Source organism: Megascapheus bottae, chromosome 13 (genome assembly GCF_031878675.1).
Source record: "Megascapheus bottae isolate mThoBot1 chromosome 13, mThoBot2.hap1, whole genome shotgun sequence".
NCBI lineage: Eukaryota > Metazoa > Chordata > Mammalia > Rodentia > Geomyidae > Megascapheus > Megascapheus bottae.
Genome location: NC_143521.1, coordinates 38,360,185 through 38,648,542, shown reverse-complemented (window position 1 = coordinate 38,648,542; position 288,358 = coordinate 38,360,185). Strand labels below are relative to the sequence as shown.

The 288,358-nt window shown below is 41.4% G+C and overlaps 6 protein-coding genes, 1 non-coding gene and 1 pseudogene across 13 annotated transcripts; 4 read left to right on the top strand and 4 right to left on the bottom strand.

Moving 5' to 3' along the window:
- The first annotated feature begins 5,141 nt into the window (after positions 1-5,141).
- On the top strand, positions 5,142-63,015 carry Klhl5 (kelch like family member 5). 5 transcript variants are annotated; one of them, XM_090343710.1, is made up of 13 exons: positions 5,142-5,352; positions 25,225-25,701; positions 26,780-26,878; positions 33,806-33,985; positions 37,237-37,373; positions 37,827-38,023; positions 42,465-42,677; positions 48,765-48,951; positions 52,691-52,915; positions 56,970-57,132; positions 58,465-58,677; positions 60,242-60,413; positions 61,791-63,015. In XM_090343710.1, the coding sequence occupies exons 2-13, from the start codon at positions 25,319-25,321 to the stop codon at positions 61,845-61,847; spliced, it is 2,226 nt and encodes a 741-aa protein (XP_090199836.1). In that variant the 5' UTR covers positions 5,142-5,352; positions 25,225-25,318; the 3' UTR covers positions 61,848-63,015. The 5 variants fall into 5 exon arrangements, with proteins under 5 accessions (XP_090199836.1, XP_090199837.1, XP_090199839.1 ...); XM_090343711.1 differs by lacking the exon at positions 26,780-26,878; XM_090343712.1 differs by lacking the exons at positions 25,225-25,701; positions 26,780-26,878 and adding an exon at positions 10,117-10,229 and having other exon boundaries at positions 5,286-5,352.
- A 22,816-nt stretch (positions 63,016-85,831) lies between these two features.
- Wdr19 (WD repeat domain 19) lies at positions 85,832-135,120 on the top strand. Its single transcript, XM_090343165.1, has 36 exons — positions 85,832-85,892; positions 88,650-88,735; positions 89,035-89,100; positions 91,528-91,653; positions 93,380-93,495; positions 96,941-97,056; positions 100,919-100,999; positions 101,827-101,939; positions 102,155-102,328; positions 103,146-103,216; positions 103,681-103,853; positions 103,949-104,063; positions 105,442-105,548; positions 106,061-106,183; positions 107,357-107,506; positions 109,213-109,360; positions 109,479-109,683; positions 111,231-111,390; positions 112,302-112,412; positions 112,852-112,961; positions 114,524-114,581; positions 116,737-116,877; positions 116,958-117,040; positions 117,645-117,728; positions 119,361-119,507; positions 120,264-120,388; positions 121,065-121,177; positions 121,644-121,712; positions 123,936-124,013; positions 126,235-126,331; positions 127,677-127,801; positions 130,014-130,095; positions 132,130-132,280; positions 133,487-133,610; positions 134,209-134,285; positions 134,922-135,120. The coding sequence occupies exons 1-36, from the start codon at positions 85,887-85,889 to the stop codon at positions 135,118-135,120; spliced, it is 4,110 nt and encodes a 1,369-aa protein (XP_090199291.1). The 5' UTR covers positions 85,832-85,886.
- LOC150055857 (U6 spliceosomal RNA) lies at positions 129,006-129,100 on the bottom strand (annotated as a pseudogene).
- A 3,223-nt stretch (positions 135,121-138,343) lies between the features above and the next one.
- On the bottom strand, positions 138,344-205,123 carry Rfc1 (replication factor C subunit 1). Its single transcript, XM_090343708.1, has 25 exons — positions 205,005-205,123; positions 195,287-195,415; positions 193,693-193,768; positions 192,699-192,821; positions 181,732-181,964; positions 179,282-179,359; positions 174,778-174,855; positions 171,271-171,355; positions 168,447-168,730; positions 164,229-164,336; positions 163,075-163,254; positions 161,152-161,256; positions 155,747-156,155; positions 154,677-154,789; positions 152,395-152,509; positions 151,853-151,950; positions 151,375-151,512; positions 151,146-151,241; positions 150,943-151,041; positions 149,933-150,087; positions 149,704-149,821; positions 148,461-148,606; positions 143,734-143,947; positions 140,802-140,993; positions 138,344-138,988 (listed from the first exon to the last, which is right to left on the bottom strand). The coding sequence occupies exons 1-25, from the start codon at positions 205,005-205,007 to the stop codon at positions 138,905-138,907; spliced, it is 3,459 nt and encodes a 1,152-aa protein (XP_090199834.1). The 5' UTR covers positions 205,008-205,123; the 3' UTR covers positions 138,344-138,904.
- A 22,307-nt stretch (positions 205,124-227,430) lies between these two features.
- Positions 227,431-260,156, top strand: Klb (klotho beta). The gene is made up of 5 exons (XM_090343705.1): positions 227,431-228,193; positions 248,219-248,729; positions 251,746-252,014; positions 255,087-256,230; positions 257,617-260,156. The coding sequence occupies exons 1-5, from the start codon at positions 227,456-227,458 to the stop codon at positions 258,003-258,005; spliced, it is 3,051 nt and encodes a 1,016-aa protein (XP_090199831.1). The 5' UTR covers positions 227,431-227,455; the 3' UTR covers positions 258,006-260,156.
- A 2,325-nt stretch (positions 260,157-262,481) lies between these two features.
- Rpl9 (ribosomal protein L9) lies at positions 262,482-268,432 on the bottom strand. Of its 2 annotated transcripts, none has more exons than XM_090343703.1 (8): positions 268,378-268,432; positions 267,919-267,965; positions 267,719-267,834; positions 266,853-266,948; positions 265,933-266,065; positions 264,411-264,491; positions 262,898-263,012; positions 262,482-262,559 (listed from the first exon to the last, which is right to left on the bottom strand). In XM_090343703.1, the coding sequence occupies exons 2-7, from the start codon at positions 267,962-267,964 to the stop codon at positions 262,906-262,908; spliced, it is 579 nt and encodes a 192-aa protein (XP_090199829.1). In that variant the 5' UTR covers position 267,965; positions 268,378-268,432; the 3' UTR covers positions 262,482-262,559; positions 262,898-262,905. The 2 variants fall into 2 exon arrangements, with proteins under 2 accessions (XP_090199829.1, XP_090199830.1); XM_090343704.1 differs by lacking the exon at positions 268,378-268,432 and adding an exon at positions 268,048-268,183.
- On the bottom strand, positions 267,079-267,204 carry LOC150055853 (small nucleolar RNA SNORA28). Its single transcript, XR_016537534.1, has one exon. It is a non-coding gene; the product is annotated as a small nucleolar RNA SNORA28 (small nucleolar RNA).
- A 95-nt stretch (positions 268,433-268,527) lies between the features above and the next one.
- Positions 268,528-287,043, top strand: Lias (lipoic acid synthetase). Of its 2 annotated transcripts, XM_090343701.1 has the most exons (11): positions 268,530-268,670; positions 269,604-269,776; positions 270,787-270,880; positions 273,001-273,081; positions 275,033-275,189; positions 275,280-275,337; positions 277,497-277,625; positions 279,841-279,986; positions 281,550-281,620; positions 283,704-283,815; positions 286,448-287,039. In XM_090343701.1, exons 1-11 carry the CDS (start codon positions 268,629-268,631, stop codon positions 286,498-286,500), a joined length of 1,116 nt encoding a protein of 371 aa, XP_090199827.1. In that variant the 5' UTR covers positions 268,530-268,628; the 3' UTR covers positions 286,501-287,039. The 2 variants fall into 2 exon arrangements, with proteins under 2 accessions (XP_090199828.1, XP_090199827.1); XM_090343702.1 differs by lacking the exons at positions 270,787-270,880; positions 275,033-275,189; positions 275,280-275,337 and having other exon boundaries at positions 268,528-268,670; positions 286,448-287,043.
- Positions 287,044-288,358: the final 1,315 nt, after the last annotated feature.

Genomic DNA, 288,358 nt, shown 5'->3' with positions numbered 1-288,358 from the left:
TCATTAAGAGGGATGGCAAAGTCAGAACTATTGTCACCTACCCTGCTGGTTTTCTGGATGTAATCATCAAGGACAGAGCTGGGGAGAGTTTCCGTCTGATCTATGACACCCAAAGTCTCTTTGCTGTTCACCACAATACACCTGAGGGGGCCAAATTACAAGCTGTGAAAAGTGAGAAAGAGCATCACAGGCTCAAGACCATCTGGTGACTCTTGATGCTCTAACCAGATAGAGCCCAGAAGAAATCCTACATCTTTCCATAGATCTCATTCCTAGAATCTAAATTTGAACATATATATACTGTATAGAATCCTTTTTTATTTTTATTTTTTGCTGGTCCGCGGCTTGGTCTCCAGGCCTAGGCACTGTCCCTGGTGTTGGGAAAATGGAGGAGAATGCAAAAGAAATAGGCTGGACTCTATCATCAACAGGCAAGGATTGTTTGAGGAACAGCAAGGAGGACAGACCTTCCTGTGGGATTGGACGTTGTGCCAAGGACTGGAAGGAAACAGAAAATAGAAAATGGGTTATGGTCTCTTGGGTACCCAGGGTGATATCCTTGGCTAGACACACAGTGGAATGCTCCATCTGGTTTGAAGGGCTATTTCCCCTGGGGACCAAGGGTGGTGCCAGCCGAGACTGGAATAACCTGCCTGCAGACAGGCATGTGGTCAAGCCTGTCCATATCTGGTATCTTGCTTGACATGAGGGAATAAGACACGACTCAGTCCTTTGCCTGGGCCTCTTTGTGCTCAAGGCTAGTGCTCTTAAGCCAAGGTGCCACTTTCAGCTTTTTTCAGTATTTTATTGGCTTTGAATCACGATTCTCAGATCTCAGCCTCCTGAGTAGCAAGGATGACAGTCATGAGCCACTGGCTCCCATTCATAGTTTAATCTTTTCATGTACCCAGTAATCAGAGCCAAGAATGAACAGTCAAAAGGCTGGAGCTGGTGGGTCATGCTCATAATCCTAGCTATTCAGGAGACTGAGGTTTGAGAACTGTGGTTCAAAGCCAGCCTTGGCAGAAAAGTCCCTATGAAACTCTAATCTCTAACCACCAGAAAACCAAAAGTAGCACTATGGCTTAAAGTAGTAGAGTGCCAGCCTTAAGCAAAAACAGCTCAGGGGGGCCAGGAGTTTGGCCTAGTAGTAGAGTGCTTACCTACCATATACAAAGACCCAGGTTCGATTCCTCGGTACCACATACATAGAAAAAAGCCAGAAGTGGTGGCTCAAGTGGTAGAGCTCTAGCTTTGAGAAAGTCCAAAGCCAGTGCTCAGGCCCTGAGCTCAAGCCCAGGAATGGAAAAACAAAACAAAACAAAAAAACAAAAAAACCCCAACAGCTCAGGGAGAGCATTCAGGCCCAGAATTCAAATCTCATGATCTCCTCCCCCCAAGAAAGAATGAACAATCAAATTAGTTATTAAGGACCTGTGCACACTAGAGATGAGTTCTGTTTACTATTCCTCAGTACTATATTTTAATTAGATTAAAACATATAGAGTGGAAAAAGGCAGTGATCTTGCCCATATAAGGATTGTGACTGATGCGTCTCTAAGACAGGATAACAAGAGAAAAACATGACAAAGTTATTTATTCATTCATTTTTTGAGTCATTGAAATTTGAGCCAAGCCCTCAACGCTTTTTGCTTTCGTTTGTCAGGTAGGATCTTACTTTTTGCCCAAATCAAGTTTTAGACGGTGACATTCTTGTCTCTGCCTATCCAGGTAGTAGACTTACTGGTGTAAACCAGTGTACCTAGCTTGTATTTTGAGTTAAGATCTCTTCACCTCTCCTTCACACATTCATCACAGCAGCCTTGCGACCATGATTATTCCATCTCAGCTTCCCTACTATCATGCCCAACTTGTAACATGTATTGACCTATAGTTTTATAAGACATGGAAGCCTTCAGGTTATAGACCAAAGATACAAGAAAACTGTCTAGCATTACAGGTGCTTTGATGAGGTGGGGATATGTGATTGGACAAACAGGGTCTGATCTGCTAGAAGCCAAGCAAAATCCATCTCTTAAGATGCTTCTTAGCATCTTGGTTGAAGCATTTCTTTCTCCCAAATATGAGACCTCTGTGGAATAAGAGCCTTGAGAACAGCATTTGAATACGGTAAATTGGACGATTTGCTCGTGTTCAACTCTTATACAGAAAGATTGCTACAATGATAATCTACATGATGTTGCTAACTCTAGGAAATGAAATTCTGGTCTCTGTGCCCTACCTGAGGGGGAGAGATTCTCCTTTCTGTGACTTGCTCTGCCCAAGAAAATGAGGGATGAAAGACAGGAATGAGGCCTTCATTTTAGGGTGTTGTTTTCTGAGTCCCAACAATTGTCAACCTATTAGGGTCACTGTCAATTAATATTTGAACACTTACTAAGGACAGGCATGGTGCTAATATGATCTGTAAGGTTACCAATAATAAAATTACTCCAATCTGAACCACTGCTATGTGCTTTCCCAGGGACAAATACTAAGACTTTCACAGTTACTATCTGAGTCTGTGGGTGTATTTATGGATCAAGTTGTAGGACCTCAGCATAAATTCTTCGTTGTAATTGTCCCTCCAACTCCTATTGCTACTTGGCATTGCCAGAATGAGAGATAAAAATAGCCTTTTAAAGTCTGATTTTAGATAGAGTATAACTGGGCTATGTTTTAGACTTAATAGTGTGTCTAAGTCATCTGACTCATAAACTAAATCATATAAAAGCCATTGGCCACTACAAAAGGGAATACAATCTCTCTAAGTGAGGCTGAGTCATTCATCCATTCAAAAAACACTTGATTTTCTACCCTGTGCAGGGACAGTACCTTACAGACATTTGGAGATAGAAACATGAATGAAACAAATTTGAGTGTCCTGTGAGAGTGAGTGAAGAGATAAACCAGGTGGTGATAAATGCTAGCAAGTGAAGAGATGGGGAGGGGCCTGCAGGTGTCACTCTGCAGTATGGAAAGGTGACAAGGAAGAGGCAGGCAGTTATATGCCTTGCCAAAAGTCTGCCACATAGAGGGACACAGATTCACCAGCAAATGTTTGATGCCTAGACAGAAATAGTGGTGTGGAGACTGAAAGAAGGCAAGCAGTAGGAATCCAGGCTATTGGCAGAGGGCCAGAACACAAAGGCTGTTTTTTTGCTTTTAGTGGGGTGGTCGAGGAAATAAGCTGAAAATCTGGGTTAGTAAATCAAATGGAATGGATTTCAGAAGAGAACAATTAATTTAAGAGAGAGAGATACACTGTATCTTAAGTTCACCTTTTACAATTGTTATCTGATTTGATGGCAATGCTTTTCTAGTTTTTCCCACTGTGAACCCAATAGAATAATACTGATTGAAAACTCAACAAGAAGTAACCAGCAGGAAAGAAACAATAAGAATGTCGTTTGCTATTAATGGTACCCAAAGGTGAACACTGAAAAAGCAAATGAAGATTGATCAGGAATACCAAATTCCAAAAATGCAGGCTTTGGGTATACACAGCTTTTTGTACTTAAAAGATAATGCTATCTAGGGATACCATTTTTATGTGCATAGATGACATTGTATGGGGGAGTGTCTTCTCCACAGGGCACCGATAAAAATTGTATCCTATGCTTTGTGATTAGAGCCAGTCTTGGAAGAGAAACAATTGTAAACAATATTAAGCAGAAACAATTGCAACAATATTAAATCTTTCCATCCTCTTCCATTTGAAATAGCAGTCTAAGTCAGTACTTCATGGTTTTATACTATGTTGCTTTTTCTAACCACTTCCTCCAAGCAGAAATACACAAAACATCCCTAAATCCCCAGTCACCCTAGTGACTGTCAATTTGGTTATATTATTCAATGATTAGTCTTTTGGATCCTTTGCTTTCCAGTGAGTTGGTTTTGTTCGCACAGTGCTTGAACTCAGGGCCTGGGCGCTGTTCCTGAGCTCTTTTACTCAAGGTTAGCCTTCTACCCCTTCGGGCCACAGCACCACCTCCAGTTTTGGACGTAAGAGTTTCACATGGACTTTTCTGTCTGGGCTGGCTTCGAACAGCGACCCTCATCAGCTCAGTCGCTAGGATTAAAGGCCAGAGCCATGTGTGCCAGGCTGCCAATGGGTTTTTATTATGGAGATATACTGAAGACTTCCTGAGCCACATTCAAACATCACTCAGTCAAATTTACAACACTGGATGGACACGAAATGAACAAATGAATTCGTTTGGGTAACAAATACAGGTGGGTCTTTTGGTACACATATCACTGAGACCAGAAGGGAAGGATGAACCCCCACCCCCGTCCTCTGCTCTGAGCACCTCAGGAGGGGAAACCACCACAGCTGCCTGTTCAAAGTTAATAATGTCACTTATAAGGCGTTTCGGTGTTGTGGGCTAGAGGTGCTTGATAAATTATTGTGATTCTCAGCACTACCATACAGGAATCCATTGTGTGTTTGCTAGAGGATTTAATAAAGAGCCTGCTCGTCCAGATTCTTAGTATCCCACCGAAAGAAAAACTGATAAACGGCCAGGTTCATGATCAGAATTGCGACAGCACATTTCCACCACCTAAAACAACAACGATCAGATTAATACAAGAGGAGAGGTAATTTATTAGATTATTGCAAGATCGGGGCTGGAGCAGACAGGCAAATCTTGGTGGGTTTCCTCTGGGCTGAGACCCACGGGCTGGCTCCCCACCACCTCCCAGCCCGCAGAGGAGCCGCGGGCTTAAACTTCCACCCCAGGAATCCCCCTACCCCGAGCCGGGAGCTGCTGGGAACAACTCGGTCAGATCCGCCCCGCCCCGCCTCCTCTGCACAGAGCCCGGCCCAGCTTGACATGCCCCGTCCTCCGGGAGCCCCCGCGTCGCCGCAGCTGGCGCTCCCACTGGCCCAGGGTCAGGCCATCCCCACGCTCCCCGCCAAGGGAACGGAAGCTGCCAACCCGGCCGCGGCCCCGCGAGGGCGGGACCTCTCGGGGGGCGGGGTTTGTGGTGGGGCGGGGCTTGTCGAGAGGGGCGGGGCGGGCAATGGCTCGCGCCGGGTCTTGACTGACAGGCGGGTTCCGACCCCCCCCCCCGCGCCCCACCCCCTCGCCCTCGAGCCCGCCCCCTCCGGAGCGTCCTGAGGAGTTTGGCTCCCGGCCTGGCGCAGCCTGGTGGACGGGAGTCGTTCGCTCCCGGCCGGCCGCCGCCCGGGGTGAGGCTGCCGGGCAGGGGCTGGGGGCGCGCGAGGGGCCGAGCATCCCTCTCTGGGACGCGCCGGCCCCCGGCCCCCGCCTCCCCACCTCCTCCCGACCGGCCGCCCCGCCCCGCCGTGGCCCCGGGCCACCGCCGAAGCTCGCCGCCGCCGCGGTAAGTGCGACTTCCTCCCCGGCGCCCGGGAGCGCGGGGTCCGCTGCCGCCCCCACGCGACCCCGGGCCTCGCGTCGCCGCGGTCCCCCCCGGAGCGCGCGGGGCTCCGGGACTCGACGGCGAGGGGGACCGGGAGGCGCCCCGGCCCTCGGCGGGTAGGCCGGGCCGAGCCTGGGACTCGAACCCCGTGTCGGTGTCTGCGGAGCCGCGCGGCCCGGGCCGCGCTGAGTTTCCTCGAAGTTCTCCACGCGGCGTCGAGGGCGGGCGGCCGCCGCTCGCTCTCCGGGACCGCCCCGCCGCTCCCCGAGCCGGAGCCCCCTGCCGAGTGCCTGCTCCCGCGTTGTTCCGTGCAGGCAGTCACCCCTCAGTGTGTGTTTGCTTTTGTGTTTTACGTTCTGCTCTACGTAATGGCCTCCCCCCCACACACACACCCCGGCCCCCAAGGTGGAGAATAAGAAATGATCGGGGAGTGGCCGGCTGCCCGAAACTTGGATTTAAACATTGGTGTCACTGCTTATCCCTGATCGGAAGCTGGCGGGAAAAAGTTGGCCGCGACAAGTGTGTTAAAAGTACTAGGACCGCGGGTCTGATCGTCTCCCGGAGTTTTTAAAACTGTTTCGGAGCAACGGATGCATTCAGACCATCCCAGAGATACGAAGGGGGTCTTAGCAAGCTTTTTCTCCCTCCCGCCCCTCCCCACTGCGGTAAATTTCTTACGAATCCTTTCATAGATTCTATACAGGCGGAAGCCCCTCCAGCTTTCTTTGGAAAGTGAAGTTGCTGTTTAGAAGTGCCTGGCCGTTTTACTGGTGCCAAATGAATGTTAATTCTCTTTCAGGAAACGGTTTCATAGTTAATAAGTCGTCCTCTTAGGCAGCAGTTTACTAAGTCTTTTTGGTTAGTAAATCATAGGGAGGTGAAAAAACTTTTTTTTTTCCTGATTTTAAGCATTTACACAGTATTGTGAACATGCTCTATTGGCTTGTCGTGATATATGTAAACAAGTTTACATATAGGCGAATTTTACCAGAAGGGGAATGCAAAAGCAATTCTGCTGAAGGAAGGTATTTTCTAGTATTTAGACCTGAAGGGGGCAATTTCATGTGGTCCCAAATAAACAGGAGAGGTGTGATACAATTGACAGTATCTTTAAAACATCTCTGAAGAAGATGGTAAAATTTCCCTTCAAATGTTCTTTGATATAGGGCAAGTAATAAAACTCGGAATAAGATCTCAGAAACAGTCAGATGGTCCATCTGTAACCTTTAGAATGATCTAGACTAATATTTTCCAAACCATACTCTTAAGAAACCATAGTTTATTTTTTTAAATGAGATTCTGAGCTTTGGAACTGGGTGATATAGCCCCAGGTATTACACATAAGCATTTGGGTATTATACACAAGGCCCTAAATTTGATCATCAGAACCAACCTCCTTCCCTCAGAAAGTAAGATTCTGAGCTGAGAAACAAGGTTAGACATATTTCAACCATGTTTTAATAACAGAATTTCTTGAAGGCCAAAATTCAAGTTGATTGTTTTAAAGAGAGTATATTGTGTGATGGTTTCCAAACAATCAGTTGTCTATTTTTCAGGCAATTCTTCATATTTCTTACAACTGAGAACTGGAGAGGAAAAAATTGAACTTAGTAAATATGATAATAATCAAAGTGATGGAAATCTAATAGCATTTAAAATACTATGTACCAAAGGTGAATTTTCTCCTATGTTCTTCAAATTGATTGTTGGACCAGATACAGTCTAGAGCTTCTTTCTATTTTGTGCTTCAAAGCACTTAATTGCGTAAGCAAATAAGAATCCTTACGGAATTACTTTTAATTATCTTGGATCTGCTCATGTGATGGACATGCCATTTTATCACCAACACTATTTGTACTACTAATTTACGATCAAATCCTAGATTCTGTAGTTGTAGAAAGAGCAATAGATTTGTTTTTTTTTGTTTTGTTTTGTTTTTTTTGCCAGTCCTGGGCTTGAGCTCAGGGCCTGAGCACTGTCCTTGGACTTTCTCAAGACTAGAGCTCCACCACTTGAGCCTCAGCACCACTTCTGGCTGTGGTACCGAGGAATTGAACCCGGGTCTTCATGCATGCTAGGCAAGCAGTTTAACCACTAGGCCAAACTCCTGGCAAGAGCAATAGATTTGAAGCAGAAAAAAAAAATTTTTTTTTCTTCTGGAACTGGGACTTGAACTTGGGGTTTGATACTTTCATTCATAAGCTTGTGCTCTGCCGTCTGAGCCATGCCTCTAGTCCCTAGAGCCAGGAAAACTGGGAGGTGCTTATGCCCATGCATAGGGTTGTTTACAGCAAGTTTATGAGCCTGGCCAAATCAGTTCCTTAACATTACAGTTAGCATGCCACTCATGGAATAAATACTCAAAATCTACTAAGTCCTGGTAGTAGAAAAACCATGCTTTCAAATGCAAATGAAATAATCATTCATGGTCTGAATTTATTCCATAGCTGAGTACAGATGGCAAGTGTTTGGAGGGCAGGTGCCTTAACCCAAGGAGTTTGCTTCCTGAGTTTCATATAAGTAATGAAAACTAAGAAGATGAGGGATAGCTTTGGAATTTTACCTGAACCTAGCCAGTTCTTATCTCATTGTGAGAGTTTATTTGGATAATGTGCAACAAACACTTCTATACAAAAGTAATTTCTAAATGATCCACTGCTGTGCAAAACATTATGCTGAAATACTGAGGGCTAGAGCTCTTTGTCCTTGCACTATTTATGAGAGTTTGCTGAGTGCATCAGGATAGGTTATGCTGTGGTAACAGAAGACCCCTCCGGGTCTTTTTGGCTTAAAACAAGGAAGGTCTACTTCTGTCACATTACTTCTCCACCCAGACTGTACTCCTTGTAGTCACTTGGAGCTGTGGCCTTGTCCAAGTCTCAGCACATTCTTCCACAGTTGTTAGGACTGGGGAAAGGATGTGATGACTACTGCTTGAAAGTAAAACATTAACACATCATTTCATTGGTTGGACAAGTCATATGACTATACCTAACTTCTAGGGAAATAGAGAAGGAGACCTGCAATAGCCTGTGGACAGTACTGCTTCCTTCATGAAGCAGATGCTGTAGTCCTAAGACTTAACACAAAGTCTGAATAAGTCAAATCCAAACATATTTTTCAATACTCTATGTAGAAAAAAGCAATTATTCGTGTGTGTTTATTCGGAGTTGTGCCAATGAGAATTACAAAGGACATCTTAATTTGAAATGAAATGCTATTGAAATGCTACAGTTAGATGTACTGTTTTAATTAAATGATTCCATTCTTTTTGAATCATGTGTACTCAATAAAAATTTGTTAAATGTGTGTAAGGCACTGTTTTAGTTCTTGTGGAGAATAGAGCGATGAATGGAGCGTTTTTAATTTCTATAGAAAGTAGCCATAATTTGAGTTTTTGCTTCCTTTCTCTTCAAGGCAAATTTAACAGAATTTTTCATGATGATAAAATGGACTCTCCCACTATATATCACATATACAAAATATATAATTGGTACATACATATAACCCATTGTACTTTATGTGCCTTTTCCCTTTTTTTGGTTCTGAGTATTTCCTGGTAAGCAACACCAAAACATTTCTACTATGTTTTGCTAGAAGAGCAATCTAACTTTTTATCAATCCAAAGGCAAAATGTTCAGCAAGGCCTGAGGTGACTTCAGTAACCGAGTTAGGAGCCAGGGCAATTTTGTCTCTTCTAGCTATATAAAATTCCTTGCCAGTCTGTACACATATACTCAGTTATTCTGTTTCTTTGTTCGTTAGGGTTTTTTGTTTGCTATCGCATAGGTGCTTTACCCTTAGAATTCACACACTAGAAACTTGAGCTCTTAGCAGTTCCATGAAGTTTCATGAGTGTCCCATCTTTTTTTTTTCTTTTTTTGTGCAAGTTCTGGGGCTTGAACTCAGGGCCTCAGTCCTGTCCTTGGGCTTTTTCAGGGCTAGCGTTCTACCACTTGAGCCATAGCACCATTTCCAGCTTTTTGTATGTATATAGTACCAAGGAATGGAACCCGGGTCTTTGTGCATGCTAGGCAAGCACTCTACCACTAGGCCAAATTTCTGGCCTCATCTTTGTTAGCCCTAAGTTAGCCAACATTGAAATTTGAAAATAATGGATTTGGCCTTGAAGTATATCAAGCTAGGGTAATTGTCAGCTTTATAGTAGAGAAAGAGGAGATTCTAATAGCTTGCAATCAAAGAAGCCCGAGATTAAAGAAACCCTAGATGCTATCAAAAGTTTTACACAGTTGCCATCAGCTTGCAAGTTTTAGTGGGTCAGACTGATTACAATGATCAGGATAAGAAGAAGAACTGGAGCTGACTTGTAGCTACTGTACTCCTTTCCCAAACACTGGCAAATGCCATCTCCATTGTAATCAAGCCTTTCATTTACCAAGTCTTCTCCCAAAGTACAGGTGGCTAAATTGTCCAACTCTTCAGTTACCTGCTCTGATCCTGATACAGCACCCCTGGCTTTCCCTCATGGAGAAAGAAGGGAGTACTTACCATGTTATCTTGCAATGCTCTTTCTATGCTCCTGATTGAAGTTTCCAAGACACTCTTCCTCTAGACCTCTTACACATTTACATGCTGCCATCATGTCTCTTCAACAAAATCCATTTTTATTCACAATAAATTTCCATTCTATTATCTGTGTGTGCTTAGCTTCTTTAGCAAATTCCCTTATATTCTTTACCTATGCGATATCTCCTTTCTTCCCAGTTGAAAAAATATCCATAGCTTCACCTCAGCAGATGGCTGAAGGGATGAACTATGGGGAGGTGGTATATGATACCTGGAAGAGGGGATCCCCAGGAAAGTAACAACAGAGGAAGGTGAGTAAATACAAGCGGTGTATGAGCTGGGATCTTTGACAAGGACCTAAGAGGAAAGATCAGACAAAGGAGGGGGGAGCTCGGGTTCAGTCATGGAAAACATTTGCATTCTAAAATGTGCTTGTACTCATTTCTATGGAAAGAAATCTAGATTCGGTTAAATTGTTCAGATGCAGAAAACTACCATACCATAGGCTTTTGTTCAGATGAGTATTAGATGGAAGTCACAGATTACCAACTGGTTATCCACACTGTTCCTTGTCTGTGGGCGTGATCCTCGCAGTAGTCAGTCCTCCCAGAGCAGCTCCCGTACCTTCTGGGTAGTGACTGAAGAAGCAACACAGAGCTGGGCACTAGTGCCTCACATCTGGAACCCTAGCTCATTGTGAGGCTAAGATCTGAGGATGGTTCCATGCTAGCTAGGGTGGGAAAGTCTTTTATCTCCAGTTAATTGCAGAAAAGTGGGAAGTGGTGCCGTGACTCAAGTGGTAATCTAGCCTTAAGCAAAAAGGAGCCCAGGGACAGCTCCCAGGCCCAAAGTTCAAGCCCCGGGACTGGTACAAAACACACACAGGACTCACTATCTCTTTCACAACTCCATAGACTTAGCTGAAAGGCATATGCTTCTGTTAACTCTGTCCACATGTGTACTATCCACAGTGCCTTGCATTCGGTATATTTTGCTTATCTTGATGTAGTGTGTGTTAACTTTAATCATAGGTAAAAGTGTGATGAAATTACCAAAAGGACTATTTTAGGATTAAAACACCCGAACTCCATACTAAAGAGGTTGACTTTTATTATCTGCTAGATCAAAAATAAGGGAATCAAACCTTGTTTTAGAATGGTTTAGTCACAAATTGCATTCCAGGTTCCTTGGGCTATACTGAGGACAGTGGATAGGAGAGGATTTAGACTTGAGGCTGCTAGGTTGGTTTCTAGTATTTTGCCTTTTTTGGAGGATCAAGAAGATATTTTCCTGATAAGCAGAAAGAAAAACAATTCTGTGCTCTGTGGAGTTTAGAATTGCTGGACAGGTTTAGCATGCTTCTTTGGGAGGGGCCTAACTAGTTTGTCCTTGAACATTATTTGTCATCCCCTTCCCCATTGGAGGTTGAGAAGACCAGTCTGAGGGGCCTCTTAATCACATTGGATTTAACATAATATACAATTAACACTAAGAAACTTCCACAGATTTCCATTTCATCACTGGCTTGTCCCCTTTTGCTTTTTTTTGTTTTGTTTTGTTTTGTTTTGCCAGTCCTGGGCTTGAGCTCAGGGCCTGAGCACTGTCCTTGGACTTTCTCAAGGCTAGAACTCTACCACTTGAGCCTCAGCACCACTTCTGGCTTTTTCTATATATGTGGTACCAAGGACTCGAACCCGGGTCTTCGTGCATGCTAGGCAAGCACTTTAACCACTAGGCCAAACTCCCGGCCCCCTTTTGCTTTTTGTTGAAGCTCAATGATAGCAGTTTATTGATGGCTTTTTAAAAACTAATTTTTTTAGGTTAAGGTTTAGAGTGATTTTACTTGCTCAAGTGGTCTAATTAATGCTTGTAGTGATTAACCATTTCTAATTATGAACATCCCATTTTGTCCTCTGTGTTGTTTATATTATCCTTTGCTGCCCTTCTCTTGTTTGGCTTGTATGCTGTTCTGATGTAAATATATTGTGTATAAAACAGGATTGGCCCTGCAGCAGAATCAAGTTGATCTCTTGATTTGTTCATTTTGTGTTGGGACCCCTAGGCAACTTTGGTTAATATATATATATGAGAGTACTAATTGGTTATCTTTTCTACCTTCATCTTGTGGAAGACAGAAACACTTCTGGACTTGGTTCAGGTCAGTAAAAGACAAAATGACAGTTATCCACACTGTTACTTTTTATGGCACATAAGACAGCTAGGTGCCTCAGCACATGCCAAAGATAACAGATCAGGCATTAGCAGTGGTTCTTACCCCTTTGTACTATTGCAGCTTCAGTCTGTGTGTCACAGCAAATACAAATAGGTATATCCATAAAAATCTAAGGAGCGTGTAGCAAGGAAATCTCTCTCCCTCCCCTCCCCCTCCCCCTCTCCCTCTCCCTCTTTCCCATACTCTCCTTCCCCTTGCACTCTCCCTCTCCCTCTCCTTCCCCTCTTCTCCTCCATCCTTACCCATTATCAAGCTAAAGGCTATTTTCTATTTTTTGCAATGCTGGGGAAGATTGAACCCCCAGGCCTTTGCATGTTTTGCTAAGCAGATATGTGCTCTGCCTCTCAACTAGACCCGGAGACTGAGATGGCTATTTTCACAGTTAACTATAATCTTATGCAAATGATCTTAGAAAGAAAGGATATATAATATTAATTTGGTCAACTTCAAAGAAAATTTTTTGGCCACATTGGAGTGCTCAGGGTCTCATATTTAGCTTGCTTGCTCAGCTAGCACTCTACCACTTGAACCATACATTAAGCCTAGATTTTCGCTAGTTATTTTGGAGATACAATTTAATGAACTTTTCTGACATGTTTATTCTTGAACTGATACCTTCCAAGTCTCACATTACTGAGTAGTTAGGAGTACAGGCATGAACTAGCCACCTTGGGTGCCTGGCTACTTTGCTTAGCTTTTTAAAAGAGGTTCCTGTTTGAATACCAGATATCACTACAGATAGGTGGCTAAGTTTACTTTTAACATCACATGTCAGCATTTTATCCTATAGGAAATAGTGACAAAATGGAGGGAACCAAGTAGGGAGAAATCTGAAGTACTTGTATTTAGGAGATAAATGCCACTGTGGTGTGTAATTGCAGCTACGATGAATTTAACAGTATTTCTATGTAAGTAATAATGTATTCTTCAAGTAGTCTTTTAGTACCTTGTTATTATCAATTTGTTGTAGGGTTTTTTTTATGGGGAGGGTTGTTATGGTTTTTTTGATGTGTGTGTGTATGTGTGTGTGTGCATGCATGCACACGCACACTGTTCCTGACACTTGATTAAACTCAGAGCTTTATGCTCTTGCTTGGCTTTCTTACTCATAGCTAATACTCTGCCATTTCAGTCACACCTGCAGTCTAGCATTTTGCTGGTTAATTGGACTTTTCTGCCTGGAATGGCTTTAAACCATGATTCTTCATGTCTTAGACTCCTGTGTAGCTAGAATTATAAATGTGAGCCCTGGCATCCAGCTGGGTTTTGTTTGTTTTTTGTTTTTTAGACAAGATGTTGTTGTATATCTCAGATTAGTCTCAAATTCAGTATGTATCCCAGGCTAGTCTTGAACTTACATTCCTTCTGTCTTACCTTCCTGAATGCTGAGATTAAACATGGGAACTTCCATGCTTGGTTCTTATTTATTATTAGTTTGATCAGACCTTACTGGTAGAATTACCGTTCACTTTACTATTCTTCATTAGACACCTAGCCATGTACTTGGAATCTGTCCTTGTTTGTAGTTAACAACTGTATCTACCTCGTAGGCCAGTTGTAATTAGCAAATGAGAAGATTTACATGTAAGGTTTTGGTGATTTGCCCCAGTTATATACTGATTGATGAATGGCTTAGCTCAGGCTATTGTGCCATATTAATTAGGCAATCATTTAATGATAATATAGAAAAATAAAAGCAAAGAACTCTGAAACCACTACCTTTTAATGGACTCAGATTTAACCCAATGCCCTCTTTTCTGTCTGTGAAATATATGAACTAATCACGATAGCCAGCTAAACACCCATGGCTCAATGTGCTACCCAGAACAGAACTGTAAGTTGTATAATTCACAAACTGGTTTTTAACAGTTGCACATGTTATGGGAATTTAAAACTATAGTAAATGTGAATTTAAAAGATTGTAAAGTTATTCCTATGAAAATTAATGCTTTGGATGTTTCAAAAAAAGTGAGTTATTAAAAACTTCCTATCAAATTGAATTGGACATTGGACAATTGTGAATGATTAAGAGAAGAGCCATCAAAGTCCACAGTAGTTCCATCAAAGACCCTGGATCAGCTGCCTGGTCTTTGAATTGTTAGTAGTTCCCGGGGAAATAAGGAGCTCACACCAGAATACAAATGAACAACATCACTAAGTACACTGTTCAGCTGACACATTTTTTTTTTCTTTTTCGTGGTAGGACTTCCTCCTTCAAGAAAGCAATGAACTTAGCCTGGCACCAGGTTTCTTCATGTTAGTCAGACCACTGCTCTAATGGATTCTGTATTTTTTGAGCATTCTATCAGAAGTGCATATGTGCTAGTTCTTCCAGTGTAAAATGCCTAAGTGTAAATCATGTAGATAACAGATCCTTATTGGCTTGGCTTATACAAGAAAGATTATCCTAGCCCACTAGGAGACTATCAGTATATGGTTTTAATCTAGTACAGAAAGGTTTATGAGTAGATGTGTACGTACCTATTGAAATAAAAAAATCTTTAAGGGTATTAACATAGCCTTTCTATGACTGCTAACTTTTTCATGCAATTGACAACTATGTTATCACAGGGTAACTTTCACTGGACCGAGGTTCATTGTGACTGTCTTGGTTTACCCTCCTGTTTTAGCTTATCCTGTGAATGCCTTGTATTTCTTTGTCATGCTGTAATTGCAGTTTCTAAATTAAATGTCAGTTCCTGAGTTATAAGTGCCTTGAAAGCCACAGTCCCTTCACCTTCATAGAGAAGGTATTAACAAGTAATTTTGATACAATGATTGAGTTGATATGAGCAAGTAGAATGGACTGTCATAGGATTGTATGGTAGGTGGACATAATTTAGTTTAAGGTTAAACTTTACTCCACTATATTTTTAATCTTATTTATAGATAAACATTATAATATTTGTATTCAATATACAAAAAACAAAACAAAAATCCCTTTATGAGGTGGCTTGTCCTGTGAATTCATATCCCCATTTTCAGTATATGCCAGTATATGTATTTTCTATTTGCCAAGCCAAAGCCCTCCATCAGCTTGTTCAACTAACTTAAATCCTTGATTTTTAAATTTTATTTACTGACAGCATCAGAAATAATTATCAACAACTTTTAGCAAAATCATTGAACATTGTACTTGGCGATCTTAAAATGGGATTTCAAGGCTTATTTTCAGTTTTTCTAATTACAAACAAAATTTTATTATAAGCATTTGTGGTAATTTTGAAACGAATTCAAACACAACCAATGCTAACAGCTCAGCATTCTTCTATCTACACTCCTCTGGTTTCTTAAAGAGACCGTTCTTTTCAAGGGATAAGCTAATCCTGCTTTAGACTTTTATTTTGTGGCTAGATAGATAATTAAAATCAAACTGTCCAGAGTCACACTTAATCTTTCTACAACTATATCCTTCTTTCATTCTCGTGTCATTTTGGTCTCTGTCACTCAGGTTTCTGAATTTAAAAATATTTATCCCCTTTCAAGTTCTGTGGCCTCCAGCCAACTTTAAAGAGGTATTCAATAAATGCCTCTTTCATTGTAGAGTTTTCAAACTGGTTCTACCTCCCTGCCCTCATAAAAACATTTTTGCCACTGCTAAATTCAGCTTCTTGAAATTTACCTATAAGTCCTTACCTTCATAATCTTTTCCTCACCAAAGTAGAGGATACATACATTCCTTCATAAACCAGGAAGCCTTGCATTCCAAACCTCCTTTTCATGATCAAGACCTATATCATTAATTCATTTTTTAATATTTAAATTCAGTAAGTATTTGAATGGTCATGTACTCTACAAAAAATGTTTTTTCATATTTATTTTCTATTCTTTATATAGAACAAATGTCTGTTGAACTTGCATACATATAGGATTTTTTTCATTGATAACAATAATGAGATTGGAAAAGTACAGAATATTTCTGTAGTTATCTTTTTTAATCTAGGTAAATAACTAATATTCTCTGCCATCACACCTTTCAAAGTGCTAAGTAGAATTTGGATAATAGAGTGATATTAGTATGTACATTTTAGAATTTTTTTGTCAGTCTTGAGGCTTGAACTCAGGGTGTAGGCATTGTCCTTGGACACTTTTTGCTCAAGGCTAGCGCTCTGCCACTTGAGTCAAAGCACCACTTCAGGCTTTTCTGTGTATGTTGTACCGAGGAATCTAAACCAGGGCTTCTTGCATACTAGACGAGCACTCTACTGCTACAGGTCATACTCCCAACCCCTAGAAATATATATAATATAATATATATATATATATATATATTGAGTCATGGGGCTTGAATTCATACTGGGTACTGTCCCTGAGCTCTTCAGCTCAAGGCTATCACCCTACCCCAGTGCTGTACCTGAGCTCTTTAGCTCAAGGCTATCTCCCTACCCTGGACCCAAGCCCCACCTCCTGTTTTCTAGAGGTTAATTGGAGATAAGAGTCTCAGGTTCTTTTGTGCCCAGGCTGGATTTGAACCTTGATCCTTAGATATTAGCCTCCTGAGTAGCTAAGATTGTAAGCGTGAGCCATCGCTCAGCTTAGAAATAAATTTTTATAGATTAGTCTGATAAAGTTTTTAAGCTTTCCTGAAATGTCTAAACTTTATAAAGTGTTTAGAAATTATGTAATATAACTCATTCTCTTTATAATTAAAAAAATGTTTAGAAAGGAGAGTTTTGCTTAGTTATTAGTATAATGAAGTTAGTTCTAGTCTTTATTATGTATTTTATTATATTCAGCTTTTATAAATTTATTATGATATGTTATTGTATATTTTATTCATGTTATTATATAACATGTTAACATATACTACACTGTAGGAATAGATCTGTTAAAACTGATTATTTATAGGCTGCATGGTTTTCTTCATTTGTTATCAATTGTATTCATCAGGATCTCTTAGCAGAAGATCACAGTAGCCCAAAAGCTATGTACATATATATGGTCATATAGGATGAGACTAAGCAAAATGAACTTTAGGATAGGGAAACAAGAGGTTTATTTATCTTTGTGATTGTTGTTTTTAATGTACTATGTGAAGTTATTTCTTTTCTTTTCTCTATCTTTTTTTTTTTTTCTCTTTTGGTTTATCTCAGTTTGTTACTGTAGCTGACTTTGGTATCCGGCATATTGTATATACGTTTATTTGTTTATTTGAAATAGGGAAGGGAAGGGAAAAAGCAAGGTGATTGGGAGGGATGATTGGGAGAGAAAATGGGAGAAAACATGAGAAGGGCTATCAATGTTCAAGAAGTAATGTACCTACTACCTGATGAATGTAAATGTAGCCCCTCTATATGTAACCCTGACAATAAGATACAATTTAACTGATCATTCATAAATACTATCATCTAAAACTCTTACATGAAGTGAGAATTATAAAATGGTAATAAAGTGGTTACATATAAACTAGTTACCAGATAGCTATGATTTAAATTGTTGAGTGAAGCTATAGATCTAAAAAAAAAATAACAGAACAGTTAAAATGTATTACATGCCTAAGGCATCATTGACTTATTCTGCTTACATGCCTAAAGCTTATTAGACTACAGAGTCATAGCTTAAAAGCCACATGAAGTGTGTTCATCTCTCTATCTAATGGCATTTAATTGTTTCTTTTATAAAATTGAATGTCATCTTTAAATTCGCAGATTAATATTTGAGCAAATTTGAGGCAGAAATTTCAAAATACATTTCTGAAAAATATATTCATAGTTGACATTTATCTGTTTTAAATAACATGAGCTTATGTGTTTCAAGTTTAACTTGAACTAAAGCAAATATATTAAGATAAAAGAGGTGTAGATTACAATTTTATAATCCATTTGAAAAAACATGTCAGTTTGAAAACTGCCATTTAGCCATTAGATTTCAAAGTAATGTCTATGCCTTAAAAATGAAGTTTAAAACTAAGTCCCAGTGATTGTAAATAGAGATTCCCTCCTTGAACACTTGTATGTTAAACTTGTCATTTAAAATATGATGTAAAAATCAACGTTAATAAATGCTTTAAAAATGAGGTTTAAAAAGTAAAAATTTTAAAAGAGCAATGTATTATTTTTTAAGCCAAAATATTGAAAAGATTTTATCACCAGAAGTAAATCAATCTCTCTCTCTCTTTTCCTTCCTTCCTTCCTTTCTTCCTCCCTCCCTTCCTTTTTTTCCTTTGTTTGTTATGGGAATTGTACTTAATGCCTGGATACTGTCCCTGAGCTTGTTGTTTTGGGGTTTTTTGCTCAAAGCTAGCACTTTAGCACTTTGGTCCACAGCACCACTTCCCATTTTTTGGTAGTTAATTGGACTTTCCTACCCTGGCTGGCTTCCAACTGCAATCCTCAAATCTCAGCCTTCTGACTAGCTAGGATTACAGGCATGAGCCACGGGCACCCAGCTTGCTTTCATGTTTTAAGAAATACTAAGTTCATGCTTCATTTTACAATTGACAGTATATAGTATAAGTCATTTTTAACAATGCTCCTGTAATTGTTGGGTTTGTTCATTATTAGAGAAATATTTATTGAGCACTGTTTGCCATTAACCTATATAAATGCACTGGGGTTATAGTACAGAACTAAAGCAAAATTTCACTGGAAATTACCTTATAGTGAAATCAAAGACAGTAAGTGAACACCTAATATGCCATAGAGTGGTAAGTGCTACAAAAAAAATTCAGCTTCATGACCAGAGAATGATAAGATACACACATTACATGGACTAGTAATGTCCATTCCGGTAACATTTGGCTGAATCAGTTTTTATATTGTATAGCAGCAGTTGATGGGACAAGCCAGGTGCCAATGGCTCATACCTTTAATCTTAGCTACTCAGGAGGCTAGTTCAAAGTCAGCTCAAGCAAGTCTGGGAGATTCTTGTCTCCAATTAACCTTACAAAAGTACTGGAAGTTGAGCTCTAGTTCAAATGGTAGTCTGCTAGCTTTAAGTGAAAAAGTGAAGTGACAATGCATAGGCCTGGATTTTTAGCTCCAGTATTTTATACACACACACACACACACACACACACACACACACACACCCCAAGTTGTTGGGACAGAAGGAAAATTAAATAAATGTTGAGTTTCATGCCATAAAAACATTAATACTTAGCTAACTACATATGTTTCATAAGGACAATAACAAATATTAGAGCTCTTACAATCAGAAATATAAGAATAGGCAGTTAAAAATAAGAGCATGAGACCTAAACATCCATTGCGTAGAGGATATCAAAGTAATGAATGATAAACATGAAATATTACTTGATAGCATTACAGAGAAGCAAATGGTGTGGCACCTCTCTGTACCCAACAGAATGGCAGTACCAATGTTGGCAGGATGTTGAGTAACTACATTTCTCATGCACTGCTCATAGGAGTATAAATCGGTAACAGTCACACTTGGACACATGTATACTTCATGTATATGCAGACTAGACAACACATGTAAGAGTATTTATAGCAAAATTTTAAAACTAGAAACAACTGAAACATCAGAAATAGAAAGGGCTTTGATGTTATATATTTATACAATAAAATACTATATAACCATAAAAACTAACCTTCAGCTGCTACACAGTACAGATTTTTTTTTCTTATGATGTTGGGACTAAACCCAGATTCTTGCATGTGTTAAGACAAGAAGTCTACTACTGAGATACACCTCCAGCCTAAGACTACTAATTGCTTTCAAAATAATAGGAAATAAAAGAATACATTGGAATGAAGTTAAAATGCAGAAGAATATAATTTATCATAAGAATTGTAGTTATATTTAGGAAGGGGTATGAGGAAGACTTGCTAAGTCTTTTGATGATCACAGTAATTGTTCCTGAGTCTCGTTGAAGATTATATAATGGGTTTGTATCATAAAAATTCATGTACTTGTCACTTGTACACTCTTCTACTGGGTGCAAACTTTCATATAAAAACATTGCTATCCATCTGGAAAATAGATTAAAACAAAAAAATATTTACTAAACAATAACAAAACAACTTGAATGTCTATAATGTGCAAAAAGCTCCATTTGGTGATGAGTCAAAGGTAAATGACCTAAGAGGAAAAAATAGGCAAAAAAAAAAAAAGTAAGTAGCTCAGAAATAGCCAGATAAACCTCTATGAAGTTATAAACCACATCCAGTACTCATCTGGAGTTAAAAGAATTATAAGATTCATTGTGAAATGTCAGGCTTATGAAAACAGGTAAGAAGCATGCACTCTATGATTCAATTGTAAATTTAAAAAAAAGTCAAAAGCTCAAATTTCTGTACCTTCAACTTAACACTTCCCTTAGAAATAAATTCCATAGAAATGAAAGACTTACAGAGATGTTTACTGTACATGATCTTAATAGCAAACAGACAAAAAAATGGAAATTATCCCACATTTCCATTAGGAAACAAATAGCTTAATGAATTTTTCTAATTGATTTTAATTGTGATAATGGATAGAGAAGTTACAGTTACATTCATCAGATAGTAGGTACATTACTTCTTGAACATTGATACCCCTTCCCATGTTTTTTTCCCACTTTCCCTCCCCTCACCCCTCCCAGTTGATGAATTACTTTTACAATTATGCAATGTTATGAACTGTTAAAATATTGTTAGTCTCTATTTTCATGCAATGAGGTGAGAAATTAAAATAATAATAATGGTAGAAATGTGATCCTTCTTAGCAATAACCAAAACTCATATAAATGTATATATGTGGTTATATATTATTTTAACATGGAGAGAGATGTGAGCATCTGTGTAATTTCTATGTTGAGAATTAGTGAACAATGACAAGTAACTGAAAATAATGGAACAAATCCACTCATGTAAAAGGGTTTTTGGGGCCAGGAGTTTGGCCTAGTGGTAGAGTGTTTGCCTAGCATGCACAAAGATCCAGGTTTGATTCCTCAGTACCACATACATAGAAAAAAGCTGGAAGTGGTGCTGTGGCTTGAGGGGTAGAGCAGTAGCCTTGAGGAAAAAGCCCAAGGACAGTGCTCAGGCCCTTAGTTCAAAGCCCCATGACTGGCAAAAACAAAAAAAGGGAGATTTTGGTCTGGGAATTTGGCCTAGTGCTAGAGCATTTGCCTAGCATGCAAGAAGACCCAGGTTCGATTCCTTGGTACCACATACATAGAAGAATCCAGAAGTGGTGGTGTGGTTCAAGTGATAGAGCTCTAACCTTAAGAAAGCCCAAGGACTCAGGCCCTGAGTTCAAACCCCCAGGACTGGCAAAAAAAAGGAAGGGTGCAGTGGCTTCCACCTGTAATCCTAGCTACTCTGGAGGCTGAGATGTGAGGATGTTAGTTCAAAGCCAACCCAGATACTAAAGTCCATGAGACTGTTTTCTCCAGTTAACCACTAGAAAACCAGAAGTGGGGCTGTGGCTCAAGGGGTAGGGCAGTAGCCTTGAGTTAAAGAACTCAGGGACAATACCCAAGCTCAAGGGTAGGGCAGTAGCCTTGAGCTACTGGGGACAGCCCCCAGGCCCAGAGGTCAAGCCCCATGACCAACCCAAAAAAAAAATAAAACCAAAAAGGTGTGGGGGGGAGGTTAGTGTGTATGTATACATACACACACACACACACACACACACACACACACACACACACATATATATACACTTATATATATATATATAAGTGTATATATATATATGGGCCAGGAGTTTGGCCTAGTGGTTAAAGTGCTTGCCTAGCATGCATGAAGACCCGGGTTCGATTCCTCTGTACCACATACATAGAAAAAAGCTGGAAGTGGTGCTGAGGCTCAAGTGGTAGAGCTCTAGCCTTGAGAAAAGCCAAGGACAGTGCTCAGGCCCTGAGCTCAAGCCCAGGACTGGCAAAAAAAAAAATTTTTAAATTTAAAAATTAAAAGCTGAACTATATAATGTGTGTGAATAAAAGAATATGCTTGTACATATATGTATGAACATATATATACATATATACATATGTATATGTGTGTATATATGTGTGTAAATAAAAGACATGTGAAAGGGTATCAATGTATGTGAATTAATACACTTTCTATCTGGCAAATATCATGTAACCCTTTTATTAATTACAATAAAAAAAAAGAAAAAAATAAATAAACCCGTTTTCCTGGCATTAAGAATTAAATACTACAAGCTGGCCTTTTCCAACCCATAATTCCGGTGTACCTTTAAGATCATGGATCCTCCTACCGATAGCCACATAAAACAGCTACAACAGTAATGAGATAGTAATTTATTCAATGTAGAGCTCAAATTTTTGGCTAAAAGAACTTTTGGACCTTCATGGGAATAAGGGAATAATTTAACCTTCATATCTGTAACATTCATCTCTGTTAATCTTAGAATTTCTTCTAGAGAAATAATGCTTAAAGCCTAGTCAAAATGACTCATGCGTATATAATCCTAGCTACTCAGGAGGCTGAGAAATAATGGAAAGAAATACCTCATCTCTCAATGGCCTTGAGTTCAGACTTCATACAAGCAACCAAACAGCAAAATCATTAAAGTGACTTATAGCTATTAAAGCCAGAATTTACTATAATGAGGACTTTAGGTCTGTGCGTTCACACCACTGATCTACTGAATCCAATATAAAATGTTATTTTTATGAATTACATTTGTTAAAATTTGTTCCTTTGAAATATTCATTTTATTTTCCCTTTGTTAAGAGTATAAGTTTAAAATTTCATGAAAGCAAGATCTGTTAGGGAACACATGGACCCTTGGGTAAATACTTAAAGAAAAGAGACTGACGGCAAGATCATTATGAGCTGCAGTGGGGATGGACTTTCATTGTGTCAGCCGTATCATGCATGGCAAGCTGTCTATTAGTTCTGGTCCTTATCCACTCAGTGCCATTAGTACTCTCTGAAGTCTGCCCTCCCCCAATTTTCAGAAGCCTTTGTCAGGGAGAGGACTAAAGTAATTGAAGAAATGTTCTAGATAGGTCTGAATGTGTGGCTTAGTGGTAGAGTACTTACCTAGCGAGCATGAAGTCTTAGATTCGACTCCTTAGTACCACATAAACAGAAAAAGCCAGAAGTGGTCTTGTGGCTCAAGTGGTAGAGTGCTAGCCTTGAGCAAATAAGCTCAGGGACAGTGCCAGACCTTGAGTTCAAGCCCCAGGCCTGGCAAAAAAAAAAAAAAAGTTCTAGAATTCTACCTTGATGGAGTAAGATGAGTAGGATTTTAAAATCAGAGAAATCAGGAGACACACAGCATTGCTAAAGAGGAAGCAACATAATATCGACTGTCTTGATTGATGAAGCTGTTTATCTTCATGGGAAAGTAGAAGTAAAGCTAGGTTCTTGGAGTTAGAGCAGTATGGATATCCTGAAGCAGTCTGTCAGGGAAAGAAGTAATTTCCTTCTCCACCTTCCTTGTCCAGTGCAGCCTGCGTATGACCCCAAATTAATTTTCTAAAACATTGCCCTGTTCAACAGGCCACTTAATAACACATTTGCTTTGTGTTCAAGACATTTTATCTCATCAGATTCATCTAACTTTATTTCACTCTTTAAAATTAATTAGGTATGTCTGGCTGGCTGATCAAGCTGATACTTGCCCTCTTTCCTTGTCAGTATGCTCCCCTCCTTCTTCATACCTGTCTTATCTTCTATCAGTCTATCATCATTCTCCCTGAACATCTTCCTACTCTTAGAAGCCTGCTATCTAGTAAACCTGGCCCACACCACTCTACACCTTCCTCATATCTTTTTCTTCCTTAACATGCAGTTGTATGTGGCTTTTCTTGCTCCTCATAAGGTGCTGTTTGAGGTTATGATATATGTTCTACAATACTTTTCCACGATTCCAAAGTAGCTCTTAGTTTGTTGTGTTTTTTTATTCAGCCAATAGAAGTACAGCCTTTTGTGTGATATTGATACATGAATAGACAGCGAGGACCCTGAAAACTGAAGTTATGTATTTATAGGTTTCAAAATGTATTTTAGCATTACAATGTTTTGTATTTTAACTAGTAAAATATTTGTGTTATAATAACTAGATTTCATTCTGCTAGACATTAGAAAGCAAGATGTTTACATTTTTTGTGTCCTTACAGTACCTAATTGTGCATGAATTACTGTAAATACTCAGCATTTTAAAATTTGATTTTTATTTGTTTTGTCTATTAACTTGCCTTCACTGTGTCTGTCTTCACACCCTTGCTTTGTTTTGCCAACAACAGGGGGTACCCCCAATTAGGACATTAATATACCCAAGAAATAGCCTCCTTAAATGCCACATTTTCCTTTTCCTAAGTAGTATTTTGGAAATTTTAACTAGTCTATTAAATGGAAGGGACTCTTATCTGAAATACAGAGCAGTATTGGCTTCAGGTCATTTATTCAGAAAAGAGTAAGAACTGTCATATTTTAATCCTTGGCAGTTTTCAAACTTTTGCTTCCAATTCTTTTTATTAGTCTTTGTTCAGATGAAGTCTTACCCACGATCTTACCTCATTAATTGTACGCACTCCTTTTCAGATAAAGGCGGAAGGTAACAATCTGGAGCCCCACCTTTGTACTCCTTCCCCGCTTCCCCTCATTCAAAGAGCAAAGCTTGACAGTCGTCATAACTTACCTAATTAAAAAAAATGATTTTTATAGAACCTGTTGTATGGTATCTTATCTAGCTGTTTGATTTAAAAATAGGAATGTGTCCATTATAAATTGTTTTTTAAGTACAAAGGAAAATGCTCTGGAATCCTTTTTTCGTTTCAGCAATAAAAGAGTTAATACACTAAGCCGGAGAGACTGAGACACTGCACTGGGATAGTGCTTTCAGTCTCAGTCTTTTGCGTCTAAGAAAAGGGGGTGGTATTCTGCATTTGAAAGGACTTTAATGAATGCTGTGAGTGTTTGGTGAGAGCTAATGGTCAGATTGGGAAAGGAGAGCTGGGAAAGTGGTCTAGCTGCTTCAGGATAGGTGGATCAGAGTTTGCTCTGATTGAACGGAATGTTCCACCTTGTTTCATCTTTATTCATTATCTTTTGTTCTTTATAATCTGATAGATACATTGGCATGCGAGTAAATACAGATATATGTGAAGTGATTTATTTTCCTCTCGATCTGTTTGTTGTGTACAGCAGGGCATATACTTCTCTTGTCTTGGTTGGATGCACATATCTGTGTGCAGTGCTTTTTGCCCGTTGCCTAGACGATCACTTGGTTTCACTGAGGATGTCTGGTTCTCGTAAAGAGTTTGATGTGAAACAGATTTTGAAAATCAGATGGAGGTGGTTTGGCCATCAAGCATCATCTCCTAATTCTGCAGTTGACAGCCAGCAGGGAGAATTTTGGAATCGAGGACAGACTGGAGCAAACGGTGGGAGAAAGTTTTTAGATCCATGTAGCCTACAATTGCCTTTGGCTTCAATTGGTTACCGAAGGTCCAGCCAACTGGATTTTCAGAATTCACCTGCTTGGCCAATGGCATCCACCTCTGAAGTCCCTGCATTTGAGTTTACAGCAGAAGATTGTGGCGGTGCACACTGGCTGGATAGACCAGAAGTGGATGATGGCACTAGCGAAGAAGAAAATGAATCTGATTCCAGTTCATGCAGGTTGATTATTTTCTTACTGTTAGAAATGGGGTGTGGGAGTATACTCTGTAGTGTCCTAAAATAGCGTAGTATTTATTGTTTAAAATATATGCTTATATGTACATTTACAAGCATCAGCATAAATCTGTCTTGGTATAAACATGCAGTACTTTTTGCTGGGATTTTAAAAAATACTCCAATATTAATTCTGTAAAATTCTAGAGATAACAAATCACATTCATTTTGAAATAGCTTGTCTTTTCATACGTAGATCTGACTCTGCTTTGAAAACAATATATAGGAGCAATTTTAAGCATCATCACCTAGTGGTTGGCTTTATTTATGTGCTTTCTAAATGTATGGCAAAACTACAGAAGACGTTTCTATAGTATAAAATTTTGTCACATTTTAGCTAATGATCGAAGATGGTCATTTTAAATTGAATGGAAACGAATGTTTTACAAAGCTATCCACGTGGTAGTTGCCCATTTTTGACACCATTTTAGTTGTCAATACTATTTTTCTGTGGTTATTTCTCTTTGTCCTGTTTCTGTTGCTGCTCTCTTAACACAGAAAAATACCAAGTCACACATCTATTTTCAAGATGACAGCTACTAATTTCTGTTACCTTCACTTTTACTGAGATTCCTGCTGTTTAGAGAAAGGAAGGACATTCTTGGAGAGTTTAAAGGAATGTAGAGGAATGTCATCCACTGGTGAAAATGGGGCAAGAAGGGCAATAGATTAGAAGAAAAAAGTAAAGAAAATAATAATTTCATAATGATTTCCTTAATCGCCCTTGGAATGTGGTTTCAGTTTGTTTTTTAAGAGTAAATATTCTTAGTAATTAGTTTGGACAACTATAACATACCATCTAACAAGTTAGAGCCTAAGTCATCTTTTTAACTCATCTTCATTGGAAAATATTTCTAAATAATTTAAAACACAAGTAGCATATCATTTGACTTAAAGTTTCTTGACAGGTTTTGCTTTGTTATTGTTAATATAAGCATCAAAAGGGATTGAAATAAAATTAATTCATATACATAAAGATCTCCTGATTGAGGATATTTACTATCTTTTACTCTCTAACCTTCAGAACGTGGAATTCTGAATTGTGGTGTTGGAATGATAAAAAATATAGACCAGTCATCTGTAATCAATTGTATAATGGAGAGAAGGGAATATCTTTACATAGGTAAATAGTGCATTTAATTTTCTTACATTAGTTCATGACGTGGCATTCTTATAAGGGACTAGAAAACTACTAATTTTGTTGCAGAGACTACTCAAGCAGTGTTTTGTATTTTCTGTGGATACTTGTTGCCATAAAGAGAATAACTTGCACAGTAAAAGGTTCATTTATCATTTTTGTGAGAAACTGAAGGATAATTATTGTTCCATTTGAAAATTGATTTATGAAATTTTTCTAAACAGAATTAGAAAAAAAGGAAATGTTCATTTCTTTACAACATAGGTTATAAAATTTTTAACATGAATCTATTTCCTAAAAAATTATATGTAATGTCGGGAAGAATATACACATAGTGGTCACTATAATTTACTTCCTATAAATGGTAATTGGCTTAGCTGATGATACCTGAAATTGAAAACATCTATTCTTAGTCATAGCATGGTGAAATATCATCTTCACAGGGCATTTTATTATGAGAGAAAAGGAAATTTTTGTATTGAGAGATTGCTGTATGCATTTCTCAAGAATTATAAATCGATATTTTATTGATAGATCAAAAAGAAAATGGTATTTTAAAAACAAGAAGTGAACAGTCATTTTAAAAACTTAAGAAAACTGATCAAAGTAAGGTGGTAGTAGATAGTTTGCATTTCAGAGAGCAAACTTTCATTATTATTTTAGAAATAAAGTGTATTGAAAGAAAATGCCTCTAATTTTAGGCATTAGGGGAATATATATATTCCTGATGATCTTAAACCAAATTCCTGATGTTTTAAAACTTCAGTCTTAGCATATCACTTAAGGGAAAAATACCTACATTATAGACTGTCCTGTGTGTGTTACACTTTCACTTTTCCATTTTTCTAGATTAAACGTATCTAGCACTTACATTTCCTCTGATTCTATAGTTTTGACTTTTTCCCAAAGATATTTATTTGCTCTCAGCTTTTTGATTAAGTGAACATCCTGACTTCTCTAAGTGGTTGTTCTATAATAAACAAATCAAAGGCTATCATTGTTAATGTCAGGAGAAATTTTAATGACATTCATTACATATTTGCATATAGCTTGGTTACAATTTTATTATATAATATTTGCAAATAACATAGGAAATGTTTTGCATACATTATAGATTGGTATCTTAAAAGGTACTAAAACAATTAGGAAATATATACATATAACATGATAAATAGTCATAATATTTACACAGGTCTCAGAATTTTAACTGAATTTTTCAGGTATTAGAAAAAGTAGAAGAAGGCTGAGTGATTTTGCAACTTGAGACTTGCAACACCCTCCATTGATCAGGACATTGAAAGCTGGAGTTGGGAATATATATAAGTAATATCATTTGCCAGATATATTTCTATTTCTTTTTTTCTTTTTTTGCCAGTCCTGTGGCATGAACTTAGGGCCTGGGCACTGTCCATGAGCTTTTTCAAGGTCAGCACTCTACCACTTGAGCCACAGCACCACTTTGGGCTTTTTCTGTGTGTGGTTCCAGGGAATCAAGCCCAGGACTTCGTGCATGCTTTGGCAACTACTCTACCACTAAGCTATACTCCTGGCCCTGCCAGATATATTTCTGGCTATGAGAATTATATGCCTGAACATTAGATTCCCCTGGTCATTTCCACTTTCTGTCTAAACGGTTTTAAAATGTCCTGCTTTTGTGTGTGTGTGTGTGTGTGTGTGTGTGTGTGTGTGTGTGTGTGTGTGTGTTTGTGTCTGTGTGTGTCTGTGTGTGTGTCATGGGGCTTGAACTCTGGGCCTGGGCACTGTCCCTGAGCTCTTCAGCTGAAGGTTACCACTCTGCTCTTGAGCCAAGCCCATAGAGGTTTAATTAGAGATAAGAGTCCTTTTGTGCCTGGGCTGGCTTTGAATCTTGATCCTCACATCTCAGCCTCCTGAGTAGCTAGGATTATAGGCATGAGCCACCATGCCTGGCCCTGCTTTTTTACTTTGATCTTGGGTCTAGAGTCAATTCACTGTCTCTCCACGAGAACCATCTGAGTCATTTATATTAAAATATAAACTCCTCAGATCTCAGCCTTCTGAGTTGCTTGGCTAAAAGCCAGCCCAGGCACAAATGTCTATAAGACTCATCTCCAGTTAACCACCAGAAAACTGGAAGTGACACTGTGGCTCAACATGGCAGAGGGCTAGCCTTGAGCTGAAGAGCTCAGGGACAATACACAGGCCCAGAGTTCAAACCTACGACCAATCAAAAAAAAAAAAAAAAAACCAAAGTAAATCCTAAATGAGAAAGAAAGAAATACCTCATCCCTCTGAGATTTTAAGATTAGGATGTAGCAACCCTAGGTCCATATTGTTTATTTTGTTTTTGTCTGTATATATTAGTTTTATAAAATTAGTTTTTATGTCTTCTGTTCAACTATGATGCTATAGATCTAGATAAAACTCAGTTTTTAATGCTAAATAAAAAATTTTAAATACCCAAGATTTTTGTGGTAGAAGGGGTCACACTGATCAAGATGCATTATACACATAAATTGATGTGTTGAGTTAAAACCTCTTTATACTCATTGAAAGATATTTTTTAAATTAGTTTTTTGTTTGTTTATTTTGTGTGTCTCTGGGCATGGTCTCTTGAGCTCTTCAGCTCAGGGCTTACCACTCCTACCCCTTACGTCAAGCATACTTCCCATTTTCTAGAAGTTAATTAGAGATAAGAGTCTCTTGGACTTTCTGCCTGGGCTGGCTTTGAACTGGGATCTTCAGATCTCAGCTTCCTGAGTAGTTAGCATTACAGGCATGAGCAGGCTCTAGTTTTGTTTTTAATCCATGAAATGGAACAAAGTCAGGTGTGATATAGAGTCAGGTTTGGTGGCATTCTTCTAACACCAGCACTCAATAGGCAGAAGCTTGGAGAATTATGATTTCCCCCCCGGCTAGCCTGAGTATGTAGCAAGACTGTCAAACAAAAGGGACAAAGGGGTAAGCAGGGGTGCAGGGTGGAGTGTGGGGGGGGGCGGGGGGGACACCTAGTGCAGATTCTCATGACCAAGCTAAAACATAGGAAAAACAATAGGGAGGATGCACGTCATCCATCAGAAATCAGAAAGTTTAGTCCGGGATAGGGATGTGATCACTAAGAAACCTGTGATACTTGTTCTTACACCTAGCTAAGGTACTGCTTTGGACTTTTGTCTAAAATCTTTAAAAATGTCCATTCTCCTGTCAGTCCTTGAACTGTTGCCACAGTGTAAAAGTAAACAAGAATTTCCATTTCCTCATAGATAATTTGACCAGCTCTAAATATCATCTAATCCAGGCTTTGGCTATTGGGATCTCAAATGTTCTCATCTGCAAAATAAGGCAGTTGAATTAAATGACTGAATTAATGAAGGACTAAATTTTTCTACTTGTGAAAATTATGTATGGCATTGTATTAAATTACATTAAACTATAAACCATAATTTAATCATCTAGAGTTATATGATGAGCAGTAAATTCTTTGTCTAAACAAATTCTTTTTTTCTTTTTCTTTTTTTTTTGCCCCGTCCTAGGGTTTGAAGTCACGGCCTGGGCACTGTCCTTGGGCTTTTTCAAGGCTAGCACTCTACTACTTGAGCCACAGCACCACTTCTGACTTTTTCTGTGTATGTGGTAATGAGGAAGCAAACCCAAGACTTTGCACATGCTAGGCAAGCACTCTACTACTAACTAGGCCACACTCCTGGCCCACAAGTTCTTTTTTTAATTGCCTTTCCAAAATCCTAGATGTCTTTATAAATAAAAACAAGAATTGTCATAAAGCTATATGCACCTGTTCAAATGTGTTGAATAATTCTGTTGCTTGCTCTTGTATGATCTTTCATAGGTGATAGTTTCATTTTTCTATAGGATTCAAATGAAAAACTTGCACTTTTTTTGGCCAACACTGGAAATTGAAGTGAGGACCATGTGCTTGCTAGACAAGTACTCCACCACTTGCCACTTCCAGCTCTTATACTCTTTTTTTTTTTGTTTTTTTGGTCAATTGTGGGGCTTTAACCCAGGGCCTGGACACTGTCCCTGAGCTCTTTAGCTCAGGTTAGCACTCTACCACTTGAGCCACAGTGCCACTTATGGTTTTCTGGTGGTTAATTGGAGATAAGAGTCTCATTGACTTTCATGCCTGGGATGGCTTTGAACTGTGATCCTCAGACCTCAGCCTCCTGAATAGCTAGGATTGCAGGTATGAGACTCTGACCCCCTGGCCTTACACTTCTTTTGACTTGCATTTGGAACAGGGAAAGTGATCACTTGATTGCTATACCCACACTATGAAATGTCTCCTTGTTCATTTAACATGCCATAGCAGTTGAAGATTTGACAGCAAATAAAGAAGTTTAAAGTGTTATTTTAGAAGTATAGGGTTTTTCTTAATGTTTATGTATATCAATAGTGTTTTACTTATAGGCTCATTTTGAAAACAATAGATAATTTAATTTATGTTGGTAATTAGTATTGTTAAATTATATTCAGGGAAATTCAGTTTATGAGTATATGGAGTAAAGTATTCATTGTGTAAGTCAGTGGTTTGAACAATGGGTCAACATAGACTGACTTTGTACTATACTCACCTCTTAAAATTAGGTGTGTACTGGCAGTCCTCAGCCTGAGAGAGATGTTAAGATTACCTATAGGGTTTCTAAATAATAGGGATCAGGGTTCACCTAGTAAATGAACCTCAGGAAGTGGGGCCCAGGCCAGAGGGCCCCCTTATGGTATACTGATTTATTTCAGGGTCTGAACCAAAAACACTGAAATGAGATTATGTAGCCAGTAATTAGGCTTAAATCAGCATCCAGGTTTGTCTGTAATAATGAAAGATGGAAATATTATAAAATTTTTTTTCAGAATTCAAGATCATAAGTACTTATGTTTGAATGGTGACAGTTCACTGAAAAACTAACCAACTAACTCATTGTTTTGTCCTTGTCCTTACTGACAATTTAAAGTGAGATGTAAGAAATATGCTATAAATATATAGGAATGCTAAGAAGGAAATGATTTATTTACTTTGTTTTTAAAGGAATTTGTAGCTTACAAAAAGTAGATTTTTTTCTCCTACTGAGATTATTGATGATGTTGGGGGTTTTTTGTTTGTTTGTTTGTTTGTTTGTTTGTTTGTTTGTTGTAGGTCATGGGGCTTGAACTTGGCCTTGGCCTATCCCTGAGCTCTTTAGCTCAAGGCTACCTTTTTGCTTATAAATCATTGAAGATACAGGGCACTGAGAGAACATTAGTCAAAGTATTGCTAACTTCAGAAATATATAAATCTCAGTCCAATATAAGTGTTCTTGTGAGCATAATCTTGCTTCAATCTTGCTTGTTTCTTGTCCTTGCTACCTTCATCTAAGACCCCAGTCTTCTCCAGTCAGCATGTAGGTGGAGAAGTATAGGACAGTCATGCTGCTCTTAACCACAGCAGCTAAGTAAACTTTGTGTTAACAATTCATTTCCATCATAAGACCATATCTACCTGCAAGAGAGCCTGGGAAATGCTGTCATGGCTATAATCCTAAGAGTGAAAGAATGGTTTCAATGATCACAGTGTAGTCTCTACAATAGCCTTTTCTGCCATGAATAAATACTGCAACTCTTGACAACGTATTTAATTCTCTTGGCTTTAAAAAGGGAAAAGTTTCGGGGCCAGAAGTTTGGCCTAGTGGTAGAGTGCTTGCCTAGCATGCACGAAGACCCGGGTTCAATTCCTCCATAACACATACATAGAAAAAAGCTGGAAGTGGTGCTATGGTAGAGCTCTAGCCTTTAGAAAATCCAAGGACAGTACTCAGGCTCTGAGTTCAAGCCCTAGGACTGGCAAAAAAAAAAAAAAAAGTTTCAATGTCTTTTTTGTTTCTAATAGATTATTAGACAGTTGTCTTAAGAAAAATCTCAAGATATAAAGAAACTTGTTACAGCAAAGCACTCACTAGAATCTCAATATCTTTAAATTGTGATAAGAAGTGGCAACTAAACTGGTAGCTTTTGTTGATTGCATAACCAATAGGTATGAGTTACTTGTCTTCGAATATCTAGGAAAGTCAGATTTGGTGGCAAACATGCTTCTCAAATTATAATATGCAAACTTTAAACCATGGTGTAAACCTGGGTTCTGCATTAATCTAGCATTTAATATACATTATGGGCTACCTGACCTTTTGAGGACTAGCAAGGGAATCAGAAGACTTGTAACACTTGCTTTTATGACACTGTACTTAGTAAATGAACTATATTTCATAAATAGACCATTTTTAAGTAAAGGAAGACTAGAATTTATACATCCAAAACATTTTAATTGCTTTGTTGCCTTTAGACATACGAACAGAATGATTACTTAATGATTACTTAAATACAGTGTTAGGGATAGGGCTATCAATTGTAATATAACATGGCTCTATAGAGAATATATGTAACTGTTAGCTAGCAGGTAAATGACTCATTCAACTCAGTGTTTATAGACATCCAAATGATTTGAGCTTCCATTGATTTTAAAAGGCAAAAGTAGTCGGTGTAGGCCTGGTGTGTCCCGTGTCTGTAATCCCAGCATTTGGAAGGCTGAGGGAGGTGGATCATAAGTTTGAGGTAAGCCTGGCTAAATATCAAATCCTGCCTTAAAACAAGTGCAGCAGTGGAACTCAGTAGGCACTATGTGAAAAATGACTTATAGAACCTGTGAGTGAGGACAGGAATTAAAAATGGGGAGAGAATGAAGGAAGGAAGGAAGAACATTGTCCCCAAAGAATGTACTCATTACCTGACATATCTAACTATAAAAAAAACCATGTTGAGTGACCATACATTAATATCTATTGGCATTGTCTTTTCCAATACAATTGAAGGCTTTAACAGGGCTTACTAGGAAACATATTTTCAGTGTGATAGTACTATTTCAAAATGTGTTTTCTTTCTTTTCAGGACTTCCAATAGTAGTCAGACATCGTCTTGCCATACCATGGAACCATGTTCATCAGATGAATTTTTTCAAGCCCTTAATCATGCTGAGCAAACATTTAAAAAAATGGAAAACTATTTGAGACATAAACAGTTATGTGATGTAATTTTAGTTGCTGGTGATCGAAGAATTCCAGCTCACAGGTAACTTCTCATTTCTAACTATGTGAAATATTTCCTAGATAATTCAGTTATAGATGGTGAGGTAATTTATGCTGATTAGCTGTTATGATTTTGGTCCCAAGTATGTCTCATGGAATTTCCAAGAACATAGGAAGTTACCACACATTAAATGAGCATAAGAGGTTGTTTTTGTCTTTGGAGAAGTACAAAAAGAGAACACATTAACCCCAGATCAGTCAATATTGTTTGCTATAAATTATGGCTATTATTGTAAGCACCTTTCACATCGTATTCTACTTATTAAATAAATACTGTTAGTTTTGTTTTGTTTTCTGAGACTCTTATTATATGGTTCAAGCTTGAGTCAAACTTTCAGTCCTCCTGCCTTAGCCTCCTGAGTACACAAATACACACAATCATACCTGTCTAAGCTATTGAACTCTTTAAATAAACTTAATGATAATTAGAGTTGGTGGGTAGTTAAAAGCAAAACAGAGTTGCAGACTGGGAGTTTGGCCTAGTGGTAGAGTGCTTGCCTAGCATGCACAAAGACCCAAGTTCGACTCTTTGGTACAACATACATAGAAAAAAAGCTGGAAGTAGTGCTGTGACTCAAGTGGTTGGGCTCTAGCCTTCAGAAAGCTCAAGGACAGTGCTCAGGCCCTATGTTCAAGCCCCAAGACTGGCAAAAAAGAAAAGTAAAGGAAACAGTTGCAAAAGTCTGAACAGTTTTTAGGTTATTTATCTAAGTGCTGCTGATTTAAACTTGTACTTACCACTGAGCTACATTCCTGTCCTAACATTTTAAAACATTCATCTTTATCCCAGTTTCTGTTTTCCAAACTCTAAAAAGTATGAAAAATGGTATTAGGAAAAACATCTTGGATGCATTTAAATGAAAAGACATTTTTTTCTTTTTTTTAAATTTATTTTATTTTATTTTTTTCATATATTTTTTATTGTAATTAATAGAAGGGTTTCATGATATTTGCCAGATAGAAGGTGCATTAATTCCCATACATTGATACCCTTTCACATGTCTTGGTCCCCATTTCCCTCCCCCCCATCCCCACCCCTCATCTTGATTTCCCCCCTTCCCTATCCAATTTAAAATAACCAAATACAAATATATCCAATATACCAGATAACAAAGTGAGATACTATAACAATTTTTTTAAAGAACAGTTCATTTTCTTCTCACAGTTCTGTCTGTATTCCGTTGCTCATCATTAATTACCACTGTGAACCTAGAGGGTTTTTCTTTAATGCCTTTTAACACTAATTAACACTGTTCCAAAAGTTTTTGTAAAACCCTACAAAGTAGAAGCAAAAGCATTGGAAAGAATGAGTTTAGTGTTACAGTTATCAGCATTAATGAGATATTACTATAATCTATGACAGGAAGTCTGTGTGATGAACATGTGTTTATTAAAGAAGATATGGCAAATGTTAACAAAAATTTCATAGAAGAATCTCAAAACCAGTCAGGCGCAGTGGCTCACATCTGTAATCCTAGCAACTCAGAGGGCTGAGATCTAAGGATCAAGGTTCAAAGCCAGGCCAGACACAAAAGGACCTGAGACTCTTATTTCAGTTAACCTCTAGAAAATGGAAAGTGGGGCTTGACTAAGGGTAGGGCAGTAGCCTTGAGCTGAAAATCTCAGGGATAGTGCCCAGACAGATTTCAAGTCCCATTACTCTCCCCCCCGCCCCAGCCCCCAAAAAAAGGGAAGAGAGGGAGGAAGAGCATATGTCAGACAGGGGAGGGATGAATGGGCAGCTCTTCAAAGAAGGATCCAGGACAGCCAGCAAATATTTGAAAAACTCTTCAACCACACTAGCAATCAGGAGAAGGACTGTTAAAACAACCATGAGATAGCAGTTAACATCTTGTAAATAGCCAGAAATTTAAAAATCTGACAGTATTGTGAGGAATCCTTGCAAGACACATAAGTGGAAAGAGGGGTGCGTGTGTGTGTGTGTGTGTGTGTGTGTGTGTGTGTGTGTGTGTGTGTTTATATAAAATATGTAGTACATGTGATATATATTTTTATATGTAAAACAAATATGGCTCAGAAATTTGACAGACGTACTATAGTATAACATACTATAAGTTTTTGTTGTTGTTGTTGTTGTTGTTGTTGTTGTTGTTGTTTGGGTCATGGGATTTGAACTCTGGGCCTAGGCATTATCCCTGAGCTCTTCAGCTCAAGGCTACTACCCTACCCATTGAGCCACAGCACCACTGGTAGTTAATTGGAGATAAGAGTCTCATAGACTTTTTAGTGCCCTTGCTGACTTTGAACCATGATCCTCAGATCTCAGTCTCCTAAGTAGCTAGGATTACAGGCAAGAGCCACTATGCTCGGCATTGCAAGTTTTAAATGTAATAGTTTTATAGTATTATAAATAATATAATTGTGTATTAGAACACATATACTACAATAATTAAAATGTTACAAAAGTAAAACAAATAGCTTAGTAAAATCATTTTCAGATTTTCTCTTAAATATTTACTACTTCTACTAACACTTGGCTCATGTTATCTTCAAAAATGGTGAACAGAACTGGGCACCAGTGCCTCATGCTTGTAATCCTAGTTAAGCAAGAGGCTGAGATCTGAGGATCGTGATTGTTTTGAAGCCAGACCAAGATAGCACCCAGGCCAAACAAACAAACAAACAAAAGCAGAAAACAACCTTTACATTTAAAAAAAAATATATATATATATGTGTATACATATACATATATATATATATATATATCTGGTTGAGGCCAGGTGCCATTCGCTCACTCCTGTAATCCTAGTTACTTCATGAGGCTGAGATCTGAGGATCACAATTCAAAGTCAGCATGAAAACTCTTATATCCAATTAACCACACCAGAAAATTGGAAGTGGCACTATGGCTCAAATGGTAGAGCGCTAGCCTTAAGCTGACAGGCAGAATTCCAGCCCCATGACCAACAAGATAGACAGATAGATAGACAGACAGACAGACAGACAGACTTAATGCTCATAGCTTTTTTTCTTGATGTGATAATGTGGTATTTGCATAGTGAGCAGATAAATCATTATCTCAGCAGAAAATTTTCAGTAATGGTAATTTATTATTCAGAGGAAGGAAGTAGAGCATAAAGCCAATTTGTCAAAGTTAAGATGAGTTTCCCAGTAACTTGTACTAAGTAGCAAATGAAAAGAGAAGATAAAGCATGTAAATGAGCACTAGTAGTAATATGCTCATTGATTTTTTTTTTCCCAATGTGTTCTCAGATTGGTGCTCTCCTCTGTCTCAGATTATTTCGCTGCAATGTTTACTAACGATGTCAGAGAGGCAAGACAAGAAGAAATTAAAATGGAAGGTGTAGAACCAAACTCATTATGGGCCTTGATTCAGTATGCATATACAGGTAATAAGCCTGAAAATGTAAGTTAAAGCCATTTAGAGGTAAACTAGTTGTCTAGTTCTGCTATTGTCATCATCATATCATGATACCTTGGATAGGTCAAAATCACAATATTAGAATCTTTAAAATGGTTATAGCATGTTAAAATAGTAATATACAATTAGATGAGTAATATAATTAGTCAAAATTTTCTGTTTAGAATTTGAGACTTACGTAGTTACCAACCAGTGCATTATTTTAAAATGTTGAATTGGGGTGAGGGGTTGTTTTTGTTTTAGTAGAGGTCACAAAAGAGCTTGTATATATATTTTATTTCTTTCTGGAATGTCTTAAACATTCTAAATCTGCAATATATGCCATAAGTTCTTATTTATAAATATTACTGTTCCCCTCAGTTATTTTATCGAGAAGATTTATGAAGTTCCCTAATTAATAATACTTTTTCTTATCATTAAGGCCGCCTAGAATTGAAAGAAGATAATATTGAGTGCCTGTTGTCCACAGCCTGTCTCCTTCAGCTTTCACAGGTTGTAGAAGCATGCTGTAAGTTTTTAATGAAACAGCTTCATCCATCTAACTGTCTTGGAATCCGTTCTTTTGCTGATGCCCAAGGTTGTACAGATTTGCATAAAGTGGCTCACAATTATACGATGGTATGTATTGTTTGAAAGTAGGAAAGCATTACTTCTTTACCTTATCCCTTGTCTTCATGTTCTATTTTCACATGGCTTTGCTGTGCATCTTGCGGTTCAGGTTCACGGTCTGGTATGTCATATTTTCAGAGAATTATGAAGGGGGAAAGCACTAAGCAATATTGGTACTGACAGATAAGTTAAGACCTAAGTTTCTACAGTCATTAAGAAGCAGGGCAGTGGCCTAGGACTATTTCAGATCTGCAGCTTTCTTTTTTCTTTTCCTTTTTCTATATTGTTTGTTTGTTTGTTTTGCCAGTCCTGGGCTTGAGCTCAGGGCCTGAGCATTGTCCTTAGACTTTCTCAAAGATAGAGCTCTATCACTTGAGCCTCAGCGCCACTTCCAGCTTTTTTCTATGTATGTGGTACCGAGGAATCGAACCCCGGTCATCTTGCGTGCTAGGCAAGCACTCTACCACTAGGCCAAACTCTTGGCCCAAATCTTTAAATCAGGAGTACACCAAGTATTTTATTTTGCAGCCCATAGATGATTCTCATAATTATCAACATATACATTGATGGAAATAGGGAATAGTGGTTGATGTATTGATACAGTGCTAATACCAACAATAAGAGAATTAAGTGGGAGACTTTTCTTAAGGATAAATTTAATTATATTTATGAAGTACTTGTAGCCATGTAGAGCAATTTTCTTATTATGTGCTTAAAAATATATCATAGAGAGGTTCTGATTGGTAGCTTAAAGGGTAATGGAATATGGATTGATGTCAGATAATAAGAAAAGAGCATGTGTTCAAGGCATATTATTAGGGCCAGTCTTAATAGTAGAGGCTACAAGGGAAGGAAGATGTGTAGATTTTATTATGGACTGCCCATCGCGCCATACTATCTTAGGCAATGGTTTAAGAGTGTTGCTTTAAGAGTTTCAACTAGGGAAGCACAAATCCTAAGAGAAAAAAGAATGTGAACATTGGTGTACCTGCATGTACTTGCTTACATTGCGGATCACATCTACATCATAGTTCTCCCGCCTCTGTGCTATTACTGAGTTGGTTTATCTGTGAAGAGATTGACAGTATTTTGGGAATTTTCATTAGAGTTAAGAATTGGAAAAGCTTGAATAACTTTTTCAGTAGATGAATAGATGTTTGCAAACTGTTGGAAAGATAAGCTTGAAGTGAGGATTAACGAGTGAATTGAGTTTGACATTCAAAGCAGTGATTGGCACATCAGGAACTCAGACAGTAAGTGAAATCACATCAATTGGTGACACTGTTTATATTTACACTATTCAACTCAATAGGATTCCCATAAAACCACAACTTTTATGGTTTAATCACATTCTCAAGGATAATAACTGGGCCTCAAGTAAAAAAGTAAGAGACTGTATAATAGGACAGTAATATAGAGAATCAGTATAATGTTCTGCAAATATTTCTTGCTTTTTTTTCCTTTACTTTTTTTTTTTTTTTTTGTCTGTTATGGGACTTGAACTGTGAGCCTGAGCACTGCCCCTGAGCTCTTCAGCTCAAGGCTACTGCCCTACCCCTTGAGCCACAGCCCCGTTCTCTAGTGGTTAATTGGAGATAAGTGTCTCATATTATTTAGTTCTTCTTTTTAGATATTATAACCTTACACTTGTAGATTCAAATACTTTTAGAGAGATGGGTTTTTTTCTTCCTAATAACTTATTGAAATGCCCTCTCATTATAACTTAATATTTCTTTCCTACACAGGAGCATTTCTCATTTGAAAACATTTGCATGCATTTAGGTCATTCCTGTTGTTTACAGTAGAGGCATGATTGCTGCTTTAAGCCTAGACATAAATTAAATTTAAATTAGCTGGATGTTTTTTAAACTATTTTTATAGCCAATTTTAGTTGTGGTAGAGGTTTTTTTTTTTCCTTCAAGGTCATTACTTAACATTACTTAGTTTGAATGGTGATAAAGTAAAATTCTAATAACAAGTAATTTAGAGGCAGATTGTCTGATTTGAATTGTTGCTATGGGAACTGAATAAAAATGTATAGCAAAATTCAGTGTGCAGTTTAAATTCCTCAGTAATTTTATTTTCTTACAAACTATTCCAAAAGGGAAAGGGTGCCATTCTAGCAAGCTTTTAGTGGCATATATATTTCTTGTACTCTAAAACATTTTAAAATGTGAAGTAAAAGCTGGGCACTGTGGCTCATACTTGTAATCCTAGCTACTAGATCCTCAGATCTCAGCCTCCTGAATAGCTAGGAGTATAGGCATGAGCCAGTGTGCCTGGCCAGTTTTAACATTTTTATAGCTTTTTTTTTTTTTTTTTTTTTTCCCAGTCCTGGGCTTGAGCTCAGGGCCTGAGCACTGTCCTTGGACTTTCTCAAGGCTAGAGCTCTACCACTTGAGCCTCAGCACCACTTCCAGCTTTTTTATATGTGTGTGGTACCAAGGAATCGAACCCGGGTCTTTGTGCATGCTAGGCAAGCACTTTAACCACTAGGCCAAACTCCCGGCCCTCATTTTTATAGCTTTTATTGTGAGTATTATCAAATAATTTTATGTCAGTTATACAGTTGAGCAGAATAGTTTGCTTGAAGCCATTCCAGCACTGAAATTTTATTAAAGTATATTTCTGAAAATGATCATCAATCACTTAAAATAGATTCATTTGAATATGTTTTAACAAACCATGATGAATTAGAGCGATTGGATTTAGTTAATTATTTATGAATGATTTTCCTCTGGAAAATTTCTGTTGAAGAAAGAAATGTCACCGTAAGATCTATTATGTCAGTATCTCACTCAGATTACCACAGGCTAAATAGAATATATGATTTTCATTTCAATATAAAAGGTAGTTATTGACAGACCTTATATCTAGCTCTGATTTAAACAGCTACTTTACTGGAACCCTATAGTGAGCTAGGGATAGTACTTTAAGAAGGATAAGAAACATGAAGGGACCACACATGTCCAGCATTTGCAGTTTTGCTAGCAGTGTTAACTGTCCATGTTTTGAGACTTCTAAAGCTTCAAGGCAGGGAGGTTCTCTGAATTACACAGCATAACAACCTGTAGAAGTCATCTCACACCTAAGAGCATTTCTGGTATTCCATTTCAAATTATAGAGGACATGTTTCTCATGTGCAGCCTGGATTGGGTCATCTTCATCTAAGGTCCTGGTCCTCAGACCTTTCTCATTATAAACTTTTGCTTTAGTTCTTTCTCCTGTGAACAAAATAACTGCACAAATCAGTAAAAGAGCTTCAGGTTTTCAAAATAGACCTAGTGTCACTGGTAGTCTTATATAATACTTTTGATACAGGCGTAGTGGTACATACCTGTAATTTAGGAGGCAGGAAGATAGTCTGTTCAGGTATAGCCTGGACTAATAATAAGATTTTGTCTCAAAAAATAACAAAAACAACAACAAAGGCCAATTTGGTTTTAGGGTACATATTTTTCTCAGGTAGGGTATGAAAAGGCTGTGGTCTAAAATTGTCTGAAGAAGTCTGGCTAGCCTGGGGGTGATTTCTGGGTAACACAAATAACTTGAAGCTTATCTAGTAATCCAGGAATTTGGCTTCACCATTACCTAAGTTCTTTTTGGGGTATATGTGTTTGCTTTGCTTGAAACAGGGTCTAGCTACCTACTCCAGGTTGGCCTCAAACTTGATATGTAGTCAAGGCTAGCCTAGAACTCATGTTCCTCCCGACTTCATCTCCTGAGTGCTGTTATTATAGATATGCCTCACCAGGCAAAGTGCCATAGCCTCAATTCTTCAGCAACCACAGCAACCACAGAGCCAAACTAACTTCTGATATTAAGGTGTCCTACATCTCAGTATCTCATTCATTTTTTCTATCTCCAAAAGCCTTGTCAGAATTATTACCTAATATGGGCAAATCAGTCCCTAAATGCCACAGATTCATTTATAAAATGTACTGGTACCACACTTTAGTTTTCCTTATTTATGTTCAGCAATATAATTGTAATTTCAGTGTTTCTGTTGTTTCCTTCCCAGTAAGTGGCAATACACTGTAAGGTCTGAAGTATAAATTTTGTTTGAGCATCTAATTTAGCCAACTTTTAACATCTTTTTTTTTTTTTTTGGTTGGTTGTGGGGCTTGAACTCTGGGCATGGGCATTGAATTCCTGAGCTTTTCAACTCAAAGCTACCCTACCCTACAGTCCCACTTTCCATTTTTTAGTGGTTAGTTGGAGATCAAAGTCTCACAATCTTTAGTGTGTGAGCTGGCTTTGAATTGCCATCCTCAGATCTCAGCCTCCTGAGTAATTAGGATTACAGGTGTGAGCTCCACTGTGGCTCAAGTGGCAGAGCACTAGCCACGAGGGGAAAAAAAGTAACCAAGGACTGGCAAAAAATAAAATAAAATAAACTGTGATGACCAAAGGGATCAACATTATTTATCTGCCATTGTTTTTTCTCTAGGAACATTTTATGGAAGTAATCAGAAACCAGGAGTTCGTGCTACTCCCTGCCAGTGAGATTGCAAAGCTCCTGGCCAGTGATGACATGAACATTCCTAATGAGGAGACCATACTGAATGCACTCCTGACTTGGGTCCGGCATGATCTGGAGCAACGACGGAAAGATCTCAGCAAGCTTTTGGCTTATATTAGACTACCTCTGCTTGCACCTCAGGTAATTAGTTAGGAGGTACTTGTTTATGGGGATTTTTCCCATTGCCTAGTCTGTTAAAGATAATAAAATTACAAAATTCTACTTACATTTTCAATCTAGAGGTTTGACTATACTACCTAAATTGCATCAATTAATTAGCAGTCTTCATTTTGAGTTCATAATTTTAATTGACTCAGCTATAAACCTGCCCTACCAACTAGAGGGAAATGGGTACTAAAAGAAACCCTGAACTCCAAGAACTAGAAAATATGGATTCATTCATTTGTTATGTGTTTATTCAGTATCAGTTAACTGCTGGATTCTAGTTATATATATATACATATATATTTTTTATATATATGTATATACATATATACACATACACATATATATGATATAATTATTCCAGCTATACTCATACAGCTCCGTTTCCTCATCTGTCAAGTAGAGGGAACATCTTTCTGATTTGTCTCACGGGTTCTGTGAAATAAGAATGTTGTAAGAATGAAGAGACACCTAACTGGTACATTCAGTACACTCAGATCTAACATATATACATACATAATTTTACGTAATAATACATTATCCCCTGCTAATATAAGCAAAAAATTACTTTGCCTTAACAAAGAAAACAGTTAATGCTGGTGCTTTACAAGAACTACTGCTCTCTTTGGAAGTAGAATATTTAGAAGTATAATTTACAGGATAAAACTTTCTGAATTCATAGCAATTCAGGAAAAATGACATAATAAAATACTTCTCTTGTGATTAGATTTAAAAAGAAAGGAGTTCATTTAATACTCTAATCTAGCAAATTTTTGAAATAGTATAAAACTTTAAAATCCTATTAGGCATTTTGAGGAATCTATGTAATTAAGTAACCATGAAAATTTACTACAGTTTTGCAGCTTCAAATATTTCTATTTGCTATAGTTGCATGATTCTCATAGACCTTTAACATGCCTGCTATCCCAGATTCTGCAGATAATCATGTCCGTAAGTTCTTCTTAGAGTTGAAAGCAACTTTAGAGATGATTTATTCCAAATCCTGTGGTACAAATGAAATAACAAACCAAAAAAGAAAAACCATATGTTTAAATTCACAGTGATTGCATAATACCCATCCTTCTGTACCGTAGTATTTTATATGGGTTTTTTTTTTTTTTTTGGCTTTGATTCTTGGCTAACATCATAGAGTTAATGAGAAGCAGAAGTGAAATTTAAACTCTTAAGTAGAGTCTGTTCCTTTTTAGTTATTCATATAGAGCATACTATGATTAAAATTACTAGGTGTGGTGAGATGAAAGAACTGACTAAAAACTAATGTGAAGCTGGGTACCAGTGGTTTATACTTACAATCTTGCTATTCAGGTGGCAGGTACCTGTGGATTATGGTTTGAAGCCAGCCTGCACAAGAAAGTTTGTGAAATTTGTGTCTCTAATTAACCACTAAAAAGCCAAAGTGGATGTCTAGTTCTAGTGGTAGAGCACCAACTGTAAGGGAAAAAAAAGCTAAGGGACAGACCCCCAAATCATCCTACATCCCCAAATCATGACAACATTAATGGAGCTGCTCTCGTGAGGCAAGGAACATGGATGAAGAACTAGGCTGGATGTAGAGAAGGACGTGGGAGAATCATGTTTCCAGAATTTTTTGGCATCTTAATCCTCCATGAGTCTATGAAAAACAAAATTGAAAACTCCTTATTTAGATTGTTGAACCAAAGACAAGAGAATGGCACTGGCAACGAAAACATGAATGTTAGAGATGGTTTGCTAGCAGTTACTAATGCTCATTGGTTATTCCCAAGCCTAGCTCAATTAACTAGAAATTGATTCTAAATTTCAGAAAGAGGAAGTGTTAATATCAGATTTTGCTGAGAAGACCCGTAAGAGTAGGAGGGAAAAGCTGTAGTTTCTCAACAGTTTCTCGAAGGGTAGGATCAGCAACATGTGGGAATGCATTGAAATTCAAATTATGAGGCCTCTCCCACAACTACTGAATATGAAACTGTGAAGTGGGTGCTATCCAGCTGTGATGTGTAGGTCTTCCAGTGGTTTGATATGACCTCACCTTTGAGACCCACCATCCGTATGCAACGTCACTGGAAGGAGAGACTGCATCGATTTGGCCACATTTCTGAATAATTTGTACAATCATGTTTCTTTGTTATGGTGATAATACAGGACTATGGTATTTTGACACTTGGAGATACTGGTGATGATTTTGCTTTGGTTTTTGGATTTTGGCTTACCTTTCACTTTTATCAAGTAAAGGGTAAGATTGCAGAATTAGTTACCAAGTAAAGTTTTGAAGTAATTAGTTACTTAAAAAAGCTAAAAAAAAAGTTACAGGTCGGGAGTTTGGCCTAGTGGTAGAGTGCTTGTCTAGCATGCATGAAGACCCAGGTTTGATTCCTCGGGACCACATACATAGGAAAAAGCCAGAAGTGGTGCTGAGGCTCAAGTGGTAGAGCTCTAGCCTTGAGAAAGTCCAAAGACAGTGCTCAGGCCCTGAGCTCAAGCCCAGGATTGGCCAAAAAAAAGTTACTAAAAGCAAATGTTAGATTTTGTTGTAGGTGCTGTTTCAAAGGGTAGGGAAAGCTGGGCACTGGTGGCTCACGCCTATATTCCTAGCTACTCAGGAGCCTGAGATCTGAGGAACACAGTCCAAAGCCAGCCCAGTCAGGAAAATGTATGAGACTCTTATCTCCAACCAGAAGTGGTTTTGACTCAGAGTGCTAGAGCCTTGAGCAAAAGAGCTCAGGGACAGTGCTCAAGCCCTGAGTTAAGCCCTGAGACCAAGCCTCCCCCATGCCCAAAAAAAGAAAATATAAGAGTTGTTAAAATTGTGTAATATGCTGGGAAAATGGCCTAGTGGTAGAGTGCTTGCCTAGCATGCACCAAGCCCTAGGTTCAATTCCTTGGTACCACATACACATAAAAAGCCAGAAGTGGTACTGTGGCTCAAGTGGTAGAGTGCTAGCCTTGAGAAAGCCCAAGGACAATGCCCAGGCCCTGAGTTCAAGTCCCAGGACTGACAAAAAAATCGTGTAGTGTCTATCAAGTAATAACTATTTTTTAAAATTGAGTTAGGTTTAATAATCTAGAGAATCTAATCTAGAGAAAAGGTTTTTCCTCAGTGATAACCAACTGAATAAAATTTTTACCCTGCTTTGTTAATATAAAACCTATTTAGCATAGCTAGAAGGGGTTCAACTTACATATGATAATTTTATTATATTATCTCTGGTGTTAACAAGTAATATGGCCAAGCATAGTATCTTATTCCTGTAATCCTAATTACTTGAGAAACCAGAACACTATATTTCAAGGCTAGCCTATGTCAATCAGTGAAAGCTGTATGTGGTTGTGTATGCCTACCATCCCAGCTATGCAGGAAGCATAAATGGGATTGTAGCCCAGGCTAGTCCCCTATAAACATTAAAAAAATAACTAAAGCAAATGGGCTCAAGCCTGGCAAGCACACAAATCCCAGTGCACTTCAAAAGAAATAATATGAGTAAATTATAATCCTCTACCAAGTGGTCATTATAATATGACTTTAAAAAGAAAAACTAAATATTTGAAAAGAGAAATTTTTGGTGGTCCTTTTATTTTACTTTTGCCTTGAATATTATTAAAAAGTCAGTACAAGTTCAAGAAGAATGAAGTATAAACATTAGGAGCTACAGAGAAGACAAACTTGTAGACTTGATCAAATTTTAAACAAGGTACAGAAAATACTAGGGCATACATACATTATTTAAAATATCTTAACACTTAAATTGTCAGTGTTCACAATGGTGTCCTGAATTATAAGTTTGAATTACAAAACTTTTTATTTTTCCTCAACTTAATTTAACATGTTCATCAGAGCCTGAGCACTGTCCTTGGACTTTCTCAAGGATAGAGCTCTACTGCTTGAGCCACAGCACCACTCCTGGCTAAACATAACTCAGTGTAATTAGTCATTAAGGAAATGCAAACTAAGACTACCTTTTTTTTTACATATTCCACAGACTAAAATACAGTGATGTAGAATTGCTAACAAGGATGTGCAGAAACAGGTCTCGTCTAGTGCTGGAGAAGCACAAAACAGAGAAACTGTTTGGGGGGAAATAGTTAAAAATTTTTTAATTCAACCAATTCAACATGTGACCCACTAAGTGTACATAGGTATGTACCCAGTGCTTCCTTAGCACAAGTTTCCTTAGCAGCTTTACTTAGAAAACCCTATCCTGGAACAAGCTGTGTCTACCAGGTAGTGAGTGAAGCTACATTCACTGTGATGCCATGGGGTGTTACCACTATAAAAAGATGTGACACCCCAGTTCATGCTTAACACAGACAAACCCAAAACCATGCTGTGTAAAGAAAAAGCAGAAAACTGGATGACTTTATATGAAAAGTTCAAAAGAGACCAATCTGTAGAGACATAACTGTTGGACAGGAGATGAGTGCTGTAGAAGGGATGAGGTGTATGTGGACATCTGCCCTGAGGGATTAGCAGTAATGCACCAGAACTGTTTCATGGGAATCACTGCACGTTTTGGTAAATTTACAAAAAGAAATCATTGGATTGTTTACTTAAAGTAGATTAATTCTGATATTTAAAAGATGCCTTAACATTTTTTTTCTCTCATATGGAAGATCTAAAATACCCTGGAACATGATAAATTATACAGGATTCTAGGCTTCCACATACAGTGAAACCAAAGGAGAATATTCTTAGGAGAAGAATACATAGGCTCAATGCCTATGTGCCTTTGATCATATAAAATAATATTTATCTGAACTCCAGAGCCAGGTGTGGTGGTTCACGCCTGTAATTCTAGCTACTCAGGAGGCTGAGATCTGAGGATCAAGGCACTAGCTCAGGCACTAAAGACATGAAACTCTTATCTCCAATTAATCACTAGAAAATTGGAAGTGGGGTTGTGTCTCCTCCAGGGGTAGACAGTAGCCTTGAGCTGAAGAACTCAGGGTCAGCGCCCAGGCCCAGAGTTCAAGCCCATGACCCACCAAAAAAAAAGACTCCAGGTAATAGGATGGAAATGTTTTTATTCTTGCCTGTTTATTTATGTGTCTTTGGGATGGTAAGGGGGTTACAGAAAGGAGGATAAAGGGTGAACAACAAATGCATTAGTGGTACTCACTAGACACTATATTGAAACTAAACTATGCAACTTGTGGGTGGAGATAAGAGGGAAGAACTGGGAGAGAGAGAAGGAAGGCATGACATGGTCCAAAAAGAAATAGACTCTTTACCTGACTTATATAACTGTAACCCCCCCATACATCATCTTTATAATAGCAATGAAAAAAGATGCCTTAATAAAATTGTAAAGAAATATGTTGCCAAAAACAGCTATAATGTATCAAAGGATAGGGTCTTTTTCCAAGAAAACAGGAATAATTGTCAGGAAATCTGTCAAGATAATTATTACCTCAAGAATTTATTTTTTTTTCTTTTTTTTCCCAGTCCTGGGGGTTTAAACTCAGGGCCTGAGCACTGTCCTTGAGCATTCTCAGGGCTAGAGCTCTACCACTTGAGCTGCAGCACCACATCTATCTTTTCTATGTATGTGGTACTGAGGAATCAAATTCAGGTGTTTGTGCATGCTAGGCAAGCACTCTATCATCACTAGGCCAAACTCCTAGCCCCTACCTCAATAATTTAAGAGAAAAAGGTGCAGTGATCATACTGACAGATGTACAAAAAAAAGAGTAAAAGAAAAGCAAAAAATATAAAATATGTAAAATCTATATTAAATATAAGTATAAAATGTATACATGTTAAAATGTATACATGTAAAGTAATATGTATTAACTAATAATGTTTTAACATATTGACTTGATAGGCATTCACACACAGTCTAAGAGTGTGAAGGAGGATACCCTAAGGGGAGGAACCTAAAGGTATAACTTCTCTGAATACTTAAAATACTATCTATTGAAATGAACCCCAAGAAATGGAAGCATGTTTTTTTTTTCAACTAAGAAAAAATAGTGCCTTGAATAAGTGAGATAGTTTCTATTTGAAAACATCATTTATTCTATAACGTATTTTCTTAGTGACTCAATATGTATGCTATTCTTTTGTAGTTTCTAGCAGACATGGAAAATAATGTACTTTTTCGAGATGACATAGAATGTCAGAAACTCATTATGGAAGCAATGAAATATCATTTACTACCAGAGAGAAGACCTATGTTACAGAGTCCTCGGACAAAGCCTAGAAAGTCAACAGTTGGTACTTTATTTGCAGTTGGAGGAATGGACTCAACTAAAGGTATTTTTTTATTTGGAGGAACAGGGGGCAGGGAATTTCACTAAATTAAATATATGACCCAGAGTTCTTTAGATACATGGCTGGATACATAACCAGGGCAGGTAAAGAACAAGGTGAGCCTGAACTAACCAGAGTGCCAAAATGTATGAAGATACTCAAGGAATGGGGGATTTGGTCACAGACTCATAGAGTCGTTTTTGGCCCCCCACTGTCCAAGCCTGAAGTGACTAGGGCACCAAAGTAAGCAATGATTGTCAATGACAGTAAGTTCCTAAATTAGTGTCTTGACACAAATGAAGACTGAAGCTGGGTGTGGTGGCTCATAATCCTAGCTACTCAGGAGGCTGAGATCTGAGGATCAAAGTTCAAAGCCAGCCCATGCACAAAAATGACCTCTTATCTCCAATTAACCTCTAGAAAACAGGAAATAGGGCTTGGCTCAAGGGTGGGGGTAGTAGCCATGAGCTGAAGAGCTCAGGGACAGCACCCAGGCCAAGTTCAAGCTCCATGACCCACAAAAAAAAAAAAAAAAAAATTGAAGATGGACAATCTCTTCCTTACAGTTAGTTGACTGCCAGCTAATGTAGAAGGAAAGATATGGTTAGAAAAATGAATCTTGGGTGACCATCAGAATACAGCCTGAGGGTCCTTACTCAGAAATTTGTGATGTTCCACAGTCAGAAACTCTTGGAGCAGCCTTGACACTCAAAAACTTTCAGATTTTGGAGCATTTCAGAATTTGGATATTTGAAATAGGGATGCCCAGCCAGGAATGGCTGTGCAGATGCTCCAAAATCTGCGGACCTTCATCTGAGACATTTTTGGTCCCAACTAGTTTGGATAAGGAACATTCATTTTATACTTCAGTCAGCAATCAGTAGAAGCTGAGGACTTCTGGGTCAAGGTTCAGGAACAGGGTAGGGTATTTACTCACAGTGTATCACCAGGTACCTGCTAATTTGTTACCAAGGAGTAAAATAGGATCTTTACAGCAGAGAAAACTGACATACAACCAAAGATCAGGCTCATGTCACTAGTGGTGAGATATGCAGCAGCATGTGTCCTAAGAAAATGTATTGTCAATAACTTAGCAGCTCATCTGTGCCCTCTTGCCAAAAGTGTACATCTCTGATCATAGGAGTGAAAGGTCTTGTTGAGAATACTCTTCCTACTAAATAGCTTGTCTGTCTGCAGTATTTAAAAAAAAGAAAAATGTCAGTGTCAGACTAGGCACGCCAGTGGCTCCTATCTGTGATCATAGCTGATTGAGAGATAGATATGAGAGGATCACAGTTACAGCCTATCAGGGCAAAAGTTGGTGAGATCCCCAAATCTCATCCAATCCCTGCACACTGTGGTGTGCACCTGTCATCCCAGCTATGCAAAAGATATAGATGGGGAGGATTGGTTTCAGGCCAGCCCAAGGAAAAAAGTTCAGAAGACTCCTCTCAAAAGAAAAGCCCTAATAAAGTCTGGAGCATGACTCAAGTGGTAAAGCATCCACCAAGCAAGCAAGTGGAGCATGAAGCCCCTAAATCCAAGCCCTGGTATGTGTCAACTATTGTAATGTATCACTGCAGATTTTCTTTTACTGTCAGTTGAGACAAATGGCAAAATCCAAATAAGATCTATAGTAAATAATAGTATTGTAAAATGTTAACTTCTAGATTTGATGGTTCTATTGTTTGCAGGGGTGGGGGGGTTGTTTTTATGAGAGAGTGTATGGCCCCTACCTTTTCCTCCACTTCTCTCTTTTTGGGGGGAGGCCTGGGCCCTGGCCCTGAGCTCTTCAGCTCAAGGCTACCACCTTACCCTTGAACCAAGCCCCACTTCCTTTTCTAGAGGTTAATTGGAGGTAAGAGTCTCAGGTCCTTTTGTGCCTGGGCTGACTTTGAACCTTGCTCCTCAGATCTCAGCCTCCTGAGTAGCTAGGATTACAGGCGTGAGCCACCAAGCCTGGCTTAGTTTACTCTTAACTCAGGGAGAAAGGCATGCATACATAGGAAGCAAATGTAAAACGTAGGCATTTCAGAAGTCTTGGCTCAAGGCACCTGTGAATTCTTTGTTTCATCCTTGGAATATTTAATATTTCTAGTGAAAGTAATGACATTGGGCACCATAGAAGATGCTACTGGCTGCAACAGGATCTCACAGAGTGCATTGGCCCACTGCTGATAATCTTCATCCCACAACAATACCCTTCTGGCCTCCAGCTACCTTTCCACTTCAGCTTTCTTCTTTTCCATCTTAGCTCCTTCCCTCACTTCTGTTCCAGCCACCATTGGCCTTATGTCTGTCTATCTTTTCTATCTAATTTTTTGTAGCATTGGAGTTTGAACCCAGGGCTCACATATACTAAGGACGTGCTCTACCACTTGAACTAGGCCTCTAGCCCTTTTGCTTTAATTACTTTTCAGATAGAGCTTAGCATTTTTTGCTCGAGTCAGCCTGGACCATAATTCTCTCAAGTAGCTTATATAAGTTTATGCCACCACACCCAGCTGATTTGTTGGTCTCACTATTTTTTTTTTTTTTTTTGGTCTAGGCCTTGAACTTCAATCCTTGGGTCTTCCCTAGCCCATCACTAGCTAGAATTACAAGCATACCCACCCCCCTTCATTAGCCTCTTCATTTAATGTCAGTGATACTGTGTTGATATTATCTATCATTTGGATGTTCCAACCCAACTAACGAAGTTCCTGACAGAAATTATTCAAATTATTCATTCACCAAGGCAGGTCAACGTCTTCTCAAATGTCAGCTTAGCAAAGAGGCTTTCCATGAACATTGAATAGCAACTTTTTTTGCCCGTCCTAGACCTTGAACTCAGGGCCTGAGACTGTCCTTGGGCTTTCTCAAGGCTAGAGCTCTGCCACTTGAGCAACAGCACCATTTCTGGCTTTTTCTATATATATGTGGTACCGAGGAATAGAACCCCAGTCTCTGTGCATACTAGGCAAGCACACTAACACTAGGCCAAACTCACAGCCCCGGATAGCAACTTTTACTTGCCATTTTCTGTCCATCATCTTACTAGTTTCTGTCTCCTAACCTGTATTGTTTCTTCACAGACCTCATTAGGTTTATTTATGGTCTGCCCTCCTCCTCCCAACTCAGTGTCCAGAAAAGCCACCCAAATAAAACCATCACTGATGACCTCCATGTCACTTACTCTGACCATGCTTTCTACTTTTCCTTGTACTGGATCCTCCAGTAGTATTCAATGCTACAGGCATACCTGCCTGCTGTAGGCATTCAACCTCTAAACTTTGCTTCTTTCCTCCCATTCTTTGTGTGTGGGGTGGGGAAGGCGGTCATGGGGCATGAACTCTGGGCCTGCTATGCTTCACTTTAAGGCTACCGCCCTAACCCTTTGAGCCTCAGCGCCACTCTCTCTTTTCTAGTGGTTAATTGGAGATAAGAGTCTACAGTTTTCAGTGCTTGGGCTGGCTTTGAACTGCAATCCTCAGATCTCAGCCTCCTAAGTTCCTCCCACTCTTGAATATCACCCTTCTGTCTCTTTTGACTGATAACCCTTCCCTGCTTGATCTAGAATGTGCCAGGAGAATGGTAAGAGAGAAGTTACGTAGGTACAGAGGGACCAGATTGTACAGAGGCTTCCTGGGAACCGTAAAAGTAGTTCTGTTAATGGTAACAAATTATACTCATATATATAATTTCACAAAGTAGTCAATAGTAGTGGAACATTTGTCTATATAACCTCTATGTTACTATTAAGGAGCAACAAGTATTGAAAAGTATGATCTCCGTACAAATATGTGGACTCCAGTCGCGAATATGAATGGGAGGAGGCTACAGTTCGGTGTCGCAGTGTTAGATGACAAGCTGTACGTGGTTGGAGGCAGAGACGGACTGAAAACTTTGAATACTGTAGAGTGCTACAACCCCAAAACAAAAACTTGGAGTGTGATGCCTCCTATGTCTACACATAGACACGGCCTTGGTAAGTGGAACTGTGCCGATTCACTCAGGATGGCTTAGATGAGGCTTCCATAGCATTTGCCTTCTGTCCAGGGAGAAGGCTAATGTGGCAGCCGTGTTGATAGTAGCCCGTCACCAAGCATTCCCTCTCGGGCTTCCTATTATCAGAGACAGAGAAGCAAAGCTCACAAATTCATCCACCAAACGGGCAGCCCCCAGCACAGTGAAAACATGGCTACCCGGGGTATTGTGGGAGTGTGATGGTCCAGCAGGCCCACCTTTCATGTATGTGTTCTAATTCGGCCATTATTGTAATCTAGCTGAGGTAGAGTGCTTATTAAAACTCTCCAGTATTACTGTTTTTCATATAAATGTATATTCTCTGGGTCTTAAGCAGAAGTGAATTGAAAACCCAGAAAAATATTGAGATAGCACCAAGAATGTAATCAAGATTTTCCTTCTTTTTTTCAGTAAGTTGCTAAACAGACTTGGTTAGCATGGGCTTTATATGCCTTACTGTTTGTTCTGAAATTATACATGTGAAGGAGATGCATACAAAAGAATTTAAGGCCTTTTCTTGGCAAAATAAAAATAATTTCTTAATGAGAATTAAAGGTATAGAAATAAAATTAGCTGGGTCTTCAAATGTGGTATATCACCCAGCTTTCACTATAGAAAATAGAAGCTGGGCAGTTCTTTTGGTCTTACATGCCTTAGAGCTCTGCTGCTTTGCATTATCTCTGCTGAATTTTCATGGTCTGTGATGGACAGGCAGGTTTCCTGGGTGACCTGTAATGTCCAGTGGCTAGCCGAGTAGAGGCTTGGGCAACAGAGCCAACTCAGCCACATGTGCCCAGTTGGAAAGCAGGCTCACCCAGTCTTTTATATAACTATCTTCCAGTAGGATTCCTACTTATGTGAGAAACTGTAGAATCACACTGCAAAAAGTCATAAATTCAGAGGAAGAATTTGTTATCACATTGTCAACTCATTGCAGTTTATGAAAGGTTTAAAACAATTCCATTAAAGAGCTTGATAGATCATTATAAAAGATGGTTGCATGCACTGGTGGCTCAACCTGTAGTCTTAGCTACTCAGAAGACAGATCTTAGGATCTAGAGTCTAAGACAGCTCAGGCAAGAAAGTTTGTAAGATATTTCTCAACAATTAACCACCAAAAAGCCCAAAATAGAGCTATAGCTAAAGTGGTAGAGTGTCAGTCATGAGCAAAATAGTTTAAGGGCAGCACCCAGACCTTGAGTTCAAGATCCAGGTGTCTCTCTCTCTCTCTCTGTCTCTCTCTCTCTCTCTCTCTCTCTCTCTCTCTCTCTCTCTCTCTCTCTCTCTCTCTCTCTCTCTCTCTCTCTCTCTCTCTCACACACACACACACACACACACACACACCATAGCTTAGAGGCAACAAAGGCATAGTTGAGCTCTTTGCCACAGAGCATCAGAGAAGAGACTATCCAAAAGTTGAGTCACCAAAAATGAAAATTATTTAGGACTATAAATTGGTATGGTGATAGGTACAGTGAAAGATTAAGTGAGCAGGGATTCTTCTGAATGTACTTAAAATTCATTGAAAGATTCTCTCCCACACCACCTCCTTTACTTTTGTATATGAGTCCCTGGAACCCAGAGCCTCATATATACTAGGTAAGTACTCTATCACGATCTACATTCCCCAACTCCCCAGCCCTCAATGAAAAGTGACTTTTAAGTTTCAGATTTGATAAGGAAGCAAAACGAGAGGGTTAGGACTAAGATAACAAGCAAAGGGACTTAAAATTTATAGGAATTATAACAAAGAAAACTATAAAATATTACTTTGGAGTCTATAAAATCAGCTATTATATAGTAAACACAAAGTAGTTGGGTGTGTATTTGTGTTTACTGTGCTTGGGACTGAACCCAGCACCTTGTGCATGCTGGGCAAGGATAATTCCACTGAGCTACACCTCCATCCTGGAGAATATATTTTAAGGATGAGTATAAGTTGTCACTTAGCATAAAATCCAAAGTCATTGTAATATAGCTGCATACTTCTTCCTTAATTATAATTTAGTATAAATTCTTACAGTAATAGAATTTGATTGCTGATAGTCTAATTGTATTTTGTGCTACTCAGCCCATGAATGGAATATACTTTAAGTATCACTCATTTCTCCATATGTGGGATTTTTATAAACACTTCATTTGAAAAAGGGCTTCTACTACTAAAATGTATTTTCAGAGTCATTGTTTAAGGGGTAGACTAGCTGGAACTTTTTTCTTCTTTCTATGCACACATTTTAAATATGTCCTTACTACATATACATGCATATGAAATATGTGTGCGTTGTCTATACAACTGGTAATATAGACCTATACATGTACATTGCTATTTTATAGATAGTAAACATACCTTATTTGTAGATTTATTATATGTAATTTTGGCCAACTGTGATCAAAACCAAATTTTTAAAAATCAAAATTTCAAAGATAATAAATTTTTAATTCCCTTACATGTATTATGCAGCTCATTTGGTGGGAGGGACCTGGCTGCATTATCACCAGGGTGTTTAAATCATGATTTGATCCACTGAGAGTTACCCTGCCCTTGATTTTATGAAAATACAGTATGCCTCCCAAATGAAAGGTAGAAGTAGATGTTCTTAATTGTTAAAATAATTAAGCTAAACTTTGAGATTTATTGACAGGATGATATTTTTTTTAACAGACAGGGGGGTAGGGCTATGGAAAAAAACCCAACCAGGCATCCGCAGTACAGCACTGAATCTGCACCCTCAGTTCTGTCCAGTTCTCACCAATGGGGGGCTCTTGGTAGCACATACCTACAGATACCAGAGATTGCTATCTTACATATAGATTATAAACCCTGAACAGTCAGTACTCAATATGTGACTACTGAGTGAAATAATGCATTGCTTTGGGTCATAGATGAGTGATGAATATTTTTATTTGGCCATGATAGACGAAGTATAACATGATTGAATTACAAAGGATTTTTTGTTCTTCAGGTGGTATTTGTCTGTCTCACTTGGCCATGGTCATGTCACACTCTTCTCAAAACCTTCTGCTGGATCTCAGGCTCATTCAAAATTAAATTCTCGGCCTTCCTACATGCTCCCGTGCTCAACCAAACTGACCACCTTGCTGTACTTGAGACACACTATGCATGCCTCATGTCCTTTGCACATTCTCTTCCCTCTGCCTCATCTTCTCTTCCCCCAGACAGCTCCATGTCTGCTCTTCATTGCATCCATGTTTCTATTCAGTGGCATTCTGTCATTTGCATTTCTTCTGACTTTATCATTTTACTTTGCAGAAATTTTTTTTTTTTTTTTGCCAGTCCTGGGCTTGAGCTCAGGGCCTGAGCACTGTCCTTGGACTTTTCTCAAGGCTAGAGCTCTACCACTTGAGCCTCAGCACCACTTCCGGCTTTTTTCTATGTATGTGGTACCGAGGAATCGAACCTGGGTCTTCATGCATGCTAGGCAAAGACTTTAACCACTAGGCCAAACTCCCGGTCCATGCAGAAATTTTTAATTAGCACTTTCTAATATCTATTTCATGTCTATTTCCTGACTAAAACGTAGGATTGCGTTGATGCATAAGGATGTAGTCCTGATCTGTTATGTTCTATTGAGTACATAGCACTTAGTAGAAACTTTAATAGATGATCTGGCTTAGCACTCTGATGACGAATCATACAAATAGACTGTGTTTTTTCAGCATTGCTGCAACAGTCAGTATCTGTGAATTTGAATTGATAAAACGGAATCAAAATACTTCTTGAATATATCTATCTTAAACTCAAGTTATAGAAAAACGTTTTCAGTCATGGTAATGTATGCATCTGGTATAGTTTGAAAATCTGTTGTATCTCAAAATACTGCCTAGAAAGCTTTTAAGGGCCCAATAGCATGCTGTTTGAGCCCCATCTTCCTACCTTCTAAGGACAGTGGTACAGAGGCCCAATAGCGCTGGCATACATGTTTGATTGGTTGAGCTTGCATGATCAGCTGGCATGTGATATTTGGAAGTGTTTACTCTTTTCTGCCTCTCTGCAGGCGTGGCCGTGCTGGAAGGCCCCATGTACGCAGTGGGCGGCCATGATGGCTGGAGCTACCTGAACACAGTCGAGCGATGGGACCCCCAGGCTCGCCAATGGAATTTTGTTGCCACTATGTCCACACCCAGGAGCACAGTGGGGGTGGCTGTTCTGAGCGGAAAGTAAGGAAATCATTCAAGCTCCATTGAAGTCACAGTAAACCAAATTTATTGCTACGTGAATACTTAGTTTTGGAAAGACTTTTAAAACAATCTCTTTTTTAAGAGTTCTAAATGTGAATATTATCTCAGTTTTAAGTTGCTGGTTTTTTTGTTGTTGATATTTTGTTTTGTTTTGTTTTTCTTTTTGGTGGTTAGTGAGGCTTGGACCCTGGGCCTGGGCGCTGTCCCTAAGCTCTTCAGCTCAAGGCTGCTGTCCTACCCCTGCAGCCACAGTGCCACTTCTGGTATTTTGTGGTTAATTGAAGATAAAGAGTCTCATGGACTGTGCTGGCTATGAACTGTGAATCCTCAGAGCTCCTGAGTAGCTAGGATTACAGGCATGAGCCACCGTGCCCAGCTTGGATTTTACTTTAATGTATGGATGGTATATATTTCTACTTACTTAATTAGTAAAAGAAATTTATGTCAGGATCTAGTATTAAATTTTGCCATAAATATCTGGTGGTTATATTATGATGGTGTGGTCTTAGCCCAGGACTGGTAGCTTATATTTATAATCGTAACTACTCAGAAGTCTGAAATCTGAAGATCACGATTCAAAGGCAGTGTGGCAGAAAAAGTCTGCTAGATTGTGTCTACAATTAATTGGAAAATTATTGGACTAGAGCTTTGACTCAGCTTTGCTGGTAGAATGCCAGCAGTGAGCAAGAAAGCCAAGTAAGCACAAGGCCATGAGGATCAAGTACCAGCCTTAGAAACAAAACAAGTGAAAATATATATGTATGATGGGCCTGGAGTTTGATGTAGTGGTAGAGTGCTTGCCAAGCATACACGAAGACCGGGGTTCGATTCCTCAGTACCACATACACAGAAAAAAGCTGGAAGTGGTACTGTGGCTCATGTGGTAGAGCGGTAGCCTTGGGGGGAAAAGCCCAAGGACAGTGCTCAGGCCCTGAGTTCATGCCCCAGGACTGGCAAAAAAAAAAATGTGTGCGTGTGTATGTGTGTGTGTGGGGTCTTTTAAATGTAGTGTTGTTTCCATCAGTGTCTCCCTAAAAGTTCCTTCTATCATTTCTATGGTTTATCTTGCTTCTTTTTTTTTCTTGTATTTGTAAACTGGTAACCCCAGAATGCCTCTATTCTGATCTCAATAAAGCAGAAATGCATGAAACCTCTCCTAGCTCCTGATTGTCCAGAGATTAAATAGGAATTATTTTCAACTTTCTTCTGCTGTGAAGCCCTCCGTGGCTGTTAAATACAACTCATTGTATATACTGTGCCCGACTAATAACAGCTATTTCTTATTTCTCGTTTCATTTATTCTTTTTACAGACTTTATGCAGTTGGTGGTCGTGATGGAAGTTCCTGTCTTAAATCAGTAGAATGTTTTGATCCTCACACCAATAAATGGACACCATGTGCACAAATGTCAAAAAGGAGAGGTGGGGTGGGAGTAACGACCTGGAATGGGTTGCTGTATGCTATTGGAGGACACGATGCCCCTGCCTCCAACCTCACTTCCAGACTCTCAGACTGTGTGGAGAGGTAATGTCCTGTGAAGAAACAAAAGTCTCTAATCCATCCAGACACAGCAACTCTGTGGAGCAGCTATCACAAGTAGGCGGGTCTCTCTCGGTCCTGTGAAACCTCTTATGCCTATTCTTTACCAGATAATGCACTTAATCAAAAAAGAAATGGAACTTGATCAATTCAGAGAATGAATTAGGGAGTGGAGTTTAAAAAAAAAAAAGCAAAAGACTTATAAATGTGTATGGACCAATCTAATATTAAATTGCATTTTAAAATAAAGGCTAGTAATCTTTTTAACCAAGTCATTCAAATTGGCCTCATGAAACTCAACTTAGTGACAGGTAGAGAACCTAATAGCAGTGAAAAGTTGGATGGTAGGTCAGATTCCCATTTGATAAACTCTTCCCAGTTCAAGAAATTGAGTACTAATAGAAGAGGTAAGGTCTGACCAAGATGCATAGTTGAATAAATCAACATTCAATTGTAGAGTCTTTGAAGATTTAAAAAAAAAAAAGGTCATTTACCATGGAGTATCTGCTCTTAGATGTCTTTGGGAATTCTAATTAAGATGCTTCATAATAGGACAATGAGATATAAAATGGACAACTATAATGATTGTAGGTGCAAGGTATTTTGAAAGAATTAAACATTGATATGCCACATATTAAACCAGCACTGTTAAAGTCTCAAAGCAGCAAGGTGCAGTGGCCCACACCTGTAATCCTACCTATTCACGAGGCTGAGATCTGAGGATCACAGTTCAAAGCCAGCCCAGGCACTAAAGTTCATGAAACTCTTATCTCCAGTTAGCCACTAGAAAACCAGAAGTGGCTCAAGGGGTAGGGCAATAGCCTTGAGCTGAAGAGTTCAGGGACAACTCCCAGGCCCAGAGTTCATGCCCCACAACTGACCCCTCCCAAAAAAGTCTCAAAGATGTTTTAAGTCTTTTAAGAGTTATACATCTGGGGGCCGGGAGTTTGACTTTGTGGTAGAGTGTTTGCCTAGCATGCATGAAGACCTGGGTTTGATTCCTCAGTATCACATACCCAGAAAAAGCTGGAAGTGGTGCTGTGACTCAAGTGGTAGAGCACTGGCCTTGAGGAAAACCCAGGACAGTGGGCCCTGAGTTCAGACCCCAGGGCTGGCAAAAAAAAAAAAAAAGTTATGCATCTGATCCAGGTGCTAGTAGCTGACGCCTATAATCCTAGGTACTCAGGAGGCTGAGTTCTGAGGTCCCTGTTTGAAGCGAGCTTGGCAGGAAAGTTTGTGAGACTCTTATCCCCAGTTAACCACCAGAAAACCAAAGACGGGCCTGTGGCACAAAGTAGTAGAGGGCTACCTTGGCCTCAGGGCCTGAGTCCTGAGCTCAAACCCCATAACTGACCAAAAAAAAAAAACAAACCAACCAACAAACAAAAAAAGAGCCTTACATTTGCTGAATAAGTGCAGGTATTCAGGAAACAATGATTGGTTTTTCTCTCAAAGATGCTCAAATGTATTTGATCAACAATAGCATATACAAGACAGAAGAGGCTTGAAATACAAATGTTTTGGCTCTAATTCTAAAACTTTCTTTCAGATATGATCCCAAAACTGACATGTGGACTGCCGTGGCATCTATGAGCATCAGCAGAGATGCAGTGGGCGTGTGTTTGCTTGGCGATAAGTTGTATGCCGTTGGGGGCTATGACGGACAGACGTACCTTAACACAGTGGAAGCTTATGACCCCCAAACAAATGAGTGGACACAGGTATGATGCTTCTGTTTTATTACCATCCTCACCTGGGAAAATAGTTCTTTTGGTAAAGAAATGCTTCTTAACTATATCCAATATCAACATATATCACATATATCTCCTCTTGATTAAATTTGGTAGGTGGAAGAGATAAGATTGAGGGCATGATTTCCACAGGATTTCTTTTTTTTTTTTCTCTCTGTGCTAGTTCTGGGGCTAGAACTCAGGGCCTGAGCACTTTCCTTTCTCAAGGCTAGAGCTCTACCACTTGAGCCACAAAACTACTTCTGGCTTTTTTTTCTGTGTATGTACTACTGAGGAATTGAACCCTCGTCTTTGTGCATGCTAGGCAAGCACTCTTCCACTAGGCCAAACTTTCAGCCCCTAGTATTTCTTTAGATACTATGTGGTTACTTAGTGCCAGCCTCCCTCCTTAGGAGAAGTACATGTGAATAATAGTCTCAGAACCCAAAGAGAGGTATTGTTGAGGTGTATTTGGCTTAAACACTTATTACATATAATACTTTATGCCAGATCACTCTGAATGAAAATCAGTGGTTACTGATATAGAGTTTATAGCCAAGCACATAGGAGGCAGTCAGTGAATGTAGCTTACAATGTGGCGCCTTCTCTCAGATGGCACAGCAAGCAGTAGAGGACACCCAGTAAATTCTCCAGATTTCTCACAAAGCACCTTGTACATGGTTAGCACTTTTATCATATTCATAACATTTTGGCCAAAATATGACATTTATATGTAGTGTTAGTCCTTTCTATTTTAATTTTAAAACTCCCAATTAAAGAGGAGCAAGGGCTAGGAGTTTGGCCTAGTGATAGAGTACTTCCCTAGCATGCACAAAGACCCAGGTTCGATTCCTCTGTACCACATACATAGAAAAAGCCAGGCCAGGCACAGTGGCTCGTGCCTGTAATTCTAGCTACTCAGGAGGCTGAGATCTGAGGATCAAGGTTCAAAGCCAGCCTAGTGCACAAAAGGACCTGAGACTCTTACCTCTAATTAGCCTCTAGAAAATGGGAAGTGGGGCTTGACTCAGGGGTAGGGCTGAAGAGCTGAAGAGCTCAGGGACAGCGCCCAGGCTGGAAGTGGTGCTGTGACTCAAGTGGTAGAGCTCTGGCCTTGAGAAAACCCAAAGACAGTACCCAGGCCCTGAGTTCAAGCCACAGGACTGGCAAAAAAAAAATAGAAAAAGAAAAAAGAGGAACAAATACTATGCAAACTTACGATCTTCCCTGACCATCAGGACGGGGTCCACAGAGAAAAGCCAGGCCTGTGCAGGGCTGGGGTTGCAGGAGTTGAAAATAAAGCCTGCTTCTGTGTTTGAGCAGTCATTCCCTTCAAATCCAACAGCTCTGTCTTTCGTGTCTCTTCAGGTTGCACCACTCTGCCTAGGAAGAGCCGGAGCTTGTGTTGTGACTGTAAAATTATAACTCAGTGCTTTCTAACTGAAGATACCTTCTTTCACTAATTTTGTACAATTGTTCTACTATCAGTGGATACATTTTTAGAAAGTGTGCAACGCCACATTCCTAGGCACAGAGTGCCTCATCTCAAAGTGAAGATTTTAAAACAAGGGAAGAAGGAGTCTGTGGACCAGGAGTGTGGCACTTCTCCATCACTCAGAGCTGCAGCCAGTGGATTCGGAACATATGTGCCTGCTAGAAAATACAGGACGAACGCACTGCTCCAAAGCAATCCATTGCTGGCAAGGAGTTTTGTTTCTTCCAGAGTCAAATAAATTCTACTCACATGGTCCACATTTATTTTATTACAGTGCAAATGTAACAGATAAAACTTCAGAATATTGGTTTTTAAGTTTATCCTATGAGTTCCAGTAATTTTTGTTTAATCACAACCATAATTTTAATCACAGTACTGTTTAGTTTTTCACAGATAGTTATTATTCTTTGGCTGTGATTTTTACTTCTGAAGTTGTCCCATTCCAGTGAATGAGCAAAAACACGAAAGCATCGAAATAATAATGACCAACTAGGATTGATGTGATCTCTGCATGGTTCTTAAATATTCATTCCATTACATCCAGATTCCCAAGAGCTACATGTATGATAGTCTTCAATTGAAATTAAAATGTTTTACATTAAATTTAAGATATGCAAATTATTGTAGAGAGAAAAATATTATATAACCTGTAATGTTATTTCACATAACTAGTATTTAATTATATGGATTATAACATGATTTGATTTTGTCTCTTGATACAATTCTTATATCCTCAAGTCCCTGCCTTGTTGCTATGTTTACTACAATTAATAATCCATTGTGCTTCCTTGTAATCAAACCATTTTAACAGAATGGGCTAATTGAATGTTTGAAAACCAGAAGTTTAAGGTATTTGTTACCCAGAGTTTTGTACACTTGTAAACTCTCTAATTACATATGTGAATGTTAGTACTCTCAGTGAGTTATATGCAAAAATGCACTGGGCAGTGAAATTTTGTGAAATTTCCTATTCATTAACTTAATATAAAATAAATATAAACTAAATTCCCATCTTTTAAACTAGTGTTACGGTAATATTATATCAATGTAACCTTTATTTTAGTTGCTTTTTTAAAAATTAAATCAAAATATCCTCTCAATCAGTTTGTTTTAGATGTGCACGAAATGTTTGTGTCTTGGAAAAGAAAGTGAGTGCTTCTAATCCTAAGTCCATTCTTTGCTCATCATACTGGTGTGGTCACTGAGAAAATAGTGGTGGGAACAATATGGCTTATGTTAATATTTCATACATTTTATTATATAAGAGATAGGAACTTGGCCAGGAGTGTGGCCTAGTGGTAGAATGCTTGCCTAGCATGCACAAGGCCATGGGTTTGATTCCTTGGTACCACATACATAGAAAAACACGGAAATTAGTGCTATGGCTTAAGAGATAGAGTACTGATCTTGAGAAACTCAAGGACAGTTCCCAGGCCCTGAGTTTAAGACCCAGGATGGGAGCGGGGGCAGGCTTTCTCAACAAAGATCAGGCTATGGAGATGCTTTTGTGTTTAGGAGATGCAAGGTAAAAAGACCAAAAAAAAAAAGCCTACAAAGCAGAAACTTCTGTAATAGCATCTTCAATCCAGTGTCAGCTTTCTGAGGATACTGAATGCTCATGGTTAGTGGCTCATTGCCCACAGTGGAGAGAAGATTCATGTACACTAAACCAAGACCTCGTTTCTCTCCCCATAGACTTCCTTCCTGGGTTGATTTTCTACTGTGGTGGTAAAGTGCCACTAGTGTAGTGCTGTATGCAATGCAGTACCACTCGCTCTACTGGATACTATTTTTTAAAAGTACTTTATTTCCAAATGATGAGGCATTAGCCCAAATTTCATTTCTCTTCTAGTCCAGGGTCTTATGAATCTAGGCAACAATGTAGCTTTTACTGTTAACCTGTCTTTGAGATACCTAGATGCCATTTTTTACTCCATAATCATCTGGTAAAAGATAGTATTTGCTAATGAATAGTCAGTGCTATGAATAGACACTTAAGTTTTTTAATGCATTAATACACTTAATATTCACAACAACAGTTCTGTTATTGGTCATTTTATTTCAGCTGAGGAAGCTGAGTACAGACAAATTAACCCTAATATTATATATAGGAAGTTAGTGTCTTAGTGAAGTATAAAAGGATTATACATCATAATGACAGTCATTATACACCTTGAGTGTATACCATGACATTTCTCACAAGAATAATGAGATGGTTCAACATACAAAAATTAATCAGGTCATGCTCCACATTAATAGAATTAAGTGAGGAATCTGATCATTTTCATTCCTTTTTAAAAGTATTTGACAAAATTCAGTACCCTTTCATGGTAAAACAAGACAAACAGTAAAACCATTCAACAAACTAGGGAGATGAGGACATTTCCTAAACTTTACAAAAGATTTTTATGAAAACCCACAGCCGACAACATAGGCAATAGTGAAAGAGGGAAAGTTTTACCCCTAAGATCAAGAAAATGCCTTTTTTATGATATTCAACACTGAAATCAAAAGTCGTAACCCAAGAAATTAAGGCAAGAAAAAAATAATTGAACTATAACTATATTGGTATAGAATATAATATTAAAAATTTCAAAAACATTTCAGCTAACTTAAAAATTTACCATTGTCCGAGGATAAAAGATCACACAAGTCCAGTCAAGAAATTAAGGCATCCCATAAGAACATAAAAAAGAACAGAAACATGGGTGCAAATTTAATCAAAAATGTATTAAATGTGCACACTGAGAAATATAAAATATTGCTGAAAAAAACTAAAGACCCAAATAAATGGAAGGTGTTCATGTGCCGGAAGGCACCACTGTTCTGATGGCGCTACTCCCAAAATTATTCTATAAATCCAATGCAATTCCTGTCAATCTCAGTGAGCTGTCTGTGGAATTGGTAGTGTGTCTAAAACTCATGAAATTTCAAGGGACCAAAGAAGACAAAAATAAAACAAAAGGAACAACTGAGGAACACATTCTAGAATAAACTTCAATAAAGCTACATTAATCAAGAGAGTGGTTGTTTTAGAGAGTGATATAAAAAAGCATAGGAAAGCTGGACACGGGGGCTCACGCTTGTAATCCTAGCTACTTAGGAGGCTGAAATTTGAGGATCACAGTTCAAAGCCAGCCCAGGCAATAAAGTCTGCAAGACTCCTACCTCCAGTTTATCACTAGAAAACAGGAAGTGGGGCTGTGGCCCAAAGAGTAGAATGGTAGCCTTGAGCTGAAGAGCTCAGGGATAGTGCCCAGGCCCAGAGTTCAAGCCCCATGACCGACTGAAAAAAAAAAAGCATAGAAACTGGAGATACAGGTCAAGTGGTAGAACACCTGCCTAACAGAAAATGAAGCCCTGAACTCAACTTGTTTAAGTAACAAAAAAGCTAGTAGCATAAAGTAGTCCAAAAATCAATGTGCTATGGTCAACCGATTTTCAACAAGCATTCCAAAACAACATAATGGAGAGTTTCTTCAATAAGTAATGATCAAGCTGGGCACGGTGGCTCACGCCTGTAATCCTAGCAACTCAGGAGGCTGAGATCTGAGGACTGTGGTTCAAAGCCAGCCCAGGCAATAAAGTCCGTGATACTCTCATCTCCAATTAACCACTAGAAAACTGGAAATGATGCTGTGGCTCAAGGGGTAGGGCGGTAGCCTTGAGCTGAAGAACACAGGAACAGCGCCCTGGCCCAGAGTTCAAGCCCCATTACCAACAAAGAAAAAGAAAAAGAAAATAAAAAATTCTCTTGTGTGTCAAAAGATACTACCAAGAAAATCTCATGTGTGTCAAAACATACTACTAAGAAAATGAAAAGGCAACTCACAGCATAGAAGAAAGTATTTGCACATTACAGATCTGGTATGGACTAGTACCCAGAATAAAAAAGAACATAACATCATCAACATAAAAAACCAGCCTAAAGATGGGTCAAGGGGTTAAATACACATTTCTCCAGTGAAGATAAACAGCCACGAAGCCCATGAAAGATGCTGCGTGTCATCTCATCATCATGTAAACCAGCATCACAAGGAGGTGCCACCTTGCACGCACTAGGATGATTAGAATTTCAAGTGTTGGAGAGGATGTGGAGAATTGGAACTTGCACTCGCTCCTAGCAGGGAAGGAAAATGGTGCAGCTGCTATGGAGAACAGGTGGCAGTAATTCAGTAAGATTAATACAGAATTACTATAAACCTGGCAGCTCACCCCTGGCTGTACACCAAGACCAACACATGTTCAAACAAAAACCTGCACACAGATATTCATGACAGCACTAGGCCCAGTGACCAAGAGGAGCAATCCAAAATGTCCACCCATGGATGAATGCATCAATGTCTACAAATAATAGAACTTATTCAGGATAGGAAAAAAATGAAATCCTGATAAGCCTTGTACACATGTTAAGTGAAAGAAGTCAGATAAAATGCCATGTAGCCCATGATTTTTTTCTAATATATGGAATATCAGAAAGTAGGCAAGTCCATTCAGAAAGCAAATTATTGGGTAATCAATCAGAGAGAAATGGGAAGTGGGAAATGACTGCTTAATGAGAAAGGAGTTTCCTTTGTGGGTGATGAGAATGTTCTGAAACTAGTTTTTGGTGATGGTTACACAGCATCATGAAGATACTAAATATCACCAGTAGCTAAGCTTTATGTATATTCTACACAATTTTAAAAACTATTGGATGTGTTTTTAAATGTCAAAAGAATCTATAAACATCAGTAGGATCGATACTCTGGATTTATGTTCAACCCAGAGAGGATTTCTTTTTCTGTGTCATTTTCAAATAAGTGTTTCTTTATTTTTTTACATTTGACAGAATGGGGTTTAGTCTAAGCAAGTGAGAAACTAGAACAAACATAAAAAGTTTAAAAGCTCTTCCCTACTGTCCACAGGACACATTCCATAAATGTTTAAGTCAGAAAAGGCATATTTTCATAAATTCTGTATGTTAATTAAAAATACTGATACCATAATTCTTAAAAACAAATTTTCAATACAAATGAGCATTTTATTACACTGACTTTTTAAGGCCCATGTGTTATGGCCTCAATAGGACATGTTTCTCTACAGACGTATCAAGTGAAATCTTGGTCCCAAGCTCCTTACACCATTTTGAAAGGTGGTGAAAACACCACCAGGCCCCGGCTGGAGGAGTGGAGGAGAGGGGGCCTTTACGTATTACACATCACCTCTGGTCCCATCCTCTTTTACCCCTGTCCACCTTGCGGTTAGCACCCTCCTCCTCCAGTGTTCCTGCTTCTGTGATGCTCCATCCCGGTACATTCAGCAGAACCCCAAAACCCTTCCTTTTGAAAGTTCTGTTCAGGTATTTCATCACACCTACACAAGAGCAACTGAGATAGATTTGGGGACCCAAGAAGACCAGTCATGGTTATGACTAAACAAACAGCTATTGCTGTTCCTAAGTGTTTGGAACTGGATAATGGGAAGAGTTTTGATGAGAGAAAGCCTAGGATGCTGTAAGCAGAACTTGGTAGATGATTCTGGTGCTGTCTCAGAAAACTAAAATGTTCATAAATGGTTGCAGAACCAACAAGGAGAATTGGAAGCTTACACTATGGGCATTAGTAATTAATCAGGTGTTCAGAGCAAGGAAAGAGGTAACACAGCCAGGAAGCAAGGAGTTATAGCTGCATGCTCTGAGTGTTGGAACAAAGAGCACAAGAATGTGACCCAAAGTTTTGAGCCTTGTGCCAAGGAACAAGAAAATATGACCAGAAATTCTGGGTCTTGTGGCAAAGAGCAAAAGGCAGTGACTAAGAACCTTGAGCCTTGGGGAAAAGGGCAGATGTGATAGAAGGCTCTAGATCTAATAAGAAGCATAAAAAATGTGAAGCCACAGAAGGTTATGAAGAGGAGTCTTCCTTCAACTTCTCTGGGGATGAGAAATGTTACCATTCTCAGACCTCTTGGAACCAACTCTGATCTCCTTCTCTGCGCTTCTCCCATCCTCAGTCGGTTGCAACACATAACACATGCAGAAGTAAAGATTGTGCGCACAAGCTTTCAGGTAAAAATGAGATATCTGTTGGCAATTGGACTAGAAACCATTCTTATATTCTAACAAGTAATTTACATTTACAGATTGTTAATCTACATCAGTAGATTCGATTTATAGATTCATTACCTTACATAATCTACAAAAAATTACCTATATTTTTGTAGATAAATAATAAAAATGTAGATAAGTTATCTGAAAATCTGAGGCTGAATTTTACAGTAAGGAACTAATGAAACTGGTAGAGGAAATGCTGAGGCAATCCAGCCTGCAGGTTGCAGCATAGTTTTGCTAATTGCTATTAGATTTACAGGAAAAAATCAAGAGTACAGGTCAGAGCAGAAGAGAGAAAACGTTTACAATTTGGTGAGAAAAGCCCTCTGAAGTTAGGAGTGAAGGAGGTGTGGCTGATGAATAGATTCATGAAAAGGAAGCCACGTACTCTCCTTGGAGCCAGCAGGGAAGATGCCTGCACAGCACACGGGAATTGGCCGTTGTAGGTTTATGGTTGTGAAAGAATAAATTTATTCACAAAGCTTTTTCTTTGAGAGCATCTCCAGGGTACCCTGCTTATATGGGACAGCAGATGATGCTATTTGCCTAAGAGTCTTCTATTTTTTCGGGGGGTGGGGAGAGTCGTGGGACTTGAACTCTGTGCCTGGGTGCTATCCCTGAGCGCTTCGGCTCAAGGCTAGTGCTCTACCACATTGAGCCACAATACCACTTTCCTAGGATTCATTTCACAGTGCTCAATTGTTCAGGCATTTAGAGGCCACAGTGGCCGTGGTCCCTTAATCTGGAAGTAAGAGCGTGGCATCACGCACATGATGGTGATTCCACCTGCATATAAGACGCAAGAGTTGCAGGATGTGGAAGCTCCTGCCTAGATTTCAAAGGAAGGCCTAGATGCCATACAGATGTGGTAGGGTCAGGCCCCTGGTAGAGTGAAGCATAAGCTATAATGGAGACGGTGGATTGTAGAGAGCCATTGCAATCGCCATTACAAGATGGCGCTGACATCCGCCTCCGTGGTTGTTTTTCTGAGTTGTTTGTCTAAAAGTTTCCAGGAAGAGATTTGACTGTTCACGCCCCTAATGCGTGATTGGAAGTATGTCCGGAGTGTGCTGGAGAGATGCTTGTAGTTGATTGGATGTTAGTGTTAAGGAAATAATTGTGATTGGTTGATAGGCCTATTTAAGGTCTATGTTTGAGGAAGTTGGGGTCGACCCAGCATGGCTGTACTAGCTTGCTGAATAAACTGCTGCTCGAGAAGAAGTTATCTTTGTCGTGTCCTTCCTTGCCGGCCGAGGGAGTCGCGGCAGCTGGTGGCCCGTACGGGGACGCCCGTACGCCAAGACCTTCATTTCCAGCAGACTTCAGAACTCGAGGTGGTGCACCGGTAAGTTTCCCAGGTAAGGGAAACCAATTAAAGTCCCAGGTAAGAGGGACCAATTAAAGTCCTGGGTGAGCAGGACCAATTAAAGTCCCAGGTAAGAGGGACCAATTAAAGTCCCAGGTAAGAGGGACCAATTACTTCTGCTCTTTTCTGTAGATAAAGAAAGAGCGGGGAGAAGCTCCAGTTTCAAGATGGGAGCCTCAGAGTCATCTCAATTAGTTACAGCCTTGGACTGCGTGCTAAGAATTTAAAAGTGAAACAAAGTACTTTGAGACTGGTCTTGTCAAATGTGGAGGAGGTAGCTCCTTGGTTTTCAGTCTCAGGAAATCTATCTTTGCCAGCTTGGGATAAATTAGGAAACGATTTAGATAGCGCTGACGAGAAGAGTAGACTGGGGCCTGGAGTGAAACCTATATGGAGGTTAGTCAGGAGTTGTCTGGCCGACGAGCGCTGCTCCGGCGCTCTAGTGGAAGGAAAAATAGCGCTGGAGGAATTTAAAGAAGAGAGAACGGCATCCAGGCAGAGTAGTGTGAAAAGTGAAAGGCATATACCCTCTATCTATCCACCACTGCCAAGAGACGGAGACTTGGCGGAGTCTGACCTTGAAGAGTTTCCCGCAGACCCAGGGCCATTGCCTCGATCAAGGTCGAAAAGGGAGGAACTTGGAGAAATGCCTAGGTTAGTTGCTCCTCCCCCGCCAGCCCCTCCTTTTCATACTGAGGGAACTGGGCGTACTCGCCATGCCCAGGTCTGGCAGCAAGTACAGAATGACCTTTGTTTAGAAAAAGAAATCTGGGAAATAGCGACTATTACATGATTTGCGAGCAATTAATAGTCAAATGCAAATCATGGGGCCTGTTCAGCGAGGACTGCCTTTACTTTCTACTTTGCCTCAAGAATGGCCCATAATTGTTCTGGATATAAAAAATTGCTTTTTTTCTATTCCTTTAAATAATAAGGATACTTGTAGGTTTGCATTTACCCTGCCCTCCATTAATCAAGAGAGCCCTGATAAGCTATTTGAATGGGTTGTGTTACCTCAGGGAATGGCCAATAGCCCCACTTTGTGTCAATTGTATGTACATGCAGCTTTAATTCCTGTGCGGGAAAAGTTTTCATCAGTACGGTGTTTACACTATATGGATGATATTTTGCTGACTTCCAAAGATCAAAGGGTATTGAATGAGGCTTTTATTTTATTAATAAAGTGCCTGGAAAATAAAGGATTATTTATAGCCCCAGAAAAGGTACAGAAGAACAATATTGTACATTATTTGGGAAGTAGAATAACAGCCCAAAAAATTATTCCATTAAATTGGCAGTTGCGAAAAGACAATTTAAAGACCTTGAATGATTTCCAAAAACTTTTGGGAGATATAAATTGGATTCGAACCTCCCTGCCTATGAGTAATCAGGAGTTGCAACCTTTGTATGAGTTATTGCAAGGCCCATCAGGTTTGGATTCGCCTAGGGAATTAACCCCTGCAGCAAGAAAAGTTTTAGAAACTTTAGAAGAAAAGTTACAACTGGCCTTTCAAAAAAGAATAGAGTTGGGAAAAGAAATTTCTTTAGTTATTTTGGCCTCATCTCAACAGCCTACAGGGGTGTTGTGGCAGGATGGTCCCTTAGCATGGATTCATCCGAAAATATCTCCTGCAAAATCTATCGAATATTATCCCACTGCCGTTGCCAATCTAGCTATTTTGGGAATAAAATTTAGCGTGCAGCATTTTGGCACTCAGCCCAATTTTCTTATAATTCCATATAACAGTCAGCAAATGCAAGTCTTAAGTGCCACCTTTACTGAGTGGGCTGTTTTAATTTGTTCATTTACAGGAAAAATTGATAATCATTATCTAAAAAGTCCAATTTTGCAGTTTTTTAAGGAACACCCTATTATTTTCCCAACTATTACTGCCAGACAACCTATACCTGGAGCCATCAATATTTTTATGGATGGTTCCAAGAGTGGAATGGGAGCATATTTGGTTGAAGGCCAAGAGCCTGTTTTATGCCAGTTTCAGCCTGGATCAGCACAGAGAATAGAATTGCAGGTTGTAATTTCTGTTTTTAAAAAATTGTCATTTTCCTTTTAATCTTATTTCTGATTCTGCATTTGTAGTTAATGCTTTGCAGTTCTTAGAAGCTGCAGGACCCATAAATAAAAATAGCACTGTATGTAATTTGTTTATTCAGTTGCAGGAATTAATTTGCGCTTGTAGAGCCCCCTTTTTTCCATTGCATATTTGTGCTCACACTGGTTTACCTGGGCCCTTAAGTTTGGGCAATAATGTAGTGGATAAATGTACACGTATGCAAATGGCCTTTGTTACTCTTACCCCGGAAATGCAGGCACAAGAATTTCATCATCAATTTCATGTTAATGCTCGCACCTTACAATCTCAATTTAAGCTGTCTCGACAGACAGCCAGACAAATTATTTTAAATTGCCCAAAATGTGTTACCCATCTTCCAGTTGTGCCATTAGGTGTTAATCCCTGTGGTTTACTTCCACTAAAACTTTGGCAAATGGATGTTACCCATGTTATAGAATTTGGAAAGTTAAAATATTTACACGTATCAACTGATACATGTTCTGGAATTATTCATACTGCCCCTTTGGGTGGAGAAACAACTCATCATGTAATTACTCATTGCTTGGAAGCCTGGGCTTCCTGGGGAATGCCCTACTTATTAAAAACTGATAATGGCCCTGCCTATACTAGTAAACAATTTCTTGCCTTCTGCCAAACCATGGGAGTACAGATTTCTCATGGATTACCATATAATACTCAAGGGCAAGGCATTGTGGAACGTGCTCATCGCACCTTAAAAATTTATTTACAAAAACAAAAAGAGGGAATTGGGCAGAATAGGACACCAAAAGAAAGAATTTCCTTAGCCCTTTTTACCATAATTTTTTTAAATTTGGACACTCAAGGCCACTCCACTGCAGAGCAGCATACTATTCCAATTGTGGGACTATATAAAGGAATGGTAAAATGGAAAGATATATTAACAGGCCAATGGAATGGGCCAGACCCCGTGCTCTCCTGGGCACGAGGAGATGTTTGTGTGTTTCCACAGAATTCACAAGATCCCATTTGGGTGCCGGAACGCCTGGTGAGAAAAGCGCAAGAAGATGGCCGCAAAGAAGATATTACTGATAATACTACTTTGTCCGCTGGTGGAGCCTCGCCTACTATGGGCAGTAATGAAGACCTTCCCACTTCCAATGCCTGTGACTAATACCTCCAGAGTGTTTCCATACCTTTTTACCAGTAGTAGCTCCTTGAAATTGCCATTTTTACCTTATAGTTATGAGAAAGGAAATTATTCGTTATCTGTAATGTTATCTTCATCCTTGTGTTTTACCCAGAATCAATTTTATGGTGATATTTGTATATACTTACAAGAGCATAAGGTAGGAAAGTTTAATAGTACAGAATATCCTAGTGTTAAGAATGGGAATGTGACCAAAACTGTAGTGGTAGGATTTAGTGCTAGAATCCCTATATTTTCTTATAAAGCTTGGAACCCTCCTCCTCCCTTAGTGTATCCGAAATGTGTTAGTCCATTGAATTGGCCCTGGGAATGGACAGGGTGTCAAAGCCTGCGATATTCCTCGATAGGATATGGATTTACCTTTTCTCCTAAAATTCATACTACTGGAAATACTACTTTTATTCCTGAGTCTAAATTTAATTTTCAAGGTACTCGGGAAGATGCTGAAAATCCTTTTAATGCTTGGCTGTTATGTGGACAATTTGCCTGTACTACAGCAAATGCTTTGGGATTTATTCAAGAGGGAGAAATTTGGTACTGTAACTGCTCCGTTACAGTGAGTAATTCGGTTATACAGAAAGGAGCTGCCCTAGTAGGAGAAAGCTTAAATGTTACTTTGGAAGATAATTGTAAATTTAAGACTAAGTATAAAGCTAGTCCTGTATGTGTTTGGCCCCCCTTTATGTTTTTAGTTTTTGAAAGTAATTGTATTGGAAATAATTCTTTATTGAATTGTTCTAGTTGTCCCTGCTTTTTAAGTCAGTGTTGGAATGCTAGTGAGTTTAATTCTGTTGTAGTTATGCGTTTGCCAACATTTATTCCTGTTCCTGTAGAAGTGTCTGAGAAGGATTTAATTGTGCGGTTGAAGAGACCTCGTAGTGATCTTGGAATCACTGCTTTGGTGGTCCTGGTTTCTTCATTACTCACCACCGCCGCAGCCAGCGCCGCCGCGTTAGTCACCACAGTTCAGACCACAACTACCATGAATACCCTGTCCGAGGCGGTATCTCAAACTACGGACACGCAGTTACAGATTAACTAGCATTTGGCACACGGTGTCATGTTATTGAATCAAAGAGTGGACTTACTTCAGGAACAAGTTGACTTGATGTTTTCCTATGCTCAATTGTCTTGTGTGGGTATAGGGGCTGGGTTGTGTATTACTTCTTTACCCTATTATAATTATTCTCGAGCAGCGAATTTGTCCAGACAATTAGGAAATATGTTGAGAGAATCTTGGTCCAAGGATTTTGAGAATTTAACCACTCAACTTCGCTATGAAATTATGATTGTAAATTCTACCCGTGTTAATATTGCTACAGTTGAAGATTTTGTAAATTGGATTTCCAACTCCTTTAATTGGATCAAGGAGTGGGCTGGAAGTGTGTCTTTAATTGTAATATTATGTGTGAGTTTTGTTTTATTTTGTTGGTTTGTTGTAATCATGTATAGACAACTTCAGGCACAGAGGAGACGTGATAAGTATATTGTGAAACAAGCTCTTATTGCTCTGGAATCGAATCTCTCCCCCCAGGTTTGGCTGGGTATGCTGGATCATAGTCAAGGACGGGTAAGTGTAGAGATTGATCTTGGTATCAACCTAAGACAGACTCCGATACTTAAGCATCGGATGTTGATGACGGGTAAGAACCAAGAGGCATCTCTCCAACCTAAGACAGGCATGATCCCTTACCTTCTTAAGAGCAAGAGGGACATCCGAAGGTTCGGCCGGCCTCCGGATTTCCACTCTGCTTTTGTTTTATTTTGGCCAAAAGAAAAAAGGGGGAGATGTAGAGAGCCATTGCAATCGCCATTACAAGATGGCGCTGACATCCGCCTCCGTGGTTGTTTTTCTGAGTTGTTTGTCTAAAAGTTTCCAGGAAGAGATTTGACTGTTCACGCCCCTAATGCGTGATTGGAAGTATGTCCGGAGTGTGCTGGAGACATGCTTGTAGTTGATTGGATGTTAGTGTTAAGGAAATAATTGTGATTGGTTAATAGGCCTATTTAAGGTCTATGTTTGAGGAAGTCGGGTCGACCCAGCATGGCTGTACTAGCTTGCTGAATAAACTGCTGCTCGAGAAGAAGTTATCTTTGTCGTGTCCTTCCTTGCCGGCCGAGGGAGTCGCGACAGTGGATATGATAGGTGCCAGGAATGTGCACTGTCTGCCACAATCTGTCCCAAGCAATGGAGCTACTCTAAGAAAAAAGCGACATGTAGGTCGCTAAGGGCAAGGCCAGCAGGGTGGGGCTGCCCAAGCTTGTTGCAGCTCCCATCACAACACATGGCCCCAATTTCAGTGACGGGGTTTGCTCTTCATTTCAGTCTAGCTTTAGTGCCATACCTCCTTCCAACGCCCGTATCTCCCCTTCCAATGACAGGTATGCTCCATATCATTGTGTGTGGAGAATGTATAACTTATTTTTTATTAAAGAATTTATAAACTGATTTTTACATCATATTTTTATATAACTTATTTTTATATTTTTACAGACACAAGTTGCCTTGTGTCTCAGATGAAACTTTGAGCTCAGGACTTCTGAACAATGGAAGAACCATTAAGGTGTGGGAAACTCTTACGTGTAAGACTGAATGTACTTTACATTATGAGATGGCTGCGAGCCTTCACGGATCAGCGTCGAATGTCCCTCACAGGTCATGAGCAGAAGTCTTGAACCACTGACCGTGCTGTTTGGGGAGGTGATGGAAACTCTAGGTGGGGCTGGGGGGGGGGGGAATGGGAAACTGGGATGCAATATTCTCATCATCCATTACATTTAAAAATTGTCAATTGCCAGGTGGTGCCCGCCTATAATCCTAACTACTCAGTAGGCTGAGATCTGAGGGTAGCACTTCAAAGCTAGCTCAGACAGAAAAGTCCTTGTGAAACTCCCAGCTCCAATTAACCACCCCAAAATTAGAAGTAACATTGTGGTTCAAGTGGTAGAGTGCTAGCCTTGAGCACAAAAAGCTCAGGGACATTGCCCAGGCCCAGAGTTCAAGCCTCACCACTGCCCAAAAAAAAAAAAAAAAAAAAGCAATTGCTAATACATGTTTTTTCTGCATAAATTCTCTTCAGTCAGTTGCTACATTTTTTTTTTTTTTTGCCAGTCCTGGGCTTGAGCTCAGGGCCTGAGCACTGTCCTTGGACTTTCTCAAGGCTAGAGCTCTACCACTTCAGCCTCAGCACCATTTCCGGCTTTTTTTTTTTCTATGTATGTGGTACCGAGGAATCAAACCCGGGTCTTCGTGCGTGCTAGGCAAGCACTCTACCAGTAGGCCAAACTCCCGGTCCCAGTTGCTACATTTTAAGAGAGTAAAAGAATGAAATTAAGGGCTGGGACCCTGGCCTAGTGGTAGAGTGCTCACCTAGCATGCAGGAAGCTGTTGGTTCGATTCCTCAGTACTACATAAACAGAAAAAATAAAAATAAAAGTTGGAAGTGGTGCTATGGTTCAAGTGGTAGAGCATTAGCCTCGAGAAAGCCCAAGGACAGTGCTCAGGCCCTGAGTTCAATCCCCAGGACTGACAAAAAAAATGAAATAAAGTAAATTAAGTACTCAAGAACTATTTGAAGCTAAAATATTATTCCATTTTAAATAGGTTTCTTGGAGAGTCATGCATTTTTTGTGTGTGACTCAAAAGAAAATGTAGAGTGAAGGTTGTGGAAAGAAAGAATCCTTGCCTTGTGGAAGCTGGAACAATGAGGTGAGGGAGAAGCTGTTGCTCAAAGAGCCGTCTGTACAGGGACAGGAATAGCTGTGCTGTGTGAGAGCAGCAGAGAAAGCAAGTGTAACGTAGGAAGTTTTGCAAGAGCTGACCTACTTATTTGATTCTGTATCACAAACTCACTAGCAAAGCTGCAGAGGCGGACGGAGTGGGTGAATTAATCCGTCAGGAAAGTCCTTTATCTCAGAAACTCTGATCAATAAAGCATTGAGCAAAACAGTAGGGAGGCTGAAGTCAGATACATCCCTAGAACATGAAACAAGGAAGAATGTTAGTTCCTTTGGGACAAACACTGGTTATATTTTTTTGTCTCTTCTGCATTGCTTAGCATTTTATCCCCTTATATATTTTCACATAATATACATTACTTAGGGCAAAAAAACCCCACCAAAAATTGAAATAGCCCTAAATCACTTAAAATCTTCCCACCATAAATCTATAGATCAAGATTTTTACCACTGGAGAAGAGAACTATGAATATAGAAAAGGAAAAATTAGAATGAACCTTGAATTGACCTGGGAGTTAATGCAAATTTGTGGTTGTCATGATAGATAAACTAGATGGCCCACAGTAGAGAAATAAGCATACATATACTTATGAATTTATTCATATATCTGTATAGCTATAGGTAAAGAAAGATACAGAAATAAACATAAACACACATATGTATGATATATATGTGTAAGTATATAAGTAGGTAGGTAGATGCATACAGAGCCTGGAAATAATAATCACACCTTCTTCTGGTTCTTAGTTTCTAAATATCACTTTCTACCAAAAGGAATGAATGCACTTGGAAAAGCAGCTAATTCCAGAAATAGGGCAGGAGAAAAATCCCCGCTGAGCACGGAATATCTTACTATACATGTACATCAAAGGACGGTGGGGACTCATCCAAAGGATACAGCACCCAGTCTGCATGTATTCCCACACACTAAACTGAGCCAAATGACCTGGGACCATTTGAATGAGCGACACATGCTGACACAGTTGAATAAATATTGCACTTTCTGAGGACTAGCTGTTTCCGCATTCTTAAAGTGTATCTCCCGCCAAAAAATGTCCTTCTTCCAAAGGTCAGAGAGTAAGCGTACCACGGAGAAATCTAGAAGACATCACCTGCATCATGTGACCAAATGTAATGAAAATCATTCATCTGCACTATGGAGACACTGAAAAGGTGACTGGAAAGGATGGCTAGGTAGGTCATGGGTGATGTGTAGGGTAGACTATTCTGCATGAGCCTCCTACGGCCAATATGTGTGGTTTTTGTATTTGTTCAAGCCTATAGAATGGGCCGCACCCAAAGGGAGCCCTAATGAAAACATAGACTGGTGATGACATTGTGCCAACCAACCTAAGTACATGCGTTAGAACAAAGGTACCACTCCAGGGGAAACGTGGAGATGGAGGAGGTTGTGTATGAGGAAGGGGGGATTATTGAAAGTCTGGGGCCTGGAGGGATTTGTAAATGACAGAGCACTTGCCTAGCATGCATAAGATCCCAGGTTTGATCCTCGGCATTACAGAGAAAGAAGAAAACAACAGAGGAGAAGGAGGCACAGGAGGAAGAGGAGGCACAGGAGGAAGAGGAGAAGGAAGAAGGAGAGGAGGGGAAGGAGGACTTTCAGTACCCTCTGCTTAATTTTCTTGTAAACTTAAAGCTGCTTTAAAAAAATAGTCTTGGGCCGGGAGTTTGGCCTAGTGGTAGAGTGCTTGCCGAGCATGCATGAAGACCCAGGTTCGATTCCTTGGTACCTCGCATACATAGAAAAAAAGCCAGAAATGGTGCTGTGGCTCAAGTGGTAGAGCTCTAGCCTTGAGAAAGCCCAAAGACAGTGCGCAGGTCCTGAGTTCAAGGCCCAGAAAATAAAAATAAAATCTATTTTTCAAAGTTTTGAGCTACACAAAAGGATTCATGAGAATGTCACTACTTCTATGAAATCCCTGCCAAACGTGCATAATCTAAATTCTGATTGTGAGATCATAACAAAGTAATGCTAGAGCTAGGTTTAGAAGGTATTAAGGCACACAAGTACAGAAGGCCTGACTGAAGACAGAAAAACTTACAACACAGTACATGATCCTGTAGTGAATCCTTCTTGGGCTAGAACTCAGAGTCTCGCCCATAGCTGAGGCAGGTACTCTCCTTCTGAGCTGCACTTCTAGCCTGTGGAACAAATGTCATGCCTTCCTCAGATCTAGAAGTATTAGTGGACCTGAAGTGAGCTATACAAAGTGGCTGGCTGACTGTACATCCAGTCTTCGAGTTGCTTGTGGCAGCTTCTGCACACATTACCAGTCCAACCCTTCACCCTATCGATGAACACGAGCACGATCCATATTTGTGAGGTGCAGAGCGGGTACACAGAACTCTCCTTTCTATTCACTTCGGGAAATTCTAAGACACAAACGGATAGTGTTCCCTGTGGAAGGGACAAGCAAAGGTGCATGGGTGCCTAAAAAGAAGCCCTCCAAATGACTATTTTTATGAGTTTAAGATGACATTTATATTAAAATACCTTCTGCATTAAAATACCTTGCTAGTGGGAACCCAAAGGGAGGGAAAAAGATTTTTTTTCAGATAGTCATGATTTCCAGGTCAGAGAAAAAGTTAAGGAGAGATGGAAGAAAGAAAGAAGAGGAGACTACTCATTAAACTTCCTGAGTTAGAATTTAAACAAGAAATTAAGAGACCAAGGGAAGATTAAGTTAGGCTGAATATTTTATCTTCCTGACCTATCATCTTCCTTGTCCTATTTTAGTATGTCTATATACCTGACCTATATTAAACATTCCTCTACCTCATTTCTTAGTCCTAAGAGGGTGTTGAGGCTGTGAGCAGCCATAATTTGATGATCTGAAGGGCTTATATACTACTGAATCAAAAAAAAGCTCAGGCCTCATTTAAAATTCCTTGAAGGACACATACACACACACGCACACACACCTATGTTGTCCTCTAAGTCTTCCTTTGAAAATATTATTTTTCTATTATTGTTTTAGCTAAACTACCTATATTAGCTAACTTTTCATACTGTGACAAAGCACCTGAGTCTTTTGTTTAATTTCAATTTTTAATTTTTTCCAGTCCTGGGGCTTGAACTCAGAGACTGGGCACTCTCCTTGAGCACTTTTACTCAAGGCTAGCATCTGCCACTTGAGCAACAGTACCATTTCCAGCTTATTCTGTGTATGTGGTACCAAGGAATTGAACCCAGGGCTTTGTGCATGCAAGGCAAGCACTCTACCAATAGGCCACACTCCAGGCCCCAAATCACCTGAGTCTCAATGTAAGCTCTTAATTGTAAGCCCCTATCTTAAGAAGAAGAAAACAAACAAGTTAGGTTGTAGTGTCTCACATCTGTAAACCCTAGCTACTCAAGAAGCTGAGATCTGAGAATCAAGATTTAGAATCTAAGCGACTCTCATCTCGAATTAACCGGCAAAAGGCAGGCAGTGGAGATAGATGTAGCACCAGCCATATGCCAAAACAAAAACAAAAACAAGCAAGAGCATGAAGTGCTGAATTTAAGTCACAGTACTGAAAACCTTTAAAAAAAAAAAAGCCTGCTGTTAACACACAATGGCTCAGAAAAATATTCTCATTCCAGAATAGGGGAAAAGTAGAAAACTATCAGATGCAAGCAAAATCAAACACTGAATCCTGCACCTCCAGATCCAGCAGCCAAGGTTGCTGGTGGTGTCATTTCATGCGAGCTTCATCTGGTTTGTATGACCTCACTCCATGCATCTTGCCTTTTGCAGCACACCAACCTTCTCTCTTAGGCTGCAGCCACTGCTTGAATGGGGTCTCCTGTGGCTTCATGATTCACCCTCTCTGGGGCTGCCTGCTGGAATCCAGACCTCCCATGCTTTCCCTGGAAATCCTGCAACCTTCACATTTTGAATGTCTGCAAAACCAGCATCTTATGGAAGATTCCAGATCTGTCCTCAGCTTTGATCATTGCTGAACTCACCTCTGAGTGCCCAGGCAGCCGAGCTCACTAAAACTCTTCCATAAGCTGCTCTGTATGAAGCAGGAAACACAAATCTGCCACCACCATTAGCACCTACTAGGTACTTTCTTCTTGAGGGCAAGCCAAGTGAGTTGACAGCCTGACGCCCCTGCAATGGGGAATGAGTACAGTTTTGCTTGTTTCTGAGATACCTTCAATGTATCACTAGTATTGTCCAATGCAAAATTCTTGGCTCTTTTTTTTTAAAAGTGGAATTTATCTTTTCAATGACCATTCTATTCTTGTCTACAACTTTTAAGGAGCTTTCTCTGAAAAGGTGCATATTTTTCAAATCATTCCTTTCTCTTCTTGCTCCCATTTCTGACCATAAACCTGGCTAAAAGCAGAGATATCCATCTCAGCCTAAATGCTATATTGTCTTGGAATTTCATCTGCAGAACTAATTAGACCATTACTTTTATTTATTTGTTGGTCATGGGGCTTGAACTCTGGGCCTGGGCACTGTCCCTGAGCAATTCAGCTCAAGGCTACCACGCCACCCCCTTGAGCCACATCACCACTTCCAGTTTTCTGGTGGTACACTGGAGATAAGAGTCTCACAGGACTTTCATGCCCCTGCTGGCTTTGAACTCTGATTCTCAGATCTCAGCTCCTGCGTAGCCACCAGTGCCCGGTGGCCATTACTTTTAAATTTGGCATCCTCAGCATTTCAGGACTTGGACAAAATGTAGATAAGTTCTCTGCCAAAAAGGTAACCTAAATGTGACCTGCAGTCCCAATCAACTCCTCATTCTTCTATGAAATCTCATAGGCCTCAGTTTCACTGTTCACATTCCTATAGATATGCTGAACTCAATTTCTGTCAGAAACACCCATGAGTTCTGTAAGGCATTCCAGGGTTTTGGTAGCCCACATCTCCAAGCTCTTCCAACTTAACAACAACAACAACAACAACAACAACAACAACAACACACACACACACACACACACACACACACACAGTCAGCTTAGTCACTGCAACAATCCTTTTTTTTTTTGGTGGGTCAAGGAGCTTGAACTTGGCCTGGGCGCAATCCCTGAGCTCTTTAGCTCAAGGCTACTACCCTACCCTTGAGCCAAGCCCCATTTCCCATTTTCTAGAGGTTAATTGGAGATAAGAGTGTCAGGTCCTTTTGTGCCCAGGCTGGTTTTGAACCTTGATCCTCAGATCTCAGCCTCCTGAGCAGCTAGTATTACAGGGGTGAGCCACCACTTCTGGCTAACCCTACTTCTTTATTGCCAGTTTTCTGTATTGGTTACTTTTGCCTCATTATGGCTAAAATACTGGACACAAACAACTTCAAGGAAGAAAGGGCTATTTTGGCTCATTGTTTCAATGATTTCTTAGCTCCATGCACTTGGGCAGAATTTGGGCAGTAGGCATGTAAAGGAGTTTGTTCACTAAGTTGCATACAGAAAGCGGGAGTACAACAGAGAAAGGAGCCAGGGACAAAATACCCGCCAAGAACTCATCCCCACTGACCTACAAGCTAATTTTTACTATCTAAAGTTTCCAAAACCTCACCACCAGCTAGAGACCAATGACTCAAAACATGAGGAGGACCTCTTACATTTGAACCATAACAAGAATTGCTATTATTCTTAGCCTTTACTACTCACAACCACCTCCACTGTTTTGTTGCATATAGTATGTTTTAATTTCATAAATCACACAATAGCATGTGAGTGAAAAAGCCATGTTTTAAACACAACCCAGAATAAAAAAACATTCTTGTGTTATATGAAGACCATGTTAAACTATTCTATGAATGGTTTCCAATGTGTGAATATGTGCTTTGATATATCTATAAACAGAGATCTGTATAGGTCTATATAGATCTCTGTGTAGGTCTGTATAGCAACTGTCCATCACTTATTATTGATACCCAAAGTACTAGTAAGCTGTAATTGGAAAGAAGAACTTGTCATTGGTATCATCTGAGAGGGGAGGACAGTGCAGATTCCTTATTGGTGGGAATTCATTCAGAATTACAAATTGGTCTATGTTGTCTCACTTTACACTGGTCTCAAATGGGCCTTGTCTGAAGTTGATACATGGAATTCTCTGTATCCAGTGGAACTGCCATGCCTAAGAGAGCACCAGCCCACCTTCTGTGCTTCTGGGGGTCCAGGGCTGCGGCTCTTCTCCATCTCAATCCTCCTATGCTATCTGTGATTGCAATTGCCGTAGCTACCAGTGAACTAGTGAGAAAACCAGTTTGGAAAGGAAGTGTGCACAACTGCAGTAATACAATGCTTAACGTGTAACCTTTCATTAGGAATTTTACAAAATTCAACATAGCAATTTTAGGTAAAAACTTAAAATAGGGGGTGTGTGGGGGGAGGGAAATGGGTACCAAGACATGTGAAAGGGAATCAATGTATGTGAATTAATGCACCGTCTGTCAAATATCATGTAACCCTTTTACTAATTACAATATATATATATATGTTAAACCTAAAAAAAAACTTAAAATGATTTTTCCCTTAAGATTTTTGTGAAAGTCACTTTCTTTTACTCTTTATAAATGTTTCTATTTGGGAAGTGGGTGCTGGAGATTAAACCCAGGGCTTTAATCAAGCTAAGCAGGTACCCTGATACAAAGCTCCATCCCCAGCCCCACAGAATTCCCTTCTTTAAATAAATAAGTATATAAGCATATATTTTATATATTTATGTATGTTATATATTTATATTTGCACATGTGTACATATGTATTATATAATGCACGTATATAATGAAATTATGAGACATACAGAAAATTCTTATCTACTTTTTTTAATGAGGAAGTCATAATATGTAGCCTTGGCTCTTCTTGAACTCTTAATCCTCCTGCCTCAGTTTCCCAAGCAGCTAGGATTACAGGTTGTATCACTGTCTGGCTCCTTATCTACTTTTTAACTTAGATCATCAACTGTTTACGTACAGCTTTTTTTCCTACGTTAAAGCCACTTGCCACAAAGAAACACATTTAATTCACTTATCAGTGCAAACATATGGGATGGAAATTTCCAGTGGGTTACAAAGGCCAGGCAGGAAACAGAGCTCACTCACAAGGCACGTGACACGAGCCACTCATCACCCTCCACAAGCAAGATTGCAAATCGTCACACTAAATGCTTTTCAGGGCATTATGAACAGCTGAAACAGCAGATGTGAGATCTGTCATTATTAATGGCACTGATTTTCTTCCATGCTAGAAGAAAACAAATGTGTTATGTATTGATGTGTTAAATTTTTTGTTGAAAGAAAACTCACTTTTTGTTTACCTTTTAATCCAATTCTCTGGTCCTTCTATATAAAATTTTCATGATTTGTTTTTGTTGGGGCTTTTTTTTTAACTGTAATTTTTTGTCTTTTCTTTTTTGTCACTGGGGATCGAACCCAGGACGTTGCACTTGCTAGGCAAGCGCTTTGCCACTGAGCTACATCCCAGCCCCATGATTTGTTTTTAATAACGTTTACAAAGGAAACAATGATCTCAAAACTTTAAAATGGAGCCTGGGATGGTGGCTCATGCCTGTAATCCTAGCTACTCAGGAGATCTGGGGATCAAGGTTCAGACCACCTGTGCACAAAAGGACCTCCTTATCTTTAATTAACCTCTAGAAAATGGGGCTTGGGTCAAGAGTAGGGTGGTAGCCTTAAGCTGATGAGCTCAGGGATAGGGCCAAGGCCAAGTTCAAGCCCCATGACCCACCAAAAAAACAAAAACAAAATCAAAACTTTAAAATGGGTCATCAATCGCAGATTATAAATATTGGAAGCATGATTGGTACTGATCTGTCATGTGTTCTCTTTCTGATTTATGTTAGCACTCGTGATAGTTAAAGAAACCATAACTTGTTTGTGACTTTTCCCCTTGAAAAATGGAATAAGTTTCATCTTGAATTTTGGCTGGATTTCATGCCAGTTCAGGTTCCAATTTTGCCTCTGAGAACTTACTCTTAGGTTCCTCTATCTCAGGATCCAGCTACCATGTTTTAAAGACCTTGGGCCACACGGAGAGGCCACATACAAGGCCACTTGTAAGAAAGCAAAATAGTCAGTGGCTCCAGATGATCTGTCAGTTGGTAAGAAGCATCAAACACCAGCCATCTTAGGGCCAAACTGCATACACAAATGATAGCAGTGTGTGCCAACACCACATAGAGATGAAGAATTGTCCTGAAGAGGCCAGTCAACCACATAATGGTGAAAAAAGACGATTATTGCCATTTAAATTTTGTTATTCAACAAGGCAGTTTAAAAAAAACTATTATATAGTTTAGATCTTGTAATTAAAGAATAAAAAATTGTCCTTCCAGGACAATGTGCTTTGTTGTTGCTGTTGATGGCCCTGGGACTTGAACTCTGGGCCTGGGCACTGCACCTGAGCTCTTTTTGCTCAAGGTTAGTACTCTACCACTTGAGTCACAGCTCCACTTCCAGTTTTCTGGTGGTTCACTGGAGGCAAGAATCTCATCGACTTTTCTACCTGGGCTGGCTTTGAACCACGATCCTCAGATCTCAGACTCCCGAGTAGCTAGGATTACAGACGTGAGCCACTGGTGCCCAGCTTGCTATTTTAATTCTTGTGATAACACATGTGCCATCTCATCTTATTTAATGACAACAGATATGAATAAATACTTGCAATTCTTTTTTTTTTTTTTGCCAGTCCTGGGCTTGAACTCAAGGCCTGAGCACTGTCCTTGGACTTTCTTCAAGGCTAGAGCTCTGCCACTTAGGCCACAGAACCACTTCCGGCTTTTTTTCTATATGTGGTACCGAGGAATCGAACCCGGGTCTTTGTGCATGCTAGGCAAGCACTTTAACCACTAGGCCAAACTCCCAGCCAATATTGCAATTCTTTGTAAAATGACACTACATTCTTTCATGATCTAAAAACAACTAAGGTGGCGTAGTACCTGTCGTCCTGGGTACTCAGGGGGCTGAAGCTGGAGAATCATTTTATTAACCACCCAGCACGCCTCACCCCCTCTAGGCAAGAAAAAGAATGCAGACTGACACAGGGCTCTCCCAAGGCCTCTGCGTGGACAGCGCAGGAGCCAATTCCCGCCCCCGTCACGCCAACAGTGCGCGCCAGTGGTTATATTTTGCTAGCTTCCCAGCGCCCTCTCACGCTACGCTTGGCCTCCTAGAGGGAAAGGGCGCAGGCGCCTTTCAGGGCTCACAGAACCCGCCTCGCGTGGACCAGTCTCCAGTTTCAGCCAATCAGAGCTCGGGCAGGAAGTTGAGTGGCTCTACGAGAACTCGCGACGCCCAACTTCCCGGGTCTTCGCTCCGCCTCCAACACGTGACTCCCCCCACCCCTCCCTCCACTTGTACCCTAGGAAGGCTCCAGCGAGGCCCCGCCTCCCGAGCCCCGCCCCTCACCTGGTGCTCGCTGATTGGTCACCGCTCGCGCGGTCTCCTGGGTGACGGGAACGCTCTAGCCTTCTCGGAGGAGACCAGGTGCGCCTGCGCACTTCCTACATCGCTTGGCTGCTGGAGCTTTGAGATGAAGGTAAATAACTTCACAAATGCCGGGGTTGTGGGAGGGCGCGACCACGGGCTCCCCTCTGTGGGCCGAGCGCAGAGGCAGTGTGTGCCGCGCTCGGTCCTCTGGAGTGCGGGAGGAGCGGGAGGGCGGAGGGATGGAGGTTCCCGAGGGAAGGCCAAGCGAAGTTGAAAGAAGAGTGAAGGAAGTAGCGGGGAAGGCGAGAGCGAGGCCTCTGGAGTCCGGGACCGCGGCCGAGCGAGCGACGCGGGCGCCGGGACCCCTGCAGGGCGGGGGCGGCGGGCTGGGTCCAGGACACCCGGACCGCCGCGCCCGGGTCGCTGTGCGGTTGGCAGGATCCGGGGCCCGCAGGCCGCCTGGCTTCTTGCGGCTGACCTCCTGGCGTGTTGTGCACCGTCTTGAGGGGAATCCAGAATTGCACCGCCCGTGAGTGGGTCAGGTTACAGATGGCCCGGCGGCGAGAGCACACGATCCGGGGCGACGTCTGCATGCCATCCTGGGCACTCCGGGTCTCTCAACTCTGACTCCTGGGAATCCCACCCCGGGGTCCCCAGCAGGACCCTCCATCCTGCTGACGTATGGAAAGCCCTTTAGACGTCCTATCGCTTCGTGGCCATTCGTGTGGAGAGGGGAGTTGACCCTCAGTTCTGTGATGTACTGGAAGTGAGGAGCTCTTCTCGATGCGCAGTCCGGGCTTGAGTCAGGTCAGAGACTCGTTAAGCCCTGGGGCTAAGAAGCGGGGACACATCTCAGTCTTGGTTTTCGGGTTGCAGAGCTAGGATTTTCTCCTCTGCGTTGAACCTAGAGCAGCAACTAGAGCAATAGGAGAGCTCACAACCAGAAGCAGATCTGTCACGAAGATAATAAAGGTCAAGGTTAAGGATTCCTTGCTTGCATGAAGAGATAGTTGCGAAATTCCAAGAATAAGATATTCATAATTCTCTTGTTTTTTCCTGTGTGAACATCCCTACACTCTACAAAAATGTGTGTTCTTGTGTTTCTAGCACACTTGAATGGTGTTTGATTTCAAGATTAGCACATGAAATGCTCACTGATTGGTGTTTAATTTCAATCACTGGAAGAATTTTTTTTTCTTTTGTCCCTAGAAGTGTCTCGACTCCATATACCTAGAAATGAGCATCCTTGTTTAATGTATAATTTAATACTAACATCTAATATTTTTCACTCAAGCTCATGTTCCTAGGTTTTCTAGACCCACACTGTCTTATGGTATGTGAGCCAATGTAATTGTACATTTTTCATAGCCATATTAAAAGCCATTACACAGATGAAATGAATTCTACTTATATATTTTGTTCTATCCAATATATTCACAGTATTAGTTCAACATGCAATCAGCATAAAAGCAATGATATAGTTTGCATTCTTCTCTAAAGTCTTTGAAATGATGTCTATAGCACATTTTGATTTGGATTGCCTATGTTTCTGGTCCTTAAGAGCTACATGTGACTTGTGACTTCTAGATTGAATAGGTGGACAGAGAAAAGCAGGGAGCAGTGACTCACACCTATAATCCTAGCTACTTAGGAGGCTGAGAGTTGTGGATTCAAAGCCTGCCTGAGCAGACAAATCCAAGTGACTCATCAGCAAAAGCTAGAACTGGAGGTATGGCCCAAGTGGTAGAGCACCAGCCATAAATGAAAAGCCAAGGGAAACCTTAAGACCCTGGGCTCAAGCTCCAATACCAGTATAAAAAAATAAATAGGAATTGAGATGTCATGTACCTAATATCCAAATGAAATACTTCATGATGAAATAAATATAACTTGTAGGCAAAGAAAGAAAATATTATTGATGTATGGACATATGTAAATCTTAAAAATCACTTAATGTTTTTATTAAACAAATCCATCACTTAAGATTTTAAACAGTTACACTGTTAAATTTAATTCCACCAAATCCATAGCATAGTTAAATTAAAAATGTACTTTAACTGGGCGCAGTGGCTCACTCCTATAATCATAGCTATTCAGGAGGCTGAGATCTGAGGATTATGGTTCAAAGCCTGCCTGGGCACTAAAGACCATGAGACTCTTATCTCCAATTAATTGAAAGTGGCACTGTGGCTCAATGGGTAGGACAGTAGCCTTGAGCTGAAAAGCTCAAGGACAGTACCCAGGCCCATTGTTCAAGCCCCACAACCAAGTACTTTAAATTGTTTTATCTTTAATGTGTACAAAACATGAAATTACACAAAAAAGTGGGGTTTTCTTTTTTTTTTTTTTTTTGCCAGTCCTGGGGCTTGAACTCAGGGCCTGGGTACTGTCATTGAGCTTTCTCAAGGCATGCACTCTATCACTTGAGCCACAGCACCACTTCTGGCCTTTTCTGTGCATGTGGTACCAAATAATTGAACCCAGAGCTTCATGCAAGCTAGGTAAGTACTCTACCACTAAGCCACATTCCTGGACTACACGAACTTTTTATACTAAATACTTTGTATGTCTTGTCTATAGCAACCACTGAGTTGATTGGTTTTGTTTTGCTTTATTGTTAACCTCGGAGGATAAACATTAATGTAAGCCTTTACCACCCACAATCCTTCCTTTTTTGATGATCTTGATTTTTGCTTGGATTTGACCTCCATGCTTGGATTTGACCTCAGATCCTCCCACTTGATACACAAGTACCTCAACCTGTGAGCAGCCTCCCGCCTCATGATCATGTTTTGTCGTCTTTTCTGATTAACCTCTAATTGTATGTGTCTTCAAAATTAAAGATTGTATTCTTTTTTTTTTTTAGCGCGTTTTCTCTCTGGTAGAAACACTTGGCACACCAATACAGTTTACCTGGCAAAAATTATCTGGAAACTTTCTGGCAGTAACAGGGTAAGAAACCCAGTGAATGTTTAAAATAATGGTTAAGTGTTCACATGCCCTTATTACCTGTACTTTACCTTATTATCTATTCAGCAGAGGTCCTGGGTGTGCTTTGTATGGCGGGAAAAGGAACATAACTCCTTCACTAACATCACACTTCATAGATCTTTTCCCTGAGGATAGGAAATTAGAATGTGGAAGTACGGATGGTAGCTTAATTTCGATAGATAGATAGATAGATAGATAGATAGATAGATAGATAGATAGATGTAGTATTTCAACTATTTTTATATTCTAATTACTTCCAGAGCAGATCACGTTGTGAAGATTTTTGATCGTCATGGTCAAAAAAGAAGTGAAATTAACTTACCTGGGTAAGTTAAAATTTACTTTACAAAATTTACAAGCTTGGTTGCTTAAAAGGTTGTGTTTTTTTTTTCAAAGTAGTCTTAAAATCAAGTAGAATTTTATAGTATAAATTACTTCCTGTGTTTTGCTTTCTCCATTTACAGAGAGACTGGCTTATTTATGACGTAAATAGTTAAGGAAATATATGTGTATATGGCATTGTTTATATATATATATATATATAAACATATAATCAAGGGAAAGCTTTATAAAAAGATTGTGAATCTAAAGGATGGTTTAATTACTGATATAACTTGTATTTACTTTTGTATTTCCTTTCTGATAAATTGTTACTTTCCACCTACCTTTTTTTTTTTCTTTGTATGTCCTGGGGCTTGAACTATGAGCCTGAGCTCTTCAGCTCAAGGCTAGCAGTGCTCTACCACTTTGAGTTACAATGCCACTTCAGGTTTTCTGGTGGCTAAGTGGAGATAAGAGTCTCATGAACTGTGAAAGGGTATCAATGTATGGGAATTAATGCACCATCTATCTGGCAAATATCATGTAACCCTTCTATTAATTACAAAAAAAGTCTCATGAACTTTTTCGCCCAGGCTGGCTTTGAACCACCATCCTCAGATCTCAGCCTACTGAGTAGCTAGGATTACAGGTGTGAGCCACTGGGGTCTAGGCTCAACCTACTTTTTGAAAAACAAAGACTTTATGTTGTCTACTTTTGAGATCCATTCTAAATTTAGCTTAGGTATTTGTAATTACTCAGTGTAGTTGTCACCTACATTAGTTATTCCAATAATCTCAGTAGTTACTAAGGTGTATAACATTCCTCTAGCAAATGGCTTTATGCTGTTGTTAAAATTCCCATCTGCTTTCTGTAGTTTGTTGACTTTTCTGCAAATCACGTATTTCAAGTCTTTTGGTCTCAAGCCTTCCCCACCTTCTGCCCTTTCCCACAATCTAATTCTACCATTTTGACATTTCCCATTGTTCTCTTAATTGTTGCTTCTAATTTTTATATTCTGAGGACCAAGAAGTTTACCATTGTTCTGTCTAAAATAAGAAAGCACTCAGTAAAAATCTAATTTGAGTAAATAGTATAAACTTCATTGCCTAATCTCTGACATCTATCTTGGTTACATAATTGTTTTACTATATTTATAATAGCTGAATCTGATTAAAAAACAAATACATGCTGTTAAAGTTTATGTTTTAATTGAAAGATTTTCATGCTTCTCACTTTAGTCTCAAAATTTCTGAGAATATAGGAAATTAAGATACCCAAATATATGTTAACAATTTGACAAAATAATTGAAGAAATTTCTACTTTAAGTGTAAATCAAGGTATGGTTTAGCCCATGTCCAAGAGCAGAATCTCAAAAAATGAAAAATAGCATTACAGAGAAGAGGTCTGGGTTTTTTTTCAAGATCTGATAAATTTTACCTTAAAAAATAATAACAAATTTTAGAATATTCTTAAGTAATAAGAATCCTGTTCAATGAGCATTTTCCTGCCTACAAGTTATAGCTTTAAGTGACCACTCTCCTTATTCCACAAAGATATGAAATGAACAGTTTCTGATCCCTTCAGAAGTAAATTTTCCCATTGTTTATGAGCCTATGTCTGACCACTTGCAGTTTATCTAGGCATACCTTTATTTCTTTCATTACTATAATGGGTTTGAACTAACAGCCTGTGCTCTCACTAGGCTTTTTCTGTTGACAGCTGCATTTATCACTTGAGCCTCTAGTTCCAGCTGCTTACTAGTTAACTGGAGATAAGAGTCTCAGATTTATTTGCCCAGGCTGGCTTCAAACCTCAGTTCTCAGATCTCAGCCTCCTGAGAAGTTAGGATTATAAATATGATGAGCCACCATTACCCATCTATAATTTTCCTCTCTGTAAATATGAGATTATTGTTCAAACCTTAATGTTAAAAATAACCTATAGTTTCTAGGTATGATTCGTTTGTTGTAGTGCTTATTGGAGTTGCCTTAATCAGAAGACTAAGCCCTTCATAGAATTCAAGAAAAATGTATTCATTTATCAGATACAAATTCTATTTAGAAGTGGAGAGTGGAGATATGGCTCAACACATAGCATGCCAGTCTTGAACAAAAAATGCCAAGTGAGACTGAACCGTTAAGTTCAAGCTCCCAGACTGACACGCAAAAAGAACAAATTATATTTAATATCGTAGATGGTATTGAAAATAGAATGTCAAAAAATTTCTACCACCTCAACAAAAATGCATAAGAAGAAATTAAAGTTAGCATTACGTAAGCAGTGAAAATTGCATTTCTCGTTTTGTGTTAATTAGCTTTTCAAAATACATCAAGTGGTCCTGCTAGGGACAAAAGTTTTAAATAGAGGAGCATGTGAGTTTCTTCTCTGTTAAGAAAACTATATAGTAATGTTTGGCCATCTTTTTAAAAGCAACTGTGTGGCTATGGACTGGGATAAAGATGGAGACATCCTAGCAGTGATTGCTGAGAAATCCAGTTGCATTTATCTATGGGATGCCAACACAAACAAGACCAGCCAACTAGATAGTGGCATGAGGTGAGAGTTTTTCTGGCTGTTCAAGGGGTGGTCTCCACACCTTAGTGTTTAATTCAGCTTATGTTTTGGGGTTAACATTATAAATTGTATATATAAATGGGGCACAAAACGATACTTCAACACATGCATACAGTGTATACTGATAAAGTTGTAACTGGCTTTGCCAATATTATTTTTAAATCTTCATTTATCATGATTATTTATAGGACTGATGCTCATATTTCTTGCTATTTTGACTTTAAAGATGCCTTGGGTTATTGTCTCATAAAAGCAAAGCTTTTTAATGTAATATTATATAGTAATTATGTGAAGTAATATATTATTGTAGATACTATATATTATATTATTTATGTATTATCCTTCTAATCTTATTTAGTTAATTAGAATAAAGCTATTATAACTATGAAATAGAAATATCTTCTGTATGGGTACCCATGGTTAACACTTGTAATCCTAGCTACTCAGGAGTCTGAGATCTGAGAATGGAGGTTTGAAACCAGCTCAAGTATACAAATCTGAGAGAATCTTGTCTTCAGTTAACCAGAGGGGGAAAAAAGCAGAAGGGGAGATACAACTCAAGGGACAGATCACCAACCTTTAGAAAAACAACAACAACAAAAACAGTACAGGAACGGGGGGGGAGAGGAGGAAAGGGAAAAGAGAGGGGAAAGAAAAGAAAGTTAGTTGCTCTCAGGAGGTTACACTAAAAGTGACAAAGATGAGACAAAATGTCTCTGGGGAAATATGTAGAGAGTAGCTGTGAGGATCATTGGTTCTAAGAGGTCCAGTTATGTAGTGAAGACTCATGGCTCTGCCCTTCATTTTCTGTATTGACTTTATTATTCGTCACATTCTGGTGGTTATTTGAAGATAAGCGTCTCTCAAACTTTAGTTCCCCAGGGTGGCTTTGAACTGCAATCCTCAGATCACAGCCTCCTGAGTAGGTAAGATTACAGGTGTGAGCCACCATGCCCTGCTTCCAGCCCCTTTTTGTATTGGTTATTTTTAAACTAAGTTGCCTTTCTACTTGAGCTTCCTCCATGTTACAGAGGATGAGGAGCACATGCCAGCACATCCACAGCGATTGTGGTTTCCCTTCAGCTGGGATAATAGGTGTGTGCCACTGTGCCCAGCTGGCTTGGGAAAGCATGGAGTTTCATCAGTGAAATTGTTGTTGTTGTTGTTTACCACAATTAGAGTTTAAAGTATCACTAAGTAGACAAATTATTATCCTGAGTCATCCTATGGTTTCAGATTTCATCATTACTGAGTTAAAGTCTATATTTATTGTAGATTTTTTCTTTGATATTAAGTCATCTTAAAGCATCTCCAAAACTTGTTTAGAACCTAATCTTTTTTCCTGAAGGCTTAATTGTAATTTTGTGCTTGAGTAGAGGTCAAATTTATTCATTGACTACTATAAAAAAATTAATTATGGGCCGGGAGTTTGGCCTAGTGGTGGAGTACTTGCCTAGCATGCACGAAGACCCGGGTTCAATTCCTCGGTACCCCACATACACAGCAAAAAGCCGGAAGTGGTGCTGAGGCTCAAGTGGTAGAGTGATAGCCTTGAGAAAGTCCAAGGACAGTGCTCAAGCCCTGAGCTCAAGCCCAGGACTGGCAAAAAAAAAAAATGATTATTTAGAGGTCATATTGTGACTTATCAAATAATGGATATCAAGTAATTGTTGTGACTTGTCAAATAATTTATATCTCGACATCACAGGGATGAAATGTCTTTCCTTGTTTGGTCAAAAGTTGGAAGTTTCCTGGCTGTTGGAACTATGAAAGGAAATTTGCTTATTTATAATCATCAGACATCTCGAAAGATTCCTGTCCTTGGTAGGTATAAACTGGAAACACTGCTGAATACTTGACATGTTTTAGCTCACTTTAAATTGGTAGCTTGGGATCCCTTAGTGCTGAAACAGAACTGTTTTAGCATGAACACCCTCCTGTGTCCAGTCTTACACAGCTAACTAGGAAGAACCACTTGTGCATACTGGAAATTTCCTGGGGTACATTGAAGAGCCTGAGGTCATCCTATGCTTCTGGACATCAACATATGAATAGCATGGCCTTCCTTTTCCTTTTACACACTACATTCTACCTCCGGACATAGCTAACTCATGCATGTCACTACCTACTGAGCCTGTGTGTGTGTTTATTTCAGCTATTCATTGTAGTTAACTTTATACTGTGCTATATCATATATTAATTTTGGCCCCTCCGGTAGACAGGTAAGAGCCTTTGGTAGCTCTTTGAATGGAGCACGTGCAGATTCCCTCTTTCTTTCCAAATGGCAGTTGTCCATTTTGGTGGCTTATGGTTCTATAGGTTTTTGTTTCCGGGTTCATAACCAGAAGGTGTTTGCTGTGGTTCCTTGTTTGACCTGGTGTCAGGCTCTTTGGCTCCTCCGAATCTCTAAATATTGCCATTGGCATCTGAATACCCTAGAAGAAGACAGTACTGGTTCCTTTTGTGGTAATGTTATGCTGCTGAGTTGGGGGGATACATGCTGACGTGCAGGAAAGGGAGAACTTACTCCCCGCTGCAAAGGTGGGAAGCCATGATAATACCACAGGAAACTTGAGAAAGTGCTGCTCCATTAAGAATAACTCCTTGTCTCAAATTATTTTCACATATATGTATCTCCTTAATATTTACTTCAATTTTATTTCTTATTATCTTCAGTTGTACAAAGAGCTTTCAACTCAATATGTCAAGTTACAGTACGACACGACTTTTTAAGCTTTTTAAATTTAGTAGTTATGCCAAGGCTTTCAATTCCAGAACTCAAGTTATTAGATTTTTTTTTTTTTTTGCCACTCCTGGGGCATGAACTCAGGGCCTGAGTACTGTCCTTGGCTTTTCTCAAGGCTAGCACTCTACCACTTAAGCCACCTCTAGCTTTTTCTGTATATGTGGTACCAAGGAATCAAACCCAGGTCTTCATGCATGCTAGGCAAGCACTCTACCACTAGGCCAAACTCCCCCCCTACCCCCCAGAACTCAAGTTATAAGTACAGTGCATTTTGATCAGTGTCACTCTTTCCATTGTTCCCCTATCTCTCCAAACTCCACTATCCCCTCCAGTCACCTAGTTTCATGTCCACATATGTACATTGACTCTTGTGACTGTATTCATCTACACATGCTCTCCCCATTCCTCAGCCTCTATTTTAATACCAAGCTAAGCCGTATTATTTATTTTACAGAGATCGACTCTTACCATATAAATGGTCTATTTGTTTTCAGTAGACATTTTGTTTTCTATTTATAGGTATATAGACTCTAGAAAGTTGGACACTTGAAGTCTAACAAAATAATTTGGTTAGGTACCAGTGGCTAATACCTGTAATCCTAACTACTCAGGAGGCTGAGACCTGAGGATGGCAGTTCAAAGCTGGCCGGTGCAAAATAGTCCCATGAGACTCTTATCTCTAATTAACCACTCAAAAACCAGAAGTAGTCTTGTAGCTCAAAGTGGTAGAGCTCTCATCTTGAGCACAAAGAGGCTCAGGGACAGTACCCAGGCCCTCTGTTCAAGCCCTACAAAAAAGTCTCATGGACTTTCCTGCCTGGGCTGGCTTTGAACAGTGATTCTCAGATCTCAGCCTTCTGAGTAGCAAGGACTACAGACGTGACCCACAAGCACCTGTCTACACTGAGTTTTGAGCAATGGAAGCAAAAGGGCCTGGGCATATTGGAAAAGATCTCCTCTCCCTTCCTTGGGCAAAGAAAAATACCTTTGGCATCTTTTCATAAAGACTTTTCCTTCTTAGTTTCATTGTGCCACCCAAGACCTTTAATCTATGATCAGTCAAATCTATATCCACAGCCTCTTCTCTGAATATGCCCTGCACTTTTGTGCTCTGGTCACTGAAATACTAGGTATGTCCTCAAAACTCCTGAACCTTTATCTCTTCTAAATGGAAATCTTACTCATCCAGGTGCTCATACTCTTCAATGACACATCTAGAAAAATAGTACTTCCAATGTAACATCACCAAAACCCTCCTAATCTACAGCTTGCCTCTTGTCATTGATGGCATTCTCTCATTTCCTGTTATGAGACCAAACTGAAACGTTACCCTGGACTCTTCCTTTCTCTGACCCTCCCTGTCTACTACCTCAGCAAGTCTCTTAGAACTACTTTCAGATGTCTCTAGGTATCATGGGAGGGCGCAGGTATTTTCCACATGGACTCCTGGACCCTCCTCTTCCCTGGCTTCCTTTTTCAGCTTTTGTCCTGCTATGCGTACTCTGGAGTTGCAGGTTTTACAGCGCTGGGTTCAACCAACCCCAGATGAGAAATACTCAGGAAAATAGATTGTACCTACACTGAGCATGCACAGACTTATTTTTTTCTCATCATTATTCCATAAATGATACGGTACAATTACTGACATTGTCCAACATAAATGATACAATTATTGACATTGTCTTGATATACTAAGTTGTCTAGAGAAGGTGTAAGTATCTAAGGAACAGGAGCTTCAGCAGATTTGGGGTCTCCCTGGAACCCATGCCTGTATTCTCAGCCTAGATGTGGAAGGAGCCTCTGCTTAGAACCCTCCAGTGGCTCTCCATCCCAGCACAAGCAAAGCTGCAGCCCTTACCTCCCTCTACTGCCCACTACAACCACTCACCTTTGCTCAGCTGAGCCTCCTGCAGGCCCCACCCACTCCTGCATCCCCATTTACTCTTTTTTTGTTTTTTTTTTGCCAGTCTTCAGGCTTGAACTCAGGGCCTGGGCACTGTCCTTAGACATTTTTTTTACATAGGTTCAGAAGCCAGGCCCAAAGGCAGGGCCTGAGCTGAAGAGCTTAGGGACAGCTCCCAGCCCCATGACTGACAGAGAGAGGGGGCGGGAGAGGAAGAAGAAGAGGGAGAGGGAGAGGGAGAGAAAAGGAGAGAGAGAGAGAGAGAGAGAGAGAGAGAGAGAGAGAGAGAGAGAGAGAGAGAGAGAGAGAGAGAGAGAGAGAGAAATTGCTGCAGGCTGGGTAATGTGACAACCAAAACTTCCCCAGGAACCTTTTTATGCTGAGCTTATGCTTATGTTCAGATAAAATGGTGGAAACAGTATTGTTACTCTTATATATACATAAACTGCTTTGTGAGATTTCTAAATCCCTCCTTTGTATATCAGCTATACCTACAGATCACATATTTATATGTATGTGCGTTTAGGGAATACTGAGCTAAGGGCTTCATGCTTGCTTTTTAATTTTTTGGAGACATTTGTGTGCTTATATGAAAATCCTCTTTTTTTTCCCCCTCTCAGGAAAACATACTAAGAGAATCACTTGTGGATATTGGAACTCAGAAAGCCTGCTCGCCCTCGGTGGTGAGGATAAGATCATTACAGTTAGCAATCAGGAAGGAGACACAGTAAGACAGGTAATGCAGCGGCAATACTTCTGTGGTCTGAGATGTTTAAACTTTTCCCAAAAGAGTTTATCAAGCTAAACTATAACAATTAAGTCTTTTGGTGAGATGTATTTATAATAATTCCATATTTAAAATGCCAGAAGCCTTTTTCTTTACCTGTTGTTAGGATTTTTTTTTTTTTTTTTGTGGGTCATGGGGCTTGAACTCTGGGCGCTCTCCCTGAGCTCTTCAGCTTAAGGCCACCACCTTACTCCTTGAGCCACAGCCGCATTTCCCGTTTTCTAGTGATTAATTGGAGATAAGAGTCTTGTGGACTTTAGTGCCCAGGCTGGCTTTGGACTGTGATCCTCAGATCTCAGCCTCCTGAGTAGCTAGGATTACAGGCGTGAACCACCACACCCGGCTTAAGAAAGTTAATTCTGTAGGTGAAAAATGTTCCTCTGTTGTGGTGAGCAGACCATACTATGATGAAAGTAGATCTTAAGAGAGATACCTGTAGAGCTGTAGAAATTGTTTGCTTCAGCAAGATTATTAGAAACTATAATTTAAAAAAAAACCCTTTTAATTATCTTTGAATTGTATCTAGAAGTTTCAATTTAACCTGTCAGTTTGTAAGTACAGTGCATCTTAGAAACCTTACTATTTTGATCATTCTGTTTTTCTGCTCATTTGAAACAGAATGGCAGAAACGTGTACTACAGCGCCCCTGCCTGGGCCCATGTTAGAGAGCACCAGTCCACAGTTGCATTTTTCCTCCTCTGAGTTATGACCTGAGAATGTTGTTTGAGAACATCCTAGGGTTCCTCCCCTGCTATTCTTTACACATGACACAGCCCACTGAAGTTGCTGTGTGGTGGAAAGCATGCCTGCCTTACAAGCCATTCTTCATTGGATGCCTCTCGGTGGTGATGAAGAGGTTTCTCCAGGAGAGTGAGTGTGTGTGTGTGTGTGTGTGTTTATTTTTAATAATCCTTTATTTAAAGGTATGCTCAAAGGAAAGTGACCAATTCTGCTGTCTCTGCACCTAAATGATAATATCAGCCTTCACTATAAGTACCATTAATGCGACAAGTGTCTAGAGCAAAAGGAACAGTCATACCGAGGGAATTTGTGTAAAACGCTGAATGCACCCCATAAATTCCTCTGATATTACAGCAGCCAGTATGCTTCTGAACCCATGTCTGCGTTGGTATTTTCTCCTTTTGTTTGCTTTTGCTATGCAGCTTCCTTGATTTACCTCCATGTATCTAAAAATACCTAGTGTGGCTGTGTTCATTTTTATTTCTCCCACTCAGCATATCTTGGTTCCTTGATCTGAAAACTACTGTCTCTTTTTACCTCTTCTGAATATATTTTCTCTTCTGTCCTTTCATAGTATCCATTAAACATATGTTATGCTTTCTCACATCTGATTCTCTTTCATAGTTGCTTTTTTGTCATTTTATAACTTTTGGTTTATTGTAGTGGATTTTTGCTTGCTAAGCAAGTTACCCCACCACTTGGCCTTAACTCCATCTCTTTATTGCTTTTAGTAATTTTGTGGATAGTGTTGAATTTATGCCTGGGCCGGCATGGATTATGATCCTCCTATTTATACTTCCTCTATAGTGAGGACGACAGGTATCTGCCACCATACTCAGCTTTTAATGGTTGAGAAAGGGATCTTTGAAACTTTATGCCTGAGATGGCCTTGTACCTCGATCCTCCCGATCTCAGCCACCCAAGTAGTTAGGATTACAAGTGAAAGTACCCTGCATTTACTTTTTCTTATCTATTCCATTTTTTTTTTTTTTTGCCAGTCGTGGGGCTTGAACTCAGGGCCTGGGCACTGTCCCTGAGCTTTCTCATGGCTAGTACTCTACCACTTGAGCCACAGTACCACTTCCTGCCTTTTCTGTGTATGTGGTACCGAGGAATCAAACCCCATGCAAACATGCATGCTAGGCAAGCACTCTACCGCTAGGCCAAACTCCTGGCCCTCCATTATGCATTTTTTGTTTTTTGGTGTTTTCGTTTTTTTCTTCATATATTTTTTATTGTAATTAATAAAAGGATAACATTATATTCACCAGATATAAGGTGCATTACCTCACATACATTGATACCCTTTCTAATGTCTTGGTCCCCATTTCCCTCCCTGTTTTTGTTTTTTCTTAATGGCTCTACTTTTAATTTTTGAAAATACTTTATGGTTCATTTATTAATTTCCCTGAAGTACAGGAATAGGCAAATTATGAAAAAATGGCCCTAATGCAAATGAGAAAAAAAATCCTCAAGCTTGTCATTAAAACCCTGTAAATGAAAGCTATACTATTCCTCACCTGTCAGACTGGCATAATTTTTTTTATAACAAGATCATATTCTGTTGGTAAAATTTTGAGTAAAACTGATATGCCCCTTTGGTGAGGCATTTGAAAGCTTTAACAAAACTACTTCCTAAAAGATGGTACTCTAACTAATTAAAGATATTCCCTCTCAAAAACAAATAAAAGAGCTGGGTGAAGAGGCTTATGTCTGTAATCATAGCTACTCAGGAGGCTGAGATCTGAAGGTTATGGTTCAAAGCCAGCCTTGACAATAAAAAAACAAAACAAAGCAACAACACCCAAAAAACAAGTCTGTGAAACTTATCTCCAATTAACTACCAAAAAACCTGAAAAGTACAGGCACAATAACCAGGCTCAGATTTCAAGTCCCACGACCAAGACCAACCAAGAAAAAAAAAAAAACAGAACATGTGATACAACCAGTGCCTCTTCTATAGCTCCACTACACAGCTTTCTCCTGCAGCACAACAGTACAGATGCACGTTCTACATCTGCCCACATTTTTAAATGTCTCCTTTCACACGTTAATGCGTTAAATTACTTTTTAAAGTATATTATGATCTCTGATCCTTCTGTAAATTTTAGAGCTGCTAACTTTTGCTTGGGATGGATGGTTTCTCTCTGGGTTTAGTAACATTGAACTTTGACCTCATCTTCAGCAGCGTTTGTAGAATTTTTTGAAGACATGGAAGCAGCTCTGGATTTGCTTTTGCCAAATATTGCAGGGATTTTTATGAGCCTGTGTCCTTCCACTTTTTAATTAACTGCTCACTGTAGGACTCTCAGACTCTTCTATGATTAATAGGGCCTCCTACTATAGAGAGACGAGGAGGGCAGGTCTCAGAAAGGAGTTGTCTTTGTTTTTTCTGACCCAGTACTCAGGCCAGCAAGATAAATAAGCTTCCTCCAATCTCAGCAACTGCTCTGTATTCAAAATTGGCTTCTGCCTACAATACCTTGTGTTCTGTCTGAACTTTACTTATGGTCCCTGTACTTTGTCCTTTTCTCCTCAATAATTCCTCTACCCACCTAATAAGCATAGATTCTGTTTTCATCCAGAACTTGTAAATAGAGATGTTCAATTCTAGCTGGGTGCTGGTTTCTTACTCCTATAATCTAGCTACTTAAGTAGGAGGCTGAAATCTGAGGATCACAGTTCAAAGCCAGCCCGGGCATGAAAGTCCATGAAACTCTTATCTCCAATTAACCACCAGAAAACCAGAAGAGGTGCTGTGGCTCAAATGGCAGAGCGATAGCCTTGAGCTGAAGAGCTCAGGGACAATGCTCAGGCCCAAAGTTTAAGCCCCACAACTGGAAAAAAAAAAAGAAAAAAAGGAGATGTTCAGCTTTTAGTGTAGCTTTAGTCAGAAATGAAGCAAGTTATCTCTCTGGCTATGTTGAGAATGAATATGAATGCTTATATGTGGGAAGAATTGAACCCAGGGCTTTGTACATGCCAGACATGTGCTTGACCACTGAGACTCAGCCTCTGTCCCCATGTGAATAGTGGATATATTCATAGCAATGATGTTTTTACCCCGTAGACATCTGTGAGATCAGAGCCAAGTGACATGCAGTTTTCCATGAAGAAGATGGATGATCGAGGTTTTACTGCAGAAAACACAGTAAGAATCTAGTCCATGCCTGAAACCCTCCAGTAATTTTGTCTATGACTGCCTTTCTCCAGATGGTTCAGATCTTCATAAATACATTTTGTTCATCATTGACTAAACTATCCTAGGCCTCAGTCTCTCAGGCCTAAAAATGGTTTTCACTCCTATCAGTCCACTAGGACTGTGATTAGAAAGCCTCCTGTACAGGAGGTAAAATTATAGGGATCCCTTGCTGAGCACTGTCCTTGGACTTTCTCAAGGCTAGAGCTCTACCACTTGAGCCTCAGCACCACTTCCGGCTTTTTTCTACATGTGGTACCGAGGAATTGAACCTGGGTCTTCATGCATGCTAGGCAAGCACTTTAACCACTAGGCCAAACTCCCGGCCCCTCAAGTGTCACTCTTAGACCAAATAAATAATACACTCTTTTTCCTACATAACAGAGTGATAGCTTCCACTAGAATTGTCACTGGATGTTAGCATGATGATATGATTTAGCTACACTGACCCTGGAAGAATGGCCAGTGATGATATAAAAGCTTATGAAAGCTTGTCCAAGGGGTATAGACCTATATTCCTAAATGGCTCACAGGCAGGGTGCCCTCTTAAAGTAGTTCAAAGAATACATTGAACATTTGTGAAGCCACTGATCCTCCACCAAAGTGTACATCTGCTGATTTTTAAAATGCCAGTCACATTATCTTGCTGATTATAGCATATGGCATATCTATGTTTGTCTTATTGTTCTCATAAATGAGTTTCAGCTGTTTGGATTTGCTTGTTAAATCTCTTCTCAAAGTACTAAGTCATTTCCCAATCTTCTAATGTTTTCTGGCAGATAAGTGTGGTGCTTGGCAAGAAGAGTTTATTTCTCTATTATCTGAACGAACCTGAGAACCCAGTGGATGTGGAGTTTCAGCAGCGGTACGGCAGCATTGTCTGCTATAGTTGGTATGTACAACAGGGCCTCTCTGTGCTATTCCTCACTGGCTGTCTTTTGTTTCCTCTGTGAATATTCAGTCTGTGATTTAGAATGTAAAGCAACCTGACATATTGTCTAGTACAGCCCTTGGTAAGTTTTAACCCTCTGTAATTCCCTCATTTAAGGTGCTTTCTGATTCATCATATCACCAGTGTCACCATATTGTTGCCTTCGTTACCCTCAGGTATGGGGACGGCTACATCATCATTGGATTTTCACGTGGGATTCTTGTGGTCATTTCAACTCATATTCGAGAAATTGGGCAGGAGATATTCCAGATTCGTGATTATAAAGACAGTCTAACCAGTATTGCCTTATCACAGAGTCTGAACAAGGCTGCTACATGTGGAGATAACTGGTAAGTTGCAGCTACTCAGCCAGATTGCCTAGAAAAAAAAACAAACAAAACAGGAGAACACGCAAGATTTTGGTGACACCCATTCTTTCTTGGATTTTTAGAACATATATGCAGTGAAAATCTTTCTTCCTTCCTTTCACTGGTACTGGGGCTTAAACACAGAGCTTTATACCCTCATTCAACTTTTTCATTCATGATTGAAACTCTACCACTTGTGCCACACCTCTGTTACTTCTGGCTTTTTCCACTGGTTAATTGCAGATAAGAATCTCAGATGCCTGGGGGATGGCTCAAGCCTGCAATCATAGCTACTCAGGAGGCTGAGATCTGAGGATCATGGTTCAAAGCCAGCCCTGGCACTCTTATCTCCAATTACTAGAAAATGAGGAGTGGGGCTTTTTCTCAAGGAGTAGGGCAGTAATCGAGCCTAGCTAGAAATTCTAACACTTTTTTTTTGCCACTCCTGGGGCTTAAACTCAGTGCCTGAACACTATCTTTGAGGTTTCTCAAGGCTAAAGCTTCTACCACTTGAGCCTCAGCATCTCTTCCAGCTTTTTCTATGTATGTGGTACCAAGGAAGCAAACCCGGGTCTTCATGCATGCTAGGCAAGCACTTACCACTAGGCCAAACTCCTGGCCCCTAACACTTTTTAATCTAATAAATGGACCTGTATATCAGTGGGAGACCATTGACAATTCCATAGCTCATAGTGGCATGCGTGTCTGTGTGTGTTTAGGAATTTTAGAAACTTCCTTTGTAGCTAACTTAGCATGATTCATGTGTATTGAAACCATATCTTATTTCTTACTTTTTCAGTGTTAAAATCCATGACTTAACTGAATTAAAAGACATGTATGCCATCATCAACCTGGATGATGAAAATAAAGGTATGATTTTACTGAAAAGAAAAAAGCTCACAGATGTGATTTTAGCTCTATAGAGAGAGCCACATTGCATTTGTTACCAAGGGATTTCATTCATTGTAGGAGGAATGAAATAAACTTTTTTCACTGGACTCCCTGAAATTGTCTCCTTATTACAGTAATTCTGTCAAGGTATGCTACCTGACAGGAGAATAGTATAGGTACACCTGGATCCAGAGATTTCCAGTGAATTTCTTTTTGACCCAGGAATAAAATAAAGACATTACCTTCCCTTTGAGCCAAATCAGATGAGACAGTTCATATTCCTCAAGCAATCCATGGTGAATTCCCTACCTTCCATAAAGACTAAGTTAGTAAAGAGAATATTTGATGATTTGTAAGTCTCTAGTAGTCGACACAAGAATATTTGCTGCTTGCTGCAGCATGCTTTTGTTTTTGCATGGTCATTCGTTTGTGAATGGTTTCAGGGCTGGGAACCTTGTCCTGGACAGATGATGGCCAGCTGCTGGCACTCTCTACCCAAAGGGGCTCACTGCATGTTTTCCTGACCAAGCTGCCAATTCTCGGAGATGCCTGCCAGACAAGGATCGCATATCTCACCTCTCTTCTGGAGGTCACCGTGGCCAACCTCATTGAAGGAGTATGAAAATGGTGTTCTTTTTCTTTTCTTGTTTTAATTCAGTCAAAAACTGAATCAGTGATTGACACACTAATGATTACTTCTCTGCATTACAGGAACAACCAGTGACAATCTCTGTGGATGTGGAACCCAACTTCGTGGCTGTGGGTCTTTATCATCTGGCTGTAGGCATGAATAATCGAGCTTGGTTTTATGCCTTAGGGGATAATGGCAAGTCTAAGTCCATTAGTTGTATTTTGATCTAGCATATAAGCTCTGCTGTGCTTCATATTTGGGAAATGCTGAAATTTCCGTGTATGTGTGTATTTGTGTTTGTGCATATGTGTGCTGGTTCTGGGGCTTGAACTCAGGGCCTTCTATTCTTTTTTTGTACTGATTTCTGGGGCTAGAACTCTGGGCCTGGGTGCTATCCCTGAGCTTTTTTTTACTCAAGACAAGCTCCTAGTTCTCTACCACTTGAGCCATAGCTTTACTTCTAACTCTTTAGTGGTTAATTGGAGATTAGAACCTCACAGACTTTCCTGCCCAGACTGGCTTCAACCTACGATCAGATTTCAGCCCCCTGAGCAGCTAGGATTATAGGTGTGAGCTGCTATCTATTATCTGGGCTTTGCACTCTAACTTAGCTTTTACACTCAAGGCTGGTGTTCTAACATTAACTCATACTTTCACTTCAGCTATTTGCTGGTACCTTGGAGATAAGTGTTATGGAATATTCTTCCCAAGTTAGCCTTGAACCACAATCCTCAAATCTTGACTTCCTAAGTAGCTAGGATTACAGATTTAAGCCACTGGTTCCTAGCTGGACGTTTATAAGACCATGACTTCATTTTGTTCAGACATCTTTTCTCCTAACCTGAATGGCTTTGTGAATCCTCAAAAGTTTCAAATAATTTGAAAAGATTTTTAATCTTTCCCTTTGTGGTAAAGGCAACTGCCTGCCTTATATAAGTGGGCAGAATCTGAGCTTTGGAATTAAAGAGGTCCTGGGTTCAATTTCTTCTGTCTCTGATCTAAGTGATTATAGCCTGCTTACTTTCACCCTATGAGTTTGCTTTTATCATCTGGGAAATAAGGAGGATTCAGTGAAATAGAATACCCTCTCAGGTCACCAAGGGCTCTGCCTTGCAAAGTATTACTTGCCTGTAAGCAGAGGAGGGAAGCTTGATGTTCCGCTCCCCGCCTCTTTCTCTCTCCACTTCTTCCCTTCCTCCTCTACACCCTTTTTCTTTCTTTCCAATTTTTTCTTCTTCTCTCCACCCCCCACCTCTCATCAGATGACCCCTCAGACAGAAGAAGCTGAGAAGTATTCTGTTTAGTAGACAACGGGTGAAGCTTCATCTCACTTAAAAGCTGATTTTGTGTGTGACCTTATTTTCTCTTCTCTTGATTTATGCGAACCATTTTGGAATTCCTGAAGGTAAATGTACAGAGCCAGTAAGAGTTTTGTTTTGTTTTAGAGTGGCTAAAGGTTTTAAGTCCACAAGACCCTTGCAAAGGCACATGCATGGTAAAAGTTATTTGCTGTCAATTATTTGAGCTAGTTTTGCCTGTATTTTAATATGTCTCATTTTTACAATTGCTACAGGTGTAAGAAAATTAAAAGACATGGAGTATCTGGGGACGGTGGCCAGTGTGTGCCTTCACAACGACTACGCAGCCGCGCTTTTCGAAGGCAAGATCCAGTTACATTTGGTAAGTGCTCCAAGTGTCATAGCAAGAACTGAGGTCAAGGAGCAAGTGTGTGCAGACTAGCTCCACAGGCCAATGTGGGAAAGGATAAACAAAACCCGCCCCCTTCTGTCTGAGGTATTCAACTGACCTTAGAGCGTCATTCCCTAGACATTTGGTAAATAGAAATAGTGCTACTTTAACAATTGTTATTGCATGCGTGAGCCACGGCTGCTCAGGAGGTTGAGGATCAGAGTTCAAAGCCAGCCCTGGCACTAAAGAACGTGTGACTCTTATCTCCAATTAACCACCAGAAAACTGGAAATGGTGCTGTGGCTTAAGGGTGGTAGCCTTGACCTGAAGAGCTCAGGGACAGGGCCCAGGCCCAGAGTTCAAGCCCCACAACTGATTTTAAAAAAGAAAAAGAAAAAAAAAAGAATCTGAATATATAATTGAACTTGAGAAAGGGAGATTTCTTCCTCCAGAAGTACAGCGAGTTTACTTAAATGTCTGGACTACTGTTCTTTATATTGTAGATAGAAACTGAAATCCTGAATGCTCAAGAAGAACGCGAGACTCGGCTCTTCCCAGCAGTAGATGACAAGTGTCGTATTTTGTGTCATGCCTTAACAGGGGATTTCCTCATCTATGGGACAGATGTATGTATTATCTCCTCTAACATAGAATGTAGCAAGTTCTCATTTTTTACTTTATCTTGCTCAGATTTCTGTATTTTATATTTGGGTTTGTGCAAGTTCATTGCTAATACATATTATATAATTTGCCTTTTTTTTTTGCCAATACTGGGATTTGAACTCAAGACTTCACATTGAGCCATACATATAGCCCTGTGTTTTGCTGGGTTTTTTGGAGCTGAAATCTCATGGACATTTCTGCCACAATTCTCTAGAGCTCAGCTTCCTGAATAGTTAGGATTATAGACGTGAACCACCGGAGCCTATTGATGGTCTTGTTTGTATTTTGTCTGAAAACTAATTTTCTAATTTGCATATTAATGTGACAGATTTGAGATCATTTTATTTGAAAGTTTCTCCTCATAAAATATTTATAATTTTCTATGTGTAAAAATATTAGAAGTGGCCAGGTATTGGTGCTCAGGCCTATAATCCTAGCTATTCAGGAGGCTAAGTTCTGAGGATCACACTTTGAAGCCAGTCTGAGTAGGAAAGTCTATAAGACATTTGTGTGTGTGTGTGTGTGTGTGTGTGTGTCTGTGTCATGGGGCTTGAACTCAGCCTGAGCGCTGTCTGAGTTCTTCAGCTCAGGGCTATGGCCCTACCCCTTGAGCCAAGCCCCACTTCCTGTTTTGTATGTTTTCTAGAGGTTAATTGAAGATAAGAGTCTCAGGTTTTGAACCTTGATCTTCAGATCTCAGCCTCCTGAGTAGCTAGGATTACAGGCATGAGCCACTGCACCCGGCAGAAAGTCTGTAAAACTCTGATCTCCAGTTAAATAACAGAAAAAGCCAGAAGTAGCACTGTTGCTCAAGTGGTAGAGTGCTAGCCTTCAGCAAAAGACGTTCAGGGGCAGCACCCAGGGCCAGATCTCTAGCCTCAGTTCCAGCAAAAAAAAAAAAAGAATTAACTTAAAAATTAGAAGTGCTATCCTATTAAATTACCTCTATCTTCCCATTTCATTTATTCTTCTGGGCCTATATCTTTCACATAAACCAGATATGATTCTTAAATTGTGCTTTCATCAAAAATATTAGCGTTTTTATCTTAAAATTAAGTATGTTTCAGTATTGAAAATATCAATATTTTCTTGAGCATACCTTACATTCCTGTGACTGTGTTCATTTTTATTTTTAGACTGGAGTTATTCAGTACTTCTTCATAGAAGACTGGCAATTTGTTAGTGAATACCGACATCCTGTTGGCGTGAAAAAGATTTTTCCGGACCCAGATGGGACCAGACTGGTTTTCATTGATGAAAAAAGTGATGGATTTGTCTACTGTCCAGTAAGTCTGGAAAATTTCAAAATGCTTAGTCCTCAAATATAATTAAAGAAGTTAGTATTTTTGAAGTATATCTCATATAAAAATGTTCTGCAAGACAGTACCAGGATCCTAGTATTGTGTTACCGTGGTTGTGAACAATGCCAAAACAACTTTCTGCCTTTGTTCTATTTTTCATAGTATCAATCTCAGAGAGATTTTCCTTTGAAACAGGGTCTTGCTATGTATTCCAGGCTAGCCTCGAACTCATCATCCTATCTTAGCCTTCTGAGTGCTTAGATTATAGGCATACACCATTATGCACAGCTCTAAAACATGATCAATAAATATTATTCATCCCATGTTACTTGTAACCTTCATATCCTGAATCTGGTAGTTTTTAATTTCTATTACTTTTTCTCCCAGATTCACCAGAAACTTCTGCAGAGAGCAGCGCTCACATCTTGTCTATTCTGGCCCACCTCAGTTTGTTCTCCTCCTTCCTTAAAGATCTTGAAGCCAGGAATGGTGGTACTGTAGTCATAGCTACTCAGGAGGCAGAGACAGGAGGATCGAGGTCTGAGACCAGCCTGGACAAAGTTAGTGGGTGCTTCTACTTAAAAAGACAAACTAAAAGCAAAAGGACTGAGAACATGACTCTACTGGTAGAGGGCTAAGTGGGAGGCCCTGTGTACATCTCTAGTTCTACAAAAACTTGAAAATGAGAAAATGTTTTTCCATTAAATGATTAAAACCAGATGGGCCCATTTTAAAAACTCAGCTACTCCAGTGTGTAAACATTGGCTCTGATGTCACTTACCACAGTTGGATCTTTCCATTCCTCTTGTCTCCCAGTTGATGGCTTAACTTGAACATCATTCATGCAGCCTGCAGCTGCTCTGACCCCTGCACAGGCAGCTGGCTCCAGGGCTCTGGCTGGTCTTCGTGTTCACTCTGTGGAGCAGAGTCACCACTGTACTTTCCATCCCCTCCTGCCCCCTTCCTCCACCCTGCCCCCTGTCTTTCTCTCCTCTTTAATTATTTTTTTCCTTTCTCTGAAGAACATATCAGGCTTCTATGGGAGTATCTTCACTACTTATGTCTAATTCCCATTCTGCTAGTTTTGGGTTTTTTTTTTTCTTCCATTCCTGGAGTTTAAACTTGGGGCCTTGAACTTGACAGGCTAGTGCTCCACCACATAAGCCACATTCCCAGCCATTTGGTTCCTTTGTTGTTTTTTTGGTGGTTTTTTTTTTTTTTTTTTTTTTCTCAAAGTGGTGCTCTACCATTTGAGCCACACCTCTGCTTCTTGGCTTTTTGCTAATGGGAGTCTCACCGATTTTTTTCTACTTAGACTAACATTCGATCATGACCCTCAGATGACGAGCCCCTGAGTAACTACGATCCCACACAGGAGCCACAGGCACCTGGCGTTACCTTTGCTTCTTAGTCTGCAGTCACTGTGTCTGGATTTATAGTTTGTCCTATAAATGCATCAAATTTCAGACTAAATCTTTGAGTGGCCAAATAGCTACAGTTTTGTTTTGTTTCTTTTTTTTTTTTTTTTCCAAGCCAGGTGTAGGATAGAACTTGAAGAGCAGCTCCTGTTACTGTGCTGCAGCGATGTGGAGCAGATGGGGTAGGAAGGTGCGCTAGCCAACACTGCAGACCCGCACTGACTAGGTAACGGGGTGCAGATGTGAGGCCACACGGTCAATCCTGTTTTGTAGGTTAACGATGCCACCTACGAGATTCCAGACTTCTCCCCTACCATTAAAGGTGTTCTTTGGGAAAACTGGCCAATGAATAAAGGTGTATTTATTGCTTACGATGATGATAAGGCCTACACTTACGTCTTTCACAAGGACACTATACAAGGTACCGAATCATTTCCATGTGTACATTTGTTGATAAATAAATTCCCATTGCAATGAAGTGAAAGCCCTCCTTGCTGATTATCTGTGCCGAGTATTTGCTGGTCTGTTTTATAATCCAGGATCCAGGGTTATTTTGGCCGGTGGCACCAAGGTTCCCTTCTCTCATAAACCTTTACTCTTATACAATGGCGAACTGACCTGCCAGACACAGAGCGGGAAACTAAACAACATCTACCTCAGCACCCACAGTTTCCTCTACAACCTCAAAGACTTACATCCCACTGACCTGAGGCAGATGCTGGCGCAGACCCTCATGCTCAAGAGGTAAGGGCCATCCCACTCCTGGAGCTTTCGTTTGCATTTATCACTGTCAAGATTCACTCCACTTGGCTAGATGTGGATCCCACTTGCTTTCTTCATTTCCCTGGGCCACTAGGAAGCTCAGGTAAGATAGGGTGTATGCAAATGCATATACACGCTCAGGGACGTCCTGACTGGTGTGGTAGTACAAGTGCTGTTTTACAAGATAAGCCCTTCAGAACAAAGAGCCCACCTACTCTAAAACTCCAATAAACTTTATTTGGACAAGGTCTTTATTTCCTCCTACTTAGATTTGATTTTTGCCTTGCTTCAGATTGTTTTTCATGACTTTATTTTTCTCTGACCTCATAGGGCCACTTTGAATTGGGAACCCTTCCCCTCTCCTTTTCTCTCTCTCAATGCTAGTACTGAAGCTTGAATTCAGGACCTGAGTACTGATCCATAGCTTTTTTGCTCAAGGTTAGCATGCTACCATTAGAGCCACAGCTCTATTTTTAGCGTTTTGGCAGTTAGAGATAGGAGTCTCACTGACTTTTTTCCCTAGGCTGGCTTCAAACTACAACCCTCAGCTCTTAGCCTCCTGAGTACCTAGGATGAGCCACCAGTGCTGGCTGACCATCTCTTAAATGGCACTACTCCCCAGGGCCCCATGCGCTCCCTTTTCCCTTCTCATTCCAATTCTTGAACTGCCTCTTTCCGTGGGTCTTCTGGAATGCCTGCCCCATGCCTCAGCATCCCCTCTTCTAGCAAGCCCTCCCTGACTCTCAACTCCTAGTTAGAGTGAAGTACCACTTCAGTGTGGCTTGAGCTAATCTCATCTATTGAGGAAAGCCTGTACTTATTCGAGAAGGTTGTTAGGATACGATTCTAAGAAAATTCATACTGAACACACACACACAGCACAAAGATCCACACGGGATCCCTCAATTACTACCTCTGCCACATATGCGAACATTGTCATTGTTCACTCACCACAGTGACAACCGCCCCAAAGACAGTGACTGGGTGACATGTCTTGATTGTAAGCACATTTCTACACACCGGCACTCAGCACTTTGGTGCACAGTAAGTAAGGCTTACATGGAAAACTCAAGTGATATAGATGATGGATGAACATAAGTGGATGTGATAGGCAGGTGATGCAGAGGGTCTGCAGAGAGTGCAGTGTGCACTTACTTTCATATTTTAAAGCAGAGGTCAACACACCTTTCTGCTGTCAGCCAAATGGTACATGTTTCAGGCTTCCTGGGCCATTGGGTTTGTGTTGCAGCTCCTCAAGTAGGGTACTGTGTCACAGAAACATCCAGAAACAGCCTGCACATGAGCAGGCTGTCCAATAGCTATATTTTAAGCAGAGCTTATGTCCAAGAAGCAATAGTTTACTGGATTTATCCTGTCATAAAGAAAGTGTGAGATTTCCGTATTATAACTTGCAACTGCCAGCGTTTATGAAAATGTATCTAGCGCTTCATATTCAACTATACATAGTGTGAATATTGCCTGTTGGTGGTCAGGATTTCTGTGGGGCTCAGGCTGTTACTCAATCCCAGGTTCTCCGATGCTTGGGAAATATGCAAGATCCTGCTGGACCCTTGTGCCTGGGGCGAGCTGGCCAGAGCTTGTCTGCACCACATGGAAGTGGACTTTGCGATCCGAGTGTACCGGACGATTGGGGATGTTGGAATGGTGATGTCCTTGGAACAAGTAAAGGTACCCAGCCCTGTGGGAGAATGACCAGATTAAAATTTCATTGTGCAGCCAAGAGCTGGTGGCGCATGCCTCTAATCCTAGCTTCTCAAGGGCTGAGATCTGAACATCACTGTTTGAACCCAGCTCAGGCAGAAAAGTCCCTGACACTTTTACTCCACTCAGTCATTAAAAAGCTGGAATGAAACTATGGCTTAAGTTGTAAAGTGTTGGCCTTCAGCTTTAAAGCTAAAGGACAGCACCCAGACCCTGAATTTAAGCCCCAGGACTGGCACAAAAATAAATAAATAAAAATTCAATGCAGTCTACTCAGTTTTACATTCTGGTCTATCAGATGAATAGGTACAGTGTTACTACTTCCAACTGAGCAAAGTCTTTATTATTTTTTTTTTAGCCAGTCCTGGGGACTGAACTCAGGACCTGAGCACTGTTCTTGGGCTTTTCTCAAGGCTAGCCCTCTACCACTTGAGCAGCTTTTCTATGTATGTGGTACTGAGGAATCGAACCCGGGTCTTCGTGAATGCTAGGCAAGCACTCTACCACTAGGCCAAACTCCCGGCCCTAGAAAGTCTTTTAAGAAAATAAAATTCAGCCAAATGTACTTTATACCTGTAATCCTAGCAACTCGGAAGACTGAGGCTAAGATCTGAAGTTCACAGTTCATTGCCAACCCAGACAGGAAAATCTATGAGACTCTGATCTTCAGTTAACTACCAAAAACATCAGAAGCAGAGCTGTGGTTCAAGTGATAGAGTGCTAGCCTTGACCACTCCCTCCCCACCCCACCCCCCAAAAAATATCTCCAGAACAGTACCCAGGTCCTGAGTTCAGACCCCAGAAAGAAAAATAAAATGCAGCACTTGTATTTCTCTCATCTCAGCTTCTTTTTTTCTTTTTCTCTTTTTGGGGGGTAGGGAATAGAGGACTCCAGTCTACTGGCAGGACATCTCGCCATGTTTACTAATGACTTCAACCTGGCGCAGGATCTGTACCTGGCATCCACCTGTCCCATAGCTGCCCTGGAGGTATGGGGTACTTTCCCAGTCATTTGACATATATTAGCTCATCTAACCTGCCCAACCACCACTGCTTTCTCTGTTTTCCAGAAGGAGAAACTGAGGTTCATTTATCTCATACTTACTGTATGATATTCTCTTTTGTACTAACAGTTAAGAAGGACTAGCCATGTGGCCTTGGGGAAGAACTTTCCTCTCTACCTTGGCTTGTGGACTTCTAAAATAGGTATAAGAAAAGTTCACTATAAAAGGAATGTTGTGAAATGTAAAATAAAGTGTAGGACTCACAGCCATTGAGAAGGCATGCTATAGCAACATATTATCTTTATAAATAACAACTTCATTATTTAATCAAAGTCTTTGTAATTTCTTTTATGAAATCTGGCACTACATGGTGACTTTTCCAAGTAATTAGCTCTTTTGAAATAAAGATTTTTTTCCTTAATAGATGAGAAGGGACTTACAGCATTGGGACAGTGCTTTGCAACTGGCCAAACGTCTGGCCCCAGACCAAATACCATTTATATCCAAAGAATACGCTATTCAGCTGGAATTCATGTAAGTCCTCATCTCCACGCATTTTAACTATAGTTTATTGCTGTGTATCTTCAGTTATAAACTGCAGTGGACTATAAAGTCATCTCTTGGTTTAATAAAAGCCTTTCAGAGAATAAAACCTTAATTATTAATATATCTGAAAATGTTTCATCTAAGCTGGGCACTGGTCGTTCAAGCCTGTAATCTAAACTTAGGAGGTTGAGATCTAAGGATTGTGGTTCAAAGCCAGTCCAGGCAAGAAAGTCCAGGAGACTCTTATCTCCAATAAACTACTCAGAAAAAGCCCGAGGTGGGACGTATGGAGTGGAGCCGAGGTAGATCTTAAACACTGCTGACTTCAGAGCTGTTAATTGGAGTGGAAAAGTTTTCTCAGAGGGAGACAGATCTCAAAATCAAAAGATCATAAGCAAATCACTACTTAAATCATGAAAATAGATTGACATGAATGTGTCTTCTACATATGCAATTCTACAGTAGTTTCAGTTACGGATATAGGAACTCGAATCATTGCCAGGTTCTGAATCTTAAATATACCATATGGTGAAGACCTGGTGTCTAGCCTGCAGCACTGCTGAGAGGTGGTGGGACCTAAAGGAGGTGGAGCCTAGTGGGAAGAAGTTAGGTCACTGGGGGTGAACCCTGAAAGGGATGTGGATCCTGGCTCCTCCCCATTCCCCCTCTACAGCTTTGCTGCACAAGGTGCTCCCTACCGTGATACTCTGTTTTGCCATTGGCCTAAAGTGATAGGCTTGAACTGAGGGGTGTGGGTTCTGTTCTCCACTGGAGCTTTTTTTTTTGTAGGTTAATTAGTTGAAGGTAAGAGTCTCTTGGGGCTGGCTTTGAACCTTCATCTCAGATCTCAGCCTGCTGAGTAGACATGAGCGATTGGCATCCAGCTAAGTGTTTGCTTCTTTAAGTTGATTTTTCTCAGGTATTTTGTCACAGTGACAGAAAGCTGACACTGCTTGTCATGTATGATTCTGAATTCATATAGTAAGACCAGGGCCCTCAATACTATACCTCCATGTCTGCCTTTAATAAACTGATGACAACCCAGATTGTCTCAGTACATATGCCTCGAAATATTTAGCATCTGGAAGAAAATTGATTTTTATGGTGATTTGTCATTTAGTACCTTAAAGGAAATCATTAACCAAAAGTGGCCCATCAAATTTACTGTTATTTAACCCCAAAATGCCTAGCATATCACACTATAACTCTCTTACTACATAGCATAAGTTTTTTGTTTTTTTTTTTTAAGGCAGGGCCTCACTTTACAACCCAGCTATAACCTTGAATTAACTACGTAGCTTCCAACTATCCTGACTCAGTCTCCCAAATGTGAAGATTATAGGCATGTATCACCTTGCCCAGTAGCAGGCAAATATTTTTAATATAGCACAAGAATGATGGACTACATTTTGAAAGAATGCTTATGTATATGTTCATATCACATATGAACATATGTGAGCTGAAGTAACTAACAGATTACCTTTTAAGTTTTATATATGTAAATAAAATATTTGCATATGAGTTAAAATTCATTATGATTTTTCTTTCAGGGGTGATTATGTAAATGCTTTGGCTCATTATGAAAAAGGAATCACAGGTGATAATAAGGTAAAGTAAATAAAGATAAGATATACATAGTTTTCATGGATTTGTTTTCAACTTCTTGAAAAATTCTGGTTTTTCTGGGTGTCAGTGGCTCATACCTCTAATCCTAACTACTCAGGAGGCTGAGATCTGAGGATTGTGGTTCAATTTCAAGGCAGGAAAAAGTGTGAGACTTATCTCCAATTAATCACCAGAAAACTGGAAATGGCACTGTGGCCCAAAATGGTAGAGCTCTAGCCTTAAACACAAAGAGACTCAGGGATAGCACCCAGGCCTTGAGTTTAAGCCCCAGAACTGGCAAAACTAAAAATTAAAATTAAAAAAATTATGATATATCCAAACAACATACCTTCCATAAATGCTCTAAAAAACAGAAATAGTTGGCCAGGTACCAGTGGCCACATCTATAATTCTAGCTCTTCAGGAAGCTGAGATCTGAGGATTGAGGTTCAAAACCAGTGTAGCAGAAAATTCCTTGTGACTTTTATCTCAAGGGGTTAATGAGCAAAAAGCCAGAAGTGGAGCTGTGGCTCAAGTGGGACAGCATCAGCCTTGAGTAACATAGCTAAAGAAGAATGCAAGGCCATGAGTTCAAGCCCCAGTACCAGCACATACAGACACACACACACACACACACTGAAAAATGGGGGCTACTAATCAACAAACACTCCTTGCAGGGTAGACATTGGTCTTAGTCCAGTGAAAAGAAGGAATGATTGATGATTTTGTAAAGTCCTTTAATGTACATTGAGCACTGTCCTTGGACTTTGTCAAGGCTAGAGCTCTATCACTTGAGCCTTGGCACCACATCCGGCTTTTTTCTATGTGTGTGGTACCGAGGAATCAAACCCAGGTCTTTGTGCATGCTAGGCAAGCACTCTACAGCTAGGACAAACTCCCAGCCCCCCCATTATGAATTTTTTGTAAGGATTTCCCTTTTTCCTTTTTCAGTAGGCACTTGTCCATTGTCACCATTTTCATGACATCTTTGAAGGTGAATACGGAAAATGCACCCACTGTGTATTCTCTTGTTTCAGAGTTAGCTCATAGCCCTCAGTGTTGTGATTAGAGTTGATGCTGAAAATCCAGATCCTCTTTCCATTAGTCGTATTTTAGGCATCCAGTGATCACTTATGACTGTCATCTACCATGTGGAACAGAGCAGAGAGAAAACTCTTCTATCACAGAAAAATTCCAACAGATAAGCTGTTCTAGGTAAAAATACAATTGCATACCACATTTTACCAGATGAGATTAGTTATTAGAAAAGTTCTTTAGTTGTCTTCATTATCTTTAATAAATGAAACAAATTTTAAGTAACGCATGCCTAGCAAAGAAGTCTTCAACTTGATATATGATTTTCCCTTTTAACTTTATTATAACATATTTATCCTATAATTGTCAATATAGTACTTCACCTATAAAACTTTATGCCAAGAAGACATACAAGTTAGTCTCCCAAAAGGCAGTGAAATTTTTCTTTTAAGAGTAGATCTAGGCTGGTGCGGTGGCTCATGCCTATAATCCTAGCTACTCAGAAGGCTGAGATGTGAGGATCAAGATTCAGAGCCAGCCTGGGCACAAAAGAACCTGAGACTCTTATCTCCATTTAACCTCTAGAAAATGGGAAGTAGGGCTTGGCTCAAGGGTAGGGCAGTAGCCTTGAGCTGAAGGGCTCAGGGACATTGCCCAGGCCCATGAGTAGGGTGGAAGCCTTGAGTTGAAGAGCTCAGGGACAGCTCCTAGGCCAAGTTCAAGCCCCATGACCCACCCCCCAAAAAAGATCTAAACCAGGCACTGGTGGCACATGTCTATAATACTAAGCTATTTAGGAGGCCGAGATCTGGAAGACCAATTCTGAGCCACACAGAAGAATCCATGAGACTCCCATCTCCACAGTGACCAGCACAAAGTAGAGCGGGAAGCATGGCTCAAGGAGCAGAGCACTAGCCAAGCAAGCAGCCCAGCTCAATGAACATGAGCTCCTGAGTTCCTGAGTTCAATGCATAGTACTGGCACACACACAAAAAGATTGTTATTTAAAAATTGTGAAAGTTCCCCCAAAAGATAACGTCAAGTAAATCATACCAGCTGGGCAGTCTAGAATGCACTGTGTTGTGTGAGGACTGAGAGTGCTGGTGTTGCCCTGTCCTTGCAGGAACATGATGATGTGTGCCTGGCGGGCGTGGCCCAGATGTCCATACGAATGGGGGACATCCGCAGAGGGGCCAACCAAGCCCTCAAGCACCCCAGCAGAGTCCTCAAGAGAGACTGTGGAGCCATATTGGAGAATATGAAGGTAGCCTCTTTTCGGCATTAACACTCATGTGGTCTTATGCATAGCGACTTTAGGATTTTAATAAGCCTGCTTTATTTCAGCAATTTTCAGAAGCAGCCCAGCTGTATGAGAAAGGCCTCTACTATGACAAGGCCGCATCTGTTTACATCCGCTGTAAGAACTGGTAAGGGAGCAGGTCGGTCTAGAAAGGAGTGTATGGAGATGTTGTCCATTCTCTTCTCCCACCCACGCCTGTCTTCCTTCTCTCTTTTTACTACTAGATAAACTAGTATTAGTTGTCATTTTCCTAGTTAACTGCACCTCCTGAGGTTTGATGTGGGGAAATCCCCAGTCAGATAAATGACTATGAAAAACAAAACGCTTGTTGACACAAAGAACTAATGAACTAACCTCATCTTCCCACCTAAGGTATGGAGGGTATCAGGGAGACAAGATTTTCGAAATGGCATGATCACTGCTTTTTGAATCCCAAAATTAGCAGTTGGAAAGTGAGGAAGGAGGTTTGGTCAGGTATGAGAGCTCACACCTGTCATCCCAGCTGCTTGGAAGGAAGAGATTGGAGGCCAGCGTAGATAAAAGTGATAGACTTCACATGGGGAGAAAGATAGGCAAAAAAGGGGCTCAAAAGTGGTAGGGCTTTTGCTAACAAGTGCAAAGCCCTGAGTTCAAACTCTAGTACACAAAAGAAATCCAGTTTAACATCTGGTCCTGGGCAGCCCCGAAGGCGACCACGGTGGTGATGTCATTCTCCTTGAATCTCTCTCTAGGGCAAAAGTTGGCGAGCTTCTGCCTCACGTTTCCTCTCCTAAGATCCACTTGCAGTATGCCAAAGCTAAAGAAGCAGATGGAAGGTCTGTACAGTTTCTCATGTTTATACAAGTTTACAATAATGTAAGTTTGATAAACCAACCACTGATATTTACAACCCTTTAATAATGGCAAAACAACACCGAACAGCAGCCCCACCCACCTCCACTGGCCTGTGCTTTATCTTTATCTTCCTGTGCTCCAGTCTCCATTTTCCTTTTGTATATTCAAATAGAGACTACTTCCCCATTCATTTCGGGCCGGAGATTAAAGTAAAATTTTGATATTATGGGCTGGGAATTTGGCTAACTGGCAGAGTGCTTGCCTAGCATCCACGAAGACCTGGGTTCAATTCCTCAGTACCACATACATAGAAAAAAGCCAGAAGTTGTGCTGAGGCTCAACTGGTAGAACGCTAGCCTTGAGGAAAACACTCAAGGACAGTGCTCAGGCCCTGAGTTCAAGGCCTAGGACTGGCAAAAAAAAACCATGGTATTATATGAGATGAATGGAGTTTAAGTGGTCCTCATTTTGTTAAGGAGAATAATCTAAATATATACAAGAAAGCAAAGAAAGGTGAAAGTCGGGCGCAGTGGCTCGCACCTGTAATCCTAGCTACTCAGGAGGCTGAGATTTGAGGATCAAGATTCAAAGCGAGCCTGAGCACAAAAGAACATGACTCTTTTCTCCAATTAACCTCTAGAAAATGGGAAGTGGGGCTTGGCTCAAGCTGAAGAGCTCAGAGACAACGCCCAGGCCCACGGATAGGGTGGCAGCCTTGAGATGAAGAGCTTAGGGACAGTGCCTAGGTCAAGTCCCATGACCCACCAAAAAAAAAAAAAAAAGTAAACTTCACAATATGACACCAGTATAAAGAAGCTAAAGACAAGAAGGCAAGTCACAGAGGCGGAACCCCAGCTAAGAAATTATATTATTTCTATAAACTTGAAAAAGGCATCTACTTCACAAATAATAATCAGAGCATGCTATTATTTTTGAAAGGAGGTCTTTAATAACTAGATTGTCAGAATGCGCTCATTATCTGTGATTGATAGAAGTATACGTTTCTAAGTCTTTGGAAAGTATCTAGTAAAAGATTTTAAAGATTAGTAACATGCTCAACCTTTAGAATAGCAAGCTTTGGAAACACTGTGTACTAAAAGTCATGTTGAAATGGAAAGAAACAAAGAGTTGTCCAAACTGAAAAGAAGTCCTGGATGTCTGGAGGTTGACATAAAGAGCTTATATATTGTCCTTGTTAAGTTTCATCTGTGCAAGTATGAAAAATTTGGCATTTCCCATATTTTCTAAACTAATTCTACATTTCTATAATGTTTTTCCCACTCATAAAGAAAAAGTATAATGAGGGGTTGAGGTATGTGCCCATAATCGAAGCACTTAGAAGTTGAGGAAGACCATAAAGTCAGGGTCAAGCCTGGACCCTAGCTCAAGAAAAAAATTAAGATAGAAAAATGACATAACATTGATTCAGATGAGAAAATACAATTCAGTGTTGGTTATTTTAGTACTCATTTACAAAACCATCATACAAGAATATATTTTAGTGGAAGAGTTCCTGGTATTTTTTTTTTCTGATGAAGGAAAGATGCCCCATTGTCATTTTCCTTATACACCGACGGGCTAGGAAGCGGGTATGAATGCAGTGTCTCTTACAGGTACAAGGAAGCGGTGGTGGCGTATGAGAATGCCAAGCAGTGGAACAGTGTTATCCGCATCTACCTGGACCACCTCAATAACCCTGAGAAGGCCGTCAGCATCGTCAGGGAGACCCAGTCTCTGGATGGAGCCAAGATGGTGGCCAGGTGACAGCTCCTTCTTACTTTTCAACTTCCAAACACTAACTTAAAAAAGATTCCCTCCTTCCTCGCCACATTCAAAAGGAAGATTTACCCCTTTTCATGTAGTTTTTATTTGTTTGTCTGTCAGTCATGGGGCTTGAACTCGGGGCCTGGGCTCTGTTTCTCGAGCTCTTCAGCTCCAGGCTAGCACTTTCAGTTTTCTGGTGGTTAACTGGAAATAAGAATCTCATGGACTGGGCCAGGAGTTTGGCCTAGTGGTTAAAGTGCTTGCCTAGCATGCACGAAGACCCGGGTTCAATTCCTTGTTACCACATACATAGAAAAAAGCCAGAAGTGGTGCTGAGGCTCAAGTGGTAGAGCTCTAGCCTTGAGAAAACGCAGGGACAGTGTTCAGGCCCTGAGCTCAAGCCTAGGACTGGCAAAAAAAAAAAAAAAAAACTCATGGACTTTAGTACCTGGGCTGACTTTGAACTGTGATCCTCAGATCTCAGCCTCCTGAGTAGCTAGGATTACAGTTGTGAGCAACTGGTGCCTGGCCTTTTTGATGTTTTTATAAGGTCCAGCTGTTTTAATTCAAAGGCTGATTGTTGCAAGTGTATGAGAACCTATTTGTTAAGTATAAATGTATCACCTACAAACTGAAAGGTATGCAATAAAATTTGTAACTCCAAAACCATTTTTCTGGGTGAAAAAGTTCATTTTATAAACTATGAACTTATTTTACGTATCAGTGGAGCTAACAAAAGCACTCTGTCTTAGGTTTTTCCTACAGCTCGGTGACTATGGGTCTGCTATCCAGTTTTTGGTTATGTCCAAATGTAACAATGAAGCTTTCACCCTGGCTCAGCAGCACAACAAAATGGAAATCTATGCAGACATCATTGGTAAGTGTCCTTGTTTTCCCTTTGGCATTTAACATCTTCTGAAGGTCCAAGCATGCCTGAGCCAGGCTTATGATGTCTTTCTTAAAATTTTTGGGTCTTGTTATGTGCAGTAGCTCATGCCTGTAATCCTAGCTACTCAGGAGTCTGAGATCTGAGGATCATGGTTCAAAGACAGCCAAGGCTGTCTAAGAAACTCTTATCTCCGATTAACCACTAGAAAAGCAGAAATGGTGCTGTGGCTCCTGGGGTAGGGTGGTATCCTTGAGCTGAAGAACACAGGGACAGCGCCCAGGCCCAGAGTTCAAGCCCCACAACAGACAAAAAAATAAAAAGAATAGGGTGTCTTAGCTGGGCACTGGTAGCTCACGCTTGTTATCCTAGCTATTCATGATCGTGGTTCAAAGCCAGCCAGGGCACCAAAATCCAAGTGACTCTTATCTCTACCAGAAAACTGGAAATGGTACTGTGGCTCAACGGGTAGAACTCTAGCCTTGAGCTGAAAAGCTCAAGGACAGAGCCCAGGCCCAGAGTTCAAGCCTCACAACCAACCAACTAACCAAACAAAAAAGGCGGGGGGGGGGTCTCCCATTTATAGATTGTTCCTTTTAAATATTTTTAAATTAGCAATCAAAGTTAAACTAGTTCTGTCCCAATACTCAACAAACTTCTCTTGCAGGTTCTGAAGACACAACTAATGAAGACTACCAAAGCATTGCCTTATACTTTGAAGGAGAAAAGAAACATTTCCAGGCTGGAAAATTCTTCCTGCTTTGTGGCCAATATTCTCGAGTTAGTATTTGCTTAAAAAAAGAAAAAAAAAATCCTTCCAGACACCTTTACATCCTACCTACTCAGGAGTATGAGATCTGAGGATCACAGTTCAAAGCCAGACTAGGCAAGAAAGTCTATGAGACTTTTATCTCCAATAAACTACTCAAAAAAGCTGGAAGTGGATGTGTGGCTCAGTGGAAGAGCATTATCCTTGAAGCTCAAGGACAGCACCCAGGCCTACCACTCAAGAGAAATCAGATCCACACTCTTTAGAAGGTTAACTGGATTCTCCCAGGTTTTCAAAACAAGGGCCAGCCTTTGAAGTATATGTTTAAGATTTCACATGGTACAAGCCCCCAGTTAAGATGAACATATTTTTACAAAGTATAATTTGTGAAAAAGAGCTACAGTTGGTGCGAAAGCTTTGTTTATCTCAGTGTGAACACACTGAAAAATTTTTCATTGTTATATGTTTCTCTTTCAGGCACTTAAACACTTCCTGAAGTGCCCAAGCTCAGAAGATAATGTGGCAATAGAAATGGCAATTGAAACTGTAAGTAAATTCTAACACAACTTTCAAGACTACCAGTATAAAAAAATGAATAAATAAAAACCTTTTGAAGAGATTTCTGAGTATATGCAAAAGTAGACTGAACAGCATAACAAACTCATGTACTTCTTTTTTCTTTTTTTTTGCCAGTCCTGGGGTTTGAACTCAGGGCCTGAACACTGTCCTTGGACTTTCTCAAGGCCAGAGCTCTACCACTTGAGCCACAGCACCATTTCTAGCTTTTTCTATGTATGTGGTGCCGAGGAATCGAACCCAGGTCTTTGTGCGTGCTAAGCAAGCACTCTACCACTAGACCCAAACTCCTGGCCCCAGACTCATGTACTTGTGACTTATAGACTTTGTAGTCTTACCTTCTTTGGATTATTTTAAAGCATATCAGATATCACTTCCTTTCTAGAAGTATCTATATCTAAAGGATAAGAACCTGCAACTGTTTTATAGCTTTACAAATAGTATATTTAACAATTCTGAGGGCTGGTCCTACAACTGGATTTTTCTCGTATATGTACGTGTGTAATCCTGATCTAGCTCACTGCATGTCAGCCCTAGTTGGCTCCCCTGCCAAGCTAACCACCATCCTGACACCTCCTCAGAGTGTGATTTCTCCTGTTTATGAACTTCATAGAAGCAGAACCATGCGTACCTTTGTGTGTCTTCTTTCTTTTAGTCAGCATTGTGTCTCGAGATGAATGAACCTTGTCATAGTGCATGTAGCTGTAATCCATTCTTATTCATTGCTGGGTAGAAATCTATAAAACTGTACAATCATTCATTTACCCCTCATTCTATCGATATTTGGTCAGTTCTAGCATGGACATGTCCTGTTTTTTGATGGAATAAGCACTCAACTTTAGGGGAATATAAGCAGAATTCAAATTATTAGGTCATAGGTGTACATATTTTTAACAGTACATAGTAGATACTACCCAACATTCTTTCCAGGAATCTTGGTTGCTCCACATTTTTACCAGCATTTATCTGTTATTTAATAGATGTGCAGCAATATTTCATTATGGTATCCCATTTGTTTTTATTGATATCAAGCAGCTTTTCACGTGTTTGTCGGCCACTTGAATTCCCTCTTTTGTCAAGTGCTATGTGCACAGTCTGTTCTCCCGTTTGAAATTGTACCATCTCATTCTTACGAATTTGTAATATTCAAGATTTAACTTTTTTGTCAGATATATGTATTGTGAAAACCTCTTAAGGTATGTGCCTTCTGATTTTCGGACAGTGTCTTGATTAAAGTCTATTCATTACTTCTTACATTTTAAAAAGTCTAATTTGGCCAGGCCGGTGGCTCACACCTGTAATCCTAGCTACTCAGGAGGCTGAGATTTGAGGATCAAGATTTAAAGTTGACCTAGTTGAGTACCTGAGTTTTGATCTAGTTGACCTAGTATCATTTATCAAAACATCATCTCCCTTAAGTACCATGGAGTATTTGTCATAGATAAAATGACCAGACATACTTTTTTAAAAAAAAAAATCTTTAGTTTCTTCGCTTGGTTTAGTTATATATCCTTACCAAAAGAAGAGCTAGGGGCTGGGAGCATGGCCTAGTTATAGAGTACTTGAGTAGTACACACGACGAAGCCCTGGGTTCCAGTCTTCACTACCACATACACAGAAAAATCTGGAGGTGGCGCTGTGGTTCAAGTAGTAGTATGCTAGCCTTGAGAAAGCCCAATGGCATTGCCCCGAGTTCTAGCCCTAGGGCTGGCAAAAAGAAAAGAAAGGAAAGGAAAGGAAAGGAAAGGAAAGGAAAGGAAGAAAGAAAGAAAGAAAGAAAGAAAGAAAGAAAGAAAGAAAGAAAGAAAGAAAGAAAGATAGATGCTATCATCTTAATTATTATGTATGCTGTGTATTATGATCTATCTCTGTGAGTTACTTTTTTGATGGTGGTGAGGTTTGAACTCTGGGCCTGGACACTGTCCCTGAGCTCTTCAGCTCAAGGCTAGTGCTCTGCCACTTGGAGCTCCAGTGCCACTTTTGGTTCTCTGGTGGCTAATTGAAGATAAAAGTCTTAGGGATTTCCTGGGCTAGCTTTGAACCATGGTCCTCAGATCTCAGCCTCCTGAGTAGCGAGGATTCCAAGCTTCTATGAGATACTTTTATGTACAGCTATCTCTCTTCCTTAGCAGATTAGCTCTTCTTCAGTAGGTTTATGATAGTGAAATGGCTGATTTTTCTCTTATGAAACAGGTTGGCCAAGCCAAGGATGAACTGCTGACCAACCAGCTGATTGACCATCTGATGGGCGAGAGTGACGGCATGCCTAAGGTACAGGAGATTCTTTTTTGCAGGCTGCTTATTTGTGGTTTTACTTTATCCAACCCTGTTGTCACCTGTGACACATTTGCAGTACAGACCTGTGAACTTGTCCCTCTGAAAGTAGCTCCGGTCCTATAGACTATCTGACCATGTGAGAGGCCATTACACGCCACTCTTTTTTTTCTTTCTTTTTTTTCCAGTAGTGGGGTTTGAAATCTGGGCCTGAGTAGCTCAAGGCTAGCTTTCTACCACGTGAGCCACAGTGCCACTTCTGATTTTCTGGTGATTCATTGGAGGTAAGAGTCTCACAGAGGGCTAGGAGTTTGGCCTAGTGGTAGAGTGCTTGCCTAACATGCACAAAGACCTAGGTTCAATTCCTCAGTACCACATACATAGAAAAAAAAAGCCAGAAATGATGTTATGGCTCAAGTGGCAGAGTTCTAGCCTTGAGAGAGCCCACGGATAGTGCTCAGGCCCTGAGTTCAAGCTCCAGGAATGGCAAAAAAAAAAAAAAAAAAAAAGAATCTATGGACTTTGGTACCTGAGCTGCCTTTGAACTGTGATCTCCAGATTTCAGCCTCCTGAGTAGCTAGGATTACAGGCATGAGCCACCGACGCCCAGCTCACATGTCATTCTTTAGAGCTGATGTCCACTTGTGAGAGAGCTGGATCCCCAGCCCTACAGAACAGTCCTCACCACCCCATCTTCCTAAAGTGTTAGTTTGGATTATTCTAGGAATTACGAAAAATTATCCCTGAACCTATGACTTTCCATTGGGAAAAGTAGTTTTTGTTTGTTGTGATGGGTTGTGGGGCCCGGGCACTGTTCATGAGCTCTTTTTCTCAAAGCTAATGCTCTGCCACTTTGATCCATAGCACTACTTTCAGTTTTCTGGTGGTTAATTGGAGAGAAGAGTCTCACAGTCTTCTTGCTCAGGCTGTCATTAGACCACAATCCTCAGATCACAGCCTCCTGAGCAACTAGGATAACACGCGTGAGCCACCATATGAAGCTTGAAAGTAACTCACTAAGCTGAATGAGATGATAAACCCTTATAATTCTAGCTACAAGGGAGGCAGAGGTCAGTTGATCTCAATTCAGGGGCAGCCCAGGCAAGAAGTAAGAGTCTGTCTGAAAAATAACCTAAAGAGTAAAAAGGCCTAGAGGTTGTGTCTTAAGAGGTAGAATGCTTGAGGCCTTAAACTCAAACCCTAGGACCACCAAAACAACCACCACCACCACCACAACAACAAAAACCAAGTTACTTAGGCAGAAATGAATTGTCGCGAGTGTAGTTCAATCTATCCATGATGCTATGTGTGGATTCCTGCAGAAACCAGTCTTCTCTACACTCAGTGAAAAGAGACTGCATGCCCTGGAGAGCCCAGACCCTCGCCCCTTGTGTGCAAGAAGGTCTCTTTTCAGAGATCTCAAGAAAGATCATTACGCTGTCGTGGCTAGAGTGCGCGCTAGCACCTGAGTCCATTTCCTTTATATTACAGATAAAGCCAGTGAGACCCAGACAAGGGTGTTGAGACCACCTCCACTTAACCTTCTAACGTGAAGACAGTGAAAAATGGCAAAGTCCAAAGAAAAACTCATAAGATAAAAAAAATTGACATATGAGTTACAATCTTCCTGAATATGGCCAGGTTATACATTGTTTCAGAATGTGGGGGGGGAGGGGAAGAAGAGGAAGAGGCTGGGTGCAGTTCCCGAGCTTTTTCACTCTAGGTTATAAACTCGACACCTCCACTTCTGGCTTTTTGGTGGTTAATGGAAGTAAGAGTCTCTTGCACTTTCCTGCCCAGCTGCCTTTGAACCTCAGTCCTCAGGTCTCAGCCTCCTGAAAAGTCAGAAATACAGACCTGAGGCACAGCAGCTGGCTCAAAGCTATTGCCAGACAAATAAGCAGCACTCTGTGGAAGCATGGCAGGAACAGACTGAGGGTACCATACATCCTGCCTCTGCCCCAATGTCTGTTTCAGGAGTTGGGGTGCTCGCCGTGCCTCCTTGGGTGCCGCGAGCATTAACTGAACTAGTATTTCCTACCTTCCTACAAAGCTAGCAGCGCATACCAGTCTTGGTACTTGTTGGATAACACGCATCGACTGATGAATCCTCAGTTACTGACAGAGGACTACTATTCTAACTGAAATGGCAAAGGGCAGATGTTTCTCCCCTTGATCGATGAGGAAATTAAGGTTTCTCTAATGGTTTCTGTGTCAGGATGCCAAGTACTTGTTCCGACTGTACATGGCGCTGAAACAATACCGAGAAGCCGCCCGGACTGCCATCATCATTGCCAGGGAAGAGCAATCCGCAGGTAGGTCCTTGGTGTCGCTGGGTTTTGTGGTGTTGGAATTAAACCCAAAGCCTCGCGCATGGCCTCTCAGTTACATCGCTAGATCCGGGTCCCTACTATATTTTTAGACCCAGGTGTGGAATCAGGCCATACGTCTTCCCCATTCTCACCAGGAAAAAATAGCCAGTTTCCAGTCTAAGGCTTGCTTTGAACCCCAATGGAGAAGGCAACTGCCAGGATTCAGAGAAGTGAAAGAATTGCACCATCGCAGGGGAGGGGGGCGGGAGGGTGTGTGGGGGGGTGACTGGATGGAAGGCCCCTCCTTAGGACTGTTCCCTCCCTGAGACCTCACAGTCTGCATCTCTGGGTCAATAACCTGTGACCTTTCCATTGCACAGTCCCTCCTGTACACACAGCATTTCTTTCCAGTCCATGCACTTGACCTCATCTCGCTAAGAAATATTGCTGAGTGGGAGATCATTATGTCATATTATTATGGATCTGACTCTTTAGTCATCTTCAGTTATTTGTGTTTCTTTTGGCAGTGCTTGGATTGAACACTAAGTCTCTTGCTAGACAGGTGCTCTACCACTTGAGCCATGCTTCCACCCCCTATATACCTTGGTTATCTCACTTTATGTGAGGCCACCCTGAGCTGTGATCCTCCTACTTGTGCTCTTTGGTGTTGCTGAAGGGGAGAAGAGGCACATGGCACAGTGCCCAGCCCTTTTTTCCCAGATGGACAGAGGGACGGACAGAAGCACTGACAGCACAGGGCCTCTGCTCCTGAATTTACAACCCAGTCTTATTGCCTCAAGGGCTTCGTTTTTTCAGTGCAGGAAATTGAACCCAGGGCCTGTGCTACCTTTCGTAGGCTTCCTACAAGCTGCCCGCAGTTAGCTCCCCTGGAGCTCACACTGTAATCCTAGCTCCTCTAAAGGCTAAAATCTGAAGGCTGTGATTTGGAAGAGTCTCAGCCAAGAAAGCACATTGACCACCAAAAGCTGGACGCGGGGGTGTGGCTTGAATTAAAAAAAGAAAAAACTCTCAGGGGCAGTCCCCAGACCCTGAGTTCAAGCCCTAGTACCAGAAAACAAGGCAGGCCTGTGCAAGAGAGGTGGAATTGGAAGTACAGGAGGGTGATGAGGGAGGAGGAGGGGGAGGAATAACACCCGGGGAAATAGTGTAACTTCTAGAAAGACATGACCTTTCCACAGAGGAAAGCAGCCATTAACACAGGCAAAACTGCTGAATGACTGTGCAGAAGAAATGGCTGAGGTATCACAGGTCACATAATGAATACTCAAGGCCAAAGAGCCCTTCCAATTCCTTCCTTGACGGTAATGTGATCCCACCTCTTTTCAAGGAAACTACCGGAATGCACACGACGTTCTCTTCAGCATGTACGCAGAACTCAAGTCCCAGAAGATCAAAATCCCCTCTGAGATGGCCACCAACCTCATGATCCTGCACAGCTACGTGCTAGTGAAGGTGAGGCTGGGGAGGGAGGGGGGGGCAGGACTTCAGAATGGTTTCCTAAAGGAATGAGGCCCAGGGCCCAGGGTGGAGAGGCCGGGCACCAATGGCTGAGCACACAGAGCTGAGGACAGAGGGACTGGCTGGGCCAGTGTGACTTACATATTGCTTTGTCTTTGAAGATTATAGGTATTATTACCTATGAGAAAAAAATATATCTCAGGGGCCAGGAGTTTGGCCTTGCAGTAGAATGCTTGCCTAGCATGCCTGAAGACCCAGGTTCAATTCCTTGGTGCCACATACATAGAAAAAGCTCGAAATGGTGCTGTGGCTCAAGTAATAGAACTCTAACCTTGAGAAGGCCCAAGACAGGGCTCAGACTGTTAGTTCAGTCCCCAGAACTGGCAAAAAAAAGAAATAATTTATATTTTTAAAAAATATAGCACCAGAACTGAAGATCATGGTTCAAAGCCAGGTTGGACGGACAGTCCATGAGACTCTTATCTCCAATAATCACCAAAAAGCTGGAAGAGGACCTGTGGCTCAAGTGGTAAAGCGCTAGCCTTGAACAACAACCAAAAAAAACAACTCTGGGACCGTGCACAGGCCCTGAATTTCAGGACCAGCACCAAAAATAAAAATAAAAATCTTAATACATTTTTGTCTAGCTAGAACTTGTTCACTTTATCAACTCAAGTTTAAATTTTTAAAATTCCAGTTACTCTTTTTCTTTTTTGATGATCCTAGGCTTCTTGCTTACTAGGCAGGTTCTCTTTTCTTTTCTTTTTTTTTTATTGTAATTAGTAAAAGGGTTACATGATATTTGCCAGATAGAAGGTGCATTAATTCACATACATTGATACCCTTTCACATGATTAGGCAGGTTCTCTACTACCTGAGCCATGCTTCTATCTAGTTTTGGGCTTTGTATTTGTGTGTGTGTGTGTGTGTGTGTGTGTGTGTGTGTGTGTGTGTGTGCTTAAACTTAGGACTTCATGCTTTCGCGTGGCTTTCTTATTCACGACTGGCACTCTACTACTTGAACCATACCTCTAGTCTAGCATTTTGCTGGCCAATTGGAGATGGAATTTCAAAGACTGTTTTCTCGTCCAGGTTTGGCTTTGAACCATCATCCAGAGCCTCCTTTGTAAATAGGATTACAGGCACGAACCCCCAATTCCTGGCTACCACTCTGATTATTATTATTATTATTAATATTTTAAATGTAGAATACTTCGCAAATGTGTGTGTCATCCATGCTAATCTTCTCTGTATTGTTCCAGTTTTGGTTGTGTGTGCTGCCGAAGTGAGCCCTGCTCTGGTTATTTTTTGAGATAAGAGCTCAACATTTTTTTGCTGAGGCTGGCCTCAAACTACAGCCCTCCTCATCTCCACCTCTCCCCCCCCCCCCCCATTAGCTAGTTACAGACATAAGCCACCAGTGCCTGGCAAAATTCCACTCCTTTCAATATGATAGTTTTTTTACTATAAAGATAAAAACACATTCATTATGAAACTTTTGAGGAAAACAAATCCCATTTTCCATCTAGCACCCAGATATAACAACACTACACACTATGTATTTTCTCTTTCTTTCTCTCTTGGCTGCTTGTGGGCTTGAACTCAGAGCCTGGGCACTATCCTTGAGCCACTTTGTGCTTTAGGCTAGTGCCCTACCACATAAACCACAGCACCACTTCCAGTTTTCTAGTAGTTAATTGGAGATAAGAGTCTTACAGACTTTCCTGCCCAGGCTGGCTTCAAACCAAGACCCTCAGATCTCAGCCTCCTCAGTAGCTTGGATTACAGGCATGAGCCAGCAGTGCCGGCACTATAATAAGTTATGTGGTGGGCCGGGAGTTTGGCCTAGTGGTTAAAGTGCTTGTCTAGCATGCACGTAGACCCGGGTTCGAGTCCTTGGTACCATGTACATAAAAAAAAGCCAGAAGTGGTACTGAGGCTCAAGTGGTAGAGCTCTAGCCTTGAGAAAGTTCAGGGACAGGGCTCAGGCCCTGAGCCCAAGCCCAGGACTGGGGAAAAAAAAAAAAGTTACGTGGTCTTTGTCTCAGAAGAGTGAAGACTGATATTTTCAGATCATGGTTGGTTGTAGGTAATTAAATCTGCAAGGCTAGGGTGGGAGAACCACTGACTCCCTCCACCTCCCCCCCCCCACTTACCCTTTCCCCTCTGCTAATGTAAGTCTCGAAGAACTTTGTTTTCATTGCAGATTCACGTGAAGAACGGAGATCACTTGAAGGGGGCGCGCATGCTCATCCGCGTGGCCAACAACATTAGCAAATTCCCTTCCCGTGAGTAGTCTGGCCCTCAGTCAGGGGGACCTGCAGGCGCTCTCCAAGTTCAACGCCCCCTCCGCCTGGTAACACCATGGCTCCCCAGGACCCCCTCAGCCTCCCTGACTCTTGTGCATGTTCCCCAGAGGAAACCAGGCCCAGGCAAAAGCCGCGGGGAGCCTCCCTGTGGCTCCACAGAGCCTGCGCGAATGCACCAACCCCCCAGGAACCCGGTGTCCAAGTGGACATGGGGCCACACTGGGTCCCGTGCACTTCGGGAAGTGGTGAGACCGCTCCCCAAATCAAGCCTGGATGCCCGGGACCTCCCGCCCAGTGCTGCTCAGTGCTACCATGAGCACAGAGGGAGCGCAGTTAATCACCATGGGCTGCAAGGTCAGCCAGGAGGTCAGGCTCCTGACAAGACCAGGTCCCACTGCTCTAACCTTTCCTCTAAAAGATTTGCCACTTTTTTTCTTTTTTTTTTTTTTGCCAGTCCTGGGCTTGAGCTCAGGGCCTGAGCACTGTCCTTGGACTTTCTCAAGGCTAGAGCTCTACCACCTGAGCCTCAGCACCACTTCTGGCTTTTTTCTATGTATGTGGTACCGAGGAATCGAACCAGGCAAGTACTTTAACCACTAGGCCAAACTCCCGGCCCCAAGATTTGCCACTTTTAAACTAGTTTGTTGTTGGTTTGGTTTTGGGACATTAACCAGGGTGTGAACTCAGGAGCCCCCATTTGCTGGCTTCTTGCTTGCTCAGACATTCTACCTCGTGAGCCATGCCTGCGGTCCAGCCTTCTGATTTTTTTTTTTTCCCAGTCCTGGGCTTGAGCTCAGGGCCTAAGCACTGTCCTTGGACTTTCTCAAGGCCAGAGCTCTACCACTTGAGCCTCAGCACCACTTCCGGCTTTTTTCTATGTATGTGGTACCGAGGAATGGAACCCAGGTCTTCGTGCATGCTAGGCAAGCACTCTGCCACTAGGCCAAACTCCCGGCCCCAAAACTGCTGTGTTTTAAATGAGTAGATGTTAAGTGTTTCAGGTTTGGTGAGCCATTTGGTCTGTCCCACCTATTATTTCACTTTGGTGTGAACAGTACATACATGAATGAGGTCTAGATTCTCATAAAACTTTATTTTTTGAACACAAAGTTCAATGCCTATTGCTTTAGCCTGTCAAAAGAATCTTGGTATTTTTCCAACAGACTGAAAACTGTAAAAAAAATAAATAAATAAAAAAACAACAGTTGGGTGCCAGTGGCTCATACCTGTAATCCTAGCTACTCAAGAGATGAGATTGAGGGCTATGGTTCAAAGCCAACCCTGGCAGGAAAGTCTGTGAGACCATTATCTCCAATAAGCTACTCAGAAAAAGCCAGAAGTTGGGCTGTGGTTCAAATGGTAGAATACTATCCTTGAGCACAGAGAGGCTCAGGGACTGTGCCCAGGCTCTGAGTTCAAGCCCCAGTACTGACACAAAGGAAAAAAAAAAACATTTACTTCATGGTCATACAGAAGTTAGAGGGACCTACTTGCAATTCACCAAGCCCCATTCTCTGAATATATTTCTGCTGTTACACAAAAAGGCTATGAAGGTTATCATACAGCCTGCGGTGCAAGGCGGGGAAGGAGCAGGGTCTGCAGTCTCCGTGCTGGTGGCAATGGAAATGAATGTGCACTTTCAGGAAGAAGCAATTTTAGAATGACTTTGAAAAGGTCATGTTCTCTGAGCAGTAAATCTGAGGATCTGAGAATCAGGTCCCACACGGATAATAACATGTTCAACTTTCCTAAGCTATTAATCACAGTCCTGTCATGTGCAACAGTGTATCCAGGAGGGTGTGCAGGGACCTCTGGGAGCTCATATGCAGGGTGACATGGTGGATTGGGAGGGGGAGCCAGCCTTCCTCTAGTGCTACTCCATCCTTCCAAGACAAAGATCCTCTGGGTCTTTGCAGAGCGTGCAGAGCTCAGAGAAGGTCGCTCCAGCTTTCTTGCAGAACCTGGATGCAGTCCTGCCGGCGTCCCTGAGGCCTTCTGCTTTTTCTGTTGCAGACATTGTGCCCATCCTGACCTCCACGGTGATCGAGTGCCACCGGGCAGGCCTGCGGAACTCCGCTTTCAGCTTTGCAGCTATGCTGATGAGGCCCGAGTACCGCAACAAAATCGATTCTAAATACAAGAAGAAGATCGAGGGAATGGTCAGGTAGATGAACACAGCTGCTTCTCCGGGGATGAGGGATTACGTTTAGTAGACGGCGGGAGAAACTCTACTGCTGTCTTGAACAGGTCAAGATCTTTGTGACTCACACACAAGACTTCATAGTCCAGGGCTGGTGCCACTGGGTCCTGTTGCCACCAAGAATAGGATCCCTTGATGCCATCCATAGCACAGAGCTGTTCTCGTGATTGCAGAGTGGCTGCTACACCTGCCAACACCATATCCCATCCCAGAAGAAATAAAGGATCCTTGTTTTTTATTCAGAACAACACGGCTAGTGCCACTCTCCCCGTGTGCCTACGAGTCTTTAGCTATGTGGTCCAGAATGGTACCTCCTTGTCACAGGTGACTCTTGAAATTTAATTAAATGGTTTATCTCAGTCCTTCATCTCCCCATATGTCAAGTTGTCAAAAGCTACACGTGGCCGGCCAGTGACTCACACCTGTAATCCTAGCTACTGAGGACCTCTGTTCTGTGAGACTCTTATTCCACTAGAAACGAAGTGGCGCTGTGGCTTACGGGGTAGAGCAGTCGCCTTGAGCTAAAGAGCTCAGAAACAGCACCCAGGCCCAGAGTTCAAGCCCCATGACCCCCCTCCCCCCACACACACAAAGCTACACATGCCTGGTTCCTGGCTGCCATACAGGACAGCACAGAATTAGAATATTTCCACTGTCACCAAGTTCCATTAGAACAGCTCCCAGTGGCCCTTGACAGTTCTGTTTCACAGAAGAGAAAGAGAGAGAAATACCAAGTTCAGCACTCCAGCCATTCTGTGCCATCTGGAGTATCAAGCCCACCCCCTGCCTAGAACCTGACCGTGGAACTAGCCTAGCAGCTGGTGGTGAGTCAGTCTTGCTATGAAGTGGCTGTCACACGCTTTCCTCCGGGCCACATGGTATGAAATGAGGTGGTCTTTTTGTTTCTCTTTTGGTACTGGTCCTGGTGCTTGAACTCAGAGCCTGAGTACTATCCTCCAACTTTTTCCCTCAGGGCTGGCACTCTACCACTTAAGCCACAGTTCTACTTTTGCCTTTTTGGCGGTTACCTGTTGATCCGAATCTCATAGACTTTGCCTTCCTGGGCTAGCGTTGAACCTCACTCCTCAGATCTCAGTCTCCTGAGTAGCTAGGATTATAGAGCAGAGCTACCATCACCTGAACTGAATGACACGTGATGCTTCCTCACAGGAGACCTTATACAACAGAGGCGGAAGAGACCACGACCCCATGCCCTTTCTGCCAGTTTCTTCTCCCAGAATGTGAACTCCTCTGTCCTGGCTGCAAAAACAACATCCCCTACTGCATTGCCACGGTAGGCTTCTCTGTAATATTTCCTACTCAAACGCTTTATTTTCTTCACTTCTGAAGTGATTTTAGCCCCCCAATTTCCTGCAACGTGTAGCATATGATTTCAGCCATCAAAGCTGAACCTTCTAGTCAAACCCTATAATGACCAGGGTAATGGTGGCATCTAGAAGCCAATGTGAGGCAAATAGCACTCAGGATCAAACTTCTTCTGCCCCCTAGTGGCTAGAGAACAAGATGCACTTTGCATGACTGCAGTGACATCTACCCAGAGAGACCAACTAGACTGACAAGAGGGCTGGGCAAAGCTTGGCATGCCAGAGCTTTTCCTAAGTGGTGGTATTTATGAATTGTAAGACCCACTATCAGAAAACTTTAAAATATCCAATTGCTAATCCTTCAGTCCATAAGATCTACTTTCAAGGAAATTCAGGTACTAATGTAAGAAATAGGTCATTCTGTAGCTAAACACAAAGTTAACAATTATAATCTAGCTTTAATCCAGTGTCATCTCTAATTGAGAAAGCATAGATTTCATAATTTATGATTTTCATAACGGTGGGAATTTTTAAGGACAAGCTTCACCTTGAACATACTGTTTGCAGGGCCGGCACATGTTGAAAGATGATTGGACCATGTGTCCACACTGTGAGTTCCCCGCGCTCTATTCGGAACTGAAGACGTGAGTGCCTGTTGTTTCCCTTACTCAGGACACTGGAACAAGGCCTGGTGGTAGAGTGCTCGCCTAGCATGTATGAGGGCCTGGTACCACATACACAGAAAAAGCCAGAAATGGTGCTGTGACTCAAGTGGTAAGAGTGCTAGCCTTGAGAAAGCCCAAGGACAGTGCTCAGGCCCTGAGTTCAAGTCCCAGGACTGGCAAAAAAAAAAAATCTCACCCCACCCTCCCTACATCATATTCCTGAAGATGCCAAAGCTCACCTTTGTCTAAGTCTTAGGAGAAGCCTCCCTCTGGAACGAGACCTTCTTGTGCTTAAATTGCATGGTGAACATGTGTTAAGGGGTATAAACAGAGTCACACCCTGGTGGCTCACACCTATAAATCCTAGCTACTCAAGAGGCGTAGATCTGAGAGGGTCAGGGTTCAAAGCCAGCCCAGGTAGACTATTACCTTCAAGTAACCATCAAAAAGCCAGGGGTGGAGGTGTAGCTCAAGTGGTAGAGTACCAGGGTATGAGGCCCTGAGTTCAAGTCCCCTTCCTAAAGATATAAACATGAGGTATTTCATTTTCACATTAGACTGTCCCAAAGGTAAAGAAATTGTTTCATTTCCTCTGAATTTTCTTTCCCCAAACAGCATGTTAAACACTGAAAGCACGTGTCCTATGTGTTCAGAGAGATTAAACGCTGGCCAGCTGAAAAAAGTTTCAGACTGTACCCAATACCTGCAGCCAGACATGGAAAGTGAGCAGCCAGGGCAGGTAAGCACCCCACCAGCCAGCAAGCCAAAAGCCCTGCGGAAAAAGCAGAAAACTTTAGAGGGAAAGAAACCCTGATTCGGCGTTGGTGCGTGCATCTCTGACACACACACACACACACACACACACACACACACACACACACACACACACACACACACACACAGTCAGAACTGAGGGATAACTGCCCTTCTTTGCCCTCATCTGTCTAGTGCCTCTGCTTCCCTTCTGAAAACTCCCAGTGACTGCGGATCACAAGGCTTTCTGTGTGTGTGCCCGCTCCAGCCTCCTCCTCAGCGTGGCAGCACCACTGGTGTTCCTGCTGTGCTTGAACTCTATAATTTTCCACAGGCTCTCCCGTCTTACAGTCACAACAGCAACATATGAGGGGTTCCAGTCTCCACATTCTCGCCAGAGCCCTACAAGTTGCGGCTCCTTTGAGACAAGGAAGCCTTGCCGTGGATCCTCTTGTGTTCTTGGCACTTGGCTAACTAAGCAGCATGCACTTGCACTTTCTATTCTGCACTGCTGACACAATTTTATGAGAGACAATACTAATTGCAGACTACATTCCTCATAACTTTATTACTGACAGGCATGTTTATCTTTTCTAGATAACACGTTCCTGAGAAATGGCGCCTTCCCCCGAGGCTGTCTTCCCGCTGGGTGGACTAGGAGTGACCCTTTCTGGATAGACAAAAGGAAGCGAAGGTGGTCTCTCCAGGTAGAGCCACCAGTGACACAACGCTGCTTACTGTACTGTGTATAATTCCTTCTCCATCTTAATGTTTTATGCTCTGCACTGTTCATTGTAGATAACCGAATTGTAAATATTCAGCATTTGATGACTTTTGTATTTTGAATTATTTCCTTTAAAATAAAATTGTTAACTAGACTTTGTAACATTTTCCTGGACTTGGAGCTAAAGGAAAGCAACTTTGAAAACACTTTGAAACAGGAGAGATTTAATACTGTAACTGGTTTGAAATAAGTCTATAAGCCAGGAACTGGTGGCTCACTCCTGTATACTCAGCTACTCAGGAGGCTGAGTTTTGAGGATCGAGGTTTAGGCAGCAAAATGCCCCCGAGACTCAACTCCAGTTAACTAGCATTTCCAGAAAACTGGAAATGATGCTATGGCTCAAAGTGCCACAACCCACAGGAAAAAAAAAAAAAAAGTCTACATCAATGAATGCTTGTGACTCATACCTGTGGATCTGAACTACCAGGAAGCTAAAATCTAAGGATCAGCTTGAGCAAGAAATCTGAGACTTTCATCTCCAATTAACCACCAGATTCACCAGCTTTGAGTGAAAAAGTTAAATGATAGTGCCTAGGTCCTGAGTTTAAACCCTAGTACTGGCACCAAAAAAGTTCATATAAATCAAGGCTGTTTTAACAGAATCAGACCCCAAATCAAAGCACCAAACAGTAAAATCAGTCTTATATTAAAAGAATGGGTTATCTGCCTTCTGCCTAATCGTACTGCATATGTGGCACTCCTCTCAATCATGGAAGCTCTGAAAACTATATTTGGAATCTTCCAAGGATGGGAAGGTCTTTCTCCCAAATCAGGATCCAAGGAAATCCATGTGTATCCTCCAACTTCCTCTGTGTTCAATGTTTCCAAAGTTTGAGCAGCTGACAGAAATGAGTCAGATATGATTTTCCATCATGGCCACCAGCAACTGAAGCATCACAATGGTATTTATGAGCCAAGACTAGGGCTGAAAGTACCAATGCTTTAACCCACCTGGAGGCTGAATGCCTCCTGCTCTGTAGTCTTCCTTCCCCATGATGCTCAGAGGCTGTGACTTTTATAAACTTTTTTTTCCTCTTCTTCTTAAGACAACTCACCTATGTGGCCTCACTAGACGGATGGTCACAGGTCGCAGAGTAAGACCCACAGCAGCCTGAGATCTGTGAGGCTGAGCACATGTCTTGTGATTTGCAGACATAATGGTCAGAAGACATAGAAGACATTGGAAGATATTCATCTTCATATAATAATTTGTTCTGCATTTAGAACTTCAAGATGTTAAATGATGCCACAGGACTGCCAAACTTAAAAACAAGCATAAAGTTGAAGTTATGAAAATGGCCTTGGTTCAGTGGATCCCCAAACCCCACTTCATTAATACACAATCCCAACATCAGCCTCTTCCACTTATATCTGAACTGCCACAGAACCAAGCCCACCCACCCTCATCTCTGCCTACCTCATGAGTAGAAGCTTCAAAGAAGTAACAGACAGACTTAGTGTTATAACCCTTATGCATCGAAGAGCATATTTACAAACCCTAATTCTTTTTTTTTTTTTGCTGCCAGTCCTGGGCCTGAGCTCAGGGCCTGAGCACTGTCCTTGGACTTTCTCAAGGCAAGAGCTCTACCACTTGAGCCTCCAGCTTTTTTGTATGTATGTGGTACCAAGGAATCGAACCCGGGTCTTCATGCATGCTAGGCAAGCACTTTAACCACTAGGCCAAACTCCCGGCCCACAAACCCTAATTCTTAAACTGTAAACCACTGCCTACTTTCCAAATCATGTTGACAGCATTCATAATTAAAAGCAGCAATAGCGAAGAGCAGTTGGAGGAAGGCGCATGAGGAAACCTTTGCTGATGGAGCTGTTTCCAGCCAGGCTTCAGCAAGGAGGAAGGGAAGGGCAGGTTTGGCAGGCACAGGCTCAAGGCAGTGTTTATTTCTGCAGTGAATCTCCAGAAAAGACAATTTACACACTGGCAAGTACATTTTAAATGTCAACAACTTTATCTCATCTCCCAACACGACTCAGTTCTTAAAGACAGGAAACACCGCTTTCTCTACATTCCTCTTAGCATATGCCTCATGGAGGCAGCCCAGACCCCACAGCATCTGCCATCAAAATTAAACACTGGTTGGACACTTAAACCCAAGGCTAGATCCACAGCCTCAGGTCACGCAAGCTGAAGTTCCAATAGGGCCTGAGGACTCCATCACAGGATGGAACTGAATCTTCCAGAGACAAAGTAAACCAAAGCCACGTGCATTTGATCCCAGCCGCTGTGCTCCTGACAGTCTGACCCAGTCTAGGCCCTGCGATGAAACAAGGACGACAGCGATGTCCCCGCAGTCTCGCTGAGTTCCCATGCTCTCTTGTTAACCCACTGAGGGGGATGCTGGGAATTCCAGCTCTGAAACTTCAACTGCTGAAGGTACACTCTACATTGCTGGTCAAGTAGGTACAATCCAATCATTTGCAAATTAATAGAGTAATATACCAATATAATACTTTGCTTTACAAGATGACAATCGAGAAAAATTTGTACATGAATCATGTGGAACATTTTTATTGCTAATTTATACTTCGCAAGATATTTGACAATATACAAAGACTACCCAGTTCTAGGTGGTGATTGCTTTGTATCCAGATGATTTATTTACAAAATTTCACCACATAATAGGAACTACCTTTTTAAAAAAAAATAGCATTGGTCCGTTTTTCTAAAGGTCATTAGGATAAACTCAACCCTATTATAAAAGGTATCTTAGGCCCAGTGCTCCCAGGCTTTTTATTATTAACTACATTCTGACTCAAAGCCCACACGTAATTTCTACTTCTAATTCTGCATAGCCACTTTGAAGCAAAACAATCTAATGAGACAGACAGAGACAGTGGAGGCCCAAGCAGTCCTATGAACCTCTATGAGAGGTGTCTGTGAGCCAGTGGGCACACCCTCGAGCCAGACCAGGCTTCACAAATGGAACCAGCCGTGACCCACTGTGCCGCACATATCCTCCACAAGAAAGCAAAGCGGTCTCCACGACGGCAGGGCCGGTCAGGACAAGGAGTCACGGTGGCTGCTGCTAGTATAATCTGCTTTCATTTCTTCAAACTTTTTCCTTTTCCTTTTTTTGATTCCTTGTCTTTTTCTGGTTTTGATGACTTTGAAGATTTTGCCTTTTTCTGTTGGAGGGAAAAAACACACAAAATAGTGCTGTTTATGAGCAAATGAAACAAGCTTTCTCTACCTCATTGTTACTGCAGCTTAGTTACTGCAGCTTAGTTACTGCAAACATCCGGTTGTTGGTTGGTTCTACCACTGATGAGCTTACCTCACCTTTAATATGGCGCTTGCTGAAAGACAGCGGTGAAAACTGCAAAGCTGCTTAGGTTCTAAAACTACGCTATATCCTCCAGATATGGGAGTTTCTTGGATTTAAAACATAGGTAGGTTTAGAAAATTAGAGCTGATTTACAAACATGGTAGTATTTACAGGAAGAGTTTCCTTTTCTTTCAGCTCCAGTCTAGTGATCTAATGACAAGAAGGTTTAACACAAGAGCACCACATGGAGAGGCATTCTCCCTACCCTGCATCTCCAATGAGGCGCAAAAGGCAAACAGCAGCAAAAATCAGAGAACATTCACTAGATTCCTTTGCCTTGGCTGAGAAATTTCTATAGGCAATTGAGGGGCAAAGCACAACAAAGGAATAATAGGGAGAATACATTTGTTACATGTGTTTTCCTGTAAGAGGCTGAGGCAAGCGGATTGCAAGTTTAAGGCCAGCAGATCCATTGTGTATGTGGATGAGAGGCATACACCAATGGCCAAAAACAGTCCTTTTTTCTGTAGAACATGCAACCACCAGAATGATGGCCCATTCTCATGTTATCTGACTCTTCTACTAAAAGAAACTCCAAGTGCTCAGGGCCTAAGCACTGTCTTTGGGGTTTTCTCAAGGCTAGAGCTCTACCTTGTGCGCCACAGTACCACTTCCAGCTTTTTTTTTGTTCTATGTATGTGGTACTGAGGAATCAAACCTGGGTCTTCATGCATGCTAGGCAAACACTCTACAGCTAGGCCAAACTCCCAGCCCTCAAGAAGCTATTTAGAGAAATGAAATCTCTGCAGGCACAGAGGCTCACTTGTGTAATCCTAGCTACTCAGAAGACTGAGGTCTGAGGATCAAGATTCAAAGCCAGCCTGGCACAAAAGGACCTGAGACTCTTATCTCCAATTAACCTCTAGAAAACACAAAGTGGGGCTTGGCTCAGGGGTAGGGCAGTAGCCTAGAGCTAAAGAACTCAGGGACAATGCCTAGGCCCAGGGGTAGGATGGTAGATTTGAACTGAGAAGCTGAGGGACAGCACCCTGGCCAAGTTCAAGCCCGAACACCCTACCAAAGAAGAAAGAGAAAGAAAGAAGAGAGAGAGAGAGAGAGAAAGAGAAAGAGAGAGAGAGAGAGAGAGAGAGAGAGAGAGAGAGAGAGAGAGAGAGGAGAGAGAGAGGAGAGAGAGAGAGAGAGAGAGAGAGAGAGAGAGAGAGAGAGAGAGAGAGAGAGAGAGAGAGAGAGAGAGAGAGAGAGAGAAGGAAGGAAGGAAGGAAGGAAGGAAGGAAGGAAGGAAGGAAGGAAGGAAGGAAGGAAGGAAGGAAGGAAGGAAGGAAGGAAAGAAAGAAAGGAGAGGGGAGAGAGAGGAGAGATCTCTCCCCTAAGAAAGAAAGAAAGAAAGAAAGAAAGAAAGAAAGAAAGAAAGAAAGAAAGAAAGAAAGAAAGAAAGAAAGAAAGAAAAGAAAAGAAAAGAAAAGAAAGGAAGGAAGGAAGGAGAGGGGGGAGAGAGAGACAGAGAGAGAGGAGAGATCTCTCCCCTCACTACCAGTCACGATGAACAAAAACCCAAGTATGTTCAGCTTACTCTGCTCCTGGCTCAAGAGGCCCTACTGTTCACCTGTACATTACGTCTATGATGAAGTGCTTTCGGCAGGCGAGGGTCCTACCTTGATCATAGCGTCATTCTCTAGAGCATCCGGATCTTTATCATCGGATTGAGAGTCGTCTTCCTGTAATTCTTCATTGTCTTCAGGATCCAATGCTGGGCCTGTGCTAGATCTAGATGCCCTTACGACCTGAAGCGCATATGGGGTGAGGTGGGCCTCCTTATTGTAAGCCCTCGTGAAGGCTGCTTTCACCTAAGCAAGAAGAGCAAAAGGAAGTGTTAAAAACCTAAGGGCCAAACAATTCTTTTAAACCCTTAGTTTTCAAAGCCCCTTGAAGCCATGTGGGAAATATTTATGTATATACATGTAAGTGAAAATATACATTTTTCTGGCCCATGACTTAAGAGCCAGTATGTGGGAACTTAAACAAATCAAAAGTCATCTCAAGTCATAATTTTACATGCTACTCTATCCATTTTTCTTTTTTTTCTGTGGTTCATGGGGCTTGAACTCTGGGCCTGGACATTGTCCTTGAGCTCTTCAGCTCAGGGCTCCCCCCCTACCCCTGAGCCACAGCCCCACTTTCCATTTTTTTTTTTTTTTTTTTTTTGCCAGTCCTGGGCTTGAGGTCAGGGCCTGAGCACTGTCCTTGGACTTTCTCAAGGTTAGAGCTCTACCACTTGAGCCTCAGCACCACTTCTGGCTTTTTTCTATGTATGTGGTACCGAGGAATCGAACCCGGGTCTTCGTGCATGCTAGGCAAGCACTTTAACCACTAGGCCAAACTCCCGGCCCCCCCACTTTCCATTTTCTAGTCATTAATTGGAGAGGCTGGCTTTGAGCTGGCTTTGAACTACAACGATCCTCAGATCTCGGCCTCCTGAGTAGCTAGGATTATAGGTGTGAGCCATCTCGCCCAGCCCTCTCTCCATTTTTACAAAGTAATAAGCCAAACCAGTCTGTGAACAAACTGAAAAGGGCTCAATAAGGTCCAGGGTGGCCTTCACTATAAAGCATATTACCTTTAATTACCAGGGTACTGTTACTTCAAAGCATCTAAATATAATCCTAAAAAAGTCCATGAAGCCTAATAATGATGTCTACTGTGAATTTTTACTAACAACCATTAAATCAGGTCAAAAGTATAGACAGGGCAAGCCATGGGATAGGTGTCCTCTAAAACTGTTTCAAACAGGCACAGGATTAAGTGTTGCATATCACATATCCATGTTATAGCACTTGTTTTTTTTTTAATACTCATTTACACAAAAACAGCACGTTTATATATAGATTATGGAAAGGAAAAATTACAAAAAATCCTTTCACTTTTTTATTTATTTATTGTTTTGTTTTATTTTTGCCAGTTTTGGGGCTTGAACTCCGGGCCTGAGCACTGTTCTTGGCTTTCTCAAGGCTAGAGCTCTACCACAGGAGCCACAACACAACTTCTGCTTTGTCTCTGTTTGCAGTTCCAAGGAATTGAAGCCCGGTCTTCATGCATGCTAGGCAAGCACTCTACCACTAGGCCCTCTCCCGGCCCTCTTTCACTTTATATCCCTCACACCCACCTCCCCAGGTGCATCCCCTCTAGAAGGAATGCATTCTCTGCTCTCAATTTGAAGCCAAGATAAAAATTTAAAAGCTAGGTAGTTGGGAAACTGAGACCAGGAAGATCATGATTTGAGACCAGCTCAAGCAGAAAGGTTCAAGACCTCCTCAACTGATAGCTAAGTGACAAGTGCCGGTCATCCTACCTGCACAAGAGGCTGAGACTATGCAGATAGCAATTCTAAGCTAGCTTGGGCAGAAAAATCCTCAAGACTGCATCTCAGTGGAAGAAGCCAGATGTGGTGGAGTGTACCTGTCATCCCAGCCATGGCAGGAAGCCTAAAATAGGAAGATCATGGTCCAGGCAAGTCCACAGGTAATAATGAAGACTCAATCTCAAAAACAACCAGGGCAGCCAGGTGTGGTGGCTCATGCCTGTAATTCTACCTACTCGGGAGGCTGAGATCTGAGGACCAAGGTTCAGCCAGCCCAGGCACAAAAGGACCCGAAACTCTTACCTCCAATTAACCTCTAGAAAACGGGAAGTGGGGCTTGGCTCAAGGGTAGGGCGGTAGCCCTGAGCTGAAGGGCTCAGGGACAACACCCAGGCCAGAGTTCAAGACCCAAGACTGCTCACATCCTAATCTACTAAGAAGGGTGAGATCTAAATAAGATTCATGGTTCAAAGCCATCCCACACAGACAAATGTTTTAAGACTTTTTTGTACAATTAGCCCGCAAAAAGATGGCAATAGATGTGCTGCTCAAGTGGTAAAAAAAAATTTTAATTATGTTCTAAAATCTAAGTGCCAGTGATTGTATATAGATTCACTTCTTGAATACTTGTTTGTTAAACATGACATTTGAAATATGATTTAAAAATCAATATTAATGAATTCTTTAATTAAAAAAAAATACCACCACTACCACCACCAATAAAACCAGTATCTTAGGTATCACTAAAACAAGTAATACATATATAAATTATAAAGTCGAATCCAGAATTACATTAAATCCTATCTTTAGTAAGCACAGGTCATAAGAAACAACAAGCATGGGCCAGGAGTTTGGCCTAGTGGTTAAAGTGCTTGCCTAGCATGCATGAAGACCCGGGTTCAATTCCTTGGTACCACATACATAGAAAAAAAGCTGGAAGTGGTGCTGAGGCTCAAGTGGTAGAGCTCTAGCCTTGAGAAAGTCCAAGGACAGTGCTCAGGCCCTGAGCTCAAGCCCAGGACTGGCAAAAAAAAAAGAAAAAAGAAACAATAAGCATTTGTAAAGGTGGGAGATGCAAACTTTTTTTAACAACTAAAACATCCCTTCATTATAACCAAGACAAACTTTGCCTGGGTTCCATAGCTTGAGCTATGTTCAGAGAGTCTGTCTCCAAAGAAACAAAACCAAACCCAAAACAAAAAGTAATGGAGAACCAGTGGGCTACTTACCTTGGGATCCAGCTTGGAAAAGGGACTAGGTTTGCCACCCCAGCTGCTAATTTCCATGATATTCTCAAAGTCTTCTTTCATCAAATAATATGCATCCATAAGTGTGACCACATCCTGCACGCCTTCTGCGCCTTGTGCAATCAGGGGCTGGACAAGGGCATCCCGGACGTGAGACAGATAATCCATGTTCACAGTCCTTTTGCTGCAGTAAGTTCTGAAACCAAAACAAAAGACAAACCTCCAGTGAAAGGCACACCATCACCCATGACCGACTATACCCATCACTACCGAGTCCCTCAGGCAAGCTCCATGCAGAGGAATGGCTACAAAGCAGCTGGGTGTCCATCCGTGAGCCTGTGGTTCCAAGCAGGCAGTGCTGCACTGCACGTGCTTAAGTGATTTTCACCCACTTCCAGTAAACATAGGCTGCCTCTCAACACCGAAACTCCACTGTTTTTATGCAAATTAAACACATAAGAAGATACAAACAAGATGGCAGGCTAGGGACAGAGCAGTGCCAGAGCCCTGCTCAGTGGGAAACACAAAGCTGTAACCTGGAAATTGGATCCAGCGTGGAAGCCAGGAAAAGGTCAGAGCCTAGGGCCCATCAAGAAACACCCCACCTGCCACGCCAGGTGGCTCACACCTGTAATCCTAGCTACTCAGGAGGCTGAGATCTGAGGATCAAGGTTCGAAGCCAGGGGAAAACAAAGCCCAGAGAGACTCGTATCTCCAATTAATCACTAGAAAATGAGAAGTGGGGCTTGGTTTAAAGGGTAGGGTAGTAGCCTTGAGCTGAAGAACTCAGGGAGAAGGCCCAGGCCAGAGTTTATACCCTATCACCCCCCCCCCCCAAAGAAACACCACATCAATAATTGAGAAAGAAGAGAAAAACTGATATCAAAACCCAAGTCCACCTAACCAGGTCCCAGCCTCTCGGGCCGCAGCTCTGCAAGGACAGAGGAGGGTGGCTGGGAGGGGAGCCTCACCCAGGACAAACCACATGGGGTGCAGACCTCCACACGCGAGCTTCCCACACCTCCCATCAAAGTCTACCCTCTGCTGTCACCACACCTGGGACTCTGCCAGCAGAGACCAGGACTACTTTTTTTTTTTTTTTTGCCAGTCCTGGGCTTGAGCTCAGGGCCTGAGCACTGTCCTTGGACTTTCTCAAGGCTAGAGCTCTACCACTTGAGCCTCAGCACCACTTCCAGCTTTTTTCTATGTATGTGGTACCTAGGAATGGAATATGGGTCTTCATGCATGCTAGGCAAACACTTTAACCACTAGGCCAAACTCCCAGCCCCAGGACTACTTTTTAGAGAGGATAAGGGAGTGTATCGCCAGGGACCCTGGACATTGGGATCCTAGGGAAAGGAGAGCTCGGGCTTCATGCAAGCTGTTCACAGGCAAAAGCAGACGTATAAAGTGGTCAGGCAGGCCGTCACCAACCTGAACAGGTGGCCAGTTCCTCTCGAGTGTGAAGGAATCACCACACCTCTGTTACTACCCTACTACCCATGCTGTGCATTTTCTAAATGCCTGTGGGCCTCTGCCAAGATTCAGGTGGCCCCACCGGGCTGCCCCAACCCACGTCCCTGCTGCTGGTGCTGGAAGGCGCCTCTGGCAGGGCAGGAAAAAGGGGCTCCATCTGCTCTAGGGCGTCCTCCTGGCTCGTGCTCCTCCACCTGCAGCAGCTAGGTGGCAGGAGGAGGAGGGCAGGGACTAGCTCGCAGCAGGCCCCGACACAGGAAGGTGGGGGCGAAGCCTAAGCAAAAGATAACTCAAGTCTGAGCTCAGAACCCAGCCAGCAGAAGACGGCCTCCTCCACTGCATCATGTCAGGAGCTAGTGCTCGGAGGAGTTGGGGATCAGGGCAAAGTCTGGTGCTCGGCACTGCGTGGCTTGGGCTTCAGCTTGCTTTAGGCAGGAGTGCCCAGGGCTCGGGCGTTGACCACACCAGTCCGGGCCCCCACCCCACCAGAGGACTTAACCTACAGCGACTGGGACCAAGGGTGTGGTGGCTAAGGCTTACAGCCAAGCCCACCCAAGCAGACAGGAACCCATCGCACTGGTAGCGTCAGGATCCACACAGAGAGGGGCCAAGGGCCTTGCCCCAAACCAGCCTCAGGGCTGATGAAAGATGCCCCTCTGCAAGTGGAATAGGGGAGGGGCGCAAAGACACGGGCGGAAGGCCCCAATTTCAGAATTCTACCCCTAAAACTCAGCCCCTGCCATGCTGAGTGAAAGGCGGGTCTTTGAGCCCCAGTCCTGGTCTTAATGAGGCCCCTAACCCCACGAACAGCCTCTGAGGACCCTTAAAGCTACTAGTGGACAAAGTGACCTTGGCAGATCCCTTTCTACCTAAGCAGTCATGGGTTGGGGGTGTCTGTATAGAGCCTACCCCATCTGTGCCTCCATAAGAGACACTCTACCGGCCACACACAGCAGCAGGGGACAAAGAAGTCCATATGTGGGTCGCCCCACCTAGAGTACCCAGCGTGTGTGCCTAGCAGATGGCCCAAAGCGCATCTGTGCTTTCCCTTGCGGGACACCCTACTCCACAGCACGGGAGCCCCAGAAGCTGCCTACACATCCTAGCCAAAGGCCAATGACAGCCACAGAGCCACGCTGCTGCCTAGCCAGGTGCAAAAGGCTTCTGTGCTCCCCACTTCCAACATGTGCGGCAAAGCACGCCCAGAGGCAGCATTCACCTGGACCAAAAGCCTGCTCTTGGCTCTAGGTACCAACTGCACAGTGCCCACAAGAAGACCAGAAAAACCATGGCTGGTACCATAAATTACACATTAACTTTCACTTTTTTAGGCACCATTTGCCTTTGTTGTTGTTGTTGTGGGGCTTGGTTTCTGGGCCTGGGTGCAGTCCCTAGCACTTCTGCTCAAGGATACCACCCAACCCTTTGACCTACAGCGCCACTTCTGGTTTTCTGGTGGTTAATTGGAGATACGAGTCTCTCAGTCTTTATTGCCCGGGCTGGCTTTAAAACACGATCCTTAGATCCCAGCCTCTTGAGTAGCCAGGATTACAGGTGTGAGTCACCATGCCCGGCTCATTTGCCTGCCTTTTTTTTTTTTTTTTTTGCCAGTCCTGGGGCTTGAACTCAGGGCCTGGGCAATGACCTTGGACACTTTATGCTGAAATGGCAGAGTGCTTGTGCCACAATGCCACTTCCAGCTTTTTCTGTGTATGTGGTACTGAGAAATCAACCCAGGGCTTCATGCATGCTAGGCAAGCACTTACTGCTAGGCTACGCTCCTGGGCAGACCATTTGCTTTTTGAGAAGCTTATTTTCACAAGATTAAGGAGCAAAGGAAACACTCAGCAGGTTACACAACTTAAAGAGCTTCAATGCATCTTCTGGGACACATAACACTTGCATGAGAATCTACATTTTTGTTTTTTTGCAATAGTGTGGTTTGAACTGTGGGCCCATGATCGCAGGCAAATGCTCTCTACTTGAGCCAAGCCCAGCCCCTGATAGCTTTACATTAGGATTTTGCCTTTTTGTTGTTGTTGTTCATGGGGTCAGTTTTACACCAAGATTCTATCCACAACTTCCCATTTAGCTGGGATGATATTTATTTGTTGAGATATCATTAACATTTTGCCCAGACTGGTCTCACCCATAACCTTCCTGATCTCTGCCTCCTGAGCAGCTGAGATTATAGACATCAGCCAAACCACCTGAACTAATTTTTCTTTTGGTGGTAGCAATACTGTGGTTTGAACTAAGGGCCCCTCACTATTTGAGCCATGCTTTCAGCCTTAAAATTCTTTTTTGAAATTTCTTCTGCTTTTTAAAAATATTTTATTTCGGGCCGGGAGTTTGGCCTCGTGGTTAAAGTGCTTGCCTAGCATGCACGAAGACCCGTGTTCGATTCCTTGGTATCACATACACAGAAAAAGCCAGAAGTGGTGCTGAGGCTCAAGTGGTAGAGTTCTAGCCTTGAGAAAGTCCAAGGACAGTGGCTCAGGCCCTGAGCTCAAGCCCAGGACTGGCAAAAAAAAAAAAAAATATTTTATTTCTTACTATACTTGGTTAAAACCACATATAATACATTCACAAGAGGGCTGGGAGTGTGACCTAGTGGTAAAGTGCTTACTTAGCATGCATGAATACCTGGGTTCAATTCCTTTGTACCATATATACAGAAAAAGCTGGATGAGGTGCCCTGAGTTCAAACCCCAGGATAGGAAAAAAAAATGTCTAAGGGGCTGGGAGTTTAGCCTAATGGTATGCTTGCTTAGCATGCACAAAGACCTGGGTTTTAGTCCTCAGTACCACATATATGGAAGAGCCATATGAAGAAAGCCCAAGGACAGTGCTCAGGCCCTGAGTTCAGTCCCCAGGACTGGCAAAAAGTAAAAATAAAATATGTATCTTGGATGATACTGTTTTCACTAGAACAGTTTTTTAGTACAGACTGACACAGCAGTCTACTTGTGAGAATTGTGGCAAACATTTTATTTTGAACAACAAATATTCAGCATGTGACTATGATGCATATTAATAAAGAATTGTTAACAATAAAATAAAATAAATTCACAAGAAAGGCTTTCTATAAAGGAATGTGTCCAGGATAACTAATCTACTTAGCAGTAAAATCAAACCCAATCCCAAATTTTTAAGACGCACATGTATTCTGAGTAAAGAACAATATGCAAAAAGAACAAATAAAATGACAGAAGTGGAGAGATTTTGCTTACCGCAGACTCATGTGTAGCGCAAGGTCCTGAACCAGGCGATCGTGTCTGCCTGTAGTTGAGTGCTTCCCCAGCCAGCTGGGGAAGGATGGGAACTGGGTCATATACCCCCGCATCAACTCCCCAGGAAGAACACTGGCGTAAATGGCCTGAAAAACATCCAATTCAAGTCCAGACTTTAATTTGATACACTGCTACTTCTTTAGCTTAATAATCTGGTTAGATATGGTTAAAGTGTGTACAGCGCAGCCTTTGTGTTTTATGTTAAGCCACACTATGAGGCATGAAGAAGGTATAGATTTAATTTGACCTTATGGTGTTTAGGGGCGGGGACTTGGATTTTAATGAGGTCTTGAAAGTTAGCGCTTCTCTATAACTGAATCCTAGTAGCTTTACAGTAAGGAGATAATTTCTCTCTCTGTCTCTCTCTGTGTCTGTGTCTCTGTCTGTGTCTCTGTCTCTGTCTCCTTCCCCTCTCCCCCTTCCATGAATGGCATATGCTACCTCAGGACTTGATGAGCAAGGCCAACTATCCTCCAGAACTGTGAGCTAAGTCCATCTGGCTTCTCTTAACCAGTGGTACTGTACTGCGCTTGCAGGAAAAATGGATTAACACCATCGGCGGGAAAAGAAGTGATGTCCCAGTGCTTATTTTCAGGGTAGTCAAGCCCTTCCCCTGTTGGACCTGTAGATGTGGAGAATCTGTCCCAGAATAAGCAACAGACTGCAATCCATACCATGGACCAAAACATGTCATCATCCTCAGAGCTCAATACACACGTCTGATCCTCATCCACACCCTGGAGTCCCATCCTCAGTAGCGCCCACAAAATGTGAATCTCAACTAAGAATAGTCTTCAGTATGAATATCTGTAACATTTCTGTAACAGTCTAGTTACAAAATAGGGTACTCAATGTGAAGTTGCAGCTTTAGCAAAGAAGTTAAGAGGTCCCATATCACAAGATGGCTGCTAACCTATTCTGCTGGCACTTTTAAGAAGCTATTTAATATCTCTCTGGTAGAGCCACAGATCTTTCTCTCACTCCCCCTCCCTCCACTTTGGTTACATAGGCCTATTTTCATGCATTCATTTACATAAAAAGCACTCTTGAAACATTGAAAAATAGAATTTTTAAATCTGTAACAGATTGTATTCTTGCCACAAACATAATATTCACCTTGTAAATACTCACAGGAGACAAAAGCTACTTGGTTCTCTCTAGCTAAAGCCAAGGGTACACTTACCTGAGTGGGCAGAAGGCTCCAATTTTGCTTATTCCGGATCTGACTGTCCACTAAGTCACCATCACATATGCTATCTGCCGCCCGACTCAAAAGCATCAAGTGCTTTTTCATGTCACCCCTGCAAGACAGAGTCAGTGTGGATTATACCACTCTTCACACCCCAGCCATTCCTCCCCAGACATCTGGCCTTTGAGCAGAGGGAGAGCCCTCACTAGCTGTGAATGCTCACCCCGCAGCTTTAGGCTTCACGTGTAGGTAATTCTCCTGGACAAACAGGGGTGCTATTGAATAGTCATGAAAAAAGAGATCTGATTTGTCCATAAGTGACATGTGGGCAGTCTCCTCTCCAGCTGCAAACACTTTCCGGGCAACATCAAATGGGCCCTGAAAAGATGGACACATTTATTAGAATGAGAAAAACCTAAAACATGGACCTCAAATGCTGGCAATGATATGGAGCCACGGGCACACTCTAACTGCCAAGAATGGTAGAGCCTCTCTGCAAGAGCTGGCCAATTCTTACAAAACTCAATGTACTTTCCCCATCTGTAGTCACGTCCCTTAGTGTTCACACAGATGAATAAAACAGGTGCGTGTGTTTACAACAGTTTTATTCATAACTGCCAAAAGCTTGATGCAATAAAGATGTCCTTTTTCTGGCTGGGTCTGGGTGCTGTCTCTGATCTTCTTTTGCTTAGAGTGAGAGCTTTACCACTTGAGCCATAATGCCAGTTTCTGCTTTCTTGAGTAGTTTATTGGACATGAAGAGTCTCACTAACTTTCCTACCTAGGCTGGCTTAATTAAACCATAATCCTCTTAGACTCCTGAGCAGTTAGGATTACAAGCATGAGCCATCGGTGCCCAGCTAAAGATGTCATTCAGGAAAAAAATGGACACATAAACTGGTATATACAGACAATGGACTAATACTTCACCATTAAAAAAAAAAAAACACCCTCTAGCAAACAATGAAAAGAACTCTTAAATACATGTAATTCTGTGAAAGAAGCCACTTCAAAAGGCTCATAATTTCAACTACAATAGTATTCTGGAAAAGGAAAACTTAAAGAGACAGGAAAAAGACTAGTGGTTGTCCAGGGATGAGGTGGCATGGAGGATGATATTAAGAGGAATTTGGGTAGAACAAGTACTCAACTATTACACCAAGTGATACATGCCATCATATACTTGAATGTACACCACTGTAACAGAAAGTAAGAAACAGGAACTTCTTTTACCATTTTGATATCCTTCTTGGCCCGATGAGAATTAGCCTTGGCCTGGTCATAGGTTAGTGCCTTGTTTTGTGCACACCACATACTCAGGTTGTGTAAAACCTAAAAGAAACATAAATAAGACAAGACCAAGACAAGAAAATACCTCCAAGTCTGAAGCTATTATCAAGAATCAACAATTATCACATGATATACATTTAACTTACCTGTCTGATATCTTGATTGGCTCCCAAAATTATTTCATTCATAGCTGGAGGGGGGATCTTTAAACCCTCCTTATATGCAATAGACATCATTGCACCCTGAAATTGAGAAGGAAAGAATTCTCAGCATTTTTTTTAGCTCATCTAATCTGACATTTAAAAAACTTAACAGATATATTAAAATAGCAACAAAAATATGACAGGATGGTTAATAAAGAAATTCTAATCATACCTTAATCTGTTCAACCCGAGGTCTTTGAAAACGAAGATCAAAACAGTAATGAACCAAAGACCGAATCTTGGGATGATTTCTATCATTGCACATACAAATAATGGGAATTTTAGTATGTTTTATCAGGCCAATTAATTCCTGAAAGACAAATTGTCAACACAAACACATTATTTAAAAAAAAAAAGTCTGTAATCCTAGCTACTCAGAAGGTTATCTGAGGATCAAGGTGCAAAGCCAGCCCCAGCACAAAAGGATGGAAAACGGGAGGTGGGGCAGTAGCCTTGAGCTGAAGAGCCCAGGGACAGCACTGAGGCCAAGTTCAAGCCCCATGACCCACCAAAAAAAAAAAAAATCACATATTTTAAGTTTCAATAATCTGCTTAGTAATATGCCTTAGCTGCTATAAATAACAATGCACATCATTATACACTGTTTTAAATGTGAAAGACAACTGAAAATGTGCAGGGCTTTTGTTTACCTGAATCCCTCCCCTGTCCTCACTGCCCGCCATGCCATCCACTTCATCCATGACGAGCGCATGCTTCGTGCTGCCTGAAGCGGCTCCACCTGAGCCCCCTGACAGTGGACAAGAACACAGGGACACGCTCACAGCTGCTACTTCACAGCAGGTTGCCAACTTCAAAACCTACAAGAGTAAGCCTTCCTCTGCATTCCCAATTTCCCTTCTCCGGGGGAAGCAGTCCCTCACATACCCTTTACTAAAATCACTGCACCATATACACCTTGGTTTTGTCATTTCATACCGTTTGGTGACTAATTGGCTCCTCTACTTATACAAAATAGGTGCATGCATACATTTTAACACCTTTTCAAAAACTACTTTAAGAAGTGTAGGCTTTAAAAAGTGCAAGCACTGCCCCCATAAGAGCCTTCTTTTCTTGATAGCCACAGGATTTTAGGAGGGTGGCCATGTGGTGGTATTCAATGTTGGTTAAAGAATATTAAAATGAACTTGTATTTCCTAATAATAACAAAAAGAAAAGTTCAAAAGCTACTTGCCTGAATAAAAGCCTTTGATGCTGGTATTATTCAGTGATTCCGCTACCACCGCCTTCAAGCTATTCTTGCTCCGTGTATCACTAGCATTTAGTTCCACATAGCTGTATCCCAATTCCTAATTGAAATATTGGAAAGCATTACTAAGGCTTGTTACAAAAGAAAACACTATACAAAAAAAAAAAAAAATCACATTAAAAACTGAGTAAAGGGGATGGGAGTTTGGCCTAGGGGTAGAGTGCTTGTCTAGCAAGCACGAAGACCCAGATCCATTCCTCAGGTATCACATACATAGAAAAAAGTCAGAAGTGGTGCTGAGGCTCAAGTGGTAGAGCTCTAGCCTTGAGAAAGTCCAAGGACAGTGCTGAGGCCCTGAGTTCAAGCCCCAGGACTGGCAAAAAAAAAAAAAAAAAAAGAATATCCCTGAATCAAAATGCTCAGGACTCAGAAGTATTTCTGAGTTTGTCATATTTTAGAACAGTTGCATCTACTTTACTGGTTGAGCAACCCTAACCCAAAAATCTGAAATCTAAAACATTCCAAATCTGAAAGGTTCAAACACACACACAGACACACACAGACACACACAGACACACAGACACACACACACACACACACACACACACACACACTGAGATCTTTGATCTCAGGGCCTTGTGCTTGCTAAGCAGGCATCCTACTACTTGGACCATCCCTCCAGCCCCAAATCTGAAAGTTTTTCAGTGCCAGTATGTTACTAAAAAGTTTTAAAGGGAAGCAGGATGACTCACACCTATAATCCTCACTGCTTGGGAGACAGAAATTAGGATCTCAATTCTTGGCCAGCCCAGGCAAAAAGTTCAAAACATTCCGTTTCAACTAATAAAAAGCTGGGTACAGTAGTATGCAGTAGTAGTATTCCAGATACGAAATAGGAAAATTACAAGTCCGAACCAGCCTGGACAAAAAAGCAAGACTCTACTCAAAATACAACTATAACAAAAAGCGCTGGAGGTGTGGCTCAAGTGGTTGAGTGCTTGTCCAGGAAGTATGAGGTTCTAAGTTTAAATCTATTATAGTATCTCACTTTGTTATCTGATATATTGAATTTATTTGTATTTGGTTATTTGAAATTTGATAGGGAAGGGGGGAAAACCAAGACGGGTGGGGGGTATGGGGGGGAGGGTAATGGATACCAAGACATGTGAAAGGGTATCAATGTATGTGAATTAATGCACCTTCTATCTGACAAATATCATGTAACCCTTTTACTAATTATAATAATAAAAAAGTTTTGAAGCCGGGCACAGTGGCTCATGCCTGTAATCCTAACTACTCAGGAGGCTGAGATCTGAGGATCATGGTTCAAAGGTTCAAAGCCAGCGTTGGCACTAAAGACTGTGAGACTCTTATCTCCAATTAAGCTCTAGAAAACAGGAAGTGGGGCGCTGGCCCAAGGGTAGGGCTGTAGCCTTGAGCTGAAGAGCTCAGGACGGCTCCCATGCCCAGAGTTCAAGCCCCATGACCCCCCCCCCCCCCCCCCGCCAAAAAAAGGTTTTGCGTTCTAGAGCTTTAAGAGGAACAGAGGGTAGTGGCATACACCTCTTAATAATAGCATTCTGAAGCTTGAGGTAGAAGGATCATGAGTTTAAGGCCAGTCAAAACTTATAATGAAGCTGGGTAAGGTGGTTCAGGCCTGTAATTCTAGCTACTCAGGAGGCTAAAATCAGAGGAACCCCGTTCAAAGACTGTCCAGGCACAAAAGGACCTGAGACTTAACTCCAATTAACCTCTAGAAAATGAGAAGTGGGGCTTGTCTCAAGGATAGGGTGGCAGCCTGGAACTGAAGAGCTCAGGGATAGCGCCCAGGCCTAGAGTTCAAGCCCCACGACCGATTTAAAAAACAAAACAAAACAAAGAATAAGTAACCTGTATCTAAAAGCCAAGTATATACCAAGTATTCAGCACAGTGACTGAGTCACAGGGGAAGATGTTACCTGAGTCCCCTTATCCATAGCTCCATTTACTGTTAGACAGCCATACTCTCTGAAAACACTGAACAGGAAATCAGAGAAGTAATGCTGAACTTTCCTATTTGCCACTGTGAACGGTGTGAGGAAATCTCGAGCTGCCCCAAAGAGGAACCATCCCTGTCCTGTCTGTGCTCACCAACTACCTACCCAGTAATTTCAAGAAAATATCACAGCAGCTTTCATACACACACCACTTGTCTGCTCACTCACCTGCACGCAGTCATCTCCTCTACAGGGGCATGCTAATGTTTATCTTTCCAAGTGCACACCCACCTGACACACCAGAGAGGCTGTAGTAGTTTTGCCAACACCTGGCGGGCCTGAGAGCAGCGCTGCCTTAAAACTAGAGCCATCATCTTTGCCAGCACACTTCCCAAACTTCGCTGCTAAGGAAAAAGAAGTTGCAGAGTTAACTTGTAGCATCTAACAAAAATGCAGCTCTCAGTTTAGTCCTAAATATATGGAATGTTTTCTACAAATTATACATAGTAGCTTCCAGAGCACTGAGTAAGTACATTGCCTACCTCTTCTCACCCAAAACAAAACACTCACTTTCAAACTCGGCTGTGAAACAGCAATTCAATGGGCTTCCTTACACACACACACACACACACACACACAAACACACACAGAGACACCGTGTTTGCAAGAAAAGGCTGTGCCTGCGTCTGCTGCGAATAGCCCAGCACACACACACACCGTGTTTGCAGGAAAAGGCTGTGCCTGCGTCTGCTGCGAACAGCTCAGCACCAGAACCGACTCCCCAAGGGTACTGGCACAGAAAAGGACTCAATGGACAGAAACCTCAGAAGCAGAGGCCCATAAAGCCTCTCAATGCAAGTCATCCTCTGTGCAGGCTAGGCTGCCTGATTTGAGGCCCAGGTCAGCTCTCTCTAGCCCTCCCCTATGGCCCTGGACACACACTCCAGCCCTGGGACACTTTCCTTTCCCGCCCAACATCCATCTCTACCTTCCCCTAAGTCTTCCTCTACTAGGATTCCAAGTCCCAGCAGAGCTATCCTTTCCTCCAGGGATGGGGGTGTACGTTCTCTTCCCTGACCACACCTCTCCCGCCCCACCGGGCTCTGTGCTCACCCCAGTAACAACCAGCTCAGGGCATTTTAATGGCTGATTCACTTGCCCCACTGTGTGGAGGATCCTGAGGAGACGGTGCATTCACAGCAGCTCCAGGGCCTATGACAGCAGCTGAGTTTCTTAAGCTAAGGCTTGCTTATGAGGGAAGGAACCAACTTTGGCCTTACCCAAGCATGCAACTGAGCGATTACATGCGATTACACACACATACGCACACACACACACACACATGAAGTTGTAAAAATCACCATGCTTTCTCTCTTCGGGGGAACTCTTGTGCCAGTTTCGGAGCCAGCGGAGTAGCTTATTGGCACAACTCTGATCGCCTTGCTGTCCAATTATGGTCTTGAGTGAGGTTGGCTTGTATTTATCCACCCAGAGCAGATTTTCCACTTGGTTTTCACTGCTGTCATCAGCCAAATCCCCAGCCTTGCTGTCGCCATCTGTCTCGTTAGCCACCTGCTCGCTGAAGTCCAGGCCTCTTGAGAACACACTTGCTTCTTTTGTTTTCTGTTTTATTGCCTTCCGAGGGCTGTCCTTTTTAGGAGTCAGCTTGTTCTTTTTAGATTCTGACTCCTTTTTAGTTGGACTACTTTTTCTTTTTCCTTGGTTACTTTTTTGAGGTGTCCTCTCCAATTTAGTTTTCTCTTTCTTCATCTTAAAAAGTAATGGTAAAAGAAAAAGAAACTTGATGAGACACGGGGTATTTCTATCCTGCTAAGTGTATTCCACAGAGGGCCATCTGAAGTATCCAAGCAACCTCCTGCCTCTTAGCTTCTAGTCTTTCCACAACAGACTGAGCTGTTTGTAGAAATCATTACTTTCAAAACTTCATAATCGGCAGTACTGGGGAGTGACAGTGCACACCTATAATCTGGCTAATTGGGAGGTAGGGACACAAGCCTCATAAAATCGGCCTGGAGAAAGTTATCAAGATCTCAGAAACAAGAACATGGCCAGGCACAGTAGCTCACACCTGTAATCCTAGCTACTCAGGAGACAGATCTGAGGACAGAGGTTCAAAGCCAGCCTAGGCATTAAAGAACATGAGACTCTTCTTATCTCCAATTAACCACCAGAAAACCAGAAGTGGCGTTGTACAGCTCCAGGGGTAGGGCAGTAGCCTTGAGCAGATGAGCTAAGGGACAGCGCCCAGGCCTAGAGTTCAATCTCCACAACCTACCCCCTAAAAAACAAATAAGAATATACTTTTTCTTTACGTAAGCACTCCAATTTCGTCTGAACAAAGGTTAATAAGAGGCTTTTGTTGTCGTTTCATGACTAATTACAAGTTAATGCCTGCACAAAAACTCACATTTAAATTTATATACCAAGGAGGAGACTGTTGGCTCACACCTGTAATTCTAGCTACTCAGAAGCCTGAGTTCAGATCTCATGGTACAAAGCCAGCCTGGGCAGGAAAATCTGTGAGACATATCCAATTAACTACAAGAAAACAAACAACTATTTGTTGCTAAAAATTGTAGAGCACTAGCCTTGAGCAAAAGAGTTCAGACATAGCCAGGCCTTAAGTTTAAGCCCCACAACCAATTTTTTAAAAATCATGGGCTAGAAATGTGGCTTAATGGTAGAGTACCTGCCTAGCATGCATGAAGCACTGGGTTCCATTCCTCAATAACAAACAGAAAAGGCCCAAAGCAGCCCTGTGGCTCAGGTAGTACCTAGGCCTCGAATTCAAGCCCCAGGACTGGCCCCAAAAAAAAAAAAAAAAAAAAATTAAATAAAAAAAAGAACACAGTAAATCTATTCATAGAAAATGTCTGAAATAAGCAAAATCCTAAGACTCAAGTGGTCACACCACTTAGCAAGGGTGAAGCCCTGAATTCAGATCCTACTATTTTAATAAGCAAACCAACCCTCAAAGCAGAAAGTAATGAGCAATGATTATGAGGGGACGGGGAGGAGGCATGCATAAGGAATGAGTAAAGGATTACTTTTGTTTGTTTGTTTTTTAGGGGAATAGAGGTTGTTGTGGGAATGGAACTCAAGTCCACCTAGGCCACAATTGAAGTCCTTTTGCTTTTAGTTTTTCAGGTAAGTTTTTTTTTTTTTTTTTTTTTTTTTGCCGGTCTGGGGGCTTGAACTCAGGGGGGACTGGACACTGTCTTTGAACACTTTTTGCTCAAGGCTAGTCCTCTATCACCTGAGCCACAGCGCCACTTCTGGCCTTTTCTGTGTATATGGTACTGAAGAAATCAAACCCAGGGCTTCATGTGTGCTAGGCAAGCATTCTACCACTAGGCTATGCTCCTGGCCCTCAGATAAGATCCTTTTTATCTTTTTTGGGCAGTAATGGGGTTTGGACTCTGGGTCTAGGGGCTGACCCTGAGCTTTTCAGCTCAAGGCTACCACCCTAACCCTTGAGCCACAGCCCTACTTTGTTTTCTAGGGATTAATTGGAGATAAAGAGTCTCTCATCTTTAGTGCCTGGGATGGCTCTGAACCTTGATCCTCAAATCTCAGCCTCCTGAGTAGCTAGGATTACAGGTGAGAACCACCACCCACATCTTATACTTCTGCCCACACAACCTCAGAGCTCATCTTATTTTTACTTTCCAAGTAGCTGGGATTGTAGGAATTTGCCACATATCAGGCAGGATTCTTAGAATGACAATGTTCTGAATGGCCTTGTGAATAAACTAAAATCATGACTTACAACTTTCCAAAGGGTAATTTTTTCTTTTCTGTGTCAGTGTTGAGGATGAACTCAGGGCCTGGACATTGTTACATACCTTTTTCACTCAAGGCTGGAAATCTACCCATGTGAGTCATCACAACTCTTTTTTTGTTTTGGGTTTTGTTTTTTTTTTGCTTTTTTGATGGTTAATTAAGAGCCTTAAAAACTTTTCTGCCTCCAGATGCCCTACTGCAGATGAATGGTTACAGAAAATGTGGTATATATACACAATGGAATTCTACATAGCCAACAGACAAGATAAAATAATGGCATTCGCAGGGAAGTGGATGGATCTAAAGTGAATCATGTTGAGTGAGACAAGTCAAGACCAAAGGAACAAAAGGCGCATGGTATCCTTAATATGTGGCTATTAAATCCAAAGAGTACAAGAGTGAGGACTCAATAACTGCATACCCAAAGCTATGGACACGTTAATGGAAATATAAACATAACTATATAGACATAAAAATCCATGACTCTATAGACATAATGTTTTATTTCATAAATTAATATGTTTCTATGACATACAAACCCTTAGCCTAATTTTGATTAAGTTCTAAATACTAAGTCCCAGTGATTGTAAATAGAGATTCCCTCCTTGAACACTTGTTTGTTAAACTTGTCATTTAAAATATGATGTAAAAATCAACATTAATAAATTCTCTAATAAAAAAAAAAGAAAAAAACTTTTCTGCCAAAGCAGTGCTCAAGCCTTACTCCTCAGATCTCAGGCTTCAGAGCGGCATGACCTAGATGGTTACAGATTCCACACCACCAACACATGGCTCAAAGGATTGTGTGTCTGTGTGTGTGTGTGTGTCTGTGTGTGTGTGTGCACGCGCACTCAAGACCTAGGCTCTGTCCTTGAGCTTTTTTGCTCAAAGCTAATGTTGTCACTTAAGCCACAGCTCCACTTCCAGCTTTTTTTTGTGGTTAATTGGGGATGAGTGGCCTTTCCTGCAACAGCTGGCTTCAAACCACAATCCACATATCTCAGCCTCCTGAGTAGCTAGGATTACCAGCATGAGCCACAGGCACCTGGCATTATACACACTCAATCAAGTAATTGAGCAAGACATATATATCAAAAACATATAATGCACTGAAGACAGGAGAAATCATCAAGCAAACTCAACTGAGATATTCTACGAGACAAATGACTAGCACTCATCACAAGTGAAGGGTCCTGAACACAACAAGGAAAAGCTAAAGAACTGTCATGAACTGGAGGCAGCACGGCCCAATGTGCTGTGGGTCCTAAAACATAATTAGGTAATGGAGAAAATGCTAAGCTCCACTAATATGTATAATTCAGTTTATAATTAACAGCATCAAGACTTACTTCTGGGCCTGGAGTCTGACCTAGTGGTAGAGTGCTTGCCTAGCATGCATGAAGACCAGGTTCAATTTCTCGGTACCACAGACATAGAAAAAACCAGAAGTGGTGCTGTAGCTCAAGTGGTAGAGCTCTAACCTTGAGAAAGCCCAAGGACTGCAATCAGGCCATGAGTTCAAGATCCAGGACTGTGGGGCAGGACTGTGGGGCAGGGAGGGGGGAGAATTGATGTCTCTTGTTTTTATAACTTTACTATGGCATGTGACCCCAATTATCCCCTAGGATTTTTCCAAGTAGAATAAACCAAGTGAACCACTTTGCCATTTTGATGACAATGCTGAGGATAGGCAGATATAAAATGTGGAATGAAAGCCAGGTACAGTGGTTCACACCTGTAATCCTAGCTACTCAGGAGGCTGAGATCTGAGAATCTCAGTTCAAAACCAGCCTCTGGAATAAAGAATGGGAGTTGGTGTTTTGTTTTTTTTTTTTTTTTGCCACTCCTGGGCTTGAGTCCAGGGGCTGAGCATTGTCCTTGGGTTTTCTCAAGGCTAGAGCTCTACAACTTGAACCACAGCCCCATTTCTGGCTTTTTTCTATGTGTGTGGTACTGAGGAATTGAACTCCAGTCTTCGTGCATTCTACCATTAGGTCAAACTCCTAACACGCCCCCCCTCCCCAGACTCATCTCCAATTAATCACTAGAAAACAGGAAGTGGGGCTGTGGTTGAGGAGTAGGGTGGTGCCTTGAGCTGAAGAGCTCAGGGACATTGCCCAGGCCCAGAGTTCAAGCCCCCTGTCCCACAAAACAACAACAACAAAAAAAAGGTGGCATGATTGAGTAGAATGCCAGAACATGATAGGATTCTGATAGCATTACAGTCTCTGAATCCACCAGCTCATAACAAGTTATTCAAAATAATGCTTTTTCTGTTTTCCTAAAACCAGCATAGGCTGGTTTCAGTTGCAGCTGGCAAAGTTCCAATGTAGTTCTAACTGAAGAATAATTTATCATGCTGATAAGCCTAACAGAATTCTTTAAAAAAACACTTCAGAATTAGTTAACATCCAAAGTAAAGTCAATGAAGAATAAGGAATATAAGGCATGTTTGGTACTTAAATATGTTGTAGTTAATAAACACTGTCCTCTCATTCTCATTTTTTTTTAAAAAAAAAAAAGCAGGGAAACACATCAAACAAGACATCCTAAATCAGAGTCCTCCAAGTCAAAAAACATAAGGTGAACTCATCTGTGGCAGAAGGGTGAATAATCTCTCAAGAAATGCCGACATGGCTGGGCATGATGTGGCTCACGCCTGCAATCCTAGCTACTCAGGAGGCCGAGATCTGAGGATCAACGTTCAAACCAGCCCTGGTACAAGAGGACCTAAGACTTATCTCCAATTAACCACCAGAAAATCAGAAGTGGCACTGTGGCTCAGTGGGTAGAGAGGTAGTCTTGAGATAAAGAGCTCAGGGACAGTCCCCAGGCCCAGAGTTCAAGCCCCATGACTCACCAAAAAAAAGAAAGAAATGGCAATGTGTCCACTCATGATACATCTCCATGAAATAAGTTTCCATATACCAACTGAAACAAATCCAGTCTACTGTATACAAACCTCAGCTTCCACAGCTATTTCATATTTGGACTTTTTGCCTGGCATAGTTCGAATCAAATTCAATAGGCCATCTTCATCAATAATTTTTGTCCCCAAAGCTGCTGCCTGTTGGTTCAAAATACACATCATCAAAACTATATCCTAATCATTTGTCTGTAATGAAAAAAGTTTGGGTTTAATGACAGATTAGGTAATGCTGGAATAAACACACACACGTGCATGTACACACACACACACATATACTAAAAAAGTTCCACTAAAAAGAAAGAATATGACTAGAGCTCCCTTAGACTGGTGGAGGCAGCAAAAGTATCACACTACTAGTGTTGTGGAGAGAAAAAAAAAGGGACAAGGCTACTAGGACTAGGACCTAAGTACAGTTCTTCCACATCTCTTAAGACTCAAATGGCAGACATTTCCTGCAACCTACTCCCCTATCCACAGGATTCTGATGAGCCTGGGTCTCCAAGTACTGAATTTAATCTTATGACTGGCCTAATGTGGGAAGTCCTGTTCCTTCTCCACCTCCTTGTAACACTGACTGCCTATGGGAGTCTGGCCAATGAGACATGGAATTCTGCAGCTGTTTCTAGGACAACAGTTAGGTAAGCCATAGCTATTGTGACACCTGCCAATGCTTCCTTTCCAGCTTGTAAGCCCAAGCCCAGAGCAAAATGCTAACAGAGGGAGGATGGGATTATCAGAACAACATTACTACGCTGCTGAGCCATTTCAGCAACTGTTTACCTCTGTAATCCTTCTTTAGTAAGGAAAGTAGTGGTGAATTCTTTTACTTAGAACTTGCTTAGAACTAAACACAACTGTAACCAACAAAACCTTTTGTAATTCTTCTTAGTATTCCCAACTAAAAAAAGACCTTAATGCAGTGACTTTCACCTGTAACTCCAGCTCCTTCAGAGCAGAAATTGGAAGCCTAGGCCCCACCTCAATCAGTAAGCCACACACGGTAGTGAGTGTACATGTTAGTGTCATCTCAGCTACGTAGAACACATATGTGGAATACCAGAGTCTAATACTGGCCCTAGGCGAAAATATTTGACCTTCTCTAAAAATTAACTAAAAAGTTGGACAGGCACGGTGGCTCATGCCTGCAATCCTAGCTATTCAAGAGGCTGAGATCTGAGGGTTCTGGTTCAAAGCCAATCAGGGCACTAAAGACAGTGAGATTCCTGAATCCAATTAATCACTAGAAAAGGGAAGTGGGGCTGTCGCTTAAGGGGTAGGGCAATAGCCTTGAGCTGAAGAGCTCAGGGAGAGCAGCCAGGCCCAGAGTCCAAGCCCCACAATGAAAGGAAAGAAGGAGGGAGGGAGGGAGGGAGGGAGGGAGGGAGGGAGGGAGGGAGGGAGGGAAAGAAAGAAAGAAAGAAAGAAAGAAAGAAAGAAAGAAAGAAAGGAGAAAAAGAAAAAGAAAAAAAAAGGCCAGGAGTTTGGCCTAGTGGTAGATTGTTTGCCTGGCATGCACAAAGACCCGGATTCGATTCCTTGGTACCACATACATAGAAAAAAGCCAGAAATGGTGCTGAGGCTCAAGTGGTAGAGCTCTAGCCTTGAAAAAGTCCAAGGACAGTGCTCAGGGCCATACTGGCAAAAAAAGAAAAAAAAAGAGAAAAAAAAGTCCTGGGAGTATAGTTCACGTGGTAGAATGTCCACTTAGCAAGCATGAGGCCCTTAGTTTGAACTGTGTACAATAAATTAATAAAACATGGAATATATAATAGAATACAGAACTAGAAGAAAAATAAATTTGTGTTAAACTAAAAAGTCAAGATAAATTCCATAGGAACTGTGTTTCTAGGAACACCCTGGGGTTTATGTGGTATGTAAAGATTGATGTGAGACAAAACATTTTCCCTTCACTATCCAGTTAACTCTCTAAGCAGCTGTCACTGAATGGAGACCCACCTTGTCACTCTTGGACTGTCCACTATCACGACCCATGACAAGGTAGTTGGTTTTCTTGCTGACATTTCCTGTTACTTTTCCCCCATAACGTTCAATTAGAGACTTGGCTTCATCTCGTTCAATAGATTCCAGGACTCCTGTGATTACAAATATAAGGCCTTCCAAGCAGTTTTCTGCTCCCTGAAAACCAGAATGTTCAAACAGGGTAGAAATTACATGGTAGCATTCCAAACAAATATTTGGCACCAAAACTACAACAACTGATTTTTCTCATCTGACATCATAAATAACATCAGCATGAAACACTGGCTGGAAATTGACAGGAAATAAGCAGAACCTGAAACTAAACCGTGAGAACATCTTATGTAGCTAACATTTAATAAACATATAAGGAGCAACAAGAAATATACACCAACTGTGAAATATATACCAATTGTGTTGGCAAAACTTATTATAACTACCCAAACTATTTTTTTTCCACCAGTCCTGGGGACTGAATTCAGGGTCTGAGTACTGACTGCCTTTGGGCTTTCCTCAAGGCTAGTGCTCTACCACTTGAGCCACAGCACCACTTCCAGCTTTTTTTACATATGCAGTACCAAGGAATCGAACCCAGGTCTTTGTTCATGCTAGGCAAGCACTCTACACCCGGCCAAAGTCCCAGGCAAGGCAAAGATCTTGATTGGAAAGATAACCCATCATTTAAGGAACATTGCTCACGACAATATGGTCACACTTTTGCATTTTTACAAAAGACCAATGAAAATGAAAATTATACATGGTAGAACTGAGTAGAACTAAAATGAACACAGGCTTTAAACAGGCTAAAGAAAGGCAAAAGGCTGCTCAAACGCAGGCTCAATCATCCCCATTCTTAAGTGCCAAAAAAGAAATAGAAATGGATTCATACCTTGAATGGAAAAAAGGTTGACAATGTTCTATTTTCAAGTCTCTATTATCACAAACCCCAATCACTTGTCTCCTGAGTAAGCTAAGGTTCTGAACATCTTATTTATCCTAAGAAAGCAATAATTCATAAGGTGCATAATCATTCCTAATTCTGTTATCATTTCTTATGTGATAAGCACAGTGCATACAGCCTGGACAAAGAGGAGAGGTGCTCACAGACTGGCATGCCCTCTTACAGCTCTTACCTTTGGTATTTCTTTGGAGCCCAGAGCTTTGGGACCTTCTCTATTTAAGTAACTTCGATAAGCTTGATAATTAGTGCGTTTCTTTTCTAAATCTTCGGGACTTACAGACTTTGGAAGAGGGAAAGAAAAATGAAAAGTGTCATATCAAAATCATGTCAAATTAAAAATACATTCCTAGAAACAATACACATAAAACATCCCTGTATCAGCTCTTCTCAAAGCTTCCCACATCAGTGCAGATGAGAGGAATAAGTCCACTTCCAGCACCAAGTAAAGAAATGGAGGCCAGGCCCAGTGGCCCATCCTGTAATCTAGCTACTCAGGAGGCTGAGATCTGAGGGTCATTGTTCAAAGCCAGCCAGGCAGAAAAGGACCTGAGTCTCTTATCTCCAATTAACCTCTAGAAAACGGGGAAGTGGAGCTTAGCTCAAGGCTAGGGCAGTAGCATTTAGTTGAAGAGCTCGGGGACAGCACCCAGGCCAAGTTCAAGCCCCATGACCCACTAAGATAAATAAATAAATAAAAGAAAGAAATGGAGATTGGCTTTTTGTTTGTTCGTTCTTTGCCAGTCCTGGCACTTGAACTCAGGGCCTGAGCACTGTCCTTGGGCTTTTCTCAAGGCTAGAGCTCTACCACTTGACCTTAGCACCACTTCCAGCTTTTTTTTCTATGTATGTGGTATCAAGGAATCAAACCAGGTCTTTGCATGTGCTAGGCAAGCACTCTACCACTAGGCCAAACTCCCAGCCCTAGAAATTACTTTATTTTAAAAATTCATAGGAAGCCAGGTGCAGTGACTCACATCTGTGATCCTAGCTATTCAGGAGGCTGAGATCTGAGGATTGTGGTTCCAAGCCAGCCCAGGTACTAAAGTCCATGAAACTCTTATCTACAATTATCCACTAGAAAACAGCCTCACGGGAAATGGGGGTATGGCTCAAGGGTAGGGAGTAGCCTTGAGCTAAAGAGCACAGGGATAAGACCCAGGCTCAGAGATCAAGCCCCATGAACAACAACAACAAAATTCACAGGAATTTTAAATTTTATCCCTGATTACCTAAGAAGATACCTGATGTTTGCTATAGCCTAAAACTACCCCTGAACCTATCCTACATTCCCTAAAGATGTAAGCCCATAAATTAAAGGCTTCCCTCAGTTGGACAGCCAGCCAGCTCAGGTAAGGGGACGTCTTTATTCTATAGCAGACAAGTTCTGTGTGTTACACTCACCTTCCTGTGCTTAATCTCACCCATTTTCATTCTCCCATTTTCTGAGTCAGCCTGGGAAACTATTCAAGCTACATACTCTTGTGCCCACTTCTAGGTTTCTGATTCAAAGATACATGGGATAGCTAGGGGGAAAGCCCAAATAATTCTGATTTACGAACTACTACAAGGGCTGAGAGCATGGCCTAGTGGTAGCATGCTTGCCTAGAATGCACAAAGCCCTGGGTTTGATTCCCCCATACCACATAAAGACAAAAAGCTAGAAGAGGCACTGTGGCTCAAGTGGCAGAGTGTTAGCACTAAGCAAAAAGTGTCCAAGGACAGTACCTAGGCCCTGAGTTCAAGACCCAGAACTGGAAACAAAACAAAACAAAACACTACAAGATGATCTGTACTGTTTTTCCACTTTCTTCCCCTTTCCCCCATCCTCTACTATTGGAGTTTGAACTCTGGGCCTGGGCTCTATCCTTTGGGTTTTTGTGCTCAAAGCTAGCATTCTACCATTTCAGACATAGCCCTACTTCCGGCTTTTGTGGTTAATTGGAGATGACAGTCTCACAGACTTTCCTGCACTGGCTTCAAATCCCAATCCTCAAATCTGAGCCACCAGCACCTAGCTTATTTTTATTATTAACTCCCTTAGAGAATTCCACGTTAATAACATAATCAATTAAACGTTAAATTAATCTGCTAACATGAGACTCCACCCCTACTTTGTAACAGTGGCTCTCACAAACTGCTCTACATTCAAACCATGCAAGCTTATTCAAATATAGCTCCCAAACTAGGAGACAGCAAGAAAACAGCTGACACTGTCCAAAAATAAGTATCCTTATCAGGATGGGCACCAGTGGCTCACGCCTGTAATTCTAGCTACTCAGGAGGCTGAGATCCTTATGAGGATCATAGTCGAAAGCCAGCCAGGCAGGAAAAAGTCCATGACTCTTATCTACAATTAGCCACCAGAAAACTAAAAGTGAAGCTGCAGCTTAAAGTGGTACAGCACTAGCCTTGAGTGAAATGTACTCATTACCTGATCAATGCATACTATTTGCATATCACTTTTTTTTGGGGGGGGGGGTGTCATTGGACTTGAACTCTGGGCCTGGGCACTGTCCTTAGGTTTTCCTCAAGGCTAGCACTCTACCACTTGAGCCACAACACCACTTCCAGCTTTTTCTGTGTATGTGATACCAAGGAATCGAAGCCAAGGCTTCATGCATGCTTGGCAAGCATCTATCGTCAAGGCAACACTCCTGGCCCAAATATACCCAATTTTAAAAATCACTTTAAAACACACCGATTTACTATTTGACTAAGATCAATTAAATTTACAAGATTTTTCTTTTTCAAGACAAGATGTAGGTGGTCTAGACTAGCCTTGAACTTGACACATAGCTCAGGCTGGCTTCAAACTCAATTCTCCTGCCTCTGTCTCCAGATTGCTGAGATTAGCAGTGTACCACAGTACTCAGCTAAACTTCCGTGGTTTTGATGTTTCTCAAACTACTTATATACAAATTTTCTGAATTATTTTTATTCTAATAGAAAATACTGTAAAGATCAACAGCACCATTAAAAAATTTTGCTTCCCAGAAAGCCATCCTCTATAAACTGAACATATTTAATGTGCCGGAAGAAAAACATTCAGTTAAGTATTTAGTGAAGAAAAATCTGAGACCAAAAAGTTAACTGTTCCTTAAAGCAGATTTATGAGCACTGCCCATAACAATAACATTTCAAAATCATCACCATTTCAAGGTTCAGCACTAAAAAATAATGGTAATAAACAGTTGAAATAGACAATATTCTGTTTTCAATATTAAGTGCCTAAGAGGCATGAAAGAATAAATTGCTCATTATGAAACTAAAGTGGTTCAAAACGAGAGATTCATAAAGACTTCTGAAAGCTATATGAAAATAAAACTTAAAAAACATCCAGTATTTCACCATTTTTCCTCTGAAAATGATTTGGGTATCTAACCATTGTTGTTATATAATACCAAAAATAAATTCAAAAGAAATCTAAATAGCAATTATTGTAAGAGTGAAAGATAAAGTTTACACAGCACCATGTTTCACGCCATGATGTAACTGGTTTCACATTTAGCAAAAACATTCAGTTCTCCTTGAGTACTGTTGTCATCCCTACCCTGCAAGTAAGGAACAACACAGAAGGGAGAAATCATACTCAAGGTTCCTGACTGTTGGCCAGGAGTTTGGCCTAGTGGTAAGAGTGCTTGCCTAGCATGCACGCAGACCCGGGTTCGATTCCTTGGTACCACATACATAGCAAAAAGCCGGAAGTGGTGCTGAGGCTCACGTGGTAGAGTTCTAGCCTTGAGAAAGTCCAAGGACAGTGCTCAGGCCCTGAGCCCAAGCCCATGACTGGCAAAAAAAAAAAAAAAAAGATTCCTGACTGCTCAACTGCAGAGCTATGGTTCGAAATGAGCCCCACAGTCTGCTTGGAGCTATTACATCATACCATTATTGTCTTCAACGGGATTCAAGTTCAAGACTGGTTCTGTTACTCACTTATTACCTGGTAAATTTGGCAAAAGTTATTTAAACTCCTTCAGCTCGTTCCTTATCTTTATAACTGACTTCAGTAATAAAAATAAATATCTCAAAGGTTTTATGAAAATTATGAGATACCATGCATTAGTACAATATCTGACACACAAAAACAACTGACTAGTTTACTTCACTAATACTCTATATCCTGTAGCAACTTTAAATAATATACTATCTTCTGGGACTTGCTTAGTTTGTGAGGTATTAGTATTCTACCATTAAGCCTACACCCCTTAACCTAAAATAACATTTGCTTTTTGTGTACTATTAGGGTCTGAACACAGGGCCTCTGGCTTGCTATGCAATCTTTCAATAATATCTTCAAAGAACCATAGTAAAGCAGGAAATTTTAAATAAAATTTGAAAACAAACTGACACCAACACACAGCCCCAAAACATATTCTGAGATAGTTCCTACCTCTTTTTTAGCTGGAGAACTTTTGGTTTTTTGAGGAGTTTTTTTCTCTCCTTTCAATTCAATAGCACTTTCTTTTCTTTTTGAGGCCACAGACTCTGATTTTTCAGAACGCTCTTCTTTTATTTGCGTAAGTGCTAGCTTAGAACTGGTTTTTGGAGAAAAGGAATCTCCTGTTTTGTGAGCTGGTGACTTGGAATGTTGCTGAGATCCCTTTGCACTTTCACACTTTGTTTGCTTATTGGGACTGAAGCTCTTTCTCTCACTTGACAATTGTTCTGTTTTTACTAGGAACAAAAGATATGGTTGCTGTTTGTAGAAAATGATACTCAGTATCAACTTTCTTCTTTCATTGTTCAACTAAGTAACCTTATAAAAACAGTTTAATATAATTTCTAAACATACTTTCGTTTTTTTATACAGAACATTTATTTAATTTATTTATTTTGTGGGTCATGGGGCTAGTACTCGGCCTAGACACTGGCCCTGAGCTCTTCAGCTCAAGGCTACCACCCTACCCTTGAGCCAAACCCCACTTCCCAGTTTTCTATAGGTTAATTGGAGATAAAGAGTCTCAGGTCCTTTTGTGCCAAGGCAGGCTTTGAACCTTGATCCTCAGATCTCAGCCTCCTGAGTAGCTAGGATTACAAACGTGAGCCACCGCCGGCTCAGAACATTTATTTTTTTAAGCATTTGTATAATCCTTTGTGCAACCACATCAAATTAAGAGATCTGTCACTTTAAATGTAAGCTGTTTGTTTATTGATACAATACTATAATAACATTTTAAAGAAATAGATTCCATTTAAGTTAGGCTCTAAAATGTACAAAAAGACTTGACTAGAATATATTATATAAATATTCTGTGTTCAGGGACCAAGAGTATGACCTAGTGGTAGAGTGCTTGCCTAGATTTCATGAAGCCCTGAGTTTGATTCCTTCGTACCACATACCCAGAAAAGGCCAGACGTTGTTGTGTTGTGGCTCAAGTGGTAGAGAGCTAGCCTTGAGAAAGTCCAAGGAAAGAACTCAGGCTCTAAGTTCAAGCTCCAGGACTTGCAAAACACAAATACATAAATACATAAATAAATAAATTCTGTGTTCGTAATATAGCTTGAAAACCCCAAATCCTGAGGTGTCAAGACTAAAAGGTAAGCCGGGCACCAGTGACTCACACCTGTAACCCTAGCTACTCAGGAGGCTGAGATCTGAGAATTGTGGTTCAAAGTCAGCCCGGGCACGAAAGTCTGTGAGACTCTTATCTCTAATTAACCACTAGAAAACTGGAAATGACACTGTGGCTCACGAGGTAGGACAGTAGCCTTGAGGTGAAAAGCTCAAGGACAGCACCCAGGCACAGAGTTCAAGCCTCAAGACCAACAACAATAACAAGACTAAAAGGTACTACAAAAACAGATCTACTTATAGGATTAAAACTATCTAGCCAGGCATGGCGATGCACACTTGTAATCTCAGAATTTGGGTGACTCAGGCAGGAGAAATCCAAGTTTCAGGCCAGCTTGGGCTATATATTGCACTCAAATCCAGCCTAAGATACAAAGTAAAAATCTGTGTCAAAATAAAAAAGAACAGAGGTTCTAAATTCTTGAATTCAACCAAAAATGATTGGAAAATACTTTATTTCAGTACAAGGCATATACAGGCCTTTTTATTATTCTCTAAACAATATGTAACTACTTTGTATTAGATACTATACATTGTCTAGAAACCAACTATACAGGTTATCGTCATGAGTTCTATGTCACTCAAATAAAAGACTTTAGAATCCCCAGACTTTAGTATCTACAGGGGTCCTGAGACCAATCCTTTACAATGGGAAACCACTGTCCTAGTGAGTGGTTTGGTATCAGAATCATTAAAGGATAATCTGAAACACATTCAGCAGAAGAGCTACAGGTACCCTGAACAACTATGGGACACTAACATGAAAGGCTCACAGACTTAGTTCTTTGTCTTCATATACTGAAATTATGCTGCAATATACTTGGAAATTAATAGGAAGCCAAAGGTACCATAATGTACATTTAGCAAACAAAAGACACTCTCCACCAGTAAGTATCCAAATAGCTTTGTAAGTATACATGGTCACCAACTCATCACAGCTCAAGTAACAATTTTTCAACTTAAGAGTTGTCCAAAAGCAATACTTGCTCAGGGAATTCTACATTTTGATCTTTCCTTCCATATGCAATATGCAGCATGGTGCACACTCACCAGACTGGCAGTGAGACTATAGTGCACAGCCTTGCTAAGATAGAAAACTGTATTAAATGCACTTCCACTTATACAACTGCCAACCTATGATGATTTTTTTGTTTGTGGGGGCCAGTCCTGGGCTTGATCTCAGGGCCTGAGCACTGTCCTTAAACTTTCTCAAAGCTAGACCTCTACCACTTAAGCCACAGTATCACTTCCAGCTTTTTCTATAGGTACCAAGGAATTGAACAAGGGTCTTCATGCATGCTAGGCAAGCACTCTACCAGGCCAAACTCCCAGCCCTTATGATGTTTATTTACTAAGATGTTAACTGCATTGTATGTCTAGGAACATCTGTAGTACAACATGCTCTAAAAGTTCTATGTAATAGTATCTATTTAACTACACAGTTGTGAACAGAATAAACAATTTTATCAAGAATTATCTTCTAAAATATGACATAGAAGCTATAGAAATAAAGACAGGATTGAAAAGAGAAATAACAGATAGTATAATAAAAAATAAATTTCACAATTTAAATCCTACCCAAAAAAGGAATTTTCTTCTATAAAAACAAGTACTCTTTCTTACTTTTTCCTGCAAGTCTTACCTGTATGAGGATATGTATGTTTTTCTGCTTTATTTAAATTGGCTTGGACAGATGAAAATGTCTCTACTTCTGATACCTTCCGAGCCTAAACAAATTTAAAAAGAACAAACATGACAATAGGAAAACTCTTGATTGCAAAACCTGTTAAAATATATATATATATATTTTTTTGCCATTTCTGGAGCTTGAACTCACGGCCTGAGCACTGTTCTTGGGCTTTCTCAAGGCTAGCACTCTATCACTTGAGCTTCAGCACCACTTCCAGCTTTTTTTTTTATGTCTGTGGTATGAGGAATTGAACCCTGATCCTCGTGCATTCTAGGTAAACATTCTACCACTAGGCCAAATTTCTGGCTCCTAAAATAGAAATTTTAAGTCAAGGGCTATCTTCGAAATTAGCAATGCATTACAACGAACTATACTTATTACTCCACAAAGTTTTTGAAGCAACTTAAGCTTATTTTATTTGATTTCACAGATGAAGAAATAGACAAAAGATTTTAAAACTATATCTATAGAACATAATCTCATTTCATTCCAACCTCTCAAACTGAAATGGAAACCATATTTCTGCTCTTACACCTCAAACTGTGACTACTGTACAGTTAAAAACTGAAATCAGACAGGTACAGGTGGCTCACGCCTATAGTCATAGCTACTCAGATATGAAGATCATGGTTCAAGACCAGCCCTGGAACGAAAAGTCAGTCCATGAGACTCTTACCTCCAATTAACCACTAGTCTTGAAGGCTAGCCCAGGCCCAGAGTTCAAGCCCCACAACTTTGGGGGGAAGAGGGGAGAGAAAAACACATGAAATCTAAATGAGGGGACTGGGAGTTTGGTCTAGTGGTAGAATGCTTGCCTAACATTCATGAAGACCTGGGTTCGATTCCTCAGCACCACATACATGAAGAAAAGCCAGAAGTGGTCCTGTGGGTCAAGTAGTAGAGCTCCAGCCTTGGGAAACCCCAAGGACAGTGCTCAGGTCTTGAGCCTGAGCCCAGGACTGGCAAAATGAAATAACGAGAGAGAGAGAGAGAGAGAGAGAGAGAGAGAGAGAGAGAGAGAGACAGAGAGAGAGACAGAGACAGAGAGACAGAGAGACAGAGAGACAGAGACAGAGGGAGGGAGGGAGGGAGAGAGGGAGGGAGGGGGAGGAGGGAGGGGGAGGGGGGAGGAGGGAGGGAAGGAGGGAAGGAGGGAAGGAGGGAAGGAGGGGGGAAGAAAAATAAAAGAATTTCTTCAAAAGAAAAAAAGCATAGCATCGGTCCAGTGATTCCTCAAAATTCTATTTTATAGAGACCACCAACAGAAGTATATGACAGTATCTAGTATTGGAATTTTAAATGTGAATACATGAAGATGAAGTCAAGCTTCCAAATAACAAAGTTCCACATACTCCCTACTATCTTATACTTTCCTGCACAGTCCTGGCCCCTGAAAATGTACTTCCACTTCAAAGAAGTAAAATCCTGCAGCGCCTGCTGCATTAGGGATAAACGGGAGCAGCCTGCCTGCCTGCTTGCTTCCCAGATTTTTGGCTGATGGTGCACCCTTCTGCAGAAGTAAAAAGTAAAATCTTTTTAAACAATCAGATATTTATTGATACAAATAATTATCATGACAGAATGTGACTCATCAGAAATTAAATTTACTGGAGATCAAGTGCTTTCTTGGTCTTGGAGGGAAACGAATAGTAATGGGCTCTGCACTTACTAAGCAGTGCTCTATCACTTGAGTTATGCCTCCAGTGAAGATCAATGCTTCTTAAAAAAACAAAACAAGGGGCTGGGAGTTTGGCCTAGTGGTAGAGTGCTTGCCTAGCATGCACAAAGACCTGGGCTTGATTCCTCGGTACCACATACATAGAAAAAAAAGCCAGAAGTGGTGCTGAGGCTCAGGTGGTAGAGCTCTAGCCTTGAGAAAGTCCCCTGAGCTCAAGCCCAGGACTGGCAAAAAAAAAAAAAAAATCTAACAGCCCAGGTACTTACAGGGCTAAGGCAGGGGGCTAAGGCAGGAAGATTGAGAGTTCAAAGTCAGTTTGGGCAATAAAGCATTTTTGTGCTTTTTTTAATTAAGTATTTTCTTATCATTATAAAGATGATGCCCAGGGGTGGGGAGTTTGGCCTAGTGGTAGAGTGCTTGCTGAGCATGCACAAAGGCCTGGGCTGGATTCCTCGGTACCACATACATTAAAAAAAAAAAAAAAAAAAAAAAAAAAAAAGCCATGCCAGGCGCAGTGGCTCATGCCTGGAATCCTAGCTACTCAGGAGGCTGAGATCTGAGGATCAAGGTGCAAAGCCAGCCCAGGGACAAAAGGACCTGAGACTCTAATCTCCCATTAACCTCTAGAAAATGGGAAGTAGGGCTTGGTTCCAGGGTAGGACATTAGCCTTGAGCAGAAGAGCTCAGGGACAGCACCAAGGGGGAGTTCAAGCCCCATGACCCATCAAAAAAAAAAAAAAAATCAGCCCGGCACCAGTAGCTTATGCTACTCAGGAACCTGAGATCCTAGGATCAGTTCAAAGCCAACCCAGACAGTAAAGCCTATAAAGCCGTATCTCTAATACATCACTCAAGTAAGTGAAGCTGTAGTTCATATAATAAAGTGCTGGCCTTGACTAAAAAGAAGCTCAGGGACAGTGCCCAGACCTTGAGTTCAAGCCCTAGGACTGGACAAAACAAAAAACAAAACAAAACAAAAAAACAATGACTAGTAACCAGTGGCTCACTCTGGTCAGTAGGCTGAGATCTGGCAATCAGTTAGATGCCAGCCCAGGCAGAAAAGTCCATGAGATTCTTGTTTACAATTAACCACAAAAAAAAGCTGGACTTAAAGCTGTGATTCAAGTGGTAGAGAGCCTTGAGCAAAATGCTCAGGAAGACTGTAGCCCTGAGTTGAAGCCCCAGCATTAGTAGAAAGTATGGGGGATTGAGGGAGAGGAAGGGTGGGAGGGAAAGAAGGAGGGAGGGAAGGAAGGAGGGAGGGAAGAGAGGGGGAGAGGAAGAGGGGAGGGGAAAAATTAATGCCAGAAAATAAGTTTTTCCTTTTCTTCTTCTTTTTTCTTGTTACCAGGCTGAATTTAAACTCAGTCTTACACTTGCTATACAGGTGAGTATCTGTTGGGCCATAACCCCACAATCCTTTTAGCTTGGATATTCTGTGAGACAGGATCCTGAATTTACACATAGGCCACCCTAGACAGCAACCCTCTTATTTTCACTTCCTTTGTAGCTGAATCGACAGGCTAACATGCACATCGTGTTCATCTTTATTGGTTGAGATTGGAAACGTTTTGCCTGAAGTTGGCCTCCCAGTCTCTAAGCTAGTATTACAGGCATGAGACAGTGCACCCAAATGGAATAAGCTTTTCATTGAGTTTTCAAAAATCTATATAATTTATTTCCTTTCTGGAAAAGTTACTCAGGGCCCAGAATATTCAGACATTAGAAAGAAATCTTAATCTGTATTGTATATTTAGAATGCTAACAGTCCAATATGGCACCTTTTTGGTCTTAGGCTCTTCATCCAACATTGCTAATGTTCTGGCAAACTCTTCATCCTCATGCAATTGCCTCTCCAGCTGTAAAAAAAAAAAAATCCAAACATTGAGATACTCTTTTGAGCTTGAAAGTTTTCCATTTCTAATTTATACTCTTAGAAAAAAAATTCCTAGAAAATAACCATAACATTTTACAACTGATCATTAACAGTTAAAAAAAAAATCACAGCTTTAGCCAGGCGTGGTGGCTCACAACTGTAATCCCAGCTACTCAGGAGGCTGAGATCTGAGGATTGAGGTTCAAAGCCAGCCCAGGCACTAAAATCAAAAATCAGTGAGACTCATCTCCAAATAATCAGAAAACGGGAAGTGGGGATGTGGCTCCAGAGGTAGGGCAGAAGCCTTGAGCTTGAAGAGCTCAGGGACAGTGCACAGGCCCAGGGCTCAAGCTCCAAGACCAGCCGACCCCCCAACACCCAAAAAGAAAACAAAAACAAAAACACACAGCTTTGCCAGGTGCTGGTGGCTCACACCTATAATTCTAGCTACTTCAGAAGGATGAGACATAAGGATCCGAGGTTCAAAGCTAACCCAGGTACGAAAGTCCATGACACACTTATTCTCCAATTAACCAGAAGTGACACTATGGCTCAAGTGGTAGAGCACTAGCCTTGAGATAAAGAACAAAGGGATAGTACCGAGGCCCAGAGTTCAAGTCCCAAGACCGACCAAGACAAAGACAAAACAACAAACAAAAAACCAATTTGTTTCAGTAAGCCAAATTAGACTAGACTCTAAAACATCAATTTCTAGATTTATAGGCATAACAGATAAATTCAACACTTAAGGGAAAGGGGTTTGTTGTTGTTGCTGTTGTTTTTTGCACCAATTCTGTGGCTTGAGCTCAGGGCCTAGGTGCTGTCCTTCTGCTTTTCAGATCAAAGCTAGCATTCTACCACTTAGAGCCACGGCTCCATCTCTGGCTTTCTAGTGTTTAATAGGAGATAAGAGTCTCACAGATTTTCTTATCCAGGCTAGCCTCCAGAGTAGATAAAATTAAAAGCATGAATCAGTGGCACCTAGCTAACTTCAACACATTTTTAAGGTGATGTTTCTAACAAAATTCAAAGTCTATGTTTAATAGTCCTAGTATAACACTTATACATCTCTCATTTATATATTTTTAAATGATAGATCTCTGAAATAAATCTCATCTTAACAGAAAAATAATTATGCAGAAGACAGAAAAACATGGGGAGTCAGGAGTTTGACCTAGTGGTAGAGTGCTTTCCTAACATGCACAAAGACCCAGGTTCAATTCCTTGCTACCACAAACAGAAAAAAAGAGCAAAAGTGATGCTATGGCTCAAATGGTAGTTTTAGCCTTGAGAAAGCCCAACAACAGTGTTCAAGTCCCGGAGTTCAAGACCCAGGACAGGCAAAAAAAGAAAGAAAAAAAATAGAAAAAGGAAAGAAAGAAAATTCACTGGGCACCAGTGACTACACAAATGTAGCCCTTTCTTTTTATCATCAAAAACTCTGTAATTTAAAAGCATCTGTTCTAACTTTTAAAAATATAAGTCATTCCATCAGTTTTCCTACATACTAACAAAGCACATTCTACTTAACTACTTCCAAATACTTTCATTTCAAGTAAAATGGCTCTTTCAGAAGAGAATATATAGCAATGAAAAATATTCTCAATATAAAATAACCCATTTTATGACCAATAATCATTTTTAGAACAAAGGAATTCATGATGGCATCATAATGCAGTGTTTAACATAGCTCACTTAATATAGTGACTGCAGATCCTATCTATAATCACAGTTACTCAAGAAATTGAGATCTAAGAATCACAGTTTGAAGACAGCACGGGCAATGGGGCCACAAGTTTGTTCTAGTGGTAGAGTGCTTGTCTAGCTTCCACAAAGACCAGGGTTCAATTCCTCAGTACCACATACTCAGAAAAAGCTGGAAGTGGTGCTGTGGCTCAAGTGGTAGAGTGCTAGTCTTAAAGCCCAAGGACAGTGCTCAGGCCCTGGGTTCAAGACCCAGGACTGGCAACAAAAAAAAGCCTGGGCAAGAAAGCCAGTGAAATTTTTACATCCAATTAACCAGAAAAAAAAAAAAAAAACAACTGAAGTGGAGCTGTATGTAGTTCAAGTGGTACAGCCAAAAAAGCTCAGAGACAGAACCTAGGCAATGAGTTCAAGCCCCAGCATGACACAAAAAAGAAAAAAATATATACATACACATATACACATACATACATACACATCCAGACACACACAAAGGAGTATTAGATACTGGGCAAAGTTACTACATGAAAAAATGGGAGTAAAAATGACGAGGGAGGCTCTTGGGAGGAAAGATCATTAATACTTTTATTTTTTGGTGGCTCATGGAGCTTGAACTTGGCTTGAGCACCGTCCCTGAGCTCTTTAGCTCAAGGCCCTAACCTTGAGCTAAGCCCCATTTCCTAGAGGTTAATTAGATAAGAGTCTCAGGTCCTTTTGTGACCAGGCTGGCCTTAAACCTTGATCCTCAGAACTCAGCCTCCTGAGTAGTTCGGATTACAGGCGTAAGCCACCACGCCTGGCCAAGACATCATTAATTATTGACATCCTCAAAGACCTTCATCATTAATAAATTACCCAACAAGATTCTGAAAGAATGTGAAAGAAATGGAAAAACACAGAATTGTGATAGCTTTGGTTCCTTGGAATGAACTGGATAATCCTCTACTATTTGCAAAAAGACAGATACCTAAAAATTCCTTCAGACTCTGACCTAGGCTACTTGTGCTACCTTGAGTTATAAGAATGCCTGTTTGCAAATAGTACAAATTCAGCATGATCAAATAAGACAGAAAATAACTTTGAAGACATAAACTGTCCGATTAATGAGAGCAATTCACAATATGGAAGTCTCTGCTTCTGAGGGGTTTTTGTTGCTGTTGTTTGAGTTTTGATGCCACAGCTATGAGACATAAATAGCCCCAGTAGATAGAATTTCAAGGCTATATAGAGGAAGAGGACACGTGAACAGCAATATAATAGTAGCAATATAATAATCTTGAGCTAGAAGCAGCAGGCACCTAGCACTGGAGCTTCTGGTGGAGACTGGCATGCCCCCTTTACTATGTTCTTTATTCACAACTCCAGTACTAGTCTTTTCCTGGTCTCCTTTGCGAGATGATCCTCTCCTTCATCTTAAGTATTGAGTTGCCAGAGCTCAAGTCTAAAACTTTTTCCTTTTCTATTTATATTCTCTCCCCAAGGTTTAAGGTACACAAATGCTAATGATTCCTAAAAGTATACCTCCAGCTTAGAGAACACCTCTCTACACCCATTCCTCACTCCACATTTCTTTACTCAACCACTACTCTACATCTCCACTGAAGTCTATTACACATCTCCAACTTAACTGCCCAAAACAGAACTCTTGGCTTCTCGGTAACCCATTTCTGATTCCCACGAAGCCCTGTTCATCGACCCACTTAATGCCAAATCTATCACTAACAAGAACCTTAAGGCTCTAGGTGCAGGTATACTGAGATGATACCTAACAACCTCCAAGCAGGTCTGCTTTTGCTCATGTCCTACCATGAGCAAAGACACCACCAGTGATTCTGTACATTTAGCTTTACAGGAACAGAGAACTTTTCTTTGAAGATCCATGAAGTCATACGACTTCTTTTGTCAAAATTGTGATGGCTTCCATCTCACAGAAATTGAAATTCAAAGTCCTCACTATCTATATCTAAAACCATTTTAGTAGAGATCAAAGACTTACCAGGGCCTACAGTACTCACTGCTGGCCATTTCTCCAAAATGATCTCGTACTACTATTCTCTATTCTCCTAAACACTGGTCTCAGGAACACACTGAGCACATGTCTCTGGGAAGCTCTCACTTGCTGCTTCACTGCTCCCTCTGCTCGGTGGAATCTTCCTCTCTAAGTCCCAGCACTGTGGCTCACTGTATCAAGCCCTGCCACAGAGCCAACTTCTCTGTTTAGAATGAAATACTCACATTCACCTCAAAATTACTCCTGTTCTTTACAACACTTAGGTGTCTGCCAATAAACGTCCTTTCATTTCTTCACACATAACTCAAGTTATGCTTTCAATAACTTGAGTTCTAGGCATTCTGAGTGCTTACTAAATACTTGGATAATTGAATATACAGGTTACAGCTCAAGAGAGAGCTCCGGACTAGAGACTAAATGAGCTCTATCTGGATGCTACAGGAGTGAAGGGAAATGAAATATATGCAAGTTGTTTTAAATATACTAAAAGAGCCTCCCATCCAAATTGGAAAAAAAAATCTTTACCTCATCATTTGCCTTTTACAGAAATTTAGATTTTCTTCTACTATAGTTCAACTTGTCTTACACATAACTTCCAGTAAGGCTTAAGTCAAATTAGACTCAAGCAATCTTATATTTGCTTAGCTATACCAAATATCAAGGTATTAGTGGTATGTAAGGGCAACAGTAATACCTCTGCATCTTCATCAAGTTGCAACTGCTTGGCAATGGCTTCATCAGTTTTTCTGGAATCATCTGTATTTGGGGAAGACTAGATTTCAAAGAAAAACAAGATTAGCATATACCTTAAATTCAGAATAAGCTACCTTTTCTTGACTAGCATAGTAGATACATCAAAGGGAGGAAAATATACTAGCAACAGTTACAGTCCACAGGGACTACACCTTGACCACACCCAGTCTCCTAAAGAATAAATATCCTACAGATGGTTCTCACTAAGTTTCTACTGATATATTCAAAATAAGTACTTGCAAAGGAAAAATGCTATAAATTAATGCTTGGGAAGTAGTCCAGAACATTGACAAACCAATGTGATGACGAATTCATTATCTTGCATACCCATTAAGGAAATGAACAAACACACATGGTTTGGCACCATTATCTACATTGGAGGCTAGATTTACAATAATACACTTTAATATCTACTTCCAAAATGCCTAAAAAACGATAAATCCAGTATCAAACTTGAGAACATCAAAAACAAATGCTCTTTTTATAATGGATGTATTTTTGATATCATTTGCAGATTTATTATCTATTTTTGTCTGCCTAAGAAAAACAGTAAAATAAGTTTAAACTTCTGGGAATCCAATTAAAATTCTTAAGAACAAGTATTTTTTTCTTTTTTTTTTTCCTTTTTTTTTTTTTGCCAATCTTGGGGCTTGAACTCAGGGCCTGAGCACTGTTCTTCGCCTTTCTGAAGCATAGAGCTCTAGGCTGGGAGTTTGGCCTAGTGGTAAGAGTGCTCGCCTAGCATGCACGAATTCCCTGAAACCACAAACACAGAATAGGCCAGAAGTGGCACTGTGGCTCAAGCAGCAAAGTGCCACCCTTGAGCAAAAAGTGTCCAAGGACAGTGCCCAGGCCCTGACTCCAAGCTCTAGAACTGGCAAAAAAAAAAAAAAAAAAAAAAGAAAAAGAAAAAGAAAAAAAGGATAAAGCTCTACTACTTGAGCCACAGCACCACTTCCAGCTTTTTCTATGTACGTCGTGCCAAGGAATCATGCATGCTCAGCAAGGACTCTACCACTATGTCAAACACCTGACCCTGTTACCTTCTTTTTTTTTTTTTTTTTTTTTGGAGGGGGGGTCATGGGGTTTGAACTCAGCCTGGCACTGTCCCTCAACTCTTCAGATCAAGGCTACCACACTACCCCACTTTACTAGTTTACTAGTGATTAACTGGAGATAAGAGTCTCAGGTCCTTTTGTGCCTGGGCTGGCTTTGAACCTTGATCCTCAGACCTCAGCCTCCTGAGTGGTTAGGTGTGAGCCACCTGCCTAGCACAACTACTTTTTTTTATGGTCAAAATATTTTTGTCCTACTCTAGTATTTCCAAAAAGAGGGCAGTGAGGTGATAAAACAAATTTTCCTAATTTCAAGTATGAAAGAGAAATTCTAGTTTCCTTAACCTCTAAAAGGACAATACATTTTTATCTGTGGTTACAGAAAATTATTTTCATCATCAATAAAATATATATTTATTTACTTATTTTTTTTTTTTAAACCAAAGGCTTGAGCTCCGAGCCTGAGCACTGTCCTTGGACAGGGTCTTCATGCCATCAATAGCTGGGATTACAGGAATGAACCACTGGTGCCCCTACATGTTTTGTTTTGTTTTTCTTTTTCTGCCAGTCCTAGGGCTTGAACTCAGTGCCTGAGCACTGTCCTTGGACTTTTTCAAGGCTAGTGCTCTACCACTGGCACCACAGCACCACCTCCAGCTTTTTCTGTGTATGTGGTACCAAGGAATAGAACCCAAGTCTTTGTATATGCTAGGCAAGCACTCTACCACTAGGCCATGCTCCCAGCCCTTGCTTTTTTTCTTTTTAATGCCAGTACTGGGGCTTGAACTCAGCACCACATGCCATTGCCTGGCTTTTTTGGTCAAAGGCTGATGCTCCACCACTTGAGCCACATGTAGCTTTTAGCTGGTTAATTAGAACTAAGAGTCTTACAGACTTTTCTGCCCAAGTTGGCTTCAAGCCTTAATTCTCATATCTTACTCTCCTGAGTAGCTAGGATTACAGGTATGAGTCACTTGTACCCAGACCTTTGGTTATTTTTCAAATAGTCTCTCTTGAGAGATTTTTACTCATGATGATCTAGACTGCAGTCCTCTTATTTATATTTCCCATACAGCTATGATGGCATGTACCTGTCACCATATCTAATTTGTTTTTCTTAGCTTTCTATTCGTTGAGATGAGGTCTTGTAAATTTGCTTGTTTGGCTTGGGGTTGCTTCCAACCATGTTATGCTGTGTTTTGATTTATTAGCGAAAGCATCTTTATATACGTTCCAAGCTGGACCCAAACTTGCAGCCATTCACATACTTCTATTACAGGCATGGACCACAGACCCAGAAATCCTGAACTTTCTTGCTTGCATGTAGGATACTCACCTCTTTTCTTTTGCTTGCCACCATCTTCTTATCTGATCTTCGAACACTTCCAGTTCCAAAATAATCAAGAACTGACGTTGGTGTAAGCTTTATGGGTGATAAAGGTTTATTCTTAATCTTAGTATTTTCTTCATTCTTTTTTATGTTTGATGCTCCAAGATAACTATTTTTAGATCTTCCATTTTCTTTGGATTTTGAGGCTGTCTTCTTACTAATGAAGTCATCATCCTCATCTTAAATGGAATACAATCAAATTTTTTCATGAAGTATCAATTCTAATTACATAAAGTAACCACCTTACTAAGTTTATGAAAAGTATCTAAGCAGGCTGAAAATGTGGCTTAGTGGCGTCAAGCATGCATGAAGCACTGAGTTCAATTCTTCAGTATCAAATAAACAGAAAAGGGTAGAAGTGGTACTGTGGCTCAAGTAGCAAAGTGCTAACTTTGAGGAAAATAAGCTCAGGGACGGTGCCTCCAGCCAGTTCAAGCCCCAAGACTGGACCCAAAAAATAAAAAGTATCTAAGTGATTTTAGAAGTTAGTGTATGTTTTCTCGTTAATTTCTGAGTATTTACCAGTGCCAGGCCTGTAATATACCATCTCCTCCAATTTCTAGCCATCAAACCCGGGTTTAATTCCTCTGTACCACATACACAGAAAAAAGCTGGAAGAGTTGTGTTGAGGCTCAAGTGGTAGAGCTCTAGCCTTGAGAAAGTTCAAGGACAGTGCTCAGGCCCTGAGCTAAAGCCCAGGACTGTATAAGAGAGAGAGAGAGAGAGAGAGAGAGAGAGAGAGAGAGAGAGAGAGAGAGAGAGAGAGAGAGAGGGAGGGAGGGAGGGAGGGAGGGAGGGAGGGAGGGAGGGAGGGAGGGAGGGAGGGAGGGAGGGAGGGAGGGGGGGGGAGGGAGGGGGGGAGGGAAGGAAGGAAGGAGGGAAGGAAAAAAGGAGGGAAGGAAGGAAGGAAGGAGGGAAGGAGGGAGGGAGGGAGGGAGGGAGGGAGGGAAGGAAGGAAGGAAGGAAGGAAGGAAGGAAGGAAGGAAGGAAGGAAGGAAGGAAGGAAGGAAGAGAAAAAAAAGAAAACAAAAAGTAGTTGTGGGGCTGGGGAGTTTAGCATGGTGGGGGCTGAGGAGTTTAGCATGGTGGCAGAGTGCTTGCCAAGCATGCACAAAGACCCAGATTTGATTCCTCGGCACCACATACAAAGAAAAAGCTGGAAGTAATGCTGTGGCTCAAGTAATAGAGTGCTAGACTTGAAAGGCTAAGGACAGTGCCTAGGCCCCGAGTTCAAGACTCAGGAACTGGACAAAAAAAAGCCCAAAACACATTAAAATTTTTTTTTGTTTTTCTTTTTTTTGCATGCTGATCAAGTATGCTACCACTTGGCCATGTTCCTGGCCCAAAACTTATATTTTTAAGAGCCTTATTTACACTATGACAATGCTTTCCTTACTAGAAAACCTTAAAATTGTTTGCCTAAAAACCAATCTTTAGTTCAAAGATTTATTCACACACACACACACACACACACACACACACACACACACACACACACACACACACACAAAGAGAGAAGACCTTGTGTATCGATGAAAGAAAGCCAATATAAAGAAAATGAAAGACAATCATGAAGTCTAAGTTATCCTAGGGATAAGGTCTACTTTATGAATGTGGCATACAAAACTACTTCTGAATGTGTCTTATTTCTTGGCAAGTGCTCCCTTCTTCAAACACAAACATTTGCTAATAGCTTTATCTCCTAGGCATTGTGCCGAGACCTTAAGTAACTGTGTTAAAAAAAAAAAAAAAAAAAAAAGCCAGGCGCCGGTGGCTCACACCTGTAATCCTAGCTACCCTAGCTACTCAGAAGGCTGAGATCTGAGAATAGTCGTTCAAAGCCAGCCTAGGCTGGCTTTGGAAGTGAGCCTTTTATCTCCAATTAACCACCAGAAATGGAAGTGACAAGTGGTGCTGTGGCTCAAGGGATAGGGCAGTAACCTTAAGGTGAAGAGCTCAGGGACAGCACCCAGGCCCAGAGTTCAAGCCCCACAAGAGACAAAAAATAAATAAAAATAAAAAAGACTGAGCCATGCTTTCCAATTACATTACATTGAAACTGTATCATAACAAATAAATCATACAAGTTCTAGATCATAAAAATATGAAAGATAGGGCCTGGAGTGTGGCTTAATGGTAGAGTGTTTGCCTAGCATGCATGAAGACCTGGGTTCGATTCCCTTTCACCACATACATAGAAAAAGCCGCAAGAGGTGCTGTGGCTCAAGTTGGAGAGCATTAGTCTTGAGAAAGCCCAAGGACAGTGCTCAGGCCCTGAGTTCAAGCCCCAGGACTGGCAAAAAAAAAAAAAAAGATAATTCACTATTTAAAGCAAGGATGAGCTGAAGAGCTCAGGGAGAGTGCCCAGAGTTCAAGCCCCATGACCCTCCCCCACACAATATATACATATATATATATATATATATATATATATGGCTAGACAAACTCTAAAGCCCGCTCCTTTATAAATATGACAGTATGAACAGATTAGACTATTATACTCAATACTGATATGATGACTTAATTATATAAGCAGTTATGAATACATACTAGTATGATTTGTCTAGATGGCAAACTGGAAGAACATATCTAGAAACCTAGAGAAATTCATAATCTTTAGTAAAGCTATCCTTGGAGACAGCAGGTTTGAGCATTCATATATATGTATGTACCACACATCATTAGATACATGAAAAATGTAAGCAACTGAAAGAGTCAAAACTGAGGAAAGGCTTATACAAATTGAGATCTAACCATACAGGAGATTCAGGCAAAGTCCTCTAAGTCCTCGCCAAAAGAAAATTAAGCCTAAATTTCAAGCCTCAAAAATTAATAAAGCAGTCTGCAAATGGCTCACACCTATAATTCTAGCTACTCTGGAAGCTGAAATCTGGTCCTCTCTCTCTCTTTTATTTATTTATTTTTTTGGCCAGTCCTGGGCTTGAGCTCAGGGCCTGAGCATTGTCCTTGGACTTTCTCAAGGCTTGACCTCTACCACTTGAGCCTTTTTTTCTATGTATGTGGTACCAAAGAATCGAACCTGGCTCTTTGTGCATGCTAGGAAAGCACTCTACCACTAAGCCAAACTCCCAGCCCGCTCTCTTTCTTTTTACTTCCCAGCTACCAAGAGGTAGAACCATAAGGTTCTGCCTTGTTCAAAGGCCTAAAAACAATAAAATCAATGACTATGGACTGAAACTCCTGAACCCATGAGCTAAAAATTTCCTCCTTTATGTTGTTTTCTCTGGTATTTAGTCACAACAATAGAAACATGACTAATACTGCACTCTTGAAGTTACAGGCACAACTAAAGATAGTCTGTCATCCTGCCTATCTGAACAAGCAAGAAAACCTCAAGAAAGCAACCCTACTGCCTCTACATGACCTCTGAACTAGCTGACTGAAAGGTCTTTGGCCCTTAGAATTTCAGAGGCTACACCAATGTATTATATAGAGAGAAAACAAAGGAGATAGCTAGCTGCTTGAAAAGACAGTCATTTGTCAGGCATTGCTGACCCTTCTCATATAAAATGAATATTGTGCAATCATCCACACTTGGTAGAGATAAAACATCCCTCTTTAGAATTTGCCCCTGTTTTCTAACAAGCCTCAATTTGTTTCTGCCTCGCCAGAAGCCACAGGCAAACTATGTTCTGTTCTCCCAGAAACTTATAATAAAATATTGAAAAATACATCTAAGCCAAATTTCTGAGACTAGTTGAAAACCACGGGCAATTGAATACTTAAAATCTCCCTCCAGGATATTTGTCTCCTTATAAAAACATCATTTATTTTTATTTATAGACAACATAATTTCAAATGTGGCAACCCCAACAAGTCAACTAACATTATCCAACATAGAGGAGAGGAATTGCCTGGAAGAGGAGATTGCTTTGCCACTCTGAGTTACATACATTCATTTATTTAAAAGAAAAACAAATAAAAGAGAAAGAAAATAATGCCCAGGCTCATAATAAAATCTATTTACAAGCCAAGAAGGAAAAAAAAATCTAATTCTGGAGTTTGGCTTTTCAACAGATCTCTGAATATCCTAATTCTGTGATTTGCTTTCTCTTTGGTCTACAACACATGAAATTAATGGAGAAACTAAAAATAATTTATCAACTAGTCAAAAACTAAAAACTGTCCCGTGCTGACAACTTACCTCTGTAATCAGATACTGAGGAGGCTGACAGCTAAGAATCACAGTTCAAAGCCAGCCCCAGCAGGAAAGTCCAAGAGACTCATCTCCAATTAATCACCAGAAAACTGGAAGTGGAGCTATGGTTCAAAGTAGTAGACTGCTAGCCTTGTGCAAAAAGGGCTCAGGGTTGGCCAGGAGTTTGGCCTAGTGGCAGAGTGCATGTCTAGAATGCATGAATTCCTCGGTACCACATACATAGAAAAAAACAAAGTGGTTCTGTGGCTCAAGTGGTAGAGCTCTAGCCTTGAGAAAATCAAAGGACAATGCTCAGGCCCTCAGTTCAAGCCAGGATTGGCAACAAAAAAAAAAAAAAAAGAGCTCAGGAAAACTGGGAATGGTGGCTTATACCTGTAATACTAGCTACTCAGGAGGCTGAGATCTAACAATCATGGTTCAAAGCCCGAACAGGCACAAAAGGACCTAGACTCTTAGCTCCAATTAACCTCTAGAAAATGGGAAGTGGTAGCCTTGAGCTGAAGAGCTCAGGGACAGTACCCAGATCAAGCCCCATGACCTACCAAAAAAAAAAGCCAAACTTGGATGGGGCCAGGAGTTTGACCTAGTAGCATGCACAAAGACCTAGGTTCGATTCCTTGGTACCAGATACATGGAAAAAGCCAGAAGTGGTGCTGTAGGTCAAGTGGTAGAGTACTAGCCAAGGACAGTGCTTAGGCCCTGAATTCAAGCCTCAGGACTGGCTCATGCCTATAATCCTAGCTACTGAGGCGGCTGAGATCTGAGGATCATGGTCCAAAGCCGGCCAGGGCACTAAAGATGTAAGACTCTTATCTCCAAATTAACCAATAGAAAACAGAAAGTGACACTACAGCTCCAGGGGTAGAGAGGTAGCCTTGAGCTGAAGAGCTCAGAGACAGCAACTAAACCCAGAGTTCAAGCCCCACAACCAACGCCCCCCACCAAAACAAAAACCCCTAAATTGGCTTTGGAGGTACAGAAAAGTACATGTACTATCTAACCTTCAGCCTATGTTCACTAAGTAAATTCAAGGGAGATAAACTAAACATACCATCTCTGTCCATTCATGTGATTAATCAGACATACATAATCAGTATAGTAAAATAATATAATATGCTGTTATCTTTAATCAAAAAATCAAGCTGTAAAATTGTTACAAGAAGATGTTACTCAAATGGATTATATGCCTAAGTTACAAACGTGTTCAATACAACCGAAAGATAAAAGGGTTTGCTTACTTAGGGAATGCTTACTGAAGTGATTTAAAATAATATTACTGGGGGCCGGGAGTTTGGCCTAGTGGTTAAAGTGCTTGCCTAGCATGCATGAAGACCCGGGTTCGATTCCTCGGTACCACATACATAGAAAAAAGCCAGAGGTGGTGTTGAGGCTCAAGTGGTAGAGCTCTAGCCTTGAGAAAGTCCAAGGACAGTGCTCAGGCCCTGAGTTCTAGCCCAGGACTGGCAAAAAAAAAAATAATAATAATAATAATATTACTGGGCCGGGAGTTTGGCCTAGTGTAGAGTGCTTGCCTAGCATGCACGAAGACCCGGGGTTCAATTCTTTGGTACCACATACATAGGAAAAAAGCTGGAAGTGGTAGAGGTCTAGCCTTGTGAGAGCCCAAGGACAGTGCTCAGGCCCTGAGTTCAAAGCCCACGACTGGCAAAAAAATAAAATAAATTTACTTATACCTGTAATCCTAGTCACTCAGGAGACTGAGATTTGAGACCTGCCGTTCAAAGCCAGCCCAGGCAGGAAAGTTCATGAAGATACTCAACCACCAGAATACCAGAAGTGGAGCTGTGGCTCAAGTGGTAAAGTGCTAGACCTGAGCAAAAGAGCTCAGGGACAATACCCCGGCCCTAAATTCAAGCCCCCTGGACCAAACAAAATCATTATTATTATTATTACTCTACTAAATAGTTTATCCACCCTCAAAAACTATACATTCTGTTCCTTCAAAATCTTAGTAAACAAGCTGGGTGAGGTGGCTCACACCTGTAAAATCCCAGCTACTCAAGAGGCTGAGATCTGAGGATCAAGGTTCAAAGCAAGACCAGACACAAAAGGACCTGAGACTCTTATCTCCAATTAATCTCTACTTGGCTCAAGGGTAGAGTGGTAGTCTTGAGTTGAAGAGCTCAGGGACAGTGCCCAGGCCCAGTTCAAGCCCTATGACCCATCCCCCCCAAAAAAAATCTTAGTTTGCAAATTAATATTAATTACATTTATCAATAGGTATAATCAAATACAATACACAGTTCTTGGTTTCCTCTCTAAGAAAATTTTCTGCCTAGGTCTGTTTCCCTAAACAGACCTGCAAAAAGCTCTATCACCAGCCAACAGTGGTTCCCGCCTATAATCCACAGGAAGCTGAGATCTGAGGATCGCAGTTCAAAGCCCAGTTCAAAGCCAGCGCAGGCACTACAAAGCCATAAAATTCTTATCTCCAATCAAGCACTAGAAAATGGGAAGTAGGGCTGTGGCTCAAGGGTAGGGTGGTAGCCTTGAGCTGAAGAGCCCAGGGACAGAGTTCAAGCCCCAGGACCAAAAAAAAAAAGCTCTATCAACTACAGAAGCTATATCTACTGACCTCCTACACCAAGCTGTCTATAGGGGAAATGAGTTTGACCTAGTGGTAGAGTGCTTGCATAGCATGCAAGACCCAGGTTTGATTCCTTGGAACCAAGTACATAGAAAAAGCCAGAAGCAGTCCACATAATAGAGTGCTAACCTTGAGGAAAGTTCAAGGACAGTGCTCAGGCCCTGAGTTCAAACCCCAGGACTGGCAAAAAAAAAAAAAAAAAAAAAAAAGCTATCTAAAAATTTGAGAAGAAAAAATAAGTAACTTCAAGAACACTAAGTTCTCTAGAATTAGAAATTCTAGTAAAATTACCAATCATAATTTCCAGGAGATAAAAAATTTCCCACTCTTTTTTTTAATCAAATAGCAGGTTAAATTGCATAATAAAAGGTCATCTTTGCCAAACAAAACTCAAGGTCTCTCACTTCATTAAACAGCCAAAGTAAACATATTTACTTAGTCTAACAAGTATTTGGGTTTCACCAAACAAGACTATTTTACTGGTTAATAATTACCTATGAAGATACTTATAAATAATATTTTTCTCTTCCCAAAAGTTCAGAAATTAACAGTTCTTAAAATAAGTCCTAAAAAGACTTAAAGAATGATGAAAAACATTTGTCAGGAAGCTGATGTGTATAAATAACATAGCCTAAAAGATTATATAGTAATAGAAAAAATTAAAATTTAGATTATTTCTAAAGTCTGTTTCACAGTTTAGAAAGCACTATGCAATAGAAATGTGAATTATTCCCTGACTTTTTGAGGGTGGCACAGTGGTTCTGACTTACATTTCCTACATGACTAAGGTACTTGAACACCCTTTCAAATTCTGTTATTTTTTCTTTGCCAGTCCTGTGGCTTGAACTCAAGGCCTAGGCATTGTCCTTGGAAATTTTTCTTTTTTTTTTTTTTTATAATCTCTTTTTTTTTTTTTTTTTTTTTTGCCAGTCCTGGGCTTGAGCACTATCCTTGGACTTTCTCAAGGCTAGCACTCTACCACTTGAGCCTCGGCACCACTTCTGGCTTTTTTTTTTGCTATGTATGTGGGGTACCGAGGAATCGAATCTGGGTCTTCGTGCATGCTAGGCAAGCACTCTACCACTAGGCCAAACTCCCGGCCCCGTGTCCTTGGAAATTTTTTGCTCAAGTCCACAGCACCACTTCTGTCCAATAGCAACAAATTAACTAGTAGTTAGCATACTGGACATGCAAAGAGGTAACTAATATAGGCCAAATGTCATTCCTTAATTTCTAAACAGTACCATAATCAACATCAAGCCCTAAATACGTCAGCAAAAGCAAAAGGGGAGGCAGTTTCACAACACATGGTACCAGTGTAACGCAACAGACCCTATTTTAAATGCTTTTCAAGTTATTAACTCATTGGAGCATCTCAGAGGCCACTGATATATTAGTTGTCCCCATTTTACACAGGAGGAAATTAAGACATAGAACAGAACTAGATTCTTTCCTGAGTTTCAGTTCTAAGGAACAAACACACTGCTGAACATCACAGTCGACAGATATATTATACCTCAAGATTTTTAGCTAAACAAAAGGAATACACATGTACATCCTAGGCAGAATGACACAAACATTACCTAGTGGTCACAGAAAGTTCAGATTAAAAAAAAAACAAAAAAAAAAACATGCTTCAGAAAAATGACAAAGACTGTTTTACTAAAAAAAAAAATCAATTCAGCATTGAAGAAAATGCATGATCAGAGCTCAAACTGTCTGACCTTTATGTACTTAAAATTACAAGATAAGATAGCCTTGGTCCACAGGTGAAGGCCAGGGCTGTCTGAACTCATTGGCATTTTTAGGGAGTCCTAGAAAGCTTGATCATACACTTTCAGTTATGTAATAAACTTATTACCACCCTCTTTTCCCAAACCCTATCCTATATTCAAATTTCCAAAAAGTAGCCAGGTCTGAACTGGGACACCTCTGAAACAAAAGAGTTCATCGGTATGATGTGCCTGAGAACAAATTTAACAATAAAACAAAAAGGCTAGTGGCTGTCTTAATAAAGAAACACATCTCCTAGGCATTTTTTTCTTCAATCAGTTTGATAACCTCATATTGTCTATGAAGTTCAGCTCTGAGCTTCATTTCAATGTGAACTTTTACCTATTGGTAAAAGTGCCTACCTATGGCAGGCACTGTCTAGGTGTTCCCTACACATCATTTTATATATATGACAATTCTGAAACAGAAATGACTTTTCCCCTAATTTAGCTGTATTCTTCTAGGGTGACATTATTCATCAGTCCTTACACAAGTCTATGAAATAATTTATAATGCAATCTCAAGATTAGTACACAACTAGTTTTTGCTCTGATCACACTTCAAACAAATCAAACAGAATAAATATAAAATAATTTTTTCTTAAAAAAAGTCAATGCTAGGGGCCAGGAGTGGTACAGTGCTTGCCTAGCATGCACGAAGAGCCAAGTTCGATTGCTCAGTACCACATACATAGAAGAAAGCCAGAAATGGTGCTGGGGCTCAAGTGGTAGAGTTCTAGCCTTGAGAAAGCCCAAGGACAATGTCCAGGCCCTGAGTTCAAGGCCCAGAACTGGCAAAAAAAAAAAAAAAAAAAAAAAAAAGTCAATGCTAAAAATCTTTAGCATTACCAGAGAGTCCGAATCATATGTCATATCTGTGATAAACTAATAAATCACAAATATGAATAATCATATCTACTTTTTTTAAAAATCATGACAACTTTAGCATATAATACGAAAAACAAAAGTACATAAAATGCAGTTCTAGCTGGGTGCTCGTGGCTCATGCCTCTTAATTCTACCTACTCAAAAGACTAAAGTCTAAGAATTACAGTTCAAAGCTAGTCTGGGCAAGAAAGTCTGTGAGATTCTTTGGATTTTGTGGGGGCTTTTTTGGTGGTGGTGGTGGTAGTGGTGCTTTTTTGTCAATCATGGTGCCTGAACTTGGGCATGGGCACTGTCCCTAAGCACTTTCTGCTCAAGGTTAGCACTTTACCCCCTCTTTGAGCCACAGTGCTACTTCTGGTTTTCTAGTGGTTAATTGGAGATGAGTCTCACAGACATTTTTGCCTAGGCTGGTTTTTTAACTGCGATCCTCAGCTCACAGCCTCCTGAGTAGCTATGATTACAGGTCTGAGCTACCATCACCTGGCTTTGTGAGATCCCTACCTTCAAGTAACCACTGAAAGTGCTGAAGTAGAGCTGTGGCTCAAGTGGTAGAGTCTAGCCTTGAGCACAAAAACTCATGGACAGTGCCCAGGACCTGAGTTCAAGCTCCAAGACTGGCATCCAAAAAAAAAAAAAAAACGTAGCTTTAAACTACTTTTTTTTTTGGATTGGCATCAAAAAAAGTTCTAAAGTAACTCACTTTTTGGGAGATTGGTCATAGCTTGAGCTCAGGGCTACACTGTCCCTGAGCTTTTCGGATCAAGGCTAGTACTCTACCATTTTGAGCCACAGCATGACTACTTCTGGTTTTCTCGTGGTTAGTTTCCTACGTAGGCTGCCTTTGTACTGTGATCCTCAGATCTCAACCTCCTGAGTAGCTAAGACAACAGGCATGAGCCACCAGCACCCAGCCTTACTAGTGTTTTAAAATAAGACTGAAAGTAATGCTTTCATATATGTGATTCAATACAGAACACTTATAATCTTCCTCTGGAGCTGAAGGTGCAGCCCAGTGGTAGATAGAGCACCTGTCTACTGTCCAAGGGGCTCTGAGTTCAAACAAAAAGAAATTGCTCCATCAGCAAATGGAGCCAATAATTACAACTTGCCCGAGAAATACAATCCAATAAAACAAAAAACCAGAAGCTCAATTCTTTTTTTTTTTTTTTTTTTTTTTGCCAGTCCTGGGCTTGAGCTCAGGGCCTGAGCACTGTCCTTGGACTTTCTCAAGGCTAGAGCTCTACCACTTGAGCCTCAGCACCACTTCCGACTTTTTTCTATGTATGTGGTACCGAGGAATCGAACCCGGGTCTTCATGCATGCTAGGCAAGCACTTTAACCACTAGGCCAAACTCTCGGCCCCCAGAAGCTCAATTCTAAGTGAAGGAGATAAACTCAGATACAAATAAAAAAAAAACTCGAAGCATACTAAAATTCTCAAAAGAATAGAATATAGTACCCTTACCTGTTTCTGAAATGTATGTAACAGGGTCCTGATGCAAAATTTTACCAGGTTTAGAAGACAATGGAAATTTTTCTGATTGCTTTTTGGCATTTTTTACCTGCACTGACTCTTCTGATTCTGAATCTAGAAAGAAAATCAAAACGTTGAAAAGTACTATAATATAGAATACTTTTAAACTAGTTACCACTAAGAACCACTTCCTAAATGAGCTCAGGCACTTATGCTTGACCTTTTTTGCTTAATTTATTTTTCAGGTAGGTTCTTGAATTTTGCCCTAGGCCTTTTTCTTTTTTTAATTTGTTTTTGGTGGGTCATGGGGCTTGAACTCTGCCTGGGTGCTGTCCCTGAGCTCTTCAGCTCAAGGCTACCACCCTACCCTTCTGCCAAGTCCCACTTCCCATTTTCTAGAGGTTAACTGGAGATAAGAGTCTCAGGTTGGGCCGGGAGTTTGGCCTAATGGTTAAAGTGCTTGCCTAGCATGCACAAAGACCTGGGTTCGATTCCTCAGTACCACATACATACCAAAAAAAAAAAAAAAAAAAGCCGGAGGTGGTGCTGAGGCTCAAGTGGCAGAGCTCTAGCCTTGAAAAAGTCTAAGGACAGTGCTCAGGCCCTGAGCTCAAGCTCAGGATTGGCAAAAAAAAAAAAGAGAGAGTCTCAGGGCGTTTTGTACTTTGAACCTTGATCCTCAGATCTCAGCCTCCTGAGTAGCTAGGATTATAGGCATGAGCCACCACACCAGCAGCAGGGCCATCTTTTGAAGACAATCTTCCTAGCTAGGCCCTCACACATTGCTGGGATGACAACACTACCACATCAAGTATTATCTGTTGAGAAAAGGTCTCTACAACTTTTTTCTCTGGGCTGCCCTCTTCTCATATCACCTATTAACATCACAGAGAGCTGAATGTCTCAGAACATTAGTTTGTAAATTACTACTTTATGATATAAAAAACAATCTGACAATATTAAAGGGCCTCAAAAGAAATATTACCTGAATCATAAATGATCCTCTTTTTCCTGTTAGTTTGTTTCTGTTTGGAGGCATCTTCTTTACAAGAGCTATTTACCTATGTAAACATTATAGCATTTTTAGAACAAAAACATATATAAATATTTATAGATATCTTTTTTCCCCTCATTAGACTTGGACTTGGTTCTCAAGTAGGTAATCTTGCTCCCTTAACATCTATATTCAGAGACATTTTTGTTTTATCACTACTGAAGGGGAGGCAAAATTACTATCATCTGATGAGTAACCAAGGATGCTATGAAATCTCAAACTACTCACAGTTCAGTCCTCTACAGCAAGGACTCTTTAGCAAAAAAATGGCCAAAGAGGGCTAGAGGTTTGGCCTAGTGGTAGAGTGCTTGCCTAGCATGCACGAAGACCCAGGTTCGATTCCTTGGTACCACATACATAGATAAAAGCCAGAAGTGGTGCTGAGGCTCAAATGGTAGAGTGCTAGCCTTGAGAAAGTCCAAGGACAGTGCTCAAGCCCTGAGCCCAAGCCCAGAACTGGCAAAAAAAAAAAAAAAAAATGGCCAAAGAAGCTTTTACTGAATTAAAGAATAAGTCAGACAATAATTGTATCAGGAAGGGAAAGTTATACACATACACCCAAATGTCTCCTCTTCTTTAAAACACTTATCACAATTAAAATCGTAATTATAGGCCAGTGCTGGTGGCTCATGTCTGTAATCCTAGCTACTGAGGAAGCAGATATTTGAGGATCATGGTTCAAAGCCAACCCAGGCAGGAAAAGTCCCTGAGACTCTTATCTTCAAGTAACCAACAAAAAACCAGTAGCCCTGTGGCTCAAAGTAACAGAGTGCTAGCCTTGAGCAAAAAAGCTCAAAAACAGTGCCCAAAGCCAAAGAGCTCAGGGACACCACCCAGGCCCAGCATTTGAGTCCAACAAAAAAAAAAAAAAAAAAAAAGGAAAGTGACTAAAGGATAAATATAGTTGAAGTAAATTGTTTGCATCTATGAAAACAGAGTGAATGAAACCTATTGAAATAATTATGGGAGGTACCAGCAGTTTGGCCTAATGGTAGAGTGCTTGCCTAACATGCACGAAGACTGGGGTTCGATTCCTCAGTACCATATACATATAGACAAGCCTGGCTCAAGTGGCAGAGTGCTAGCCTTGAGAAAGCCCAAGAACAGTGCTCAGGTCCTGAGTTCAAGATCCAGGACTGGCCAAAAAAAAAAGATTTGGGGAAGGGAGAATGATACAGGAAGTCAGACTAATTAGAATTAGAATACATGGTATACAAATGTGTAAATGTCACAATAAAATCATTCTCTGTACAACTGCTCTATGCTAATACACACAAACATACACATAAACACACTTTTTTTCTTTTTTTCTTTTTTTGCAGTCCTGGGGCTTGAACTCAGGGTCTGAACACTGTCCTTGGACTTTCTCAAGGCTAGCGCTCTGCCACTTGAGCCACAGCACCACTTCCAGCTTTTTCTGTGTATGTGATACCGAGGAATCAAACCCAGGGTTTCGCACATGCTAGTAAGCACTCTACCACTAAGCCATGTTCCTAGCCTCTCTACACTAATTTTTTTAATTGACCTTGATTTCTTTTATTCCTTTCTTTGATTTTAAAGTTTCTTCAGCAGTCTTTGTTTTCTCATTCTTCTTTACAGCTTCGCTTATAGGTTTTTTCCCACTTGGTATAACTCCAAAGAATTTCCGAATATCCTAGAAACAAGAAGATTTGTAAGTAAACATTAACCAAATAAAATTCAAATTTCAATTATAATTGAACCACTTACGTGACCACTTTATACCTATAGTACTGAGTCATCTCTCCATACTCAGCAGGCACAAAGCCGTACTCTTTTCATGAAAATGCGAGATAATAAAAATGTTATGTGATGATAAAAAAAAAAAAACCCTGAGCTAAAAAGAATTTGCCTTACCAGCCATTGATGGCTCCCTCCTGTCCTCCTAGCTATTCAGGAGGCTGGGATCTGAGGACTGCAGTTCAAAACCAGTTCAGGCAAGAAAGGCCTAAAGACTCATCTCAACTAGTCCCGAAAATGGTACTGTGACTCAAAATGGTAGAGCACTAGCCTTGAGCACATAAGCCCAGGCCATGAGTTCAAGCCCCACAGCACACATATACACACACACTCGGAATTTGCCTAAAAAGCTGGATACCAGTGATTGTGCCTATAACCCTAGCTACTTAGGAGGCTGTTATCTAAGGATTTGAAGCTAGCCCAGCAGGAAGTCTGTGAGGCTCTTATCTCCAACTAACCAAAAAAAAGCTGGAAATACAGCGGTGGCTCAAGTGAGTAAGACAATAGAGGAAGTCACAGTCTTCCTCATAACTTGAAAGAACTGACTTGAGACTGACAATACTTTATTGCCTCTGGAGGAAATGAGAGTTTCACATTAGTGTCAACTTCTGAAATGACACCATGAACCTCAGTGGTGATTAATCAAACACACAAAGCAAAGAAAAGCAGTGAAAGTCAGGCATAGGCATGGCATGGAAAAAGATCAAACTCCAAGTGGCTCCTTTCAGCAGGTAAGCTGGGGTTTCCAACCTGTCTTTGGACCACAAATTCTAAAAAGTCCAAAGAAAAAGAGAAAAATTCTGAGAAACCAATGGCGATACTGAACAAGCATTCCAGTTTGTTTAGAAAAAAAATCTCACTTCCCAAGAGTTCATTTACAGGTGCGTGCTTCCATGCCCACCTCTTTACTTTCACATTCCCTTTCTTTTCCTTTCTCTTTATTCTATCCTACTCCTCCAAATACCCGATATTAATGCCAGAATTTTTTTTTGGGGGGGGGAGTCTGTTCTGGGGCATGAACTCTAGGCCTGAGCGCTGTCCCTGAGCTATTCAGCTCAGTGGTAGAGTGCAGGCATGCAGCCCCAGGTTTGATTCCTCCATACCACATACACAGAAAAAGCCAGAAATGGTGCAGTAGCTCAAGTAAAAACAAAAACAGTGTCCAGGCCCTGAGTTCAAGCCCCAGGACTAGGGGGGAAAAAATTACATGATCTTGATCTAACTCAACATGTTGAAAAGCTACATTCTGAGAAAATAATTTTTTTCAGCACAGAAACTATTTGAGGCCAGGACTTTCGCCTAATGATAGCGTGCTCAATTCCTTGGTACCACATACATTGAAAAAGCCAGACATGGTGCTGTGGCTCAAGAGATAGAGGCTGAGTTCAAGCCCTAGGACTGGAGAAAAAAAAAAAAAACAAAAACCATTTGAACTCATATCTCTATAAGCAGCTGTCTTGAGTATAAACTAAGAGAGCAGCAATTTCACTAATTTATATGGTGTGACTTCACCCTGCTCTTCCAATGAACATTTCCTGCCTGGCTTTCCAAATTGCCAGAGTTCATGTAACGTAGAACAGGCTAAGTTGCTAATCAAAGTAGCTGGTAATAGATCCAAACACCTCCCTTAGCTGTCTGAATAATTTTTACGTTTTTTTTTAAGTCTTGGCAGACAACCTTTCTAAACATACCATAAAGGCTACAAACCATCTGTAAAGAAACACAGGTTTGAGTTCAGAAAAGATACCATAAATAAGCTGGGTATGGTGGCTCACACCTATAATCCTGACTACTCAAGTGGCTGAGATCTGAGGATTGAGGTTCAAAGCCATCCTGGGCACCAAAGTCCTTGAGATTCTTATCTCCAATTAACCACTAGAAAACTGGAAGAGGCGGTGAGGCTCCAGGGGTAGGGCAGTAACCTTGAGCTGAAGAGCTCAGGGACAGTGCCCATACCCAGAGTTCAAGCCCCACAAAGGACAAAAAAAAAAAAAAGTTATAGGAAAAGAGAAATCCTAATAAAACGACTCTCCCTTCTTTCATGATGATTTTACATTAAACAAATAGGTCAGTGCAAGCAAGTCAAAAGATTCAGATATGAGTTAAAACAAAGTTTAGCAGATAACTAAAGCTAAGCAAATTTTTCATGCTTTATGTCTAGCAACTAGACACATCCTATGAAGCAACGAAATAAGCAGTGCAAACAAAATTAGAACACATACCATTCTATAGAGCAGTAAATAAATAGAACAGCTAAGTTGGATAAACACAAGCATCTTGCCATCTTTGCCAAGCATCCTGCAAGGGACAAGCTTGTCCATTTTTCCATTCTTGAGTTTCCTCATGCACACTAAAGGTGACCAACGAACACCACAGGAGCTAAAACTGGTCCCCTTAAGTCTCTACAGTATTCTACTTTTCAATTCGACCATAACTATGTATTAAAGGACTATGCAGAAGCAGCTGAAGAGCTCAGAGACAGTGCCCAGGCCAAGTTCAAGCCCCACAACCCACCCAAAAAAAAAAAAAAAAAAAAAAAAGAAGAAGAAAAACAAGTGAGCAACTCAACTATTCACAATAGCCAATGATGGAAACAACCCAGATGCCCCACTACAGATCAATGAATAAAGAAAAATGTGGTACATATAATTCTACATAGCCAACAGACAAAATAATGGCATTCACTGCAAAGTAGATGAAATTAGAGCAAATCATGTTGAGCAAGATAAGTCAGGACTAAAGGAACAAAGGCGCATGGTCTCCTTGATATGTGGATATTAGATCCAACCAGGACAAGAGTGATGACTCAATATTCTGGTATTTACATGGTCTTGGAGATATATCACTACATAACCAGGCGTTTGGTCTAGTGGTAGAGTGCTTGCTTAACATGCACAAAGACCCGGGGTTCAATTCCTCGGTACTACCTACATAGAAAAAAACAAGCCGAAAGTGGTGCTGAGGCTCAAGTGGTAGCTCTACCCTTGAGAAAGTTTAAGGACAGTGCTCAGGCCCTGAGCTCAAGCCCAGGACCGGCAAAAAAAAAAAACAAAAATCACTACATACACATAAAAATCTATGATGGGATGGATATATACTCTATAGACATAATGTTATACTATATAGATCAATATGTATCTATGACATACAAAGTCTCAGCTTAATTTTAATTATGTTCTAAAATTTATGTGCCAATGATTGTATACGGAGATTCCCTTCTTGAATGCTTGTTAAACATGGCATTTGAAATATGATGTAAAAAATCAGTGTTAATAAAATCTTTTAATAAAAAAAAAGTGAGCAGCCAGAGCAATAAGGCAAGAGAAGGACATCAAAGGGATCCACATAGGGAAAGAAGAAATTAAACAATCCCTATTCGCAGATGACATGATCCAATAAGCTCTACTCCCAAAGTGGCAGGATATAAAATTAACCTGCAAAAGTCAGTAGCCTTCTTGTACAGCAACAATACACAAACAGAAGGCCAAATCAAGAAAATGATCCCATTTGCAATAGCCCCCAAAAGAATAAAATACTTAGGAATTAACTTAACCAAAGATGTAAAGAAATTATTCAATGAAAACTATAAAAGCCTAACAAAAGAAATTAAAGAGGACACCAGGAAATGGAAAGACATCCTATGCTCATGGATTGGGAGAACTAATATAGTGAAAATGGCCATACTGCCAAAATTGATATACAAATTCAATGCAACCCCCATCAAAATCCCAAAGACATTCTTTTTTTGTTGTTGTTTTTTTTTTTTGCCAGTCCTGGGCTTGAGCTCAGGGCCTGAGTCCTGTCCTTGAATTTTCTCAAGGCTAGAGCTCTACCACTTGAGCCTCAGCACCACTTCCGGCTTTTTGCTATGTATGTGGTACCAAGGAATCGAACCCGGGTCTTCGTGCATGCCAGGCAAGCACTTTAACCACTAGGCCAAACTCCCGGCCCCAAAGACATTCTTTACTGAAATACAAGACATAACCCAAAGGTTCATATGGAACAAGAAAAGACCTAGAATAGCCAAAACAATTCTAGGCAAAAAGAGCAATGCAGGTGGTATTACAATACCAGACTTCAAACTCTATTATAGAGCCATAATAACAAAAATAGCAGTGTATTGGCACAAAGATAGACCAGAAGATCAATGGAACAGACCCTGTCTCAAACAAAAGAACTTTGTAAGGAAGACAACATGAGTCGAGGGGGAAAAAAAAACTTTAAATAACAAGTTTTAAAAAGATTTTGTAAGGGCCTGTGTGAACATCTTTCATTTAATCACTCATTTGTTCAAGAAACATTCACTGAAGACTTGAGCAGCATGGCCCAAGTGGTAGAATGCCTGCCTTAGCAACCGTGAAGTGTCCTCAGTTCAAACCTGGTGGGGGAAGGGGGAGTTAAGATAAATCTTCTATACACCAAGACTGATTTTCAGTGCTTGGGATGAACAAAACAGATAAAAACAGATAAAAATCTTTCTCATAGAACATTGTACTTACTTGCTGTTTTAGCAAAAATAACTACAGGAAATACAGAGCAAATCACAAAAGACTTCAGGCATGTGAGCAAAAAACACAAACCACGAGACAAAACTCAACAGAAAATTGAAATAATTACCTAATTTGGGTTTAAGAAGGTAAGTTTTCCTTTTGTAGCTACCTAAGTAAAATAACTGAAGGTGGAAGATTGATGGGGCTTTATCTAATGGTTTTATTTCAGTATGCTGACATTTTTTCCAAAGTTTACCATACTCTCTGACTTACACTTACACTCATTCAAAAGTCAACTTTTTACATTAACTGGGGCTGGGAGCAGAGTCTAGTGGTAGAGTGTTCGCCTAGCATGCATGAAGCACTGGGTTCAATTCCTGGGTACCACAAAATGCAGGAAGTGGCACTGTGGTCAAGTGCCAGGGCACTAGCCTTAAGCAAAAAGCATACAAGGACAGTGCTATCATAGTTTATTCTGGTAGTCAGCCTAACTAGTAGTGTTTTACAAACACATTCTAAAACCAACACGAGATGTGAAAGCAAAAGAGGTGAAGCGCACCGCACAGCAGCTACTGCACCCTACCTGGTTACCCTTTCTACTTGGCCCCTCAGAGGCTAACAGAGGGGTCTTAGATTTGAGTTCAGCACTGAGGCGAAAATCATTTTGCAAACTAATGCTAGCCAAGTATGCTGGCTCTTGCCTGAAAGTACCAGATATTAGAAGGCTAGAGTAGGACTGCTAAGTTGAGATGAGCTGTGTGTTGTGGTGGGGAGCCACCACAAAAAAAAAAAATCATAAAGAAAAACATGATATTTTAAAAAGACATTCTTTAGTAAAAGTTTTTAAATGTAAGATGCTGTTAAGTGTAAGTAATAAAGCAGTAGATTTTGTCAGATAGTCAAAGGAAAAATTTAAAAACCAAGTACTTTTTTCTTAAGTTCTTAATCACACTAAGATGTTTCAACTTAGTAGGTTGGTTTCAGATCTATTAATACAATTGGCAGATGCAAAAACAAATATTTTTGTACTTCTGCACTCACAGAAATGAGCTATCAAGATAAACTTTAGAATGTCCAACTATAAAAGTTGATATAGGGCTGGGAGTTTGGCTTAGTGGTAGAGTGCTTGCCTAGCATGCACAAAGACCCAAGTTCAATTTCTGGGTACCACATACACAGAAAAAGCCAGAAATGGCCCTGTGGCTCAAGTGGTAGAGTGCAAGCCTTGAGAAAGCCCAAAGACAGTGCTCATGCCCTGAATTCAAGCCCCAGGACTCATTCCTCTCCCCCCCCACAAAAAAACCCTGATATATATTTGCTTTAAAATATAACCAAACAGCTCTAATTACTTTTATCCAACCAACATACATGTGATATCTGCCTACAAAAATGTAAAGAGAAAGCAAATTATGTCACCCTGCTCATTCACCTTTGAAGAATAGAGGATTTTATGCAAAATAAACACCAGAGCTCTGCAGAGTGGTAACTAAATAAGATACACTAGTTTTACTTCTCCAATTTGAGAAAAAAATATATAAATGTTCTTATTTCTTTTTAAGTAGCCCACCAAATTCACAAGCATCATCACATTCACAAGTTATCATCCACACGTTACACAAAATCTATCCAAATACGAAAATCTTCTATCCTGAAAAGCAGCAAATGTAAAACCATGCTTTTATATTATAAAATGTAGCTGGAGCCAGCGTGGTGGCTCACACCTATAATCCTAGCTACTCAGGAGGCCGAGATCTGAGGATTGAGGTTCAAAGCCAGCCTGGCACAAAAGACCAAGAGACTCTTATCTCCAATTAATCACTAAAAAAAAATGGGAAGTGGGGCTGTGGCTCCTGGGATAGGATGGTAGCCTCCAGTTGAAAAGTTCAGGGATAGCGCCCAGGCCCAGAGTTCAAGCCCCATGACCCACCAAAAAAAAAAAAAAAAAAAATAGCTGGTGACAGAAGACAAAAATTACAATTTTAATCATTTTAAAGTATTTCATGGGGCTAGGAGTTTGGTCTAGTGATACAGTGACTAGCACGCATGAAGACCTGGGTTCAATTCCTCTGCATCACATTCATAGAAAAAAAAAGGCCAGAGAAGTGGTGCTGTGGCTCAAGTGGTAGAGCTCTACCCTGAGATAGCTCAAGAGCAGTGCTTCGGTGTGTTAAGTGGTAGAGCTCTACCCTGAGATAGCTCAAGAACAGTGCTTCAGCGTGAGGACTGGCAAAAAAAAAAATCAATGACAAGGGCCGGGAGTTTGGCCTAGTGGTTAAAGTGCTTACCTAGCATGCACGAAGACCCGGGTTCAATTCCTTGGTACCACATACATACAAAAAAGCCGGAAGTGGTGCTGAGGCTCAAGTGGTAGAGGTCTAGCCTTGAGAAAAATCCAAGGACAGTGCCCAGGCCCTGAGCTTAAGCCCAGGACTGGCAAAAAAAAAAGAAAAGAAAATCAATGACAATAGGACCTTGGGCTCTGAGAGCAAACAGTAAGCTCTTCGAAGGCTATCCCAAGAGAATCAGGACAAACACTTGAAACTCACATTCTAGCAAAAAGAATTAGGAAAGAATATGATATAAAAAGCCCTTGTTGGGGCTGGGAGTTTGACCTAGTGGTAGAGTGCTTGCCTAATATGACAAAGACCTGGGTTCGATTCCTCAGTACCATATACATAGGAAAAAAGCTGGAAGTGGTACTGTGCCTCAAGTGGAGAATGCTAGCCTTGAGGAAAACGCCCAGGGACAGTGCTCATGCCCTGAGTTCAAGGCCCAGGACTGGCCAAAAAAAAAAAAAAGCCCTTGTCATGGGCCGGGAGTTTGGCCTAGTGGTAGAGTGCTTGCCTAGCATGCACAAAGACCCAGGTTTGATTTCTTGGTACCACATACACAGAAAAAAAAAGCCTGAAGTGGTGCTGAGGCTCAAGTGGTAGAGCTCTAGCCTTGAGAAAGTCCAACAAGCCCAAAACTGGCAAAAAAAAAAAAAAAAAAAGCCCTTGTCAGACATACGTCCCATCTTTGGAGGTAACAAATGTTAATTCCTGTGCTCTTTCAAGAGATTTCCTAACTTGGCAATTGTTTGATATCATATCAGGTAATGGCCACACAGAATTTCACTACATGGATACAGTATTTTATTTCTGTTGATGATTTTTTTTATTAATTTATTTTGAGACATTTAGCCCAGGCTGACCTCATAAGATTCACCTGCCTTAGCCTCTGGTCCCTAAGTGCTGGGATAACAGGGATACCCACACAGACACTCTGGACTGGAAAACATCTGGGACAAATAGAGGTCCCAGGGCAAAAGCTGTTAACCTTTTGTCAATGGATGGACTTAAGAAGTCAGGTAAGAGCTGGGAATGTGGCTTAGTGGTAGAGCTTGCCCAGTATGCATGAAGCCCTGGGCTGGATCCCTCAGTACCACATAAACAGAAAAGCACCAAAGGGGCACTGTGGCTAAAGTGGCAGAATGCTAGCCTCGAGCAAAAAGCAGCTCAGGGACAGTGCCCAGGCCCTGAGTACAAGTAACTATTATTTCCCCACACACTTTAAAAGACTAGAAAATATTCAACTTACTTAATTGCCCAAGACCACACTAAACTATAGTAACACACTAATACAATTATAAGTTATGGAACTGAGACACTGCCTTAACCTTCACCTTCAAGACTCCAAATCTCATCTACTTTCCACAACACTTTAGTGCCTGAACCCCAAATCCTAACGATGCCATTTTAGGAAGCAAGACATAATGTAACAGTCAGAATACCCTTTGCTCTAAGTCTAGTTCAGTCATCTACTAGTTTATGACAATTGTTTAAAAGGTGCCTTTGCTGTCTATAGAACTGGATATATTTTTTAAAAGGTATTTAAAAAGAAAACACCTCACTAGGTCTAACGACAAGTCCAAGGAGGTTATTATCATGCCGCGGTGTTTCCACCAAGGCAATAATATTTGTATGACATAAAACTTTCCCCTCTAGGGGCCAGGAGTTTGGCCTAGTGGTAGAGTGGGTTCGATTCCTCGGTACCACATACATAGAAAAAAGCCAGAAGTGGTGCTGAGGCTCAAGTGGTAGAGCTCTAGCCTTGACAAAGTCCAAGGACCGTGCTCAGGCCCTGAGCTCAAGCCCAGGACTGGCAAAAAAAAAAAAAAAAACTTTCCCCCCTAAAATGCTAACATTCTAACAAGTTCAAAAATGACTGAAATACATTAGACCTGATTTTAAAGTATCGTCCAGCTTAACAGAACAACTACACCCACAGCCATAGCATCATGACTGCTTCTTCTGCCAGAAGCCATTTCACTCTAAATCTGAAGGTGCTTTATACAGAATTACGCACTGAAGTTTTGCTGATAAGACATGACAGCTGTCAAATATAATACATCTGTTTCTACTCTGTAACCTTAACCCCAATCAACCGTGCTATTCATTCTACTACTGTAAAATAATTGTCTAAATAACCTAATAATCTAAAAAAAAAAAAAACTTCCTCGTGCCAGTAGGGGTCAAAACAACGTACAACGTAGTCGACCGTTTCGACCAGGAGCTAAAGATGCAGACTGAAGGCCAGAGGCGACTTATTCCTAAGAGAATAGAAGTTCGTGATACTCTTCCTTCCCCAATCTTGAAATGGGCGCTTATGGGAAGCAGCACTCGGCCTTCCCAGCGGGGACGACGCGCTACTGGAAAGTAACTTTTAAAATGATCCCAAGATCGGCACCTCCGCTCCCTGCCTCCCCCGGGGGCTGGGGAGGTGGAAGCACTTCAATCGCTGCAGCCACGCAAGCGGGAGCCCCGGGACCGCCACCGACGGCAGGCAAGCCCCAGCGCCCGGAGCAGGGCCCCGCGGCCGCAGCTTCCCCTCCGGAGGCCCCTCCGCCCGCCTCCGCCGCCCTGCAAACCCGGAGCGTCCCAGCCTACGAAGTCTTCCCCAGACCTCCAAGCCGCAAACCTCCCCACCCCTTCAGGGCTCGGCCTCTCCACACACCATCGTATGAAGCAAGTGGGGAAGGCCGACCGTCTGAGGAATCCGTTATCGGTGCTCGGGATCCATTGGCGCCAACAACTTCTCCCGCGAAGTGGAAGGGGCGGCGGCGCGCGGCGATGACGTCAGGAGGCGCGCGCTTTCCTGGAGCCCCGCCTAGAGGCGGGAGGTGCGACGTGGGCCCTGGTGTGGCTCCCGCGGCGAGCGCGCGCGGGCGACGCCTAGCTCTCGCGAGGGTCCGCGGGATCGCGGCCTGCGTCTTGTGGCGGCCTGTGGCGCCCTGTGTGGCTTGGGTGCGGATCCTGTCCCTCTCACTGGCGTCCTGCTCGGGAATGAACGGTGGACAGCCTTGATTCGGTGTTTAGCGCACAGATCACGTATAAATATCGGTCCTGGCTGACGCGTGTCATGCTACTCAGGAAGCTGAGATCTGAAGATCACGGTTCAAAGCCAGCCCAGGTAGAAAAGTCTGACATTCTTACCTCCAATAAATAGTAGAAAGCCAGACAGACGTGATGCAGTAGCTCCATTGGTCATGAACAAAAAGTAGCCCAGGGAGAGACCCAGGCCCAGAGTTGAAGCCCCACGACTTCAAAGGATCTGTGGCACAAGCGGGTAGAGCATAAAAGCTCAGGGACAACACCCAGGCTCTGAGTCCAATCTCTAGGCTCACACCTGTAATCCCAAGTACTCAGGAAGCTGAGACCTGAGGATCGTGGTTCAAAGCCAGCCCAGGCACTGAAGAATATGAGACTCTTAATCTCCAATTAATCACTAGAAAACAGTAAGTGGGGCTGTGGCTCAAGGGGTAGGGCGGTAGCCTTGAGCTTAAGAGCTCAGGGACAGCATCCAGGCCCAGAGTTCAAGCCCCATTACACACACACACACACACACACTTCTGAAACAAATTTTATCTAACAATATTTTTCCTGACTTAAGTGTTTGACCGCACTGGATGAAGTCAAACCACGAATAAGAGGAGATACCCTGTTCCAAAACCACCCTAAGGAAGGACAACAACCTTTTGCCCAACCCCAGACTAAAAAGGACTTGAGTAAAAGCATCTAGTCACCACCACGCATTCCATTTTATGCTTGGAATTTTTTTCCCCAGTCCTGGGGCTTGAACTCAGCCCCTAGGCACTGTTCCTGAGCTTCTTTTGCTCAAAGCTAGCACTCTACTACTTGAGCCACAGGTCCACTTCTGGCCTTTTCTGCTTATGTGGTACCAAGAAATCAAACCCAGGGCTTCATGCATGCTAGGCAAGCACTCTTATCACTACAACACATTCCCAGCCTTCATTCCATTTTATTAATGAAAGCTCTGAAGCCCAAGCAAATTAAACTGTGCTCCAAATCTAACAAGCCAGGGAATCTGGACCTAGCAAATTCCAAATCTGCACTGCTAAACTAAATTACTCAAAGTACAGTGGTATACTCTGGTTAGTGGAGAGAGAGAAAGAAAAAAAAAACATAAGATGAAATGAGTTTTAGACAAGTTTGTTGATCTTTGGTTAGATTTGGGAAAAGGAGATGCCAATCCTGAGGTTTAAAATCAGTCCTAAAATACTGTCCCTGAGCTTTTTTCACTCAAGGCCAGCGTTTCATCACTTGAGCCATACATATCTCCACTTCCAGCTCTTTGATAGCTACTTCGAGAGAATAATCTCACAGATTTTGTTTTCCCTGTATGGGCTGGCTTTGTACCTAAATCCTCAGGTTTCAGACTTCTGCATAGATAGGGCCACAGGCATGAACCACCAGCATTCAGCCATTTGGTTTTTCTTTGTTTTGTGAGACAGAATCTTGCTAAGTATCCCAGTATCCTCTGGCATCTGTCTCTTGTCATCTGGGATTATAGGTAGGTGTACACCACCACATCCAATCAACAAAACACTCAGACAAGGTTTATACTAGTAGATAAGTGACTGAATTGCATTCAACATTTGCATACAATTTTGAGAGAAAACCTGAGGCAAAGAGTTTAGTTGAGAGAACACTATCTCAGCTGCAGCCTACATTTAAAAATCTTTTCCCACCTACATCTGTGTGTTCTTACCACATGTGTATCTCTGTATTAGAAGATAGCCAACTGACCTCAAGCCCCATGACAGGCAAAAAAAAAAAAAAAAAAAAAAAAACCTCAAAAGACAGCAGAGCCTGAGCCTTCTGGAATATGCTTTATTTTATAGTCTGGATTTGCTTTGAAGCCTAGATCCTTCTGTTTCAACCTCTAGTGTAGTAGGATTACGGCTGAGTGACACCACATCCAGCAAATAACAATATTATAAGTCAACAGTTATTACCATTGTTATTACACAAGGTAGGTGTGATGTAGGAAAAGAATTTTTAAAATAGGCTTGTCTGAGTCAGTACTGGTGGCTCACGCCTGTAAACCAAGTTTCTAAACAGGATGAGATCTGAAAATCTTGGTTCAGAGCCAGCCCAGATATGAAAGTCCTTAAGAATCTTATCTCCATTTCCACCAGGAAGCCGGAAGTGGTGCTGTGGCTCACCTGGTAAAGCTCTAGCATTGAGAAAGCTCAAGGACAGTGCCAGGTGCTGAGTTTAATTCCCAAAACTAGCAAAAAAGAAATCACTGAAATATATGACCAAACTTTGGAAAAGTAAATATAGCTAGTATATTCCAAATTTTTACCTATAATTTTAAAGGACTTAGACTTACACCAGTTTATAATTTCATTGTATTGTACAGCGATAAGTAAGCAACTAATCAAATTTGTATGTATTTTTATATCATACTACTTTTAATTTGTCTCTTTGTTCCTAGATCTTTGAAGCCTTCTTTGAATTTAGGTCAGAAGCTTAAAGTCTTCAGCAAGATACCTATGTGTATTTGTTAGGTTGTTTTCCTTAGTAATATTTATTTACTTTGAAAATACTCTGAACTTGGGATAGTGGTGCATAGCTATAATGTAAGCATGAAGGTGGCTGAAGCAGAAAGCCAAGGCTGAGCTACAAAGCAAGACTATTTCATAAAAAACAAAAAGGGGAAGTGAGAAAAGTGACTTTTGCCTGTAATCTTAACCACTCAGGACCATGATGTTTCCATTCCAATGATTTGAGGTCATCCTAGGCAATAGGTTTATAAGACCACCCACCTGGGGCCATGAGTTTGACCTAGTGGTAGAGTGCTTGCCTAGCATACACGAAGACTAGGGTTCCTCAGTACCACATACACAGAAAAAGCCAGAAGCAGTGCTGTGGCTCAAGTGGTAGAGTGCTAGCCTTGAGAAAGCCCAAGAACAGTGATCAGGCCCTGAGTTCCTGCCCCACGACTGTGAGGAGAAGGAGGAGGAGGAGGAGGAGGAAGAAGAAGAGGAAGAAGAAGAAGAAAGAGAGAGGGAGGGAGGGGGAGGGGAACAGAGGGGGGGAAAGAGGAGGAGGGGAAAGAGGAGGAGGGGGAGAGGATAAAAAAGAAGAAGAGGAGGAAAAAAAAGGAACAGTGGTTGAATGTGAAGATTTGAGTCTGGCATCCCAGCTATGTGGGAGGCTAAAACCTGTTCTAGGCCAAGCTAGGAAAAAATATCTATGAGACTCCCATTTCAATGGAAAAACTGGGCTCCTGCTATTCCTGCTGCAATGGGAAACATAAAATAGGCAGACCACAGTCCATACACAAACTTGGAACAAAACTAACATCCTATTAAAAAAGGGAGGGGGGGGAATGGAAGTTTGGCCTTGTGGTACAGTGCTTGCCTAGCATGCACAAAGACCCAGGTTCAATTCCTCAGTGTCACATACATAGAAAAGCTGGAAGTGATGCTGTAGCTCAAGTGGCAGGGCACTAGCCTTGAGGAAGAAGCCCAAGGACAGTGTTCAGGTCCTGAGTTCAAGTCCCAGGACTGGCAAAAAAATGTGCAAAAATAGGTTGAAGCCATGGACTACCAATAGAACACCTGCCTAGCGCTGACAAGGCAAGACCCTGTAGTGCTAAAAGCCCTAGTAGTACCAAAGAATCAGTGAGAGAAAAGAAGGGGAAAAAGAGAGGGAAGAAAGGGAAAGGAAGGAAGGGAGAGAAGGAAGGTGAAAAAGAAATGAAAGGAAGAAAGAGAAAGGAGAGACAAAAAGAAGGAATATCTTAGAAATAGGCTACATTAAAAATGATTCTATGTGCTGTGATAGCTCCTCTCTTCTACCTGGACTCCCTTGTTACTGTGTCAATTCCTGGTCTTGGTTTTAAGAAGACTCCTCCCACCTGCTCTCTTTGGCACCCTAACCTACCTATTAAGTGAGAGAGGCTAACCCCAAATAAGCCATTCCTACCATGTATCAAGCAGATAAATGAATCTTGAATCCATCATCCCTGCAACTGATGGAATTTCATTAAAGATCATCCCACACATCTCATAGAGAAAAAACATATCACCTACTCAAGCCTTGCTCATATTTCCTGCCTCAAGGTGGCATGGCCATAATGAAATTATTGTCACCGGGAGTTTGGCCTACTGGTAGAGTGCTTGCCTAGCATGCACAAAGACCCAGGTTCAATTCCTCGGTACCCCATACATAGAAAAGGCTGGAAATGGTGCTGTGGCTCAAGTGGTGGAGTACTAACCTTGAGAAAGCCCAAGAACAGTGCCCAGGCCCTGAGTTCAAACCCCAGGATTGGCAAAAAAAAAAATGAGTTGATTGCTAACACCAGAAAGACACATCCAAAATTAAATATTGCATGTTGAACCTGATTATCTGGTGTTCGATGGTCTTCTCTTAATCCTTAAAGGACTCCAGAGAAAGGTCTATAGACAAAGAAAAATTATTGAATGTCAGATCTATTTCCCTCTCAATATTAGGAATAAATCATTGCTGGGAAAATTGTCTAAGGTACACAAAGAGTTCTTTGTACCCAAAGTTACAATATTGACATTAGCATCTCAATTAGTATGTTTCTAAATTTGTAGAGACTTCAAGTATGCTTGTAAAACAGAGAAGGAAATTGCTGCCCTTCTGACATGATTGAAAGCTATGTATTAACAGGAAGTGAATCAGCTAAATCTTCCACTTTCTTTATAGTCTGATCACTGCTGTTTATAAGTAGAGTAAGAAACAACTGAAATCATTGAAATCAATGCTCTGGGTCAATTCCTCTGCCTTAGTTAACTAATCTTAAGTGATAGGATTCATTCTTCACTGGGAGTCACTTTGAAATCATTTTCAGAAGCACAATACTTACATTGTCTTTCACTGGACTTTTAAAAATCAACAGAACTCAATCAGATTTCCCCTGTGCAATAACAAATGTGACCTTCTGCCCTCTGGATAAATATTAGCATGTCCTGCTTCATCGGGGTTTATTGGAACATTTTCTTTATAGAAAATAGCTTTATTGGATAGCTTAGTCTTTGTGATAACTGCAGTCTTCACCAGTAATGCTGACCTTCTAATCCATTTAGGAATATAATCTGTCACCACTAAGGTTCATATATTCTAATTTAGGAAATCAGGTACTAGGTCAATTGTATAAATTTTCAGGTGGTATTCCATTCACCTTCTTAATTGGATTGTGCTGCAGTAATCTAGGTTTATATAAACTTGATTTTTAGACCATAAACAGATTAGAACATTTTTGCCAAGAAAATCAATAAATTCACTTCAGTAAGAAGGAATATGTATAATTAACATGATAAAGGAGCTGGTGGTTTACTCCTGTAATCCTAGCTACTCAGGAACTGAGATCTCCCAGTCCAGGCAGGGGAATCCCATGAGACTCTTATCTCTAATTAACCACCAGAAAACTAGAAGTGGAAATGTGGCTGAAGTAGTAGAGCTCTAGCCTTGAGTGAAAAGCTAAGGAACAGAACCAGGCCCAGAGTTCAAGCCTTAATACTGTCAGGTCTGCCTGGGAGAAATGATTCCTTCCCTTGGCATTCTCCTGTGCACCCTGGAAATCCCCGCCACGACTGTAACCCTGGCCACTGGCATGTCCCCCAGTCTGAAGTATTTCTTCATCCTCTGAGGTCACATCCGCTTCCGCTGTGGCCACACTCCTCCCTCCTATATAATGTCTCACTTCTCGCGATAAGCTCTTTTCCTTCCGCCTGACTCCATCTTGTGTGGCTGTAGGTCTGTTTTCTCTCTCTCTCAATAAAACTTCGCCTCTTAAACTGTGTGGAGTTTCCTTTGTCAAACCTTACAAATACCAAAACTAAAAAAATTTAAAATTAGAGCATTTTACTGTTCATATGCAGATTTAATTGTTAAGTGTCATCTTGTTATGGGCAATTTTAAGGGCAAATATAGACCTGAGAGTTTTGCTTGTTTGTTTGTTTTTGCCAGTCCTGGACTTGAGCTCAGGGCCTGAGCACTGTCCTTGGACTTTCTCAAGGCTAGAGATCTACCACTTGAGCCTCAGCACCATTCCCAGCTTTTTTCTATGTACGTGGTACTGAGGAATTGAACCCGGGGTTTGGTACATGCTAGGCAAGCATTCTACCACTAGGCCAAACTCCCGGCCCAGACCTGAGACTCTTATCTCCAATTAACCTCTAGAAAATGGGAAGTGGGGCTTGGCTCAAGCCCCATGACCCACAAAAAAAAAGTAAGGAAAAGAAGAAAAGAATTCAGACTATGAATATGGCTTAGTGTAAGAATGCTTGCCTAGCATGCATGAAGCCCTGGGTTCACTCCAAGTACCATGTAAACAAAAATCCAGAAGTGGTGCTGTGGCTCAAGACCAGCACTTGAAGCTCAGGGACAGTACCTAGGCCCTGAGTTCAAGCCCCAGGATTTAAAAAAAAAAAAAAAAGCATGATGAAATAGTTGAATAAGTTAAAAGCAATGGGAAGAAAATTATTTTTCCTTACAGTAGAATTTCAATTAAGTAGAAAGAATTAAGAGGGGGCCAGAAGTGTAGCCTAATGATAGAATGCTTGCCTAGCTCAATTGCTCAGTACCACATACAGTGAAAAAACAAAAGCCAGAAGTGGCACTGTGGCTCAAGTGGTAGAGCACTAACCTTGAGAAATCCCAAGGACTGTCAAAAAAAATTTTTTTTAAAGAATTAAGAAAATACAATATTATCATTAGGAAAACATCACAATTTTTTTTGTGTGTGTATGGGTTTATGGGGCTTGAACTCAGCTTGGGTGCTGTCCCTGAGCTCTTCAGCTCAAGGCATAACCCTACCCTTGAGCCACTTCCAGTTTTCTAAAGGTTAATTAGAGCTAAGAGTCTCAGGTCCTTTTGTGCCCAGCTGGCTTTGAACCTTGATCCTCAGATTTCAGCTTCCTGAGTAGCTAGGATTACAGGTGTAAGCCACTCCACCCCGCTCACAATTTTTTTTGATAGCCCAGGCAGACCTCAAGCTGAAGTGCTACTTCCTCAGCCTCTCAAGTGCCACCATAACCAGCTTTTTTGTTGTTGAGATGGAAATCTCACTATGTTGCCCAGACTGGTCCTACATTCCTGAAGACTTTAGGGACCCTCCTTTCTCAGCCTTCCAAGTATTTTCTGGGGGGCATGCCATCCCTAAGCTCAGGGGTAAAATGTGTCAATGGATGGTAAATTTGACAGTGTAAGTTTGAGTAAAGGGTATTCACATAGTCTCAACGTATCACCCCACCAAGTTATTTGTCTACAAAGGATAAAGCAGTCACTTTAGGGTGACAATTATACAGAAAGTGAGCAGCCAGGCACTGATAGCTTACAACTGTAATTCTAGCTACTCAGGAAGCTGAGGATCTTAGTTCAAAGTTGGCTCAGGCAGGAAAGTCTGTGATATTTTGACTCTCTGACTCTCTCTCTCTCTCTCTCTCTCTCTCTCTCTCTCTCTCTCTCTCTCTCTGTTTTGGTTGATCATGGGATTTGAACTATGGGCCTGGGCATTGTCCCTGAGCTCTTCAGCTCAAGGAAAGCAATCTACCACTTAAGCCACAATGCCACTTCTGGTTTTCTGCTAGTTAATTGGAGACAAGAGTTTCATGAACTTTCCTAGCCAGGCTGGCTTCCAACTGCACTTCTCAGACCTCCTGAGTAGCAAGGATTACAGGTATGAGCCACCTGCGTCCAGCAAGTCTGTGATATTCTTATCTCCACCAAAAGAGTGGGAAGTGGAGCTTTGGCTCAAATGGTAGTGCTCAGAGACAGCACCCAAGCCCTGATTTCAAGTACCAAGACTAGCACAAAAAAAAGAAAAGAAAAAAAAGCCACCAAGCCAAAAGATAGACATACCAGCATCCTATATCCTCAGATAATCATGTGTTAATAGGAATATAACTTCTTGAAGAAAAAAAGAGGGGAAAAAAGTTTAAAAATCTTAACAAGGGAGGGCTAGGAGTTTGGCCTAGTGTTAAAGTACTTGCCTAGCATGCACAAAGACCCGGGTTCAGTTCCTCAGTACCACATACATAGAAAAAAGCTGGAAGTGGTGCTGTGGCTCCACTTCAGGAAAGAGCCCCAGGACAGTTCTCAGGCCCTGAGTTCAAGGCCCAGGACTGGCAAAAAAAAATCTAACAAGGGAACATCAGGGGGGAAAAAAAGCAAAATTTGATATAAAGTAAGAATTCATCAATATGATATGAAGCCAGGCATGGTGGTTCACACCTCTAATCCTAGCTGCTCAGGAGACCGAAATCTGAGGATCAAAGTTCAAAGCCAGCCCAGGCACAAAAGGACCTGAGACTCTTATCTCCAATTAACCTCTAGAAAATGGGACGTGGGGCTTGGCTTAAGGGTAGGACATTAGCCTTGAGCTGAAGAGCTCAGGGACAGTGCTCAGGCCCAGCAGTAAGTTGGTACCCTTGAGCTGAAGAGCTCAGGGAGTTCAAGTCCCATGACCTACAAAAAAAATTCATCAATATGATATGTTTATTTGTACTTCTTTGGGAGGGTAGTAGGGTAGATCTATTTTTAGATTCTACTTTTTATGGACCTTTCCACACTGACTTCCATAGTGGTTGTACTTATTCCCACTGACAGTATAAAAGGCTCCCTTCCTTACTTCCTCCCCAGCATTTGCTATTGATTTTCTTGGTGATTGCCATTCTAACTGGAATAAGATGGAAAGAGTACAGTTTTTGTTTTGAACTCACCAGAGCTCTGTCCCCGAGCTTTTGTGCTCAAGACTAACACTGTGCCATAAATCCCACGGTCCATTTTGTGCTTTTTGTGCTTCATTGAGAAGAAGAGTCTCATGGGTGCTGGTGGCTCACGCCTGTAATCCTCACTGCTAAGAAGGCTGAGATCTGAGGATCACAGTTGGAAGCCAGCCTGGGCAGGAAAGTTCATGCGACTCTCAATAAAGTACTCAAAAAACATAGAAGTGGCACTGTGGTTCAAGTAGTTGATCACTAGCCTTGAGCAAAAAGACGCTCAGGGACAGCAACCAGGCCCAGAGTTCAAGCTGTTGGACCAAGGCGGTGCGGGGCTAACTTTAAACAGTGAGCCTTAAATCTCATCATCCAGAGTAGGATTACAGGCACCAGCCACCAGTGTGAGCCACAAGCACCCAACCTGGAAATGGTATAGCTTTAATTTGTATTTCCTTATGGCCAAGGACATTGAACATTTCTTCATGTATCTGTTAGCCATTGGTATTTCATCATCTGAGAAATGTATATTCAGTTCATTTATCCATTTATTCATTGGATTGTTTCTTCTTTTGCTGTTTATTTTTTCTAGCTCTTTGTATATTCTGGATGTTAACCCTTTATACATTGAATACCTTGCCCCCTCCCCCTACCTTTGGTGCTGGTTCTGGGACTTGAAATCAGGCCTAGACAATGTCCATGAGTGCCTCTCCCCCCCTTCTCTCTCTCTCTCCTAGTACGTTCTACCACTTGAGCCACAGCTCCAGTGGCTTTTGGGTTGCTTCTTGATTTTGATCATTATTTCCCTTAATGTTCAGAAATTCAAATTTAATGCAGTTACATTGATCAATTCTTGCTATTTCCGGGCAGTTAGAGCACTATTCAGAAAATAATTTCCTGTGTCATCCAGAGTTTTCCCTATGTATTCCTAAAGCAATTTCAGATCTTACGTTTAGATGTTTGAGCCTTTTTTTCTCCAAATTCCTGGTTTAATAAGGGCTTGTTTATTGTTTCTCTTGAGAAAAAAGGTCCCAAACATCAAGCTGTTCACAAAAATAACCCATAGTATAAACTTTAGAAAACAAATATTAAGACTATTACACTATTTTTCTAAAGGATGCATCTGACACGCCAACTCTCATTCACAAAAATACATCGTTACAATTGTGTTGAACTGCCCCACACAGCATTCTCACGTGGGGTGTGACACACGTATTTCTAACTTAAAGCTGCTATCCAGTGCTACAACTAAATGCATGAGATTGCCTTTGCAGTTAGGGAAGCAACTATGGAAATGTTGTATGAATGGAAAGCACTGCACTCCCTGCATAATAAGAGATTATTTTGGAGACAGATAATAAAAACCATACATCCTTTTTATTGTTAAATCATAAAGAGGTATCAAAATTAAAAGCAAAAATTACAGGGCAAGACTTAACAAAACTATCAGGAGCATCAAAGGAAGCAAAAATGGAAGTAGGCGCAGGGCAGTATGAATTAATGAACATGGGAAGGACAAGGATAGGGAGAACACTGAGCATGTGCTGAAGAGACTAGGGGAGAGGAGCTGGTGAAATTTTGATCTTAAGACATGCGCCTAGGTAAAGAAATAATGGGATAAGAGATGTTTGAGCCTTTTGCAGTTGATTTTTGGACAGGGTAGAGATAGTTTCTTGCATGTAGCCAATTTTCTCAGCATCATCTGGTAAAAATAGCTGTCTTTTCTCCAGTGGACAGTTTTTGTTTTTGTTGTTGTTGTTGTTTTGCCAGACCTGGGACTTGAACTTAGAACCTGAGCACTGTCCTTGGGCTTATTTTTTCTCTCGAGGTTAGAGCCCTACCACTTGAGCCACAGCACTACTTCCTGCTTTTCTATGTATGTGGTACAGAGGAATAGAGCCCAGGTCTTGATGTATGCTAGGCAAGCACTCTTATGAGTAGGCCAAACTCCTGGCCCATCCAGTGGACAGTTTTGATTCCTTTGTCAAAAATTAGATGGCTGCAGGCTGGGAGTTTGGCCTAATGATAAGAGTGCTTGCCTTGGGCTGGGAGTTTGGCCGAGTGGTTAAAGTGCTTGCCTAGCATGCACGAAGACCCGGGTTCGATTCCACATACATAGAAAAAAAGTCAGAAGTGGTGCTGAGGCTCAAGTGGTAGAGCTCGAGCCTTGAGAAAGTCCAAGGACAGTGTTCAGGCCCTGAGCTCAAGCCCAGGACTGGCAAAAAAAAAAAAAAAAAAAAAAAAAGAGTGCTTGCCTAGCATGCATGAAGACCTAGGATTGATTCCTTGGTACCACATACATAGAAAAGCTGGAAGTGAGGCCAGGAGTTTAGCCTAGTGGTAGAGTACTTGCCTAGCATGCACAAAGACCCAGGTTCGATTCCTCGGTACCACATACATAGAGAAAAGCTAGAAGTGGTGCTGTGGCTCAAGTGGTAGAGTTCTAGCCTTGAGAAAAATCCAAGGACAGTGCTCAGGCCCTGAGCTTAAGCCCAGGACTGGTAAAAAAAAAAAAAAGCTGGAAGTGTTATTGTGGCTCAGATGGTAGAGCGCTAGCCTCAAGTAAAAAGCTGTAAAGTGATTGCCTAGCATGTATGAAGGCCCAGGTTCTATTCCTCAATACAACATACATAGAAAAAGTCAGAAATGGTGCTGTGGCTCAAGTGGTAGAGTGCTAACCTTGAGAAAGCCCAAGGACAGTGCTCAGGCCCGGAGTTCCTGCCCCAGGACTGACAAAACAAAACAAAACAAAACAAAATAGATGGCTGTGTAGAGAACCCCCAGACCCACCCCCTTCAGTACAAACAGGAACTTCTGAAAACCATAAAACTACTCTCTGACAGTTGAATGGGACCCAGCTGGCATGAGAACTTTCCGACAGTTTCCACCAGCCTGGGAAGCTCCCAAAATCTTATCTCACTCAACCACCTGATGGGTGTAATTTTTGCCTTTAAAAAGGCTGTGTAAACCCTGATCGATGACTCCTCCCAGCCTCGCTGTGCCTGCGGATGAATTCCCTGCCTGGCTTGTATCCCACAATAAACCTTGCTTTTGCATTTCGGACGCCTGTATCTCAGTGGTCTTCTTTGGGGGGACCCCTTCACAGGGCACAACAGCTGCAGCTGCATGTATTTGTCTCTACATCTTCTGTTCCACTGATCTTTGGGTTTGGGTTTGTGCCAGTATCACACTATTTTTGTTTCTTTAGTTCTGTAGTATAAAATCAAAGCCTGATATGATGGTACTTAGTGTATTGTACTCATGTATATTTCTTAAAATACGTGTCCTAAAAATGAAACATTAGTTATCTACTCATCTACTTAATGATTCTGCAGGAGTAGAGATCAGATGTTGGTATATTTAACTTTGAGAGATAACAGTTAAAAAAAACAAACAAACAGGAAAAAAAATGTTTCCCAGAAAGAGGTGGGACAGTGGGAACCAGGGTGGCAGTTCCTCAAAAACACAAATACAGAGTTAGCATATTTTCACCAACTCTATATCTGGAGCAGACTGCCCTAGAATTGAAAATAGGGTCTTGAGCACTTTTTTTTTCTTTTTTGTCCATTATGGGCCTGGGCATTGCCCTTGAGCTTTTTTGTTCAAGGCTAGTGCTGAATCAATTTGAGCCACAGCACCACCTCCTTTTTTATGTTGATCATAGGAATTAAATTTTGGGCCTGGGCGCTGTCCCTGAGCAATTCAGCTCAAGCCCTACTCCTGAGCCAAGCCCCACTTCCTATTTTACTTAGAGGTTAATTGGAGATAAGAGTCTCTAGGACTTCAGTGGCTAGGCTGGCTTTGAATCCTGATCCTCAGATCTCAGCCTTCTGAGGAGCCAGAATTACAGGTGTGAGCCACCAGTGCAGGGATTCTGAGTAATTGGAGTGCTATTCACAAAATAATTATCTATGCCTATATCTTCCAAAGCTTTCACTTTATTGTCCTGTAGAAGTTTCAGAGTTTCTGAGGTTACATTTAGACCTTTAATCCATTGGAAGTTGATTTTTCTACAGGGTGAGAGGAGATTCAGTTTCAGTCTCCCACACATCACAAATTTTCTTAGCACATTTGTTAGAGAGGCTATTCTTTTTTTTTTTCCTTCAGTGTATGTCCTTGATTCCTTCATCAAAAATTAGATAAATGTCAGGCACTGGTGTCTCATGACCTAGCATGCATGAAGCCTTTGGTTAGATTCCTTGGTTACCACATACACAGAAAAAGTCTAAAGTAGTGTTGTGGCTCATGTGGTATATAGCACTAGCCTTGAGAAAGTGAACAGTGCCCAGGCACTGAGTTCAAGCCCCAGGACTGGTGAAAAAAATTAGATGGATGTAGCCATGCTGGTTTATTTTCCATTGATTTTTAGATCTGGTTTTATGTTAATTCCATCCTCATTTTATTACTATGGCTCTACAGTATAATTTGAGGTCTAGTATTGTGATATCTATTCCATTGCTCTTTTTGCTCAGGATTGGGCTTGCAAGGTGAAGTTCAATATTTAGCTTGTTTGTTCATTTGTTTTATCCATTGTGGGCTTTGACCTCAGAGCCTGGGCTCTGTCCTTGATTTTTGTTAGTTTTATTTTACTGTCAAAGTGAGGAACAGAAGGCAGTTACATATGTAATGAGTACAATTCTTGTCAAACATTTTCTTATACTTTCCCTCACTCCAAACCACCCCTCTAAAGTTGTAAAGTTCATTTCTATTGTATTGTTATGTGGTGATCACTGTTTTATTTGTTCATTCTTCTCCTTTGTCTCATAGTTTTGTTTTTCCCCTTTTCTTTGGTACCAAAATCAAATACAGAGGATAAACCAAAGGGGGGGAAAGTGAAAGAAAAAGGAAATAACCTCACACTGTACATAAAAAACAACAGTCCAGAACTGGTGGCTCATGCCTATAATCCTAGCTATTCAGGAGGCTGAGATCTGAGGATCATGGCTCAAAGCCAGCCCCAGCACTAAAGTTTATAAGACTCTTATGTCCAATTAACCACCAGAAAACTGGAAGTAATGCAGTGGCTCAAAGTGGTAGAGCATTATCCTTGAGCTGAAGAGCTCAGGGACAGTGCCCAGGCCCCAAATTCAAGCCCCATGACAGATTAAAAAACAACAACAACAAAACTTTTGTTACCATATCTTGAAGTTCATTTCAATTAGCATCATCTTATGTGGTCATATGTATATAGGTATTGAGCTATTCATAAGGAAATGGAAAGACTTGGAAAAAATCATATTAATAGGAAAGGGGGGGAAACAAGATGAGGGGTGGGGGTGAGGGGAGGGAAATGGGGACCAAGACATAAGAAAGGGTATCAATGTATGTGAAGTAATGTACCCTCTATCTGGTGAATATAATGTAACTCTTCTATTAATTACAATAAAAATATATGGAAAAAATCATATTAAGTGAACCAAGCCAGACCCAAAGGAACATAGACTCCATGGTTTTCTCATTTGTAATAATTAGTTCCTGATCTTTTGGGCTCAAAGGTAATGCTTCCCTGAGCCACAGCTCTACTTCTGCCTTTTTTTTTTTTTTTTTTTTGCTAGTCCTGGGCCTTGAACTCAGGCCTGATCACTGTACTTGGGCTTTCTCAAGGCTAGAGCTCTACCACTTGAGCCACAGCACCACTTCTGGCTTTCTTCAGTGTATGCAGTACCAAGGAATCGAAGCCAGAGCATTGAGTATGCTAGGCAATCACTCTACCACTAGGCCAAACTCCCCGCCCCAACTTCTGCCTTTTTTTCTAGCTTGTTAGAGGTAAGTGTCTCCTGGACTTCCCAAGCCTGGAAAGGCTTTGAATTGTGATCCTCCTATCTCAACCTCCTGAATAGCTAGGATTACAAGCATGAGTCCCCAGTGCCCAGCTCCAATATTTAGTTTGTTTGCTAGTCTTGGGGCTTGAACTCAAGGCCTGGACACGGTCCCTAACATTTGAGCCACAGCGCCACTTCTGACTTTTTCTGTTTATGTGGTTCTGAAGAACCAAACTCAGGGCTCTGTACTTGCAAGCAAGCACTCTACCACTAAGCCATATCCCCTGCTCCAATATTTAGTTTTTATATACATGTATCTAGACTATCTTTACATTTATAGCAATCATCTTGCATCATACTTTTATAGTTGTCTTCCTAAAGTTCTTGTTCACATTTTGTTAGATATATACCTCAGTATTGCTTTTTAGTTTAGCTGTATTTTTATTTAATTCCCATCAAGTGACAATAGATTTAATGTAAATAGTAAAAATCTTTGTACTATCAAATTTGTAATTGTTTACTGCTCCTAGGTAAGAAAAGAATTGTCTTGGGCTGGAGATGTGGCTCAAGAATTTGTGCCTAACTGGCTTGTGCCCACACAAGAATTCAAGACAAGAGTTGACTTTTATATGTTAGCCTTGTATTCTGCAACCTTTCCACAGTTGCTGATTAGTGTTGGGATTTTCTGGTTGATCCGTTGGGATTTTCTACAGAGGTAATCATTTACCACGTACAAACAAACATAGCATTATTTACTGCTTCAAGTCTACATGTTTTATTTCTTTTTCTAACCTTAGTGAGAAAGGATATTGGTCTAATTATGGATTTCTTCTTTTTAAAGTTCATTTTTGATATTAAGAATTAAAAACCGTTGGCTCATGCTTGTAATGTTAGCTACTCAGGAGGCTGAGATCTGAGGATTGCAGTTCATGTCAGTCCAGGCAGGAAAATCTGAGACTCTTTTCTCCAAAAAACCACTTAGAAAAAGCTAGAAGTGGTGTTGTGGTTTAAGTGGTAGAGCACTCTCCCAGGGATAGTGCCTAGGCCCACAATTGAAACCCCAGAACCAACAAAAAGAAAAAGGAGTTCAAAACATAGTAGGATCAGGGGTAGGTTGGTGGCTCAGTCTTGTAATCCTGGCTATTTAGGAGGCTGAGATCTAAGGATTGTGATTCAAAACCAGCTTGGGCAGGAAAGTCCTCAGATTCCTATTTTCAATAAGCTACAAAAAAGGCAGAAGTAGGGGCCGGGAGTCTGGCCTAGTGGTAGAGTGCTTGCCTAGGCATGCACGAAGACCAGGGTTCAACTCCTGGGTACCACATACATAGAAAAAAGTCGGAAGTGGTGCTGAGGCTCAAGTGGCAGAGCTCTAGCATTGAGAAAGTCCAAGGACAGTGCTAAGGCCCTGAGCTCAAGCCCAGGACTGGCAAAAAAAAAAAAAGGGCAGAAGTAGAGCTCAAGCAGTTGAGCACTAGCCTTAAGCAAAGAGACAGCGACAGAGTTCAGGCCCTGAGGTCAAACCCCAAAACCAGCACCAAAACCAAAAAAGAATAAAAAACTTAAGTTTTTTTTTCTTGGTCCTGGGGCTTGAACTTGGGACCTGGGCACTGTCCCTGAGCTCTATTTTGCTCAAGACTAGAACTCTGCCACTTTGAGCCCCAGCACCATTTCTGGTTTTCTGGTAGTTAACTGGAGAGTACAGTCTTACAGACTTTCCTGCCTGGACTGGTATGAACTGTAATCCTCAGATCTCAGCCTCCTGAGTAGCTAGCATTACAAGCACAAGCCACCAGTGCTCCCCATTAAAAGTTTGTTATATCTAATTAAAAATTAAATATACAAAGGAGACCCAGAGTTCACCACCCCACATTATGAAAAAATATTACTATTTTCTTAGAGTTCTTACAATATGGAAATATAATCATACTGATTATTCAATTTATAGTCATTTTTTTTCAGAGTTTGTGGTTATTTTTGTTGCTGTTTTCAGAGTTCTGTATCAAATACAAGCTCTTGCATGTTAGGCAGCTGCTCTATCTCTAAGCCATATCTTCAACCCCTTTCAGTGTTTTTTGAGACAAGATCTCACTATGTAGCCTAAACAGGCCTCAAACTTAAGATCCTCCTACCAGCTTTATTTGTGATAAAAGGAATTAGAAATTCCTCTCTTTAATGGGATTTTTTTTTTTTTTTGCCAATCCTGGGGCTTGAACTCAGGGCCAAGGTGCTATCTCTGGGTGCGTGCTCTACAACTTAAGCCACAGCACCACTTCTAGATCACAGATTTTTCTGCCTGAGCTGGCTTTGAACCACATGCTGAGATCTGAGATCTCAGCCTCCTGAGAAGCTAAGATTACAGGTATAAGATCACATTTAGAGCCATTATTATTATTATTATTATTATTATTATTATTATTATTATTATTTTGCCTGTCCTGGGGCTTGAACTCAGAGCCTGGGCTCTCTCCCTGAGCCTCTCTGTGCTCAAGACTAGCACTCTACTATTTGAGCCACAGCATCACTTTCAGCTTTTTCTGTTTATGTGGTACTGAGGAATTGAATCCAGTGTTTCATTCATGCTTGGCAAGCACTCTACTAGCCCTGGACTAATCTTTTTTTTTTTTTTTTTTTTGAGACACAGCTTTCCAGGCACTGGTGGCTCAGGCTTGTAATCCTAACTACTCAGGAGGCTGAGATCAGAGGATCTAGGTGTAAAGCCAGCCCAGGTACAAAATCCCCATGAGATTTTTACCTCCAATTAACCATTCATAAACCAGAAGTGGTGCTGTGGCTCAAGTGGTAGAGTCCAGCTTTTAGCACAAAGAGGCTGGGGGGGGGGGGGGCTGGGAAGGTGGCTTAGTGGTGGAGTATTTGCATGAAGTCCTGGGTTCGATTTTTTAGTAGCACATAAATAGGAAAGGCAGGAAGTGCATTAAGCAAAAGAAGCTAAGAGACAGTGCCCAGGCCCTGAGTCAAGACCCACAACAGACCAAAAGAGAGAGAGAGAGAGAGAGAGAGAGAGAGAGAGAGAGAGAGAGAGAGAGAGAGAGAGAGAGAGAGAGAGAGAGAGAGAGAGAGACAGAGAGAGAGAGAGAGAGAGAGAGAGAGAGAGAGAGAGAGAGAGAGAGAGAGAGAGAGAGAGAGAGAGCGCGCTCGCGCGCCAGGGGGAGTGGCTCACGCCTGTAATCCTAGCTACTCAGGAGGCTGAGATCTGAGGATCATAGTTCAAAGCCAGCCCAGGCACTAATATCCATGAGACCCTTATCTCCACTTCATCACCAGAAAACGAGAAGTGGCACTGTGGCTCAAGGGGTAGGGTGGTAGCCTTGAGCTGAAGAGTTCAGGGACAGAGTTCAAGTCCTACAACCGATAAAAAAAAAAGATAAGGCTTTACTAATGCAGCCTAGCTTTGTCTTAAACTTGTAATTTTCTTACTTTACCCTCCTAGTTTTGGACTACAGATGTGTGTCACAGCACTCAGCTTCATCGTTTATTTATACTTTTGCCAATTTGATAAGAAAAAGTATTATAAAGGTATTACATTGAAATGCATTCCATTAGCTATAAGCTTTATTTCTTCTTTTGTGTATTTTTCATTTGTGTTATTTTCTGATTTATTGGTCATAAATTTAGTTTATGAATTTGAAATGATTCACATGATTTATCTTTTTCTTCCTAATCTGCAGAAATTACTAAAGACCATTTGCTTTCCTTTGGCTATTTGCTTTCTAGATTTGCTTTAATTTTACGTATTTGTTACTTAGTATTCTAAGTGTGATTTTAAAATGTTTTATGAAGCTGGGCACCAGTGGCTCCTACCTGTAATCCTAGCTACTCAACAGGCTGAAATCTGAACAATGGCAGTTCAAAGCCAGCCAGGGCGCTGAATTCCATGAGACTCTTATCACCAATTAACCACCAGAAAACCAAATGGTGGCTCAAATGGTACAGCACTAGCCTTGAACTAAAGAGTTCAGGGGCCAGGAGTTTGGCCTAGTGGTGGAGTGCTTGCCTAGCATGCACAAAGACCCAGGTTCGATTCCTCGGTACCACATACATTGAAAAAAGCTGGAAGTGGTGCTGAGGCTCAAGTGGTAGTGTGCTAAGCCTTGAGAAAGTCCAAGGATAGTGCTCAGGCCCTGCACCCAAGCCCAGGACTGGCAAAAAAAAAAAAAAAGAGTTCAGGGACAGTACGCAGGCCAAGAATTCAAGCCAACAATTGACCAAGAAAAAGAAAATGTTTTATGCTCTACTTAGAGCTAAACAACCCATATGTTGTTATATGTATATGTGATCACATGTTATATGTAATACTTATATAATCTAATATTTGCTTCTGCTTTATTTTAATTTTCCTTGGCTATACTTTTTTAATTTTCTGCCAGTCCTGGGGCTTGAACTCAGGGCCTGGGCACTGTCCATGAGCTCTTTTGCTCCAGGCTAGCACTCTACCACTTGAACCTCAGCACCACTTCTGGCTTTTTCTAATTAGTTAATTGGAGATAAGAGACTATCAGCCTTTCCTGACTGGGCTGGTGTTAAACCTCCATCCTCAGATCTTAGCCTCCTACTATCATTACAAGCATGAGATTACCAGCATCCAATTTAAGCATATATTCTTAAGCAATAATAGAAATTTCACTAAAAGATAACCTCATAGCTTGCTGGAAGAGACAAACCACCACAGAATTAAATTATAAATGAGTAACTGAAAGGCATACATAGTATATTATGGTATTATATCCATTCAACCTGTTCTATAGAATCTTGAATATTGAGCACTAGGAACAAAACAATCATAGTCCCCGATATTTAACTGGTGTGTTTTTGCCTTGAGGAAAGATCTCATATAAAGCCTAAACTAACCTCAAACTGACAGTCTGAACCTCCTGAGCATTGGGATTTCAGGTATATACCACTATTCCAGCCTTTTTTTTTTTAATGTTGTTCATGTTGACCTTGAACTCTGGGTCTCAGTCACCCTGCCCCAGCTTCTGTAGTAGTTGAGATCCTCACCACCACACCCTCACCTCTTTTCTTTTTTGAAAGAAAAAGCAAGGGAAATGGGAGCGAGTTGATAGTGAAACTAAGGATACAGATAAATGTGGTGTGGGATTCACTGATTTCTGTGGGCTGCCATAGAAACACATAAGAGATCTGTCTAAATGTTACTCAACTTCAGAGCGGGAAAGGTTTTCAAAGGAAAAAAAAAAAAGAAGAAGATAACAGAAGGATGGAATCCCTGCCACACATCTGTCAATGTACAGGCTCCTCAAAAAGTAGGATGCACACAACTTCCTGAATTGTGTCAAGAGAAGGTCAGAGTCAGCTAATGATGAGCCAGAACAGCATCTTCTGTGCAATGTGTGAATGTCCCCTCCTGATTGTTTTCCATTCTCATAAAAATACCATCGACTCATTGTGGAGCTGAAGCAGGAGGATTGCCTATTGGAGGTCAGTTTGAGCAGTTATTATATGCAAGGCTCTATTTTAAATGCCCTAGATGTAGTACCCCTTTAGCCCTAATAATAAATATGTAAAGTCCACATTGTTATTAAGATTTTCTTACATAAGAGAAAAATATGGCACAGAAAAAATTAGACAACTGGGCTGAGATGTAGCTCAGTGGCAAAGTACTTGCCTAGCAAGTGCAATGTCCTGGGTTCAGTCTCCAGTACCAAAAGAAGAGAGAAAATAATGAAATAAAATAAAAGAAGGGCCTAGAGTTTGGCCTAGTGGGAGAGACCTTGCCTAGCATGCAGGAAGACCTTGGTTGGACTCCTTGGTACCACATACACAGAAAAAGATGGAAGTGTAGAGCTCTAGCCTTGAGGAAAGCCCAAGGACAGTGCCTAGGCCCTGAGCTCAAGCCCCATAACTGGCAAAAAAAAAAAGAAAAAAGAAAAATTTAGGCTTTTCTAAGGTCATACAATTGTTTTTAAACTCTAGCATTCTGCCTCTAGAGGCCAAACTATCAACATTCTCCCTCTCATTAATATATAATACTTCAAATAGTTAAAAGATTAAGTTTGCCTGGCAAAGTGGCTCAGGCCTGTAATCCTAGCTACTCAGGAGGCTGAGATCTGAGGATGGAGGTTCAAAGCTAGCTTGAACACTAAAGTCTGTGAGATTCTTATCTCCAATTAACCACTCAAAAACCAGAAGTGGTGCTGTGGCTCCAGGGGTAGGGCAGAAGCCTTGAGCTGAAGAGCTCAGGGACAATTCCCAGGCCCAGAGTTCAAGTCCCAAAATAAACAAAAAAAAAAGAAGATTAAGTTTATTAAATGTTATTTTTAAAATTTTTGTTATAAAGCAGGATTTTGCTATGTAGCCCAGGATGGCCTTGAACTTGTGATTTTCCTGACTCAACCTCCCCTGGCAGGAACTACAGGCATGTACCATCAAAACCCAGCCTTGCTAAAAACTATTTTGAAGCTAGAGATTCTAGATGACTTTTCTTTTTTCCTGTTGTCTTTTTTCATACTGCGTAAGTTGTTCTGCCTTTTGTGGGTTTGTTTTTTTTTTTTTTTGCCAGTCCTGGGGCTTGAACTCAGAGCCTGAGCACTGTCCTTGGGTTTTCTCAAGGCTAGAGCTCTACCTGGAGCCACAGCACCACTTCTGGCTTTTTCTATGTATGTGGTATCAAGGAATCGAAACTTGGTCTTCATGCATGGTAGGCAATCACTCTACCACTAGGCCAAACTCCTGGCCCTAAGTTATTCTGGCTTTTTAATCTTAAAAACTGAATATAATCTATGACAATATTATTTCCTTTTTCAGGCTTTTATTTCTGTTTATCTTTTGCAAACTTTACAGTTATTACCTATTTTTTTCTTCAAGAGAACCTTGTCGATAACTTTGTTAGACTAAAGATTTCAGCTTAGAGAGCTTGAGTTTTAAAATACATCACATTTATAGATTACATCATCAGGTGTTTAAGGTTTCCATCTAAACATGCTGTATTTCTTCTTACAACTCTTTCTCTCTAATCAATAAATCCATTTTTAGAACTTTCTGAAAACAACTCACATCTACTCCGATTATGTTAGATACAGTTGTGACTTCTGCAGATGTTCACTATGTTACGGTTTTCCTGAGTTATTACTGGTAGAAAGCCAGGTGATTGACTTCTACATAAAAGTGCTTTTCCTGAAATGTGAAAAAGCAAAATTACCTACTCCCAAACTCTAAAAATGGGGCGGGGGGGGGGAATGATTACACCCCTTATTAGAGAATGTTCAAAACCACCAGAAAAGACGTGTGCCCATGGGGAGAAGCTACAGGAAAATGTCCAGGGTCCATGCTCTCACCTTCCACCTTCAAAATCCTTGCCGTTAAACTCAGCAAGGCATGCTTATCTCATTTTCCTTTTCTCATCCAGGAGAGACAGACCAAAAGCCATGGGTGACCGCATGGAGCCACCTCCCTGGAGTTACGTGGCTCTCCCTCCATGATCCATCCACCCCACCGCAGGGTCCAGGCTAATCATTGACAGCACTTTACAATCACCAGCGTCCAGCGGAGCGTCGATAAGACAGTCCGGCAGGCGGTGGCACACTCAGCCAAGCCTGTGTAGCCGGGTCCCCAGGGGGAATGAATGGATTTCCTCCAGCTCCCAGCAAAGAAGCCCACGCCACAGGAAAACAATGTCCAGCGGGGCCCGGCGAGGATCTGTCCTGCTGTCAGCGTTTATTCTGCTGCGAGCCGTCACTGGCGTCTCTGGAGATGGTACTGAAATCTGGTCGAGGAACCCTCATCTGAGTCCGGTGAATGCAAGTCAGCTGTTTCTCTATGACACTTTCCCTAAAAACTTTTCCTGGGGTGTTGGGACTGCTGCATTTCAAGTGGAAGGGAGCAGGGAGAAGGATGGGAAAGGCCCATGTATCTGGGATCATTTCAGGAGTACACACCTGCAAAATGTCACCAGCCCGGAGGGTTCCAGTGACAGTTATATTTTTCTGGAAAAAGACTTGTCAGCTCTGGAGTTCCTCGGAGTTTCTTTTTATCAGTTTTCCATTTCCTGGCCAAGGCTTTTCCCCGATGGAATTGCAACAACTGTCAATACGAAAGGTCTTCAGTACTATAATTCTCTTCTGGATTCTCTCGTGCTCAGAAACATTGAACCTGTAGTCACTTTATATCACTGGGATCTGCCTTTGACCCTGCAAGAAAAATATGGGGGCTGGAAGAATGGCAGCATGGTTGATTTCTTCAATGACTATGCCACATACTGTTTTCAGACATTTGGGGACCGGGTCAAATACTGGATCACAATTCACAACCCGTACCTGGTTGCTTGGCACGGCTATGGCACAGGTCTGCACGCTCCTGGAGAGAAGGGAGGTCTCGCAGCTGTCTATGCAGTGGGCCATAATCTCATCAAGGTATGGTACAGCTGGCTTCTTGCAGCTCCACAGTCTCTCTAGAAGAGCAGGAGTTAACAAGAAACACTAAGCAATGAAACAGTTCCCTTTATTGAATCATGCAGATCATTTCAAGCTAATTCCCCAAGTTCTATCCTCAACTTGTCTGTTTCTATTTGGTCTTAATAATCTACCAGTTGTGTTCACTCCACCCGAAATTGCACTGTGAGGCTGTTCTGAGATAAACAGTTATCCAGTGAGATGGGAGAAGAATGACTTTCCTTTCAGGTCTGGGTGGGAAACCAAGCTTTGGGGCTTGTCATGGATGGAGCTCTTTTCTGACATGTCTCCTTCCAGAATCATGTGAAGGGCATGAGCATGTCAAATTCAAATTGGTTATTATTATTGTTGTTGTTAGCGTTGCTATTCCTAGTGGTACTGAGTGCTAAGAAAAATCAATGTTAGCCAACAGGTATATGTTAAATATAAAAGTTAAATTGCATATATTCTGGGCTAGGAAAGTGGCTTAGTGGTAGAGGGCTTACCTAGCATGCATGAATTCATGGGTTCAATTCCACAGTGTATGTCATAAAAATCAAGAGAGAGCAATTAGATTAATTTTTCTGGGAGTTAATTTGAATCATTACTATAAAATTGGAAAAATATGTTCTACTAAGTTTTTTATTTTTATTTTTTTTGTCACTCAGGGACTGGGTGCTGCCTTGAGCTTTCTCACTCAAGGCTAGTGTTCTGCCACTTTGAGCCACAGTGTCACTTCCATTGACTAAGTTTTTAAAGCAGTACATTGCAAGAGCTAGAGTTTATGCTGGGAAATGGAGAATTTCTTTTAAAAAACAATAGTGAAAACAAAAGTAAGCTAGCTAATTTAATAGTAATAGAGTACTTATTGTATACTGTAGATTATAGTATGCATTTTTTTCATGCATGGACATAACATTTGACCCTCCCTTCCTTCAAACTTACAAACCAGGTCTTATTGTCCCACTTTAAGGATGAGAAAACTGAAGCTTAATGAGATTAAATACCTTTCCAGGAGCAAATGCAACTGTGGTGAATATGGGATTTACAAAGAAAATATGATCAGACACTATCTTTCTTAAAAATCTATTGAAGATATTTATTTACTTATTTATTGTCAGTCGTGGGGCACTAAAGACCAAGAGACTCATCTATTAATCACTAGAAAACAGGAAGTGGGGCTGTGGCTCAGGGGTAGGGTGGTAGCCTTGAGCTGTAGAGCTCAGGGACAGAGCCAAGGCCCAGAGTTCAAGTCCCATGACCCACAAAAAAAAAAACTGTCAAGAAAATAAAAACTATCAAGTGCAATCATCTCTATATTTCATTGTATCATGGCTGATTTTTGAGATATTGTGGTATATTAGTCATGATGCTTTTGGCTGCCAGTGTCAGAATATAACTCAAATTAGGTTAAACAGAGAAGAACAATTTCCTGGCTGAGTAAGCTGTGTTGTTAGTGTTATTTTCCCTCTTGGGAGAGAAAAATTTTTTTTTAAAGTTCAACTTTAAAGGGTGGGGGGAGGGAAATAGGGACCAAGACATGAGACATACTTCACATGTATGTGAAGTACTGCACCTTCTAGCTAGTGAATATAATGTAACCCTTCTATTAATTACAATAAAAATATATGAGAAAAAGTTCAACTTTTAAAATCTATATTTAGCCTGGCATGGTGGCACAGCCTGTAATCCCAGCCCTTGAGAGAACAGAGGCAAGAGGATATTGAGTTTGAGAGTTACAAAATGAGACCCTCAAAACCTTCAAAATCCAATAAAATAAAACACAGGCTGAGGTTTTATTTTATTTTATTTTTGCCAGTCCTAGGGTTTAAACTCAGAGCCTGAGCACTGTCCTTGGGCTTTCTCAAGGCTAGAGCTCTACCACTTGAGCCTTAGCACCACTTCCAGCTTTCTCTATGTATGTGGTACCGAGGAATCGAACCCGGGTCTTTGTGCATGCTAAGCAAGCACTCTACCATGAGGCAGAGAGAGAGAGAGAGAGAGAGAGAGAGAGAGAGAGAGAGAGAGAGAGAGAGAGAGAGAGAGAGAGAGAGAGAGAGAGAGAGAGAGAGAGAGAATATAAAACACAGGGCCAGGAGTTTGGCCAAGTGGTAGAGTGCTTGCCTAGTATGCACGAAAACCCAGGTTCGATTCCTCAGCACCACATACACAGAAAAAGCCAGAAGTGGTGCTGTGGCTCAACTGGTAGAATCTAGCCTTGCAAAAGCCCAAGGACAGTGCCTAGGCCCTGAGTTCAAGCCCTAGGACTGGCAAAATAAAAAATAAAAAATAGTTCTTGCTGAGCACAGGTGTCTTGCCCCTCTAATCCTAGCTACTCAGGAGACTGTGATCTTAGGACTTCAGTTAGAAGCCAGCCTGGACAGACAATTTCCAGAGACTCTTATCTCCAATTAACCAGCAAAGAAAGCTAAAAGAGGTATTGTGGCTCAAGTGGTAGAGCACCTGCCTTGAACAGAAAAAAATAAGCAAGAACACAAGGTCCTGAGTTCAAGCCCCAATGATGGTACTAAAATAAAATACATTTGGACCCAATTTTCTCAACTCAGCAAAGCCCCAAGTGTTTATGTTAGTAAAGAGTAAAACAAAGCTGGGTGCCAGTGGCTTATGTCTGTAATCCTAGCTACTCAGGAGACTAAAATCTGAGACTAAAAGTTAGATTGGGCAAGAAAGTCTGTAAGATATTTTTTTTCCAGTCCTGGGGCTTGAACTCAGGGCCTGGGCATTGTCCTTAGACACTTTTTGCTCAAGGCTAGTGCTCTGCCACTTGAGCCACAGTGCCACTTCTGACTTTTTCTGTATATGTGGTAACAAGGAATCAAACCTAGGACTTCATACATGCTAGCCAAGCATTCTATCATTTTTTATTTTTAAATTAGTAGGTACATACAATCATTTTTGATGGGAATATCTCTCCCATAAAATGTAAGCTCTGAGAACTTCTAGGTAAACATGCACAGACCCTGAGGAAAATGAGTTTGCTCTTGAAAACAGTTACTCATTCCAATTTATTACTCCATTAAACACAGCCATCCTCCACATTCGTTTTCATGGCTTTCCAATGTCATCTTTCATAGATGTACACTGTTTACATAGCACAAAGATTTCTTAACCTGGACAGTATTTACATTTGGGGCTGGATAATCCTTTGTTGTGGCGGACTGGGCATTGTGGGGGTGTTAAGCAGATTTCCTGGTTTCTACCCAGCCTCTATCTCACCCCTCTACCCCCATTGCTGTTCCCAGCCATTGCCAAATGTCTCCTTGGATGTCAAGATTCCTACCCTTTCCTCCACTTCTCTCTTTTTTTGTGGGGGGGTGGGGAGGTCATGAGGCTTAAACTCTGGGCCTGGGTGCTGTCACTGAGCTCTTCAGCTCAAGACTACCACCCTATCCCTGGGCCAGGGCCTTGTTCCTGAGCTCTTCATCTCAAGACTACGGCCCTACTCCTTGAGCCAAGCTCCCACTTCCCATTTTCTAGTGGTTAATTGGAGATAGGTGTCTCACTTTTTTAGTGCCCTGGCTGGCTTTGAACTGGGATCCTCAGATCTCAGCCACCTGAGTAGCTAGGATTACAGGTATGAGCCACCACACTAGGCTCTTTTCCTCCACTTCTTAAAAATCACTGACTTAAACCTATAACTGACACTGGCTAAAGGCATGAAGCACCAAGTATTCAGATATAACCAGTGCCAAGGGCAGAAAAATGACAATTGCACTAAATTGCATCAAGGAGATCCAGGACTTTAAATTGTGTGCATAATCTCAGAATCAATTTATAGACTATTGTGTCTTTACAGAAGCAATAATGATTTGGGGATAGGAATGTAAGTCAGTGGCACAGCCTTTGCCTAGCCTGTATAAGGCCCTGGGGTCAATATTCAGTACCACAAGAAAACAACTAAAAATATTTAGAAACACTTTTTTTTAATGTTAAAATAAAAGGGAGGGGGCTGGGAATGTGGCCTAGTGGTAGAGTGCTTGCCTAGCTTGCACAAAGCCCTGGGTTGGATTCTTCAGAATCACATAAACAGAAAAAGCCAGAAATGGCTCTGTGGCTCCAGTAGTAGAACACTAACCTTGAGCAAAAAGAAGCTCAGGGACAGTGCCTGAGCCCTGAGTTCAACCCCCAGGACTGGCAAAAAAAAAAAAAAGAGTCAAGTATGGTGGTACATGCCTATAATCCTTACAAATGCAGCATTGTCTGAAGGTTGATGCTACAGGATCATAAATTCAAGACTGTCCTAAGCTACATGGCAAGACTTTGTCTCAAAACAATCTTTTTCCTTTATGGTTAAAAGAGGAAATAGTCTATCATTATCAATTTGATTACATCCAATTTGTCTTTGCACACACTATGAATAAACTTTCCTAGTACTGGCTTTCTGATTTTCATAAAATACTTGACAGAGCTACCCAAGCCATTTCTCTCTCATTAACCATGACTTATTTATGAACAAAATGCTGAACTTCCTTTTAAAAATGTGTCCTTTCAAAATAACAAAATTCAAGAATCCAAACAAACTGAACCAAGACATTTGCATTCATTTTTGATGTTGTAGTATCATTTATCCCCACCTATACACACACACACACACAAACTCAAGCCAGAAAGTCCATTTTCTATGTCACTTCACATTGGGTTTTATTTTGTTCACTTTTTAGAATATACTTGTTTGTTTGCATATGAATCACATGAACTTCGATGTATGGCTTTTTTGTTGCTGTTTGCACAACTGTAGTGTCAATTCAGAACCTCATACTTGCTATCTAGATAAACACTCTACCACTTTAAAACAAACAAAAACAACATGATAGTGCTGTCTGGCACCATGGCTCGCTATAACCCTAGCTACTCAGCAGGCTGAGATCTTAGTGCTCAGTCCAGGCACTAGAAAGATCAGGAGACTCTTAACTCCAATTAATCACCAAAACACCAGAAGTCACACGGTGGCTCAAGGGATAGGGCAGAAGCCTTGAGCTGAAGAGCTCAAGGACAACGCTCGGTCCAGAGTTCAAGTCCCATGACCACAACCATCAGATCTCAGCCTTGTGAACAGCTAGGATTACAGGCATGAGCCAATGGCACCTGCTTGTAATATATATCAGGTGGGGAAATGCCAATCTTTATGTTTACTATTAACATTTTAACTTTAATCATTATTCCATGAATATTTAAATGTATCCTACGTGAACTTTACAATACAATCGTCTTAAAAGATGAAATGTAGGTCAACAGTTTTTTGTATGCCACACAAATGATGAAATGATTGTCTAAATTCCTCAAGGAAGGGTTCACATGCTTGCTTAATTCTGTAAAAGAGGTTCTTGGGTCAGAAAATGTTGAGAAACTTGACAATAGGTCACAGCCTCTCTGACTGTTTCTCCATGTGGATAAGCCTTCACTTCTTCCCTATTTTTCCATCACTTTGAGGAACTTTGAACAGCACTTGGCACCATTCCATTGGAGAAGCTCAGAATAAAGCTAACCCTGTGTTAGACATCCAACAAGGAATGAAATGTATTCTTTCGTGTGTGTGTGTGTGTGTGTGTGTGTGTGTGTGCGTGTGTTGTGTGGGGAGGGAGGGGAGAGGATTATGAACTGAGGTCTTGGAGCTGTCTCTTAGCTTTTCTCTCAAGGCTAGCACTCTGCCACTGGACCCAGAGCTTCACTTCCAGCCTGTAGTTGTTAATTGGAGAAAAGAGTCCCAGAGATTTTCCTGGCTTTTGGAAAATTGAGCTTGGCTTGATTTGATCTACAATCCTGGGTATCTGGAATTACAGGAATGAGACACAGGTACCCACATGGACTATTTTCTATTCAAGAGAAAGGACTTAAAACTGCAGTGGAGGCCCTTAGCCTAATTTTGATTAAGTTCTAAATACTAAGTCCCAGTGATTGTAAATAGAGAGTCCCTCCTTGAACACTTATTTGTTAAACTTGTCATTTAAAATATGATGTAAAAATCAACATTAATAAATTCTTTTAAAAAATGAAAATAAAATTTAAAAACTTTTTTAAAGCCCCCCCCCAAAAAAAACTGCAGTGGAGGGCAAATGATAGAGCACCTACTCATTAATCAGAGCCCTGAGTTCAAATCCCAAATAAATATAAGCCGGGCACCAGTGGCTCACGCCTATAATCCTAGCTACTCAGGAGGATGGTGGTTCAAAACCAGCCCAGGCTGGAAAATCTGTGACACTCTCATCTCCAATAAACTACTTAGAAAAAGCTAGAAGTGGTGCTGTGGCTCAAGTGGTAGAGCATTAGCCTTTAGCACAAAGAGGCTCAAAGACAGCACCCAGGTCCTGAGGTGAAGCGCCAGGAGTGACCAAAAATAAAATAAATAAATAAGCTCACAATGGAATAGAAATACATTGTGAACATTATACACATTCACACACATACACATGCCACACACATGTATATGTGCATGCGTGTATACATATACTCATACATACATACATACATGTACACATACACACTACTTAAACATACAGTCTTTTCAACACATGCATATCAATTACAGATACTCATTTTGTTGTTGTTGCTGTGAGGCTTGAACTCAGGGCCTGGGCCTTGTCTCTGATCTCTTTTGCTCAAGGCTAGTGCTCTTAACCACAGTGCCCACACTTCTAGTTTCTTGATGGTTAATTAGAGATAACAGTCTTACAGACTTCCCTGTGTCAGTCAGGTTTGAACCATACTCCTCAGATCTCAGCCTCTGGAGTAGCTAGAATTACAGGTGTGAGGTTCCAGCATAAAACCATAAATACTTAAAATAAATTTAACTAATAAAACCTACTTGTAGGGCAAGGAATTTGGCCCAGTGTAGAGTGCTTGCCTAGCATGCATGAAAACCCAGGTTCCATTCCTTGGTACCATATACATAGAAAAAGGCCATATAGGGTAGGGGGAGGGAAATAGAGACAAAAACATGAGAAGGGGTATCAATGTGTGAAGTAATGCACCTTCTATCTGGAGAATATAACTGTAACCCTTCTATTAATTATAATTTAAAAATATATGAAAAAAAAGAAAGAAAAGAAAAAAGCCAGAAGTGGTATAGAGCTCTAGCCTTGAGAAAGCCCAAGGACAGTGCTCAGGCCCTGAGTACAAGCCTCAAGACTGGGGGGAAAAAAACCAAAACAACTACTTGTAGGCCCGGAGTTTGGCCTAGTAGTAGAATGCTTGACTAGCATGCACAAAGACCTAGGTTCAATTACCTACATAGAAAAAGCCAGAAGTGGTGCTGTGGCTCAAGTGGCAGAGCTCTAGCCTAGAGAAAGCTCAATGACAGTGCTCAGGCCCTGAGTTCAAACCCCAGGATTGGCAAAATAAATAAATAAATACTTGTAGAAAAGAATTTCTAAGGACAGTTTGTACAATCAGAATACTTAGTTATAAGAGCCATGATTTGCAGGCTAAAATTGGTATTCTAAAACCTTCAAGAGAGTCATGTTTACTTTCCCTAACCATTAAGTTGAAAAAAGTGCTATTTTAGTGAATGATTAACAACAGTTTAAATAAATGTAATTATAAATACTCATAGAATAATATTGTGGCCCTATTTAAACAGCTTTGACACTCTCATACATGGAAATTTGATCTCCAACTAGAGATCAAAATATATATTTTAGTAATAGAAATGGTGGCAGATGTGATACAATGACAACTCAGGGAAATGTTATCCTACTTTGTACTGTCAGGCATGTAATGGCAGAAATAAAGTCTTGCTAAGAAAATTGAGCATTAGGAGAATTCATAAAAATAGACAATGCTCAGAGAAAAAGTTGAAATTAAAATTACTGAATTTGGGGCTGGGAATGTGGCCTAGTGGTAGAGTGCTTGCCTAGCATACACAAAACCCTGGGTTCAATTCCTTGGTACTACATATGTAGAAAAAGCCAGAAGTGGTGCTATGACTCAAGTGGTAGAGCACTAGACTTGAAAAAACCCAAGGATAAGTGCTCAGGCCCTGAGTTAAAGCCCCAGGACTGGCAAAAATAAAATTACTGAATATTTGCAAGTCTGTTTATATAAGACTAGAATGTGGGTTGGGAGTGTGGCATAGCAGTAGAGTGTTTGCCTAACATGCACAAAGCCCTGGGTTCAATTCCTTGGTATCAAATACACAGAAAAAGCTAGAAGTAGAGCGTTAGCTCAAGTGGCAGAGTGCTAACCTTGAGGAAGGTCACGGCAGTTCCCAGGCCCTGAGTTCAGTCCCCAGGACTGGCAAAAAAAGAGAGAGAGAGAGAGTGGGGGGGAGGGAGAAAAGACTGTAATGCTGTGACTAGAGCAGCCAAAAATGAGCAAGTCACAGAAGTAATAGTCTACCTGACATTAATAGTTGTCATCCTACCTACACAGAGGGCTGAGATCTGAGGATCTCGATACAAAGCCAGCCCAGAGAGAAAAGTCCATGAAATCCTTATTTCCAATTAACCAGCAAATAGCTGGAAGTAGAGCTGTGGCTCAAAGATAGAGTGCTAGCCTTTAGCAAAAATGCCCAAGGCTCTAGCAAAAGAAAACAAGTTTTTCCTTCATGGTTGTTTTCTTTTCTTCTTCTTTATTTATTTGTTTATCTGTGTTTGGAGGATAAGAGGAAACAAATGGAGGGACAAAGGTGAACAAATGTAACAGTGGTATTCAGTAGACACTATGTTGAGAATGGACTATACAACTTGTGGGTGGGGATGGGAAGGAAAAACTGGGAGAGAGAGAGGAAAGGGATAACTTTATCCAAAAAAAGTGCTCATTACCTGACTTGTGTAACTGTAGTCCTTCTGTTCATTACCTTTATAATGATTTTTTTTTTTTGGCCAATCCTAGAGTTTGAGCTTAGGGCCTGGGCACTGTCCTGGAGCTTTTTCAAGGTTAGAGCTCTACCACTAGAGCCACAGCACCACTTCCGGCCTTTTTTGTGTATGTGGTACCAAAAAATCGAACCCATGTCTGTGTGCATGCTAGGCAAGCACTCTACCACTAAGCCATACTCCCAGACCTATAATAATTTTTTCCCCAGGTCTGGGGCTTGAACTCAGGGCCTGAGCAATGTCTTTTGGCTTTCTCAGGGCTAGAGCTCTACCACTTGAGACACAGCACCACTTCTAACTTTCTCTCTGTACGTGATACTGAGGAATCAAATCCCCATCTTCATTCATGCTAAGCAAGCACTCTAAACACTGGGCCAAACTCTTGTCCCCCTTTAATTATTATTGTTATGTGTGTGTGTGTGTGTGTGTGTGTGTGTGTGAGAGAGAGAGAGAGAGAGAGAGAAAGAGAGAGAGAGAGAGAGAGAGTGAGTAATGGGGCTTGAAACTTGGCCTGAGTGTTGTCCCTAACTCTTCAGCTCAAGGCTACTGCCCTACGCTCAAGCCAAGCCCCACTTCCCATTTTCTAGCGGTGAATTGGAGATAAGAGTCTCAGGTCCTTTTGTGCCCAGGCTAGCTTTGAACCTTGATCCTCAGATCTCAGCCTCCTGAGTAGGTAAGATTACAGGTGTGAGTCACTGATCAAGGCTCTATAATAATAATTATTACTATTATTATTATTATTATTATTATTATTTTGCCAGTCCTGGGCTTGAGCTCAGGGCCTGAGCACTGTCCTTGGACTTTCTCAAGAATAGAGCTCTACCACTTGAGCCTCAGCACCATTTCAGGCTTTTTTCTATGTATGTGGTACCAAGGAATTGAACCCGGATCTTCATGCATGCTAGGCAAGCACTCTACCACTAGGCCAAACTCTGGGCCGTCTATAATTAATTTTTAACTCAAAATTAACTTTCTCCAGGCTAGGTACTGGTGGTTCATGTCTTTAATCCTAGCTACTCAGGAAGCTGAGATCTGAGGAAAATCATTCAAAGCCAGTCCAGGCAAGAAAAGTCCGTGAAACTCTTATCTCCAATTAACCACCCCAAAACCAGAAGTGGAGCTGTAACTCAAAGTGGGTTGAACAAAAAGCTTAGAAACTGCACCTAGGCACTGAGTTCAAGCCCCAGGACTCTCTCTCTCTCTCTTATTTCTCTCTCTCTCTGTATCACACACACACAGAATCAATAAGTAAAGTAGCTTCAGTCATCTGAGAATGTTAATTTAAAATGTAGGTGAAACTTTGAATCTTTCAGGACTCTACTATTATTACTTGGTTGCTCTCAGGGCCCTGTGGTGACCAGAGAGTATTTGACTAGGCCTTAGGTGGAAAGCAGTGGTTTACTCTTGGTTCTTCTTTTCTAGTGAGCTAGTGTATGGGGCAAGTCTCCTCCTTTATCTTCTTTTACATCTCATTATCACTGAAGTTACCTTTACATTCCTGAGCATTCCTTAGAGACCTTAGAATTTGCAGTAATCTGAAAAGTAATAGCAATTCAATCCACTGACAGAAACTTTTTTTTTTCAAACAATGCTCTCCAGATAGTGTGTGTGCCTGGTGTGTGTCAGTTGCACCATAGTTCCACTTCTGGGTTTTGTTGTTGTTATTGTTTTTGATGCTTAATTGGTGATAAGAGTCTTGTGGACTTTCTTGCTCATGTTGGCAAGATCTCAGTTTCCTGAATAGCTGGGCTTAGTGTGAGCTACCCGTACCCAATATGCTTAACGTTCATACTCAAAAAGCCAACACACTACCCCTTGAGTCATATATCCAGCTTTGTTTCTTTCTAAATCCTAAGGGAATCCTTCCCATTACCCCACGCAGGCTGTCATAGCTTTAATTACACCCTGACATCAGCAAAGTGCACATAGAACACCCTAAATTCCACACTGCCCGCCCACCAGTATTTTTCCCTAACAAGATAAATTATTTTCAGTTTGTTCTTCCAAACTTCTTCAAATTCCCATTTTCACCGGGTCTTTGCCTCTCTTACCTATTCAGTCTTCATAACCATTCTCTAGGGTGTTTGATTTTTTATACCCTGTATAATGAATGATGGGACTGGAGACTGAGGGGGAAATGATTGACTTCAAATATCCAGGAGTAGTGTTCAAATTGTTCATTTCTCTTCAATTATCCTTTCCACCAGCTGTACTACATTATCTTCCTGCCTTCTAATCCTATCTCCATTTCTAACATTCAGCCTCTTATCTTATTTCTTTCTTTTTATGCACTGAATTTATCTGACTTAGGATTTCCAGGTGTATCTGAGAGGGTATCACGTTAGATTAAGGAGGGAAATGAATGGGAATGAGATATTAGAGCTCGCTTTCTCTTCCCCTCTCTCCCCTTTCTCTCCTAACCTTCTCCCTTCCTCCCTCCCCTCACCAGTTCTGGGGGCTTCAACTCGGGGCATACTTCCTTAGCTTTGTTACTCAAGGCTGGTACTTTACCACCTGAGCCACACATCTACTTCTGGCTTTTTGGTGTAATTGGATATAAGTCTACAGACTTTCTTATTTGTGCTGGCTTCAAACCTCGATCCTCAGATCTCAGCCCCCTGAGTAGTTAAGATTATAGGTGTGCGCCCCCAGCACCCAGTTCCCACTATCTCTCAAGGACATCAGGCCTGAGAGTTGGCTGGCTGGAAAGAAACATGCTGCTGAGCTCCCTGTCAGCCTAAAGAACAAAGGTTGAAACTCCCTTCAATCAATCATTCCAAAGGTAGATGGCCTTGTACAAGATACACCATAACCTTGGGAAATCCGTAGGATGGTGATTGTGCAAGATTGTGCAAAGTGGCCAGGCTCTGGTTGCAATTCCTGACCATTTCTGCTGTCTCAAGAGGCCTCCTTTATGAACACCCTACAAAGAATGCTCACAGAATTCCCAGCCTTGTTCAGAGGGGTGTGTGTATGTTCACTGCATATGTGCCTGCAAGTCCTGAGGCTTGAACTCAGTGCCTGAGAGCTGTGCCTTAGTTTTCTTCATTCAAGGCTGGCACACTACCCTAGTAGTGCATGGGATGTAAGAGTCACAAACATTTCTATATAAGCTTACTCTGAACCAGAAACTCCCGATCTCAGCCTCCCAAGTAGCTACAATTCATAAGCATGAAGCCCCAGCACCCACTCCCAGAAACAAACTGCTTTTTCCAGATGTGGGGCTTGATCTCAGGGCCTGGGCACTGTCCCTGAGCTCTTTTGCTGAAGGCTAGGGCTCTACCACTTTGAGCCACAGCTCCACTTCTGGTTTGGGGGTGGTTAATTGGAGATAAGAATCTCTTGGATTTTCGTGGCTGGGCTGGCTTTGAGCCACAATCCTCAGATCTTGGCATCCTGAGGAGCTAGAATTACAGATGTGAGCCACCAGCAGCAACCAGCTAAAAACTTCTCCCCTTGCTATTTGACAAGACAGTATGGAGTTATAAGTACTAAACCTCCTAAACCTCCCCCACATTCTCTACCAAGAATGGAGGGCCGTTTTCAGCCCAGAGCAGAGATAAGGAAAGATGCCTTGATAGCTTAAGCAAATAGCTGCAAAGGTGAGGGAGACTCAGGAGAACTGGAAGGTCACCTTGGGGTATGACAATGCAAGCACATGAGAATCCAAGAAAACCTTGGAATCATATGGCCAAGGTGGGTGTCTCTGTATGCGACTCATCTGAATGCTAGTGGAAACAAGATTTGTACCATGGCCAGGAGTAGAGCCTAGTGGTATCGTGCTGGCCTAGCATGCACAAAACCCTGAGTTCCATTCCTCAGTACCACAAACACAGGAAAAGTCAGAAGTGGTGCTGTGGCTCAAGTGGTAGAGCGCTAGGCTGTCTAAGGACAGTGCCCAGGCCCTGAGTTCAAGCTCTGGGACTGTCAAAATATAAATAAATAAATAAAAAGATTGAACCACAATTTAGGTAATCTTTCCTACAATTGTTCAATAATGCAATAGAAGCTCTATTTCCCAGAAATCCTCCCTGGTTTTTCCTCTTAGGTTTACTATTCCTACTAGCGCTGAGTTACTGCTCCTGGAGCACGTGATGGCCTGTTTGTAAGGAAGCTAGGTTAGGGCTCAGCTCTTACACGTGTGGCTCTTTTCCCTTTCCACATCTGAGGTGCACAATTTCCCCGAAGGAACTACAGCTTACTCTGGCTTCTAAGGATGAGAGCACCAAAAGAGCTCCCAAAGGACTGAGAGGCCTCTTAGAATAAACGCAAAGAATGTGCATCCTCTGACACATGATGGAAAAGAAAAACGATTCTCAAGACTATCAAAAAAAAAAAGTCTACAATTACAGATACCATTGAAGGCAAGATTCCCTGAGAATCCTTCTAATCTTGGGTTTGAGTTAGTAGAGATTACAGCCTGAACATTTCTCTGAGAGGAAAGCATTCTCTTTACTTTTCTTTTCTGCCAGTTCTGAGGCTTGAACTCAGAGCCTAGACACTGCCCTTGGACACTTTTTGCTCAAGACTAGTGCTCTGTCACTCGAGCCACAGCACCACTTTCAGCTTTTTCCTGTGTATGTGGTACTGAGGAATCGAACCCAAGGCCTCGTGCATGCTACCACTAGACTATGCTCCTGTTCTGAGGAAAGTATTCTTAAATATTTCTGAGAAAAGCTGGGCATGGTAGTGCATGTCTGCAATTCCATCACTTGGGAAGCTAAGGCAGGAGGATCCTTAAGTTCAAGTCCAGCTTGAGAATATTTGGGTGTTAAATGGTTCTAGGATTTTGGGGGGGGTTTTGTTTGTTTGTTTGTCCGTTGTGGGGCTTGAACTCTGGGGCTGGGCATTGTCCCTAAGCTCTTCAGCTCAAGGCTACCACCCCATCTCTGGAGCTACAGCCCTCATCTCAGTTTTGTGGTGGTTAACTGGAAATAAGAGTCCTACAGGCATTAGTGCCCGGGCTGGCTTTGAACCCAGATCCTCAGATCTCAGCCTCTTGAGTAGCTAGCTAAGATTACAGGTGTGAGCCACTGGGCCCAGGTTGGTTCTAGGATTTTCTAATAGAAACAGTCAGAACTGTTAGAGGTAATACCTCAACACATGTGCTCCTCTAGGAAAATAAAAAACGAAAAACGGTATCTTTCAAGGGATGTCTTAAAGTACCTTTTCTTGCATAAAGCAGATGATGCAAGTTTGAGGCTCTCCACCCCTTGCATCAGTGCCTGTTTGTCCCATCTGATAGGATTTGGAGGAACACAGTGAGGCCCTCAGGATCCGTCAAGTTCCAGTCCATTGCTCATGTTTTATAGTTTCTAGCTTTCAAAAGGTAATTTCACACGATGCTTTGTATAACACAACGCCTCTACAGGCAAAAGAGAAGCTTTTGAACAAAGCACCTGTAATCCTACCTGCATGGGAAGCTGAGCTATGACGAGCACAGTTCAAAGCCAGCCTGGGTAGGAAAGTCCATGAGACTCTCATCTCCAATCACCCACCAGAAAATCAGAAGTGGCACTGTGGCTCGAAGTGGTAGAGATTTAGCCTTGAGCAAAAAAGCTCAAGTTTAAAAGCCCCACAACCAACAAAAAAAGGGGAAAAAAAAAGAAAGAAAAGTTGAAAATGGACCTGCGGGTTAAAAATAACAGGTGTTGTTACATTTGCTTTATAAACATTTAAATAAAGGAGAATCGAGAGACATGGGGAGAAACAGAGGCAAGCAAGTCACAAGGTCAGAGGAAGTGCCACGGCCATGACACAGGAGAAGATGCTTCCACCTCTGATTAGGCAGAGAAATGCCTTATGCATTTAACTGACCTGGAATCCTTAATTTGAGTTCTTATGTTGATTCCTCCTTCAGCCTTGGCTCCTGAACTCTGCTGAAAATTAATCTTCTCTCTCTCCCTCCCTCCCCCCCTCCCTCTCCCTCTCACTCCTTCTCTCTCCTGTCTTTATGTATCACTACCAGGGTTTGAACTCAGGGCCTTGAGCAATCCTTCAGCTTTTGTTCACAGCTGGCATTCTACCAAATGAGCCTCATCTCCGCTTCCAGCTTTTTGTTGGTTAATGGGAGATTAGAGTCTCACAGGCTTTTCTCCAAACTTTGATTCCTGAGAATCTCAGCCTCCTGAGTATCTAGGCTTATAAGCCATTTTCTGGCTCTTAATTATTTTTCAATGTTTTATTTCACGCAACTTTCTATAGTTCTCTTTTGCACATTTCAACCTTCTTTTGCCAATAAGGAAGCTCCTTACTGGTAAGTTCCTGGGCCGTAAGTTTGCAGCTCTCTGTACAGAGCAAGCCAAACATTGATATTAAGTGCTTCATAATTTTTTTTGCCAATCCTGGGGCTTAAACTCAGGGCCTGAGCTCTGTCCTTGACCTTTCTCAAGGCTAGTGCTCTACCACTTGAACCCACAGCACCACTTCCGGCCTTTTCTGTTTTTTTTGTGGTACCAAGGAATTGAACCAAGGTCTTCATGCATTCTAGGCAAGTATTCTACCACTAGGCCAACTCCCGGCCCTCATAAATGTTTGTTAAGTATCACTGGGCTCTGTTTGAAGACAGCGCATCTGGGCAAGTGAGCTGAAGGTAGAGTGTGATAATTGGTGGATGTCTCTGTGCCCCATCTTCCCTGTCCCTGTCCCTGTCCCTCTCCCTCCCTCCCTCCCTCCCTCTCTCTCCCTCCCTCCCTCCCTCCCTCTCCTCCCTCCCTCCCTCCCTCTCCCTCCCTCCCTCCCTCCCTCCCTCTCTCTCTCTCTCTCTCTCTCTCTCTCTCTCTCTCTCTCTCTCTCCCTCCCTCCCTCCCTCTCCCTCCCTCCCTCCCTCCCTCCCTCCCTCCCTCCCTCTCTCTCTCTCTCTCTCTCTCTCTCTCTCTCTCTCTCTCTCTCTCTCTCTCCTCTCTCTCTCTCTCTCTCTCTCTCTCTCTCTCTCTCTCTCTCTCCTCTCTCTCTCTCTCTCTCTCTCTCTCTCTCCTCTCTCGGGTCATGGGGCTTGAACTCTGGGCCTGGATGCTGTCCCTGAGCTCTTGAGCTCAAGGCTATTGCCCTACCCCTGAGCCACAGCTCCACTTCCCATTTTCTAGTGATTAATTGGAGATAAGAGTCTCGTATTCTTTAGTGCCCAGGCTGGCTTTGAACTTTGATCCTCAGATCCCAGCCTCCTGAGTAGCTAGGATTACAGGTGTGAGACACCACGCCCAGCTACATGCTCCTTCTATAGGCCATGTATCATATCTACAGTAGCTCCAAATCGGACCACAGCCCTGCTTCCAAAGAATATCAGTACTTCCAGTCTCCTCCTACAGCTGAACACACTAAGACTTCTGGAATTCAAGGCCAGGTATGCCGATCCCAATGCTCATACTCTTTCAGTTGGACTTCTGTTTTCAGCAGTGACACTGTGTGTGTGTGTGTGTGTGTGTGTGTGTGTTGGTACTGGGGCTTAAACTTAGGTCTTGGGCTCTGTCTCTGAACTTAAAAAATATTTTAGTGTTATTATAAAGACAATGAACAGAGGGGCTACAGTTATATAAGTCAGTAAAGAGTACATTTCCTTTTAGACTAAATCACCCCTTTCCTCTCTCTCCCAGTTTTTCCCTACCATCCCCATCCACAGGTTGTGCAGTCTAGTTTCAACATAGTGTTTAGTGAGTGCCAGTGCTGCATTTCTTCACCGTTTGTCCCTCCATTTCTTCTTTTTTCTTTCTTTTGTTTTTTGGGTGTCAAGGGGCTTGAAGTCAGGGCCTGGGCATTGTCCCTGAGCTCAAGGCTACTGCCCTACCCTTGGAATCACAGTCCCAATTCCTGTTTTCTAGTGGTTAATTGGAGATAAGAGTCTCATATTGTTTAGTGCCACGGCTGGCTTTGAGCTATGATCCTCAGATCCCAGCCTCCGGAGTAGCTAGGGTTACAGGTGTGAGCCACCGCACCCAGCTGTCCCTCGATTTCTGTGTCTCCCCTTATGCTCCAAAAGTCAGATAAATAAACAAAACAAAAAGAAAATAAAAATAGTAGCAAAGGAAAAAAATACCATGTTTCCATTTCCTGGAGTTCAATCAACATTATTCTGTACGATCAGATGCACATAGGCAATGCACCTTTGTGTTTCTCTCCAGGAATATTTTCCTTTGGTTTCACTGTGAATGCCTTGAGTCCTGTATAATTTATCATGTCCCAGTATATTTTAGATCTAGCTTCCATATATGAGAGGAAACACAAGCCATTTGTTTCTCTGAACTTGTTACCTCACTTAACATGATTTGTTCTAGGTCAATCCATTTCTGAACACATGACATAATATTGTTTCTAATGGCTGTGTAAAATCCCATTGTGTATAGGTACCTCATTTTTTTTTTGATCCGCTCATCTACTGTAGAGCATCTGGGCTGTTTCCACAGCTTGGCTATTGTGAATAGTATAGCAATGAACATGGATGTACAGCTGTTTTTAGAGTATCCTTGCTTATGATATTCTGGATAGATGCCCAAGAATGGTATGGCTGGGTTGGAGGGGAAATCTGTGGTTTTTGTCAGTTGTGGGGCTTGAACTCAGGGCTTGAGTGCTGTCCCTTGGCTTTTATTGCTCAAGGCTAGCGCTCTACCACTTTGAGCCACAGTGCCACTGTGGTTTTCTCATGATTCATTGGCGATAACTCTCAAGAACTTTCCTGCCCTGCTTGACTCTGAAATGTGATCCTTAGATCTCAGCTTCCTGAGTAATTAGAATTAAAGGTGTGAGCCACTGGCACCCAGTTTTTTAAGGAACCTCTAGACTGCTCTCCAGAGAAGTTGAACTAGTTTTCATTCACACCAACAGTGGAACAGCAGGATTCCTTTTTCCCCACATGCCCATCAATATTTGTTGTTTGAATTCAAGACAATCTAACTGGGGTGAGATGGAATCTCAAAGTTGTTCTGATTTGCATTTCTTTATGGCCAATGGTGTTAAGCATTTCCTCATGTGTGTTTCTTGTTTGTTTGTTTTTTTTTTTTTTGCCATTCTTACCTCTTCTTCTGAGAAGTCTCTTCTTAGCGCCTTTGCCTGGTTATGTGGACTTGTTTTTTTCATTTTTCTCCTCTTTCTTAGTTTTTAGTTTGATGTTTCTTGACTGACTGCTTTCCTCTGCACCTACTCTGGAGCTGGATTTCCAGGTTAGAGCTTTGTGTTTGTCACTGAGCAGACAGAGCTCTGCCACTGCTCTGTCTCCAATCCACCATCTTGGATCCTCCCTGAGCTATTTTATTCAAGACTAGCATTCTACTGTTACTTCTGGCTTTTTGGTAATTAATTTGGAGATAACAGTCTCACTGATGTACCTGCATGGCTGGCTTAACCCTCCTGATTAATCGGTGTGACCACCTAGGCCTGACCCCTCTCTTTTACATAAGAGGGGAAACTTGTCATTCAAGGGGTCTCATCCATACCCTGCCAAAGAAGGCCTAGGGAGAGAGCTAGATAGGGTAAACTTAGCTGGAACCAGGACGAGGAGCCTCTGACAGTCTCAGAAACCCTGTAGGCGGATCTTCGTGGGGAAGCACTCAAGAAGTAGAGTTTCCCAGCTACTTTCTCTAGTACCACCTGTGTTTCACTTATTTGGTCAATAAAACACCTTCTACCACATTAAAATACCTTTAGCCTAATGAGGCCAAGTACAGTGTTTCAGTTCTATAATTCTAGCTACTTCATAAACAAAAGAAGACCCCATTTCTGTCAGTAAACCTGGCATGGTAGTTCACTCCAGTAAGACCAGCTACTAGCAAGGCATAGGTAGGAGGATAATGGTCTGCATTAGGTCCTGGACAAAAAAAAAAATCAAGACGCTACCAGAAAAATAACTAAAGCAAAAAAGAGTATGAAGCATTGCTCATGTGGTAGAACAACTGCTCAGGAAATATGAGCAATACATAATGTTCAAACCGCACATACATATAAAACCAACCCCAACTTACTTGTGGTGTAATCTCCTAGTCATTCTGGAGGTACCTGTACACCGCCCCCCACCCCAGCAATAGAGTCAGCAGCACTCAGTGAACCAAGGTAGGAGTCATTTTAATAGCAGCACAGGACTGCTCTCAGCCCCCAAATTCAGTGGAGCTGAGTATTTAAAGGTAAACACCACACACAGATGATGTAACTACATACAGGTGGTTGGCATCGTATAATGCCCACCCTCAGTAACCACAAGGATGGAACCACACGCAGGTGGTCAAGCGGGTTAAGCATTTTTACAAAAACAAAACCAGACTTCGGCAGCTAAACTTGCCAGGTTATTACAGATGCTCATACTTGTCATTTTAGCTACTCAAGAGGCTGAGATCTGAGGATGGTGACTTGAAACCAGCCTAGGCAGAAAAGTCTCTGAGAGACTTCTGTCCAATTAACCAGAAAAAAAAAAGGAAGTGGGAAGTGTGGGTCAGTGGTAGCACAACTCTGAGCAAAAAAAGCCAAGCAGCAAAAAAATTAAAAGAGGCCAGAAGGTTGGCCTAGGGGTAGAGTGCATGAAGATCCGGGGTCAATTCCTCGGTACCACATATATAGAAAAAGCCAGAAGTGGTGCTGTGGCTGAAGTGGCAGAGTGCTAGCCTTGAAAGCCCAAGAACAGTGCTCAGGCCCCAGGACTGGCAAAAAATAAAAATTAAAAGAGAGCCAGGCAGGGCTGGGAGTTTGGCCTAGTGGTTAAAGTGCTTGCCTAGCATGCATGAAGACCTGGGTTCGATTCCTTGGTACCACATACATAGATAAAAGCCAGAAGTGGTGCTGAGGCTCAAGTGGTAGAGCTCTAGCCTTGAGAAAGTCCAAAGACAGTGCTCAGGCCCTGAGCTCAAGCCCAGGACTGGCAAAAAAAAAAAAAAAAAAAAAAAAAAAAAGAGAGAGAGAGAGCCAGACACTAATGGCTCACACTTATAAAACCTATAATCCTAGCTTCTCAGGTGGCTGAGATCTGAAGATCAAACTTCAAAGTTATCAAGGGCAGCCGGGCACAGTGGCTCACACCTATAATCCTAGCTACTCAGGAGGCTGAGATCTGAGGATCACAGTTCTAAGTGTGACTGTGGCTCAAGTGATAGGTGCTAGCCACGAGCAAAACAAGAAGCTCAGGGACAGTGCTTAGGCCATGAGTTCAAGCCCCAGAACTGGCGCCAAAAAGAATAATAGAAATTTTCTCTCTTAGGCTCATTCAAAAGTTTGGCATAACTACGACAGAAATTTCCGACCACATCAGAAGGGCTGGTTATCAATCACATTGGGCTCTCACTGGATTGAGCCAAACAGATGGGAAAACCCGACGGATGTACACAAGTGCCAGCAATCCATGGCTTCCGTGCTTGGCTGGTTTGCCAGCCCCATCCACGGCAGTGGCGACTACCCAGAGGCCATGAAGAAGAAGTGGCTGTCCATCCTACCTCTTTTCTCAGACACAGAAAGAAAGGAGGTGAAGGGCACTGCTGACTTTTTTGCCTTTTCCTTTGGACCCAATAATTTCAAGCCTCTGAACACCATGGACAAAATGGGGCAAAATGTGTCACTCAACTTGAGACAAGTGCTGAACTGGATTAAGCTGGAATACAGTAACCCTCGGATCTTGATTGCTGAGAACGGCTGGTTCACAGACAGCTACATTAAAACGGAAGACACCACAGCCATCTACATGATGAAGAATTTCCTCAACCAAGTTCTCCAAGGTTGGTTGCACATTTGCTCAATTAAAAAATAATAATTAAATGGGGTCCCAGAGTTTGGCCTAGTGGTGGAGTGCTTGCCTAGCATGCACGAAGACCCAGGTTCAAGTTCTCGGTACCACATATACAGAAGTGGTGCTGTGGCTCAAGTGGTAGAGCTCTAGCCTTGATAAAAGCCCAAGGACAATGCTCAGGCCCTGAGTTCAAGGCCCAGGACTGGCAAAAAAAATAAATAATTAAATGGGGCTCCAGTGGCTCATGCTTGTAAATTACTCCAGAGGTTGAGATCTGAGGATCACAGTTCAAAGCCAGCACAGGCAGGAAAGTCTGTGAGACTCTCATCTCGTTAACCAACAAAAAGCTGGAAGTAGATCTGTGGCTCAAGTGATAGAGAGCCAGCTTTAAGCAGAATAAAAAACAAAAACAAAAACAAAAACAGGGGGCTGGGAGTTTGGCCTACTGGTTGAGTGCTTGCCTAGCATGCACAAAGACCAGGGTTCGATTCCTCGGTACCACATACATAGAAAAAAGCCAAAAGTGGTGCTGAGGCTCAAGTGATAGAGTTCTAGCCTTGAGAAAGTCCAAGGACAGTGCTCAGGCCCTGAGCTCAAGCCCAGGACTGGCAAAAAAAAAAAAAAAAAAAAACACTCCCCCCCCCAAAAAAAAACAGGGCCTGGGAATATGACTTAGTGGTAGAATACTTACCTAGCAAGCACCAAGTCCTGGGTTCAATTCCTCAGTAACACATACACACATACAAGAGGTTGATTTCCTGTAGGATATTTAAAGTTACCTTTAAATGTGTTTTATATTGTTGTTGGGTTATTGTATTATTCAGTGTTGAAAAAAAATCCGATGCTTATGTCTATAATCCTAGCTATTCAGGAGGCTGAGATCTGAGAATTGAAGTTCAAAGATAGCCCTGCTAGGAAAGTCTGTGAATCTCTTATTTACAATAAACTATTCAGAAAATGGTTGAAGTAGTGCTGTGGCTCAAGTGGTAGAGAGCTCACTTTGGCCCAAAGAAGCTCAGAGAAAACACCTCCCCTCGTCCTCCTCTCATTTCCCTAACAGTGCCATCTGCAGGTGGCTGTGGGAAAGACAAGGTGGGGTTAGGAGGGTCTGGCCCCCAGCAGAGGTGGGCTAAGCCTCATCTTTCTAACACCCTGCAGCTCTCTTTAGAAGCCACAAATCTTGAGGAAAAGCCCAGACTTTGTAGGGCAAAGTCTTTGGGGATACCAAGTCTCTACGCCAATTCTGCTGTCAGCAGGAACAGAATCAAACCCTGCCAGGCACCATATGCCTATGGTAATCTAGAGCAGAGGTCCTTGCCCACAGCCCTAGGGGAAAGGGGGCGTCCATTCATCCCTCCTCAAAACCCTCCAACACCAGTGGACTAAGCACCCGGGCTGTTCAAATGTAATTATCTTAGAACATTTTCACCTGATTTTCCTCCTTTTAGGAAACAAATGTTAATGATAAGTCCCCAATATGTAGAAACAAGACATTTTCACGAGAGAAATGAAAGCTCCTAAGAAAAAATGATTTAGAACAAAATTGGGCATTTGTTTTACAACTTACTATATTGATTTTCTGGTTTCTAAAGGTAATGGGGTCAAAGTTTCTAAGTTAGAGAAGTTCTTAGAGACCATCTTTTCTATTTACAAATGGGGAAAGTGAGGCCAAGAATCTTGTCTAGTTACTTCCTGCCTTCCAGGAACACAGATGGGCAAGGTTGGAGCCCTGTTCTTTGGTGATGCCATAGCAGCTTCTTCTACATTCCTTGCTTCTTCTGTCTCCTAGTAGCTACACACACCTGTATTAACTCTAAGAGCTGATTTTTTTGGCTTTTTCTCTTAGTATCAGGATTTAAACTCAGGGCATGGCACTGTGCCTTAGCTTGTTTTTGCTCCCTGAGATAAGAGTCTCATGGAGGGGCTTGGAATGTGGCTTATAGTAGAGTGCTTGCCTGACATGCACAAAGCCCTAGGTATTATTCTTCAGCAACACATAAACAGAAAAGGCCGGAAGTAGCACTATGCCTCAACTGGTAGGGATGCTATCCTAGAGCAAAAAGAAGCTTAGGAACAATGCTCAGGTCCTGAGTTCAAGCCCCAGGACTGGTACAAAAATAACAACAAAATAAAACACAGTCTGATGGACTTTGATGCTCAGGCTGGCTTTACTGTGAACTTCAGATCTCAGCTTCCTGGATAGCTAGAATAGATAGTTTTTCTACAAATGGGAGCTAAGCCCAAACTTGAAATGAGCATTAGTCACTAGAAATGACTGTGCCTAACATCGATTGGCACATAAAACCTGAATTTGCTACCTTGAACAGTCATTCAGTGAGACAAAGGAATTATCAGTCTGGATGAAAATGAATGCCCCCTTTTGAGTAAAAACATTTCTTTTGCTTTTTTCTCTTCTTGTGTGTTGGTACTGGGGGTTAAGTTTAAGGTGTTGTACTCTTGCGCCACTTTCTGGCTTATGGCTAACATTTGACTCATGCCTCCAGTCTGGCATTGTGCTGATTAGTTGGTGATGGAGTCTCTTGAACATTTCTTCCCAAGTTGCCTTTGGACTTCGGCCCTCCAGGTTGCAGCCTCCTGTAGCTAGGATTACAGATGTGAACTACTAGCCCTTCCTTACATAAACTTTTTTTTTCTTCCTGTCTTGAATGTGGGTGGGTGCTGTCCTTGAGCTCTTTTTGCTCAAGGCCAGTGCTCTACCATTTTGAGCCACAGCTTTATTTTGGGTTTTCTCCTGGTTAATTGGAGATAAGAATCTCACGGGGATGTTTATGACTCAGCTGGCTTTGAACAGCGCCATCCTCAGAACTTAGCCTCCTGAGTCGCTAGGACTATGGGCATGAGCCAGGGTACCCAGCTCACATCATTTCTGATTCCATGGGAAAAGGATGGATAAAACATTTTGTGCCATGTTGTGCTGCTGATGAAACTGTGCACACTAGATTGCTCAGCCCTCCAACTTCGTCTGCTGTCTTTCCTCTGTGCAGCAATAAGGTTTGATGAAGTACGAGTGTTTGGTTACACTGCCTGGGCTCTCCTGGATGGCTTTGAGTGGCAGGATGCCTATACCACGCGCCGCGGATTGTTTTATGTGGATTTTAATAGTAAAGAGAAAGAAAGAAGCCCCAAGTCCTCAGCACATTACTATAAGCAGATTATACAAGAAAATGGTTTTACTTTAAATGAGTCCACGCCAGATATACAGGGTCAGTTTCCTTGCGACTTCTCCTGGGGTGTCACTGAATCCGTTCTTAAGGTAAGTGGCTCTTTCCAAATTCACTGGAAACTCATGGGAGATAGTTCACGATATTTATTCATTGACTCAGTGATAGCTGAGACATAGTATTATGCTATGGGCAACATCAAATACAGCGCTTAGCTGAGGGTTGGTGGCTCACCTCTGTAATCGTAGCTACTTAGGAGGTCAACACCCAGATCTTGTTCAAATCCAGCCCAGGAAGGGAAAGTCCATGAGACTCTCAGCTCCAGGTAACCACCAGAAAACTGGAAGTACAGCTGTGGCTTTAAGGGGTAGAGCTCTACCCTTGAGCAAAAAGAGCTTAAGAACAGTTTCTAGGCCCTGAATTCAAGCTCCAGAAATAAGCAAACAAATAAACAAATGAAAAATACAATGCTTACTTAGACATTATGTAAGGGAAGTGGGAAAGAGCAAGAGAGGACTGGGGAACTCAATGTTTTTGACATATTACTAAAGAGCAGAACTTACAGTTGCTGATGGAAATGAAGAAATAAACAGGCTCTGCTCCCAGAGGGTACAGTCCAAAGGGAACATACATTCATTTCTGAGTAAGACATTTGTCCAGAGTGCAAAAATTATAGGGGAAAAGTTGTTCAGATTTTGGGGCTGAGAATGTGGCTTAGAGTGCTTTCTTAGCATGCATGAAGCCTTGGGTTCAATTCCTCAGTACTGCATAAACAGAAGAAGCCAGAAATGGTGCTGTGGTTCAAGTGGTAGAATGCTAGCCTTGAGAAAGCTCAGGTATAGTGCCCAGAACCTGAGTTCAAACCTCATGACTGGCAAAATAAAAGGGACTGGGATTGTGGATCAGGTGGTAGACTACTCTACTTCAAGTATAAGGCCCAGAGTTCAAACCTCACTACAAGTAACAATAAAGCTTGTCTCCACTCCAAATACAGTATAGAAATACTCCCTATCATCTCCTTCTAAGTTTTATTCTTTTTTTTTCTTTTTGTAGCACTGGGGTTTGAACTTAGGGCCTTGAGTTTGCTAGAAAGTCTACCACTTGAACTACACTTCCGGTTTCAGCTCTTGACTGGTTAATTGGAGATAAGAGTTTCATCAGACTTGTCTGTTTGCCTGGCTTTGAACTGGGGTCCTCACTTCTCAGCCTCCTGAGTAGCTAGGATGACAGGCACAAGCCATTAGCACTGGGCTCTTACAGATTTAACTTCATGCTCTCATGATCAATGTTCTCTTAATGTTCTAGATAAACAGGCTGACAGATGGCAAATGGGCAGTTATATAGTTTTGTAATTAGACTATGAAAGATGACAGAAGAGAAAACAATTAGGGGGAAAACATTTACCAAAGGTTAATTATCATTTTTTCTGCTGTATTTAAAATGAATCATGAGAAGAAACAGTGCATTAGCAAAGGACACATTTTTTAAAATAATTTTTATTAAAGAATTTATTAACATTGATTTTTACATCATATTTCAAATGTTATGTTTAACAAATAAGTATTCAAAGGTAGATCTCTATATACAATCACTGACTTAGGTTTTAGAACATAATTAAAATTAAGCTGAGGGTTTGTATGTCATAGATACATATTAATCTATGTAATAAAATATTATGTCTATGGAGTATATAGCCTGTCATAGATTTTTATGTCTATGTAGTTATATTTATATCTCCAAGACCATGAAAGGACACATTTTTTACTTTTATTAATATTGAATTTGGAAATGCTTTTCTTTTAGTTTGGATACAAGGACATAATAAGCAACTATTGCAACCAGGAAAAACTAACCTTAAGTCATGACTTGTCTGTACAGTGCTTTAACAGAGCACTTTCCTGGAGAATTAAGTCCTTACAGCATATCTGAGAGGTGGGCAACATGACACTATCACAAAACACTTGACAAGCCTGAATTTCAAAGAGGGAATATTAGGTGTCTCCATGGAGAAGCAAAGAATGAGACACCATCAGATTCTAGAAATGGCTTTGGGAGTTTCCAGGGCATTATACTGTCTCTTCTTGCATAGAGAAAACATTCTATGATCTCTTGTTGGATAAATAAATGCTATTATTTCACAGGTACATGGTTGGAAAAGATAATACAAATAAATGGGATGTCACTGAGTCTCCCCTCAACCCCCTTGCTGGTGTTGGGGCTTGAACTAGGTCCTAGGCCCTGTCCCTAATTTTTTTTTAATTGCTCAAGGTTAGCACTCTGCCACTTGAGCTACAGCTCCATTCTGGATTTCTGGGGTAGTTAAGTGGGGATAGGAGTCTCATGGACTTTCCTGTCCAGGCTGGCTTCTAACCATGATCCTCAAATATCAGCCTTCTGAGACGCTAGGATCACAGGTGTGAGCCACCAGCAACCAGGCAGTCCTCTGGTCTTAGAATTGCCTTCAGCAAGTACAGGTGGTCACACTGCCTCCCGTGACCCCACCAGCTTCTCTCAGGAACTGTGGCTGGGGTCCACCAACTTTCTGACTGCTAACCTCAGTGAACTCTTTTATGAATTCTCCTTTGTCTTCATATTTATAATGCTTAGAATCCATTTTTTGTCTTTTCTTTTTTGGTACTGGGGATCGAACCTAGAATGTTGCCACTCAGCTATATTCCAGTTCTATGAGATATATATATATATATATATATATATATATGTATATATGTATATGTATGCTTTTCTCTGAGGCAACCAAGCCAATTTCCTGATATATTTGAACAGACTCACATAAGAACCTGCTATGTAAATGCAGGCTATCTTATTATACAGCAATCTGGGTTTTTAGGTCAAATGAGCTGGAAAATGATTTTTAAGTCTTTTTCTCAACTTGTTTCCCAAGCTAATCCTTTACTATGTTTCCTGGTCTCCCTGGAGATTCCAAGGGCTGAAAGGAAGAATTATCAATCAGGCCTTTTCTCTGACCTCACCAGGAGAAAATAGCCGGAACACACAAGTCATTATGAAGGCCACATGCATCATTTATTTTATTTTCTTTTCTAGTAGTGAGAAGGCAGGGATCATGCCCTTCTTCCTTGGAGAGATTTAATGCTAAGCACCTCAGTTGGCAGCCAATGTTGATCTGACTTGTGCTTGTCTTACAGCCAGAATTCATGGCCTCGTCCCCACAATTTACCGACCCACACCTATACGTGTGGAATGCCACAGGCAACAGATTGTTGCACCGTGTGGAAGGAATCAGGTTGAAAACACGGCCGGCCCAATGCACAGATTTTGTGAGCATCAAAAAACAAATGGAGATGTTGGCCAGAATGAAAGTCACCCACTACCGATTTGCTCTGGACTGGGCCTCCATCCTTCCCATGGGCAACCTGTCCGCCGTTAACCGACAAGTGCTCAGATACTACAGGTGTGTGGTCAGCGAGGGGCTGAAGCTCAGCATCAACCCCATGGTCACCTTGTATTACCCCACCCACGCCCACCTGGGCCTCCCGAGGCCTCTCCAGAGCCACGGCGGGTGGCTGAACTCATCCACCGCCCAGGCCTTTCAGGACTACGCCGAGCTGTGCTTCCAGGAGCTGGGGGACCTGGTGAAGCTCTGGATCACCATCAACGAGCCCAACCGGCTGAGCGACATCTACAACCGCACCAGCAACGACACCTACCGGGCGGCGCACCACCTGCTGATGGCGCACGCCAGGGTGTGGCGCCTGTACGACCAGCGGTACCGGCCGGCCCAGCGCGGGTTCGTGTCCCTGTCCCTGCACGCGGACTGGGCGGAGCCCGCCAACCCCTACGTGGACTCGCACCAGCAGGCGGCCGAACGCTTCCTCCAGTTCGAGATCGCCTGGTTCGCCGATCCCCTGTTCAAGACCGGGGATTACCCATCGGCCATGCGGGACTACATCGCCTCGAAGGCGCGGCGCGGGCTGTCCAGCTCGGTGCTGCCCGTCCTGACGCCGGCCGAGCGCAGGCTGGTCCGGGGCGCCGCCGACTTCTGCGCGCTGAACCACTTCACCACGCGCCTGGTGCTGCACGAGCCGCAGCGGGGCGGCCGCGCCGACGCCGACCGCGACCTCCAGTTCCTGCAGGACATCACCCGGCCCAGCTCCCCCGCGCGCCTGGCCGTGGAGCCCCGCGGCGCGCGCCGCCTGCTGCGCTGGATCCGCCGCCGCTACGGGGACCTGGACGTGCACATCACCGCCGGCGGCATCGATGACCCGGCGCCCGAAGACGACCGGCTCCGGAGGTTCTACCTGCAGACCTACCTGCGGGAGGCGCTCAAAGGTCAGGCTGGGGCTAAGGCGGGCGGGAGGAAGCATATCAGATATTCAGATACAGTGAAGGATGGGGTTCTCATGTGTTTCTTTCCAGAAAGATGCGGGAAAGTGTGCGTGGTGATTTTCAGGCTATATCATTGTGATTTATTTTTTGTTGGTCGTGGGACTTGGGACTCAGGGCCTGGGCACTGTCCCTGAGCTCTTTTGTTCAAGGCTAGCCCTCTCCGGCGTTGAGCCACAGTGCCACTTCTGGTTGGTTGGAGACTTTCCTGCCCTGGCTGACATTGAACCACAGCCCTCAGATCCCAGCCTCCTGAGTAGCTAGGATTACAGACATGAACCACTGGGCCCACCTCTTTCTAATATTAAACTGTACATTTTTTTTTCAAGATGAGATTACCTTCTTAAGCTATTTCAAAGGTCATGGTAGCATGTCATGGTAGCATAGTAGACATAAAGCATAAAGGAAAACAAAGGAGAGAACCACAGAGAGAAATGCAGGAAAAATGTCAAGGGAAGATTCATGTCCCAGTGACCCTGCTCCTGAAATAGGTCTCCCAATCCTCGTGGGCTCAATGACAAAGTAAGTCAAGAGCCCTCATTATCTCTGGAAACATCCTTGCAGACACTTCCAGAGGGGTACTTCAGTAATGTAGAAGGCATTTTTTTTCTTTTTAGTGTCAATTCTAGGGCTTGAACCCAGGACTAAGGTGCCATCACTGAGCTTTTTGGTTTCTGTGCTCTTTCACTTGAGCCATAGCCCCACTTATAAATTTTGGGTGATTGACTAGAAATTATGAGTCCCAGTGAATCATACCTTTATAGGGATCAGAAATGGGGCTTTTGGGCCAGGAGTTTGGCCTAGTGGTAGAGTGCTTGCCTAGCATGCACGAAGACCTGGGTTTGATTCCTCAGTACCATATACATAGAAAAAAGCTGGAAGTGATGCTGTGGCTCAAGTGGTAGAGCTCTAGCCTTGAGAAAAGTTCAAGGACGTTCAAGGACAGCCCTGAGTTCAAGCCCCACAACTGGCAAAAAAAAGGGGGGGGGGCTTTTGGTGAGAATTATGACTTTTATGGACATAGCCTTAGCTTGCTTCGACGAGAATGAAGTTTTCTTTGGTTTTTTTGCCAGTCCTGGGACTTGAACTCACGGCCTGGGCACTTTCTTTGGACATTTTTGGCTCAAGGCTATCACCCTGCCACTTGAACTACAGCACCACTTCCAGCTTTTTCTGTGTATGTGGTACCTAGGAATGGAACCCAAGGCTTCATGCATGCTAGGCAAGCACTCTACCACTAGGCCAAACTCCCAGCCCGAGAATGAAGTTCTTATTCAAAGATACTTTATTACATATTTGTGATGAATAATGTTTGTTTCTGGTATTTTTCAGCATACCTGATCGATAAGGTCAAAATCAAAGGGTACTACGCATTCAAACTGACTGAAGAAAAATCTAAACCCAGATATGGATTCTTCACATCTGATTTCAAGGCTAAATCCTCCACAGAGTTTTACAGCAAGCTGATCAGCAACAATGGCTTCCCTTCCCAGAACAATGGTCCTAGATGTAGCCAGACTCAGAGCGGCACCTCGTGCACTGTCTGCTCCCTTCTTCTACAAAAGAAACCACTCATCTTCTTCGGTTGTTGCTGCTTCTTCACCCTGGTTCTGCTATTCTCACTCACTGTCTTTCACCGGCAGAAGAGAAGAAAATTTTGCAAAGCAAAAAGCTTTCAACACATACCACTAAAGAAAGGCCACAATAGAGTTCTGAGCTAAACTCCCTTATTTTTGTTGCCATAATAGCTGAAAAATTCACTCCAGTTCCATACATTGATAACAGAACATAGACCTATGCTATAGAAGGATGATGTGCACTACAGCAGTAGCCAGCTGATATGGTTGTCTCTGCAATGTTGAAGGGAATTTGGATTTGTATGGAGATAGTAAACGAAGCTATTGGAGCTAAAGGCTTCATTCTGACAATTAACCTATGGCTGATTAAGGCTTTAGGACGTGACAGCTGTGTTTCACTGTTTCCTGTAAATACCAGTAGTTATTCACAGTAAAGGAATTACCTTTCAAAATAAAATTTTGAGCCCAGCACTGGGCTATTCAGGAGGCTGAGAATTGAAAATCACAGTTCAAATCCAGTCTGGGCAGGAATGTCTGTGAGAGTCTTACGAACCAGAAGTGAAGCAGCTCTAAACAGTATGATGCTAACCCTGAGCAAAAATAGCTCAGATAGCACTCAGGCCCCTGAAATGGCATACACACAGGCCTGGAGTTTGGCCTAGTGGTAGAGTGCTTGCTTAGCTCACACAAAGATCTGGGTTTGATTCCTCTGTACCAGTGGCATTGTGACTCAAGTGGTAGAGCTCTAGCCTTGAGAAAGTCCAAGGACAGTGGTTCAAGCCCTGAGTTCAAGCCCAGGACTGGCAAAAAAATAAATAAAAACGTCTTCTCTCCCCAAGTCTGTAAATTTTTTTCTGGCCAGTTCTGGGGACTGAACTCAGGGCCTGGGCCCTATCCTTGGACACTTTTTGCTCAAGGCTAGTGCTCTACCACTTGGGCCATAGTATCACTTCCAGCTTTTTCTGAGTATGTAGTACCAAGGAATCAACTTCATGCATGCTAGGCAAGCACTGTACCACTAAGCTAAACTCCTGGCCCTTAATGATTTCTAAGTATGTTTTACAAAGCAAGTTTTAGGTGGTACTGGGGCAGGGGGAGGGGGTATGTGTGAATGGCTTTGCCATTATACCAGCCCTGTTTCTGCACGAATTACTTTTAGGATAGCAGTTCAGGACTCCTCTCCTACTCCTAATTGTGGTGATCAGTTTCTGCCATTAGATGAAATCTGGACATTTTATCCAGACTGGCCTGGCCCAGTAGCACCTAGCAATCTCAGCTTTCCACATAGCATGGTGCTTATGTGTGAGGCATGCACATGTGTACCCAGCTACAGGCTGAAAAAGCCTCTCTCAAAACTAGGCAGGCACTGTGGCTTATACCTGTAATCTTAGCTACTCAAGGAGGCTGAGATTTGGGGATCACAGCTCAAAACACAGCCTGGGCAGGGAAGTCCATGAGTCGCTGATTTCCTATAACCATCAAAAAATTGGAAGTGGTGTCGTGGCTCAAAGGATATAGTACTAGCCTTGAGCAGAAGTGTAGTGACAGTGCCCAGGCTGAGTTCAAGCCCCATGAATAAGGTAGGAGAGGAAACCACCACCAAATTTTCCTGCCTTGAACCACAATCATCCTGTTCTCACACTTCCAAAAAGGTTTAACTAGATGAGCCACCAACATATCCTGCGGTTTCCCCCCACTGTATCTACTGCTATGCATAATTACAGTTGCTCACTAATAATGGTAAAGCTAAACAATTTCCAAAAACAAACTTTTGCCAGGCACGGTGGCTCACACCTATAATCCTACTCAGGAGGCTGAGATCTGAGGATCAGGGTTCAAAGCCAGCCCGGGCACTAAAGACCGTGACTCTCATTTCCTATTAACCACTAGAAAACGAAGTGGCATTTTGGCTCAAGTAGTAGGGAGGGTGGTAGCCTTGAGTTGAAGAGCTTAGGGCAGGGCCCAGAGTTCAAGACACACACACAAACACACACACAAAAACCCCAAAAACTATTCTCCCCAGTGCCACATGGTTCACCTAAGAGGTATTTAATAACGAATACATACACACAGCAAGTAAGAATTATTTGCTTTTTCATCTTGTCTCCTTTGCTTCCAGTACTGTTTTTAGATCACACTACTGTTCTGTTTGTAATGTGGTCACATTTTCTAAACTTACTGCCTAGCCAGCCTAATGCTATTCTCTTGCTGTCTTGGGGGGGGGGGTGGTAATTAACTGTGTGCTGTATTTTGCTTACCAGCATGTTTAGGTTTACTATGTCAAAAGTAAATTCCAACTTGTATCTCTTGGTAAGGCAAAATGCTGGTAACTAGGGGCAGGGAAAGCTATGACCTTAAAACCCAAGTTGTGTTCTAATAGAACTGTCTTTCACTAATCTTCATATTTATGTTATTTTAGTATTTAGCCTCTAGAAATGAGCCAAGTTTAAATGTCTGATTTTCAACATTATTCTAAATAAATGGATTTATGATAACTACAGTCAATTAACCACAAGGTCAACTAAAGAAGGACTTGGGGACTGGGAGTGTGGCCTAATGGTACAGTGCTTGCCTAGTATGCACGAAGCCCTGGGGTCAAGTTATAGAGTGCTAGCCTTGAGCAAAGTGTCCAAGGACAGTACCCAGGCCCCGAGTTCAAACCCAAGGTCTGGCCAAAAAAATAAAAATTGTTTTTGTACTGTACTGAGTTTTCTGACACTGCCTGCCCCTTTATCTCCCAAGCTGCATACCAACTGGATACTTCTGAACATTTATTTTCACTAATAAAATGTGGAGGTTGGGGGTTTAGCTCAGTGGAAGAGCACTTGCCTGGCAAGTGCAAAGCCCTGAGTTCTGTCCTCAGCTCTCGAAAATAAAAATGTGGACACTTAGATCAAGTCTAGGGAATTATATCCCAGTGTTTGGTGACTATGCAAGTATTTGTCCACAATAAAAACAAAGCCCCAGGCCGGAGTTTGGCCTAGTGGCAGAGTGCATGCCTAGCATGCCTCAAGACCTGGGTTTGATTCCTTGGTGCCCCGTACTCAGAAAAAGCCACAAGTGTTGTTGTGGTTCAAGTGGTAGAGCACTAGTCTTGAAGAAAGCCCACAGTGTTCATACCCTAAATCCAAGCCTCAGGACCGGCAAAAAACAAAACAAAACAACAAAAAAACAAAACCTGGGGCCAGGAGTTTGGCCGAGTGGTACAGTGCTTGCCTAGCATGCACGAAGACCCGGGTTTGATTCCTTGGTACCACATACTTAGAAAAAGCCGGCCGTGGTGCTGAGGCTCAAGTGGTAGAGCTCTAGCCTTGAGAAAAATCCAAGGACAGTGCTCAGCCACTGAGCTTAAGCCCAGGACTAGCAAAAAAAAAAAAAAAAAAAAAAAACCAACCAACAGCCTTGGGCAGGGAGCATGGCCTACTGGCCACACTCGCCTACCATGCACTAAGCCCCAGCACGGTTCCATTCCCCAGAAAAACCTGGAAAATGGGGGCTGGGAGTTTGATCTAGTGGTAGAGAAAAAAGGAAATGGGGCTGTGGCTCAAGTGGCAGTTTTAGCCTTGAGGAAACTGGGCAAGGACAGTGCCCAGACCCTGGCAAAGCAAAAAAAGCCCCTTCCCTCACAACTGCCCCTCCCAGGCTAATAAGTGGAAATCACCTCCTAGCTTCCAAAGTTACCAGTGAGAGTTATAACTATATACATATCTAGTCAAAGGACTCTTGCTACCAAACTGCCAACACACTGGCACTTTCAATTCAATATCAACATGTTACAATATACCAACATGTTGTAACATACCAGTCTGAAATTTCTCTCAGTAGTTTTTCAGGGGTAGGAGATTAAGGTTAGTGCAAAAGCACTTGGCCTTGCCCTTATTCGAATTCCAGTGTAGCCAATAAATTTGTCTAAGAAACAAGAATGCTAGTCTCCATTCAACAAGATTCACAATACTTCACCTGTTTTTCTAAATAACCTTCAGGTCTAGAGACCTAGAATATCAGAGGTATAGGACATACTGGGTTCTTTTTTCAGATAGTGTCTCACCATGCAGCTCAAGATAAGACAGGCATACAACTCACACCAGGCTGGCCTTTAACTAGTGCCTTCACCTCCTGAGTGTGAGAATGATGGCATACAATGTGTTCAAAATGAATACAATTGAGCTGTACTGTCAAACTCTCATTGTTCTGCTTCTCAGCTTTTTTAAATCTATGTGACTCAGGCATACTGGACAGTACTAAACACCATCAGATCAGGTCTTTGAAAAAGTTATTTGTGCACCAGCATTTGCTTCCTGCCAATGGTGACACATTACCCTTGCCAAAGTAGTTATTCCTGGGCTGGGAGTTTGGCTTAGTGGTAGAGTGCTTGTACAGCATGCATTAAGATGCGGATTCAATTCCTCAGTACCACATACATAGAAAAGCTGGAAGTGGCACTAGTCTTGAGGAAAAAGCCCAAGGAAAGTGCCCAGGGCCTGAACTCAAGCCGCATGACTGCCCCCCCACCGAGTTATTCCCTGAAGCGCCAGGGAATCAAGTACTTGTTCCCAAGGGGGGGAGTTCCCTTCTTGACCCATTTACTTGGCAAGTTGTTCAAAAAGATTAAGTCTCACATCAATAGAATTCTTTTATTGCATCACTGAAGTATCACAAACTGGTTAGCAGAATCCTGGATGGTATTCCCGAAGTTAACTGTAAAAAAAAAAAAAAGTATAAAATATATATATATATATACACATTTCAATCAATATTAGTCTACAAAGTTCTAATGAGTCTAAAACATTAAGATGATTTACTTGTTTACAGTAAATTGAAAATATTGTAAGTTCACTGAAACCCCATCACTTACACCCTGCAAGATTCACTGTGTTACAGAAAATATAATCCCCCATCTGTTGCTATTAAAGACTGCTGGCTGTCTTTTCTTGCAGAGCTGGGGACTAAACTACATGAATGTGAAACCAGTAGTTTAGGTTTAAAGGACTGATCTAAAACAGTAATAAAAACTTACACATGCTGAAAGAACTTACCTTACATATTATTCATCAGCCTGTTGAACTGTTCCTTTTTCAGAAACATAGATACCATCCAAAAATTTTCTGATATCCTTGTTTTTAACTGTTGTTGCTTGCTGAATCAAAGCAGCTACAGGAATAAAAATGAAAGTTGTGAACCCACTGTACTTCCAGTCACATTAAAGTGCAGCATAGGGCTCGGAATGTGGCTTAGTGGTAGAGTGCAGTAGCATGAGGCCCTAGGTTGATTCCTTAGTACCACATAAACAGAAATAGCTAGAAGTGGTGCTATGGAAAGGGTAGACCTGAGAAAAAGAAAAACTCAGGGACAATGCCCAGGCCCTGAGTTCAAGCCCCAGGGCCAACAAAAATAATACCAAGCACAGTACATGCAGTTATAAAAACACTTGATAATAAACCACGCTTAACACAGTTTTTCGAGAAAGGACTTTGATGCAATTTTGCAGGTTGGGTGGCCACAAACTCATCTTGCTGCAACTAACTACAGGGTGTCCCAACGTGCTCAGCAACTGTTTTTTTTTTTTTTTTTTTTTTTTTTGCCAGTCCTGGGTTTGAGCTCAGGGCCTGAGCACTGTCCTTGGACTTTCTCAAGGCTAGAGCTCTACCACTTGAGCCTCAGCACCACTTCCGGCTTTTTTCTATGTATGTGGTACCAAGGAATCGAACCCGGGTCTTCGTGCATGCTAGGCAAGCACTTTAACCACTAGGCCAAACTCCTGGCCCCTCAGCAACTGTCTTATACTACTATTTTTTGTGTGTGCATCAGTACTGGGGCTTGAATTCATGGTCCCGGGCACTGTCCCTCAGTTTTAGCAAGCATAATGCTTTACCACTTAAGCCACTTCAGTTTTTAAGGGTTTATTGGAGATAAGAGCTTCATAGACATTCCTGCCCATGTTGGCTTACAATTCCAACCCTTAGATCTCAGCCTCCTGAGTGGCTATGGTGTCAAGTCACTAGCACCTGGAATACTCTTTTTGCTCAAGGATAGCTCTCTACTACTTTAGAGGCATAGCCCTGCTTCATTTTCAAGTGGTTAATTGGAAAGAAGGGTTTCACGAGCTTTACTGGAGGAGACGGCATGGAACTGGAATCCTCAGATCTCAGCCTCCTGAGCAGCTAGGATTATAAGTGTGATTTACCAGTGTCCGGCCTGTCATATACTTTAAGTCAACAACTTACTCTGTTTTAAACATCATTAACGTATTAGCTTTTGCATAGTAGATGGCTTAATTCTCCACAAAGCTAAAGTGGAATGGGACAACTAGCATCACTAAGTTCTTAGGGACACAGAACTAGGGAAGTTCCAACTGCTTCCATAAACTGCCCTACATTTTTGTAAACTTTAACCACCTGTCTTTTAAGTAACTTGAATAATCTGAAGACTCCATATTCACAGATAAAATAACACACATTTCTTAATAGAATGCCAGTAGAACAGCTTTTTATTTAAACTTGCTTTAGGCAGCACCTTATAAGACTAGTTACATAGAGTAAGCATACAAACCTGAATTTGAGACAAGTTCAATATCATTTCCTTCAAGGATTAATTCATCTTTCTGGGCTTGAGATACTGAGCAAGCAACACCTTAAAAAAAAAAAAAAAGACATGGCATGCTGTCAATGAAGCTATATAAAAAAATGTATAATGGGTAGGATGGAAGTTTGACCTAGTGGTAGAGTGCTTGCCTAGCATGCACGAGGACCTAGGTTCAATTCCTCAGTACCACATACACAGAAAAAGCCAGAAGTGGTGCTGTGCCTCAAGTGGTAAGGTGCTAGTCTTGAGAAAGTCCAAATACAGTGCCCAATCCCCAGGACTGCACCCCCCCCCAAAAAAGAAGGTAAAATATTTTCTAAGTCTTTGGAGACTCATGAAGGGGAGCTGGATTAACAGGGAATGTAATAACATAGAGGAATGAGTTCTATGAAATAGATTACTTATGCAAAAATAAGGAAATCTGCTGGGATACCCTAATTTTAAGGGGAGTCAGGTAGGCACGAGGATTGGAATGTGGTTCAAACATGTGGAGACACTAACAGTGGTAAACATCTCCATAAATTACTTTTAATTTTTTTATTAAGCACATAGGAATAAAAATTGATACTATGGGGCCGGGAGTTTGGCCTAATGGTTAAAGTGCTTGCCTAGCATGCACAAAGACCCGAGTTTGATTCCTTGGTACCACATATATAGAAAAAAGCCAAAAGTGGTACTGAGGCTCAAGTGGTAGAGCTCTAGCCTTGAGAAAGTCCAAGGACAGTGCTCATGCCCTCAGCTCAAGCCCAGGACTGGCCAAAAAAAAAAAAAAAAAAAGACACTATGTTTGTGGCCCACAAATATGTATTATCAATTAACAAAATCTAAAATTCTTTTTGGAAAGATGTTAGCTTGCAAGGCAAATTACAAACAGATAAGACCAGGAGGTATTAGTCTGTAAGAAAGCACTTGTTAGGGGCAGGGGAATGGGGACAAAAACATGAGAAAGGGTATCAATGTTTGTTAAGTAATGCACCTTCTGTCTTGTGAATATAACATAAGCCTTCTATTAATTACAACAAAAAAAATGGAAAAAAAAAAAAGAAAGCATTTGCTTTTAGGAGCTCCAAAGTTCAGTCCCCAGCCCACAAACAAGCCTGCAAACCTGCCCACTAAGCAACCTTCTGGATATGTTAAACTTCTATTTAAATAGCACCAAAAGTTTTTAGCAGTTATTTTTTTTTGCCAGTCCTGGGCTTGAGCTCAGGGCCTGAGCACTGTCCTTGGACTTTCTCAAGGCTAGAGCTCTACCACTTGAGCCTCAGCACCACTTTCAGCTTTTTGCTATGTATGTGGGGTACCGAGGAACCGAACCCGGGTCTTCGTGCATGCTAGGCAAGCACTCTACCACTAGGCCAAAACTCCCGGCCCTTTTTAGCAGTTATTAAGCGACAACCTTGAAATATGATTTTGGCTAGGGAATGCAAAACCCCAACCTTCTAAAGATATAAGGAACAGCATGTAGACCACCCTGAGGGAACACACATACCTGTCCTCATCCGAACTCTTCGGATGTATTTCTCACCCAAGAAGTTTCGGATTTCAACTAGAGACCCATTCTCCTGAATAACGACGTTGATGGGGAAGTGAGCATACACAGACCTCATCTTGTAGCGGAAGCCCTGTGATAAATTAAAGCTTTTGAGTTGGTTCTCACTAGGTTGCCCATGATACTTGCGCTTGCATACAGGCACACACCACATCTGGCTTCAGTTTTACATTTTCACAAGATACCCGTTACTTATTATACTCACTGTCAAGGTTTTCTGTCACCTGTACCAAGAGTCATCACTACACAGCACAGGTACAATTAAGTAGCTTATCTTAAAATGAGAACACCAAAGTACTGAATTTTGGGCATTAGAATAGCATTTACACTGAAAACATGAAGGCAAAATAAAACGAGGCCTATAATGTCAAATAACAGTATGGGAGCAAAGGTAAAAGAGGAACCATGAACCACGATCTAGGGTTTAACACTAACAGTGTAAGCTGAGTGCCAGGTCTTAATGTAAAGAAAACCTCCTCAGAATGAACTTTTATTTTGACAGTAACAAATACTGATTCATTTCACATTTAAAAATAGACAACACGAGAAAGTAGTTTTCTATACAAAGGATGTGCACAGTGGCTGGCACCCCAACAAGAAACCAAAGTCCTCACTACATGCTCAGGACAGCGCACATTTTGCACTAATAACCAACACTGGGACTGCAAGTCAGGAGTAGAGCATTTTTCTCAGCATGTGCTAAGGCCTAGGTCTAGCCACACATACCTTAAATTAGCTCCTACAGTCCACAAATTTCACCAAATCACATGTGTGACCCATTTTTTCAGCACCATACATGTACACAGTACATATGAAAGACAGATGAAAAACTTCTGCCAAAAGATGACCTGGTGACTTACCAGAGTAACACCCTTGATCATGTTCTGTACATGACTACAGATAGTACGGACAGTAGCCAGTTCCTTTCTGTTTCCCCACCATTTGTCAACCCGGAGCTGTTAACAGAACAAAATTATTAAAAAAAAAAAAACACTTTCTACAGACAAGAAAGCTTTAAAGAGAATCGTTTCCGCTCATTCATCCACCAACTACTGTAGGTTGTAGATTAATCCTAATCATTTTTGTATTGTTTAAGTCTATATAACGGCTTGTCCCACAGAGAAGAGAACACCGGAATAGGTTAGACTTTCTTACTATAGCAAGCTCAAATTGTGCCAGAAAATTTTTATTATCTGTCACAGAGTGTTGCTTGCAGTAATTAAACGCGGAGATTTTCATGTGAGAAAATCCAACCACACATTTTGTTACTATATACACCATAATACTAAGGAATAACCCTAAGCCCTAGACGCTTGTTTCAAAATCCAAGACTCCATTTCTGCAATGTAATGTCGAGTCTTAAGAAATGAGAAATACTGGGCAGGGAATGTGGCCGAGTGGGTAGAGTGCTTGCCTAGCATGCACAAAGTTCTGGGCTCGATTCCTCGGTATCACATACACAGAAAATGTCAGAAATGGTGCTGTGGCTCAAGTGGTGGAGCGCTAGTCTTGATCAAAAGTGGTCAAGGACAGTGCCCAGGACGAGTTCAAGACCCAGGACTGACCCTTCCCCCCAAAGAAGCTACTAAATTGGGATGTCAAAAACGAATAGAAATCCATAAAACAAGCAAATCTGATGCTGTTTTAAGTAACTGCATTCTAAAAAAGCAATTCTACAATCTCCCTCAATAAAGAAGCTCAAATATGAAAGCTAAAAAGACATTACCCTCTTCTTTTTCTTTCCAAGGAGACTGAGTTCTACGTTGATGTGGTTGAAATCTCTCCGCAGGGTTCCGCGGGGGCCCTTCACGATCACCGTGCGTCCCTTCAGAGTGATGTCGACTAGGAGACAAGAAGCTCGTGAGCACACAAGGCTTACAGCACGGGGTAACAGAGAAAGGAGAAACAGAAGCATGAACCTCGTACCATTTTCTGGAATGTCGACCGTCTGGTTGCTGAGAATGGTCTTCATTCTGAAACACAAACAGTGGGATGAGATGACTGGCGCCGGTGTCGTTTTCCCCCCAAACACGGAACTCAAGGCTCCACTCCTACCGGGAACTGTCAGGCTAAAAGGCTGAGGATAAGAGGCCCGAGACAAGCACCCGAGACCGTCAGGAGTGCTACGAAGCCCCAAGGGCTCCCGCTCTGTGCAGCCCTCATAGTCCCATCCGGGCGCGCCATGGCGGAAAGCCTGCAGGGCTAGAGCAGGCCTAAAAGCCGAGAAAACAACTTAGATCTGGCGCTGCCGGGGTCATAGCACGCTCTCCGCGCCGAGGGATCATCAGGATGAGGACTCAGAGCGTCCGGCCCGTGCTGCCGACTTTCCCGGAGCCGATGGCTTTAGATTTCCCCCGCACAAGGCCATAGCAGAAACATCCTCACCTCGCAGTGAAAGGGGCAAAGAGAGAACGTCTTTCGTCATCACGCTCTTGTAGCCCGGAAGGGGGTTCGGGTTACGTCATCAGTGCGCGACTCCACGCTAAAACAGCCAATCGCAGAGTAACTCAGTTTGCTTGGGAATTCCTGTTGTTGCCGGTGTGTCGTCATAAGCCGAGCGACGGCGTCTGGGTTCGTCCTTTTCCCGGGATTGACAGTCCACCGTCGGCGCGACGCTGCTACTTCTAACTTAGGGGATGTCTCTGCGCTGCGGGGCTGCCGCCCGCACCCTGTCCCGGGTGAGCGGCGGAAACACTGCGCAGCTGGGGAGATTTCATAGCCATGTTTGTACTCGATGAAAGCCCAGCACGAACTTGGCGCGGTTTAGGAAGGGGTTGGGAGCCGGCCCTGGTGCGCTCACCTCTCACCTGAACGGATCAGGGGCTGGTGACTCATCTGAGTGGTGAGATCTGAGGACCTCTGTTCGAAGGCCATTGGAAGGAAATGGAGATGCCCATTTCCCATTAACCAGCAAAAGGCGGGAGTGGAGGTGTTGCTCAACGGTTAGAGCCTGGCCTTGAGCAAGGAGACAGAGTCAAGCCCCAGGACTAACAAAAAATGTAACTGGGAGTGGGGGACATGGCGGGGAAACCAAAGGATAGGGTGACATTATCCACAATAGAAATGTACTCGGTGTCTGAATTCTGAAATAAACTCTGTACAACATCTTAATGATAATAAAACTATTTTTTAATTGTATATGAACTTTTGACTTGCATTACACTTCCAAATATAACTAAATTTATTCTGAATCTAGTCTTGGGTTGGAACTCAGGGCCTGGTACTGTCCTTGAGCTTTCTCAAAGCTAGCACGCTACCACTTGATCCACAGCACCACTTCTGGCTTTTTCTGTGTATGTGGCACCAAGGAATCGAACCCAGGACTTCAGGCTTGCTAAGCAAGCAGTCTACTGCTAGACCATACTTCCCGCCCACTTTTTTTTTTTTTAATATCAGTAGTGGGGTTTGAACTCAGTGGCCTCTCATTTTCACTTGTCTTTTCTTTTAGTCTTTAATTTAGATTCTAATCACCTTGGCATTTAGAGCTCCTACATCATTTAAAATAATTTCTGAACCAGTTGTGGGTGTTTGCCCTCCCTTTTAGGTATTGTAGTGGGCTAAAACCAATTGTGACCCAACTTAATGAGTGTCGTAATAAACTCTTTCTTTAGGTATTTGGAAGATATTTATACAGCCCTGTCAGAACGTTAATTTATTTGCCAGATAAAGAAAAGGAATTTTTACAGAATGGACCAGACCTACAAGAATTTGTATCTGGTGAGCTGGCAGACAAGAGTACCTGGGATGAATATAAAGGAAATTTAAAACGCCAGAAAGGAGAAAGGTAACTGAAAATTTGAGATACATTTAATGCTCCATTCCTTCATTGTGCACTCTTTTCAGATACAATGAAGAGTTAGCATATATTTTTAATTTCAGAATTGTTAAATTTAGCTGGGGATGATTAGAAAGAAATGGTAACAGACCTAGGTAGAATAGCTAAGGCTGAATCTTTTTTTTTTTCCTCCTGTGCCCACTGATGGTTTCTCAACATTCTTGTTAAGGCTTGTCCATTTTCTGTTTTTGTTTTTGTTTTTGTTTTGCCAGTCTTGGGCTTGTGCTCAGGGCCTAAGCACTGTCCTTGGACTTTCTCAAGGCTAAAGCTTGAGTCACAGCACCATTTCTGGCTTTTTTTCTATGTAGGTGGTACTGAGGAATCAAACCTGGGTCTTTGTGCATATTAGTCAAGTACTCTACCACTAGGCCAAACTCCCGGCCAGCTTGTCTATTTTCTACTACCATCTTCTAATTTTCTACCCATTATCTATTTTTTTTTTAAAGAATAAAAGTTATCATATTGCTACTAAGTGATTAGGTCACAGTAAAGATTTGTAAGTGAATATTAAACTAATGTTTTGAGTACAGCAACTTAAAACTCATGATTGGAGTCATGAGTCCACTCCAAATTTTAGACTTTTTGTTTTTCAATTTAATAATGACCATAAGATGTAGTATGCAAAGTAGATAAGGGCGGGGTTGGAATGTCTTCGTATTCTACTTAATACAGTATTTTGGGTAATAGTCTTCATAGGAATTGATATGTGCAAGCCATCATTCTTTCATTGAAATGATGCAAAAAGAACAATCTTTGCAAAAGGCTGACATACTCACAGTTCCCATTATACTTTTCTTTCATGTTTTTGAAAGTGGATTGATTGAGTTTTCTTACACATGTGGCAGAACTTGTAAGCGTTAACCCAAGATCATGAAAGGGATTAAGTAGACAAAGTAACTTCGAAGCTGTGAAACAACTTCACAGTTTGTTAATAGACAGTTATGTTTGGCTTTCCTTAGGTTAAGATTACCTCCGTGGTTAAAGACAGAGATCCCCATTGGAAAAAATTACAATAAACTGAAAAATACATTGAGGAATTTAAATCTCCATACAGTAAGTTGTCAAGTATTAACTCTCCATTTGGGCCAAAGGCTATAATGTTTCTACATATTTGTGACTTAAAATTTCTTTTTGGGAGTTTGGCCTAGTGGTAGAGTGCTTGCCTTGCATGCACAAAGCCCTGGGTTTGATTCCTGGGTAGCACATACACAGAAAAAGCTGTGGCTCAAGTGGTAGAGTGCTAGCCTTGAGAAAGCCCAAGGACAGTGCCCTGGCCCTGAGTTCTAGCACCAGGACTGGCAAAAAAAAAATCTTTTTGGGAGGCCAGGGTTTGGCCTCGTGACAGAGTGCTTGACTAGCACATTCATGAAGACCCAGGTTCGATTCCTTGGTACCACATACATAGAAAAGCCAAAAGTGCTGCTGTAGGTCCAGTGGTAGAGCATTACCCTTGAGGAAAGCCCAAGGACAGTGCTCAGTCCCTGAGTTCAGTCTCCAGGACTGGCAAAAGTTTTTTTTCTTTTTTGTTTTTGAAAATGGAGCTATCTATATAGAGCCCAAGCTAGCTTTAAACTTAAGATATTCCTACTTCCGGTTTCTGAGTACTGAGATTTTAAAAGGGTATGTGCCACTGTAACTGGCAAAAGAATTTTTAAATAAATAAATAAAAAGGAGGAAAGTAAATTAAGACATTATCACGAGTAACAAAAATACATTCAAAAGCTGGGAGTGTATCTCAGTGTTATAGTGTATATGTGAGGTCCTGAATCCAATCACTAGTGCTAATGTAAAATTTTATTTAAAGTCATTTTTCCTACTAAAGAAACAACAGTAATAGTGTATATACACGCGCACACACACATACACACAAAAGCACTCACACAAGATTCTTCCCTGAAACTTGGAAAATGTTGTTGAAGAAGGTGGTTGTGGTTTTTTTCTTTGTTTTGTGCCAGTCTTTGGGCTTGAACTCAGGGTCTGGGCTTTGACCCTGAACTTTTTTGCTCAAGGCTAGCACTTTACCACTTGAGCCAAAGTTCCGCTTCTAGCTTTTTACTAATTGGAGATAAGTCCAAGGATGTTCCTGCCTCAGCTGGCTTTGAACCAGACTTCTCACATCTCAGCCGCCAATAGCTAGGATTACTGACATAAGCCATCAGTGCCCAGCAGTGTGGTTTCAATTTATTTTTATTTTTTTTTTTATTTTCATTTTTTCTTGCCAATCCTGGGCCTTGAACTCAAGGCATGTCCTTGGGTTTTCTCAGGGCTAGAGCTCTACCACTTCTGGCTTTTGTCTATGTATATGGTACTGAGGAATTGAACCAGGGTTTTCATGCATGCTAGGCAAGTACTCTACCACTAGGCCAAACTTCCGGCCCCTTTATTTTTTTAATTATTATTATTGTTGTAGTTGTGATCTGATGATTATGGTTAAAAGTTAGCCTGGAGCCGTGTCCCAGTGGCTCATGCCTGTAATCTTAGCTACCCAGGAAGCTGAGATCTGAAGATTGTAGTTCAAAGCCAGCTGAGGCACAAAAGTTCATGAGACTTTTTTTTTTTTTCTGTTGTTCACGGGGCTTGAACTCTGGGCCTGGACGCTGTCCCTAAGCTCTTCAATTCAAGGCTACCACCCTATCCCTTGAGCCACAGCCCCATTTCCCATTTTCTAGTAATTAATTAGAGATAAAAGTCTCATATTCTTTAATGCCTAGGCTGGCTTTGAACTGTGATCCACAGATCTCAGCCTCCTGAGTAACTAGGATTACAGGCATGAGCCACCTTGCCCAGCTAGTCCGTGAGACTGTTATCTCCAATTAACCACCAGAAAACTCTGTGGCTTAAGCAGTAGATTGTTAGCTTTGAGCTAAAGAGCTCAGGGACAGCACCTAGGCCCAGATTCAAGCCCCACGACTGACAAAAAAAAAAGTAGCCTGGGCAGAAAATTCTGAGAGAGTCTATATCCAAATAACTAGCAAAAAACCAGAACTGGGGGTATGGCTAAAGTGATAGAAAATCATCTGTAAGCAAAAAGTTAGAACGTAAGGCCCTGACTTAAAGTTTCAGTACAAACACACGCATTGTAACCAATGGGTAGCTTAAAATATGTCATCATTGGTTGCTCCTTGTTAGTAGGTTTTTCCCACCCAATTTTCTTCTGTTCCCTTTGCTCCTAGGTGTGTGAAGAAGCACGATGTCCGAATATTGGAGAATGTTGGGGAGGTGGAGAATATGCCACTGCCACAGCCACCATCATGGTAAGGGTAGCCCAACCTCTGAAGCTTTTGTCAGACAGGCAATACAGTATGTACATTGTCACTGCTGGGCAGATTTTTCCTTTACATATGGGTTTATGAAAAAGAAAAAAAAAACCTGACAGAATAACCTAAATGGTTGTGATCTCATCACTCTCTGAACCCCTTTGTTATTGGCTCGTCAATCTTTCTGATAGATAACCGTGTGCTGTGTGCTGCCTTGTGAACCTTCTGTTATATTTTGGAATTGGTCTTAATGAATGCTAACATTTTGTGTAGTTTTCTGTTCCAACTGCTCCACACAAAGCTGTGCTTTATGTTTAATTCCCACACAGACCTGTCCATTGATGGAATATTTTATCTTCTAAAATGATACTAACTGGCTGGGTTCCAGTGGCTCATTGTAATCCTAGATACTCAGATGTCTGAGATTTGAGAATCACAGTTCAAGGCTAGCCTACATAGAAAAAAGTATCTCCAATTAACTAGCAAAAAAAAAAGCCACACTTGAGTTGTGGGCAGAGTTAAGGGTAACAAAAAGTCATTCCGTCATCTTTGTATGAATCCAGTCGTTGTGGGTATGGTTTTTGTTTTGTTGTTTGGTTTTTTTTTCTTCTTCTTGCTCCTACACCTCCATTTTCAAGCGGTTTATAGCTGATAGAGTGAGTTCTTAGAACTCTGCCACTTATGGAAGGAAATCCTATCTAAGAAAGTGCATTTCTTTACAGAGCTGTGTCCTACCATCCTTTGGGCCTTCTGCTGGAAAAATAGAATCAAGTCTCAATAATGCCTTTTTAATTGTATCCTCTAGTATTATACAAGTAGGGCAGTACTGTATCATCTCTCTGTGAATATAAAATACCTTGTACCTGCTTTATGACATGTAGTAGTGACTGTGCTTTATCAGAGCTGTTTTTAATGATGTTACTCAAGAATGTCTTCTTTCCAGATGATGATTGAAAAGCTAATAAAAAAAATGGTGCCAGGTACCACAACAGTAACTGAACTTCGCATTTTTCTGGGGTTTTGTTTTTTATCTTTTTATTAATGGAGTGTGCTGGATGTCTAATTTTGTTCAGCTGACTGCAGAATCTGGAAAAGCTGTTGCTGCTATTGATGCATAACATATTGCTATTATTGATCTTTTTATATAAATATAAATATATGGAACCAGGAATTTAGCCTAGTGGCAGAGTGCTTGCCTGGCATGCATGAAGACCTGGGTTCGATTCCTCGGTACCACATATATAGAAAAAAGCTGAAAGTGGTGCTGTGGCTAAAGTGGTACAGTTCTACCCTTGAGAAAGCTCAAGGACAGTGCTCATGCCCTGAGTTCAGTCCTCATGGCGGGCAAAAATAAAAAAATAAATAAAATAAAAATATATATACATATATATAATTTAAATTTTTGGAAACTTTAGCTGTGCTGTCAACTTTGGAAAAAGTATCCCAGTTTACCGTGTTGAGTTGGCATTGTACAAAAAACAATAGCCATATTGGTCTCGAAACGTTAAACTTAACTTTTTTCATTTCTACAGGGGTAAACACACTGTATTAAACATGGAAGGTCTTATCTACGTGGGTTTGACTACAGAAACTAATAAAGTATTCTCTAAATAATGGGAAAAAAATAAAAGAGTAAAAACGTCAACCAAAGCTGGACACTGGTGGCTCATGCCTATAATATAAACATACTTACTCAGGAGGCTGAGACTTGAGGATCACAGTTTGAAGCCATCCTAGACAGACAAGTTTGTGAGACTTACTCCAAATACACATCCCAAAAATCAGTACACCGCTAGCCTTGAGCACACAGAAGCTCAAGTACAGAGCCCAGGCCCTGAGTTTAAGCCCCACTGCTGACACAATAAATAAAGAAAAATAAACATGATGGTTTCATTCACATTATTTGCAGCTTGCTTTGAACATTTAAATGATCACATCTGTATTCTAGTTGATGGGTGACACATGTACAAGAGGTTGCAGATTTTGTTCTGTGAAGACGGCGAGAAACCCACCTCCACTGGATGCTGATGAGCCTTACAATACTGCAAAGGCAATTGCAGAGTGGGGTCTGGATTACGTCGTCCTGACATCTGTGGATCGAGATGGTTAGTGATGGATTCTCATGGATTCTCCTGGAAACTGCATTTTACTAAGTTATGGCATCATCTTGTGGCATCATTTTCTTTTCTTTCTAGATTTGCCTGATGGGGGTGCAGAGCATATTGCAAAGACTGTGGCATACTTAAAGGAAAGGTATTTGTTTCTGCCTTTGTGAAATTCAAGGACCTTTGTGGAATCAGAATTTCTGTTTTAGAAGGTTGCATTAAAGCAGCAGTTTCCAGTGTTGTGGGAGATGTTAAGCCCTTGGTGAATTTGAAATGAGTCTCCCAGACTTTCCTGTTCTATCTGGCTTTGAACTGTGACCTTCAGATGTCAGTTTTCTCAATAACTAGCATTATAATATGCATGAGGCACTGGCACCCAGCTCTGTGGTCTTTTTTTTTTTTAGTTATTCAAAGACCAGTTCCAGATACTTTGCTATAAGATTTGTGAAAAAAATTGGCAAGTGCCCAAACTCTTTCTGCTAGTGTCAAAGAAAACTGTAGATCTGTTGCCTAGTTTATATTATAGTGCTTGAGTGAATAAACATCACCACAGTATAAATAGGAAGATTAATGTTAAGCTTGTATTTTATTTAAGCAAAGTTCATAAATCAGCACTTGGAAGGAGGATACTATTGATGAACTAACTATAAAAGATATCAAAGCTGAAGCAGTCATATGGTTTTGCATTCACAGAAGTATGTCAGTTTACTTTGTGCATAACATATATTAACTATATTTATATTTAATTTTCCCCTTTTAAATTCCTTCAAATGATTAAATGATTTTACTCAATGCTCTGGCTTAAATGGTAGTCAGACCAAGCATGAGGCATGAGTTCAAACCCTATTATCACCAAAACCAACCAAACAAAAAGTATTCAAATTAGGTTTAAAAGTCTTTATTAACTCAAATGGTTTGTTTTGGTTTGTGTGTGTGTGTGTGTGTGTGTGTGTGTGTGTGTGTGTGTGTGGTGTGGGGATTGAACTAGGCCCTGCATTATTCTTTTTTTTGTCAATTGTGGGGCTTGAACTCTAGGCCTGGACCCTGTACTTGAGCTCTTCAGCTCAAGGCTGCAATCCTAACCCATTGAGCCACAGCATCACTTCCAGTTTTCTGGTGGTTAATTGGAGATAGGAGTCTCATGGACTTTAGTGCCCAGGCTGGCTTTGAACTGTGATCCTCAGATCTCAGCCTCCTGAGTAACAAGGATTACAGGTGTGAGCCACCATGCTCGGCGGCCCTACATTATTCTAAGCAAATACTCTACCATTGAGTTATAACCCCAGCCTTTAAAAGTTTTTATTTTGATACAGGATATGTAACCTAAACTCTAACTCATGATTCTCCTGCCTCAGTCTCATGAGTAGCTGGGATTATAGGCATGTATCACCACACTGAACTTCAAGTTTGTTTTGTTGTTGTTGTTATTTATTTATTTATTTATTGTCTGTACTGGGACTTGAACTCTGGACCTAGACATTTTCCCCGAGCTCTTCACCTCAAGGCTGCTGCCCTACCCCTTGAGCCACAGCACCACTTCTGAGCTTCAAGTTTTATTCTGATCATTATTTGCATGGGGATGTGTTTGAAGCATTCTCTAAATATTTCATGCTGCATTGTTTTGTTCTTATTTTTTGTTGTTCTGTATCTTAGGGAGCATTCTTCTGTCTGTGCTTAGCAAGTCTCTAAAGATTGCTCTGCTGAGGCTGGGAGTTTGGCCTAGTGGTACAGTGCTTGCCTAGTATGCACGAAGACCCAGGTTCGATTCCTCGATACCACATATGTAGAGTGCTTGCCTAGCATGCATGACACTCTGTGTTCGATTCTTTGGTACTACATACACTGAAGAAAGCCAGAAGTGGTGTGGAGGCTCAAGTGGTAGAGCTCTAGCCTTGAGAAACTCCAAGGATAGTGCTTAGGCCCTGAGCTCAAGCCCAGAACTGGCAAAAAAATAAATACAATAAAATAAAAGATTGTTCTGCTCAGAATGATCTTGGATGAATATTGACAGCTTATCTTTTTTTTTTTTTTTTTTTTTTTTTTTTGCCAGTCCTGGGCCTTGAACTCAGGGCCTGAGCACTGTCTTTGGGCTTTCCTCAAGGCCAGCACTCTACCACTTGAGCCACAGCACCACTTCTGGCTTTCTTCAGTGTATGTAGTACCGAGGATTGTGAACCCAGAGTGTCGTGCATGCTAGGCAAGCACTCTACCACTAGGCCAAACTCCCGGCCCCTTGACAGCTTATCTTACGTATTATTTATGTCATTTGTTCTCAGTTTGATATGTCTCTTTTTTTTTTCTTCCTAGGAATCCGAAAATTCTTGTGGAATGTCTCACCCCAGATTTCCGAGGGGATCTTAAAGCAGTAGAAAAAGTTGCTGTGTCCGGATTAGATGTCTATGCACATAATGTAGAAACAGTTCCAGAGTTACAGAGGTGATTACATACAGTGGTTGGAAAGTTAGGATCATGTTTACAAAGTGAGCTCTCTTTTTGCCTTTCTTTCTTCCTTCTTTATTATAGAACAATGGGAAAACATAGTCAACAAAAACACATAAGCAGTACCCATACTATTTAATCCAGTAATCAGTATCACTCACTGGGAGTGGGGAAATCCAAATCCTGAATCCTGAAGTAACTGGCATCATTTATGCTTTGTTGTGATACACAACTTTACATTCAAATACTATTTTTTTACCCTCTTAAAATGGGAAAACTTGCACTGGAGGAATTACTTTAGCTATCATTCTATTGAAAACACTTGAAATATATTTTGGCTGGGAGCGGTGGCTCACTCCTGTAATCCTAGCTACTCAGGAGGCTGAGATCTGAAGATCACAGTTCAAAGACAGCCCGCACACTGAAGTCTGTGAGACTCTTATCTCCAATTAACCAACAGAAAGCCGGAAGTGGCACTGTGGCTTAAGGGGTAGAGCGCTAGACTTGAGCTAAAGAGCTCAGGGACAGTGCCCGGGCCCCAGAGTTCAAGCCCCAGGACTGGAAAAAAAAATTATGGGCCAGTAGTTTGGTCTAGTGATAGAATGCTTGCCTACCATGCACCAAGACCCAGGTTCAATTCCTCAATACCACATACATAGAAAAGGCTGGAAGTGGTTCTATGGCTCAAGTGGTAGAGCCCTACCCTTAAGAAAGCCCAAGGACAGTGTTCAGGCTCTGAGTTCAAGTCTAGGGCTGGCAAAAAAAAAATATATATATAGAATTATAGGCCAGTGCAGTGGCTCACGCCTATAATTCTAGCTAGGCTAGGCTGAGATCTAAGGATAGAGGTTCAAAGCCAGCCAGGGCACTAAAGACTGTTATATTCTTATCTCCAATTAAGCACTAGAAAAGGGGAAGTGGGGCTGTGGCTCCTGCCATAGGGCAGTAGCCTGGAGCTGAAGAGCTCTGGGACAGTGCCCAGGCCCAGAGTTCAATTTGGGGGTTGTTTGTAAATTGATGCACTATTTTCCCTTCTGGTTCTCTCTCTCTCTCTCTCTCTCTCTCTCTCTCTCTCTCTCTCTCTCTCTCTCTCTCTCTCTCTCTCTCTCTCTCTCTCTCCAAAGAAAAAAGCTACATTCAAACTGGAAGGAATGGGTACTGAGGGTGGCTCGTGCCTGTAATCCTAGCTACTCAGGAGGCTGAAATCTGAGAATTGCGGTTCCAAGCCAGCCAAGGCACAAAAGTCCGTGAGACTTTTTTTTTATTGTAATTAATAAAAGGGTTACATGATATTTGCCATATAGAAGGTGCATTAATTCACATACATTGATACCCTTTCGTGAGACTCTTATCTACAATTTACCACTAGAAAACCAAAAGTGGCGCTGTGGCTCAAGGGGTAGGGTGGTAGCCTTGAGCACAAAGAGGCTGAGGCAAGGACAGCACCCTGGCCCACACTTTCAGCCAGCCAAACGAAACAGAAAATGGAAAAGAATGCTCACTTAGCATGAACAACTTTCTGGCCTTTTACCCTTCTTGCCATTTTAGCCATGGTTTGGCATTATTGAAGTCTAGCACACAGCCTGTGCCAACTCTGCCATGACACCACCAGCAGTGGGTGCTATTTCCCTAGTTTCTCTGAAGAAATAGTGTCCTTTCTAGTGAAAATTCTAGAACCTTGTTTACCCAAGCTGGCAGTGCCGTGTCCTCACCAGCAGAGGGCAGTTTAGGCTTTTAGGAAGAAATGAATGTTGAAAGTTTCAGACCTCTAAAATGGAGTGTCAGGTTAGTTGTTTTTTTTTTTCTTTGTTTGCTGTCTGCTCATTTTCTATTTTTTGTTCTGAAGGCTAGAGCTCTACCACTTGAGCCACAATTTCACTTGTGCCATTTTCTATTTTGACTGCTCTATACAGTCATTATAACTTGAATTTCAGAGTTCTCACTGCTCAATCCATATACTGAAGAAATTTCTTCCTTGCTGGCTTTTTCTCTCCAGGGTTGAGAGATCTTAAACGTCAACAGAGCTTGCAGTCCTTCTGAGGCCTTCTTCCCTTTTCTAAACTGAGCATTTGTGTACAAATGCCATCACTGAGCCAGATAGTGTAATGTAACATTCAGAATGGGCTTTCTGGTCTTTGCTGTTGTTTGTGTTACTATGCACTTGGTAGAACTTGTAGTTATTTTTGCTGATCACATCCTCCTATTTTTTTAGGAAAGTTCGTGATCCCCGGGCCAATTTTGACCAGTCTCTACGTGTCCTGAGACATGCCAAGGAGATTCAGCCTGGTGTCATTTCTAAAACATCAATAATGTTGGGTTTAGGCGAGAATGATGAGCAAATATATGCAACAATGAAAGGTAAAGAAGTTGAAAAAAGAAAAATCTGTTCTATTTAATTGGAGTAATAGCAGGTCCAGAGAGACAAAGGAAATAAAGTTTTCTCTCCTGTGTGGAAGTTAGAACTAATTTATAAATGTACAAGTACCTGGATGCCGGTGGCCCAGGAGGTTGAGACCTGAAAATCACAGTTCAAAGCCAGCCCAGCAGAAAAGTCCCCATGAGATTTTTTTCTTTTTTCTTTTTCTTTTCTTTTTTTTTTCCAGTTCTGTGACTTGGACTCAGGGCCTGGGCACTGTCCTTGGGCTTTCTTCAAGGCTAGCGCTCTACTACTTGAGCCATAGCACCACTTCTGGCTTTTTCTGTGTATGTGATACTAAGGAATCAAACCTAGGTCTTCGTGCATTCAAGGCAAGCACTCTACCAGTAGGCCACGTTCCCAGCCCCCCCATGAGATTCTTTTTTTTTTTTTTCTAGGTATGTGGTACCGAGGAGTTGAACCCAGGTCTTCATGCATGCTAGGCAAGCACTGTACCACTAGGCCAAACTCCCAGCCCCCATGAGATTCTTATCTCCAATTAACTACTCTAAAACTGGAAGTGGTGCTGCAGCTCAAGTGGTAGAATGCTAGCCTTGAATACATAGAGGCTTAGGGACAGCACCCAGGCCAAGTTCAAGACCCCCCCCCAAAAAAAAAAATACAAGTAAACACAGATTTGTATTAAAGTGTACACAAATGTATTAATCAAAATATGGTATTTGCAGGTGAGAATTCAAATGGTATAATTCTTCTTTTTTGGCCAGTCCTGGGGCTTAAACTCAGATCCTGAGCACTGTCCATGGGTTTTCTCAAGGCTAGAGCTCTACCACTTGAGTCACAGTACCTCTTCCAGCTTTTTCTGTGTATGTGGTAGCGATGATCTTCGTGCATGGTAGGCAAACACTCTACCTCTAGGCCAAACTCCCAGCCCAGATGGTGTAATTTTTTAGAAAAACTAACAATCCAACAAGGGGAATATGGCATTTGAAAAACATAGGAGGGAGGTCAAGGGTGAAGGGTAGAGGAATGAAGAAAGAAAGTGGGGAGAGGGAGATACAGTCAGAGTATTTAGTGTAAATCCTCTGAAACTAAGTTATTAGAAATTGGATGATATGTCAGAGATCAAGTCACACTCCTGAAAACCTATCTTGTCCATTGAGTATGTCTTAATAGAGCATGTCTGGGCTATAATATGGGTATTCACAGGCCTTTACTACTGTATTTCCTTCACCTTGCCTGCCTAACGTACCTACTCTAAGACACCCTCCTCCATTTTCTACTCTGTATTATCACAGGTATGTTTCTTTATAGCTGTTAGCTCCACCCACTATCATTCTCACATTTTAAATCCTTATCGTCCCAGACACATATCATTTTTGAACCAACAGATTTAGCCTTAGTCCTCATGATGATGATATACTAGCTTAAAATTCACAGTTATAAAATATGCATCAGAGAATTTATACTTAAGATCTACAATTTCAGCCTTATAAACCCATACATATATAAATTGTAAATGTACTTTGTGTCTTTTTTTTTCCTAGCACTCCGTGAAGCTGATGTAGACTGTTTAACTTTGGGACAATATATGCAGCCCACAAAGCGCCATCTCAAGGTAGACTATCTTAAATTGCCAGATGCTTTCTAGTAATTCAGTGATGTCTTCACTGTTGACAGGTGAAAATAAGAACCTGCTGGCTTTTAGTGTCGTGTTGGATGTATCTATGAGTCGCAGTTTCTTTTTTTTTTTTTTTTCCAGTCACACAAGAGTATGAACTCTGGGACTGGGCATTTTCCCTGAGCTTTTGAGCTCAAGGCTAGTGCTCTACCATTTTGAGCCACAGTGCCACTTCCAGTTTTCTGGTGGTTAATTGGAGATAAGAGTGTCATGGACCTTCATGCTCAGGCAGGCTTTGAACCATGATCCTTAGATCTTGCCTTCCTGAGTAGCTAAGATTACAGGTGTGAGCCATCAGTGCCTAGCAAGTCCCAGTTTCATTTTGTTTCATTTTATTTTTATTTTTTTTCTTATTATTGCCAGTCTTGGGGCTAGATAGAATTCTTGGGGCTTGAGCACTGTCCTTGGGCTTTCCTCAAGGCTAGAGCTCTGCCATTTGAGCCACTGTACCACCTCTGGCTTTATTCTATGTATGTGATACTGAAGAATCAAATCTGAATGCTAGGCAAGCACTCTACCACTAGGCGAAATTCCAGCCTCACAGTTTCATTTTATGATCTTTATAAAGCCTCAACTCTGATTCTTTTTTTTTTTTTTTGCCCGTTGTGGACTTGGACTCTGGCCTGGATATTGTACCTAAGCTTTTCAGCTGAGAGCTACTGCCCTACCTCAGGGCTTTGGTATTGTACCTGAGCTCTTCAGCTCAAGGCTACTGCCCTACCCCTTGAGCCACAGTGCCACTTCTGGTTATCTACTGGTTAATTGGAGATAAAAATCTCACAGACTTCATTGCCCTGGCTGGCTTTGAATCATGATCCTGAAGTCTCAGCCTCCTTAGTAGCTAGGATTAAGGGTGTGAGCTACCATGCCCTGCATACTCTGGTTCTTCTTTGCTGCCACCTATGTTTTATAAACCAACTAAACCTTCAGAAAAGGATTAAAAATTGGGAAATTACACTCAATGACAGTCTGTGATCTCTCGGCTTAGTTACATGTAAGCTAAAGTAAGAGAGCTCAAGCTGGGCACTGATGGCTGTAAGCCTAACCACTCAGGAGACTGAGATCGTAGGATTATGGTCCAATGCCAGCTGGCACAGGCAAGTTGCATGAGCTTCTTGACTCCATTATCTAGAAAAAGGCAGAAGTAGGGGCTGGGAGTTTGGCCCCTACAGTCCAAGGACAGTGCTTGGGTCCTGATCTCAACCAGGACAGGCAAAAAAAAAAAAAAAAAAAAAAAGCAGAAGTAGAGCTGTGGCTCAAGATGAGTGTCAGCCTTGAGCCAGAAAAGTTCAGGTACAGTACCCAGGCCCCAAGACTGGCCCCAAGAAAGAAGAAAGAAAAAGAGAGAGAAAGCCAGGTGCTTGATGGCTCATGACCTGTAATCTTAGCTGCTCAGTTCAGACCTAAGGATCACACACAGTACAAAGCTTGTTCAGGCAGGAAAGTCTGACTCTTATCTCCAATTAATCACCAGAAAACTGGAAGTAGAACTGTGGCTCAAAGTGATAGAATGTTATCCCTGAGAAAAAGAGCTCAGGGACAGCATCCAGACCCTGAGTTCAAACCTCACGATGGAGAGAGAGACAGAGAAGAGGAAGAGAAGGAAGGAGCAGAGGAAGGAAGAAAAAAGGAAGGAAGAGAAAGAAAAGGAAAAAAAGGAAGAAAGAAGAAAGAGCCAGCCTAGGTTTCTATTTCTATCATGAACTATTATATGGATGATAGAATCTTGATTGGACCTAGAAGTCAATGAAGAAAAATACAATCTCTACACAAAATCTTACCTTCCGCTGTCATTTGGACAAGCCAGTGCAGTGCAATATTGATATGTTTCCCTCCTTCCTGATTTCCTATACTTGCATTCTGATAGAGGGATGAACATGTTATCTGCAGATACCTGGTCAGTGAGCGTGGCAGGGGCCTGGATAAATGATGAGAATGAAAACATCTTTGAATATCTCTATATAGAACCAGAATGTTTTAGGTAAATGCTACTTTGCCTGAAGAGATTATTTAAATCTAGGTTGAAGAATATATTACTCCTGAAAAGTTCAAGTACTGGGAAAAAGTAGGAAATGAACTTGGATTTCATTATACAGCAAGTGGACCTTTGGTACGTTCTTCATATAAAGCAGGTGAGTAAGACTGCAGGGATGGTTTTCGTAGACCATTAACTTTTCAGTATAAGTTCTCCTCCAGTTCACCAAAGCTGTGAAGCAATTTATAAAAGCTGTGGTTGACTTTTAATGGGGGATAAAAAGTATTTTTTTCTGAAACTTCCTTTGGAGCTTTGCTCCATAGGTGTCATATTAAAGAGACATTTCTTTTAAACCTAGATGGTTCTTTAAATCAGCCCTACTGACCTTGATATCTTAGTCACATTAATGAAAGCAATAATAGATTGTTTATTTTTCTATGTGTGGATTTCATCAGATCATTCAGAAATGACAAAAACACATCAAGCATATAATATGGTTTTCTGACTAATATTCACCCATTTGAAAATGATGCTGTCTAGCTGCATCCCTGTACTTACGTTCATTTCACATGAACTTAAGCAGCAGAGTTTAATAGCATTGCTGCTGCACTGTTCATTTCTTTCAAATTTCCCCTAAAGGTAACAAAAAAATACAATCATTTTTCTCTAAAGAAATTTTCAGTATTTCTTCTAAGTATAATGCAATTTTTCACCTGTTTAGATCAGCTGCTTGAGCTTATATATATATAGAAGAAGGAGAAGGAGGAGCATTTGCTGGGCTCTGGTGTCTCCACCTGTAATTCTACCTACTCAGGAAGCTTAGATCTGAAGATCACAGTTCAAAGCCAGCCCAGGCAGAAAAGTGTGAATCTCTTATCTCCAGTAAACAACTCAGATAAAGCCGGAAGTGAAGCCAGTGTGGTGGCTCACCGTGTAACCCTAGCTACTCAGGAGGCTGAGATCTGTGGATCATGGTATAAAGCCAGCTCAGGCACTGAAAAGTCCATGAAACTCTTACCTCCAATTAATCTCTAGAAAATGGGGCTGTGGCTCTAGGGGTAGGGCTGTAGCCTTGAGCTGAAGAACTCAGGGAGAGTGCCCAAGCCCAGAGTTCAAGCCCCACAACCCACAAAAAAAAAAGCTGGAAATGATGCTATAGCTCAGGTGGTGGAGGACTAGCCTTGAGCAGCAAGGGGCTGAGAGACAGGCCCTGAGTTCAAGCCCCAGGACTGGCAATCAGTCAGCTTTCTTTTTTTTGGGGGGGTGGAGGTTGCATACCACTTAGCTTGACTTGTGGTTGGAACTCTACCACTTCAGTATCACCTCCAGCCTGGTTTTTTGCTTGTTACTTTAGAGATGGAGTCTAGTAAACTTTCGTACCCTCAAGCCTTGAACCCAGATTCTCCAGATCTCACCCTCCAGAGTAGCTAGGTGCCATTTCCTTAATAAGACTTTTTGGAGGGGTCATGGGGCTTGAACTCTGGGCCTGGGCGCTGTCCCTGAGCTCTTCAGCTCAAGGCTACCTCCCTACCCTTGAGCCACAGCCCCATTTCCTGTTTTCTAGAGATTAATTGGAGATAAGTCTCAGGGCTTTACAGTGCCTGGGCTAGCTTTGAACCGTGATCCTCAGATCTCAGGCTCCTGAGTAGCTAGGGTTACATGCGTGAGCCACTGCGTCCCACTCTTAAGACATTGTATACACTGTTTTAATAGTTTAGTAATATAAACCCAAGAATTTGATTCAGCACTGATAGATAGAATATGGGGACTTTGTGAAAGTAAGTAATGGTAAATAATATAGTCATTGAATAGGACTACTGGTAAGTGAAACATATATAAAGTCTAAAGCCAAGATTAGCTTTTTAGAGTGGTTACAGTAGATGCTTTATTGTTTCCAAGGAAGCATTTCTAACACTTGTAAGGAGGTAACTTATGAGCACTGCGATGCTTTCTGAGTTGCCAGTAAGAGTGAAGTTGGCTAGATGGAGCACTGGGTTTAGGTGGTGGACGTGGATAGCAGTGGATAATGCTGCCTTTGTTTCTAGCAGACTCACAGCTCCACACAGATCTGTACAGATGTGCACAGATTACTGAGGTGGGTGGAGCTGGGGTTCTTACATTTGGTTATGGTCATTGCAGTTCTGCTCACATGCATAAGATGACAAACAGAAGTTAATTCAACTCCTCATAAAGCCAAGCCTCCAGTGCTGAGCTATGCTATAAGAGCGATAAACTAAATGGAACCCTAATGGCCTGGAAAGTGAATGGCCCTGCTAAGCAGCGAGCTCTGCTGGGGAGCAGGGGGCGGGGGGGGGGGGAGCTCCTTCTAAGTGAAGAGCTGCTTCCCTGGAGGGCAGTAAGCTGAAGAATCCCATCAGAGGAGCAAGCTCAGCTGCAGAGAGGTCTGTCCTGCACATCGGATCTGGGCTAATAATGGAACAAAGTTGGTGGTGCTGAAAGGATTTTTGCCAGCAGCGATACTTTGTCAGTGATGAGGCATAGAGAGCTCATACAGCAGGGTGAACCTACACACACAGGGCTGCCCTTGATGGTTGGGGTTCTTAGAAAGAGTGAGAATTAAGACTGAGCAGGTGCTGATGACCCACGCCTGTAACCCTAGCTACTTAGGCTGAGATCTGAGGATCGTGGTTCAAAGCTAGGATTATACGTGTGAGCTACCAGTGCCCGGCACAACTTCTCTTTATGAGGGAAACATTGAAGTACAATTGTGAAATGGTTTTACTGTTATTTAACTTGTTATTAATGGATTTTTATATTTTTCTGGATAGGTGAATTCTTCTTGAAAAATCTAGTGGCTAAAAGAAAAACCAAAGCCCTTTAAAACAAGACAAGGCATCAAGATCACAGAAATTTTTTTGTAATTTGCTTCCACTTGGTACCAGAAGTAGTACCAGAGAGCATAGACTTCAGTGGATGTATGCCAGCTTTTTTTTGTTGTCAGAAAAAAAGCCAGTAAGCTGTATATTTTAATGATAGTAATTCATTTGACTTTTAGCGTGCCTTCTTTATCCTAATAAATACTTACTATGATGTAATCAATTTGCTGTTAACATTGTAGTTGAAAGCTACATTAGCCAGGCATGTTAGTGCATGCTTGTAACCCTGGCACTTGGGAGGTGTCTCAAGTTCCAGGTCCAGTCTAAAAAAAAAAAGAAAGAAAGAAAACAAGCAATGGAAAAAGGAGGAAGGGGAGGGTAAGGGCAGAGGGAGGAGGGAAGGGATGGTGGTATTCGAGACCATAGCTAGGGCCATTGCTCAAGTGGTAGAGTACCTAGCTAGCAAGTTCAAGACCCTGAATTCAAACCCCAGTACTGCAAAAGTAAATAAAAAGTAAAAATAACTTGGAACACTGTTAAAGTCATTGTTACCTATGTGTCATTGTTATATTTTATGCATGAAAAATAATACTTCATTTATATTACTGTGATAAATGGTCCATATAGTTTAGTGAGCTTACTTGTGACTAGAATATATCCTTTACATAGAAATCTAGAACCATTGCAGTCATTTAAAAAGGTTTGTTTGAGGACCGGGTGTTTGGCCTAGTGGTAGAGTGTTTGCCTAGCATGCATAGAAGACCCAGGTTCGATTCCTTGGTACCATAAACATAGAGAAAGCTGGAAGTGGTGCTGAGGCTCAAGTGGTAGAGCGCTAGCTTTGAGAAAGTCCAAGGACAGTGCTCAGGCCCTGAGCTCAAGCCCAGGACTTGCCAAAAAAAAAAAAAAAAGGATTGTTTGAGTGGTGATTCTTGACCTTGCTATGACCGCTGCAGACTCTGCCAAATAGTTTCATACTATTTTTCTGGTTCCTATGAAACCAAGGCCATGATGGCAGAGGGTGAGAAATGAACCTAAGGTGATTAACCCTCCCTTGTTAGTAGCCTGCCGTTACATGCTCTGTCCCATGGGCTTCTTTTGTTCTTTACACAACTCTTACGAGAATTATATTAAATTGTAGTAATGGACAAAGAAAATGCATTTCCACAATGCCAACACTCCATTCTTTTTCCTCCTCCAAATTCAGAACTTGAACTCTTTATTTAACGCTTTTGCTCACTGGCTGTTACTCTCATCACCTGGCCATGCCTCCAACCCAGTTCATTCTTGTACTATCCCAGCTATTTTGGGGGACCCCGAAACCACCAGCAATAGTCACCAGCACTCAGGGAACTGAGCTAGGAGTCATTTTAATAGCAGCTCAGCAGTTACTTTCCACCTTTGGGCTGAGAACAGCCTTGATCTTCAGTGGGGCTGAGTTTTGTTTTGTTTTGCCAGTCCTGGGGCTTGAAGTCAGGGTCTGAGCACTGTCCTTGGGCTTTCCTCAAGGCTCAGTGCTCTACCACTTGAGCCACAGCATATGGCTTTTCCATATATGTGGTACCGAGGAATCAAGTCCAGGTCTTCATGCGTGCTAGGCCTGGACTGAGCTTTTAAAAGTAAATAACACATGCAGAGGGTAGTCACCTTATAATGTCACCTTATGATGCCTATAGTCAATCACCACAAGGATGAGACTGTAGGCAGATGGCCATAACACACACAGGGGGCCGAGCACGTTAAGCATTTTTTTTTGTCCATTATGGGGCTTGAACTCTGGGCCTAAGTGCTGCCCCTGAGCTCTTCAGCCCAAGGCTACCACCCTTGAGCCAACCTCTACTTCCTGTTTTTCTAGAGGTTAAT

Bases quoted from the DNA above. Each gene is read 5' to 3' on its own strand.
- Klhl5 (XM_090343710.1), top strand. From the start codon at position 25,319: ATGTCTGGTTCTCGTAAAGAGTTTGATGTGAAACAGATTTTGAAAATC. The intron at 25,702-26,779 runs GTTGATTATTTT...TCTAACCTTCAG, and splicing joins TCTGATTCCAGTTCATGCAG to AACGTGGAATTCTGAATTGT. The intron at 42,678-48,764 runs GTAATTAGTTAG...ATTCTTTTGTAG, and splicing joins TACCTCTGCTTGCACCTCAG to TTTCTAGCAGACATGGAAAA.
- Wdr19 (XM_090343165.1), top strand. The intron at 124,014-126,234 runs GTACAGGAGATT...TTTCTGTGTCAG, and splicing joins AGAGTGACGGCATGCCTAAG to GATGCCAAGTACTTGTTCCG. The intron at 133,611-134,208 runs GTAGGCTTCTCT...TACTGTTTGCAG, and splicing joins TCCCCTACTGCATTGCCACG to GGCCGGCACATGTTGAAAGA.
- Rfc1 (XM_090343708.1), bottom strand. The intron at 192,822-193,692 runs GTAATATTTCTT...TTTTCTTTCTAG, and splicing joins GAGGATCATTTATGATTCAG to ATTCAGAATCAGAAGAGTCA. The intron at 181,965-192,698 runs GTAAGGGTACTA...ATTCCATTTAAG, and splicing joins TACATACATTTCAGAAACAG to ATGAGGATGATGACTTCATT.
- Klb (XM_090343705.1), top strand. From the start codon at position 227,456: ATGTCCAGCGGGGCCCGGCGAGGATCTGTCCTGCTGTCAGCGTTTATT. The intron at 228,194-248,218 runs GTATGGTACAGC...TTTCTCTCTTAG, and splicing joins TGGGCCATAATCTCATCAAG to GCTCATTCAAAAGTTTGGCA. The intron at 252,015-255,086 runs GTAAGTGGCTCT...CTTGTCTTACAG, and splicing joins TCACTGAATCCGTTCTTAAG to CCAGAATTCATGGCCTCGTC.
- Rpl9 (XM_090343703.1), bottom strand. From the start codon at position 267,964: ATGAAGACCATTCTCAGCAACCAGACGGTCGACATTCCAGAAAATG. The intron at 264,492-265,932 runs GTATGTGTGTTC...TTTTTTTTTAAG, and splicing joins AAGAGTTCGGATGAGGACAG to GTGTTGCTTGCTCAGTATCT. The intron at 263,013-264,410 runs GTTTGTATGCTT...TTATTCCTGTAG, and splicing joins TGAACTTGTCTCAAATTCAG to CTGCTTTGATTCAGCAAGCA.
- Lias (XM_090343701.1), top strand. From the start codon at position 268,629: ATGTCTCTGCGCTGCGGGGCTGCCGCCCGCACCCTGTCCCGG. The intron at 275,338-277,496 runs GTATTTGTTTCT...TTTTCTTCCTAG, and splicing joins GTGGCATACTTAAAGGAAAG to GAATCCGAAAATTCTTGTGG. The intron at 279,987-281,549 runs GTAAAGAAGTTG...TTTTTTTCCTAG, and splicing joins AATATATGCAACAATGAAAG to CACTCCGTGAAGCTGATGTA.